The sequence below is a fragment of the Sus scrofa genome, chromosome 6 (assembly GCF_000003025.6).
Source record: "Sus scrofa isolate TJ Tabasco breed Duroc chromosome 6, Sscrofa11.1, whole genome shotgun sequence".
NCBI lineage: Eukaryota > Metazoa > Chordata > Mammalia > Artiodactyla > Suidae > Sus > Sus scrofa.
The window spans coordinates 61,260,958-61,540,400 of record NC_010448.4 but is presented as its reverse complement, the minus strand read 5'-3'; the positions used below and the strand labels follow the sequence as shown (position 1 = coordinate 61,540,400).

Below are 279,443 nucleotides of genomic sequence, written 5' to 3'. Positions count from 1 at the left end.
CTCCTTTTTTTTTTTTTTTAGGGCTGCACGTGCAGCATCTGGAAGTTCCCAGGCTAGGGGTCAAATCGGAGATGCAGCTGCCGGCCTACACCACAGCTCACGGCAACGCCAGATCCCCAACCCACTGAGGGAGGCCAGGGACTGAACCCATATCCCCAGTCAGGTTCATAACCCACTGAGCCACAACAGGAACTCCCTGTTGACCTCTGCTTGTGTGTGTATTTCCTGGCTTCTTTGCTGTTTCTTTCCCTTTGCTCTCTAGGTATACAGGAAGGCACTGCCTAGTGACTGTTTTACTTCTCTGCAGCCAGAACAGGGTGGAGAGAGAGACATTCAGTGTATTTGATGTCCTCAGCCTGGGGACACGCCCTTTTAAACATACCTTTGGGAGTTCCCGTCATGGCGCAGTGGTTAACGAATCCGACTAGGAACCATGAGGTTGCGGGTTCGGTCCCTGCCCTTGCTCAGTGGGTTAAGGATCCGGCGTTGCCGTGAGCTGTGGTGTAGGTTTCAGACTCGGCTCGGATCCCGCGTTGCTGTGGCTCTGGTGTAGGCCGGTGGCCACGGCTCCGATTCGACCCCTAGCCTGGGAACCTCCATATGCCACGGAGTGGCCCAAGAAATAGCTAAAAAGACAAAAAAGAAAAAAGAAAAAAATAAATAAAAAAATAAACATACCTTCAGCTTTGCCAAAAGGACTTCAGGAGGCAGAGACAGATGCAAAGCACTGCTGTACCGCACTACCGACCGACTCCGGATTCACAGTTCCACAGATCCTGGAAGACAATGAAAATAAACTTAGCATTTTTGGGTCATCGGAACATGACTGATGTGAGCAAAAATCCTTGTGTGGGGGAGTTCCCTTCACGGCGCAGTGGTTAACGAATCCGAGACGAGGAACCATGAGGTTGCGGGTTCAGTCCTGCCCTTGCTCAGTGGGTTAAGGATCCGGCGTTGCCGTGAGCTGTGGTGTAGGTTGCAGACACAGCTCAGATGCTGCGTTGCTGTGGCTCTGGCATAGGCCGGCGGCTACAGCTCCGATTGGACCCCTAGCCTGGGAACCTCCATATGCCACGGGAGCGGCCCTAAAAGACAAAAACAAAAAACAAAAAAACAACAAACAAACCAAAAAACAAAAAACAAAACAAGCAAAAAACCCTGTGTGGCGCTACGATTTTTAATAAGAAACAAATAGTCTTCATCCTCGTTTTCTTCTCCTTTTGTCTCACTGCGTCCTTCACTGTGTCCTCATGGATACTCCTCGGATTTGTTACCACTGAGCCATGACGAGAAACACACATCCTCACTTCCAATACAAAGCTTCTAAAGCCCTTGCAATCTCCTGTGAGGAGAGGGACAAAATCAAGTGTCTGGTTTTTGACTTGAACCTCAGGGTGGGAGCTAGTGGCCTGGAGAGCTAACCCCATTTCTGGGCTCCCTCTCTGACCTCCGGGGAGGGGAGAGGGCCTGGAGGCGGAACCCACCACCCGGGGCAGTGGTTTAATCCAAGATGCTTATGTCCTCAAAGCCCCCACCCAACCCCAGAAGTACAGGGGTGCAGAGCCTCTGGGGCCGTGAGCACGTGGTGGAGAGAAGCCCGGTGTCCCCACACCCAGGAAACCAGCCCCAGCCCGTGATGCTTCTACGTGTGGGCCAGCCCGGTTCTACCACCGTCTCCACCATTTACGCTAGGCCGAAATTCCTGTTATTATGCGAAGAAAGAAGTGATACTGTCAAAACAGATCACGGGAGGACGCCTACAGGCTCAACCACCATTTGTTTCTCAAACTGACAAGCGGGGACCCGGTGACCAGAGTCTTGCACCTGGACCAACACCTCCTCCAGCCACAAAATACAAACTACAACCAACTGCTGCAGTCCAGGTGACTATGAACAATAAGATACAAAAAGGCCACAAACTAACAGCCAGTTCGGAAGTGCCCAGAACCAAAGCGGGGATCTGTGCCTGAACTGCGCACACAGCAGCACCAAGGGGGTGAGCCGACTCCCCCCCATCCGCCCCCCACCCTCACACCATTTAAGAAACCAGCTCACCCTCCTCAGAGAGCGGGCAAGGGTCCCTGCTACTTTTTTCTCTGCTCCCTCTGCCCAATAAAGCCTCAACCTGAATTTCTCATCTGGCCTCTTATCTACTTCTGCTACTTCACCCGGGTCTGGTAACAAAAAAACTAACCCTAAGAAACCTTCTCTGCTAACACCAACAGTCAACCCATGTCCTAACAATTTTGAAGGGTGAGAAAGCAGCTTTCTCAGAGAAATTCCTGCTTTTGTATTTGCCCCTCGTAAGGGGAAGAAATGTAAAGAATTCCGATCATCTGCTCGGCCCCACCCCCATCCCAATACAGGCTGACAGGTAGAACTAGGTCCTTTTTTTCCAAGGCTGGGTCCTTGAATCCACTGGGCTGGGCTGGGAATCAAACCCAAGCCTCTGCACCGACCCTGGTGCTTTGATCCGAATTTTTTTTTGTTTGTTTTTTAGGGCTGGACCCATATGGTATATGGAGGTTCCTAGCCCAGGAGTCGAATGGGAGCTACAGCTGCTGGCATACACCACAGCCACAGCAATGCAGGATCCAAGTCCCATCTGTGACCTGTACCACAGCTCATGGCAATGCCAGATCCTTAACCCACTGAGCAAGGCCAGGGATCGAACCCACAACCTCATGGTTTCTACTGCAGTTCCTTAACCACTGAGCCACGATGGGAACTCTAGACTTAAAATTTTAAAGAAAGAAAGCTTTTGGAGTTCCCGTCGGGGCTCAGTGCTTATTAACGAATCCGACTAGGAACCATGAGGTTGCGGGTTCGACCCCTGGCCTTGCTCAGTGGGTTAAGGATCTGGCGTTGCTGTGAGCTGTGGTGGAGGTTGCAGAGGCGGCTCGGATCCCATGTTGCTGTGGCTGTTGTGTAGGCTGGTGGCTACAGCTCTGATTAGACCCCTAGCCCGGGAACCTCCACATGCTGTGGGAGCGGACCTAGAAATGGCAAAAAGACAAATAAAAAAGAAAGAAGGAAAAGCTTTTAGCTTCCTGAGAGGAAGGGGCCGAGCCCCCTGCACCCCCAGCCCCCACACGCGCAGACGTCACGCATCCTCGACGCCCCGCCCGGAGTTGCACCTTTGTTAAAACTGCACTAAAAATCCTCTGCTTTGCCTGGTCATCCCTCCTCTTTCAAGTCAGGTCATTCAAAAACCATCCCTCAGATCAAGCCTCTTGCAGGCTATCCCAGCAAGTCCACAGGAACCTTTCAGAAATCACTTGGAGGCTCGCTTGGGAAAGTAGGTGTAGGCAGGGGTTAGTAAGGAGGATTTAAATTCAAGACCCGGACTAGGGTGGGATCCACCGGGCAGGTCGCCTGGGGCTGTAGGTCTCCTGCCAAAGGCATCAGGGAGGGTCGGTCTCCTTCCAGGGCATCAGGGAGGGTCGGTCTCCTGCAGAGGGCATCAGGACCGCTGAAAAGCCCTTGCTTAGGGAGGGCAGCGCCCCCCCCCCCCCACGTCGGGCAGAGGGCACTTTCTCTGTGAGCCCAATTTCCCACCAGTGTCGTCCGTCCGCTGATTAAAGCAATTCCGGTAAACTGTTTTCAGTCTGCTAGTTGTTTGCGACTGGAAGCAAAGAAAGTTTATGACGACAAAAAGATATTTTTAACTTATTTTTGCATCCAAGCTTCTCAGACTTTAATCCAAAATATTTCTTCCGTTTTCTGACTTTTCTTAAACATTGAAAAACAAAAACAAAACAAAAAACCCCAAAATTAAAACAACAACAAAACAAACAAAAACAAAAGAGAAAATCAATGTCGGGAGTTCCTCCTGTGAATAGAGGATTATGAACCCAATTTAGTATCCATGTGGATGCACGTTTGATCCCTGGCCTGGGAACTCCATATGCTGTGGGGTGGTCAAAAAAGGAAAAAAAAATTAAAGTATCATTGATTTACAATGTTGTGCCGATTTCTGCTGTACAGCAAAGTGACAGAGTCATACCTATATATACATTCCCTTTTTTATATTATCTTCCGTCATGGTCTATCCCACGACAGACAACTTCTTATAAGTAAAAATTTCTTGTTTTATATCATTGGGTTTTCAGGCATTTGGAGAAAGATTGATGTTTTTCATTATTATTTCAATTTAGGATTTTTTTTTTTTTTTTTTTTTTTTTTTTTTTTTTTAGGGTTGCACCCTGCAGCATATGGTGGTCCCCACGCTAGGGGTCTAATCAGAGCTACAGCTGCCAGCCACAGCCACAGCAACGCCAGATCTGAGCCATGTCTGCAACCTACACCACAGCTCACGGCAACGCTGGATCCTTAACCCACTGAGCGAGACAAGGGATCAAACCCGCAACCCCATGGTTCCTAGTCGGATTGGTGTCTGATGCACCCCGATGGGTACTCTGTAGGATGAAATATTTTTACTTGCATAGGATTTTAAAAATTTCCATTGGAAATCAGGTGGTTGGATTAAAAAACAAAATCCAAAGTCACACCTTTTATTGGAGTCCATTAGGTTCTATGCAGTTGTATTGGAGAGATCTGAAAGGATTAGAATAGGTGGGGTCTTCTCCTGATGAGATATGAGCCTGCTGTCTTATCCCCTGATGGGATGACACGTTGGAATGAGGTGGGTAGGGGCTTATCAAACTATTTGACGGTTACATCAGCTTTGCAGTGCACATGTCCTTTCATTTCCAGTCCCACCACGAGAAGAAGCATCACAGGCCTTAGGCATCTACTAGACCATTTATACCAGATCCCACTGCAGGTATGTGGTTCATTTCCTTCAAAGTTAAAGGTTTTACATTTGCACATTGGAATTTTAAATTTCCATGTTAGAAAGTAATGCTTGGAGTTCCCTGGTGGAGCAGTGGGTTAAGGGTCCGGCATTGTCACTGCAGTTTCTTGGGTTCCTACTGTGGTGCGAGTTCGATCCCTGTCAAGGGAGCTTCTGCATGCCATGGGCATGGCCAAATGAAAAGAGAAGAGGGTGGTGCTCCCAGGACACCCCAAGTTCATCCTTCCTTCCTCCCTCCCTCCTTCTTTCGTTTCTTTCTTTCTTTCTGCCACCCCCACGGCATATGTGTCTGAGTCTGAGATGGACCCGTGACCTACACCACCGCTGCGGCAACGCAGGATCCTTAACCCACTTGCCCACTGAGGACTGAACCAGCTTCTCCGCGGAGACGAGGCACATCCTTAACCCGCGGCTGCCACAGCAGGAACTCCCCCAGGTACTTGCGAATCCTTAGCATCACAGGCCCACGGTTTCGCTCTGAGCACATTTTCCGTCCTCATCTTTCTTTTCTGTGCTCGAGCTGAGTCCGTCTTTGCTTCGGGGTCTGGTCACAGGCTCATTTCCAATGAGCAGCTGAACTTCAGTTTCTTTTCTTCTCAGTTTATCTCTACGTTATGTACTAACATCATATCTGTACTCTTGTGATTCATCTCACCCTCTCCCTGCTTCTAGGAGTTTTGTGTGTCTTCCTGGAGGCCTTGGTGCCCCTGTGGACGCCTTGCTGTCCAGCTTGCTCTCAGCCTGGCTCTGGGGCCTCTGCTCCCCTCGTCCCCACTGTGGATCTCGCTTCCTGGAATCCCCTGGCTTGGTTTTACTGCTTCATTGCATGTGATGACTCCTGCTTTACAGTTATTCACCATTCAGGCAGTTGATGCCTTTTGGACTCAAGATCATTTTCCATAATTTTGTCTTGTTTCGTTTTTGCATTTTTAGGCCCACACCTGTGGCACATGGAGGTTCCCAGGTTAGGGGTCAAATTGGAGCTACAGCTGTTGGCCTATGCCACAGCCACACAGGATCCTTAACCCATGGAGCGAGGACAGGGATTGAACCCACATCCTCATGGATTTGCTTCCACTGAGCCACAATGGGAAATCCTTGGATTTTTTTTTTTTTTGTCTTTTTGCCATTTGTTGGGCCACTCCCGCGGCATATGGAGGTTCCCAGGCTAGGGGTCTAATCAGAGCTGTAGCCGCCAGCCTATGCCAGAGCCACAGCAACGTAGGATCCGAGCCATGTCTGCGACCTACACCACAGCTCACGGCAACACCAGGGATCCTTAACCCACTGAGCAAGGGCAGGGATCGAACCCGCAACCTCCTGGTTCCTAGTCGGATTTGTTTAACCACTGAGCCATGACGGGAACTCCGCTTTTTTTTTTTTTTAAAGAGCAGTTCTAGTTTTACAATAAAGTGGAATAAAAAATATACAATAAAATTGAGAGGAAGGTACAGAGATTTCCCATATACTCCCTGCCCCCACCCGTGTATAACCCCTGCTCCCATAATCAACAAACCTTAACCAATCCTTATCAACCAAACTCCGCAGTTTACCTGAGGGTTCACTCTAGGTGCTGTACCTTCTGTGGGTCTGGACCACTGAATAATGGCATATACCCATCCATACAATATCATACAGAGTATTTTCACTGCCCTAAAGATCCTGTGTGCTCTGCCTATTTCTCTCTCCCTCCCTCCTGCCCTCTGGCAGCTAATCTTCTTATAGTCCTAATACTGCTTTTTACAGAATGCCATGTAGTTGGGATCACACAGTATGTAGCCTTTCAGATTGGGTTTTTTCACCAAGTAATATGCGTTTAACTTTCCTCCATGTCTTTCTATGGCTTGATAGTGCATTTGTTTTTAATGCTGAATAATATGCCATTTCCTGGACATGTCACAGTCTATTGATCCACTCACCTCCTGAAGGACATCTTGGATGCTCCCAAGCTTTTTTCTTTTTTGTCTTTGTAGGGCTGCACCCGTGGCATATGGAGGTTCCCAGTCTAGGGGTCAAATCAGAGCTGTAGCTGTCAGCCTACGCCACAGCCACAGCAACATGGGATCGGAGCCTTGTCTGCAACCTACACCACAGCTCAGGGCCACGTGGGATCCTTAACCCACTGAGTGAGGCCATGTGATATACGAACACATATCCTCATGGATACTAGTCAGATTCGTTTCTGCTGCGCCACGACAGGAACTCCCCATTTTTAGTTTTAAAAAGGGGCTATGGGAGTTCCCACCCTGGTGCAGCAGAACCGAATCTGACTAGGAACCATGAAGTTGCGGGTTTGATCCCTGGCCTTGTTCAGTGGGTTAAGGATCCGGTATTGCCATGAGCTGTGGTGTAGGTCGCAGACGTGGCTCAGATCCCACCTTGCTGTGGCTGTGGTGTAGGCCAGCGGCTACAGCTCCGATTAGACCCTAGCCTGGGAACCTCCATATGCCATGGAAACGGCCCTAGAAAAGGCAAAAAGATTAAAAATAAATAAATAAATAAATAAATAAATAAAATAAAAACAGGACTATGTCAATGCTTAATTTTGAAAGTGTAAATTGCAGAGAAATTTCATTTAAAAAGTTGATTTTTGGAGTTCCCATCGTGGTATAGTGGAAACCCGAAACGAAGTGTGGGTTCGATCCCTGGCCTGGCTCCGTGGGTTAGGGATCCCATGTTGCTGTGGCTGTGGTGGAGGCTGGCAGCTGTAGCTCCAATTCGACCCCTAGCCTGGGAACCTCCATATGCCGTGAGTGTGGCCCTAAAAGGACAAAAGACAAAAAAAAAAAAAAAAAAAAAAGTGGCATTTTCATCTTACTTGTTTCTAACCCCTTATAACCGATATGCTATTTCTACCAATTATCCCTCAAAATATCAAAATGCTACCTAAAAGGGGAGCAAAAAGAGCATTAGAAAAACTGAAAAAGAGACCGAAAGGCAGTCATTATCTCTGATAGAAATATCCATTGAGCGGAAGCTGAACGGGTTTCTCCAAAATCTGTGAACCTCGGAGAATGTTTACTGTAGCAACTCAGAAAGATGAGTAAATCATGAGCAAGAAAAGGTGAGGTTACAAAACAAGTCTTTGAGGGAGTTCCTACTGTTGCCCGGCAGAAATGAACCTGACTAGTATCCACAAGGATGCAGGTTTGATCCTCGGCCTCGCTCAGTGGGTGGGGGATCCCACATTGCCATGAGCTGTGATAGGCCGGCTGCTACAGCTCTGATTTGACCCCTAGACTGGGAACTTCCATATGCTGCCCATGTGGCCCTAAAAAGAAACAAAGAAAAAGTCTTTGAACCTTCCTTTGAGAAAAGAATTCTGTGTTGCTGTATTATACAAGGAACATAGTGTTAACTCTTTTTCTTTTTTTTCTTTTTATTCTTTTTTAGGGCCTCACCCTCAGCATATGGAGGGTCCCAGGTTAGGGGTCGAATTGGAGCTACAGCTGCTGGCCTGCACCACAGCCACAGCCATGCCAGATCCGAGCCGCGTCTGCGACCTATACCCCAGTTCACGGCAACAAAAGATTCTTAACCCCCTGAGCCTCGGTGGGAGCTCCTGAGTCAAGGGACCTCGATGTGTGTAGACCACCCAGTGGGTCAGGACGTGGACAGCGACGTCAGCACCTGTTCAGACAGGGACCACCTAGGGACAAGCGAGCGCTTTTCTGACGTGTCCACGTCGGGCTCTCTGCGCTGGGGTGACCAGGCAGCTCCAAAGAAACCCGATTTTTCACGGCTCTTTTCCGTTTTCTCAGAGATCTTCCTTTCCAAGACTGCCTCGGCTTGAAAAGAGCAGAAATGAACAACTTCCAGGTGGGTTTTTTTTTTTTTTCTTTTTTGATGGCCCCACAGCATACGGAGTTCCTGGGCCAGGGATCAGATCTGACTTTCAGTTGAGACCCAAGCCAAACTTTTGACAATGCCAGATCCTTAACCCAATTCACTGGCTGGGGATCGAACCTGCATCCCTGGGTTCCCAAGACACCGACAATCCCGTTGCACAGCTGCGGGAATCCCAGGTGAGTTTTTGCTTTTTTTTTCATTTTAGGGCCGCACCTGCAGCATACGGAAGTTCCCAGGCTAGGAGGCCAATGGGAGCTACAGCTGCCAGCCTACACCACAGTCACAGCAATAACGCCAGGTCTGAACCACATCTGGAAACGACACCACAGCTCATGGCAATGCTGGATCCTTAACCCACTAAGTGAGGCCAGGGATTGAACCTGCATCCTCATGGGTCCTAGTTGCGTTCATTAACCACTGTGCCATGGAGGGAACTCCCCAGGTGAGTTTTTTAAAAAATTCCAAACACATATGTCACCAATATTCTCATTGCTCAGAATTAACCCCTGCTGACATTTTGGCGTATTTTCCTTCCACCTTCCTTCCTTATATATTTTTATTAAAAAGTAGGAGTTCCCACTGTGGCACAACGGGACTGGTAGAGTCTCTGGAGCACTGGGATGAAGGTTTGAACCCTGACACAATGGGTTAAGGATCCAGCATTGCTGCAATTGTGGCTTGGATCTGATCCCTGGCCTGGAAACTGCATATGCCATGGGAGGCCAAAAAAAAAAAAAAAAAAGAGAGAGAGACACAAGTATCATACACTCTGATTTTTCCTTTCCGATGGAATCTGAAACATTTCAAATAAAATGAAAGCATCTCTCTCTCTCTTTTTTTTTTTTTGTCTTTTTGCTATTTCTTTGGGCCGCTCCCTCGGCATATGGAGGTTCCCAGGCTAGGGGTCTAATCGGAGCTGTAGCCACCAGCCTATGCCAGAGCTACAGCAACGCTGGATCCGAGCCGCGTCTGCAACCTACACCACAGCTCACGGCAACGCCGGATCCTTAACCCACTGAGCAAGGGCAGGACCGAACCCGCACTCTCATGGTTCCTAGTCAGATTCGTTAACCACTGCGCCACGACGGGAACTCCTGAAAGCATCTCTTGACCACTGTCCTCACACACCTGACCCAGGGCTAAGCCCTAGATGTGATGATATCATGTACGTATCACCTCAACCTACTTAAAAGAGCTTCACTGGTGTTTTGAAAACGTTTCTCATTGGGTTCTGTGTGCATCTGAAATAGTAGTTTCATGAATCTGTACAATAAGCTGAAGAATCATCAACGGATAATAATCAGAATCAACGTAAACTACAGACACGAGTTATATGCAGGTGACAGTTTCTTCACAGTTTTTAAAGTCAAGCCTGATTGCTGCCAGAACAGCAGCCTGGAACATAGACGCCACTGAACTTTTTTTTTTTTTCTGTCCAAGAGGACATGTGCCAGCGATTAGAGGGAAAATTATTTTCAGTTGCCAGCCGAACAAGCTGGCTTTACGAGTGTGATTTCCAGCCCTTTGGCAGGAATAAAACGATGATGTGAGCACACAGAGCAAAGAGACGGGGGGGCGGGGGGGGGGTGCAGAGCGACTCAGGCATAGAGCGGCATCTGTGGGAGATGCCAGGCGCTGGGATCCATGAAAAGGAAGGATCCGCTCTCTCCCGAGCAAGGAGAGCTACTTGGGGGGACCCGCCACCATCCCGTTTCCATGCCGACTGTGGAAAATAGACAAGAGGGGTCTACTGAGATGCAGCTGGAAGAGTTAGGATGTTATTGCCCTCGTCTGAGTAGAAGACGGTAGCGTGGGCTAATGAACTGTGGGCAGAGAGAAACAACTGGTTAAGTCTGAGAGAGGTTTAGGAGGTAAAGTGGATGGGACTGGATAACGGATGGCAGGATGGTCGAGAAAGGTGGCGGGGTCCTGAGCAACCCTTGGGCTTATGGCTCACTGGCAGATGTTTCAGGTCCAATGGATTTTCTCCCAGACCGCAGCACTGACAGTAACACCTGCAGTTCAAACAGATTCTTCTAACCCAGGACTCGGGGCCGTCTTTCTACTGATGAGGCGCTTGTTGTTACAGGGAAGAGTGACCTTGGAGGATGTCACCATGGCGTTTACCCAGGAGGAGTGGCAGCAGCTGAGCTCCGAACAGAAGAACCTCTACAAGGACGTGACCTTGGAGAACTACAGAAACCTGGTCTCTGTGGGTGAGCAGGGCTTCCCGCAGGGCCACGTGAAACCTGGAGCCTGAGCCACTGCTGCACGTGCCCAGCGTGGCTTCCCAGCTTTGGCGGTTAGGTGCCTTTTGCTTTGGATGGGCTCCTGGCAGAACCAGGACGGGGACCAGAGGCCGGTGAGGTGCACCTCTTCCAAACATCGGGAGCCCTGGGTCTCAGGTTGTGAAAGGACCCTGAGGGTGGGGCCCCTCTCCCTCCACCCTGGTCCCTGATTTTTGGAAACCGCGCCCCCCAAAAAACTTCTAAAAGTGTATTGGTTCACTACCCCTGGGGACACCTGGAAGCTGCACCTTCCCCATCCACCGCTTACCAGAGGTCAACGCACACCAAACACTCACACAAACACACAGAAACACACACATACTCACACTCACCCGCCTCGAGCTCCGTATTTTCCATCAGTAGGAGGGGAGGAAGCTGTGAAGCAGAAGGTGATTCTGAGGCTGGAACTTGGGCAGGAGCCGTGCCTGGTGGAAGCGCTAGTGCCGAGGCGTCGCCGCAGTCCAGGTGCATCCCCTCGAGCGTGAGGGCGAGGCCACGTGGGGGAAGCTAACTCCCATTAAAAAAAAAAAAAAAGACTAAGTTCTTTAGCCTGAGTGGGCCAAAGTCACATGGAAGCTGATTTTGTTTGTTTGTTTGTTTGTTTTGCTTTTTAGGGCTGCACCCATGGCATGTGGAAGTTCGCAGGCTAGGGGTCAAATCGGAGTTATAGCTGCCGACCTGCACCCCAGCCATAGCAAGGCTGGATCCTTTTTTTTTTCTTTTTAAAGAATGTTTAAAGTTTTATTGAAGTAGAGTTACCTTAACGGTTGTGATTGTTGATTGTACAACAACGTGATTCAGGGATCCACGTACACACAGTCATTTCTTTCAGATTCTTTCCCCATATAGAGGATCACAGAATACTGGGTAGAGGTCCCTGTGCTGTGCAGCAGGTCCCCACTGGCCAGGGATTCCATCTACCACAGCAATGAGTGTGTTTTCTTTAAAACAAGGACCTTCTCCTACAGAGAGATGATCGTACAGAGACAAACAGCAGGGATTTAACACTGAAAACAACACTCGTTTACAAGTTTTAAGTTTCATCTATAAACGCCATGAATTGTCCCAATAAGGGGCTTCACAGCAAAAGCCAATGGAAAAGGTCAGATCCAGAATTCTGCTGCTTGAAAGGGCAGCGGGCTGGTTGTGTGTGCGTATGGGCTGAGGGGGCTTGAGGCTTTTAGACTGCTTGTGTGGACATGAAATGGAATGGAGTTTTGGGAACTGCACTGTCTCTTTGTGATACTGGGACCCAACCTGAAGGGAAAGAGTCAATAAGGGATTGCTAAGGATCATCCCACAGATGCAGCCGCATCAACAAATTGGCCCACATGTGCTCGATGGAACCTGCTCTGGTTGGTGAGAGCTTCCCAGGACAGTGCAGGCTGGTTTACCCACCCTGCTTCTCCCATTTGTTTTGTGTGCGTGTTCCTTCTACTCCTTTGTTGTTTATTTTCTTTTTAAAAATTTACTTATTTATTTTGTCTTTTTGCCTTTTCTAGGGCCACACCTGCGGCATATGGAGGTTCCCAGGCTAGGGGTTGAATCGGAGCTGTAGCCACCGGCCTACACCAGAGCTACAGCAACTCGGGATCCGAGCCGCATCTGCAACCTACACCACAGCTCACGGCAACGCTGGATCCTTAACCCACGGAGCAAGGGCAGGGACCGAACCCGCAACCTCATGGTTCCTAGTCGGGTTCGTTAACCACTGAGCCATGACGGGAACTCCGGGAACTCCCTTTTTAAAAATCTATTTATGGACGTTTCCGTGTGGCTCAGTGGAAATGAATCTGACTGGCACCTGTGAGGACGCAGGTTTGATCCTTGGCCTTGTTCAGTGGGTTAAGGATCCGGCATTGCTGTGAGCTGTGGGGTAGGTCACAGATTCTTCTTGGATCTGGCATTGCATGGCTGTGGCGCAGGCCGGCAGCTACAGCTCCAATTCGACCCCTAGCCCTGGAACCTCCACATGCCACGGGTGCGGCCATCAATAGACAAAAGACCAAAAAAAATTTTCTTGCTTGGGAGTTCCCGTCGTGGCGCAGTGGTTAACGAATCCAACTAGGAACCATGAGGTTGCGGGTTTGATCCCTGTCCTTGCTCCGTGGGTTAAGGATCCAGCGTTGCCGTGAGCTGTGGTGTAGGTTGCAGACGCGGCTCGGATCCTGCGTTGCTGTGGCTCTGGTGTAGGCCGGTGGCAACAGCTCGGATTCGACCCCTAGCCTGGGAACCTCCATATGCCGCGGGAGCGGCCCAAAGAAATAGCAAAAAGACAAAAAAAAAAAAATTTCTTGCTCGAAATTTCTTCAGTAATAGTTTTATTCTTTGACCTTGGGATTCCTTTTATATTTGGAGAAGCTGCGAAAAAAGACATTGAGACGCAAAGTAACATGCAAATTCGTAGATATAAGATTATCTAAATGTATTATTATTTAGGGGAAAAAACCAGAATGCACACACTGGCGGGAACCTGCAAATGATAATAACTCTGTAGTGGGAGCATTCTCTTGGGGTTCAGTGGGTTAAGGATCTGATGATGTCACGGCTGTGTCTTGGGTTTGATACCTGGCCCAGGAACTTCCGCACCCCACAGACACACACCCCCCAAAAAGATCCTGTAGTGTATGTTAAGCTCTATTTATCTGAAACTAAAGCTATAGCTGTTATCATAGCATCTTACCTTTAGTAGGCAATCAGCAGTTATTCGTTTGAGTCAGTTGTTATATTAAGGTTGCTTTGATGACTCTACTGATTCTTGATTAGCTACTCCTTCAATGTTCCCAGGTTAGAGTAAGTGCCCTTTTCCCACTGCCTTGAGGCCTAAAACTTCAATAGATTGTTATGAATTCATTTTGATCACTTGAGTGGATAATTCACACAGCGCCTTTCTTTGTATTCTGCTTTAGAAAAAGACTGGGACATTGAAGGGCAGATTTGGACATTGCCAGGCGCAGATCAGAGTCTCAAGACAGAAGTAGGATCAGTCAACAAGGAAACGTTGACTGAGCAAAAAACCTTCAGACATGACAGACTTAAAGAAATATTTCTACCAAACACAGATGGCGTTCCTTTAAGACTCAGACTCCTTGAATGTGACTCATTTGGAAAACATTTGAAACACACTTTAGACATAAAAAGCTGTGTAAAAAGTAATTCTTACAACATATACAGAAGAGGAATTGGTGGTAGTCCATCCAAACTTATAGAAAAACAACTTTTATGTAATTCCCGCCAGAAGTTATTCAGTTCAAAATCATGCCTTCAGATTCCCCTAAGGATAGAACCAGTTGAGAAATCCTTTGGACAGAATAAACTTGGGCAAGCATCCAAGGAGACACACAGGCTCAAGAAACATCAGCAAACTGTTACAGGAGAACAATACTATACATGTGGTGAATGTGGAAAAGTCTACAAGCAAAAGCCGAATCTCATTCAGCATCAGAGGACCCATACTGAAGAGAAACCGTATGAATGTAAAACATGTGGAAAAGCCTTTTCCTGGAAATCATCCTGCAGCAATCATAAGAAAATCCATAATGTAGAGAAAGCTTATGAATGTGAAAAATGTGGAAAGTCATTTAAACAGCATTCAACCCTCATTCAACATAAAAAAATTCACTCTGGACAAAAACCCTATGGCTGTAATGACTGTGCAAAAGCTTTCATTTACAAGTCAGATCTTGTGAAACACCAGAGAACACACACAGGAGAGAAACCTTATAAATGTAGCATATGTGAAAAGGCCTTTGCCCAGAAACCAAATGCCACAGATCATGAGAAAATCCATGCTAGGGAGAGAGCTTTTGTGTGTGACCTATGTGGCAATACCTTTATTCAGAAGAAAAATCTCATTCAACATAAAATAATCCACACTGGAAAAAAATCCTATGAATGTAATAGATGTGGGAAGGCTTTCTTCCAGAAGTCAAACCTTCACAGCCATCAGAAAATTCATAGTGGAGAGAGGGCCTATGAATGTAAGGAATGTGGAAAATTCTTTGGTGGAAAGCTTAGCCTTAGTTTGCATAAGAAAACTCATTCGGGACAAAAACCTTTGAATGTTCTGAGTGTGGGAAAGCCTTCATTGACAAGTCAGACCTTATTAGACACCAGAGAAGAATTCACAACAGAGAGGAAGGCCGTGCACAGGAAAAATATGGGGATGCTTTCCATTAAGGGTTAGCCTAGAATGGTCACCCATAAATTCACACTGAAATGGCCTGTAAGAAAGCAGTATCTGAGGCCAGTGTAAGGGTATGTATGGCATGTCCTCTGAAGAGTGATTTGGCTTATTTGTTCAGCAAGTATTTATTAAATGCCTTTCATTCGCCAGGGACTCTTTTAAACACTGGAGCAGTAGCAATAAACCAAATTGCCAAAGAACATGCCCACGTGTGGAGTTTTGTCTTAGTGAGTATCTTTTTTTCTGTTTTGGGTTTTTTTTGTTTTGTTGTTTTTTTTTTTTTTTGCTTTGCTTTGTAGGGCTGCACCTGTGGCATATGGAGGTTCCCAGGCTAGGGCTCTAATCAGAGCTGCAGCCACTGGCCACAGCCACAGCAACGCCAGATCCGAGCCACGTCAGCGATGTACACTACAGCTCGAGGCAATGCCAGATCCTTAACCCACTGAGCGAGGCCAGGGATCAAACTTACATCCTCATGGATCCTAGTTGGGTTCGTTAACCACTGAGTCATGAAGGGAACTCCAGGTATCCATTTTTAAAAAATGTTAGTACTGGAGTTCCCATTGTGGCTCAGTGGTAATGAAACTGACTAGACTCCATGAAGACGTGAGTGTGGTGGTGTAGCCCTGCAGCTGCAGCTCAGATTGGATCCCTAGCCTGAGAAACCGCATATGCCACAGGTGCAGCCCCCAAAAATAATAATTAAAAAAAGGAAATGGAACAACATGATGTTGCATCCATTGCATCAACAAAATGTGCTGGTTTGGAGTTCCCATCATGTCTCAACAAAAATGAATCTAACTAGTATCCATGAGGATGTGGTTTCGATCCCTTGCCTCAGTGGCCAGGGGGTTGGGGATCTGGCGTTGCTGTGAGCTATGGTATAGTTTGGCAGCTGTAGCTCCGATTTAAACCCTAGCCTGGGGGCTTCCATATGCCAAGGGTGCAGCCCTAAAAAAAAAAAAGTGCTGCTTGGGGTTTCTGCTGTGGCACAGTGGAATCAGTGGTGTCTCTGCAGCACAGGGATGCAGGTTTGATTCCCCGCCTGGCACGGTGGGTTAAGGATCCAGTGTTGCTGTGGTGTAAGTTGTTGTTCCAGCTCAGATTTGATCTGTGGCCAGTGGGATGGCCAAAAAATAAATAAAAAAAAATACATGCTGGTTGATTATACACTTTATTTGTGAACATGTTCTGTCAAGTAAATTTAGCAACCCAGGAGCAATAATAACACCTAAGTCTTCAAAACTGGGAAAGAAAGAGGGATAAATAGACATTTCTCTTTGTAAAATCTCAACCCTGCCTCACCGCTTCACTTGGTTTTCCAATAGAAAGTGCAGATAATTTATCTTACTTGGTGAGTGGGAGAAAAACCCAAAATAGGAGTTTCCTGGTGACCTAGCTGGTTAAGGATTCTTCTGCAGCTCAGGTCGATACTGTGGTGTGGGTTTGATCCCTGGCCTGGGAACTTCTGCATGCCATGGGCATGGCCAAATTAAAAAAGAAGAAGGAAAAAAGAAAAACCCAGGATGGTTGGCTTCAGCCATTCTGAGCATCTTATTTTCGGGGGCCTGTCTATCCATGGAATGCATGCATCCTTGCTGTTCCCTGCCTCGCAGTATCTTACTCCAAGTCTCACATATACTTGCCAAAAGCAAGGCCACATGTGGACTCTAGGACATAAGGTAGCCCGGAAAAATAAAGCTTTTAGCTATCCAGCTGTTGCAGTGCAGGAAGGTAGGCTAGAAGAGGACTGAAATGGGTGTTGGTTAGATCTGACCTCTCCCATGCTCCCTTCAACAGTCTACCCCTGAAGATGGACCTCTTCCAAACCATGAATTCCAAACAACGGCAGAAACAACACCTTCCTGCTGCAGATAACACACCCATCCCTCATCTAAATGGAAACACACTCGCACTCTTCCCAAATAGGGAAGCAAGAGTCTTCTGGGTCACAAATGACACAAATGAACTTATCTACAACATAGGAACAGACTCACAGTCATAGAAAACAGGCTTGTGGTTGCCAAGCGGGAGGGGGAGTTGGGGAGGGAGGGTTGGGAGTGTGGGGTTAGCAGATGCAAACTAGTACATGGAGGATGGGTAAGCAAGGTCCTCCCGTACAGCACAGGGAACTATCTCCCATCTCCCGGGACAGATCATAATGGAAAGGAATGTATGTATATGACTCACTTCGATGTACAGCAGAAAAAGTCAAGATGATTGCTCATCTTTTTTCTTTTCTTTTTTCTCTGTTTCTCTCTTTTTCTTCTTTTTTTTCTTTCTTTCTTTCTTTCTTTCTTTCTTTCTTTCTTTCTTTCTTTCTTTCTTTCTTTCTTTCTTTCCTCCTTCCTTCCTTCCTTCCTCTCTTTCTTTTTCTCTTTCTTTCTCTCTTCCTCTCTTTCTTTCTTGTCTTTTTAGGGCTGCATCCACGGCATATGGAAGTTCCCAGGCTAGGGGTTGAATTGGAGCTACAGCTGCCGGCCTACACCACAGCCACACCAACTCGGGATCCAAACTGCGTCTGCGGCATACACCACAGCTCATGGCAATGCTGGATCCTTCACCCACTGAGCGAGGCCAGGGACTGAACCTGAGTCCTCAAGGATACTAGATGGGTTCCTTACCACTCAGCCACAATGGGAACTCCACTACCTTCTTTTTTGGATACAGAGCTTTCTCTTTATGTTAGACAGTGATGTGGGGAAAAGAAAGGGAATGCACAGAAGGCAAAGGAACAAATAATGTGAATGCAGAGGGAAGATATGGGAAGGAAGCTAGGAGGGGCTGTGCAGCAACGGATAAGGACTTGAGGAGAGGAAAGTAAATTCTGTATAAAAAGGGTTATAATAAAATCTGAGCGTCTAGGGAATCATTGGCTATCACAGATCTGTTGTATCCACAAAGCTCAGTGGTTTCAAGTGGTTTCTTTCTTTTTCTTTTTTTCTTTTTTTCTTTTTTTTGTCTTTTTGCCATTTCTAGGGCCGCTCCCACGGCATATGGAGGTTCCCAGGCTAGGGGTCTAATCGGAGCTGCAGCCACTGGCCTACACCAGAGCCACAGCAACGCTGGATCCGAGCCACGTCTGCAACCTACACCACAGCTCATGGCAACGCCGGATCCTTAACCCACTGAGGGAAGTCAGGGATGGAACCGCAACCTCATGGTTCCTAGTCAGATTCGTTAACCACCGTGCCACGACGGGAACTCCTCAAGTGGTTTCTTTAAACTCACGGCAGTCGAATTAACACCTGTGGACCCACCTTGCCTCACCAGTTCTAGTTGATGTCATCGTAGTGTGAGGGAGACTGGCCTTGGAGATGAGGGCGTTTCCTCTCGCAGCATCTGTAAATGCAAAGAGTTCTAGAATTACTGCTTGTATTACTTTGCCTGCCCTGTGGTAATGACCCTGGAGATCAAGGACACATGGGGGAAAGTAGAGAGAGCAAAGTCGGTAAAACAGCACGCTGACAAGCATATTATTTTGGACAGAAAATTATATATAAACACATTTATATATATAATTATATGTGTGGGGGATTGGAAGAAAATACACCAAAATAGGAATGGAAAATACTAGTGGAATTATAGATATGCTTCTGTTTCTTTTTTTTTTTTTTTTTTTGTCTTTTTGCCTTTTCTAGGGCTGTTTCCATGGCATATGGAAGTTCCCAGGCTAGGGGTCTAATCGGAGTCGTAGCCGCTGGCCTACGCCAGAGCCACAGCAATGCAGGATCCGAGCTGCGCCTGCAACCTACACCACAGCTCACGGCAATGCCAGATCCTTAACCCACTGAGCAAGGCCAGGGATCGAACCCACAAACTCATGGTTCCTAGTCGGATTCGTTAACCACTGAGCCGCGACGGGAACTCCTGCTTCTGTTTCTTTCTTATACTTTTCTTCTTTCCCCCCAAGTGCTAAAAATAATACATACATATTTTTGCTTTTTAGTGCTGTACCCACGGCATACGGAAATTCCCAGGCTAGGGGTCCAATCAGAGCTACAGCTGCCAGCCTACACCACAGCCACAGCAACTCAGGATCCGAGCCTCGCCTGCAACCAACACCACAGCTCATGGCAATGCTAGATCCTTAACTCACTGAGCAAGGCCAGGGATCTAACCTGCAACCTCATGGTTCCTAGTCAGAAATATTTCTGCTGCACCATGACAGGAACTCCTAGTGGGTTAAAAATCCAGCATTGTCACTACAGTGGTGTGGGTTTGATACCTGGGATGAGAACTTCTTTTTTTTGTTTTTTGGCCACACTGGCATGCAGAAGTTCCCTGGGCCAGGGATCAAACCCTCACCACAGCAGTGACAATGCTGAATCCTTAACCACTAGGCCACCAGGGAACACCGGTGGGAACTTCTGGATGCTCCAAGCATGGCCCAAAAAGAAAAAAAGTACACACAGTTCCAATTACTTCTCCTTTTTTTTTTTTCTTTTTAGGGCTGCACCCATGGCATATGGAATTTCCCAGGCTAGGGGTCAAATTGGAGCTGCAGCTTCTCTCTATACCACAGTCAGGATCTGAGCGATATCTGCAACATATGATGCAGCTTGTGGCAGTGCTGGATCCTTAACCCACTGATCGAGGCCAGGGATTGAACCTGCATCCTCACTGACGCTATGTCAATTTCCTTAACATGCTGAGCCACAGTGGGAACTCCAACTTTCCCCTTTTTCCCCTTATCTACTCTGTGGAAGCTGGACCCATATTTTATATATCACCAGGATTTTCTTATCCCTTGGAACCAAAAAATTCCAACTTTCACACACCTCCTCAGGTGGCCCACTGACACTGAGGACTTAGTAGGCCACCAGGCTATGTTTTATATTTATGAGGATGTACAGTCTTATTCATATTAATAACAGAAGCAGCATTTAAAGTGTTCCTGGAACTTTTGGGATCACCCTCACATCATTTTTTAATATACTTTGTTGCCCATCAATTATTTCTCTGCAGTTCCAGGAAGGATGCGAAAGTACAGTTGACTGCTGGACAGCCAATTTGACCAGTAATCAGCCACAAACCCATATAGAGGCCAGTCAGTGGTACATGTATTGGTTGGGTTTTTATTGCAATAAGCTTACAAAAGAAAGGCATGCGTGAATACAAAGAAGAACAAAACATACAATTAAAATCCTTTATATAAAATAAGCAATTCACATATACAATAGCAAAAAATACCAAGATACTCTTTTTTTTTTTTTTTGACCTTTTTGCCATTTCTTGGGCCGCTCCCGCGGCATATGGAAGTTCCCAGGCTAGGGGTCGAATCGGAGCTGTAGCTACCGGCCTACACCAGAGCCACAGCAACGCGGGATCCAAGCCGCATCTTAGACGTACACCACAGCTCACAGCAATGCCGGATCCTTAATCCCCTGAGCAAGGGCAGCGATCAAACCTGCAACCCCATGGTTCCTAGATGGATTCGTTAACCACTGCGCCACAACGGGAACTCCCAGGATACCCTTTACATTAAAGAAGAGGTTCTCAAATTTTCTGGAGCATTAGATCTCCAGCAGTTACTGGGTCATGTCCCCAGAGTTTTTGTTTCTGTTGGTCCAAAACGGGACCCAAGATGTTACATTTCTTTTCTTCTTTCTTTCGTATTTTGTCTGCATGCTGGGCATTCAGAAGTTCCAGGGGCCAGGGAGGGATCCCTCACCACAGTGATCGAACCACAGCAGTGACCATGCGGGATCAGAAGTTCCAGGGGCCAGGGAGGGATCCCTCACCACAGTGATCGAACCACAGCAGTGACCATGCGGGATCCTTAACACATTGAGCCGAACTCCTCTCCTTGTCTTTTCATCTCTGGGTAGAGTTCAGAATTTCCCTTCCATGGAGAAAACAGAACTGGGTCAAATAGTCAAGCAAGAGTCGTCTTTTTCTTATTCTTCCTGAGGAATCTCCCCTTTCCACATTGCGAGTAACTGGGAATTCCTTGTCTTTCCCAAGAGTGCCTGAAAGATATCCCTGTGCATGTAAAAGAAGATACACCCGGTGCGAAGCCTAGCTTCCCGCATCACGGACTCATCAATTTCTGATACTTGCAGATCGTTGAACGTGAACCAGGCCTGCTTCTGAAAGTCGTAAACATCACTGATGTAATGGCCCGAATCTGGGGAGCTCCCCAGGTGGCTGACGACACTGATGGGCTGGTAGGTGTGAAGCGGATCTCCAGCCTCAGCATTACTTTTCAGTGCCTTGGCTTCAGCTTCTGTGTCCTCCGGATCTAAAATTCCAGCGTTCGTATCAGAACCCAATGCACCGAGGGAATGCAGGTCCTGTTGACTCTTGAAGTCCTTTTCTGTGTGTTCCTGGGAATCCAGGATCCTAACAGTCAGAGGTGGTTCCTGCTGATGGAGTTCCAGCTCCACATGGCACTGTTGGAGCTGTTCAGCCACGCCCTGAGATCTTTCTGGAATCCGGTTTTCATTAGCCTTACAAAAATCATCAGCAGACTGAGTGACATTGTCAAAATCTAAATCTACCAATGTATTGATTTCTTCATATTTCTCATGTTCTGGATCTTCAGGGCCTACTTGAGAACAAATCTTTGTAGGACTTGTGTGTGGGCTGCTGGTGGGTTCACGTTCCTCTTCACAGATCATAAGACAAGTGTCTCCTTGATCCATTCCTGAGCCAGCTGTTGGCAGCTCCTTTTCAGGGACTTTCCCATCTCCAGAGTCTGCCCATCCTGACTCTGTTATATCCCGTTTAGAACCGTTTTCCAGAATTGTCTGCTGCTGTTCTTGGCTTGTTATTTGTGGTTGAGCAGTCCTTGCCAAGGAATCACTGGGTTCTGAGATCCACTTCACTGAAGGTGTCAATGTGTTGAACTCAGAAATCACCTCCGGAGGGAGGTTCAGGATTTGGGGGTTCCCAGGGGGCACATCACGGGCAATGGGAAAAGGTGGTTTGGTGCTCTCATTGCAATGAGAAGATAAGCTTAAAAATTTAGGAATATCAACCTGCTGGTTGTCCTTCACTAGCAACCAAACATCATCAAAGCTATAGCGTTTCAGATGAACAATAAGGACTCTGGGAAGTCTACTGAACTTGCGCATCCCAACAGCAGTCTTGTGCTTGCACGCCTTACAGCTATACTCGAGTTCTTCTGCTCTGAAGAAAAGATCAAAAGAATTCTGAATAGAGAAAGAAGGTAGTTTTGTTTCTTGGGGAAGGTTGATGGAGAGATAATTATTTGGTTCTGTCTTGACAACAATCTGTCCACAGGCTTGACAAATAATGGAGTGCTGCAATTCAAACTCAAAGTTAGCAACCACAGGACAAAGGAATGCCTGTTGAGGGGCAGCCTTATTAGCATACGTCTTCAGAGATGAGCTGTCAAGCCAAGTTTCTCTCTCAGTCTCCAAGGCGGTGTTTAATTTTGCCATGTCTTCTTTCAGCTGATCTAAACAGTAACCTAAAAACTCATAAGCATCGTTCTGCATGTTGCCAGAGAATGTCTCTGCAACTGCTGAAATGGTACGTTTAACATTTACAAGCTGCTCTCCCTTGGTCTCCACGTCACAAATATCTTTTAAAGCAAGTAGCTGGCTCACGCACATGATAAGAGCATCGAAGGGGATTTTTTCCCATGGGACACCCTGCATGAGTAAGTCATCCGTAAATGATGGAGTTGCAAAGAGTGACTGTAAAATTGCATTCATGTAGCAGGTGTTTCCCACATTGGGGAAGCCTTGCCATAGCTGTTCTGGGTAAGTGTTAAGGGGCGCCTGGGGTTCATTCCATCTTGAGACATCAGGACTGTGTATTTGTTCTGATGTAAATTCCAAACTTCTTTTGGAAGAGAGAGTCTGGATTGAGAGGACCGGCTCCTCTAGGTTAGGGTTTTCAGTAGAGGTGGCCTTGCCTGAAGGTCCACGTTTTGAGTTTCTCTGCTTCGTTGGATCTTTTAAATGCGATGGTGTCTTCCTGTTGCTGCTTATGTGCTCAGAGGAAGCTGTCTTCGATGTCTTGTTTGGCCCAGGGTTGTTTTCTTCCACGGAGCCCTCATTCATCTCTAGACCAGACAATGGTGTTTTTTTCCTCTTTGTACCTTGATGTTCTAATAGCCCCGTCCTGACGAGGGTTGGTGGTTTTGACATTAACAAAGTCATCTTTGGAGGGAAGGGTATTTCATCTTCTTTTTCTATTAGAGGATCCATAATCTGGCTTGTCACAAACAGTGGAATGGAGTTTTGTCCCTTTCCTTTTGCGTACTCCTTCTGTCCAAAACCGCCCAGTCACTGTTGGGTATCTTGGGTGGTTGGGATTGGAACATCCTCAAGCCTCCAGCATCCCTGTGCGACCATTTGTCAGTCATCGAGGAGCGACTGTTTGGCAAAGTTAAATTCAGACAACTTTCTCTCTGTGGTGTCTAAAGACATTTGTGCTATTATTATTCAGCTGAAAAACCTGTATACATTCTTCAGCTGCAAATGACTGCAGGCTAATTTCCTCCTCTCCTTCCACTGTTTCAACAACTGCTTCTCTCTCTTTAGTTGTCCCAGTCTTCCTGCTGCAAATACAGACAAAAGCATGCATCTTTAGAAAAGGCATCCTTTCTTTACAAATAAAACTCGTGTAACCTAGAGAAAACAAGTGCACATATACACTTTTTTTTTCTTTTTAGGGCAGCACCCACGGCATATGGAAATTCCCAGGCTAGGGGTCGAATTGGAGCTGCAGCTGCCAGCCTACACCCCAGCCACAGCAACTTGGGATCTCAGCTGAGTCTGCAACCTGAACCACAGCTCATGGCAATGCTGAATCCTTAACCTAATAAGCAGGCCGGGGATCAAACCCGCATCCTCATGGATACCAGTCAGATTCGTTTCCACCGAGCCACGATGAGAACTCCCACATATACACTATTTTAATGTAAAATGTACTTTCGGTGGTGGAAAACTCTACGTAGAAATTGTTTAGTGTTGACTTAGTAGGTAAAAGATACTTTTGGGAAACTACTTATTTTCTGAAGCTATGGCGGTTCTTCAGACACACAGACACAGAATAAGAGCTCTTCCAGGGGAGCCGTGAGGAGGGTAGGATGGTTTTAGAAGTGAACAACTAGGAGTTCCCATCATGGCTCAGTGGTTAACGAACCCGACTAGGATCCATGAGGATGCATGTTCAATCCCTGGCCTCGATCAATGGGTTAAGGATCTGGCATTGCTGTGAGCTACGGTGTAGGTCACAGACGTGGCTTGGATCTGGCATTGCTGTGGCCAGCTGCAGCTCCAATTCGCCCCCTAGCCTGGGAACTTCCTTATGCTGCAGGTGCGGTGAGTGCAGTGTGGCCCTAAAAAGCAATGCAAAAAGGAAAAGAAAAAAAAAAAAAAAGGCACAAATGAAATGATCTACCAAACAGAAACAGATCACAGACATGGAGAACAGAGTTGTGCTTGCCAAAGGGTTGGGGGGGAGTGGGATGGAGGGACGGATGGGGAGTTTGGGGTTGGTAGATGCAAATGATGACATTTAGAATAGATAACCAACAATAAGAAACTATATCCAATCTACTGGGCTAGACAATGATGGAGCAGAATATTAGAGTATTATATATGATTCAGTTATAACTGAATCATTTTGCTGTACAGCAGAAATTGGCACAATATTGTAAATCAACCATTCTTTAATAATTTTTTAAAAACTGTCCTTTGTCCATCCACAGTTCATTCCAAAGAAACCCTATCACTTTGGAGAGCTGTCCTTGGTTATGTCTGGGCAAATCTTGCTTACCAGGCTGGCCCGAGAAAAAAAAAAATGACCTGTTTTGGAGTTCTTGTCGTGGCACAGTGGTTAAGGAATCTGACTAGGAACCATGAGGTTGCAGGTTCGATCCCTCGCCTTGCTCAGTGGGTTAAGGATCTGGTGTTGCCGTGAGCTGTGGTGTAGGTCACAGACACAGCTTGGATCCTGTGTTGCTGTGGCTCTGGCCTAGGCTGGTGGCTACAGCTCCGATTGGACCCCTGGCCTGGGAACCTCCATATGCCGTGGGAGCAGCCCTAGAAAGGCAAAAAGACCAAAAAAAAAAAAAAAAAAAAAAAAAAGACCTGTTTTAAACCCATCCCCTCCAAAGTCCTGTAAATGAATCCAATCTCCAAAAGCATTTCTTAGCACTTCCTGCCCCAATCACCCAGATCAGGTTAATGTAATCCACAGCCTAATACTGATTAATTGACTTGGAACTCTGTCACAACTAAACTTTCTAAAAATATTTGTTTGAGAAGCCATACGTTTTTTGGGTCTCTAATTTAAAGACTTGTTCTGACTTTATTTGGCCTAGAACTTAAGAATCTGGGATTTGTCATTTGCTGTATAGACTATACTAAGCCACGAGGATGCCTTATTTAGGGATATTTAGGACTGTGTCACTGGAAGAGAGGAAGTTAACGTAAATTTTATTCAGGTTTATTTATTTAAAATAAATTGTATGAAGTACAATTAACTTACAACATTTTAGTTTCAGGTGTATAGCAAAGTGAATCAGAATGTATATATATTTTATGTATTTATTCTTTAATTTTTTTTTTTTTCTGTTTGTGCCACCCCTGTGGCAGACAGGTGTTCCTGGGCTAGGGGTCAAATTGCAGCTGCAGCTGCAGGCTTACACCACGGCCACAGTAACACCAGATCCCAGCTGCATATGGGATCTTTCTGCAGTCTAGATCTATGTCCCATCTACGCTCCGTGTTGCCTTTGCAGTCTATGTTGCAGCTTTCGGCAATGCTGGATCCTTCACCCACTGAACAAGGCAAGGGATTGAACCCACATCCTCATGGTTACTAGTTGGATTCGTTACCGCTGAGCCACAAGGGGCTCTTTTTTTTGTTTTGTTTTGTTTTGTTTTTTAGAGACACACCTGCAGCATATGGAGGTTCCCAGGCTAGGGGTCCAATCAGAGCTGCAGCTGCTGGCCTACACCACAGCCACAGCAACGCAGGATCTGAGCCGTGTCTGCAACCTGCACCACAGCAATGCCAGATCCTTAACGCACTGAGCGAGGCCAGGGATTGAACCGCAACCCCATGGTAGCTAGTTGCATTCTTTTCTGCTGCGCCACAGTGGGAACTCCGGGGGCTCTCTTAATCTGTGATTCATCCCCACTAAAGTCGGAAGATGAAACTCCCATTACCACAGTATCTGACAAGAGCTTTAGAGCATGAACTATAGCAAAATGCTCCCCCCAAAACACACATGTACAAACACATTCCGATACCCAAACCAGGAAACGTCGATTAGCAATGAAGGAAACTTACAGTTGGAGAGCAGTCCAGGGCAAGGCGGTGGAGGGTTCTGAAGATCAGGTCTAGAGATCAAGCTGGACTTTTATCAGCTCTAGGTGGCTCCACCCACTTAATCCCTTTGAGTGAATTATCTTGTAGAATGAGAGTTTACAATGTTTTTGTCTAGAAAAGGAGGGCTAGTAGACATAGTTTACTTTATTTCAATTTCTAATTTGACTCATTTGTTTTGAAACCGTGGTAAAGGTGCATAAGAATTGCAAGATGAAGTTCCCTAGTGGCTCAGAGGGTTAAAGATTGGCATTGTGACTGCTGTGACTCAGGTCACTACGTGGCAAGGGTTTAATCCCTAGCCTGGGGAAATTTTGCATGTCATGGGTGTAGCAGAAAACGAAAACAAAAACAAAAAAGAGTTCCCTCTTTTCCTCTGACTAGCATCCAAGGGGATGCAGTTTCGATCCCTGGCTTTGCTCTTGCTCAGTGGGTTTGCCTTAAGTTGTGGTGTAGCTCGCAGATGTAGCTCGGACCCCAGGTTGCTGTGACTGGAGTGCAGGCCGGCAGCTACAGCTCCAATTCGACACCCTAGCCTGGGAACCTCCATATGCTGCGTGTGTGGCCCTAAAAAAAAAAAAAAATAATTGCAAGATTAATAAAGAACTCTCACAACCCTTCACCTAAATTCACCAATTGTGTGTATTTTGCCACATCAATTTTCTCATTTGGGGGGGGGTCTTTTTAGGATGGAATTCATGGAGTACAGAAATTTCCAGGCAGGAGTCAAATTGGAGCTGCAGCTGCCAGCCTAAACCACAGCTACTGCAACACAGGATCTGAGCTGCATCTTTGAACTACACCAAAGCTAAAGGCAACACCGGATCTTCAACCCACTGAGCTGGGCCAGGGATGGAACCAATGTCCTCATGGACACTAGTTGTATTCATTATCACTAAGCCACAATGGGAACTCCCTCTAACTCTTTTTTTGTCTTTTTTTTTTTTTTAGGGCCACACCAGGGGCATATACAGGCTAGGGGTTGAATCGGAGCTGTAGCCGCCAGCCTATGCCACAGGCCCAGCAACGCCAGATCCGAGCTGCATCTGGGACCTACGCCACAGCTCATGGCCACACCAGATCCTTAACCCACTGAGCGAGGCCACAGATTGAACCTGTGTCCTCAGGGATGCTACTCAGATTCTTTTCTGCTGAGCCACGATGGGAACTCCTAACTCTTCACATATATCTTGAACCACTTAAGCGCAAATTGCAGACACCATGTTCCTTGATGGTTAATTCTTCAGGGTATATTTTCCTAATTATGTGGACATTCTCTTACATACCACAGCAGTTACCAAATACAAAAAATGTAGCATTCATATGATTTCCACCACTCTCCATATTCCAGTTTTTCTGGCTGTCCCAATATATCCCCCTTTATTATTATTATTTTTTAGGGCTGTACCCTTGTAATGTGGAAGTTCCCAGGCTAGGGACCGAATTGAAGCTACAGCTGCTGGCCCACGCCACAGCCACAGCAAGTTGTGGTGTAGCTCGCAGATGTAGCTCGGACCCCAGGGATCTGAGCCAGGTCTGTGACCTACACCACAGCTCACAGCAATGACGGATCCTTAATCCACTGAGCAAGGCTAGGGATCAAACTCACATTCTCATGGTTCCTAGTCGGGTTCGTTAACCACTGAGCCACAAAGGGAACTCTCCAATAATATCCTTTAGAGTAAGTTTTTCAAGTAGAAGATTCTATTCCTTATTAGTGAGTTTTTCAAATAGAATATTCTATTCCTTATTAGTGACAGAATTCACTTTTTTGTTTTGAGGCAGGACAAGAAAGTAACACACTCTCTAGCTAAACTGGTCCCTCCCTAATGTGTAATGTGCATCTGCCTTGTACATTACCTAGTCTCCCTCAAGACAGGACCATAAAGATCAATGGTACCTTTTTCTGGAGCCAACAATATAACTCCTGTAAGGGGTCGTCGTGACCTGCTGCTTGCTTGGTAGTACTTATCTACACTATGCATCTTTTCTTTTCTTTTTTTTGTGTTTTTTTTCTTTTTTGCCTTTTCTAGGGCTGCTTCCCAAGGCATGTGGAGGTTCCGAGGCTAGAGGTCTCATCAGAGCTGTAGCCGCCGGCCTACACCAGAGCCACAGCAATGCGGGATCTGAGCTGCGTCTGTAACCTACACCACAGCTCACGGCAGCGCCAGATCCTCAACCCACTGAGCAAGGCCAGGGATCGAACCCGCAACCTCATGGTTCCTAGTTGGATTCGTTAACCACTGCGCCACGACGGGAACTCCTACACTATGTATCTTTGATGCACTTCATGTAAAAGATCAGTGCGTCATTTTGCCATGTGAGCCTTTGTCATGGAAATGTATATAATTGTGCTTTTGACCTAAGGAGCAGAATAGTCTGCAGAGTTTTCTGAAAGACTATCCCCTGGGCTAAAATGCTCAGGTTGGTGTGAATAAAATTTTCTATTTCTCCTTTAGATCAACTACTGATTAATTTTTTTTTTGTCTTTTTTGTTGTTGTTGTTATTGTTGCTATTTCTTTGGGCCGCTCCCGCGGCATATGGAGGTTCCCAGGCTAGGGGTTGAATCAGAGCTGTAGCCACCGGCCTACGCCAGAGCCACAGCAACGCAGGATCCGAGCCGCGTCTGCAACCTACACCATAGCTCACGGCAACGCCGGATCCTTAACCCACTGAGCAAGGGCAGGGATCAAACCCGCAACCTCATGGTTCCTAGTTGGATTCGTTAACCACTGCGCCACGACAGGAACTCCTAGATCAACTACTGATTAATTTTTCATTGACATTAGGGAACTTGTGATCACCTAGTTTAAGATATTGTCTGTTAGGGAGTTCCCGCTGGGGCAAAGTGGGTTAAGAATCCAACTGCAAAAAAACCAACGAACCAACCAACCAAACAAAAAGAATCCAACTGCGATGGCTTGGGTTGTTGTGGACGAAGTGTGTTTGATCCCCAGCCCAGCCCCGTGGGTTAAAGGATCTGGCCTGGCAGCAGCTGTGGTGTAGGTCTCAGCTGTGTCTTGGATGCAACCCCGGCCCAAGAACTTTCATATACTGTGGGTGCAGCCTTAAAAAACAAAACAAAAACAAAAATCCCCCCAAGGTAGTGTCTGTTATTTCTATTGTACAGTTATTGTTATTATTGCCTTTTTTTTTTTTTTTTTTTTTTTTTTAGGGCTGCACCTGCAGCGTATGGCAGTTCCCAGCTAGGGGTTAAACAGTGACTGCAGCTGCTAGCCTATGCCACAGCCACAGCGACACAGGATCTGAGCCATGTCTGGACCTACACGACAGCTCATGGCAATGCTGGATACTTAGCCCACTGAGCAAGACCAGGGATTGAACCTATGTCCTCTTGGTTACTAGTCTGGTTCATTACCTTTGAGCCACAATGGGAACTCCCTACAATTATTATTTTTCTTTGGTAATTAATATATAATTTGTGGGGAGATACTTTATGACTATGTAAATATACCAATTGTTCATTAAACCTTCCCCCCAGTAGGATTTTTAATCATTTAACAATACACTCGACTGTATTAGTGTATGTCTTTTCTGTGGCATATACATCCCCATACGGATCTCCTGGGCTATGCGGGTGAACAATTGTGACTCCAATGTGACTGCAAGCTTCAGTGTGGGTTGTAGACAGGGCTCTGATTAGACCCTTGGCCTGGGAACTTCCATGTGCCTCAGATTATAAGAAAGGTACTGATAGAGAAGATATGTGTGTGTGTGTGTGGGGGTGTGTGTGTATATATATTAAAAAATATATATTTTTTCTCCTTAGGGACGCACCTGCGGCATATGGAAGGTTCCCAGCTGGGTGTCAAATTGGAGCTGCACCTGGAGCCTACGAAACAGCCACGGCAACACCACATTCTTGAGCCACATCGGCAACCTACTCTGCAGCAACTCCAGATCCTTAATGCACTGAGCAAGGCCAGGGATGGAACTTGCATCTTCATGGATACTAGTCAGATTCTTAACCTGCTGAGCCTCACTGGGAACTCCAGAAGATATATTTTTGAGTGATAAATCTTATAAAATGTTGTGTAAGAAAATCATTTATTTATATATTTTAGAAAGTAAAATGTAGGAATCTAATGATAATGGCAACAATCACCAAATAGAGTAATGTAGATATTAACATTTTCTTCTGGTTTTAATGTTTTGTCCACTTTCTCTCTAATTAATGTTTACTACCTGTGCATTTTTTTTAATGGAAACTTGTTATTTTATTTTTAGAAACACCCATGGCAAGTGGAAGTTCCTAAGCCAGAGATCAAACCCACACCACATTGACCCACGCCATTGCAGTGACAAGACCCGGTCCTTAACCTGCTGTGCCACAGGAGAACTCCTGTAGAAATCTGCTTTGTAATGATATCTTTCCCTTTCAGATTTTTGTAAGTTTACACTTTTTTTTCTCCTTTTCAGCTGCCCCCACCGCATATGGAAGTTCCCGCACCAGGGATTGAATCTGTTGGAGCTGCGACATATGTCACAGCTGTAGTAATGAACAACGGATCCTTAACCCACTGTGCTGGGCTGGACCAGGGATTGAACCTGCGCCTCCACAGAGACAAGCCAGATCATTAACCCACTGCACCACAGAAGAAACTCCTATGAATTTTTATTTTTAAATAATCATACTTGCTATGCCGGGAAAATTGGATTTGCATTCTTTCATAGTATCTGCCTTTTACGCGCACAGTACACACACATTTTAAAGTTGTTCTGTGTTTATGGTCTGTTTTCTTCTACTGGCGTATGTGCTCCATTTAAGAGCTTGTCTTGTTCACCCGAGTAGACAGTCAATAAAGATTTGGTTGCATCTCAGCAGTAGTGAATCCGACTAGTATCCAAGAGGACATGGGTTTGATTCCTGGCCTTCCTCAGTGGGTTAAGGATCCAGCATTGCCGTGAGCTGTGATGTAGGTCCCAGGTGTGGCTCAGAGCCTGCATTGCTGTGGCTGTGGTGCATGCCAGCAGCTACAGCTCTGATTTGACCCCAGCCTGGGAACTTCCATATGCCACAGGTACGACCCTCAAAAGACCAAAAAAAAAAAAAAAAAAAAAATTTGATGAATGGATGAACATCGTCACGCTTACACACACAAACTCCATGTTCAAATGTGCTGTATATGTCTACATACACACGCATAGAGATACAGGTCCTATTTTCTCAGTATATGTAACGTGTGTAATGAATGTGAATAGGTTCAAAAAGAACATTTTACAGTTCTTGCAATTGCTGTGTTCGACCACGGTACACTACTGCACTCCATTTTTAATTCCAAATCTTTCCAGACGGACCCCTCCTGACAGAGACAACACTCTCTTTTTGCACAGGAAGGAACAAGGACACACCTCAAAGCCCGACCTCCACTTCCTGTGAACCACCGGAAACACAGCCCAAACCCCGCCCCTTCCGGGGCTGCTACCGCAGAGCCTGCCGGGAAAACATTTGTGCGGCGCTCCCCACACTGCGCATGCATGGTACTGCGCCGGGCCTACTTAGCCACCTGGGCTGGAAGCTGTCCCTACAAACTGCTGAGTGATCAGAGTGCCTGCGGGCAGGATTGGCCTTTGGGGATGGCGCAGGAGGACGTTGCTGTCCAAGGGTGGGATGGGGCAGAAATTCATGAGTTTGCTTTTAGATCATTTACTGTTGCCCATCATTTTTTGTAAGACCTGTATGATAAGTGCAAATATTTACAGGCAGCAGTCTGAGGCACAGAGAGGTAAAGGAACTTGCCCAAAGTCATAAAACTAGGAAGAGTCAAAATTCAAACTCATAGTGGTCTAGCCCCAGATTTTCAGCCCTTCATTCTAACTAGGCTCCTTTTCCTTTGAGATACTTTTAATTGGTAGTCGCTGTTTCTGGCCTATTTCACAAGGCTTTTCCTGAAATCTGCACTACTTGTTGGTTTTTCACTTTTTTTTTAAGAGTCGGGGGGAAAAATGCTCAAAGTTGTTCAAGTGGAAGAACTGGGAATCCAATGAACAGCATTTTATTATATTTATATATTTTTTTTCTTTTTTCTTTTTAGGGCTGCACCTGTGGCATATGTAAGTTCCCAGGCTAGGGGTCATACTGGAGCTGCAGATGCTGGCTTATGCCACAGTCCAGCAATGCCAGATCTGAGCCGCATCTGTGACCTATACCACAGCTTTCAGCAATTCTGGATCCTCAATCCACTGAGGGAGGCTGGAGATTGAACTCGAATCCTCACAGAGAATATGTTGGGTCCTTAACCCACCGAGCCACAATAGGAACTCCCTTCTTTTCTCTTCTTGACCATTGACTTCTGTCTCCTATCTCCCTGTATTCACCAAAATGTTCATTTGGAAGTCACCGTTTTAATTAATTTATTATTGTTATTATTATTATTATTATTTTCTTTTTAGGGCCACACCTGTGGCATATGGAGGTTCCCAGGCTAGGGGTCTAATCGGAGCTGTAGATGCTGGCCACAGCCACAGCCACAGCCACGCTGGATCTGAGCCGAGTCTGTGACCTACACCACAGCTCATGGCAATGCTGGATCCTTAACCCACTGTCAGAGGCCAGGGATGGAACCTGCATCCTCATGGATACCAGTTAGATTTGTTTCCACTGAGCCACCTTGGGAACTCCCCTTTATGCCTTTTTGTAGCAGATATTTTATACCTCTGCATGTACCACACTGAGATGAAACTCCTAGTTAATACTGCCTTTCTCAAGGCATAATATTAAAACATCAACATAATGTTCTGACTGTAATATAAGGGAAATATAAAAGCAAAGTCTTTTACAATAAAAAGAACGTGTAATTCACTGTGTAAGGGTTCCGGCATGATTTTGCTTGAAGTTAAACACAAGAAACGCCAGGCCCCAGGGAGACTGCCCTTTGGAGATGGGGCCTTTATGGAGGTAATTAAGGTTAAATGATATTATAAGGGTGAGGTGCTAATCTGATGGGATTTGTGTCCTTAAAAGAGACACCAGAGGCCCTCCCTTTGCCCCTCCCTTTCTCTGTCTCTCTATCTCTGCTCTTAGTTTCTCCCTCTTTTGCTATTGAGAGGGACAGAATAAAGAGACTAAGTGGTTAAATACTTAATCCCACTAGGGGATTTTAAGTAGGAAAAAACTATCAGAGACCCCTGTGCGTTAATGATTAATCAAGAAAATGACTTGGGGAGTTCTTCTGTGGTGTGGTGGGTTGAGGATCCAGTGTTGTCCCTGCAGTGGCTTGGGTCATTGCTATGGCTCAGGTTTGATCCGTGGCCCAGGAAGTTCCACAGGCCAGAGGACAGAGCCAAGAAACAAAGAAAGGAAGAAAGAAGAGTTTCTTGACAACAAAATTTGGCTTGCTTAGCAGCAAAACCATGGAACTGGTGTTCCCATTGTGGCACAGTGGAAATGACTCCGACTAGTATCCATGAGGATGCAGGTTCGATCCCTGGCCTCGCTCAGTGGGTTAAGGACCTGGTGTTGCCGTGAACTATGGTGTAGGTCGCAGGCGTGGCTTGGATTTGGTGTTGCTGTGGCTGTGGTGTAGGCCGGCAGCTACAGCTCTGATTGGACCCCTAGCCTGGGAATTTCCATGTGCCCATATGCCGAGGGTGCGGCTCTAAAAAGCAAGCAAGCCAACAACAACAAAAACCCAACAATAACAAGGGAGTTCCCGTCGTGACGCAGTGGTTAACGAATCCGACTAGGAACCATGAGGTTGCGGGTTCGATCCCTGCCCTTGCTCAGTGGGTTAACAATCCGGCGTTGCCGTGGTAGGTTGCAGACGCGGCTTGGATCCCGCGTTGCTGTGGCTCTGGCGTAGTCCGGTGGCTACAGCTCCGATTCAACCCCTAGCCTGGGAACCTCCATATGCAGCGGAAGCGGCCCAAGAGATAGCAACAACAAAAACAACAAACAACAACGAAAAAAAAAAAAGACAAAAAAAAAAAAAAACCCAACAATAACAAAACATGAAGGAGAAGCATGAGACGTGCCCCCAAACAATACAACGATGGTGGAATGAGGCCCACATCCTGCCCAGTGAGGTTAGTCAGTTCGTGAATCCTAGAACCCGCTTTTCTGTACACACTGAAAACAAAACAATAGGGAAAGGTGCCCTTATACAGAAACCTGAGATGATTCACCATATTTTGGTGTATTTTTCCTCATTTCTGCACCTTTCCGTTGCCCCACGACAGTCCCGGCCTGATGACGTAGAGACGGAAACCTCCCCTGGCCGACGCGGAGGAGGAGCTGATGATGGAGGCGGGATGCCTACTCGAGAAGCAGGATGAAGGCGCTCTTCTTCCCCACCCCATTCTTCCTCGGATGATAAAACCGTAGCCCACTAAGTTCTTGGCGCACAGCACCCCCTTTCCCACTCACTCGTGTTTCTCACAAACATCCTATACCAATAAATTCTTTTCTTTCTTGCTGAATTCTTTCTGCACCAAGACAGAAGAGCCCACACCTTACTAAGTTCTGAGAATGCTTTTCTGCTGGTTTCACTATTAGCTTGTTTTTTTGTCTTTTCGCCTTTTCTAGGGCCACACCCTTGGCATATGGAGGTTCCCAGGCTAGGGGGTCGAATCAGAGCTGTAGCCGCTGGTCTACACCACAGCCACAGCAACTCGGGATCCGAGCCAGATCTGCAACCTGCACCACAGCTCATGGCAACGCCAGATCCTTAACCCACTGAGCGAGGCCAGGGATCGAACCCGCAACCTCATGCTTCCTCGTCAGATTCGTTTCTGCTGCGCCACAATGGGAACTCCCTTAGTTTCCTTTTTTTAAAAAAATATTCTGATGTACTTTTTTTTTCTCTTTTTTTTTTCTGAGTGCATGTATTTAAAAGAAAACTGTTAGGCAGAGTCGTATATTGTGGAAACTGTGATTGTGGTGCTAGAGTGTCTGACTTGTGGGGCTTCTTGGTTTAACCGTGGGCAAAACCCGACTGACATCCATGAGGATGTGGGTTGCATCTGTGGCCTCGCTCAGTGGATTAATGATCAGACGTTGCCCGGAGCTGTGGTGTAGGTCGCAGATCTGGCTCGGATCCCGCGTTGCTGTGGCTGTGGTGTAGCCAGCAGCTGTAGCTCCGATTGGACCCCTAGCCTGGGAACCTCCATCTACCGCGGGTGCGCCCATAAAAAAAAGAAGAAAGGAAGATAAAGGAAAAGAAAGAGAGAAAGGAAGGAAGGAAGAAAGAGAGCAAGAGAGAAAAAGAGAAAGAACGAAGGGCAATCCCAAAGGAGAGGGGAAATTTTCTGCCGGAGACACGGAAAAGATCACTTTATTACTTGCACTCTACCGCCACCTAGTGTTCACAGATAGCAACTGCCACAGAAATTCACGGTCTCAGGTCCTCGGACACAGTCCCCCGTGGCCCCACAGCGTAACCACAGGGCGTTGTCCCTGCAGCCGGGGGCTCCGGCCAAGGAACGTCCACATGCCGCAGGTGCGGCCAGTTCAGAAGAAGTAATCGCAGGTGTTTGCGTGCTCAGAAATTCAGTTATTTTTCTTACACAAACTGCACACACATTAAAGACTTGGCAAAATGCAAACGTCCCACTGGGTTCCTCACCAGCCCCCATACGTTGATGATTTAACGTTGATGATTGCAATGCAATACATCTTTTTTTTTTTTTTTTTGTCTTTTTGACTTTGTGGGGCTGCACCTGCAGCATATGGAGGTTCCCTGGCTAGGGGTCCAATCAGAGCTGTAGCCTCCAGCCTACACCTCAGCCACAGCAACTTGGGATCCGAGCCACGTCTCTGACCTACACCACAGCTCATGGCAACACCAGATCCTTAACGCACCCAGCGAGGCCAGGGATCGAACCTATGTCCTCATGGATGCAAGTCGGGTTTGTTAACCGCTGAGTCACAATGGGAACTCCCAAGAAATATTTATTAAAAAAAACGGAAAAAGAAATCTTGACTGTCTGCAGCAGAGACTTCTCAAGGGAAGATTCCTAGACCTCCTGAACCAGAATCTCTAGCCCCCCGGCTCAGCGTTCTGTTTACAGCGTCCTCACCCCCACCCCCACTCCAAGGAGTCCACAGGTTTAGAGCAGTGGTTTTCAACCCGGGGCGATTCTGCCTCTTCATGGACATTGGGGGATGTCTGGAGACATTCTGGTTGTCACAAGAGGTGTGAGCTGGGGGGGTGGAGGCGGGAACCAGGACATGTTCTTAGCAGAAAGAACCATCCATCCCCGAATGTCAACAGTGCCCGGGTTGAGAAACCCCGTCTACAGTAGACTTTCCTGGACACCCCCCCCACTCTCACCCCCGCCTGCCTTCCTCATCCTTGTGATGTGCATCCTTGGGCCAGATCCTGGTAGGCAAGGAAGATATTCAACATATGTAACCCCCGGTGGGTCATTAACCCCTCCGAATGGGGCCCTGACCATAACAGCTGCCCTGTGCGGCGCAGCGGCTGCTCATCAGCTCTGCCCGTGGGCATTCGCCTTTTTAACCTTTGCTTAATCTCAGATTTATAATGTCTCAGATTTATAATGTCTCAGATTTATAATGTCTCAGATTTATAATTAAAAACAAAATTGGGGGAGTTCCCATTGTGGCTTAGCGATAACGAACCTGCCAAATAACCATGAGGATGCGGGTCTGATCCCTGGCCTCGCTCAGTGGGTTAACGATCTGGCTTTGCTGTGAGCTGTGGTGTAGGTCGCAGATGCGGCTCAGATGCCGCATTGCTGTGGCTGTGACGTAGGCTGGCAGCTACAACTCTGATTCCAGCCCTAGCCTAGGAACCTCCATAGGCCATGGGTGAGGCACTAAAAAGACGAAAAACCAGGGTGCAGCGCAAACACAGTTTCGGGGGACACAGTAAAGGACGGAGAGGAAGCCAGTACCGGGCGGGAGGAGTGTGCGGATACTGAGGTCTGGGGAAGGGCTTCTGGCTCACCCATGATTAACTCAGACCAGCCAGTATCCAAACAAGAACTGCAAGCAGCTGCCAGCTGCAGCCTTATGGTCTCAGAGCTCCCCTTGTAACCATGCAACCCTTTCAGATCCCCCCAGCCAATCCACGCTTCACAAGCAGCGTTCTTCTTGGCAGCTCCAGTTATGATTCTTGACAAACAGCTTAGGGAATGTTGCGGTTTTTGCCTTTATTTCCCATTTCTGCAGTCCGGCACTCCTGGAATCTGTGTCTTTCTGGCCTTTGTCCTCAGTTGGCTCGAATAAGACTCTTAAGACTCTTTTCTCTTCCTGTTATAGACTGTTTTTTTTTAGTTATTCTTTGTGTCATAGACGGCTTATGGATGATTTCCATCGACAGTGATAATATCTCCATCTGTGCACACTCAGCATCGAGCCTTCACGGGACTGGAGAAGATGCTGTTTCCACAGCTGGACACAGGTGATGTGTCTACCACACAAGAAACAAGTGAGCAAGGCTGGAGTTCCTGTCGTGGCTCAGTGGTTAACGAATCTGACTAGGAACCATGAGGTTGCGGGTTCGATCCCTGGCTTTGCTCAGTGGGTTAAGGATCCAGCGTTGCCATGAGCTGAGATGTAGGTTGCAGATGTGGCTTGGATCCCGAGTTGCTGTGGCTGTGGTGTAGGCCAGCGGCTGCAGCTCCGATTCGACCTCTAGCCTGGGAACCTCCATGTGCCGCGGGTGTGGCCCTAAAAATCAATCAATTAAATAAATAAATAAATACATAAGGAAAAGAGGCCCCGGAGAGCTCCCTCCCTCCTGCCTCCTGTGAGGACACTGGGAGAAGACAGCCACTCATGAACCGGGAAGCGGATGCCTCACCAGACGCTGAATCTGCCGGCGCCCTGATCTTGGGCTTCCAGCCTCTGGAACTGTAGGAAATAAACGCCTGTCACTCATCACCCGCCTGATCTGTGGGTATTTCGCTACAACAGCCCAGAGGGCCTCCGACCACCCCTCTACCCTCCACATGGCACTGATACTCCCTCCTACCTGGTGTGGGGTGAGAGGCTGATGCCATGGAAACCAAGGCTGGCCTCCCCGAAGGCGGGGTTGGGGAAGGGCCCCAAGGAGCCCCAGAGATGGACAGTTCCTGAATTTTGCACCCTGCGTGGGATCCAGACCGCAGCCTAACCACACAAGGCTTGCAAACAGATGAACACAGACACGGGCCAGCAGCTTGGCTTCTTCAAGCCCCAGGTTCTTCTTCAAGAAAACAGATTATAAGCAGTGCTTGATCATGAGGTTGGCGTGAGCACAAAGCAAATCATCGTATAAACGGCTCGGCACCAGATCCGACTCCTTTTAGCCTGTGTTTCTCCAAGTGGAGCCCAGAGACCACGTACCTCAGGGCACTTGGCTGGAGGCTGCCGTCGTTCAAAACAGAGACTCCTGGGGCCCTGAAAGCAAAGGGAGAAAAAGCTTTCTCCTCATGTGCACTTTTTTTTTGCTGTTTTAGGGTTGTATCCACGGCATATGGACGTTCCCAGGCTAGGGGTTGAATCCGAGCTGCAAAAAAAAAAAAAAAAAAAAGGGAGTTCCCATCGTGGCGCAGCAGAAACAAATCTGACAAGGAACCATGAGGTTGTGGGTTCGATCCCTGGCCTTGCTCAATGGGTTAAGGATCCGGCGTTGCCGTGAGCTGTGGTGTAGGTTGCAGACGCAGCTTGGATCTGGTGTTGCTGTGGCTGTGGTGTAGGCCAGCAGCAATAGCTCCGATTCGACCCCTAGCCTGGGAACTTCCATATGCTGCCAGTGTGGCCCTAAACCCCCCCCCCCAAAAAAAGCTACAGCTGCCAGCCTACCCACAGCTCACAGCAACACCCAATCCTTAACCCACTGAGTGAGACCAGGGATCAAACCGTGATGGGAACTCTTTCATATTCACTCTTTAAAGTGTCACCCAGCTTCCCTTTCTTCAGAGCACGTGTCCATACCCGAAAGGAGATTTGAAAATTGGTTCACCTGCTAATGACCTGTCTTCCTGCCCTTTGGTGTGAGCTCCCACTGGGCAGCACACAGCCTGTCGTGTCCCCTTCTCCCCTCCCCTGGCTGACCCGCCTCCCCAGAGGTGTGAGAGCTTAGCTAATCTGCAATGTAGTCTTTTATTTTTCCCATGTTCATAAATAAAGTTTTATTGGAACGCAGCCACACCGATTAATGTCTGTGGCTGCTTTCCCGTTACAATAGGAGGCAAATTATGGGCCACAAAGCCTAAAAAATTTACAACCTCCAGGCCCTTTACAGAACATGTGTGTTGATCCTTCAAACAGAGACTAGCAGAGGCAGATGTGCTTCCAGGGGTTAATCTGGGAGGAATTCTCAGTGCAGGTGATGCCGAAGGGGCAGAGTCTGACTATGACTGCACCGGTCAAGCCCGGGCTGAATGTCTTGGGTGTGCATCTGACTACTCGCCAAACCCCATATAAGCGGAAGCATGCAGCATTTGTCCTTTTGTGGCAGGTTTATTCCACTTAGCGAACATGTTGTACATGCCAGAATTTCCTTCCCTTCAAAGATGGGATAGGAGTTCTCTGATGGCTCAGTGGGTTAAGGATCTAGCAGCTGTCCCTGCTGTGGCGCTGCTGGTTCGCTCCCTGGCCCCGAGAACTTCCATGTGCCCTGAGCTCAGCTAACTGCCCACCCCCAAAACAAACAAACAAACAAACGAAAAGAATAAAGACTGAATAATACCCCATTGTGTGGAAATACCACATTTTGTTCACTCATTCCTTAGTCGATGGGCACTTGGGCCACTTCTGTGGTTCGGCTTTGTGAATAAATGGCGACGTGAACACAGGTGTCCAAATCTTCCGCGTATCCTTGGAAGGGATGGAAATGCCAAGAACGTATTTTGAAAGAGGGCAGATGGCTGGGATCCTGAGCCGTCGGGGAGAGCCCCCGCCCAAGGCTGTGAGGAGGGGGCAGAGGGGCTGGCGCACCGCACGGGAGCCAGGCGGTCACGGCCGGGAGGGAGAAAGGGGGCCTCCATCCCACCTTGCACCGGCCCGAAGAACCGGAGGTGGGACGAGGGGCTGGCGGGGGTGCCGCTCCCCTCTGCACTCGGCGCAGAGATTCGCAGCTACTTCGACCCGAGGGACAGGGCGGGGACATATGGGACCGGCCTGGACCCGGCAAAGCAAGAGCAAAACTCCCGCCTCTCCGCCCCTGGGTGCAGTCGCTTCCGGTGAAGGCGATGCCAGTTGGCGCCAAACGTTCTCCAGCGATTGAGGCCAACCGTCAATAGAGGGCGCTGCTGGTACCGTCTGCGCTCCCTCCGCTGGGAAAAGACCTTCGGGGCTGATCTTGCAAACCGAGGAGAGTGTGGCTCCAGATTTATTTCAATTCTCCCTTTTTCTTTCTTTCTTTCTTTTTTTGTGTCTTTTTGCCATTTCTTGGGCAGCTCCCGCAGCATATGGACGTTCCCAGGCTAGGGGTCGAATCGGAGCTGTAGCCACCAGCCTACGCCAGAGCCACAGCAACGCGGGATCCGAGCCACGTCTGCAACCTACACCACAGTTCACGGCAACGCCGGATCCTTAACCCACTGGGCAAGGCCAGGGATCGAACCCACAACCTCCTGGTTCCTCGTCGGATTTGTTAACCACTGAGCCACAACGGGAACTCTTCTCCCTTTCTTTTTCAAAGAGGGAACTCCGTCTCCAGAGGGGGAAGCACAGGGCTTTAGAGAAGGGAGGCAGGGGAGCGAATTCCACCCAGGGGCCGTGGGGCGTGGAACCCACACGGCCCTTCCCAAGGGTGGGTTTATCACCGCACGACACTGCCTCTGACATTCAGTGTCTTCACTGATAACTTTCTTCAAAAAGTTCTCGAGGAGGGAGGGAGGGAGCAGGGCGGGCAAGGAGTTGGGGGTTGGTCGATGCAAACTCTGCCAATTAGGATGGATAAGCAATGAGGTCCTGCTGGCCGCGCAGGGACCTCTATCCAGGCTCTCCCAACAGAACAGGATGGGGGATGACATGAGAAAAAGAGTGGGTGTGTGTGTGTGTAAATATATTCCTGGGTGATGTTGCTCTGCATTGGGGATTGGCACAACGTCGTAAATCAACGATACTTTAATTTTTAAAATTAATTAAAAAATAAAGTTAGGATTGCAAAAAAAAAAAAAAAAAAAAAAAAAAAAGATGTGTGGAGCCCTTACTCCGCCAGTCACTGTCCTCAGGGAGCTTGTGTTCTAATGAGGAGGCGGGCAGTAAACACGGTCAGATGAAGCCTGTGGGCTGTTAGTGCTGAATGTTGACAAAGCTCAATGCCCCAAGCCAAGGCCACCGGGAAGACCCCTAGAGGTGAACACGCCAGTTTATTGATAAAACGAGGGAGAAGACACACTAGGACAGTGTAAGGTGGTGCTAGGAAAAAACCTCTTATAGGACCTGGATGTGAGTTAAGGGATTTTGTTTCTTTTTTCCCTTTTTAGGGCCCCAGTCACGGCATACGGACGTTCCCAGGCTAGGGGCTGAATCTGAGCTGTAGCCACCAGCTTGACACCACAGCCACAGCAAGGCCAGATCTGAACTGTGTCTGTGACCTACACCACAGCTCAGGGCAACACTGGATCCCTGGCCCCCTGAAGGAGGCCAGGGATCGAATCCTCATCTGCATGGATACTAGTCAGGTTCACTTCCTCTGAGCCATGATGGGAACTCTGAGGTAGGGCTACTGAAGAGAGCTCAAGGAAGTTGGGTGTGTTCTGGACTGGATAGTGTCAGGAAGCGAGGGTAACTCCATGGCAGTTTCTCGGTGCTGGAGGGGCGACAGAGCAAGGCTAAAGTTGTAATGGGGTGAGAAGCAGCATCGGCCAGGGCAGAGGATGGTGCGGTTGTTTTTGTGGCTGAGACCATACCCGCCACGTCTTGTCTGTGTTCAGACGTGATTACAGAGTGGCTGCCCCTCCGTCTCGCTCCATCGCAGTGACTGAGTGGCCTTTTCCCAGGGTGATATTCTGGGAGAGTGCTGTCAAGGCTGACGTTGGTTTTTGGTTTTTTGTTTTTTTGGTCTTCTTAGGGCCACACCTGTGGCATATGGAGGTTCCCAGGCTAGGGGTCCAATCGGAGCTGCAGCTGCCGGCCTAGGCCACAGCCACAGCAATGCAGAGTCTGAGCCGCATCTGCGACCTACACCACAGCTCACAGCCACTCCTTAACCCCCTGAGTGAGGCCAGGGATCAAACCCGAATCCTCATGGATACTAGTTGGGTTCTTAACCCGCTGAGCCACGGAGGGAACTCCTGTAACTCTTTTACTTTTTTAGAGCCACCTGGTGATCTCCTTCCAAAGAGTAAAACATGGAAAGGGAGAAAAAAGAATAACTTTATATCATAGAGAAATCTGACAAAGACTGTCTCATCCAGGTGATCAAACAACAGTAAGTACTCCTGGGAGCTCCCTGCTGGTCTGGTGGTCAGGACTTGGCGCGGTCACCACTGTGGCCCCTGGTTCAACCCCTGATCTGGGAACTGAGATTCCACATCAAGCTGCTGACTGCTGTGACCAAAAACGGGGAAGAGGTGGTGTGTATATATACAATGGAATATTACTCAGCCGTAAAAATGAAACCATGCCATTTGCTGCAGCAAGGATGGAACTAGAGACTCTCATACTAAGTGAAGTGAGTCAGAGAGAGAAAGACAAACACCCTATGATATCACTTATGTGTGGAACCTAAAATATGGCACAAACGAACTTATCTACAGAACAGAGACAGCCTCACAGACATGTAGAACAGACTTGTGGTTGCCAAGGGGGAGGGGGAGGCAGTGGATGGACGGGGAGTTTGGGGTTGGGAGATGCAAACTATTGCATTTAGAGTGGATAAGCAATGGGGTCCTGCTGCACAGCACAGGGAACTGTATCCAGTCTCCTGGGATGGAACAGGATGGAAGAGAGTATGAGAAAAGAATGGGTCACTGGGCTGTATAGCAGAAACGGGCACAACAGTGTATGTCGACTGTACTTCAATAAATTACATTGTTAAAAAATTGAAAAAGAAATGTCAGGAGGTGGAGACACAACAAGAGGGGTGTGAGCTGTATGAGCTGAGCGTTTAAGGGTGCTCAGGACTTAGCCTCTCTAGGCCTTGGTTTCCTTATCTGCAAAATGGAATCCATAATCGGGCCTGCCTCGGGGGCTTTTTGGGAGAAGAGAAGAGAAGAGGACCTCGATAGAGCATTTAGCACGCAGAACCCAAGCAGTGCGTTCACGGTAATGTTTTTTTGTTTTTTGTTTTTTTTTTTAAGGGCCATACCAGCCTCATGCGGAGGTTCCCAGGCTAGAGGTCAAATCCAAGCTGCAGCTGCCGGCCTACACCACAGCCCCAGCAACCTGGGATCCAGGCCACGTCTTGGACCTACACCACAGCTCATGGCAACACTGCATCCTTAACCCACAGAGCAAGGCCAGGGATCGAACCCGCATCCTTACAGATCCTAGTCGGATTTGTTAACTGCTGAGCCACGGAGGGAACTCTGAAAGTTAACGTTTACCCAAGTTTATCAACCTTACTTATTTATTGTCTTTTTAGGACCGTGGCCACAGCATGTGGAAGTTCCCAGGCTAGGAATCAGAACTACAGCTGCTGGTCTACACCACAGCCATGGCAACATGGGATCCAAGCCGGGTTTGCAACCTACACCACAGCTCACAGCCACGCTGGCTCCTTAACCCACCGAGTGAAGCCAGGGATCAAACCTGCGTTCTCATGGATCGTAGTCAGATTGTTACTGGTGGGCCACGAAAGGAACTCCTCAGCCCTATTTATTTACGAATATGCCTCTGCCTCTGCACACATAGATGTGTATTTAGGTAAACATGAGATAGGTGTTTATAGTTTCAAAAAGAGAGTACAAATTAGATGATGTGAAATGTTTCATTCCTTTGTCTACACCGGGGAAATTGATTCCAGAAGCATTGTATTGTGCGTGTATTGTGTGCCAGATACCACGATCAACGCTTCCAAATAAATAACGCCTGCCGAGTCTACAGTCCAATGCCGTCAGTTTCCGAAATTTGGAGGAAAACGGGTGGCGGGCTGAATCCAGGGATACTTTGCGAAACAGGTGGGGATTCAAACACGCGTCTGATTTTAAACAGATGTCTCCAAAAGACTGCCCGCATTGTCTCGCGTTTAACGGAAACCTTCCCCGTTCTTAATTACTCGGGGATGTGTATCGTTTTTGGAATCCGGCCTGGCCGTTAGCTCAGTGGAAAATTCCGCTGGTGATTTGCAGGCTGAGGGCTCCTCTGGCCGTTGGCGAGACAGTAAACAGCCCGGCTGCTTTTTCACCCTGAGCTCAGGCTCTCCGAGCTTTTACTCTCTTTTTTTGTCTTTTGTCTTTTTAGGGCTGCATCTGCAGCATGTGGAGGTTCCCAGGCGAGGGGTCCAGTCAGAGCTTCAGCTGCCGCCACAGCCATAGCCACAGCCACCACAGATCCTTAACCTACTGAGCAGGGCCGGGGACCGAACCTGCGTCCTCAGGGATCCTCGTTGGGTTTGTTAACCACTGAGCCATGATGGGGACAGCCACACTTTTACTCTCTTCACGCTGTCTCTCAGCAACATCCCTTCAATTCTTTCCCCATTTCCACGCCCCCGGCTTGGCCTCACCACCTACACATGCTCCTGGGTAACTAGTGAACCACCTCCGCCTCGCCCCCTTGGGTGCCAAGGCGGCCCACACCGGTGCGTCCTGTCTGATCCAGGTTCACTCACGGTGAAAACCCAGAGGTAATTCCTTCTCTCTCCCCTTCCCTGGAACCCCCGCATCCAACCCATCTGCAAGTCCCTCTGAATCGACCTCATCCTCTCCCCGTCCACCGACTTCTCAAAAATATTCTGGACATATTTCTCCCTCTAGACCGTAAACTGAGGCCCGCATATTAGTCTGGATTCTCCAGAGAGACAGAAGCAATAGAAAAGAGAAATGTATATTTTAGTAATGTAAATTTTTACTTATATATATATGTATAATGATGTAAATTTATACTTATATACTTATAAATATAATGTAAATTTGTACTTATATATTTATATGTAATAATGTAAATATATGCTTATATATACTTAATATAACTTACATGCTTATATACAACTGTAATAATGTATACACTTATCAGTGTAATAATTTATGCTATAATAATATAATATAGGAGTTCCCATTGTGGCTCAGTGGGTGGAGAACTCAACATAGTGTCTGTGAGGATGTGGGTTCGATCCCTGGCTTCGCTCGTAGGTTAAGGCTATGGCACTGCCACAAGCCGCAGCACGGGTCACAGATGCAGCTCAGTTCCTGTGTTCTGATTCAACTCTTAGCCTGGGGACTTGCATGTGCCGTGGGTGTGGGTATAAAAAGGAAAAAAAAATATAATAAATATATAGTTCCATGTGATATGTTATAGATAATATATTTCTATATATTGTAAACATATTTTGTATGGTAGATGGGATTAATATTTAAATCAATTGGCTTAAGGTAAAGCCAGTTACCCTCCAGAGTGTGGCTGGACCTCAGCCAATCAGCTGAAGAATTTTTTTTTTAGGGCCACACCTGCAGCACATGGAAGTTCCCGGGCTAGGAGTTGAGTAGGAGCTGCAGCTGCTGGCCTACACCACAGCCACAGTAACTCGGGATCTTTAACCCCCTGAGCGAGGCCAGGGATTGAACCCGCATCCTCATCATTCCTAGTCGGGTTAGTTATCCGCTGAGCCATGAAGGGAACTCCCCGAAGGGCTTTCAAGAGCAAAGCAACACCGTGCTTAGCAATCTGTTCTCCATCCTCAGGGCTGACGTGGCCTTTCTAGAACATAAATCTGACCACATCACCCTCAGGATAAAACCTCCCTTCTGAGACATGAATTATAAGAAGGCAAACCTAACACTCAGATCCTGGCTTCTGAACACCACACTCCACCCAAGGGAGCCAGGGCTCCTTGGAGAAATGACTGATTCCAGAGCCGGAAGAAAAACACACAATGAGCCTGGAATATCTGGTGCCTGAAAGTAAGGGAAAGCTTTAAAAAAATGTCACAACTACACAGATGCCAGCTAGAGAGGATTCTCACTATCAAAACGGGAACAGTTTCAGGGAAAAATAAATTCTGATAGAAACAAATAATAACATATAAAGTTAGAATTAATAAATCAGGAGTCCTGCTATGGAGCAACGAGATCAGTGGCATTTCTGGAGCCCTGAGATGCAGGTTTGATCCCTGGCCCAGCATTGCCACAGCTGCTGGGTAGGTCACAACTGCAGCTCCGATCTGATCCCTGGCCTGGGAACCCCATATGCCGTGGGGTGGCCAAAAAAAAAAAAAAAAAAAAGGAATCCATAAATCAACACTGAATCAAGGGAGTTCCCTGGTGGCCCAGTGGGTTAAGGACTTAGCATTGTCACTGCTGTGGTGCAGGTTCTATTTCTGGCCTGGGAACTTCCACATGCTGCGGGTGGGGCCAAAAACAAAAACCCCCACTGAACTGGTAACTGTGGGCAAAAGGAAAGCTCGGTGTTAGGGTCTGGGGAGGGCCCCTGCCCGGTTCCTTGCTGTCCACCTGCTTGCTACACCCTCGCAGGGCAGAAGCGAGAGAGCTGTGTGGGGCCTTTGTTATAAGCACACAACCTCCTCGCCTCCCAGAGGCCCCGCCTCCTGACAGTATCACACGAGGGTCAGGTCTTAACACAGGAGCTTGGGGGGCCAGTGGGGGGGGACGACGACAAATGCTCAGTGTAGAGCATCAGCCTAAGACATCACCCCTGTCCACCCAGCGCGCCCGTGAATGATAGGGAGAGTCGATGGGGCAGAGACATACCATTTACATATGTTTATATTGCACATATACCTTTCTATTGTATGTATGCGATGTAAAATTTATAAATAATATTTATATTGTATATAACATACAATATAAAGATATAATGTGTTCCCCTTTCTCTTTTTTACACAAGGGTCGCAACCTCTGACACTGTTCGTTTACACACCTTGCTTTCATGCCACTGAGGTTTGTATTTTCAGTTTCTAAAGTATTTCCTCAGAACTGTGCGTGGCGGCATAGAACTCCATCGAAGGCATGCAGCAGGATGAATTTAGCCAGTCCCGTCTTGAAGACTATTGAGTTTTTTGTTGCGGTTGCTATTTGCTTGTTTGCCTGCTTTTTAGGGCCGAACCCACAGTGTATGGAGGTTCCCAGGCTAGGGGCAGATTGAAGCTGTAGCCTCTGGCCTACAGCACAGCCACAGCCACACCAGATACAAGCTGCATCTGCAAACTACACCGCAGCTCATGGCAAGGCCAGATCCTTAACCCACTGAGCGAGGCCAGGGATCAAACCCACATCCTCACAGAGACAAGGTCCTGACCCCGCTGAGCCACAACGGGAACTCTGTGTTTGTTCTGAGAGCTTTGGTACAAGGTACGATAAAACTGGACTTGGTAAAGATGTCAGCTTTTGTCTGACTGAGCAGAGGGACACCAGCAGGCAGAAGTCATGGGGTTCAATGACCCGGGCTCCCTATGACTCGCCCACGCACCGGGTATTTCAAAATATCTACCTGCATGGATGTTTGTCACGATAACTGCATTCTTTACTGGTCGTCCGTTCTGCTTAGGATTGTGAAATAAATTCTGTCGGGGCTGGCAGGTCAAATTGATTCCCCACTGAAGCCTCTACACAAACTGCTCTCTAAATGCCCATCATCTATTTAGGGCCATATTTTGGAGCCAGAATGGCCATGCTTTTTTTTTTTTAATTTATTTTTTATTTTATTTTTTTTGTCTTTTCGCCATTTCTAGGGCTGCTCCTGTGGCATATGGAGGTTCCTAGGCTAGGGGTCCAATCGGAGCTGTAGCCACCGGCCTACGTCACAGCCTCAGCAACGCGGGATCTGAGCCGCGTGTGCAACCTACACCACAGTTCATGACAAAGCCAGATCCCTAACCCACTGAGCAAGGCCAGGGATCAAACCCTCAATCTCATAGTTCCTAGTCAGATTTGTTAACCACTGAGCCACGACAGGAACTCCAGCATGGCCATGCTTTTGAAAAAAAAAAGAAAAAATCTGCAGAAAGGCCCACTGTCATTGGAAGAAAACATGGATGGTTTATACAGTTTCAGGGGGGGAAAAACCCAACCAACAAAACCTTTGCTCAAGCGGATGTTTACCCTCTGTCCCCAGGCCCTCTGCTTCCCCTTCCGAGGCATGACTTCCTGAGACTTTGCCCGGCCATCAAAGGTGCCGCCGGGAGCACCTGTCCTGAGAGTCTGAACTGAGATGCATCAGCGCAGCGTTTCAGAACCAACAGCCGTCCGTTCCGAAGGCACCGCCGGACAAAGACACTTTCCTTTGCGCACCCGCTTCCCCGCCTCCCTCCATCTCCTAAGACCTGCCACTTGGGTCCCGAGGGGCGGCTGATTCTTTCATCTATTGTTAGCTCCGTGGGACAGTTGGGTGATAATGGGAACCAGAGGACAGGTGACCAGTGTCCTTCCAAATGAGGCTGAGTGGACCCTCGCACTCGAGGTTTCGGGGGTGGTGGGGGAGACGCTTGAAGCTTTTGAGGCCTAGCCCTTGTGGGAAGGGGTGCCTCCCAGCTCTATTCAGGCGCCCACCATGTCCCAGGCACCCAGTCCTCTTGTGCCCAAGGAAGAACGGGACGTGGCTGAGTGGGCAGAGGAGAGGATGGGTGTCCTAGCACCTGCAGCAGCTGTCCTTTCTCTCAGTCGGCGGCAGCCTGCAGGGCTCTCTTTATAAACATAAAAGCGCTCCCACTCGAGGAGACCTTCTCATGAGCACTCGAGGCTGGAGGGACCGGTTCTGTGGGGGGGGGCTTGCAGCCCCCGCTCCCGGCCCAGTCACGCCACCCCCGGTCCAGGCTCTTCTGACTGCTGCTCGGTCCCCTCGAGGGTACTCGACTGCCAGTACCGAGACTGTTGCCATGGAAGCCGCAGCTGGAGTGGGAGACAGGCAGGGGCGAGGAGGGTACAGCGGGAGGCTCAGAGGCCGGAATTTTCCAGGCCCGCATGTCCCGCAACGTGCGGATGCAAAACCCTGGTCTGGGCGCAGAGCCATGGGCCAGCACACAGCTGCAAGCGCTCTTTGCATTTGAGTGGAAATACAGGGTCTTTGGTGAGGGGTCTCCTCTCTCTGGAACCTCACTTTGCTTTTCCCGATGAGCATCGTCATCCCCCCCACGGGATGGTGGGGCCGGGCGCGGGGGGGGGCTGACTCTGGGTTCACCCAGCCTGGCTACCCAGGCAGGTGAGCACCTGGGCAGGCGGAGGCTTGCTGAAAGGCAAGCCGCTGGGCTCCTCTCCAGACCTCCTGAAGCGCAGCGTCTCGTCACCTTCTCAGCTGTCAACGTTTCCCTATCATACCCTGATCAGCTTCCTCGCAGAGGGTTTTAGGCCTGTGTTTCCAATATGGTAGCTGCGAGCATTTGTGGCCGAGCGCCCGGAAAGTGGCTACTCCCCACTGAGAAATGCTGTAACTACACAGCAGATTCCAAAACCCTAGAAAGAAAACCATGGAGATGTGTTTCGCTGAATTGTGTTTTTCACGTTGGTGGCATTGGTTCGGATGGGAACAATTTGCATGGGTTGGGTTCAATAAAACCTACTGTTAAGATTAATTCTACCTGTGTCTCTTTATCTTCGTAAATGTGGCTACCGCCAGGACATTTAAAAGGACACATGTGGCCTGCGTTTGTGTCTTGCATTAGATTTCCATTGTAGTTTGAGAGTCTGTAATAACCTCGATCATTTATTTGTTAGTCATTTGCTTTCTGCATCTCTGCATGACAGTGAACCGTCAATGAAAGTAGAGACTTTATCTACCGTGTTTATCCTGGATTAAACGCAAATTTCTGGCCTCTAGTGTGTGTGTGTGTGTGTGTGTGTGTGTGTGTGTGTGTGTGTAATTTAAATATATACATATGTTTTTTTTTAGTGGCTGCTTGAAATAGCAAGTAGATATTTGGGAAGAGGGCAGATCCTGGAAAGTCAAAAAGCCACAGAGGAAATCCTCTCTGCCACGGATCAGCTGAGGGTGTTGTCCTCCAGCACAAGAAGCCTTTCCTTCCATCTTTCATGGGTTCTGTCCTCTTCAGCTAAACCGGAAGCTCATCTGATTTAACTTTAGGTACTGGAGAGACTAGGGATTTTTTTTTTTTTTAATGTCAAGAGGGTTAGAGTCTAAAATTATTATAATAGGAGAATAGTTCAGATTTGGGGTTTGGAGGAAGATGCATGCACAAAATCCACCAATCCACCAATGGAGACATCTGGTCTACCTCTCCTTGTAAATCCCCTGATGCACTGCACCCCCCCCACCCAAAGTAGCCCCTGACCCTTCACTCTCTGGGCCTTATGCCAAGAGTCTATTCTCCAGAGAAGGTAATACTATCTGAGGTTTGTTTTTTGTGGGTTTTTAAATTTTTTTTTTTTTTTTTTTTTTTTTTTTTTTTTTTTTTTTTGCTTTTTAGGGCCTCACCTGCGGCATATGGAAGTTCCCAGGCTAGGGGTCAAACTGGAGGTACAGCTGTCGGTCTACACCACAGCCACAGCAACACCAGATCCAAGCTGTGTCTGTGACCTACACCACAGCTCACGGCAACACCAGATCCCCAACCCACTGAGCAAGGCCAGGCATCGAACCCACATCCTTACGGATACTAGTCAGATTCTTTTCCTCTGTGCCACAACAGGAAGTCCCTATCATAGATTTTAACATATATACACACACGTGTGTGTCATATATATGTACTTCTTTATTATATATTCACATATATTGTTTATTATTTATACATAAATAAATATGTACTTGTATTTAAATATACATTTGCATTTACTATATTTCAAATAGGATGCCAACTCCCATGAGAATTAAGACTACATCTATTTTATGATTTTTTTGGGGGGGCCATGCTGGTGGTACACGGAAGTTCCTAGGTCAGGGATCAAACCTGAGTCACAGCAGTGACCCAGTGCACTGCAGCGACAATGCTGGATACTTAATCCGCTGTGCCACCAGGGAACTCCAAGAGTATAACTGTTTTAGATGCCCACCACCTAAAACAGCGTCTGCCGAACAGTAATCACTCTGTAAAGACATTTTGCTGAATGAACGAGTCAGACAAAAAACAGATTATTGGCTAAAACAAAGGCTGTTTACGTCATCGGTGCTGGCAGCTGCTGAGAAACAGATGTTTGTGATCTCAACTTGTGCCTGCAGCTTCCTCCACCCCTTCGGCAAAGACATCTTTTAAAGTGGGCCCATTTAAACTTGGGGTGTTATCTAAACATACACCCAAATCCCACTCCCGGGTTCAGAAAGCCTGTGCCCTCCCCCAGACCTCACCCTTTTCCAGCTCGACAGTTCTGGGATCCATTACTCTGCCCTGGTACTTAATCTCATTCACCGGGTCTCAGTGATTCAGGCAGGCTCTGTTGCCATGGAAACTGCAGCTGGTGAGGTGATGGGGAGGAGGCTGAGAGACACTCAGAGGATGGAACTTTCCAGACTGTGTGTGGGATACAATCCCAGGCTGCCATACTAATTGGTTCTCAATAGATATTTTTGGGGAGAGATGGGTTGAATAAAAATATAGGATCACGGGAAAGTAATTTCACCTTTCTGAGACATAGTTCTCTTCTAAAAGTGGGGAAACATTCTCTCTGGATCCTTGGAGTGTGATGTGGATTATGATAGATGCTTCTTGTAGATCACCTGGCACTGTGCCTGCCATGGTGTAGCCAGGATTTTTAAAAACCATGTTCCAGAATGTACCTGCATCAGAAAGGGGAAAGGGAGGAGAGAAATCATTAAAAGTGCAGAGTCCTGGACTGCCCTCCAGACCAAGGCAGGCAAAAGAACTTGTCTCTCCTGTTTCCCACCCTCACCTTTCACCCACTATCCTGCTTTCTTTTATGCATGTCGTCCCAGCCCCTGAAATTACCTTCTTTCCCCCAGCTTTACGGAGGTATTATTACATAATGCGATGTTTAGATACGTGTATACTTAGGGCAATGAGTACCAGTCAAATCATTAACACATCCCTTACCTCAGATACCACCGTGTGTGTGAGAACCTTTCAAACCCACTCGCTTAGCAAGTCAAGTGTACAGTTTGTGTATTTACAGAGTAGCACTAACCATGGCTGCCACGCTGCACCGTGGACCTCCAGCACTTGCGCTTCCTGTAAAACAAGCTTCCACCTTTGAACCAATATCCCCCCTTGTCCCACAACCCATTTTTTTCCTTCTGGGCCACGACGTGCAGCAGTTTGATGTAGGAATCTTGGTTCCCAGACCAGGGGTTGAACCTGGGGTGCAGCCGTGAAAGCCCCAAGTCCTAACCACCGCACCACCAGGGAACTCCCTTTTTAAAACTTGTTTATTTTCCGCCAGACCTGTGGTAGGTGGATGTTCCTGGGCCAGGGATGGAACCAGCACCACACCAGCGACCTGAGCCACAGCAGGGCTAACGCCAGCTCTTTCACCCGCTGAGTCACCAGGGAACCCGCTCTTTAAAAACATTTGTTTTCCTTCCTCCTTTGTTAGTATCTTCCCCCTCACGACAGAGTCAGCTCCATCCTGTGAGGAGGGACACAGGCTTTCTTGGGCTCCGGCTGCACCCGAGCCCATCACGGGTGTGCACCTAGCAGGTGCTTCACGGATACCTATTTGTAAACGTATGGAGGCATCCGAGCAGTGTTTGGAGGGAAACGGGAAAGAAGAGGGGTGGTGGGGAGGGTGGCAGAGAGAAGAAAGTGTGTTTTGTTGGCGTGGGCAGCCGCTACCAGACACCACGCAATGGCGTGCACCCATGACTTTTTTTTTTTTTTTTTTTTGGTCTTTTTGCCTTTTCTAGGGCCACTCCCGTGGCATATGGAGATTCCCAGGCTAGGGGTCCAATTGGAGCTGTATCTACCAGCCTACACCACAGCCACAGCAACGTGGGATCCAAGCCACCTCTGCAACCTACACCACAGCTCATGGCAACGCCGGATCCTTAACCCACTGAGCAAGGCCAGGGATCGAACCCGCAACCTCATAGCTCTTAGTCGGATTCGCTAACCAGTGCGCCACGATGGGAACTCCACCCGTGACTTTGAACCCAGCGCTCTCTGGCCTTCTGAACTTTCAAGAGAAATTGGAAACCATATTTTTAGGCCGAATTCTCTCTGGATTACAGCGACGCTTCAGCGCTTGTCCACAGTTGGTGGGCGTGTAAAAAGGCACCATCTTTCCAGGGCAATGTGGCATTATCAATGCCACCTTCGAATGCTTGTGCCCTGCCACCCAGCAGGTCCACCTCGGGAGAATATCGGTCAGGTGGGCTTGTGCGTGGGAGCTCTCTGCAGGACTGGGTGTGCTAAGAGAGGAGTGGGCGGGCCTCCAGCCCCCAGGGTGAGATGTGGTGGGCCAGCCATGTACTGGATGCCCGAATCCGTGTGAAACGAACAAGCGCTGAGGTCCTGGTGGTGAATGAGCTCCAAGACTCATCTATTTCATGTAATGTGTCCAGCGGCTTTCCCTTCAGCCTCACCACCACCCCATGTGAGTGCTGAGAAGGCTGAGGCCCCAAGGGGTCAAGCCCAGACCCCCCCCCCCGGGGGGGGGAGAAACCGGGACTCAGTTGGGTTCCCTCCTTGCTTTTAACCACGCTATGCCGTCTTCACATGAAGTCAGGAAGAGCCAGATGCAGAAAAATGGGTGCAAAAGTCACTATTCTGTTTTTTAAAAGGTGGGGGTTGCTGGCAACGCAACGTCTTTATGATTTCTCCTTAAGGATGATGTCCCACAGCCCAGGAACCGCGCAGGGGGCCTGGGACGGGGAGGAAAGTCCACACGATACTTTCCCTAAGAGGCTCACGTTCAGACTTGGGACGTGACCGCCGTTGAAAATGTACTAGCATTAAAAAAGAAGAAAACTAAATGGAAAAGAATATTGGTGGCTTTGTCTTCCTGGAACGTCTCAGTACCTGCCATCCTAGGATACCTTATTTCCACATGTGCGCCGCCGCCTCTGCATCGAAGCCTCAGTCTTCGACACCTTCGAGGAGGCCCTGCGGCTGTTTCTCCATCCTCCACAGGGTCTCTAGAAAAAACCCTGGCGCCTGAAACAGGTATAGAATTAGCATATCTGTAGAATTATCTACGTTCACCATCTGTTTAATCCAGTCCATATCTGTGGGATAAATAAGTGGTTTAATGAATGAATGAAGAAGTTGGAGAACAGACAAGGCTGACAGCTCTTTCGGCGATTTGGGATTTCTAATAGCGACTGCAGAACCCGCAGAGACCCTCCCCCTTTCCTTCTGCAAAGACCCCTGTCTGAAGACGCATTTTAATTGCGCCAAAGTCGTGAGCGGACCACTAATGCCCCCCCCCCCCGCAAGCTGGTGCCCTGGCCCCATCCTCCCTCCCGCCTCCGCTCTGCAGCAGGCTGCTGGGTCGTTTGTCAGCCTCGAGAGCTGTCGGCTGGCGACATCCGTTGCTATGGAGACCGCAGCCAGCCGCGGAAGAGGAGGGGGCTGCGACGGGAGCAGGAGGGCTGCGGAGTCTGGAATTTTCCAGGCGCCCGAGCGAGACCGGGTGTACGTGAGCCTTCAGACCCTCGCCCGGACTCCAAGGGGGGCTCCCTGGGGGAGGGGATTCCTGAGAAGGAGAGCTCTGGGCAGGTGGCTCCCCTCAAACCCCCGCGTCCCCCGACTCTGAAGCTCTTTCCACAGTGGAGAAAAAGCATCAGCGTTCATGGGGCTCTACCAAAGAGAAACACGTTCTAGAATCTTCCAGAACGTCACCTCTGTCATTTCCCCGTCTCCTTGCCTCCCCACGAGCTGTGTCTGCATCTAATGTTGTGAGTTCTCACTCCGGTTCAGGGCAGAGCTGGGGAGGGGGGGGTCTGGGCCGCCCCAGCTCTCGGAGCCTCTGCCGGGCACTTAGTGGGCCCGCAGCGCCCGTAACCTGACTTGGGAACGAATGCGTGGGCGAATCGTGCCTTCCTGTTACAAGGTCGCCTCGTAGGAGGTGACGGGAGTGGAGCATAGCTTCTGGATTCTTCTGGCCTCCCAGGGAGGTAAAAGTTATCATCCTGCTCCCAGGGCTTTAGACTCCTTCCTGCTGGGCGCGCTCAGAGCCCAGGGCCGACGGGCACACGGTCCACCCCAGGGGGACCCCGGGTTCTTTACCTCTGTGTCAGCTTCATTGGTGTCTAAGTGACACATAAAGGTGGGATACATGTGAGCCATTCAACACGATGATTTCCGTGAGTCTACGCTGTGAAACAACCCTCACAGTCAAGGCCGTCAGCCATCGCCTTCTTTTTCCTCCCCCCCCCGCCCCGAGTGTGTGCGTGTGCGGCTGGGTGCGTGTGTGCTACGAACACTTGCGATTTACCCTCTGAGCAGGGCTCAGGTACCCAGTGCGGTGTGTAACCACGGTCACACTGCTGTGCGCTGCGCGAGGTCCCAGGATCCTCCAGGCCGGCCCGTGGGTGGGGGGCGCTCTTACCGATGAGACGCCGCCTGGGTTTCAGTCCAGGCCAGGTGGCTGCTCAGCCTGGGGCCCTCCCTCACCTGCCTCCTCTGCCAAATGAGGCGAATAATACCATCCATCCCAGAGGGCACCGTGAGGGCCGAGAGGGAAACTCGAGTGAGGCAGTGAACACAGAGCTTGCACGCAGCGGGGTCCTGTGTGGGCCGAGTTCAGGGATGTGGTTCACCACACACACACACACACACACACACACAGACACGCATTTCAACAGTGCAGCAAATAATTCATAGTCAATGCGCAGCTCGCCCTGGAACACCGTGGGGGTGGGGTGCGGACACGCCATGCAGTCCAGTCAGCCCTGCATTTACTCGGTCAGTCTCGCATTGTGTAGTCCTGCAGTATTTACGGCTCAAAAACATCTGAGGGTAAGTGGACCTACTCAGTTCAAACCCATGTTGTTCAAGGGTCAGCTGTATTGTTTATATTGCATGCATATAAAATCAATATATATATATATACAAAATATAGATAGCTTTATATATATTATATAAATCACTGGTTCTCAACCGAGGGGGATTTTGCCCCTTATGGGACAATTTGTCAATGTTTGGAGACTTTTTTCGGTTTGTTTTTCGGTTTCACCCACGGCATGCAGAAGGTCCAAGACCAGGGACTGAACCCAAGCCACAGCAGTGGGCAGAGCCACAGCAGTGACAATGCTAGACCCTTAACATGCTGAGCCACGAGGGAACTCCTTTTTTTTGGGAGGGGGAGACATTTTTGGTTATCCCACTGGGAGGGGGCTGCTACTGGCATCTCTAGATCAGGGATCCTGCTCAATATCCTACAATGCACAGGACTGCCCCCCCCCCCAGCAAAGTGACCTGACGACAAGTGTCCATAGCATGGAGGCTGAAAGATATACATTTATAAGAGTCCAGATCCATGAGAAATAAACAGAACATGAGCCACAGGCATAACTTAACATTCCTAGTGTCCTCATTAAAAAAATAAGAAACAGGTGAAATGAGCTTTAAGCCTTGGTCTTTAACCCAACGGAGGTGACCATGCAGCTTTTCTTCAGTAGTAAAGACTGCAGTATGACCTGATCTGCCTGCCCTTGGCTGCATTCATAGGCGCACAACTGCAGAGATGGAGAAACTGTGGCTCCGGAGGGCTGACTCTAAGTCATGCTCAGATTTTCCACGGCACCGAGGGTCGGCACCCCCACCCCCCGCCTTGTTCCTGGGCCCACCCGTGTTCAGAACGCCATCACGTGTCATCGCACATCATCCGTGTAAAGCATTAACATTCTTCTCCTCAAACAGTGCTTAAGATTCGGTGTGTGTCACACTTTACAGCACAGGCCCCGTCTCACCAGCCACTTCGCACCGGGTCCAGAGCCCCCCCCCAGGCCTCCCTTTGGGAGGGATGACTCAGGAGAAACCACTGCCATGCACTGAAGAGAATGGCCAGCAGAGGGCGTCATGGGCATAGCATGGATTTACCGAAACAAGGCGCGGAAAGACACACACTGTATGGTATCACTCATATGCGGAATCTGAAATGTGGCACGAACGCACGAATGTAACCAAAAAGAAACAGGCTCACAGATATTCAGAACAAACTAGGGGTTGCCAGTGGCAGGGGGTGGGGGGAGATGAGGTAGGGGATTAAGAGGTGCAAAGTGCTGTGTGTTAAATAAATGAAGGATATAAGGTACAGCTCAGGGACTATTTTAGCCGATATTTCATAATAACTAGCAATGGAGTATAACCTTTAAAAATGCGGATCGCTACGTACCCCTGAAATATATATAATATTGTAAATCAACTATATCTGAATTTTTCAAGAGGGGGGTGGTGAAGGAGAAACAAACAAAAACAAACCAAAAAAAAAAAAAAAAAAAATCTGAGCCGCTTCTGCGACCTACACCACAGCTCACGGCAATGCTGGATCCTTAACCCACTGAGCGAGCCAGGGATCAAACCTGCAATCTCGAGGTTCCTAGTCCGATTCGTTTCCGCTGTACCACAATGGGAACTCCAAGTTTTTATTTATCTTTACATGTATTTTTTAAAGTTTCTACAGCAGGAGTTCCCGTCACGGCGCAGTGGTTAACGAATCTGACTAGGAACCATGAGGTGGCAGGTTTGATCCCTGGCCTTGCTCAGTGGGTTAAGGATCCAGCGTCACCATGAGCTGGGGTGTAGGTCGCAGACGCAGCTGGGATCCCGCGTTGCTGTGGCTCTGGCGTAGGCCGGTGGCTACGGCTCTGATTAGACCCCTAGCCTGGGAACCTCTATATGCCATGGGAGTGGCCCTAGAAAAGGCAAAAAGACAAAAAATAAATAAAAATAAAAATGACGTTTCTACAGCAGACTTTTTTTTTTTAAGCTAAAAAAGAGCGAGTGAGAACATCATGGAATTGCTTTAAAACCTGTCCAGCTGTTAAGAAGTGTGCCCAGTGGGCAGAGCCTGAGAAAGCGCAAGGCTGGTGGCCACAGGCGGTCCCCGCTCTGGGGGGCAGAGGGGCAGAGAGGACAGGCAGGGTTTCGGTCTCGTCTCGATGGGAAGGTGGAAGAAGCCAGCAGCCAGTACCTCCAAGCCTGGAGACTTGGAGGCAGACTTCAGTCCTCTTGGCCTGGGCCCGTCCACCCCGCGGACCCCAGCCACGCCCAGCTGCCCTGCCTGGATTTCCCTGGGGCCTCTCGGGCCCCCATCCAGCCCCAGGGCCCCACCCTGCTCGGATGGCTGTCCTGTGCCCACTGTCCTTGGGGGGGGGAGGTCTCCCATACTCAGGGTGCCGGCCGAGACACGGACCGTGGCCTCAAACACGTGGGGCCCTACCAAGCCCTCCGCCTCCTCTCACAGCTCCCTGCCCACCTGGGTGCTGTGCTGTCAAGGCCCAGCTGCATCTCCCCAAAGTCACGTGCTGAAGCCCTAACCCCAGGACCTCAGCACGTGACTGTGTTTGGAGACGTACTGACTGCATTTCCCAACAACCACGAGGGGCGGGTGCTTTGAGGAGACCCAATTTAAAGATGAGGTGACCCTGGCCCAGAGAGGTTGAGGAGCTGGCCTGAGGGCACACAGCTGGGATACATACAGACCGTGGAAGGTATATTCAGACAGTGTAGGTGCACACACACTCACACTCACACACACACAATAGAGGGAAAGAAGGCAGAATCTGGAGCAGCAGAGAATTGTGACAAAGCTGCTCAGAGGCGCTCAGCCTGGCTGCTCTGAGCTGGGTCGTCCTCTGCTATGGGAGCTGCGCTGTGCAGTGCAGGACACGGAGCAGTCTTCCCCCTGCCCCGCCCGGGTCTATACCCGCCAGATGCCAGCAGCGACACCCCCCACCCGGTCGTGACAACCCACAGCGTCTCTAGTGTTTCCTGGCGCGGGGGCGGGGCACAAGCACCCCAGTTGAGACCCAGGGTGGCAATTCAGGGACAACAGCTTCTTCTGAGGGCTGAGCTGACGCCTCAGTTCAAATCTGTACCTTCTTCCGAGATCCGGGCAAGTGACGTGCAAACGGGGTGCTGGCTGGTGAGGAGGCGCCTTCCGCTTGGGCCATGTGGCTGCTGCTCCATGACGGGGTCCGGTGGGGGGCATGCTGTGCAAATGCAGGGCTGGTGTGATGCCCCTCCCAGAAGCCCACGCACACCCGGTACCGACCAAGTCCAGTGGCCCCCCTCCTCAGCATGGCCCATGCCCCTGGCCCCCTCTCCCACCACCTGCTTCACCACCCTGACTCCAGCCGGTGGCCCCTCTTCCCTCCCGGAACCACACCGTTCCTACCTCAGGGCCTTTGCATGGCTGCTCCCTCAACCTGGAGGCTCTCTCACTGTCATTTCCAGGAGTGAACATAAAATTACCTGGATTAAAAAAAATTATTTTATTGACACGTGGTTGATTTCCAAATTCACTTCAAGCATACAGCAAAGTGACCCAGTCATGCGTATACATAGCGACATTCTTTTTCTCATGCTGCCTTCCATCATGATCTAGCCCAGGAGATTGGATGTAATCCTCTGTGCTATACCGTAGGACCTCATTGCTTAGCCAGTCTAGTTTTTAATTTTTTTATTTTTTTTTTAGGGTTGTGCCAGCGGCATATGGAGGTTCCCAGGCTAGGGGTCCAACTGGAGCTGTAGCCACCAGCCTACACCACAGTCACGGCAATGCCAGATCTGAGCTGCCTCTGCTCCTACCCCACAGCTCATGGCAATGCTGGATCCTTAACCCACTGAGTGAAGCCAGGGATCAAACCTGCAACCTCATGGTTCCTAGTTGGATTTGTTTCCATTGCACCGTGACGGGAACTCCTGCTTATCCATTCTAAGTGCAGTAGTTTGCATCTACTAACCCCAAACTCTACGTCCATGCCACTGCCTCCCCCTTGGCAGCCACAAGTCTGTTCTCCACGTCTGCGAGTCTGTTTGTGTTTCATAGATAAATTCATTCGTGTTGTAGTTTGGATTTCACATAAGTGATATCATGTTTGTCTTTCACTGTCTCACTTACTTCACTTGGTATGAGACTCTCCAGGCCCATCCCTGTTGTTGCAAATGACATTTTTTCGTTCTTTTTAATGGCTGGGTAGTAAAACTACCTTAATTTTTTATTACTAGTTAAAATGATTTTTTTCCAATTGTATTGAGAAATAATGGACATGTATTGCTGTATAAAGAAATTACTTTTGGGAGTTCCCATCATGGAGCAGTGGTTAACGAATCCGACTAAGAACCACGAGGTTGTAGGTTCGATCCCTGGCCTTGCTCAGTGGGTTAAGGATCTGGCACTGCTGTGAGCTGTGGTGTAGGTCTCAGATGCAGTTTGGATCCCGCGTTGCTGTGGCTCCGGCATAGGCCGACGTCTGCAGCTCCAATTAGACCTCTAGCCTGGGAATCTCCATATGCCACGGGAGCAGCCCTAGAAAAGGCAAAAAGACCAAAAAAAAAAAAAAAAATTACTTTTGAGAGTTCCCCCTGTGGCACAGTGGGTTAAGAATACAACTGCATCAGTTGGGTTATTGCAGAGGCAAAGGTTCCATTCCCAGCCCAGAGCAGTGGGTTAAAGAATCCGGGGTTGTTATGGTCACAGCATATGCCAGAGCTGTGGCTCAGATTCAGTCCCTGGCCTGGGAATGCAGCCTCATCCATATGCCTCGGATGCAGCCAAAAAAAAAAAAAAAAAAAAAAAAAACTTTTGTAAGGGGAGGGATAAATTAGGAGTATGGGATTAATAGAGACCCACTACCATATATAAAATAAACAACAAGGGCCTGCTGTATAGCACAAGAAACTATATTCAATACTTTGTAATAACCTATAATGAAAAAAAAATTTTTTTTTAGGGCCACACTCGCAGCATATGGAGGTTCCCAGGCTAGGGGTTGAATTGAAGTTACAGCTGCTGGGCTACACCACAGCCACAGCAACGCAGGATCCGAGCCACAGCTGTGACTTACACCACAGCAATGCAGGATCCGAGCCACAGCTGTGACTTACACCACAACGCCAGAACCTTGACCCACTGAGTGAGGCCAGGGATCAAACCTCATCATTTCCAGTCAGATTCATTTCTGCTGCGCCACAACAGGAACATCTGGAAAAAAATTTTAAAAAAGAATATAGATATATACATATTATAGGTATAACCAAATTCCTTTGCTGTGCACCAGAAACTAACACAATATTATGACTCTTTTTTTTGTTTTGTTTTCTGGCCACACCTGCAGCATGCATAAGTTCCCAGGCCAGGGATCTAACCCAAGCCACAGGCGTAACCAGAGCCACAGTAGTGACAACACCAGGTCCTTAGCGCACTGAGTCACCAGGGAACTCCCTAACACAACATTGTAAATCAGCTATGCTTCAATTTTAAAAATAAACTTTGGAGTTCCCATTGTGGCAAAGCAGATTAAGGATCTAGCATTGTCTCTTCAGTGGCTTGGGTCGCTGCTGTGGCACAAGTTCAATCCCTAGCCTGGGAGCTTCCATGTGCGATGAGTGGGGCCAAAAAAAGAGGAAGACGACACAGGGAGTGCATTTATTTTATCTTATTTTTTTGTCTTTTTGCCATTTCTTGGGCCGCTCTCGCGGCATATGGAGGTTCCCAGGCTAGGGGTCTAACTGGAGCTGTAGCCACTGGCCTACGTCAGAGCCACAGCAACGCAGGATCCTTAACCCACTGAGCAAGGCCAGGGATCGAACCTACAACCTCCTGGTTCCTAGTCGGATTCGTTAACCACTGAGCCACAATGGGAACTCCAACAGGAAGTGCATTTAAATAAAAAAAGTCAAGCGGGAACCTCATAGGCTATAAAGTTAATATGAGGCAGAGGTGGCGTTGGAAGGACAGGAATGGAGGGGTCAATGCCTCACTGCATCCACTCTGGCAGCTCAAACAACCTTCATAAAAGGCACATCCAGGAAGAAGCCGCCCTTGTTGAGAATCCCACCCTCCTAGGAGGAAGGATGAATTGTTCAAAATGTAACTATGTATCACAATGCAACTATGCATCACAGAGTGACTATGCATCACAGTGTAACTGCGTATCACAATATAACTATGCATCACAGTATGACTGTGCATCACAGTGTGACTATGCATCACAGTATGACTGTGCATCACAGTGAGACTATGCATCACAGCGTGACTGTGCATCACAGCATGACTATGCATCACGGTGTGACTGCATCACAGCGTGACTGTGCATCACAGCGTGACTGTGCATCACAGTGTGACTGTGCATCACAGTGTGACTGTGCATCACAGTGTAGCGTTGCATCACCATGTAACTTTGTATCGCAATGTAACACACACATCACTGGGACTAGGATGCAGAGTCTGCCTCTGGGTCCCCCTTATCCGCCGTTGTGCCCATCGCCTCCCTCCCTCATTCTGCAAACACATCAGACCCGGATGCTTACCCTTACCCGGATGCTTACCCTTCCTCGGTTCCCATGGTCCTCGTGGCAACCCGTACGGGACATGGGAGGCCCCGGAAGGGATGTACATGCGGGCTGTCTTGCCAGGACCCTGCCCCAGATTCTCTCTGTCCCGGGCTCTTCCCTGAGGCCAATGACACACCTGTGAAGGGGTTAAAAGAACACTTGTTACACACGGGTGGTCCTGCTTCTGCTGGCCGTGTCGGAGTTGGGCTAAAGGGAAAGTCGGAACGTTCCACTGGGCTCCTGCGGTGAACCGTCAGCACAAGGGAGAAGGAGAGGTGCTGGGCCTCCCGTTTTCGCTTCGTCTAGTTGTTACTCATTTTGATTTTAAATCTGATTTCATTCTTTTTTTTGGAATGGGTAATACATTCAAAAGTTCAAAAAGATAGGTAGTGAAAGGACTCTTCCATGGAGGGTGTGGAGAAAAAGGGACCCTCCTACACTGTTGGTGGGAATGTAAATTGGTACAAACACTACGGAAAACAGTATGGAGGCTCCTCAGAAAACTAAACATAGAGCTACCATATGAGCCAACAACCCCACTCCTGGGCATCTATCCAGACAAAACTTTCATTCAAAAAGACACAAGACAAAAAAAACCACACAAACCCCAAAAAACCAAAAATGGAGTTCCCGTTGTGGCTTAGCAGTTAACGAACCCGCCTACTATCCATGAGGACTTGGGTTCAATCCCTGGCCATGCTCAGTGGGTTAAGGATCTGGCGTTGCCGTGAACTGTAGTGTACGTTGCAGACTCAGCTTGGATCTCATGTTGCTGTGGCTGTGGTGTCAGCCGGCAGCTGTGGCTCCAATTGGATCCCTAGCCTGGGAACTTCCATATGCCTCGGGTGTGGCCCTAAAAAGACCAAATATATATATATATATATATATATATATATATGCACCCTCATGTTCATTCATTGCAGCACTCTTCACAAGAGCCAACACATGGAAGCAACCTAAATGTCCATCGGCAGAGGAGGGATAAAGATGTGGTTTATAGACACAGTGGAATACGCCTCAGCCATAAGAAAGAATGAAGTAATGCCATTTGCAGCAGCATGGATGGACCTAGAGAGTCTCATACTAAGCGATGTAAGTCAGACAGAGAAAGACAAACATCATGATCTCACCTGTATGTGGAATCTAAAAACATGATACAAACACACTTATTTATAAAACAGAAATAGATTCACAGACATAGAAGACAAACATGGCTACTAAAGGGGAAAGGGGGGGAGGGTAAATCAGGGGAAGGAACAGAGACACACTAAACATAAAGGAAATACATAAGCAGCAAGGACCTACTGTAGAGCCCAGGGAACTATGCGCAACATCTTGTAATAAAGTATAGGAGGAAAGAATCCGAAAAAGGACACACACACACACACGCACACAGGCACACAGGCACACACACACACGGATAACTGAATCACTGTTCTGTATACCTGAAACAAAAACAACGTTGTAAATCAACTATATTCCAATAAAAAAATAAAATGAAAAGTGAAAAAACCCCTCCTCTGTTCTGTGGTACCTAGTTTTCTTCCCATGAGGCAACCAGCGACAGAGGCAACACTTCGTATTTATTCAAGAATTCGTGGACACACAAGTCGATATGTGTAAAATCTCCTTTTTTTCATACAAAATTTGGCATACTAAACCCCCTGCTTTGTGTCTTTTTTTTTCTCCCTCCAAAATATATTTTGGAGATCATATAGCATTGGAACTGAAAACATTTCTTTCTCTCTTTTCTTTTTTTGTTTTCCAAGGACTGCAACCCCAGCATATGGACGTTCGCAGGCAAGGGGTTGAATTAGAGCTGCAGCTGCTGGCCTACACCATAGCTACAGCAATGCGGGATCCAAGCCACTCTGCAACCTACACCTCAGCTTGCAGCAAGGTGGATCCTTAACCTACTGAGTGAGGCCAGGGATCAAACCTGCATCCTCACGGACACTATGTCAGATTCTTAAACCACTGAGCCACATCAGGAACTCCATATTCTATAGGTCTGATCCACGTAGATAAAGATGCTTTTACACAAGCTATTCTTTCCTTCTGCTCTTTGCAACAGGCAACATCGGCGGGTGACTTCGAGTGACAGGCTCTCCAGGGTGCAAAGGCCAGCTCTACACCAGAGGCTTTCTCCTTGGGAGATGGATCCTGAACTCTCTGTGGACAGCATGCAAACGACGCTGGCGGTGTGATGGAAGCATGGATGTGACGTGCTGGGGGCATGAGCTGGTTGTTGCTGGAACGATGAGTATGAGAGATAAGCGTTGCTGTCTTGTCTGCTTCTATTTCCAGACGTTGCAATGGCACTGCCCCTGACCCGTCACTTCTCATGTTCAAAGCCAAAGTTATCTTCCTGAACTACAAATCTGATCACATCTTCCTATTTTTTGTGTGCTTTTGTTTGTTTGTTTTTTGTTTTTGTTTGTCTTTTTTAGGGCTACAGTGGCGGCATATGGAGGTTCCCAGGCTAGGGGTCTAATCAGAGCTATAGCCACCGGCCTACACCAGAGCCACAGCAACACCAGATCCGAACCATGTCTGCGACCTACACCGCAGCTCACAGCAATGCCGGATCCTCAACCCACTAAGAAAGGCAGGGATCGAACCCGAAACCTCATGGTTCCTAGTCAGATTCGTTAACCACTGCACCACCACAGGAACTCCGCATCTTCCTATTTTAAACCCCACCACCCCTTGGAAAAAAGAAAGAGGTGCTCTTTAATTTTATAGATAATAATCGTTCATCTTGTTTCACTGAGGGGCTGCATCCAGGGCTGCAGACGCCTCAGCTTCACGGGGAGAAAATGAACTATTGGTGGAGCCTGTGGTCATGCTTCCGGCCCGTCGGACTACGGCCTTCCTCCTCAGAGAGCGCAGTTCACAGGCATGTCTCCGCACCCCATCTTCCGCATTCGTTTTCTGCAGAGCACCCCTCCTTGGGCTGCGAGGGAGAAATACGACCTCTCAGAAACCCTGGGCAATGCACTCTGAGCAAACCGCCCAAAGGAATCTGAGCGCCCGGATTCCCCAACCAACCACTCCACATCCTGCAGGCAGCCCACACACTTGCATTTTGCGCTCGCTCCGCTTCTTGGGGTGCACTCCAGGTCCCCGAGGACTCAGAAAGCAAACAAGTTCTCCGCTGTCGCAAGACCACACGTTCTACACTGCAGACCTTCGAGCTCATGCTTCCCAGGGCGGACATACCCGAACCATGTGTCACGGGCTTGGTGTTCCTTACAGCTAATCCCGGGACAGCTGCGGGCCCTGCGGCCTGTCAAGCTGATGCCCACCAGCACCGGGCGCTCAGTGGGAAGAGGCAACACTGCCTTGATCACTGGCAGCTGCCACCAAACTCCCGATAAGGGGGCCGCTGTTTCTGCCCGCAGGCCCCCAGGAGCCCGCGCAGATGGGCCGGCGCCTGGTTCCGCAGGGCCCCCCACGAGCCCCAGGCAAGCGACCCACCCGCCCAAATGGTGTCGCAGGACACTCTCGGTTTTCCTCAAGCCGGAGATTCAGCTGCTTTTTCTCAGTGCAGAAGCCGGGGACGCGGGAGGAAGCCCTCAGGTGGTCCTCGTGGAAGGACCGAGAGGGCAGGGCTCGAGGCCAGGGTGGGTGTCACGCAACGGGCCCCGACGCCCCGACCCCTTTCTGAACCTCCGTCTTCCGCGTGCTCTTGGCGACCCTCCCCGACCCTGGACCGCTGCCCGCTTCCGCTCAGAGCCCCGTCCGTGTCCGTGTTGCCCTCGCTCGCGGCCGGGTCGGAAGCACGCGTGTGAAACGCAGCCTTGGGGCCGGACCAGCGGATGGGACGCGTCTGGTTCTCCGCTCCCAGGTTCAAGGAGGAACAGGGCTCGGGGTGCTCGGCGCGGAGCAGACGGCTGCGGGTCCCCGAGCGTGAGAGCCGGTGCCTGGGTGGGCCTGTGTGCACGCGCGTGCCTGTGGGTGCGTGCGCGTGCACAGCTGCCAGCAGCTGGGGAGGAGGGATGCCCGGTGGAGCAGAGAGGGACTCTGTGCTGGGGGGACGCGGCATCACACATCTGTCCACACCCCCAGGACTCACGGTGACGCAAGGGATGGGGACGCGACTGCTCAGTGCAGCTTCGCCCACTGTAACCAGTGTGCCATCTGGGTGGGGATGCTGGCAGGGGGTGCTATGCCTGTACAGGGCCCGGCGGGGCGGGGGGGGGGGACTCTCGGTACATTTGCTCAATTTTGCTGTGAACCCAAAACTTGCTCTAAAAAATGAAAATCTTTATAAATAAAGGAAATACAGTGAGAACAGCACATCGTGAATAAGGGTGACTTGCGACCCAGAGGCGTCTGGAGGCGTTTTCAGTTCTCACAATCGGAGGGGGCACGCCTCTGGGGCAGCTCCACAACCCACAATGCTGGACGCGACCTTGCCACAGCCACCCAGCCCCCGGCATGCATGATGCAGAGGCTGAGGAACCCAGGCCAAGGATCTGGGCGGAGCTGCCCTGGCTTGAAAAAGCAATTAGCGAGCCCTCTGGAGGCACCTGAGAGAAACTTCCTCTGCGATGGGATGAACGGAAACTGCCGACCAGGGTTTAACTTTTTTTTTTTTTCCTTTTACAGTGGCACCTGCAGCACATGGAGGTTCCCAGGCGAGGGGTCGAGTGGGAGCTGAAGCTGCCCACCTACACCACAGCCACAGGAATGCGGGATCCGAGCCGCATCTGTTATCTAAGTCACAGCTTGTGGCAGTGCCAGGTCCTTAACCTACTGAGCGAGGCCAGGGATTGAACCCGCATCCTCGCAGACACTGTGTCGGGTTCTTAATCCACTGAGCCACCACGGGAACTCCCAAGGGTATAACATTGTATGGTAAAGTTTAATTGTCCTTGGAGCCGGACCATCTGAAATGACATCACACTTGTGTGACCGGTCCCCCACCCTGGGAAATGGCGCAGAGAACTGAAAAGAGGTGAGAAAATAGCAGCATCAGTTGCTATAACCCAAACTGGGCGATGGTGGGGATGGGGGTGGGGGAGGCAGGGGGGAGACATCTAGACGGTGGGAGAGGATGATGGGAGTGGGCTTTGGGGGGAGGGTTTGCGGAGGAAGTCACCCCGAGTTTCAGTGCCAGCAGCTTGGAGGTCGTGTCCAGACCAGGATGCAGCAGGTGGCGGGGAGTTTGCTGTGCCGGCTCCAGCCAGACGCGGTGGTGGAAAGAACGAGGGTATTCACGGTGGGGACAGAGAGAAAGGATCAGAGATGCTGCGGGGGGAGGGGCTGGCGGGCCCCCGAGGTGTTCACCTGGGCGCACCACGTAAGGGAAGCCGAGTCCTCAGGACTCAGGGCAATACTGCGCAGCAGAGGCACGCGAAAGTCCCCGGCCAGGTCGCGCAGCCACACTGCAGCAGCGAAGGGAACTGCTGCAGGGATCATGCCTGATTCTCAGGCTCCTGAGCCACGAGAAGGCCCCGGTGCCAGTGCCGTTTGCTTAAAAAAGAAAGGATAATGCCTCCAGTCCGTGAGGAGCGCAACATCAACATTTCCACCCTGAGCTTTGCAGGACTCGTCGCCTCACCTTGCCCTACTCGCAGCCCTGCGAGAGCCCGTCTTCCGTTAACATGTGGGCATTTCTTCCTCGTTGATTTTTCCCACCATTTTAACTGGGAAATTTTAAGGAAACGCTGCATTAAAATATTATCTCTTGGCGTTCCCATCGTGGTACATTGGAAAAGAATCCATCCAGGAACCATGAGGTTGCGAGTTCCATTCCTGGCCTCGCTCAGTGGGTTAAGGATCCGGTGTTGCTGTGAGCTGTGGTGTAGGTCGCAGACGCAGTTCGGATCTGGCATTGCTGTGGCTCTGGGGTAGGCTGGTGGCTACAGCTCTGATTCCAAGCTGGATTCCCCTAGACTGGGAACCTCCCTATGCTGCAGGTGTGGCCCTAAAAAGACCAAAAAAAAAAAAAATTATCTCTCTTGATCACTGAGATGTCTGCACTCTCCTCACCCCCACACTTAAAATTTGTACCCAAGCCGAGAGCCTCACTCCCTTCAACCCAGGACGGGCCCCAGTGAATATGGACAGATGGCGAGAAGCCGTTAGAATCTTCACAGGAAATGCATAGGCGATGAGGTCCTGCTGTACAGCACGGGGAACCGTGTCCAGTCTCTTGGGAGGGACTGCGATGGAAGACAGTGTGAAAAAATGAGTGTGTGCATGTGTGCAAGTGGGTTACTATGCTGTGCGGCAGAAACCGGCACAAGGCTGTCGAGCAACCATGCTTAGATTCGAACAAAAAGAATTGTCACCCGAGGCCAAGCGGCCAGGACAGACCCTCCGCTCTCCAGAATCCCACGGCCTTTCCACCGAGCTGAAAGCCAGGCTAGATTCCAACCAGGGGATGGGAACGGTGCTCTTGAACGCAGCCTGGCACGCACACAGCGCGCGCGCGCGCGGGCGAGCAAGCTTTCCAGAGCAGGGAGGGACCCGCCGACGCTCCCCATCTGTCTGGCAAATGTACCGCTGCCTTCTGTGTCTAAGCAGTGTTCCCTCTACCGTTTGAGAATCGGTCATTTCGCAGCTGTATTTTGCAAGGATGTAGTTTGCTGCCCTATGCGTCCTGCACAGCGTCTTGAGGCTGCTCAGTGTCAATGACGTGCCTACTGAACAAATGCTGATGATCTGGGCTTTGGAAGGGGGAGGGTGTCTGTTTGGGACTCTGTGTGTGTGTGTATGTGAGAGAGACATTTAACAGCGCCTGCGTGTGCCCTGGCACAGATGTTATACATGTGGGAGGGCAGGTCTGGATGCAGTGACTTCAGGTAACAGGTCGGCGGCGTTTCCAGACCCTGTGCCAAGTGCTTTAGAAACAGATCCAGTTATTCAATTCCACGAGCCCACGGGGAAGGCACTGAACGGGCCCCACTTTATGAAGGAACCGCTTGGGGTCACAGAGCTTCTGACACCAGCCAGAAGGAGCAAAGCCAGGCTGGGGACCAGGTCTGTGACACCCGGCTGGTCCCATAACTCACCGATGGCCCCAAAGCGTTCCCTCTAACTCGAGAACGGAAGCCCCCATCACGAGGGTCTGGGGGTGCGAGGGGGGCCGAGCAGACCTCCTGGACCCCCGCCTCCGCCCTGCGTGGGGGCTTCGGGGGCAGCCGTGAGCAGGTCAGGCAGTGTCCGTGGAATGGCCCGTGGAAGGCGGGCTGGTTTTCTGCTGCTGTGTCACAAGTCACCACCGACTCAGCCGCTTAAGGCGGCACAAAGGGTACCGTATGCCGGCTTCCCGGCTCAGGGTCCCGTGCGTGGGTCGCTGAGTCGGTCACCGTGTTCTCCAGGCCGGGGCCTTACCCGAGGGCACACACGCGCATGTGCGCGCACACGCCCCCGCCTGGCTGCAGGCAGACCTTCCCCTGCGGCTGCTGGGCTCGGGGGCGAGTCGTCTCTCTGCCTGTCCGAGGGGGGCTGCGTCCTCCTCCAGGGATGCACACAACCGCAGCTGCTTCTTCCTCGTCCAGGCCGGCGGGACCCTGTCTCTGTGTTTCTCTGGGAGCAGCTGACCAGTCTGAGCCAAGGCTCAGCTTTGGAAGGTTCACCTGGTGAGGCCAGGCCCACCCAGGTCCCTCCCTCCCGGGAGCCAGTGGTGGATGAAGGATGACCCATCCTGAACAAGCTGCCTGAGCACGTAGAGTTTAAACCCGCCTTGGAAAGAGGGGCGGTCAGCAGCTTAATGAGCCAACCCCAGAGGGTAAGTTTGGACATGGCCCTCGGAGGCTGTGATGTGGGGGCTGAGACTTGACATGAGAAGGGGATGACGGGAAAGAGAAAGTCCTTCCCCTTTCCTGGCTGAGGGCATAGCAGGTGCAAAGGCCCCGAGGTGGGTACCGGCCAGGCCCTGTGGAGATCCTTGAACAATCCGTGTCTGGAGCGTGTCTCAGAACATGGAATGGCCGCATGTTTGTAAAAGTCAGAACTGAGTGCACACACACACACACACACACTCACAAGGAGTAAGGGCCTCTCTCCTCTCTGCTGTTCTTCCCACCAAGGAGGTGGCGTGGATTCCTGTTTTCTGGCTCTGCTGGTTATCAGCTGTGCATATTCAGGCAAGTCACTTAACCTCTCTGTGCTTCCATGTGCTTACTCATAAAATCAGTGAGGGGAGAGGAACAAAGACATCTCTGCATAAAGACAAATGAGCCAGTCAGCAAGCAGGCAAAAGACCCGAACAGCCTACGTGTCCACAGACAGACGAACTGATAAAGAAATGGTGGGGTCCAGGTACGATGGAATATGACGCAGCCTTAAACAGGAAAGGGGTCCTTCCATTTGAAACAAACACAGGTGAGCTTGGAGGACAGCAGGGTACATTACATAAGCCAGGCACAGAAAGAAAAAGAAAAAAAGATTTCACACCCGTGGAAGTTGAAAACGGCAAATGCATAGAAGCCGGGGGTAGAACTGCGGTTGTGGGGGGGAGGATGGCTGAAGGTCTGTGGGGTGCGTGAGTCGAGAGAGCTTGCGTGCAGCCCGGTGACTGCGGTTAATAACAGCGTGGGGAATACTGGACATTTCCTCAGAGGGGAGATTTCAGGGGCTCTCAAGGGCAACTGTGTTTGTGAATTAGTGTGGTAATCATTTCACTATGTGTGTGTATAACAACTCATGCTGTACACCTTACATATGTGCACTTTTTTGTGGTCTTTTTGCCTTTTCTAGGGCCACACCCGCGGCACATGGAGGTTCCAGGCTAGGGGTCTGATCGGAGCTGTAGCTACCGGCCTACACCACAGTCACAGCAACACGGGAACCAAGCCGCGTCTGCGACCTACACCACAGCTCATGCCAACGCCAGATCCTGAACCCACTGAGCAAGGCCAGGGATCGAACTCGAAACCTCATGGTTCCTCGTCAGATTCGTTAACCACTGCGCCACGATGGGAACTCCTTACATATATACACTTTTACTCTAAAAAAAAAGAGACTTGCAGGAGTTCCCTGGTGGCACAGAGGGTTAAGGGTCTGATGTTGTCACAGCAGAGGCTCAGGTCACTGCTGTGATGAGGGTTTGATCCCTGGCCTGGGAATTTTCACATGCCATGGGTGCAGCCTGAAATCAAAATCAGAAAATGAAAAAGGAGACTTGCACAGACGGTTCACCAGGAAGGGTCTGGGGAGGCACTTGAAAAGGTTTGCATCACCAGCCCCGGGAGGACTGAAGCTGGGTGCAGTCAGACATCACATGGCCTCTGGGAGCCTCGGGAGCACCACTGACCCTCCCAAGGGTTGTGGGGCAGCTGCAACTCCCACCGCTGCTGAGGGGTGTGGAATGGCGCATCCACCAGGAAGACAGTCTGTCTCTTTTTAAAATTTTTTATTAAAAAATTTCTTTTGGCCGTGCCTGCAGCATGTGGAGGTTCCAGGGCCAGAGATCGAACCCACTGCAGTGACAACGCTGGATCCTTAACCCGCTGAGCCACCAGGGAACTCTGGTCCCTCTCTTTTATAATTAAACACACTTTTACCGTTTGACCCAAATTTCCCACTCTGAGCTGTTCAATCTACAAAAAAGGACTTACACTGAGAAAAATGTGAATGCAAGGGTATATATACAGCAGCTCCATACGCACAACATCTACAAGCTGACCAGTGCCCTTTATCTGCAACCCCTGGCACATCCCTGCTGTGACCAGACCCATCCCCGCAACAAGACCCATCCCCGACATGAAAAGACCCGTCCCCACTGTGACAGGACCCATGCCCACAACAAGAAGACCCGTCCCCACCATGACAGGACCCATCCCCGCCATGAAAAGACCCGTCCCCACAACAACAAGATCCGTCCCCGCCATGAAAAGACCCATCCCCACTGTGACAAGACCCGTCCCCGCCACAGGACCCACCCCCACCACGACAAGACCTGCCCCTGCCGTGAGATGTAGCTCAGCAACGGACAGGGTGGGATGTTTGCAGTTGATTCCATCTTAACGGCGTAAAATCAATTCGGAAAACAGACTCGACTAGTTATGGGAACATTTCAAGGTGTGTTTGGGACGCTTGGCTGCCGGCAACCTCTCTCGCCACCGTCGATCATAAGAAATCCTGAAATGTGTCAAGGGTATGTGATCAAGGTAACTTTCAGACGGAGAAGCGCTGTCACTGCGAGGCACACCCGAGACCCCCGCACAGCGAGTCGGAGGCTGGAGCGCGGGGCTTGTCCTTGGGATGCCGATGAAACTTCGACGTGGTCACACAAGGGTTCCTTGGGTCAAGTGAACATGGCGGAAGATTTTTAAAAAGGAGAAAGTCGTCCAGGGCTGGTGTGGAGGCAGCGTGGTCAGCCAGGGGTTTTGCTGCTCATCAGCGGGGACAGTGCAGGGAGAGGGCTCGGAGGTGTCCTGGACGCAGGGGATGGAGAGGATGAAGGGAGAGAGACGAACACGGAGGGGTGGGGAGGTCCTTGCACACTCAGGGCTGCTTCTCACCCCCTGGTGGGGGGTGCTGAAGAGATGGAGGGAACTGTGTTTCTCCAGCCCCAACCGGCCATCCGTGTGGAAGGGCTGTGTGTGTGTGTGGTGGGGGGGGAAGCGGGGGGATCACAAGTCCCTCAAGACACCTGAGGATATACGTAGACCTCATCCATCAACAGGAATGGGTTTTAAAATGAGACCCGAGAGAGTTCCCCTTGTGGTAATGAAGCCGACGAGGATCCATGAGGATGCAAGTTTGATCCCTGGCCTCTGGTGGGTGAAGGATCCAGCATTGCTGTGAGCTGTGGTTTAGGTCACAGACAAGGCTCGGATCTGGCGTAGCTGTGAGCTGTGGTGGAGGCCAGCAGCTGTAGCTCTGATTGGACCCCCAGCCTGGGAACCTCTATATACCCCGGGTGTGGCCCTAAAAAGCAAAAGCAAACAAACAAAAATGACAAGTAAATAAATAAAATGAGACCTGAATGTGGCTGCCAACAGGCTGTGCCCTCTGGAGAAGTTTACTTGCCCTCTCTGTGCGTCTCTGTTTCCTCCCGCGTGAAAGAGAGAAGAAACACAGTCCCTCTGAGAAGGTGATGGAACAGCACCCAAACTCTGACCAGCTTCCACTCGTTCTGCTTCCTGAAGACAGGGAGTTTGATGGACCAAACCCAGAGTGGTTTTACAGAGACAGCACCGTGCAGGGGCAAGATGGGAACCCACGTTCTCAGGGGACCCTGGAACCAAGACTCTTCAGTCTGCGACCCAAAGGATGCAAGTGTTACAGGCAGGGCCCTTGAGGAAGGGAGACGTCCTTCAATGAGGAAAGTCTGGCGTCCAGCAGCTTCTACAGACTGAGACGAGCCCATTGGCTTCCACGTCTGAAGTCCCCTGAACCCCTTAAATTTTACCCTGAACCCTGGACGGGAAAGACAGATGGAAGCCCTGCCTCCTGTTTCCTGGCCATGGGCCTGGCAACAAAGCCTCCTCTTTCCTCAAAAGCTGGGCCTGCGGTGCTGGCTGCCGTGCCCCCCAGGCAGCGAGCCCTCGCCCGTAGCCGTGGGGTAGTAACACGTGGCAGTGAGCAGGCTGTGGAGTAACGCGGCGTGGGAGTGCGTTTTGGCTCTTTCACTTCCCAGCTGGGTTCTTGTGCAGTTTTCTTAATAGCGGTTCCAACTCAGTGTGTTGAGGATAAAAACAGTTCCTCTCCCGGAGGCGTTGTTTGTGGATCCCGTGAACTGCACGGAAGGGAAGAGGGGATGGAAAGTTTCTCTTTCCCTCTGGACTCTCGTCCTCCAGGCCAGGGATCAGAAAACCACCTACCTACACTGCTGGTGGGAAGGTCACCTGGTGCTGCCACTGTGGGGAACAGTACGGAGGGGACGCAAAAACTAAAACCAGAACTGCCACCAGCAATCCCACGCCTGGGCCTCTCTCTGGAGGAACCAGTAATTCACAAAGATACGTGCGCCCTAGTATTCACTGCAGCTCTATGCACAACAGCTGAGACATGGAAGCACCCCAAACGTCCATCAACAGAGGACTGGATCAAGAAGACGTAGTCCATATACACGATGGAGTGTTAGCCGTAAAAAGAGTGAAATGATGCCGTTTGCAGCAACAGGGACGGACCTAGAGATGCTCCTGCTAAGTGAGGTCAGTCAGACAGTGGAAGACAAATGTCACATGATATCATTTATACGTGGCGTCTCAAATGTGGCACAAACTGATCTGCAGAACAGAAACAGACAGGCAGACTTCGAAAACAAGCGTACGGTTACCAAAGCGGACAGTTGTGGGGGAGGAGAGATAGCCTGGGGTTTGGGACTGGCATCTGTACGCTGAGTTGTCCTGGCCAGTGGGGACCTGCCGTGCAGCCCAGAGACCTCTACCCGATATTCTGGGATCCTCTGTGTGGGAAGAGAATCTGGGAGAGAAAGGCTGTGGGTACAGGGGTCCCTGAATCACGTTGTTGCAGAGCGGACATGATCACACCCGCGTAAAGCAACTCTAACGAAACTTCACAAACACTCAACACAAACGAACGTGTCTACGAGGCAGAAGCAGACTCTGGGACAGAGGGAACAGACTTGTGGCTGCCGAAGGGGAGGCGGGTGGGGCAGGGAAGGACTGGGAGTGAGCTTGGGTCTCGCAGAGGCAGACGTATGCAGGATGGACAAACAACAGGCTCCTGCCCTACAGCGAACTACATTCAGCATCCTGTGACAAACCACCCTGGAAAGGAGTATGAAAAAGGATGTGTGTGTATATACATACACATCAGATATACGTGTACACACACACACACACACACAAATACACGAGTCACTTTGCTGTACGCCTGAAACTAACACAACATCGTAAATCAACTCTACTTCAGTCAAGTAAATTTTTTTTGTCTTTTTGCCATTTCTTGGGCGGCTCCAGTGTCATATGGAGGTTCCCAGGCCAAGGGTCGAATCGAAGCTGTAGCCACTGGCCTACACCACAGCCACAGCCATGCGGGATCCGAGCCGCGTCTGCAACCTGAACCACAGCTCACGGCAACACCGAATCGTTAACCCACTGAGCAAGGGTAGGGATCGAACCCCAACCTCACGGTTCCTAGTCGGATTCGTTCACTCCCGAGCCATAGCGGGAACTCCAAAGTAAAGGTTTTAAAAAAGGCGAAAAGCACCTACATCTGCTGGCATCTGGCTCCGCCCATGTTTTAAATAAAGTTTTATTGGGACACGGCCATGCCCGCCCCGTACAGCTGACTCTGGCCTTTTCGCCCTGGCGATGGCAGAGGCGAGCAGCCGCCCTTTAGAGAAGGCATTTGCTCCCTGCCCTGGAGACGACCGCACGCGCTGTTCCCGTGTCCCCTGCATAGTGTTCTGGACGAAGATCAGCCCCAGCCTGTGTGGTCACCCCCACGCCCCTCGCTCACCGACACAGCGCCTGGCGGGCACGTCGCTTTTATCCGCACCGCCTCCTGGTGGCGACACCCCGTTACTGCACAAAGATGCTCTACCTGCTAAACAACCACGGGACATGCCACGCGTGGATGCCTCACAATGTCACGGACCGATTTCCTGTTAAATTTCTGTCGTGTGGCTGCTGCAGAACCAGGAACGATAACGCCCCGGTGCAGGGAACAATCTGGCCGCACAGAGGTGGTTTCCCCCGACTCTTGCTCTGATTCCTGGGAGAACTCAGGGAGTCATGGCAGGTTCGAGGCCGTGTGCGTTTGGGCCGGAGATGAAGTACTGGTCCACGGCCTCCAGGCCAGAGGGAAAACGTGTGCGGGGGGCTTGCAGATGTTTGCAAATTCCTTCTCCAGGGTGTCCTCAGGGGGAGGACTCGGGGGGTTGTTGGCCGTCCACTGGCGGCCTCCGGAGGGTCTGGGTGCCAGGGAGGCAGTGTGGGCTGAGTCTGGCTGCTCTGCGGAGCGTGGAAGGAATGCCTGGGGCTGCGGCGGGGAGAGGGGAGCCCCGTGAGGGGGAAAGGATGGTGCCTCGCTTCACCTGCTGGCCCCGAGTGGACACCCCTCCCGAGACCCCGCCCACCCTAACAGGGCAGCTGGATGCAATTTCCACTCAATACCAAAGGGACAGACGCATTAAAAAAAATTTTTTTTTGGCTGTGCCGCGGTATGTAGAATTTCCCAGCCCAGAGAAGGAACCCACACCCCAGCGGTGACCTGAGCTGCTGCAGGTCCTGAATCTGCTGCACCACCAGGGAACTCCAAGAATCACATTTTATAGGTTTACATTTCTGTGGAAATTCACCTGCTAGTCCTCAAAGTTCAGATTTCATTTGAGGTATTTGTTTTTTTTTTTTTTTTTTTTTTTTTTTTTTGTCCTTTTTGTGTTCTTAGGGCCGCACCTGTGGCACATGGAGGGTTCCCAGGCTAGGGGGCCATTTGGAGCTGTAGCCGCTGGCCTACATCACAGCCACAGCAACGCAGGATCCAAGCTGCGTCTGCGACCTACACCACAGCTCACAGCAACGCTGGGTCCTTCACCCACTGAGCAAGGCCAGGGATCAAACCCCCAACCCCATGGATGCTAGTAGAATTCACTTGGTTGGTTTTTTGAAGAGTTTCTGATACGGCACTGTTTTCTAATGTATAGGCAGGATTCCAGACTGTTTCCTGCTTCTTAAACCCAACTTTTTAATGAAATGATTGCCTTAGGTTGCTACGGCTGCCATAACAAAGCACCACAAACTCGGGGTGGGGGGTGCTGAACCCACACAAATTCAGTTCCTCATAATTCTGGAGGCTCAAGGGCCATGTGTTAGCAGCACAGGTCTCTTCTGAAGCCTCTCTTCTCGTATTCGGCCGGGGCTGTCCCTCTGGGTGTCAGTGTCCTGATCTCTTTTCATAAGGACACAGCCAGGCTGGACCAAGACCCTCCTACTGGCGTCATGCAACCTGATCACCGCAGTCTCCGCATATGGTCCCATCCCGAGGCACCACGTTACGGTTTCGAGACTCAAGCCTTAGGGAGGCACCATTCTCTTCAGAACAGTGGTTTTTCTGGATTAAAGGGAGGAAGAAAATGGAAAGATGTCTGCTTTCATGGAACACACTGGAGAGGGTGGAGGATGATACCAAAGAGGAGTATCATAAAAAAAAAAAAAAGATGCAGGAGTTCCCGTCGAGGTGCAGCAGAAACAAATCTGAAGAGGAGCCATGAGGTTGCGGGTTTGATCCCCGGCCTCGCTCAGGGGGTTAAGGATCCGGTGTTGCCGTAAGCTGTGGTGTAGGTCACAGATGCAGCCCCAATTCAAGCCCTAGCCTGGGAACTTCCATATGCCGCAAGTGAGGCTCTAAAAAGCAAAAAAAAAAAAAAAAAAAAAAAAAAAGATAATTCAGCTAGTGATAAACAGTGAAAAAATCATATATTTTCATACAGAGCGACAGAGAGACACTAGCAGAGACTCCTTTAGAGCTAGACGAGGTTCTGTTTTCTAAGCCAGAGAGTTTCCCCTTTGGTCTGAGCTGAGCCTCAGGAACCTGCCCTTTTACCAAAGCCCACCCCTCACCCAGGTGATCCTCTTGCTGTGTCTCTCCTGTCACCATGGAAACCCCAGAAAGGCGCCACATGCTTTATAAACGCCGTCTGATCCTTGCGACAACCCAGGGAGCTAGAAAAGCTGCTGCCGAGGCCGCTGCTGCCCACTGACCCCGTGTTCATTGTCTGCGCCCACCTGGGTGCCAAGTGCAAACCCCCTTCCCCGCCTCGCCGCAGAGCCCAGGGCCTGCTGGCTGCCGGCCTTCTCTCGCCCCCTCCCCAGCCCTCCCTGGCCCTCCCTGCCCTTGCGCTGTGGTTTCCATGGCAACTTCTGAGCCCGCCTGGTCCCCCCCTTAATGAGGCTTTGCTAGAACTGCACATGTTACCTCCTTACTTCAGCAGCGAGTCTCCTGATGATACCGCACATGCTGGGCTGTTACCTACAGGTTTCCTGTTAGTAAATATATACTGATGATATTTAAAACGTTTAAAACTGAATTTAATTATAATGTTCTTGGAGCACAGCTGGCGGACAGCGTTGTGCTCATTTCGGGGGAAAGCAAAGCGAGTCAGTTAAACGCACACACATTCCAATTCTTTTCCACACAGGTTGTTCCACACCATTAACTCGATTTCCCTGTTCCGCACAGTGGGTCCTTGTTAGTTTTCTAAAACTGAGTTTAAAACTGAGTTTAGGAGTTCCCGTCGTGGCGCTGCGGAAATGAATCCGACGAGGAACCACGAGGTTGCGGGTTCAATCCCTGGCCTCACTCAGTGGGTTAAGGATCTGGCATTGCCATGAGACGTGGTGTAGGTCGCAGATGCGGCTTGGATCCCAGGTTGCCGTGGCTGTGGTGTAGGCCAGCAGCTGTAGCTCCTATTCAACCCCTAGCCTGGGAATCTCCATATGCCATGGATATGGCCCTAAGAAGACATAAGATGAGAAAAAACAAACAAACAAACAAACAAAAACCTGTATTTATTTATTTTATTTTATTTTATTTTTTTTCGTCTTTTTGCCTTTTCGAGGGCTGCTTCCCACGGCATATGGAGGTTCCCAAGCTAGGGGTCAAATCGGAGCTGTAGTCACTGGCCTACGCCAGAGCCATAGCAACGTGGGATCCAAACCACGTCTGCAACCTACACCACAGCTCACGGCAAGGCTGGATCCTTAACCCACTAAGCAAGGGCAGGGACCGAACCCGCAACCTCCTGGTTCCTAGTCGGATTCGTTAACCACTGCGCCACGACGGGAACTCCAAAACCTGTATTTAAAAAGCATCACCATCTTTCCTATTGAACCTGACCTCCTCATGGGTATTTCAGGTTGTATGAGTGTCATTTGGCTGCTGTAACAAATCTCCTCAAACTCAGAGGGTTTAAAAAACACAAATTTGCCGAGTTCTCATCGTGGCACAGTGGAAACGAATCTGACTGGGAACCACGAGGTTGCAGGTTCAATCCCTGGCCTTGCTCAGTGGGTTGAGGATCTGGTGTTGCTGTGAGCTGTGGTGTATGTAGGTCACAGATGAGGCTCAGATCCCGTGTTGCTGTGGCTACAGCTCCAATTAGACCCCTAGCTTGGGAACCTCCATTTTAGCTTGCAGCCCTAAAAAGACCAAAAAAAAAAAAAAAACCCAAAACCCCAAAAAACAAAAAACAAAACACAAATTTGCTGTCCTACGAGCTGAGACGTCAGAAGCCCATCGTGGGTCTCACTAGCCTGAAATCGAGGTGACGGTCGGGCTAATCTCTTCCTGGGGGATCTAGGGAAGAAATCGTTCCCTGGTCTTTTCCAACTTCTAGAGACGCCTGCCCCCCTTGGCTGCAGCCTCTTCACCTGAGGACCCTAGCGAGCACTCTGGGCTGCACCCGGTGACCCCGACAGCCTTCCACAACTCCAAACACGACGTCCTCACACTGCACCGTCCCCTTACCTCACGCGGCGCCGTGTTCACACGCCTTGGGCGTTAGGTTGTGGGCGTTATTCTGCCGACCACAGAGCTCCTCCTGACCTCCTTTCGTTTCATTTTATTATTATTATTTTGGCAGTGCCTGAGGCAGGCAGAGGTTTCCGGGCATGCAAAGGTCGAACCCGCACCACAGCAGTGACAACGCCAGGTCCCTGAGCGGCTGGGCCCCCAGGGAACTCCCTCTCCCCATCTTTGTTGTGACACACGAACATCTCTGCAACCCCGTCCACCTGCCCTGGTTATCCCTGAGGCCGGGTGCAACTACTTCCTCGCCGGGTGGGGCTGGTCTCCACTACGAAAGCGCCACTCGCGGTTGTCTCAGGGGACCCGCCTGGAAAGGTGTGATCCCGTCATGGGCGGGGGCCCAGCCGCAGGACCTCATCTAAACCCAATGCCTCCCAAAGGCCCACCTCCTGAAACCATCCCCTCGGGCCTCAAACCCCAACAGATCTGCCTGGTATGAGGCGGAAACATTCAGTCCACGGTGCGTGATACCCCCCCCCTTTATTTGTCTTTTTACTCTTTCTTGGGCCGCTCCCACGGCATATGGAGGTTCCTAGGCTTGGGGTCGAATCGGAGCTGTAGCTGCCAGCCTACGCCAGAGCCACAGCAACGCAGTATCCAAGCCATGTCTGTGACCTACACCACAGCTCATGGCAACGCCGGATCGTCAACCCACTGAGCAAAGCCAGGGATCGAACCCGAAACCTCATGGTTCCTAGTCGGATTCGCTAACCACTGCGCCACGACAGGAACTGCACGGTGTGTGGTCTTGTCCCTCCTGTTTCTGCTTTTCTCTTGAGATCGATCCCCTCAGGCACCGTCCCAGTTTCTTCTTCTCTTGAGATGTTTATCTTCTTTACTGATTTGTCACTCTGTCGTGTAGGCAGGCAATTCATCATTTGTTTCCTAGGACTGATAGCGGGTATGTCAATTAGGTCCATTACTTTGCGTCACTCCGTGGTTTATTCTCCCCCTAGAAGTAGCCCTTCCTTGTCTGTGTGTGTCTGAGTAATCGCAGCAGCTGCCTTTGGCTCAAGGAACTTGAGTGTCCGCTGAAGGCCTGGCTCTTAACTGAGCTTTGTGTCAGTGGCTAGGATCTGCCGGAGGCTGTCACTGGGGTCATTTTTCGCTTCGGGAAAGGTGACCACACGCATGCGACGAGGAGAGAAAGGTTACAGCAGAAACCATCATCCTCCCACAAGGGCTCTGGCCCCTTCCTCCCTCTCCCCCACCCGTTAACACTTTTCCTCCGCGCTCTCCCAGAGCCATTCTTTGAGAGAGAGTGTGTGTGTGTGTGTTTATTTCCAGCGAAAATACTTTTCTCTTGTCACAACAAAAACAGCGTGTGTGGGACAGTGTTTCAGACCTGGCTCTTACACTTAATTGGGGACATCACTCATCAGCGCCCGGGCGAGGGCGCTGGTTTCCGTGGCAACAGCACTAGCCTGCCTCCCTCACCCACAGCGGAGGGCGCCCTGTGAGGGGCTGTGGGCACCGGAGCAAGGGACCCCAGAACCGGCCTGACGAGGGGTCCAGAGGGGGGACGGGACCGGAGACTTCAAGCGGTGGCTCGGGACGGCGGGCCGTGCACGCTAAACCGTGTTTTTGTCGAAGGGCCTTTACAGAGTTAGATAAGACCTGTAGGCTCAGAAAGTGGTGTTCAGGGTTCCCTGGGGGCCTAGCAGTTTAGGATCTGGCACTGCCACTGCTGTGGCACAGGTTCTATCCCTTGCCCGGGAACCTCTGCATGCCGCGGGAGCAGCCAAAATACAAAATTAAGAAAAGGCCCGAGTTCTCTAGCAGCCGTTCGAGAGCCTGGGGCGCAGCGAGTGACTCTGATTCCCCCTTCCTGCTCTCACTCATTCTATGGTTGCTGAGCAGGATCGGCACACGGGCTCGCCGCTCTCACACGTCCCATGAACAAGACGTGAGGGAGCCCTTGGCCTCCGGAGCCGACGGGTGCATGGAACCCGGAGTCCACGCGGGTCGTGTGTGCACAACGGCGGACAAACGCGGCCCCGACGAGGAAGGCAAGCCTGACACTGGCCACGGCGTGGATGAACCTCAAGGACACTGTGCTCGGTGATGAGAGCCACCACAAAGGACACACTCGGCTCGTGTCTCCTGTGAGCAGGTCCCCAGATGAGCCAAATTCACAGACACTGGAAACAGGATGAAAGGAGGGCCTGAGGGGGCTCAGCGGTAACGAACCCAATGAGGATCCATGAGGTTGCGGGTTCGATCCCTGGCCTCGCTCAGTGGGTTAAGGGTCCCGCGTGGCTGTGGCTCTGGTGTAGGCGGCAGCTGCAGCTCGGATTGGACCCCTAGCCTGGCAACTTCATATGCCACGGGTGCAGCCCTGAAAAGCCAAAAAGAAAAGCAAAAGAAAAAGCAAAAGAAAAAAAGGATGATGATTGCCAGGGGCTGGCCGAGGGGGACAGGGAGCTGGTTTCATGGGGACAGCTTCAGTCTGAGGGGGATAAAAAGAGCTCTGGGAGCCGCCGGCATGGACGCAAGGCCGCTGAACGGCACCTGTAAACTCTCACCCGAGCAGTGCTTCACCCCAAAGGAGTCTTTTAGAAAGAGAGAGGCAGAGTAAGAAACTTGAACCCCTACAGCCATGCCTGAAAAAAATAACCATTTCCTTCACCACAAACAAGAAGGAGGAGGGAGGTGCCGAGGAGTGGGGGGCGGATGGAAAGAAAGAAACAAAACAGGGATTACCAACATTTTAACAAATAAAGAGACGGCGGTTTTACAAACAAAAGTCAACGGTGGTGGCTGATCCAGGGGCGAAAGTACAAAGAACAACAAAGAAATGCAGACTGTCAAAGGGTGGTGGTTATTCTGGAGGCGGTGTGGGGTCCTTGGGGTCCTGGGGGCGCGGGCCCAGCCTCCTTTATTACCTGGGAAATAGTTCCCATCCTGTGTTAACCTGTACAAAGGAGCCGTGGGCACCCTTCCCCCTGTATTTTATATCTTGCAGTGAAACATTATGGAAACTTTTAAAAACGTGTGAGCAATCGCTTGCTGTAAAAAAGATAATCCCATGACAGCCGAAAGAGGGGAAAAAAAAAAAAAAAGGTGACTATTTGTCTTGTTTAAAAGACGGAGCGAGCTGCTTCGTGGCCCCTTTGGAGACCGTGCCCTGCAGAGAATCACGATGCGGGAAGGATGAGTCATTTTCCAAATTATATGAATAATGCAAACACGCGGAGATGGGCTCAGGTTGGAAATTTGCAAGCGAAAAGAGCTCTTAGCGGTTCTGTAGAAATGTCTTTTTGTGCTGGGTTTTGAGACATGACATTTATCTTTTAAATGTCAAGCTCTGAGCCCGGAACGGCGCCGTTAAAGCAGCCATTACTGAGATGGAAAATTCGTGCCACCTCCGCGACCCGGGAGGGAGGCTGATGGGGGCAGCGCACGAGGTTTTCAACGTCTGCTTCACCCAGTATTATATTTTCTCCATGGACTGAATAAGCACTCATTTTTTTTTTTTCTAAAAAAACAGTTCAGAATCATGGTGATCATAGGCCATATTATTATGACTAATGGTTTGGAGATGGGCGGTGAGCAGGAAGCACTGATCCGCACCAGGAATTCCTGCGCCGACCCCAGCAGATGTTTTCAAGGGCACAGAGCCGGGGTGGGGGGATCTGCACTGTCCAGCGGCACTGACCTGGGTGCCTCAGGCCAGCATCTCTCTGCACAGCGACCCCGGCCTCCGAGGGACCTCGACAAGGGTCTTGGCACCAGCAGGATTGAGAACAAGAGAGTGGACACACCCTAAGTATCCACCCACGTGGGAACACACGGTGCATCAGGCCTCGGAATGGTATACAGCCACCAAAAAGAGGGAGGCCCCCTCTCCGTATGCCGCCATAGACCCGTCCCTAAGACACATCATTGTGTGAAAAAATAAAAAATGAAACACAAAACGTGACAGAACCTCATGTTTGGTGTTAATATGGGAAAAAAAGAAAACACACTTTTTCTGTATACGTGGAATCCCTGTGAGGTTAGGGAAAATCTGGTAACCTCGGGTGCCGCAGAGTTGGGGGGGTGGAGGATGGCAGGGGACTGTGGGACGCGCATCCTCTTAGGTCATTTGAGTCTCTTGTTTTGTGACCGTATTAACTACATCTTGAAATCAGACAGTTTAAATCCCCCAGCTTTGCTCTTTTTTGTTTCCTTAAGGACTTTTTTTGTTTTTTAACCAGTTCTAGATCCTTTGTAATTCTATGTGAACTTTATTTATGTATTTGTATTTTTTTTTTTTTTTTGCTATTTCTTGGGCCGCTCCCGAGGCATATGGAGGTTCCCAGGCTAGGGGTCGAATCGGAGCGGTAGCCACAGGCCTACGCCAGAGCCACAGCAACGTGGGATCCGAGCCGCGTCTGCAACCTACACCACAGCTCACGGCAACGCCGGATCCTTTACTCACTGAGCGAGGCCAGGGATCGAACCCACAACCTCATGGTTCCTAGTCGGATTTGTTAACCACTGCGCCATGACGGGAACTCCATATTTGTATTTTTTAAAATGATTATTCTTTTCCTTGGAGGGCCACATGTGCAGCATATTGAAGTTCCTGGCGTGGGGTCAAATCAGAGCTGCAGCCTCCACCACAGCTCACAGCAACACTGGATCCTTAACCCACTGAGCAAGGCCAGGGATGGAACCCGTGTCCTCGTGAATTCTAGCTGGGTTCATAGCCTGCTGAGCCACGATGGCTATTTATGTATTTTTAAGCTGAAGTACAGTTGATTTACAATGTTGTGTTAGTGTCAGGGGTTCCACAAAGTGATTCACATATATATGAAATAGATATGTATATACATATTTCCCTGTGCCATACAGTAGGTCCTTGTTGTTTATCTATTTTCTGTAGAGTAGTGTGTATCTCCTTTTTTTGGCCACACCTTCAGCACACGGAAGCTCCCAAGCCAGGGATCGAACCCGAGCCACAGCTGCAACCCGAGCAGCTGCAGTGACAATGTCAGATCCTTAACTGCACACGCACATCCTATAAATACTAAGCTCCAGTCTGCCCGAGACAACAGACCTCTTAGCTAATGTCATGCAAATTGCTGTCTCTCCTTAGGCCTGCTCCTCCACCGACTCATCCCGAAGACGCACACAAGGAGCTCCATAGCAATGTGTGTATCTATTAATCCCAAACTTCCAGTTTATCCCTCTTGCCCTGTAAGTCCATATAAACTTTATTTTATGTGTTTGTTAAAAAATTCACACGACTTGCTTTATTTTGATGTTCGCTTCATCTGTTACAACTGATGAACCAATATATTATTATTAACTAAAGCCCACAGCTTTCATTAGGGTTTTTTGTGTTGTATAGTTCCATGGGTTTGACAAATGTATGCCATATATTCACCGCTGCAGAACCATACAGAATGGCTTCTTTTTAAAAAAATTTTCTCAAACCCATAGAAGTTCCCGGGCCAGGGATCGAACCCAAGCCACAGCAGTGACAATGCCTTAACTGCTAGGTCACCATGGAATTCCCTGTGGAAACTTTTCAATCACTGTGTCGGTTCTTACAAGAAATGGCATTGGGGGAGTTCCTGCTGTGGCTCATTGCGTTAAGAACCCGACATAGTGTCCATGAGGATGTGGGTTCAATCCCTGGCCTTGCCCAGGGGGCTATGGATCCCGTGATGCTGCAAGCTGCAGCGCAGGTCAAGGATTCAGCTGGGATCTGGCATTGCTGTGACTGTGGCTGTGGCGAGCAGCTTCAGCTCCAACTTGACTCCTGGCCTGGGAATATGCTGCAGGTGCGGCTGTAAAAAAGAAAAGAAAAAGAAAAAAAAGAAGAGAAATGGCACTGGGGTTGTTAGCCCAGCTTTGGGGAAACAGCCATCCTGACATCACCAAGCAGTCTAATCTCTGAGCGTCCTGTCTGTCTTCCTTTAGTTGGGTCTTATTCAGTCTCTCTTAACAATGCTTTGTGATCCTCTAGGGTAAAGTTCTCTTGTACCCTCCGATAGACTTACACTAGGTATTGCCTATGTTTGGATCTTCATGTAATGGTTATTTTAAAGTTTCCATTTTCCGATTGTTTCTTTGTTCGCTTTCTAAATTCTGTATACGTTTTTTTTTTTTTTTTTCCATGACAGAAACCTTTCCTTTGTATTCGATCTGTTCATCTCTCATTTCCTTTCGTTCCCGACTCTGTTACAAGCGTTTGGAAAGCCTTCATGCACACGCACATCCTATAAATACTAAGCTCCAGTCTGCCCGAGACAACAGACCTCTTAGCTAATGTCATGCAAATTGCTGTCTCTCCTTAGGCCTGCTCCTCCACCGACTCATCCCGAAGACGCACAAAGGCACGCAGGCGACAGAACAGAGAGAAACCGCGTCTGCCCTCGCGGTCTGTGCCTTCACCCCTCTCTCCTCTGGTGGCAATTTCCATAACGCCAACCTCTCCTGTTTCACCTCGTGCTCCGTTTTCCATACATATTTATGCAAAACTCCCAGGTAAGTGTTCCTGGGCGTAACCCCTTTCTCGAAGGTGGCCAGGCACACCTGCGCCTGCATGGCCGCAGAGGGATCGCGTTGACCCTGTGGCACGTGGTCCCCCTCGTGGGACGAGACGTCTCGGACCCTGCCTCCTGTCAGTTTGCCAAGAGCTTCTTCACTGTCTTTGGAGTGCAGGGGGATCTTTCACAGCGTGAACACACCCAGAGTGATGCACGCCGCTCTCCTCCCACGGAGGATGAGCTGTTTCTGAAAAGCGCCAGGAGAGAAACTTGTCTGTGTTGTATTTGGCCCATGGGCTCAGGTGTGCCTGCGGGATACCGTCCAGAAATACCACTGTGGGGCCAGAGGACACGTGCATGTTTGAGATAACCTTTGATCCATCCACTGTTCACTCAAAGCACGTTCAGACCAGCATTGGCCACGGCCTGGCGTCGTTTGGGTCTGGGGAATACGGAGGTGAACCAGACAGGGGAGCCTCTGGGGCTCAGGGGCTGAGGCTGCCGCCCAGATGCCGCCAGTAAACCAGTGAGCGGACAAATGAGTCAGAAGGTTCCGTCTCTGATGACCATGACCAAAGGACAAAAGGCAGGGCGGGGAAAGCGAGGCACAGCGAGTAGAGACCTTCCGTTCCCTGGGTCTCCTGCAGGCTCGTGGGGCTGGGCTCCAAGAAAACTCCTGAAAATCGTCCTTATTTATTTTATTTTATTTGTCTTTTTGCCTTTTCTAGGGCCGCACTTACGGCACATGTAGGTTCCCAGTCTAGGGTTGAATTGGAGCTGAAGCCGCCGGCCTCCGCCAGAGCCACAGCAACACGGGATCCGAGCCGCGTCTGCAACCTACACCACAGCTCACGGCAATGCCAGATCCTTAACCCACTGGGCAAGGCCAGGGATCGAACCGGCAACCTCCTGGTTCCTAGTCGGATTTGTTAACCACTGCGCCACGACGAGAACTCCCCTGAAAATCGTCTTTAAAATGTCTGTTGCATCCCCTCCATGGCAGATCCCCCCTTCCCTGTTGACTTCACCCACACACAGATCAATGCTATTTAATTAAAAAAAAAAAGAACAATGTATGTGAGTTCGTTTTGCAGTAAAAATTAACGGGAAAAATGCAAAAGTTGGCTATCTTCCTGCCTGTAGTGTTACGGTGAAGCGGGAAGGAAAGCCCCAATTTCAGGATACGGGACACGCGCGAGAGCACAAGCAAGAAGTGAGGTCCGCTCTGCAAACGTAGAGGCAAACCAGGAGCTTCTGGGTCCGACAGCCCCAGAGGCTGGGAGGTAGGTGGTCCACGAAATGATCAGAGCCCAGTCTCACGCCGCCGCTTGGAGAGCTGAGGGCGGTGGGTCAGAGCAGGGGGGTCATTTTTGACAGCAGAGCCCCGTGCGCAGGGCTTTCACCGGGGAGTGGGCGGGACTCTCTAGAGACACCCTGCGAAGGTGATGCTCTCCTGAGGAGAGGGTCCCTCCCAGGGAAATGGCTGCGTCGAGAAGACGGTCCATTTCCGTGCAATCTAGTGACACCAGTGATGCCAGCAGAACGTGCTGGCTGGAGGTGCTGTTCTTAGGAGGGAGACGGAGCGGGACCTGCGTGGAGAGGGTGGGACGTGTCTGGACTCCGGGCAGGGAGAGGCTCCGGGGACGGGGACCTGGAGGGGAGAGGGTGCCCCTGAGAAGGCAGGGGGTTGCTGTGGAGACAGAGAGCCCCCCGGACAGATTTCAGTGAGATACAGATGACCTGGGATGGCATGCGTTCCAGATGAGGCCCGGCTTTGGGGGCTGAAATGCCTTCCTTCAGTAGAAGCCACACTTCTGCTGTACACAGGGACCTTGGCCAAGCTGTGACATAGAACCCCCCAAATTCACGATGCAGGCCCACAGGGGATCCACTCTGCACATGTGTATAACCTGCCATGTAATGAACGAGAGGAGGTGGGTTGCTCAGAAACCTCACAATACGCTCAGCCTTCAAGAGATGCCCTTTTGCAAACGGTTTAAAAAAAAAAAAAAAAGGTGTTCAAGTCCATTAAGATTGTTTGGCTGATTGTTTCCATGGGTACGGCTGGCTGTAATTATTCCCGGATTTTTCAAAGGCTGAAAATCTGTCCTTTCACTTTCTAATATAATGGCTTTGAATCCCTATGTCGACGACAATGCCTGGCCCATAATTAGTCATCCGCAAATGCCCTTCGCTCTAATTTCCTGAAAAATATACCCTGCTTAAATGAAGAGTCTAAAACAGTGGGGGGGGGGTTCCATTTTACTTACTTTGCAGCTTCATGTACCCTCCCCCCCACACACACACCATAATAATACTGTCTGCTTTCTTTTTCTGCAACAGTGAATAGCATGAGCGTCAGAAAGCAAAGCCCGTGGGGCTTCAAGGTAGCTTCCTAACCACCTATTTTTATTTTAAAATTTTCATGGTCGTACCCATGGCATATGGAAATTCCTGGGCCAGGGACTGAATCTGAGCCACTGAAACTGACAACAGAGCTGTGGCAGTGTCAGATTCTTAATCCACGGCACCATGGCAGGAACGCCCCGACCTACGTTTTTGCAAAATGTTGTCCCCATCAAGTTCCCCGAAAGAGAAAACTCCGTGGCCCTCCCTGCCCATCGGACATCATTTTCTCCTTTGTTCTACCAACTTTGGGACCCACGGGGGCTGTGGGCTGGATCCTGTCATGATCTGATGGTCCTTGATGAAGCCTATCGCCAGCCGTGTGTATGTGGGTCCCTTCCTGCCTTCCCCAGCCTGGTATTTGCACTTTCAAATTGTTTGTGGCATATTCATTCATCTGCGTCTTTAAATGGCTGCGCCCACAGCATATGGTCGTTCCCGGGCTGGGGATCAGATCCGAGCCCCAGCTGTGACCTACGCTGTAGCTGCAGCAATGCCGGATCCTTAACTCACTGTGCCGGGCTGTGGACTGAACCCTCAGTGCTGCAGAGACAACACTGGATCTTAACCCACTGTGCCGTAGAGGGAACTCCGTCATTAAGGTATTTTTCAGGCTGATGGTTTGGGGTCATGTTTAACGAGGCCCCTTGGGCCCTTTGATTATAAAGACGCTCATGTTTTCCTGGGGGGAGTGTGCTGGTTTGCACTGGCCAGGTCACAAACCACAAACTCAGTGGCTGAAAACAACCATTTCTGTGTGTCAGGGATGTGGGCAGGGCTGAAGGAGTCTTCGGTTCAGAATCTCGACAGGCTACGAGCAAGACAGCAGCTGGGCTGTGTTCTCAACTGGAGGCTCCAATGGGGAAGGATTCGATTCCAAACTGTTGGCAGAATCTGTTTCCTCGTTACAGATAGAGGACTGAGGGCCCAGCTTCCTGCTGGCTGTCACTTGGGGGCCACCTAGGGTTCCTTTGTCACTGGGGGGCTCCCAACAGGGCCTGTTTACGAGCAGCAAAGAGGGTCTGGAACCAGTCTGCTGGCAAGAGAGAGTCTTAGATAATGTAACATAATCTCGGGAGTGACAGCTGTCATCTTGGCCGTACTCGACTGGTTAGAAGCAAGTTGCAAGTCCTGTCTTTGCTCAGTGAGAAGGGATGTGACTCCCCAGGGGCGACGGTTGTGGGAGGGTGGACTGGGGTCTGGGATGGCAAGTGCACACTCCTGTCCGTGGCATGGAGGGTCAACAGGGACCTGCTGTGCAGCATAGGGAGCCCTACTCAGTGTCCTGTGATACCCGCTATAGAAAAGAGTCTGAAGAAGAAGGATGTGTGGGTAGGTAAAACTGATTCATTTGTTGTGGGGCCGAGATCATCACAACCTTGTGAAACAACTATGCTCCTTGTAAAGCGACTACCTGCCAATAAAACTTCGAGTTAAAAAAAAGAAAGCAAAGCTAAAAAAACAACTGAATAAGAATGTGAAAAAGAATGTGTGTGTGTTCTTATGTGTATGTGGATATGTGTATTCTCATGTGTATATATGTGTATGTATAATAGATGTATATATACACACACACTCTTTTTTTTTTTTTTTGTCTTTTTGCCTTTTCTAGGGCTGCTCCTGCAGCATGTGGAGGTTCCCAGGCTAGGGGTCGAATTGGAGCTGTAGCCACCAGCCTACACCAGAGCCACAGCAACGTGGGATCCGAGCCGCGTCTGCAACCTACACCACAGCTCACGGCAACGCCGGATCCTCAACTCACTGAGCGAGGCCAGGGATCGAACCCGCAACCTCATGGTTCCTAGTCGGATTCGTTAACCACTGAGCCACGACGAGAACGCCTACACATATTCTTATATATACACATATGATATGTCTTATATGTGTATATATAAAAATGTGTATATACATATATATTTTTTGAATCACTTTGCTGTACACCTGAAACTAACATAACACTGTAAACCAACAACGCTTCAATTTTTAGAAAAGAGTGTTCTATCATCAGACAAAATCTGGGCTGAAGGCCCACCGTGGAATTCTCCAGATCGAGGAGCAGAGCCCCAGGAAGAGTGGCTTCCGGGGAACAGCTCAGCATGACCAGTAACGCAGGGCTGTCCACTCCCAGACCATCCAAACCCCTGGACTGCAGCTGTCCGCTCTGCAGACTCTGTCCCTCGAGGCCGCTGACAGCCAGAGTTCCCTCCTTCCCCGGGCTGGCCTGGCCCGCCGCTCCTCCTCAGGGTCCCTCACAACAGAGGCCATCCGGCGAGCCTCCCGGGGCCGGCACGCAGCTGGCTCTTGAGTGAGCACACGTCCCGCTGCAGGGCCGTGATGCAAACCTGAGTCCACACAAGCTTGCAGAGGCAGCTTCTGCGCTAGGACATCCGATGCCATTCGGGCTGTCCCAGGGCTGCAGGATGTTCATGGCACCCCGGCCTCTGTCCGCGGTTGTGGCAAATGAAAATATCTCCAGACATCCCCAAGGGTCCCCTGGGGGAGAAACCGACCCAGGCTGGGAACTACGATCGTTAAATTTCACTTTTATTATTTTCTAATCTCACCCTCTAACAGAGAAGGGACCCCAAGCCCTGGAGAGAGGCCCAGGCAGCTGAGCTCTGCAGGAGCAGAGGGGCAGTCAGCAGAGACCAGGGCGAGGCTGTTCTGGGCACAGGGAACAGCCAGTGCAAAGAGGAGCCAGATGCGGGGAGGCAGAGGCCCTCCTTAGGGGCCGCTGAGCTGGGGGCGATGCTCTCAGGTCTCCGCCAGGACATTCTTGCTTTATCTTGGAAGTCTGGTTGTGGAAGTGAGTCCTGCAGGACGGGAGGGGGGCTGCGTCCCAGCCTGAGGGCCCCCCGCCACCTAGTCCTGTCTTCCCGAGGCAGCTTCTGAGCAGCTCACAGCCCTCCCCCCGCAGGAACCCTGGCTGCCCTCTGCCCCGGCAGGGGGGGTCTGGGCATGGGCCTGGGGAGGGCTAGGTCTGCACTCGCCCGCCAGGAGCCCCGGGTGCCCGAGGGAGCGTGGCGTCCAGGGGCAAACAGACAACTCCACGAACGGGCCGAGGGTGAGACGGCGGAAGAAAGCAGGGCTCCTTTAGCTCCTTTGGACCAGAGGCCTGCCTTCTCCTCCTGCACTGGACCCCGTGACTCATGCAGCTGGTCCTGGTGGGGGGTCAGGCCAGGCCTCATGGCTGAGACTCCCCCGGCGGGGGGAGAATTTTTCTGGGGGGAGTTGTCAGTGAAGCAGGGAAGGAAGCTGCTGAGAACATTGCATTTGCTCTCCAGGGAGAGGAGGACTGGGCGGAAGGGAGGCCCAGACCCTCAGGGGGAGGTGGAGGCTGGGGCGGGGCGGGGCGGGGGGGCAGGGACGAGGCTGGCTGTGGCCTCCGGGTTCGGGAGTTAGCCGTGGAAATGGTCAGGAAGGGACAGACGTCAGGGGACTCCCGGCTGTGTTCCTGCTGCCTGAGGAGAAGCTCTTGTGGCCTCTGACCTTGGCCCCATGACCTCCCACCCCCCCACCCAGGCAGCAGCTCGCCTCGGGGAGTCCCAGTCCTGTGGTCACCGGCCAGTGGGGGCTCCCAGAGACCCAGGGGGAAGGGTGCTTCTCTGCAGCCAGGAGCCTCGCTCTCAGGTCCACAGGGGCCCACCTCCAACCTCGTGGTGTTGGCGAGGGGTTGAATCAGAGCTGCATTTGCCGGCCTACACCACAGCTATAGCAATGCTGGATCGGAGCTGCATCTGTGACCTACACTGCAGCTTGCAGCAACGCCGGAAACTTAGCGAAGCCAGGGATCAGACCCACATCCTCACAGAGACAACATCGGGTCCTCAACCTGCTAAGCCACAATGGGAACTCCATCATGTTGGTGTTTCAAGCATCAGGGTTCTGTGCGGCTGCGTGTACCCTCTGGGTTTCGTCCTTCGCAGGGTCCCTGTGGCTGGGCGCTTCTGAGAGGCTGGCCGAGAGGGCAGATACTGAGTGAGGAGCTGACCGTCTCTCAGATGCCCTGGGCATGGACACTGAGTGCCTGGTGGACCCACAGGGAGAGCCCGCTGTACTTGGCACTTCTGCTCTGCATGCACACGAATGCACCCTCCTGACACAAGGGTGCCAGCCGGATGCCCGAGGGCCCACACGTGGGTGGCTCTGACTTGGAGGGTCCAGCAGAGGCTACTCCAGTGCCCAGAGAGCGGCCACCACGTTCCTCAGGCTCACCTTGGAGAAAACATCCTGGAACCGGCCCCTTTTGGAATCTGGGCCGTGGAGGACCTGCTTGCTGTCCCCTGCACCCGTGTTCAGGGTGTCACTCCCCGCCCCCCGGGGGGTGATCTGCATGGAAGACAGCTGTGAGCAGAGGTAAGGGCGAGCACACACACCCAAGGCGGGGTCAGGACCAAAGGGGTGGGGTCAGAGGGAGGGCCTGGACTGGCTGTGCGGCCAGAGGGCCCGAGGCCCGGAGGCCATGGGGGAACTGCGGCACGCCGAGAGCAGGAGGGAACTCCTGGGTCTCAGGGGAGCTTCTGATTTTGTTTCTGGCCGGTGTCCAGAGCGAGGGCAGCAGACCGTGAGTCTGCACCAACTCTGGGCAGCAAGCCCCAGACGTGCTGTGCAGGCCCCCAGCCTCAGCCGCCAGCTCCGAGGCCCTCGGGGCCTTGATTTCACATTAACACGCAGCAGCATGGCCCTTCCGTGGGAATCGGAACTGGTGCCGCCACTACGGGGACTAGGATGGAGGGTCCTCAGAAAACTGCATGGAGATCGACCATAGCATCCAGCAGTCCCACTCCTGGGCATCTATGCAGACCAAGCCTCAGCTCAAAGAGACACACGCACCCCTAGGTTCACTGCAGCGCCACTCACAACAGCCAAGACACGGAAGCAGCTCAGTGTCCATCGGCAGAGGAGCGGAGAGATGCGGTCCATAGACACGCTGCTCCTCGGCCTGCACAGAGCGCCAGCGGACGCCACCCGCAGAGCTTGACGGGCCTGGAGATGCCCATGCTGCAGGGAGTCAGCCAGCCAGAGAGGAGCAAACGTCAGAGGACACCACTTCCAACTGGGACCTAATAAAAACGGTACGAAAGGAGGTCCCATCGCGGCGCAGCAGAAGCGAATCCGACCGGGAACCATGAGGGTGCGGGTTTGATCCCTGGCCTCGCTCAGTGGGTTAAGGATCTGGCGTTGCCGTGAGCTGTGGTGTAGGTTGCAGACGCAGCTCAGATCTGGTGTTGCTGTGGCTGTGGTGTAGGCCGGTGGCTACAGCTCCGATTCGACCCCTAGCCTGGGAACCTCCATATGCCGTGGGTGCGGCCGTAAAAAGACAAAATAAAATAAAATGTGGTACAAATGAACCTATCTGTACAACAGCAACTCATGGACTTGGGGAACAGACTTGTGGTTGCCGAGGGGGAGGAGGAGGGAAGGACTGGGATTAGCAGGTGCAAACTATCGCACACAGAGTAGATCCGCGTGCTGCTGTACAGGAGTTCTCTATGGTGACGCGGGTTAAGGACCTGGCACTGTCACTGCCAAGGCTCGGGTCTCTGCTGTGGTGTGGGTTTGATCCCTGGCCCAGGAACTTCCACACGCCACAAGCACGGCCAAAAAAAAAAGGTTCTACTCTGCAGCACAGGAAACGATATTCACTATCCTGTAATAAACCATATGGAAAGGGATATAAAAAAGACAAGACAGATTGATAACTGAGTCACTTTGCTGTACCGCAGAAATGAACACGATTTTGTTTTTAGAAACTAACACATTTTAAATCCACTGCACTCCAATAAAATAAAGAAAATGGCACCACTCTCTAACACAGGTCCCCAGGAGTTCCCACTGCGGCACAAAGGGATCGGCGGTGTCTTGGGGGCCCTGGGGCTCAGGTTCGATCCCCAGCCTGGGTGAAGAAGCTGGTGTGGCCGCAGCTGTGGCTTAGGTGGCAACTGTGATCCCTGGCCCAGAAACTCCACATGCTGTGGGCTGCCACAAAAGAAGAAACAAGGTCCCCAGACATCCCACCTCTGTCTGTCTCTCTGTCCACCCTCAGCTGGTGCTCGCAGGCTCTCCGCTGTGTCTACACCACTTTGGTAACCGCTGCCCCCGGTGCGCGGGCGCAGGAGGCAGAGACCGGAGTAACCTCAGCGCCCAGAATGAGCCTGGCACCCAGCAGGGGTCCCAAGAGGCCTGTTAGTGGGGAGAGGACACCCCACCCCCGCGATGGCACTTTAGCGCACTAACACCACAGCTCACGGCAACACCGGATCCTTAACCCACGGAGCAAGGCCAGGGATCGAAACCACAACCTCATGGTTCCTAGTTGGATTCGTTTCCACTGCGCCACGACAGGAACTCCAACACCAGTAATTTATTAAGACGCAGTAACAAAACTAGTTCTTAGACTGTTCCCTCCACCCCAGCCCCAGGTCCAGCCTCTCCTCTTTGCTGTCCCCCCACCCCCACTCCCACCCCCGGGGTTAAATGCTCCCGGCCCCCTTATTCCTTCATTCACTCACGCCCTTGTTCACCGGCCCCCACCTCCAGCCCCACTCCTGGTCCGGACGTGGTTCTTTTCTCTTTTATTTCCTTTCTTCCCTCCCTCTCTTTTCACTTTCCTTCTTTCTTTCTTTGCTTTCTTTCCTTCCTTCCACAGAGGTTCCCCGGGCAGGGATCGAACACTCACCCCAGCAGTGGCCCGTGCCGACATGGGATCCTTAACCCACTGAGCCACCAGGGAGCTCCCTGACCTACCCTTTTGATGGTCTACAGCCCTCAGCATCCTCTAAAGACAGGAGTGCACCTCATTCCATAGGGTCCAAAAAGATGGGCCGTAAAAGAAAAACATCTTTGTGCCACTTAACATGCAGCCACGCAGGCTTCGTTCGGGACCACGGAGGCAGCTGGAGGGACGATGAGGGCGAGACGGCTCAACTCCCAGTACAGGGAAGAGTAGGGTTTGTAGCCAAGCGGCAGCGGTGGGGTGGGGGTGGGGGGGCGGTGGACGGACAGTTACTGAACTTCACGGGTGAGGGGAGCTTCCCGCTAAACCAACCTTACAGGGGTCTCCCCCTCGGCATTACTGAGATATAATTAACATATAACAATGTCTACATTTAAAATGTACAAGTGTTTTTTTCTTCAGTTTTAAACGTTTTATTGACGTGTAGTTGAGGGTCAATGCTGGGATCATGTCTGCGGTACAACGAGGTGGATCAGGGATCCATGAACACACATCCGTTCTCTTTCAATTCTTTGCCCACATGGGTCATCACCGAACCGAGGCTGCAGGTCCCTGGGCTGTGCGGCAGGTCCCCGAGGCCTGGCCGCCGCGCACACCACAGTGTGCAGATGCCCATCCTGACCCCGGCCCCGCCCAGCCTGTACCAGCGACGAGTCAACGCATTTACACGCGGCACGATTACCCCCCCCCCCGCCCCCGGGGGCTGTCGGTTAATCCGTCCCTCGCAGGGCAGCCCCGCTCTTCTCTCTGGGGTGAGAACATTCCAGACGGAGGCCCTGGCACGTGCACGAGACAGCGGAGGTACCTCCCGCGCGCGCACGAGACTCTGGAACTTCATTCTATTCCCACCGAAGTCTGCGCCCTTTGACCGGACTGCTCCCCATCTCTTGCTGGAGCCCGGTGGGGCGACCAGGCACGACGTGGGCAACCGTGGGGCTGGCGGAGCCTCGGCAGACGCCGAGGGTGACTGGACTGCCGGGTGAGAGACTCTGGCGACACCAACCGAAGCAGGATGCTTGCTAACACCGGGCAACATGGACGTCCGGCGGTGGAGACCGGTTGAAAGGTCAGAGGATCTGACGAGCCCAGCCCTCCGTCGGGGCCCTGCCGGCTGCTCCCTCCTCTACGTCCCGCCGTGCTCGGCACATCACAGCCACTTGGGGGAACTTACGGAGAGGACGCCAGAGGGACCAGAGCCCTGAAGAATGAATGCTGCTTCCGTCATGCCCTGTCTGCAGACGCACACCCACCGCAGCAGGGCTGGGGCTGTGTGCTGCTGTTTTCCCCGCCCGGCACTGGCCCGGGCCGGCCACACAGCGGGGGTCCGAGCAACGTTTGCTAAATTAATGAGTAAACGCACGAATGAATTCCCGCCAGGAAGAGACCTGCTTGTGTTACTGCTCCTTGCAGGAGATGTGTGATTTCTTTTTTTTAGAAAAGCCAATTAATTAATTTTTGGCCACACCCTTGGCAAGCAGAAGTTCCTAGGCCGGGGATCGAACCTGAGCCACATCAATGACAGTGCCTGATCCTTAACCGCTGGGCCACTGGGGAACTCCAGGAGACGTGTGATTTTTAGCAGCATTGCGGAACCACCTTTCTGCTCCTCTGCAAAGACGTCATCTAAAAATGCATTTTACTGTGCACAGAAATCACCTTGGGGGTAGTAGGGAATGCCAGCTGAGCCCCCTACTCCCTGGCCTTGGCATCTGCAGCCAGGCTGTTCTGACGTCCACCCCTCTGCCTTGTCCCCTCACTCTGGGACTCCCTCTGCGGGTGGCACTGCTGTGGGCTCAGGCTGTGGCCACAGAAACCACTGCTGGAGGGAGCTGCTGAGCGTCCAGACCACGGCAGCTGTGCAGCTGGCACGGACCGAGTCCCATCTACTGGACGGAGGACGATTCCTGGGGCCACTCCTGCGCCCTCCAGCCTGTTTTCCACCAGCTGCCAAAGAGGTGTTTCAGGCTGTACCTCATTGGACGTCGGCCCCTGGATGAGCAGTAGCTCCTAGACCGAGAGCCAGTGTGTAACCTCCTCCGGCCCTGCTGCCCCCTCCCCGCCCCTTCCTGAGCCCCAAACGCAGCCCCGTCCCTTCCTGCTGAGCCTCATGGTGCCCCGGAGAGAGCGGGTTCCCCGGCCCAGGGCCTTGGCACTCCCTGCCCTGCCTACTGGGATGGTCTTCCCCGAACGTCTGCCCCCCTGCTGGCTCTGCCCAGTCCCGGGTGCCTCCTGCACTCCCTGGGCCACAGTGTGCTCGGCAAATGAGAGTCCTGCCATCGCGGGGAAGCTTGCTCGGGGGATTCCTACGGACCCGCCTGGAAAGCCGACGCCGCTGCCGACAAACAAGCACCGCTTCCACGTGCAACTTCTGGTCCACAGGCGTGAGGAGGCCTCTGGGATGGGGATGTAACACCCGACCAATCACTGTCCCCAGACCGAGGCAGATTCCCCCCCTCCGAGACTCTGTGCTCAGGGTCAGTTACGGAGGCGCAGTTGTGAGGTCTACGAAGGGCCTACTGTGTGCGGGGCTCTAACGGTGCGCCCCGCCCCCCAGCCTTCCCCTCCCCCGCTCCAGCCACAGTTCTCCCGGCGACACCGCAGCCCCTGCCCTGGGAGGATGGGGCCAAGGGCGAGACGCTGCGGCAGCCGGACGGGAGCGCGAGGCCCCTGCGCGCCACGCAGCCCCGCGGCGGCGGCTCATCCGGGATTTTGCGCACGTTGCCTTGCGGCGCAGGCCGCGTCTCTCTGCGGCGGGGGGCAGAATCTCTGAGAGGCGGACGTGCACAGAATCTCTGAGCAGCACAGGATCTCTGCGACACTGACGGAGCCCCTCCCGTGTGCCGGGGGAAAAGGGGTGCAGGAAGGACCCCGTCTGTGCCCCTCCTGGAGCCCAGGGACGGCCAGGAAGGAAGGACACCTCCATCCCCGAATCCGTTCACATCCAGACTATGCAATACTATTTAGCACACACACACAAAAAGAGCGATCAAACTCTGAAAAGACAGAGAAACTTAAATATACATACTCAGTCATAGAGGCCCATCTAAAAAGGCTGCATGCTGTGCGATTCCAACTACATGACATTCTGGAAAAGGCACAGTGTGGAGATCAGTGGTTGCCGGGGTCAGGAGGAGGGGGAGTGGACGGGTGGGGAGACAGAGAAGGTCGAGGCTGTGAACATACTCTGCGCGGCGCCACGTGATGCCTGCAGGTCATTACCCATTTGTCCAAACCCACAGAGTGGACAACGCTGAGGGAACCCATCGCCCCACAGAGCGGTGGTGCTTAAACCACCACTGTGGACCTGAGAGCGAGGCTCCTGGCTGCAGAGAAGCACCCTTCCCCCTGGGTCTCTGGGAGCCCCCACTGGCCGGTGACCACAGGACTGGGACTCCCCGAGGCGAGCTGCTGCCTGGGTGGGGGGTGGGAGGTCATGGGGCCAAGGTCAGAGGCCACAAGAGCTTCTCCTCAGGCAGCAGGAACACAGCCGGGAGTCCCCTGACGTCTGTCCCTTCCTGACCATTTCCACGGCTAACTCCCGAACCCGGAGGCCACAGCCAGCCTCGTCCCTGCCCTCCGCCCCGCCCTGCCCCAGCCTCCACCTCCCCCTGAGGGTCTGGGCCTCCCTTCCGCCCAGTCCTCCTCTCCCTGGAGAGCAAATGCAATGTTCTCAGCAGCTTCCTTCCCTGCTTCACTGACAACTCCCCCCAGAAAAATTCTCCCCCCGCCGGGGGAGTCTCAGCCATGAGGCCTGGCCTGACCCCCCACCAGGACCAGCTGCATGAGTCACGGGGTCCAGTGCAGGAGGAGAAGGCAGGCCTCTGGTCCAAAGGAGCTAAAGGAGCCCTGCTTTCTTCCGCCGTCTCACCCTCGGCCCGTTCGTGGAGTTGTCTGTTTGCCCCTGGACGCCACGCTCCCTCGGGCACCCGGGGCTCCTGGCGGGCGAGTGCAGACCTAGCCCTCCCCAGGCCCATGCCCAGACCCCCCCTGCCGGGGCAGAGGGCAGCCAGGGTTCCTGCGGGGGGAGGGCTGTGAGCTGCTCAGAAGCTGCCTCGGGAAGACAGGACTAGGTGGCGGGGGGCCCTCAGGCTGGGACGCAGCCCCCCTCCCGTCCTGCAGGACTCACTTCCACAACCAGACTTCCAAGATAAAGCAAGAATGTCCTGGCGGAGACCTGAGAGCATTGCCCCCAGCTCAGCGGCCCCTAAGGAGGGCCTCTGCCTCCCCGCATCTGGCTCCTCTTTGCACTGGCTGTTCCCTGTGCCCAGAACAGCCTCGCCCTGGTCTCTGCTGACTGCCCCTCTGCTCCTGCAGAGCTCAGCTGCCTGGGCCTCTCTCCAGGGCCTGGGGGGTCCCCCCTCAGCCACCCAGGTGGCCAAAGCCTTTCATCACTGACTCTCTGTGGTGGGGTCACAGGGAGGTGACGCCCTCCCCAGGGCTAGTGTGAGTCCCTGTTTTAGTTCCTGGTACAGGAGTCCCAAGACCCAAAGACTTGGGATATAAATGCTGCAAACGGAGCCGGAAAAGAATAGCTTCAATGACGTTGTGGGGAATCCCGGGATCTCTGGGGGCACAGACTGAAGGCCTACTGTGTGCCAGGCTGGGCTGTGGATGCCAGGCGCACACACTCCCTGCAGCAGCCAAGACATCTGGGTCCCTTCTCCAGGCTCTCCCCCCGCTCCTCTGCGGCTGTGGTTTCCGTGGCAACAGCCTGAGCCCACCTGCGTCACTGCAGACGTGGGGGCTCCCGCGCGGGGACTGGTGAGGAGGGGTGCGCGTCAGACTCGCACCACCCGGGAGGACCAGGCACCGTCTCCACGTCAGCTGCGCGTATGCACATCTTGCGCAGGTCGAAATGCGTCAGTGGCACCATCTTTGCAGAAAGAGGGGGGAAAAAAAAAAGAAAAGAAAAGAAAAAAAAAAAAAAGCGGCTGCCGGAGCTTCCACCGACTCCAAGGGAAAACTGCACATCCATTCTGAGCAGCAGTGACACAGCAGTTTAGGTTTCCCCCTTTCATTTAGTCAGTACGTAGGTATGTTGCACGGGACGGCGAGAAGGAGCTGTATACACCTGTGCGCAATCACGGGAGCTCCTTCTCACCCGACCTGAAACGTCGAGAAAGAAGGCCCGGGTTCCGAACCCTGGGAGCGCCTTCACTCCGCCCTCCGCACCCCCGAATGATGCGTTTACTCTATGGACACGCGTTGATGTCTCACTCTGGGTCAGCAATGAGTTAATTGAGATAAAGCATAAACCAGCACAAAATCCTCCCTTAGAATCGTTCACCCACGTGAGAGTATCAGTCAATAAATGTACCTTAAAGAGCAGACGGCCATGTGTTCTATAAAGTGTGAGTGCAGGGAGGAGGTGGAGGGGAAGGAGGGAGCTCTCCCTGGAGGTGGTGACAGGGAGCAGCCCTGAATGAAGGGAGGGCACAGACCTTCGGATTACCAGGAAAATAACCCTTCTGGGCAGAGAGAACAGCACTGGAAGCATCTGAAGATGGGGCCCGTTTGTCATGCTTGAGGGACAGCGAGGAGGCCAGGGTGTGCGAGGGCCTGTGAGTAAGAAGAGGGAGGATGGGGGTGGGTTCACATGGGGAGCCGGGGAGAGTCACACGGTGCCTCCGAGGCCACATGTGGAGAATCAACACATAACTACATTCATCATTAAGGTGTTCACATTTTCGCTTCTGTTTTTCTTTTTGTCTTTTTTTTAGGGCTGCACCCGCAGCATATGGAGATTCCCAGGCTAAGGGATGAATCGGAGCTACAGCTGCCGGCCTACACCAGAGCCACAGCAACACGGGATCAGAGCTGTGTCTGCTCAAGGCAACGCCGGATCCTTAACCCACTGAGTGAAGCCAGGGATTGAACGTGCAGCCTCATGGTTACCAGTCTGGTTCATTAACTACTGAGTCACGATGGGAACTCCCGCATTTTCATTTCTTTGAGATGTATCTCCTTTCTTTGTTGGATGGATGGATGGATGAGTGGGTGATGGATGGATGTATAGGGATGGAGGGAGGGAGGGAGTTGGATGGATGAGGGTTAGATGGAAGGATGGATATTTAAAGAGATGAATGGCTGGAGAGATCAAGCAGATTAATGGTTGGATGGATGGATGATGGCTAGAATAATGCACAGGTGAATGGCTAGAGAAATGGCTAGGTGGACTAATGGGTGGGTGAATGTAAGGACTGATGAGTGGATGGATGGATGGATGGATGGGTAGATAGATGGACAGATATTTAGATGAATGAATGGTTGGTTGGCCGGATGCTACAAGTAAAACAGACACTTTTTTCTTCTCCAGAGTCAATTCTGAATTCTAGGAAGTCTCTCTTGTTCTCTGTCTACACCACTCATCTGCGAAGACCACGATTTGGGGGGTACATATGCATAAATATAAGTATTTGGTGAATGAAGAAGGATGCTTGAAATATGGCCTCTCCTTTGTGAACAAACGCCGTGGGAGCAGGTGGGTACTATTTTCATCACCAATTCCTGTGTTTTTGATCCGTTAGTAGGGGGCCTGAATGCTCCTCTCTCACCCTGCTCTCCCTGGGCGATGCCACTCATAGTGTTACCTACATGGATAGCGCCCCCTGGAGCTGTGCAGTGTTCAGCCCTGCTATCTCCACGGACTCCGCGTTGGCAGGACCTTCAACCTCCACCCCCAGCTCAGACCTCTCTCGGAGCTCCAGAAACACAAGTCCATCCGCCAAGAGGATGCCCCCCTGAGCGGACGCTCAGGAGGAACGTGCCCTTCAGGACTGGTCTAAGTATCCTCGCATCCAGCCCACCAGTAACAGGCCAAGAACCCCCGAGACACAGCTCACCCCAGGCCACAGGGCCCCTGCATATGTTTCAATCCCCAGATTTCCTGTCCTCACAGCCACCACCCTGTTCTGAGCAACCTCCCTCTCTTGCCTGGACCGCGTGTCCACAATGAGGCACCGTGAGAAAAGGCTTAGGATGTTTTATATCCATTTTTTGGGGGAAAAGATCTATTTCTTGTGAATGCTTTATAACCTATAGGCTGCATTGCTGCTGTGGTATATAGCTTGTCGATAACCAGCTAAGACTTCCTGGTGGCTCTGTGTTGAAAATCCTGCCCCCGAGTGTGGAGGAAAATGGAGGCAGAGAGTGGGCCGCTCTTGTCAGAGATCCCGTGCTGGGGCCTCAGTTGCCCCCATCTCTAAAATGGGCACCCCCCCCCAACAGTTTCACCTATGGTAACCTTAAGATCGGTTTTGTTTCTGTTTTCTAAGTTCCACATGTAAGTGATAGCCTAAGTATTCGTCTTCCTCGGACTTAGTTCACCCAGTAGGGTCATCTCTGTGGCCACATAAATGGCATTATCTTGTACTTCTTTGGCTAACATTCCATGGTGCATACGTGCCACCTATTCATCCACTCTTCTGTCAAAGGACATGTGGGTTGCTTCTGTGTCTCGGCTACTGTACATAGTGCTGCAGTGAACACAGAGGTGCATGTACCTTTTTGAATTACGGTTTTTTCTGGATAGATGCCCAGGAGTGGGACTGCTGGATGCTGTGGTAGTTCCGTATCTATCTCCTCGTGTGTAAATTAGGGTCGTATTAGGACGTATCTTGAATGAGCCTTACTGAAGTCAGAATTTGGAGGACTAAGTGGCATAGCATAAGTGCTATCGTATTGTTTATGTTTAATGCTTTTGGCCACGCCCAAGGCATGCAGAAGTTCCCGGGCCAGGGATTGAACTGGCATCACAGCGGTGGCCAATGTGGGATCCTTATCTGCTAGGCCACTAGGGAACTTGCATATTGCTTATTTAACCAAACAGAACACACAGTTTTTTGGATTACTGAGTGATTTCAACATTGGGAACTGTGAGAACAGTAACAGGTCACAACAAAGGTTCCCTAAAAAGTTACCGCCAGTACTCTTGGGATAAACGGCAGAGCTGGAAACCCAGCCCTGTCAGGTCGGTTATTGCGGCTAAAACTGGGGGCCTTGGCAGGACAGCCCCTGGGGAAAACAGTGTGGTCCTTCTTCAGAAAATTAAAACTAGAGTTACCATTTGACTCGGCAAGTCCACGGTGGGTACACACCCAAAGGAATGACAAGGAGGGTCCTGAAACGAAATCTGCACACCGCGTTCACATCGAGCCAAACGCCTACTGACGCGTGAACAGATGAGCCATGTGCAGCTGGGACACCCGATGGAGCGCTAGTCAGCCCTAAGAGGGAAGGACGCTCTGACCCAGGCCATGCCAGGGGTGCATCTCAAGGACACGGTGCTCAGTGAGATAAGCTTGTTGCAAAAGGCGAATGTCTACTGCAGGGTTCCACTTACACGACGTCCTTAAGATAGCAGGTTCACAGAGACAGAAGGCAGGATGGTGGAAGGGATCGGGGGTGGGGGGGTGGGTTGGGGAGACGCCGCTTAATGGGGACAGCGTTTTGGTTTTGCAACTTGAGGGCACCCCACACATCTGGGACTCTTCAAAATGTGCCCTTGAAAATGTCCTTGGGGGTGACATTGATTGACTGATTGATTGACTTTCAGGGCTGCGCCCACCGCATATGGAGGTTCCCAGGCTAGGAGGTGAATCAGAGCTGCAGCTGCCGGCCTACACCACAGTCACAGCAATGCAGGATCTGAGCCACGTTTGCGACCTACACCCCAGCTCACGCAACACCAGATCCATGACCTGGGAGCGAGGCCAGGGATCAAACCTGCGTCCTCATGGATGCCAGTTGGATTTTTAACCTGCTGAGTCACAATGGGAACTCCAAAGTTTATGTTGTGTGTATTCTACACCTTGGGGGGAAAGTGAGGGGGCGGGTGGATAGCAGTTGGGGTCGTCCAGGACTGGCATTCTGCCTGCGGAGGGGAAGGGAGTGGGGAGGCGATTTCGGAGAGGGAGAGAAGGGAGCTCAGACTGCCGAGGAAGAGAAAAGGGCTGAGGCACCGTCGCGGAGCTGGAGGTCAGGTCGGAGGACTGCAGCCACAGTGCTACTGCAGAGCCTGGAAAATTCCACTCTCTGCAGAGGCTCTCCTCACCTTCCCCAGCCCCTTGCCTCCCCGACTCTAGCTGGGGTTTCCATGGCAACAGCCTGAGCTCCCTCATCCTTGAGGGAGAGGTCGCGCCCCTGTGAGGGGCGAGGAGTAAGGAGGGGGAGGGATGTTGAGGAGCTGGGCCAGCGGGGAGAGTCCTGCCCCTCTGATGGGGCCTTTGCATCAGGGGTGCTCGCCGCCGCTGCCCCCGCCGTCTGCAGCCTCTGCAGAGGGACGGTGGAGTCAGGGGCCTCTGTGGACGTGCCTGGAAACCCCGAGCATCTTCTCTGCAGTGCAGAGCATTCCATGTTTATAGACGATTGATCCCTCAGAAATAGCGACGGAGCCCCCCACCCCACTGGGTAGGGGGAATAACATGGTGAACGAAGAGACTCGTCTCTGCCCTCCAGGTGCCCAGAGACCCCTAGGAGAGACGGCTTTCCCCTCCCGCATGCCCTGACACCATCCTTGCCCTCAGAGGTATTTACTGAGAGCCTACTTTGCACAGTACATGCACTAAGCCTGGAAAAGACAGCGAAGAATCTCGACGGCTCTGCTCTCGGGATCTCGCAAGAGCAAGCCGCTGCCAGGCCGCAGGACACCGCTCCGCGCCCCGTCGAAGTTCTGCGGCTGAGCCGCTATGGGAAGGCCTTGGAGGCGGAGAGCTTTCCACGCACACAGAATCTCGGGTCTTAGAGAAAGCGACTCCATCCAAAGAACCTCAGTCGCACGGAGCAGATTTCACAGCCCCACCTTGAGTCTGGGCCCGGGGGCCGCCGCTGGGAGGACCGTCCTGGGAGGAAAAGGGTCTCTGTTTTGGGCTGTCTGCCCTAAACCCCTCGCTGCAGAAGGGCCGGCAGTCGGGGGAAGGGTCCGGGTGGGATGGAGGGGAAGGGCCGGGGGCCGGGGAGGGATGGGGGTTGGAAGGGCCAGGGGGCCAGGGAGGGATGGGGGTTGGAAGGGCAGTGGCCAGGTCCGGGCAGCTCTTCTGAAAGCTCGAGGGAGTGTTTGCGTAGAAACGGTTTGTGCTACGAGCTTTGTGACCCCGCGCAATAGTAAGTATTTGTCGCCACCCTGCTCGGCATTTTCATGCACGTCGATTCTGGGCTCGTTTGTCCGCATCCGCGGTGGGAAAAGGCCCGCGAGGTGACGCCCGCAGCTGCTGCCACCGGCCTTCATTCTTCTTTCGTTTGACGTGTGAAGAGCCCTCCGCACTGAATGCACGCAACTCAGTGCGTCTGGGCAGACGTACACGGCCACAAAGCCAGCGCCACCGGCAAGGGCACAGACACGCCAGGCACCCCCCCCCCCCCCGTTTTCCTCACACTCGTGTTCTCGGTGCACGCGCGCGTGCGCGTGCTAGGAGCGCCCCCAGAGAGCTGCCCCCCGCGGCAGGATGCTGGACGCAGTGCTGGTTCTCAGCCCGGTCGCAGCTCCCTGCTCAGAGTTTCCAGAAGTGTCCCCTCCCGCTGCCAGGACACACCCGTGGCTGTTGTGAGAACGAACGGCGCACATGCGCGTGTCTTCGGCAGCTGCCTGGCCCCTCGTCCAGGCTGCAACTGCTTCGCTCTGAGATTTTCGAGCCCCGGTTTCGCCCACAGATTCCCAAGGGAGGGAGAGGACGTGCGCCCCCCCCCCCCCCGCCCCCCGTCCCCAGCCCCAAGCATTCGCCGCAACCGAGCCGGGGCCTCGGTCCCGCTGCCAAGGTCCAGCCCGCCCTGCGCTGGGATGTGCCTGGAGAGACTCACGGTTCTTCCTTCAACAAGCGCTTTTCAAGTGCCTCCGCTGTGTGGGCAGCCTGACGGTTGCAACCCTATATTCTAGAACATTCCATGCTTGGCCTACCTCAGTTCCCTCCTCGTCCAGCTTCCTGCTGCGGTTTCCGTGGGGACAACTTGAGCGGCCTCCGGGGGCCTCGCGAGGTGGGGGGTGGGGGAGATGGAAGGGGAGGACCTGGAGCCCCGACTCCAGCCCTGAGGGCCTCCACCTGGGAACACTCGCCCCTCGGGGCTCCCTGAAACATATCCTTGAACCCTGACCTGCAGAAGGGTGTCCCTGAGCCTGGGCAGGTGCCTGCAAATGGTCAGAAATTACACTTCCACTGCACAGCAAAGCGACCCAGTCACCACTGTAAACCAACTATAATGGAAAAAATAAAAATCATTAAAAAAAATATAAAGCATCACTTACACTGAAAACAAAATAAAACAATTAAAAAAAAGAAATGACACCTCCAGCCAGTGCCCAGTGATACCGCCTCACCCACTTGCTCTTCCCCGGTCAGAAGTCCCACGGTGGTTCCCCAAGGTGAGTCAGCTCTGCCCTTGGGACCTCCGAACTGTGTCCCCCCCCAGAGAGCATCACCCCCCCCCCTCAGAATGGGACAGTGTCAGGAGACAGGCTTTTAAAGAGGTGGCTGACTCAATGCAGGTCCTGTGTGTGGGCCTGAAACCAATGGATGTGTGTGCTTGAGGGCTGCGATCAGCACATGGAGGCGGAGGGATGACTGGAGGAGCAGGCCAGGCAGAGAGGCCTTAGGAGGAACCAGCCCTGCAGACACCCTGCCTGTGGATTCCAGCCTCCAGAGCGGAGAGAGAAAGATTTCTGCCGTTTAAGCCGCCCCACCTGCGGCAACTTGTTACAAAAGCCCTGGAAAATTAGTAGAGCCTTTGCATCTGTCTTTTGGGAGAGGTCTTCATTTATTTATTTTCTAGCCGCCCCTGTGGTATGCAGAAGTTCTGGGGGCGGGATGGTACATACCCACACCACGGTGGTGACATCACCAGACCCTTAGCCCGCCTCTCCACGAGGGAACTCTGTTATGGGAGAGTTGTATTAAAAACAATTATTATTATTTTTTTTACTAGTGGATCCAGTACATATGCAGAGTGCTCCATCCCATCTCCCACCCCACCCTGTGAAACGCCCCAGTTACCCCTGGCTCTCCATACAGCAGCCTTCCCACCGACCTTTCACTCACAAAACCCCTTCCTGCCCCCGAGCCTTGGCACTTTCTGCTCCCCTGTCACTGGAGTCCCCTGCGGATGGACTCTTCCCCATGTTGGGGTCCCCTCAATATCCCATCAACTTGCTTCGTGTTTTCCGTATTTATGTATTTGCTCCTCTGCCGATGGACTTGTCGTCTTCTGGAATGCAGACTCCATGAGAGCGGGGATTTTCCTGTCTCGATCACTGCTGTGCTCCCTGACTCCATCAGCAGCGGCCGCGTGAATGAACGAATGAACCAGTGGATGGATGAATGCAGGGGGCTGTCCCAGAGCACTGCCCGAGTCCTTGGCTGTCACAGGCAGGGTCTCTCTGAATTCCTCCTGGCTCGCTCTAGAGGGGATTTGGGGTATCTCTGAATTGGGGAAGACTCAGACCAGCCCCCAGCCCTGACTCCCTCCAGGGCTCGCTCACCTGGAAAGGACAGATGTGGGCCCAAGGCCGCTCCCTGCGGTTTAGTTCCAAAGAGGCTGTCACTGGGGAGGGGCAAAGGGGCTTGTGCCCCTTGTTCCAAGTTTCAGTGCCGGGTGATGGGCCCGCCTAGCCTGAAATGTGCCCCCTCCCTGCAGCCTGAGGTCAGCAGCAAAGGAACTTTCCAGGGGGTGGGTGAGTAGAGTCTTCTAGCCTAGTTGAGAAGCATACGCCAAAATTTATAAATTGAGGGTAAAGCAGTTTTAGTGCAAAAAGAAAACAATGGACTTTGTTTTTTAAAAGAAAAAAATTCTTTTGGAGTCTTGAAGAATCGCCTAGAAAGACACATGTTGGGGGCACAGTGGCCCGGACTGGTTGCACGTAGCCACTCCTGTTGTCTTTACCCCTTTTAACTGAAAACAAGCAGACACGATTTTCCCTAAGTGGTTCCAGCTGTGAGAGGTCAATTTCTACACTTTCGTTTCCAGATGTGCTATTATAGCTAATAAACCTTAAAGGTGACAGTGTAAACCTTGAAACACTGCATCGAATTTATGAAAAACAAAAAACAAAAACCAAAACACCCCAAAAACCCAACCCTAAGATCGTCTTTGCTATTTTCTGAAATGGACACACATCTTTCATCATTCTGAGGCCAGAAGCTCTTGTTCAGATTGCCTGGGGTCTGAAAAAGAGCTATGCTGGCCTGGCTCAGGATATTTCCTCTTTGGGGTGACATATAACATTAGCCTCCTTGCTCTGGAAGTGCTGGGATTTGTATTTTGCATTTCTCCAAATGCAAAGATAGTTTCTTGAGTGCAAGTGTACAATAAACTGCTGACAGCATGCAGTAAGGTTTTCACTATCATTTAAAACTATGAAAGTAGGAGTTCCCGTCGTGGCGCAGTGGTTAACAAATCCGACTAGGAACCATGAGGTTGTGGGTTCGGTTCCTGCCCTTGCTCAGTGGGTTAACGATCCGGCGTTGCCGTGAGCTGTGGTGTAGGTTGCAGACGCGGCTCGGATCCCGCGTTGCTGTGGCTCTGGCATAGGCCGGTGGCTACAGCTCCGATTCGACCCCTAGCCTGGGAACCTCCATATGCCGCGGGAGCGGCCCAAGAAATAGCAACAACAACAACAACAAAAGACAAAAAAAGCAAAAAACAAAAAAAAAACTATGAAAGTAAAAATATAGGTTTTCAGATTTTTTTCCCCCTAATTACTCAGATTTGATTCATAGCTTATATTCTTAGGGGGTTTTTTAATCTGTTTTAAAGTGTATTAATTGTCATTGGTGGGGAAATGTAAAGAAATTTCTTTATACTTAAAAGCCCTCTGTTTTCAGAAAGTATCCATACCCTGCTGTATAGTAGAGGGAACTATATCTCGTCACTTGTGAGAGAACATGATGGAGGATAATGTGAGAAAAAGAATGTATGCGTGTGTGTGTGTGTGTGTGTGTGTGTGTGTGTATATATATATATATATATATATATATATGAATGACTGGGTCACTTTGCTGTGCAGCAGGAATTGACAGAACAGTGTAAATCAACCATAATAAAAAACTGTAAAAAAGAAAATATTTATAAATGGATTGCAGAATTACCTCATTATCATAATTGGATGACCAGTTAGGGGCAGTCTTTTAAAAAATGATATACATTTTTACCGTTATTACTCCATAAAGGAAAATTGCCTGATATATTTACATCTCTTGCAATAAAGCTTTCACCCTTACATTGTCATATTTCTATACCCTGAAGACATTTAAAATGTGTTTTGGTGCCTGCAGCAGAGACTGCAGAAGCGAATTCACTTGTTTTTGTTTGTTTTCAGGCCATGGTTTTTAAGATATAAATCGTTTTAGGCACCATTATAAAAGAAAACGACCGTCTTCGAGGCTGCGGCAAGGATGTTAACATCTGAAAGAGAGTATGTTTTAGAACGGAGGAAGGACTCACTGTGGTTCTTGGTGATTTTTTTTTTTTGGTAGCGCCTTTGGCATGCAGAAGTTCCCAGGCCAGGGAGTGAACCCATGCCACAGTCGAGACCAGAGCCACTGCAGTGACAACGCCGGATCTTTAACCCCTGTGTCATAGGGGGACACTGGCACCCTGTATTTTTATTTGCTAAACCTGACAACCTTAAATGTTGGTAACAGCAACAATACTGATACCACTGCCACGAGTATTTGTTCAACGCCAAGTGCTAGGCCGCCAATGCTCTGGGAAACGTTTACGTTATGATTTAAGTTTTTTTTAACCGAGAGAGAGCTGCACATTGTAAATCAACTATACTTCAGAAGAAAAGTCAGAGACAAAAGAGAGAGAGACAGGAAGCCTCATGATGTAACCACATCATGACCTCCGCTTTTCAGAGGCAGAATCTGTTCCTTCATTTGTTCACTCATTCAACAACTGTCTGTTGACTTTCTAGCAGGCATCAGGCGTTGCAGTGAGCGAGCTCCGACCGCACAACACCCCAAATCACACAGCAGCATTCTAGACAAGGAGCGAAAAACTGGGCGAGAAAGAAAAGAGGCAGAAGACGGTCTCTTTTGTCCTAGGCTATCTTTTTTGGGTTTTAACATTTTTGTTGCGACTGAGAGACGACATTTTACTTCTACAGCAGCGCCTGCAAAACTTTTCACCTTAAAATCCACAGCTTCAAAAAAAAAATGAAAATAAAAGCAACAAATGAGATCTTTAAATGGAAACATTCGGTCAATTCAAATAGATACTCCTACTGTTAGGAGGAGAAAAGCCAGGGTGTTTCAGATTGGATTTTTCCCCCCTTGGAAAAAGGCGGCAAAACTAAAGACCACACAAAAGACCTGCTTTGTACAGGGCGACCAGAGGGAGGCCTCTCTGAAGAAATAATGGCAGGGGAAGAAAGCGAGAGAAACACTGGAGAAAAACGGTGTCCCGAGAAACAATTGACAAAATAGATGGCTAGCGCTTAAACAGCCCACGGTTTGCAAACGGATGGGTGTCCAGGACACGGCCCCCTCCTGCTGCGTCCATGGCAACCATTCTCTTCCCCGGTTACAAGGTGCCACACATGGAATTCGGCTTGGCTTGGGGGGCCGGGGGCGGGGCAGGGATCACAAGAAAGAGCCGGGGGCCGACCACAGACCACGGTCTGCACGGCCCAGCTCCCCAAATGCCGTGGGCCGGCTGTCCTCAGTGATGGACACGGGGCGCTCACGGTTCCAGACCTGCGAAGACCCAGGCCAGGTACCAGCATGGCCGGGTTCTGGGAAAACGGGATGTTCCTGTCCTCTTCCCGCGTGGTGGAGGGAGAGAGCAGCTCTGCAGGTCCCTCCTTGGAATGGCTCGAATCCCATCGTGAGGGCTGCACCCCCATGACCTCCTTGCCTCCAAGTACCATCCCCCTGGGAATTAGGGCTTCAACCGGGGATCTGAGGGGACCATGTTCACATGTGACTGTTGAATTTCACCAAGAGGGAACCTGACCCAAGAAGGCTCAATAAGCGCACATCTCCCTGATTCCAGCTTTCGGTCTACTGCCCAGGGGCCTATGTTGTCATCAGAGACAAAGACGGGCAGGGGCTCTGCGGGGGTGGGGGGAGCTTCCCACCGTATGACTTGGGGCTGTCACTCATTATTCCGATAAATGTTTCAGGAAGGCACACGGTGTGCCAGGTCGGAAGAGACTCCAAAGACTGGAAAATTCCGGTTTGCTGGGCTCCCCGGGCCCCTTCCTCAGCCCCTCCCCTCTCCACCGGCTGCAGTTTCCATGGCGATGGTCCGAGCCTCCGCTGTCGCTAAGGGCAGACCAGCAACCTGGGAGGGGGCTGGCCACGCGGGCTGACTAATCTCAGGGAGAGAGGGTGGTGGGCGTCGCGGGAGAGGGGTGGGGGGTTCCGCAGAGGCTCAAGGCCGCAATCACTCCGCCAGGGGTGCAGGCACACCTTTGGGGTGGGGGGTTGCGGAGGAACAAAAACTGGCAGGTGGAGTCTCCGCGGCGGCTTGGTCAGCAGAGCTGTGTCTCCCGCCGCCTCCAGTGATCGCGGCATCATCCGCCCTCGGAATTCATCAGGTGTTTCGATAAATATTGATCGCACTCTGCTGCGTGCCGAGCCCTTGTCTCCGGGCAGAGAATAAATGTCAGATGGACCGGCGCGGCCTCGGCTACCCTGTGCTTGGTCCCAGCGGGGAGAAATGTTTATTCATCCCCGAACTTGGTCCTTTATTGACCAGGGAGATTGAGCGCCTTCCAGGAGGCAGGTCGGGTGCTAGACCTTGTGAAAAGGGCAGGGAGGAAGCCGGGCCAAGCCTCTGCGTCTGTGGGCGCTGCCTTGGTGCGGAGGCGATGGATGGCGACCAGAAGTATTAATACAACACCAGAGGTGGACAAGATTTATGAAGGGAAGTGCGTTTTAGTGTTGAGGCTCAGAAGGGCCACTGAGAGGTGAGCGAGCGGCAAAGTAAAGCGGGATATGTCCGCACAGGGAACAGTAAATGCAGGGGTCCGGAGGCAGGAAGGCGCCGCATAGGTGCCAGGGACCCCGCGGCACCCCGTGAGGCAGGGACCCGCGTGAGGAGGCGAGGCCAGCTCCAAAGCCTCATGCCACACGGAGCCTTATCAACAGTCATTAATATTTATCCTAACAGGACCAACGAAGTTCCCATCAGCAGTCAGGCCCTGCGCATCAGGGGCCCGCGAAACAGACCGGCTCCCTGCCTTCGCCCTGCTCACTGTTGTTAGGATATGAATCAGGCCATCCAAAGATGAACGCCTTTCCAGAACACCCAACATGCATCCTCTCTGCTTGCGTGTCGGGGCTGGGCACCCGTGGATAAATAGGTGGTGGGGATGGAGCAGCAGAATGGGCATAGTCTCTGGCGCTGAAGGCGGCTCCACGGCCAGAAATGGGCAGTTATGATATCTAAAGCGAGCGGGCCCCTGTGATGTACCAGGTGCTGCTGTAAATTCTCCGCAAGAAATTCAACAGCCCTGCAGAGAGGGTAACTTTGGGGGACGCAGAGGCACAGAGAGGTGGAGCTGCCCGTCCAACATTATGCCACTAGAAGGGGAAACGCAGAGCAGAAGATGCCTGGCTTCTGGGGCCCCACACTCTCATCCTTGGAAGGAAGCTCCTTGTGACCATGGTACAGTCCAGAGCTAGAAACTCACGTGTGCAGGGTCTGCACACCACAGGTGTGTGCAGACGCCAGTGTCAGAAGACTCTGTCCTAAGACAATGGGGAGTGTCTGCTCCGAAGAAAGCGACTGTGTGTGTGTGTGGGGGGGGGGGAGATGTGATACGTGGAAACTTGGGGTCTCGGGAGAGTTCTCCAAAGGAAGCCCACAACCACCTTGGGCCAAATTCCAGTTTGTCAGCTGTTGGACCGCGTGTTTGGCCTGGTGTTTTCATTATCCTACAAAGGAGGACCGATTCACATTCTGATTTTACAAGTCAGAAAAGTCGAGTACGGAAGGCTCCGAGAGGTGGAAACACCTGCCCAGAACTCACATTTTTTTTTTTTTTTTTTGTCTTTTTGCTATTTCTTTGGGCCGCTCCCGCGGCATATGGAGGTTCCCAGGCTAGGGGTCGAATCGGAGCTGTAGCCACTGGCCTACGCCAGAGCCACAGCAACGCAGTATCTGAGCCGCGTCTGCAACCTACACCACAGCTCACGGCAACGCCGGATCGTTAACCCACTGAGCAAGGGCAGGGACCGAACCCGCAACCTCATGGTTCCTAGTCGGATTCGTTAACCACTGCGCCACGACGGGAACTCCAGAACTCACATTTTTATATTCGTTTTCTTAAGTTATGGCAAATGCACATAGCATGGTGGTAAGCATTTTAAGCGTGCAGTTCGGTGGCAGCAAGTCTGTTCACGCTGTTGTGCAGCCGTCACCAGCCTCCAGCCACAGAGCTCTTCCACCGGCCCCAACAGAAACCGCGGCCCCTGAGACAATAGCGGCCCAGCCCCCGGCCCCCACCGTTCGACCTCCCGTCTGTGAATCCGAGGACCGCAGCCTCCTCATGGAAGTGGAATCGGGCAGTATCTGTCCTTTGGGGGCCGGGGCTGGCTCATTTCACGCGCGCGATGCCCTCAAGGCGCATCTCGGTGGCCGTGTGTGTCTCCCTCCTTCTTGAGCCGAATGCTATTCCACTGTGTGTATGGACCACCGTTTGTGTGTCCACCCAGCCACTGATGGACACTTGGGTTCCGACACGTTTGGCTACTGTGGTCCGTGCTGCTGTGAACGTGCTGCATAACCGACTCCTTGCACCCCGGCTTTCACTTCTTGGGGGTCCTTCTACCCAGAGGTGGACCTGCTGGGTCACATGGTCATTCCACCTTTAATTTTTTGAGGCACCTGCAGCCTGTTTCCCATAGCAGCTGCACCACCTCATGTACCCATCAGTGGTGCTCAAGAGAAGGATGCGTCTTTATTTTTTCACGAGTAAGGAATGTGAGGCCAGAGGATTCCGGGCTGGGATTCTAAACGTACCCTGGATCTGACCCAGGATTCCAGAATGTTCTGTTCTCTGAGAGTCTCTCTGCTGATTTTCAGCTCCCTCCACTTCCTCCGCTCAGCAGCAGTTTCCATGGCAATAGATGGAGTTTGCCTGGGTTGCTAAGGCAGCAAAGAGCCCGGGAGGAAGCGGGGCTGCTGTGACTCTTGTGCAGCTGGCCTGGGTGAGGGATGGGGGGGGCTTGGGGGGCTCGCAGCCTGCAGTGCACCCACCCAGTCACCGGTGCCCCTCATCTTGCTGCTTGTCCTTTGCCCCTCTGTGCAGGAAGGTGGCTCTGAGCCGCACAAGGTCTGGAAAGCCCCATGTTTTGACCTCAGCTGTGACCAGCGACGTAAACATTTAGGCTTCTCGCCGCCATGTTTCCAGCCACAGAGACTGGGCGTCTGCTCCGGGAAGTCGACGCACCAGGCCCCAGAATGCCAAGCGTGAGAAGGAAGCCTGACGTGATGCTGGGGGACAGGGTAGGCCACCCCAAAACATGGCCATGGGATTCAGATGGGCCACACCCAAGGACGTGACTCTGGTGTCCTGGTCACCTAGCGGCAGGCCCTTGACAGCCTCTCTCTGGACTCTGGTGTCCCCCTGCACACAGACCCTGCAAAGGGGAGCCAGCGTCACTAGTCCTCCCCTGGGAGTTTCATCAAGGGGAAAGGCCATTGCAAAGATGGGCCTCGAAGGAGACATCAGGCCAACTTCCTTGAAACCTGTCTGGTCTTCCAAGGGCCCATCCATCTTCCCTGAAAATCACTCATTTCCTCCAGCCCCACAACCCGTGCAAAGATGCTTTTTTCTTTTGGCCGCACGTGTGGCATGTGAAAGTTCCTGGGCCAGGGACTGAATCTGAGCGGCAGCTTCAACCCACACCACAGCTGTACAACACCACTGCTGCAGCAACCCACACCACAGCTGCAGCTTCACCCACTGTACCCGGCCGAGGACCAAACCAGTAGAGGCCAGCTGGACATGAACCCACTGCGCCACAGCAGGAACACCCCGAGATGGTTTTTAAGCCCCCGATTCTTGGCCACCTCAGGGGGGGTGCTCGTTTCCCCGGGGTGTCTCCCTTGTACACGTGAGGTATTCGTGTTAATAACTTGTTTTTCCCGTGTTGGTCTGTCTTTTAACACAGGGGGGTCTCAGCCAAGAACTCAGAGTGAAGAGGCAAGATTCTTCTCCCTCCCCTGTCATGTTCGTTCTCATGGAGGTTAGGGTCTGCTCCTGCCACGGCAGGTTTTTTTAATCATGTCTTTCCCCGAAAGAAGGGGATAGCCGTGCGGGGCCACCAGGGAGGCGCCAGGTGTCTGGAGCCGGAGGCAGGAGGGAGGGGGACATGCAGCCAGACCCTTCAGTGGACTCTCCACGGAGAAAGGCAAGTTCAGGGTTGGCGGGTTTGAATGACCCCTCAGGCTCTGGGCTACAGAGGGGGGTCCCCAGTGCCTGGTGCCCGGCCCTGGGGCGGCTTAGGCATGGGAATCAGGGCTTGGTGTGAGGGTCAGGCCAGAAGGTGGCTGGGGCTGTACACAGAAGGCGTCGGAAAGGTGCCTATAGGTGAGGCGTTATTATTTTAGGACTTCGACAGCCCATGGAGGGCAGTCTCCCCCCAACCCCCGAGGTCCGTGAGCACCCCGGTCCCCCAGCCCCGCCCTGCGATGTGAAGGCACCGTAAGATACAGAAAAAGAAGAACAGAATCGATGCAGGTGCAGGTGGGTGAGGGATGGCGGGGTCGGCGGGCGAACGGATGAATTCAAAAGCCTACCGGGTAGCTTGCCACCCCCACAGTAAGAAGGTTTTCCACGTACAAGTGGAAACGAGGGAGGTGACACCCCCCACCCATAGGTGATCCCCAAGACACGGTTACTCCTTCACTTACACACATGGAGTCCTACTGTGTGCCAGACTCTACTGAGTCACACAGAGCCTTTACCCACATCATGGAAAATTCCAGTTTCCGGGCCTCTCAGGACATCGCCTCAGCCCCCCTCCCCCAGGTCCAGCTGCAGTTTCCACGGCAACAGGCTCAGCCAATCATGTTCCAGGAGCGTAGGCTCGCTGCTCGGACTCCCAGCCAGGGTCCCCCGAGGACGGGAGAATTATCATAAACTCTCCAGGCTGCTGGCTGGACAGCAGTGGTTCAATTAAGTCTTTTATGCGCATTAAAATGGAAAAGAGTGCGGCAGGACTTGGGGCGGGGAGGTGGTGTGGCACAGCCACGCGGGCTCTGCGGACCTTTTTAAAGAACCGCTTACCTACGGCAAGCCCTGTCCTCATCACTCACTCATTGAGTCAATCAACAAACGCCACCTGAGTCCCCTTGTGTGCCAGGCACTGTCCTAGGCAAAGGGACTACAAAGGGAAGTAAAAATGGGTGCCAGATAGCATGGGGAGTCTACTCAATGTTCTGTAATAACCTGTATGGGAAAAAAGAATGGATATGTGTGTATGTAAAACGATTCACTTTGCTGCACACCTGAAACTCACACAACACTGTAAATCAACTACACGCCAATAAGATTAAAAAAAAAAAAAAAAAAAAAAAAGATACCCAGCGGACTCCTCTGGGCCTTAGGCAATCAGAAGATTCTTTCACTCCATTACTCCCCCAAATTCACCTGCTCCTTCAGCAAGTATTGAGAGTATCCCTAGGGGCACAAACAGTGGAGAGAACAGGGCAAAGGCCATGCTCTCCTGTCGGGCGGGGGGCGGGCAGGGGAGAAGTCGGGTGGGAGATGGGGGCGGGAAGAGTGTGGTGGTGGGGTGGGGGCTGCCTCCAGTTGGGGGTGAGGGAGGGTCCCTCTGAGGTCAGGTCTGAGCAGGGCACCTCCAGGGGGTCTGGTGCTGTTTGTCCCAGGAGATGCAGGAGGGATTTTCTGAAGGTGGTCACAGCCCAGAATGCATTTGCCAAAACTCTAGAAATCTATACCAGGAGGAGCAAATTTCACTGTCCATTGTGTTATGTGAACACAGCTTAAAAAACATCTCTGAAGATGAAGGCTCTTTGGCTGGAAGGAGGTCGTTATTAGCTGCTTGAGTCTCTGCAGGTGGTGCTGGAAACCATACGGAAGCGCCAGTGCTGGTCACCTGTCCCCACCGTCCACTCACCCAGCACATGCAGGAGGAGCCCTACTGGGCACCAGTTCCCACAGCAGCAGTTCCCACAGGAGCAGGACGCGGTGGGCAAGGGCCACAGATTTTGCCCAAGAGGCACCTGGAGGCCATCCGAGTCCTGCGTCTTCATTCAAACACTGAGAAGGCGCTTCACAAGGCCTGGGCACGGTGTGGGCGTGAGTGACAGAGCAGGGGGTGCGAAAGACAGCCTCCCGCTCCAGGGGCTTCCCGACCCCCGAACCAAACGAGGGGCTGGTTGTGACGCCAGCTGCGAGGACAGCTCAGGGGACGCCTCTCAACAGGGAGGGAGCGGCTTCATTCTTCATTTCACTTTTCAAAATTGAGGTGGCGTTTGCTTAGAACATATACATTCATGTCTACCACATTCTCTTTCTAGTTTTTGCCTTTTTTGGGCTGCGGCCATGGCATATGGAGGTTCCCAGGCTACGGGTCCAATCGGAGCTACAGCCGTTGGCCGACACCAGAGCCACAGCCATGCAGGATCCAAGCCGCGTCTGCGACCCACCCCACAGCTCACGGCAACACCGGATCCTTAACCTACTGAGCGAGGCCAGGGATCCAACCCTCGTCCTCATGGATACTGGCTGGGTTTTTAACCCGCTGAGGCAAGACGGGACCTCCCCACTCCATTTCCGTATACCCTGCACCAGGCTCGCTGTCAAAAATTTAGCGTCTGTCCCTTGCCAGGTGGTGGGTGGGTCCCCGTCACCCATTTGACCTCCCCCTTCCCCTCAGGTAACCACCACTCTGGTCTCTGTATCTATGGGTTTTTGTTTTGTTTGTTTGTTCATTTTTTTAGATTCTGCACAGGACGGAAATCGCATGGTGTTGGTCCTTTTCTGGGGAGTGGGCTATCAAGTTGCTCCTGGGGTGGTGATGTTGGAACAGGAAGGAGGGAAAGGATGGAAGAAGGGGAGGAAGGGAGGGAGGAAGGAAGGAGAAAAGGAGGGAAAAAGGAACATGAGAGCGGAAGAGCATTCCAGGCAAGAGAACGGCTCCCACGAAGGCTCCGAGGCATGCGCGTGAGCTGGAGCTTGGCACCTGCCCCCGCCTCTCCTCGGACTGAATCCTGAGCCACTGCCGCTGCCGGCCCTTAGTGCCCCTGAACGGAGCTCGGCGGAGACCAGGAGCGAGGCTGTTGGAGCTGTGGGAGACTGGCAGAGGAGGTCTTCGGAGGGGAGAAGGTTTCGGGAGGTTTTATGGGCCCAATTCTCGCACCTCCTCGCATCTCCAAAAGCACTGAAATCCTTCCTGGCGCTTCTGCCTCTTGTGACCGGCAGTAAACTTCACGGGAGGAGCGGCACCTTCAGCAGAACGTGTGCCCGGATGCGCGACCCTCCCGTTTCAGTAAAATCACACGTATGCCCCCCCGACCCCGACTTCTTCCGAGTGTTTCCAGAGCTCTCTGCAGGGCTGCCTTCAGGGCCGTAGTCCTCATTTTCCCCCAAATAAAACTTAAAACTCTCACGTTGTGCATTTTTGTTACGTCGACAGAAGCTCGTGTGCGCAGCTTGGGAACTGCGAAGTGGCCGGGTAGAAACGGGTAGAAAATGGCAGGAAAGGGGTCCCGGTGACCAGGAGGCCACCCAGCCGTGGTCACAGGAGCTGATGTTTAACTGACCTGGGGTCTTGCTCCCTCGGGGTGAGAAGAAGTGGGGCTTGCACATTTCCCGAGGTTTCCGAGGGCTCCCCTTCGGGGTGGGCGCCAGGCAACCGGCTCCGCGAGCAGCCCAGCCGTGCTCCCTGGCCTGCCCTCCTCACCTCTGTGCCCTACTCCCCGCCCGGCACCGCCGCCTAAATAAACCACCTGCACCACGACGGCGTTGCCAGCTCTGCTTTGAGGAGACCCAAGCTGAGACAGGCGTCTCCAGTTACTTCGACCCACGGGACCTCCCAGCAGAAGGTGCCCGCTTTCATCCAGCCCCGCAGGCATGAAACCTGGGGCGGGGCACGCTGCCGCCTCCTCCCCCCACACCCTCCAAACACAGCCGCCAAGTCCTAAAGCTTCTTCCATCTTTCCCCCTTCTCTTCTGCCTTCCCGGTGGCCTCCCTCCCTCCCACCTCCAGGCTCTCAGAGGAAAACTGGGCCACTGAGCTCTTGGAAAAACAACCCGTCATGGCCTAGGGCCACAGGGTAAGGGACTCTGCCCTGTACCCCACGGGCAACGGTGGCCACCAAATCTCAGGGACACCGGCGGCTGGCGTGTGGACCACCCCCCTCCGAGCCGACAGCAAGGCTTCCTTTGCGATGGCACCGTCCCACCTGGAACAGAAGGCGGGCGATGCCTCCGGGCACAGGACTACGTGCAGGCACACGTGGCTGCAGTGTGACCCGGTGAAATTCTTCTTGCTGCTTCAGAGCTACATGTGGGATGCAGATCAGGTAGTTCGGTTCAACCGACATTAACTGAGCACTTACTGTGTGCCAGGCTCCATGACGGGTATCCACCACCACGGCCGCTGCCTTAAACAGTCGGAGGAACAGGAGTGGGAGCCCTGAAATTAGAGGAAGACTAGCTTAGGTGGGCTCTGGAGGTGCACCTGCCCAGGAGACTGTTACCATCAGGCGCCTTTAACATACTGGAAATGGGTGCTTCAAAGGCATTAGCTGTGTGAGTTGCTTTCAAGAAAACCAGTACATCCTGCTGGCTGATGGCAAAGCGTGTCGGGCTCCGGCTCCACTGGGCATTCAGCTCAAGAATGTGGACCGCAGCTGGGGGTGGAGGTTGGCTAGCGGTCCCTTTGATGAAGCCTGTGAGTGATTATCGGTGCAGTTGCAATGCTCTGTCAGTGACCCATTTGTTATGCAGCCAAAGATAACTGATACATCAGTTGACTGAATGGATGAACAATGCCTCTACGAGGAGGCATTCTGGGGTCCCCGTTAGGATCGCAGGGGTTAGATAAGCTAATCGAAACAATGCGCCCCAAACTGCAGGTGCCTTGAATTTCAGCGGCACAGAAACCTGATTTTCAGAAGCCCAGGTGCTAAGGAGGAGGGTGGCCGTGATGGCATGCCTTTTCCAAAGACTGTGACTCAGGCAAAATGAACCCCAGAGGCTCTGTCTTCTAGAAGAATCTCTTTCACAAGCAGTGGCATATGAGGAGAGGCAGGGGAGCCTCCCACAGGGTCCAGACCTGGGCTGAGTGCCATGCATGCGTGTAACCTCTGAGCAAGTCCTGCCCTCTGGGGAAGGAAGGGCAATGACTTCACTGGGGACAAAGACCCCTATTTTAATGCATTCCTTTACTGCAAAGCCAACACCCAGTGCCAGTTCCGAGGCTGGAAAATCCCAGCCTCCATGGCTCTCTCTGCTCCTTCACCTCGTGGCCCCCTCCCCTTCTCCAAGCGAGCTGCGGTTTCCATGGCAACAGCCCAAGCCCCGCTTCTGATGCAAAGAGAAAAAAAAAAAAAAAAAAAAGCCACCACCACCACCAACGCATAAAGGCTCTGGAGGGAACTACAGCCGCTGACGTCAAACAGATCCGGGTGGGGCGAGAAGATTCTTAACGTTGCAGACGTCTCGCCAGCAGTCCACGCACATTTCAAAGAAAAACATCTTATTGTGGCAAACACACTCAAGACTTACCGTTTTAAGCACTGGTTTTATTTTGATTAGAGTTGATTTACAACGTTCTGTCAATTTCTGCTGTACAGCAAAGTGCCCCAGTCACACACACACACACACACACACACACACACACACACCCCTTTCTTCTATCATCCTCCATCACAGTCCAGCCCCAGGGACTGGATATGGTCCCGCGAGGTCCGGCAGCACCTCACCATCTTCAAGGACACAGTTTTGTCCAACTGCGCGCCTTCACTCTGTGGTGTAACCGTCACCCCCATCCATCTTCAGGATTTTCTAGCTTCCCCAGGAGAAATTCTGTGCCATTCACGAGCCCCCTTCTGCCCTCCCCTCGGCCCCACAACCACCCTCCTGCGCGTGAATCGGATGGATCCAGGGGCGTCGTGTGCACGGAGCTGTGTGACATCTGCCCTCCCGTGGCTGGCAGGCTGCCCTCGGCCTAAGTCCTTAGTGTTTGCAGCCTCCGTCAGGACCCTCCCTTCGCGAGGCTCAAACACATTCCCCGCATTTTGCTTTTCCACTCCCCTGTGAGCAGCCACATGCTCACGCGTCCAGGCGGTGGCGAAAACCCAACACAGACACGAGGGCACACGTGTCCCTTGGAGACGCTGCTTTCCATTCTCGGGGCGTTTACCCGCGAGGCGCTCCTGCCCGGTCACACGGGAACTGTACTTCGCCTTTTGGAGGAATCTCCATGCCGTTTCCTACAGCAGCAGCGGCACCCTCTTTCCTTCCCGCCGGTAATCGGGCAACTTTCATGCCCTTCCCGCTGCTTCCTGAGTCTCGGCAGATGGGCAAAGGGCCGGCTCTGGAGCGTCTGCAGACGCCAGGTCATCACAAGCTTTTGGTGGAGAGGAGCTCCAGGTGCCAGCGTGTGAATACCACCTACCGCCAATACCTGGTCCTTCTCCACCCGCTCAAGCCTCGGTTTATACACGCGCCCCCCCCCACCACAGTGTTCGAGTCTCTACAACCTGCTGGGCGCTGGAAGCAAAAGGATGAGGAAACCAAAGACCCATTTCCACTTGAAAGGGCTCTAAACCCATCAGTTCCCTCGTTCCCCGAGGGGCCCCTCTGCACCTGGAACCAGGCCCAGGGCCCAAGGACGCGGCGGTGGGCAAACCACACCCTCTCGAGGGGTCGACAGCGGGTTGTGGACGGGACTTTGGGAACCCAGACGGCGACCCGAGGACAGCAGAGGCGGCACCTCCATAGTGATTCCAGACCCTTGGGGCTGGTGCCAAAAAGCAAGCTCCCTTCCCGGCCGCAGGGAGCTCCCCTTCACGACGGGGCGGGGTGGGCTACTTAGAGAAGCACTTCTGTCAGGATGCGGCTGCTTCCAAGAGATGAGAGAGACCACCCCATCTGGCTTAAACAGTGAAAGAAATGGCTCGGAAATACAGGCCGAAAACGGCAGCAGAAGAGCCGCAGGCTTCATGCAGTTCTGCGTTAATGGCCGTTACTTATTAGGGTTTGGAATATTGGTGTTCTCTAATTTTTATTTCATTTCATGGCCATACCTGCGGCATATGGAGGTTTCCAGGCTAGGGGTTGAATTGGAGTTGCAGCCGCCGGCCTATACCACAGCCACAGCAACGCCAGATCCTTAACCCACTGAGGGAGGCCAGGGATCAAACCCACATCCTCATAGACACTAAGTCGGGTTCGTAACTCACTAAACCACAACGGGAACTCCATGTTAATAAAAAAGTTTTTTTAAAAAGAAGTGGAACAAAAATCCGGTCTAAATAAATGTCTCGTTTTAAAAATAGGGTCATGCTTTAAAATCAGGTGTTCTAGGAGCTCCCAGGTGGCTCAGTGGGTTAAGCACCAGCATTGTCACTGCAGCAGCATGGGTTGCTGCTGTGGCGTGGGTTCAACCCCTGGCTCTGGAATTTCCATAGGATGTGGACAAGGCCAAAAAAATATGTGCTCTCAAAACACCAGCCACTGTGTGTTAGCTTCCCGGGCTGCGGTACAAATGACTGCAAACCCAGCGGTTTCCAACAGCAGACGTGTGCTCTTCCTTGGTCCCGCCCCAAGGGGCCGGCAGAGAAACCCTTCCTTCCTCCTTCCGCTTCTGCCGGTGGCCGGGGACCCTGGCCTTCCTTGGCTGTGGCAAACTCCGTCCCTGTCCTGGTCCCCACCTGCCGTCTTCCCTCTGTGGGTCAGCACCCACATCCCTCTCTTCGTCTTTTGGCTGCGTGTATAAGTTTGGGGCCAGGGATCGAACTGGCACCACAGCAGTGACAATGCTGGATCCTTAACCCACTGAGCCACACGGGAAACTCCTTGGACCTGTATTCGAATCACCTCAACTCTTAGGCAATGCTGCCTATTGTACGTAAGAATTGTAGTTCTTATTGCTGTGTCTGTGTACAACTTGGTACTTTGTAATGTGATGCTGTGTGTATGTGAGTGTGGATTCACTCATCTAGCCTTTCACAATCTAAAACTGCTGCACTGACAGACTTGGTGTCCAGAACATCTACTGAGGAGGAAAGCAACCCTTCGTTAGCAACGAAACCACCTCAGGTCCCACAACAAGGACCACGGACGGCACAGGGACCTACATTCAGTATCTGGTAATGACCTATCACGAAAAAAATCTGAGAAGGAACACACACACACACACACACACACACACACACACAGATGGATAGCTGAATCACTTTGCTGCACACCTGAAATCAACACAAAATTGTCAAGCAACTATACTTCAATTACAAAAAAGAGAGAGAGGAGTTCCCGTCATGGCACAGCGGAAAGGAATCCGACTAGGAACCTTGAGGTTGCAGGTTCGATCCCTGGCTTCACTCAGTGGGTTATGGATCCGGCATGCCGTGAGCTGTGGTGTAGGCTGGTGGCTACAGCTCCGATTAGACCTCTAGCCTGGGAACCTCCATATGCTGCAAGTGTGGCCCTAAAAAGACAAAAAAAAAAAAAAAAAAAAGAGAGAGAGAGAGAGACAGAGGGACAGAGAGAGGAAAATAAAACTGGAAAACCGTTCAGGTCCCACATTTGAAAAAACAATCGCTGGAGTTCCCGTCATGGCGCAGTGGTTAACGAATCTGACTAGGAACCATGAGGTTGTGGGTTTGGTCCCTGCCCTTGCTCAGTGGGTTAAGGATCTGGCGTTGCTGTGGCTGTGGCTGGTGTAGGTTGCAGACGCGGCTCGGATCCCGCGTTGCTGTGGCTCTGGCGTAGGCTGGCAGCTACAGCTCCGATTGGACCCCTAGCCTGGGGACCTCCATATGCTGCAGGAGCGGCCATAGAAAAGGCAAAAAGACAAAAACAAAAAACAAAAACAAAAACAAAAAAAATGCAGGAGTTTCCTGGTGGCTTAGCAGTTAAGGATCCAGTGTTGTCACTGCTGCGGCCTGGGTTTGAGCCCTGGCCTGGGAACTTCCACATTCCATGGGGTACGGCCAAAAAAAAAGAAAATTGAAAATTTAAAAATGCATAAAAGCATGGATGGAGCAGTGCACATTTCCTTCTGCCTCAGACTCTAATGGGGCATGGCGCAAAATACTGTCAGGTTTTATCTGTATTTAAAATTTTATTATTTTGTTCATCATAGTTTGTGTTTTATTGCATTAAGGTTGCTTTTTTCCCCAACGCTTCAAATATGTTTTTTTAAGTTTTCAAAATTTTCGCAACGATGTCAAATATGAACGTGCTATTCATCTGGAGGACTGTGTGGTTTGCCCAGGAGGTTCCGTGGCTGCTGTTTGCTCATCTCCTCTCTGTTCACCCAGTCCTCACATCAGCCTCGAGAGCCGTGGCGGGATGGACCCCATGGGGGGGGGGCTCTGCCATCAGAGCCCGCCAGGTGCCCGTGCCTCCTCCTCCGAGCCCCGGGGGGCCTCCTCCACCCTTACGGTGGGAAGGCGAGGTCCCCCACCTTTTAGATTCGTGATGGGAATTCAACAGCACTCAAACGACTCCATTTATAATGAAGAAACAACGCGGTACAGCACAGGGAACTCGATCCAGTCTCCTGGGATAGACGGCGATGGAAGAGAGGTCACCACGCTCTACAGCAGCAATTGGCGCAACACTGCAAACAACAGTGCTTCAGTTTTAAGGAAGAAAGAAGGCACTTGCAGTGCCTGGTGCATAATAACTGCAATAAGCACTGGTTACTGGCGAGGCGGGCGACTGTCCGGTGGGGTGATGGGTGCGGCAGTCACGGCCCCACCCACACTTGGGACTCCCGCCTCCAAGAGCACAAGGGTTCTTCACCTGCGGGGATGTGTTCCAAACACACCCACGTCCATCACCCTCCTCGGCTGCCTTGCAGATTGAGCCCCCTGTCCTGCCCACGGCCCTGGGCCCGGCCCGCGAGGGCACCGAGGAAAGGCGTGTCCTCCTTGTGTGGGGCTGTTTGATCTCTGTCTCCCTCTCCCAGGGGCCCCTGAGCTGCAAAAGGCAGTGGTCATATCGCCCATGCCCTGGAGAAGGCCTGGCTTACAGTCAGTGTTCACGATGCACAGCACAGCGGCACTGGTGGCACAGCGGTGGGCACAGCGGCTGGCTAACACCCGCGATGCCAGCAGGGTGGCTCATTTTAGCAGCGGAACTATAAATCCCAACGTTCTTTCTTTTTCTTTTCTTTGTTCTTAATTGTCTTTTTAGGGTCGCACCTGCGGCATATGGAGGTTCCCAGGCTAGGTGTTGAGTCGGAGCTGCAGCTGCCACAGCAACGCGGGATCCGAGCCATGTGTGCGACCTGCACCACAGCGCATGGCAATGACCCACTGAGTGAGGCCAGGGATGGAACCTGTGTCCTCATGGATACTAGTCGGGTTCGTTACCGCTGAACCATGACCGGAACTCCTAAATCCCAAAGTTCTTGCCATCGACAGGTCCTTCTCCAGCCAACCCCCAGCCCCCGCCCCTTTCTCTTCCTCAACACCTCATACTTTCAGCCTTGCCCTGCTTGAATGCAGCAACGTGCCTCGGTCCCAGGGCCTTTGCACATGCTGTGCACGCCCCCTGGAATGGTCTCTTCCTGTGACAGTTCGCTACCCTTGGTCACCTCTGTCCTCAGTCATCCCCACCCATCCGCAGAGTCTTTGGCATACAGCACGCAGTGACAGGTTGGTGGCGGGTCTGTGTCCTCTCTTAGATGGGAAGTCCCGGGAGGATGGGGGGGCAGGTTCATACACATCATTGCTTCCCAGGGCTTCTCAACGTCCCTGCTGCCGACATCAAGGGCCAGGTAATTCTTTGTTGTATGTGAGTGTACACAGGTGTGTGACTGTGTGCCAGTGTGAGAACGTGAGTGTGCAAGTGCATGTTTTGAATGTGAGAGTATGGCTGTGAGCAAGTGAGTGTGAATGTGAGTGTGTACATGGGTGAATGTGTGGGTGTGTGCATGGAAGCGTGCATGAGTGTGAGAGCGTATGAGGGGGTGTGAGGGCATGTGCGTGACAGTGAGTGTGAGTGACAGTGTCTCTCCTGGGCACAGTGAGTGTGAATGTGTGTGACAGTCTCTCCTGGGCACCAGAGCAGTGTGAGTGTGTGACAGTAACTGTGAGTGTGACAGTGGTTCTTCTGTGTACCACTGGAGTGTGAGTGTGTGTGACAGTGACTGTGAGTATGTGTGACGGTGTGTGAGTGTGACAGTGAGTGTGTGTGTGACAGTGGTTCTGGGCACTGAGGAGTGTGTGTGTGTGAGTGACTGTGAGTGTGTGTGTCTCTCCTGTGTACCATAGGAGTGTGAGTGTGTGTGACAGTGATTGTGTGTGAATGTGACTGTGTGTGTGTGTGACTGTGGCTCTCCTGGGCACCGTAGGAGGTGTATTTGGCAGCATCACGCGGCTCCATGCACGAGATGCTGAAAGCCCCTACCCTCCATAGTCAAAATATTTCCAACCGCCCCCATCTGAAAACCCCCACTCCGTCCCCAAATCCTGAAGTCCTGGAAGAGGGTCTGCCATGACCGTCGGGGTGAAATGAATAATTTGTGGACGGACGCACGGACGCACGGTGGATGATTAAAGGAAAGAACACGCTGCGGGAGACTTGCCCCGTCTTATTGCCCAAGCGTCCGAGGGGGCGCTTCGGTGGCGTAAGGAGCACGTCCGCCTCTGGGGGGAGGTCCTGGCGCCCGCGCCGCCCGCCTGCCAGAGACCTCGCACCTGGTGTGGAGGACAAGGGCCAGCTGGTCCGCTGCCGTGGGAACTGTCCCCGCCGGGGGGCGGGACCCCGAGGAGGGAGGGAGGGGGGCAGCCCGGGGTGGGGGGCCCTGCGGGCGAGCGTGGGGGTTCAGGAACGTTGGAGTTTGCCGCCCCCACCCGCGCCCACGCCCTGTGTGCCCTGTGTGCCTGGGAGCGGTTTGTGCCTTACAAGGCAATCTTTCTTCGACTCCGGGAGAGCCGCCCTGCCCAGGACTCCGTGCTAAGAGGGTTCCGGGGGGTGTTATTCACAACGTGAATGTCCAACGGAGACATTGATGTCAGGTGCTGCTATGACGATGACAAGAGGATGGGCACCCTGACAGTTAAGGGCCCACACGGGAGCACGACTCCGTGCTGAGGCCTCCCAGTGAATCCCGGCACGGGAGAGGGGGGGTGGCCTTGGGGACCCCACCCGGGACACCGAGCCTTCTTCCAGCGTGCAAGCCGCTGGAGCCCCGACTGCAGCGGACTTAGACTGAGAGCTGGAACACGTGCAGTCAGGTTTGGTGACAAGGTCATGGTACGGTTGCGATCACGTGTTTTAACGAAGCCCCTCACACAGTCCCTGCAATGACCGCAGGGGAGGCGTGAGTGCGCATGTGGATTCCAGAGGTGGAATCGCAGGGTCAGACGGCAAATCCGTTTTGGACTTTGTGGAAAACGCTAGCCAGAGCCATCTGTCCTCCACCTCAGGTAGCAAGGAGCCTGCTTCCCCAGCTCGTGTCAACCCCACTCCCCGCCTCTTTTTTTTTGCCCTGCAAACACCCTTTCAGACCCCCTGCCCTGTCTCTACAATCGCCAGAAGCACAGTGTATATGTGTGTGACATAGATCCCTTGACTATCACGACTGCAATAATGAATTTAGGTTTTTTCTCCCAATTTTTTTTTGGGCTGCACCTGTGGAATGCAGAAATCCCCGGCGATGGATTGAACTCAAGCCATGGCAATGACCCGAGCTGCAGCAGTGACAACGCCAGATCCTTAACCTACTGAGCCACATGGGAACTCTCCCAGCCTTTGCTAACTGTGGCTCTCCCCTGTACACACACACACACACACACACACTACTACTTTTTTAAAAATTGTGGGAATATACACAACATAAAATTGGCCACCTTAACGAATTCTAAGCACACAGTTGAGTAGTGTGAGGTCCGTTTGCACAGCGGTGCCATCATCACCGCCCTCCACCTCCAGGACACTCTTCCTCTTGCAAAACTGAAACTCTGTCCCCATCAACTGCTGACTCTTCATCCCCCCTCCCGCAAAGCCCCCACGATCAGCACTCTATTTTCTGTCTCCGAGAATCTGGTTAGTGGACTCTAACCTCGTATGTGTAGAATCATACAGGATGTGTCTTTTTTCAACGGGCTTATCTCACTGAGCACGGTGTCGTCAAGGATCCTCCGGGTTGGAGCCTGTGTCAGGAGCTCCTTCCCTTTTAAGCTGCGCAACGTGCCCATGTGTGGACTGCATTTTGTGCGTTGCTTCATCCATGATGGACGCTTGGGTGGCTTCTCCCTTTGGGCTTCTGCGAATAATGCCGCTACGAACACGGATGCACAACATCCTTGTGCACTTAGGACCTTTCTCTCAATTTCTCTGGGTCTGTGGGCAGAGGTGGAATTCTGGGATCGTGTGGTAATTCCACCTATACCTTTTTGGGGAACCCCTGGACTGTTCTCTGCAGCAGCGGCACATCTCACATTTCCACCGAGAGTGTCCCGTGTCCCGTATTCTCTCTGGTACCTGCCATGATTCTCCCTTGGTATCCTGGGGAGTGGGTTCCAGGACCTGCATAGATACCAAACCCCCAGGATGCTCAAGCCCCTCACACGGTACCCGCGGAGTCGACCAAGCGGGGACGGAATCCACCTGCGGTCGGCTGACTCCGCAGCTGCTGAACCTGCGGATGTGGAGGGTCAGCTGTGTGTTCTGTGCTTTGAAAGAAGCACTTAACCATCCTGGGGGTGCGAGGTGGCACCTCATTGTTTTTAGGTGGTCAGACGCATGTGTCTCTTCTTTCATGCGTGTGTGCTTTTGTGACCTGTTAACAAGCCCTTCCCTGTCCGTGGTGATCAGAACAAGTGCGGAGGCTCCTCGGGAGCTGAAAAGCGGAGGTCCCTCCCTGGGGTCCGCTGCGCCCACACAGAGAAAGCTCTGTTCTCCGACACGGCCCTGGCTGCGCTGCTCCTGGAGGGATGGGAGCCAGAATTGAACTGAAAAGACGCTTCGAGCGGGAGAGGCCTTTCTCCCGGAACCCGGGCCCGAGGACGGAGCTCTAAGAAGGTCGACGTCCAGCCCGAGAGCCAGGTACATTGGCCCCGCTTGGAATTTCCCCGAGGAAGGAGCCACATGCTGGACCGAGTCCAAAGTCTGCACACGGTCTCCACAACCCGCTTTCTCGGAAACCGTCAAGTGTTGCCAGGATGCTGGAACCGTTCACTCCCAAATCGTAAACGTAGTCAAGACCAGTACGTTCTGGAGATCACGTCCCTAGAACCAGACGCGAGGGGGTTTCTCTCTACTGTTCAGGGCTAATGGGTTTCTGTGCCTCTGCCGAGCGATGTCACTGGGGCCTTGCAGGCCCCAGGCATCTATAGCTCACGTCCCAAATTCTGAATTATGCCAAAGTGAAGTATAAGATCAATGTGGGTAATTACAATGACTGAGATAGAGATGCACACTACTTGATTACGAGAAATGAGGAAAATCTAGGATTTTGTAATCTTTCTTTTTTTGGTCTTTTTGCCATTTCCTGGGCCGCTCCCAGGCTAGGGGTCCAATCGGAGCTGTAGCTGCTGTCCCCCACCACAGCCACAGCAATGCCGGATCTGAGCCACCTCAGCGAGCTACACCACAGCTCGTGCCAATGCCAGATCCCTGACCCACTGAGGGGGGCCAGGGATTGAACCTGTGTCCTCATGGATACTAGTTGGGTTTGTTAGTACTGAGCCATGATGGGATCTTCCTCCTTCTTTCCCCCGTTCCTTTTCTTTCTCTTTCCTTCTCTCTCTTTGTTTCCTTCCTTCCTTCCTTTCCTCTCTCTCTCCCGCCCTCTCTCCCTCTCTCCTCTCCTGCGTCTCTTGCAGCAGGTGAGGGGCCTCCTTTTTTCCCAGGGCACAAGCCCCCGGGTGGGACAGCAGAGCATGCCTTCTGGACGCTGGAAACTCATCCCCGAGGCAGCTAAGGGGCCGTGAATTCCTGAGTCGGGAGCAGTGGCGTCGGGGCCTCCCCAGGCCCATCCCGGCCAGTCTCCGACCGGGAGTCTGGCTCCAGGACCTCGAGTCGGAATGTAAAGCCTCCCTGGCTTCTCCGAGATCTACCCGCCACGCCCTCGACACCTCTCCACACAGCTGGAGTCTGCCAAGTGCCTTCTGCTGCTTGCTGCCAAGAATGCTGGCTCTGACAGGGCACCTCCCTGATCTGGTGTCCCAAACCCTGGTGCTGGGAGGTGACGGTCCCCAGGACCAGGCCTTCGCCTCCGCAGGAAGGAGTAAAAGCTGCCCCTTCTCTGGGAGGGGCCGCCCGCACGGGGCGCTGGGCGAGGAGCGTGGTTTGCGTTCCAAACTGCTCACTCGCCCCCCTGCGCAGTGAACAGCCCGCCCCACCTACACCGAAGCCCCACAGCCTCCGGACATGGACTGCAGTCTAACAAGGCGAGGCTCGCTTCTGCCTCCTCCTGCTGCAAACACCTAGCTGGCGTGTATTGAGCGCTTCCTGTATGCTCGTCAGAAACTCGCACGTGAAATGTAGCCCCAAAGCCATCTGCCAGCCAGAGGCTCCTCAGCCTCCTCCACCCTCATCGCCCTGCTAACAAGGATAAAAGGCATCATCTGGGTCAGTGCTCACGGCGGCTAATCGATACATCCAGAGGGCTGGCTGGCTTTTCCTTTCTTTCGTGTTGTGGCTGCACCTGTGGCACACAGACGCGCTGGGCCAGGGGCTGAATCAGAGCTGCACCTGCGCTCCGCACCACAGCAACAGCAGCACTGGATCCTTAATTTATCGAGCGAGGCCAGGGATCAAACCTGCATCCCCGAGGAGACCAAGTCGGGTCCTTAACCTGTGGAGCCACAACAGGAGCTCCCCAGAGGGTTTCCGTGACCTCAAGGGCGCTTTTGACCTGCTGGGGAAGCTGAGGCTCAGGGCAGTTACAGAGGGAGGGCAGGATGGATTTGCACTCAGCAAATCTGAGTCCACTGTTACCAGATGACCCCCGTCTTCCTGTCCGAGTCTCAGGGGCCTCACCTGCAAACCGGGGTGGGCACACCACCCACCTGTCAGAGTTGTTACGAGGGGTGAGTGGAAGGTGTACAGAGGGGCCCAGAGCAGCCCAGCCAGCCAGCTGGGCCAAGGACCTCGCCCCACTAATATCACCGCTATCTCCATCAGCACCCCGATCCCCCCTCACCGTGGTACTGACAGCCCCGCGTGGTGTGGCCGCCCCGTCCCGCATCCGTCCCCGACACCTCTCTCTGCATCCATCTCCACGCCACCACCTCGCTCTCCTCCTGTTCACTTTCGGGGGTCTGGCGGCCAGCGCAGAGGCCACGCAGCCCACGGCTGTCACCCATCCTTCCGAGGCGACCCTGTGTGCTTCTTCCTGTGATCCCTCCCTCCTTGTGGACCCCAGGCCTTGTGGATGCTTCCATCCTCGTGTCACTGATAAATGCACAGAGGCAGGTAACTTCACCTACATCCAAGCATACAGAGAGGTTAACCCCTGGCATCTATCTGGACAAAACTTTCATTCAAAAAGATACACGCACCCCAATGTCCACTGCAGCACTATTCACAATAGCCAAGCCATGGAAACAACCTAAAGGTCCATCAAGAGATCAATGGATTAAGATGAAGTGGTGCATATATACAATGGACTATGACTCAGCCATAAAAAAGAAAAAAAATAATGCCATTTGCAGCAACGTGGATGGAACTAGAGATTCTCACTAAGTCAGTCTGACAAAGACAAATACCACGTGATATCACTCATATGTGGAATCTCAACTATGGCACAAATGAACCCATCTACAGACCAGAAACAGACTCACAGACATGGAACAGACTTGTGGTTGCCAAGGAGGAGGGGGAGGGAGTGGGCTGGGCTGGGAGTTTGGGGTTCGTAGATGCCAACTATGGCATTTAGAATGGCTCAGCAATGAGGTCCTGCTGTACAGCACAGGGAACTCTATCCGGTCTCCTGGGACGGAACATGAGGGAAGAGAAGATAAGAAAAGGAAGTCATATATATATATATATGACTGGCTCACTCTGCTGTTCAGCAGAAATTAACACAATGCTATAAATCAACTATATTTTTAAAATGTATAAAAAATTTAAAAAATGAATTTTCAACTGCTTTGTACTTCATTAAAAAATGGACCTGAAAACCAACTTGGAAAGTCATTTTTCCAGGTGTCAAGTGAACAATGATGAAAATACAGGCGAGCAGATTTGGCGACTGTGTGGAAAACGGCTGCCTTCCCAGGCTAGTGGGGAGAATGTGATTTATTATAACCGCCCTGGCACGTTCTTTTGGCCAAAGGCATTCCCGTCTAATATGCGCGTGCCCTCCGACCCCCCCGCCCCAGCCTGGGAAGATCCCCGGCAGATACTCCCAGGGGGACAGCCCCCCATGCGGCGGTCCGGGCAGCCCTGCTGGGGGAGTGACCAGCGGGAAAGTTGCGGGATGTGTGTGCTGGGATGTGAACGGTGCCACAGCAGCAGGACCTTGCAGCCCAGGACCTCAGTTCTCCGCGTGGTGGAGAAACGACGTCCTGAAGCCTCTTTGGTGTCAGGTTCCGCACTAAGTGAACGAGAGCTGCATTAAACAGGTGCAGGCAACACTTCCCAAATTTGAGCCCACAGAGCCCACTTACTCGTCCACTGATTGACCATTTAAAAAATGTTTCAGGAGTTCCCATTTTGGCACAGTGGAAACAAATCCGACGAGGAACCATGAGGTTTCGTGTTCCATCCCTGGCCTCGCTCCGTGGGGTAAGGATCCTGTGTGGTGGTGCGCTGTGGTGTAGGTTGCAGACCTGGCTCAGATCCTGCGTTGCTGTGGCTCTGGTGGAGGCCGGCGGCTGTAGCCTGGACTCGACCTCTAGGCTGGGGACCTCCCTATGCCAGGAGTGTGGCCCTAAAAAGCACACGTGCACATGCACACACACAGACCATGTTTTGGCCTCGAGATGCAAACTCTTGCCTTTGGAATGGATAAGCAATGAGCTCCTGCTCTGGAGCCTGGAAACTACGTCTAGTTACTTAGGATGGAGCACGATAATGTGAGAAAAAAGAATGTGTTCATGTGTGTGTAACCAGGTCACCTTGCCAGACAGTAGAAAACTGGCAGAACCCTGCAAACCAGTTATAATGGAAAAAATAAAAATCATTATTAAAAAATCCCCAAATGTTTTGGCCTCAAGTAGGCAGGGGATCAAACCCGTGCCCCGCAGTGACGGCACGGAGCCCTTAACTGCCAGGCCGCCAGGGAACGCCAACTTATTTACCTTCTAGAAACGTCTCCCCAATACCTGCTGTGTGCCAGACCGTCCGTCCGAGAATGATGGGAAGTGGAGAATGTCTGGGGTCAGAAAGTGTCTATTTCTGACAGAATGTCCGTCCAAGGCCACCTTGGAGAGCAGTTTGACAGTGTCTAGAACAGCCGGTGAAGTGCCCCCCGCCCACTATGCCCCCTTGGGGATCTGTGCCCCGGGGCATACTCTTACACACGCGGGAGTCCAGCTCCTCGCGGTGCTGGTTGACCTGATGGACGGTGACCGAGCAGAAGCCATGGACTGGGTGATGCTTTGGGCACTGGTGGCGTCCAGGTTCCCCGCCCAGCGGCAGGAGGATGGGTAAGCTAAGCAGGTGTGTCCACCCCATGGAATGGGGTGGCAGTTTGAGAGCAAGGAGGAGAAAACGGGGCAACGGACAGAATGATTCGTGGACCTCAGCCCCCCACTCCGTCCTCACTCCGTGGCTCACGTTCTTTTTTTTTCCTTTGGCTGCCCCACGGCTCGCAGAGGTTCCCGGGCCAGGGATAGAACCCATGCCACAGCAGTGACACCACCAGATCCTTAACCCCCAGGGAGCTCCCATTTCATGTCTGTGTTGCCCTCACCTTCTCCCAAATGCTTCCTCTCCCCTCTCTCTGCTCATGGCTTGTCGCCGGCATTCTTTTGGACCCGGGAAGGTGGGCCTCATGTGGGATTGTCATCAGAACATGGGGGCAGATCCGCCGGGTTCCAGCAGACCTGGGGCCAGGGGGCGTGTAGAACCCATCACCTCCACAAGGAGCTTTGCAGAAGCCCCTGCTTCTGGGGAGCCAGGGTATTCCATCCCCACCCTCCAACTTCAGAACTGGAAATTTCTAGCCTTCCCCCCCGCCCTCCAGGCTGGGCTCTGTCCCTGCAGCCCCCACCTCTCTTCTGCCACGGTCTGATCGGGCTGCAGTTTCTGTGGCAACGGCCCTCCTTGGCACATCAGGTGACAGCTCTTGAGGGAAAACAGATGACAAAGACCCAGCCTGGGCCTGGGGAGGGGGAGGGAACGGCTGGGGGAGGGCTCCCACCTGCAGCCCCTCCGCCCCCACCTAGGGTCAGGCCTGTCTTTTGTGCACATTCCCGCTCATCTCAGACGGGGTCACTGCAGAAGAAAAAGAACTGGCTCTTTGGGTCTCCGCGGGCCCCCCAGGCCTCCCCAGCCTCCTGCAAGAGCCAGGGACGTTGTTCTTAGCTTTTCTGCCTGTGCTGATTCGATCCCTCCAACTGATACACCGAGCCCGATGGGGGGGGACGCCTCCTCTGCAGCCAGGGCTGCAGTGGGGGTGGGGGATCCGTGCCTGCCCGAGACCCTCATGTCTGGGGTGTCCATTCGCCTGGCGTGCTTTTGACCACTGGACAGTAGGGACGGAGGGCTGGCCCTGCACTGGGTGACAGGCCAGCAGTGTGGATGCAGCAGAACCATCAAGAAGCCCCTTCTCCTCGGGAACTTTTATTCTAGTCAGGTTACAGACCATGGACTTAGTCACTACTCCCTGGTTTGCTTTTTTTTTACATTTTAAAAATTATAGTTGACTTCTGGTTTTGTTTTTTTTTTTTTACTGTTTCACTTTTCTCCTTTAAAGCCCTTCTGGCCATCTATATATTCTGAAGTTCACTTTTCCCAGATGTTTTGTTCACCTCTTACAAACAAAGGTGTCGCCTAAAAGACTGCATTTCTTTGACTCCCACTGGTTTGTACGTAGCTCTGCCCATTTGCTCGCTTTGCTCTGGCTGATGTTATTTTCTATTTCTTCTGTACCTGTATTTTTGGCTCTTGTGGAGTCAGGTGAAATTTACCTTTTTCCTTCCATGGCTGTGAGCTTTAGAGGTGTGTTTCCTGAGCCCTTCTCCATGCAAGGTATAAACACATTCACTCGAGCTTTCTGGCGGCGAGTAGAAAAGCCCCAAGGCTGTCCTCCTCCTCCCCTTCCAATTGGCTCTCGGGTATTCAGTGTCCAAAGAGTGTTCCAGAAAGGACACTGGTGGCCATCATGGCATATCCATGAAGGTTCCACAACCCTAGTTTTGAGAACAGGATGCACTCATTGGTACCCATATTCACATCCTCAAAATGTGTGACGATCCTATTATGTGCCAGGCATTCTGGGCAGGGATCTTTGTGGTAATCAATGTCTTTAAGGGACTGACTTTTTTTCCCCTTCTTTCTCTTGGATGTTCTCGGGGCCTGCGGAAGTCCCCAGGCCAGGGATCGAACAAGCCCCACGGCAGTGACCCAAGCCAGTGCAGTGACAACGCCAGATTCTGGACCTCTGGCGAGCAGGGGTGCTGACATTCCTTTTTTATGATGTATTCCCCATGCCTCGAATGACCCCTGGTGCAAAGTCATCCTCCCACAAACCTTTGCTAAATGAATCCTTAAAAAAAAAAAAAAAAAAAGTCTTGTTTGAAGGAGCGAATGTCACCGGAGCTCAGCTCTCGGACCAAAGAGCATGACTTTTCCCGTGTTTGCTTTTTTTCCGTCCCACTGGCTCCCAGACCTGTGGGCCCATTTTTGTTGAATAAATGAATAAATAAAAGAGCAAGGAGAAGAAACACTAACGCTGCGTTCCTGGTCCTTAAAAGACGCAGGTGATTTTCTCACAGGGTCCGGGGAGGCCCTTGCGGGCGAATTCATGATCGTTTGCAAAACTTCCATCTCAGGGTGTGTGTGAAGGGGCACGGGGTCCCGCACAGGCCACCGAAGGAGGGCTGTGGGCTGGGTCCTCCCCGCCCCCAAGCTGCCCCTTCCCATCAGAGCACCGGCCTGGTCCCGCAGGAGGCGGCAGGCTGGCTGTTGCCATGGAAACGGCAGCTGGAGGGGGAAGGAGGGGGCTGCGGACTGCAGCACCGACCCTGGAATTTTCCAGGCGAGCACGCGGCAGGTGCCTGATAAACGTTTGTGGAAAGAATGAATGAGTGTGCCTCTCCTGCCCTCAGCCCAGCCCCCAGACGTCCCAGGAAGGCTTCCTCCCTTCTGCAGGGTAAGACCTGGGTGTCGAGGTGTGGGTGCAGCCACGACTGCGCTCACCCTGGGGCCCTGGTTCACTGGATTGTTAGGGGAGCTCGAGCTGCTCCCATGAAGTTGTGCAGCGCCTGGGAAAGAAGGCGGCCGGGAGCTGTGGCTGCAGAGGCTCTGCCGTTCTCTCAGAGCGAGGGCTTCCAGTCCCTGGGCCCTCTCTCCGTGGACGCACTGTCTCCTCTAACCTGCCGCACCGCAGTCCTCCGTAGGAATAATCCAGTTGTCCCTTCTCCTCTCCATGGACATTTAATTTTCATGGCAGAGAAGCCCCATCCGTGGCACAGTGCGTGGTACATGGATGGCACTGAACGAATACTCAATGGGCCCTCTTGAGCTCGAGTCCTTGTGGGGACAGGGGCAGTTCCCCGCTCCGCAGGTATTTATCCAGAAGCGGAGTGGCTGGGCTGGAGAGTGACCTCCTCGACCTCGGCATGGCTGACATTTGGGGACAGTTGCTCTTGTTGGGGGTGGGGTGTCCTGCGTGTTGCAGGATGTTTGGCGCATTCCTGACCTCTGTTCACTTGATGCCACAGCACCCCTCCTCCCACGTGTGACCACCAACCGTCCCCAAGGCTTGCAAACACCCCTCCGGTGGAAGAGGCCAAAGTCACCCCCCCAGAACCAGTGGCTACAGAGAAGGCACACTGCCAGCCTTTCCAGACACTGGCGACTCAGCATTCTTCCTCCTCTGTACTTTCTTTCTATCTGTTCTCCCACGTTCCTGACCATCTTTGTGGGACGGGACCTCACCTGGGTTCGTTTGGCCGAATGAATGGCCTCCAGATGCTGTGTTCTCTGGCCGTTTGGGCCCATGGAAGGGCGTTCAAACCGACCGCTAAAGGGCGGATCGGAAATGTGCCAACACCCCCCCCCTTTCACACCAGCCTGCGAGGGGACAGCCTCTCCATGTTCACACCCTTACCCACGCCACCAATTTATGTTTTCACATCTTTTTCCGTCTAGATGGGAGAGGGTACAGAGTTTGACTTTACACCATTCGTCCGGCTCTAAGGGGAGTATCTTTCCAGGGGTCTTTATCACTGGGACTTGCTCGTGCAGCAGCAGCTACCTCTCAACCTCTCCTGGTCGTTGCTTTTGTCTCTGGGACCTGTTTGCAGCCTTGGTCGATTCAGCGCCTCATTTTGGACAGCGGTGCAGCTGTTGGGGGCAGCGGGCGTGTTCAGTGTTTTCTCATGGGTGTGTTTGGCCCGGGCCCCTCTGTGTTCAGCATGCACAGCGTCCTGTTTGCCAGCTCATCCTTCGTGTGGGCTGCGTGTCGCCGTGCCCCTTGGGGAGCTGTTCACACCCCACGATCATTAGAGCACGTCTCTCATGCCTTGCGGTGGGGGTGGGCTGGCGGTGGGGGTGGGCCGGTGGTGCGGGGCCGGCCTGAAAAGAGGGCCGGTGAGGCGGGGAACCAGCCATGTGTCTGACGGGCAGGAACTGCCCAGCAGCCTGAACCCCAGGGCAGCCCACGCTCCAGAAGGGGAGGCAACGGCCCCCGGGAAGAAGGCTCAGCCCAGGCTGAGAAGCCCAGTGGGCCTCCCCGGCCTCCCCTCCGAGGAGTCATCTCGGGAATCCGCCAGGACCTTCTCCCCACGCAAGGGCCCCGGGACCCTGGCATGGCTGGTGAGGTGGCCAACCATCCCGGTTTTCAGGGCCCAGCAGGATCCCGGGGCCCTGCGAGGACTGAGAGCCCTGGCCGGCCTGCCGGGTGGAGTCCTCAGCACCAGGGACGCAGCACTAGCCACGCAGAGCCACAGTCAGCTCCCCAGGGGACCTGGCGAAGCTCTGCCCTGGGAGGCAGGGCTGAGAAGAGACAAGACTGGTGGGACCAAGCCTCGCCTGGCAGCATCCTGCCCACCTTCGGCTCGGCCCACCCCGGGGCCCCACTTCCATCCCCACCCCACCCGGTCAGAGGACGCAGGGAGCTGGGATGCCTGGCCTCTCTCCTGGGAGTGCTAACAGCACCTCTTTTTTCTATTCTGGTGCTCGGACACCTTGGGGTCCTTCTGACCCGGCAGAGACCACCTCTGCCAGGGTTAGCCCCCTCCTAGAGGGTACCATCAACTGCCATGGGAGCTGCCTTTTATTTGCAAACCAGCCCACGCAGAGCCCACCCTGCCTCCGTCAGGATGATGCTCCACCTGCCCCATCACCCCCTGGAGGCATCGGTCACAGGGCGGCCCCTGCGCCCCTGTGCCCGCAGAAGCGATGCAGACCGGCCCCTGTGCACGCTCCCCGCTGGCCCCACTCCCCCACAGCAGCCACACCCAGGGCTTCACCGGTGCCCAGGCTCCCTCTGCCTCCTGACCAAGCCTGGCGCTTCCCTGTGGGCCCCCTGCCGTGTGGGGGCCTGTCCCCTCGGCTCGGGGCCTGAAAGGAACCAACCACCTTTCCAGGGACGCGTCTCCACATTGCTGACTCGGCCACACCTGCACACTCTTAAGTCTGTATTTTAAGACGCAGGGTTACCACGGGGCTGGGCTGGCTCAGCGACACCCAGAAAGCACTTGGTCAGGTCTGCACTTTATTTTCTTCATGTCTGTTTTTTAGTTTTTTCAGGCCCACAGTGCGGCATATGGAAGCTCCTGGGCTAGGGGGTGAATTAGAGCTGCAGCTACCAGCTTCCGCCACAGCCACGGCAACTCAGGATCCTTAACCCACTGAGCAAGGCCAGAATCAAACCGACATCCTCACAGCGACTGCATTGGGTTCTTAACCCTCTGAGCTGCAATGGGAGCGCCTTTTTCCTCATTTTTATGTACGTATGTATGTATGTATTTTATTTTTAGGACCACACCCTGGGCATACGGACGTTCCCAGGCCAGGGGTCTAATCGGAGCTGCAGCCACCCGCCTACACCAGAGCCACAGCAATGCCAGATCCAAGCTGCACTTGCAACCTGCACCACAGCTCACAGATCCTTAACCCACTGAGTGAGGCCAGGGATTGAACCTGCATCCTCATGGATCCTAGTTGGGTTTGTTAACCATGGAGCCACGAAGGGAACTCCCCTTTTTCTTCAGTTTTAAACGTTTTATTGACGTGTAGTTGAGGGTCAATGCTAGGATCATGTCTGCGGTACAACGAGGTGGATCAGGGATCCATGAACACACATCCATTCTCTTTCAATTCTTTGCCCACATGGGTCATCACCGAACCGAGGCTGCAGGTCCCTGGGCTGTGCAGCAGGTCCCTGAGGCCTGGCCGCTGCACACACCACAGTGTGCGTGGAGTCTGCACTTTGCAAAGACCAGCCCAAGCACGGGCGGGGATGACAAGGGAGGGGACTGGGGGGGACAGTGAGGACGTGGGGCTTGTTCACCTGAGAGGTGAAGGGGTGCTGATGAGGGTGGCAAGGCCGCCTGGTGGGACTGCAGGAGGGAGGTGCTCGGGCCGCCTGTGTCTCTGTCTCCCTCCAACAGGTCTGCCTGTGGTTTACCTGTGCCCTGACTGCTCGTCTCACAGGTGGGAGCCCCTGGCCACGAACACAGCCTCTTGTCCGCCCTCATTCTGAGCAGGAGGCCTGGGGTGCTCTCCCCAGACACGGAGACCCCCCCTCCCAGCCCGCGTCTCGCCGGGGCTGCTCCGAGCTGCTCCCAGCTCCTCGCCGACCTTCTCTTCCTCGTCTCCCGCAGGGACCTCCGTGGTCCTGCTTCCCTCCAGGGTTAAAACAGCCCTGTCCCCACTGGTCACACTCCCTCTCCTTCCAGGATGGACGCTCACCACAGCCCGGGCCGACGGCAAGGAAGCCTCAGCGTTTTCCAAGGAGGGCCCAGCAGGCGAGGGCTTCCTGGAGACGGCAGGCAGGGGTCTTTCTGGGGGGTTCATTCTAAAGGCTCCACCTTCAGGCGCTGCCGTGCCCACGGATGTGTGTGAGCATGGGCACGTGTGCACTAACGTGTCGGGGCACAGATTCTTAAACGGGCCTGCCTGGGTGTGCTTGAGCTGCGTCTCAGAGTCCGGGGGGCCTGCATGTATGGAGCATGGGCTGTGTACTGGACTTGTGACAGCCCTTCAGGATAAAACACCGCGTCAGCAGAAGGGTGCTTGTAGGGTTACCAGCCCTTCCTACAAAGAGAGGAAAAACTTGGTCACAGCAGGATTTGACATGCATTCCCAGAGAGCTGAGCGATGGGTGGCCGGTGTTTGTGGAGAAGGTGCTGCCAAGTTTGCTTAGAGGCCCTGCCAGCATCGTACTTGGGCAAGAGATGGTTCCTATACTGAGAGGCCCTGGACGTCTGAGATGTACTGGGGAAGGGGTTCCTGCCCCCAAACGAGGCATAAACACACAGAGAGACGAACGTGACAAGTGACGCGATCTCCGACGCGTGGGGACATCCTGGTCTTCGCCGACGCGCTTCCCTTTTCTCTACAGGGAGAACTTCGGAACCGTGACAGGGAACCGATTACGAGAGAAGCAGGATGTCTGCTTTAGCAACGGGCATCTGCAGAGCGGCGTCTGCAGTGGGCTTCTTTCGGAAAGAAACTCTCCCCTCACGCAGACGAGGAGAAAAAAACATTCACATATATAGGGTTTATATAGATATATGTACATATGTTTATACAGAAATATAGACGTTTATAGAGAAATAGATGTTCTATATATGTTTATAGAGAGATATGTATGTTTATAGAGATATATGTTTATGTGGAAATATATGATTATATAGAAATACACATGTGTAGAGAGAAATATGTTTATAGAGAGATATCTGTTTATAGAGATGTGTTTATAGATGTATATGTTTATACAGAAAAATATGATTATATAGAAATACACATGTTTATGGAGAAATGTGTTTACAGAGAGATATATGTTTATGGAGAAATATGTTTATACAGAAATACATGTTTATAGAAAAATACAGAGAGACATATGTTTACAGAGAAATCTCTCTCGGATCAGGGGCCATTCCAAGGCTGCCCTGTGGGCTTCTCCGGTCCGGGAACATCGGCGAAGCTCCGCCCCAAGAGGACCGATCTCGGGTCCCCCCACGGTCCCCATTTTCTACCCCGCGGAGGCCCCTCTCCAGTCTCCTGGCCACGCTGCGGCCCGCCCTTGCCCCCCTGCAGGCCGAGCTCCCACGGCGGGTTCCCATGTGGCCTTGGCCTGCTCGCGACCGGGTAAGTCCGGGTGAGTCCCGCGGCCCCGCTGGCCGGAGTGACCTTTGCGCTAGACGGCCCGTCAAGAGCGGCCGCCTCGAGGGGCTGCGTCTGCTCTGGTCGCTCCCTAATCCAATTGGTCGGATTGATTCTTCATTAGCGTAGCCCAGGCACCCGGAGAGCAGGCAGGAGGGGACCGGCCCGGCGCGCTGGGCCGCTGGGCTAATTGGGAACCAGACAATGAGCCGCAAGCATGGTGAACCCCAGGAGCACCTGGCGCGCTCCGGCTCCGAGGAAGCACCGAGTTCCCTTCCTTGCGAAAACCCAACGTTCTGAAGACACACGTCACATCGCGGGGACGCCCTCGTCGGTGAGAAAAGCGGGATGATAAACTGCACAACTATAGACGGCCTGGATTTCAAGGAAAAATGTACAGGCCTGTCCCTGCGGTGGACGCGACCGACCAGAGACCTGAAGCCACAGAGCAGAAGGGATGTGGCTCAGCCGCCGGCAGGGGGTGAAATTCAGGAGTCGGGCAGATCTTGAGGCCCTTCCAACCCCTTTGGCCCAGGACCTGGACCTCCTGGAGGCTTTCGGGCCTCCGTGTGTGTGTGTGTGTGTGTGCCTTCGTGTGTGTGTGTGTGTGTGTTTTCCGGAAGAGTGAAATGTTAGAAAAACACCTTCCCTTCAGAGGCACACGGAGCTCTCTCCTCTCCCCAGGAGCTCTCCACGCACCTATGTGGAAGACTCTCATGTATTTTATTTTTTTGCCGTGCCCATAGCCCTCGGAAGTTCTGAGGCCAGGGACAGAACCCGAGCCACAGCAGCTACCGTAGCCGCTGCAGTGACAGCGCTGGGTCCTTAACCTGCTGCACCGCCAGGGAACTCCCGGGTAGAACCCTTTATATGTTCAAACCTTCCCTTTCTCAGGAAGGGCGGCTGCCAGCCCGCTTCCCTGAGGGGAAGCGATGTATGTCCCAGTATCGGTCAGAGCCCTGCCAGAGAAACAGACCAGTGGTGTCCTGGGCTGAGGTGTGCTCCCCTGTTCATACGTACTCATCCGAATGCCCAGGACTCAGGACGTGGCTGTGTCTGGAGGAGGGACCTCATGAGAGACGATGAAAAGTGAAATGAAGCCCTGTGCTTGGGCCTGACCCAATCCGACTGGTGTCCTTCCAAGAGCAGATGAGGACACGAACACACAGACGGACGGCCGCATGAGGATACAGTGGCAAGGTCCCCTGTCACCTGCAGGCCGGGGAGAGGGACCTCAGGAGGGACCAGCCCTGCCCTCCCCTGATCTCTACAGCCGTGGGAGAATCAGCGCCTGGGGTACCTTATTATGGCAGCTCTGGTGAACTCCTATCATATGTATATTATACATGATGTGTGTGCAGACCACATACACTGTATATGAGGTGTGTCCATACATGATATATATCATACATGTGCCCATATATCCCATATGCTATATGGGATTGGGGGGTATAGCATATATTATACATGATGTACAGATACCATACATACATTATATGTGATGTGTGTATCTGTATTATACGTGATGCGTGTAAATCATATATATTACACATGATGCGCACATATGCATTATATATATTATACGCGTGTATATACATCCCATACACTACATATGATGTGTGTCTATCATATACATTCCATATGGTGTAAACACATGGCATATATGTGTGTATATCACATATATGTGGTGTGTATATATGTCATACATTATATATGATGTGTACATATATGTGATGTGCATATATCATATAACACAGTGCACATATACATTATATATTATATATAACATAAAATCATATACGATGTGTGTATATACCCTACACACTACAAATGATGCATGTCTATCCTATAGATTATATATGAAGCATGTGTATGTACCATACTATGGAAGATGTGTGTATATATCATGTATGTCACATATGATGTGTATACCTGCATTATATGTGATCTGTGCACGTATCGTACATCTCATACAGGGTGTATATATCATATATATGTTATACGATGAGTCTATACCATATATCCATTACACACGATGTGTACCTGTCATATACATCATATATGATGTGTACAGGTTCTATGACTTTATGTAACATGTATACATCATACATGACGTGAATATACCTTATATATTATACATGATGTGAGGAGATATCATATATATTATATATGGTGTCTAGATAGCTATAGATTTACAGCCCTATTTATATCAATTATATCAATAATATAGATTATATTGATATATATAGAGAGAGGTTGGTATGTCGGTGTTCTGCAGGTGTTAAGGGACTCCTTTTAAGGCACTGGCTCCCAGGACTGTGGTCGGGCAGGCCTGGGGTTGGCAGGGCTGGCCAGCAGGCTGGAGACCCGGGCAGCAGTTGATGCTGCAGGCGGACCCAGAACTCCTCTTGCTCAAGGAAGCCTCAGTGTTGGCCCTTTAGGCCTCTCAACTGGGCAGAGGGCCCACCCGCATTCTGGAGGAAAGTCTCCCTATTCAAAGCCAACCGACTGTAGACGCCACCCACGTCTAGGAAACACCTTCACAGCTACGCCGGGGTTGGGGTGCGACAGCACACCTCGGGGATGGAGCCCGGCCAAGCCGACACACCAAACAAAGCGGCACCGCTCCGCAGGCCTGGCTCCCCTCCCGACATCCCATCAGTCGGCTGGGCTGTCAAATCCACCCCCACCCCCCTGTCCCCCAACTCAGACCCGTCCCCATAGCCAGGGCTCCCTCCTGAGACGGGTGATCCGTCTTCTCCTCACGGTCTCAGAAAGACACCCGCCTCCATTTCCCGGGGAAGACACGTCCTGCGTTCACGTGGCTCTTTAGGCAGAGATCCGACCCCATAGCCCAATCTGCAGGCAATCTAAGGTCTGGAGTTCCCACGTGGGAGGGGGCCAGGGCCCTGGGATCGGGGAAGTGTATTAACTTGCAGGGACCAACAAACAGGGCAGCTCCAACCACCGGACGTGCTGTCTCCATGTTCCGGAGGGTGGACAAGAGGAATCTAGGCGGCGGCAGGGTTGGTCTCCCGGGGATGGGGAGGGAAGCCGCCCCCAGCCTCTCCTTGTTTGCAAGCCGCCAAGATGTCTTGTCACTATGTCTTGCCGTGTCTGTGCCCTATTTCCTCTTCTCATAAGGACAGGGGTCCTGCTGGACTCGGACCCACCCCAACACTCTTGTTTTAACTCGATTTCCCTGTAAAGACCCGTCTCCAAGTCAGGTTACACACTGGGGGGGCGACGGGTTAGGAGTTCAGCATGTGAATTTGGGGGGGGGTGCAGTTCCACCCCTAAGAGGAAGCAGAGTCATTTGCCCTCAGGCTGTGTTTCCACCAAGTTATGAACTATTATGCAAAACAGGCACAGTGGTAACGGCCAAGTGAAAGGCACACCGACCCCGGCGGAGCAGGACGTGTGTGTGAATTTAATTAGATGCCGCCGGAGGCGAAGTGGCAACCGCCAGCGCTGCTCACAGATTTGGCTGTGGATTGAGCTGATTCCAGAAACTGAGTTCCGCGGGTGAATTCAGGATGAGGCTAGAGCCATAGCTGATTCCCAGAAACCAGAAAATCATCAAAAGGGGAAGGGTTTCCGTTCCCTGTTCCCCCCAAAAAGAGAAAAAACAAGACCCCACCCCCAAAGGATGACTGACAAGACCAGAGAAACGACGACAACCAGAGCAGAGCCTCCGTGGTTTGGGAACAGCCGTCTGCACACGGGCCAGGTCTGTGCTGTTTCTAAGAAAACTGTTCCATTCCCGCGCTGGACGGAGACCTCGCCATCGCTGGGCGTCCGGCCGGGAGTTCAGCTTGTGAACCACAGAGGAAGCTCCACGTGGGTCGTTGAACTGACGTTTCTTCTGGCAGCTGGCCTTCCCGCTGCTCCTTCCAGGGGCCCTGGGCATCGAGTCAGAAATGTCACTCTCTCCTGAATCCCTTTCCTCCTCCGGTTTGGCCCCCGGTCCTCCTGGAGGACTGGAGTCTGGGGCGTCCCTGAGTTGGGGGGGGCAGGGCCAGGGGACGCCGTCCTCACTCGTCCCAAGACCACATGGGGGAACATTCTATCATCTGGGGCGGGGGGCGCGGGGGCACACACCATGATGCTAAAATCAAAACACAGAAACAAAAATGTCAACAAGTGTGACTCCCAAATCGATGCAAATCTCCTCACGGAGAGGAGGAGAAAGCTGAAAACCAGTCAGAAGGAAACGGGGGCAACCGTTGCAAAATCCAAGACCCTCGAAGGCCGTAAATGCTGACGGACAATTTTTAGGGACAAGTCCGTAAGGAAAAGCTGAACGTCAGCATCGCAAAAAGGCGGGCAAGGATCTGAACGCAAGATCAAAGAGTGATGAAAGCTGGTCCCTCTCACTGGTCACCCCAGAGCTGGACGGAACATCAACAGCAGAGACCACCTCTCTCTACCCAACCGGCAGGAACGGGAAAGCACAGGGCTTTAGACTCGCAACACCAGGGAGATGGCGGATAGAAAGGTGGGTGCTGGCAGCAGCACTCCTCCCCAGAGCCCCCAGCGGGGGCAGCCTGTGGGTAAGAGGAAGGTAGATAAATGGACTGTGCTCTGTCTATGTCATGACTACCACCAGGTGCTAAGAAGCAGCAAAACGTTAGGTCATTTTTTGCTTTTTAGGGCTACGCCTTTGGTGTACGGAAGTTCCCCAGCTAGAGGCTGAATTGGAGCTGCACCTGCTGGCCGACAGCACAGCCACAGCCACGCAGGATCAGAGCCAGGTCTTCAACCTACACCACGGGTTGTGTCAACGTCGGATCCTTAACCCACAGAGCGAGGCCAGGGATCGAACCCAGGTCCTTGGGAACACTGCTGGGTTCCCAACGGGAAGTCCAAAATGTTAGTTATTTAATAATTAATATAACTAAACAAAATGTTAATACATATACAGGCATGGATGCGTCTCAAAAGCATCATGCTGGGAGAAGAAAGTCAAATGCACCAGACTGCAGGATTCCACTTGCACCAAAGCCTAGAAAGGTGAAAGCGCAGTGGCTGAGAACAGAGCAAAGGCTTTGGTGCGGGGCTGGGGAGAGGGGCTCTCGGGCAGTCGGGCACAGGGGACTATGGGCGGAACTTAACACTCTATGGTTTTTTGTTCTTGCTTTTGCTTTTGTTTTTTTGTTTGTTTGTTTTTTTGCTTTTTAAGGGCCGCACCCGAGGCATATGGAGGTTCCCAGACTAGGGGTCTAATTGAAGCTAAAGCTGCCGGCCTTCACCAGAGCCACAGCAACACTGGATCCGAGCCAAGTCTGCGACCTACACCATAGCTCACGGCAGCGCTGGATCTTCACCCACTGAGCGAGGCCAGGGATGCAACCACAACCTCATGGCTCCTAGTCGGATTCGTTTCCGCTGCATGGTGACGGGAGCTCCCGGTGTCTTGACTTATGTCTTGACTGTGATGGCGGTTCCGTGACTGAACACAGTACTGCGTGTCTCAAATTGTGCACTGAAAGTGGGTCAATCAGAGTATACGTACATCACATCTCCACAAAGCTGAAGGATTTAAAAAACCCTCCAACTTCAACTTCGCGAATACGTGTTCCATGATGAGAAGATCATTCTTAGGGCACATGGTGCTGGCAGGGTCGGGGTGGGGAGACAGGGCTTCGGCCCCTCTGCAAATTCTGCAAATGCCGATTAACCGCCTGCTGTGTGCTCGGCGGGGATCCTGAGCCCACCCACAGCTGACTCCGGAGCCTAGAGAATCCCCGCTTGGTGGCCTTGGTTTCCATGGCAACGGCTGGAGCTTGCATCTGCTGGTCACAGATGCGGGGGGATGGGGTGGGTGGGGGGAGGGGCAGGGCGCGCCCTCAGGGCTCACACCGTGGTGTGGGTACACCTTAAAAACGGTTTTTTTTTTTTTTAATTAAGAAGAATTTTACTCAAGCATAGTTGGCTTGCAGTGTTGTGTGGATTTCTGCTGTGGGGCACAGTGACCCAGCTACACACACACACATACGTCCTTCGTCTCGCGTTATCCCCACCAGGTTCTGGCCCTGGAGACGGGATGCAGCTCCCAGGGCCGTGCAGCAGGGCCTTGCCGCTCGCCCGTCTAAATGTCACAGCTGGCAGCGGGCAAAGTTCTGCAGGAAGGAGGACGTGGGAAGCACGGATGTGTGCTGGAGCAAGAAGTCTTGCCTCCATGGGAACTAACTGGGGGTCGCTTCCTCGGGAGAGGGAGCTACAGAGAGGATCCTGGGCGGACCCCAGGCCCTCAGAGAAGGCCGCCGGCACCTGAGAGGCTCTTCATCCAGACCCATGCTTGCAGGTTGCGTCTCCAGGACTCGTGTCGGCTCTTGGGTTGGTTCTTTCTCCTCCTGTCCCCTGATTATGCTCAGTGATTTGTTTCTGCACAATCCCAGCCTCCTGACCCACAGCCCAGCCCTCCCTCTGGAGCGCAGGCAGACTCCACATCCCAGGAGGCTGGATCGTTCAAGCGCAGCAGCAGCGCATTCTCAAGGGATCCCGAGAACCGAGAAACCAAGTCCAGCGCCGGCGGCGGGGGCAGATCAAATCGCCCCGGAAGATATCTTCAGCCGTTCCACTCCGTCCTGAGTAACTCCCAGCTCCTCTCCACTCTCCCCTAAAAGTCTGCCCTGACCCTGGCCTCGCTCCACAGGGGCTCAGAGCAGTGGGCTCCAATGCAGTCCTATGCAGACATAAATTGTTGGAACTTCCATTTGTATCTTGATTTATACCCTGGACACGTTCTAAGTTTTATTTTGAACATAGCATTTTTCTGTGTATTTACCATTGATAAATAAATTGATACAAGTACATGAGAAGAATGAACCAAATCTTTTATTTCCAGACGTGCAAATGGCCCCAGCCAGCTCCCCTGGCATCACCCTTCCTCTCTCACTGCCCTTCTCCCACCTCTTCCCTGGGGCCAGAGTGATTCTCCAACACAGTATCTTTGACGGGGAGCCTCTCCGAGCTGGGCCGGTTTGGGCACCTGAGCCCTTAGCAGAGTTCAAAGCTGACCCCATCTTGTACAATGAAACTCCTCCATCGACAGGACAGGCCAGGCTGTCCACACAGTTCCTCTGGCTACTGCCTGTGCCAGTCCTGCGCCCTGCCTGTTTTCTCAGATTGCACTTCCCCCACAGAAAGGCACATCTTAACCGGGTGTGGGTAGACCAGTTGTTCCAAAACCCCAGGGTGACCTGTGAGCAGAGGTTCCCCACGGGCACTTCTCCAGAGGAGAGACGTGAGCGGCCCACAGGCCCAGGAAGAGATGCTCCGTGTCTTGAGCCGTCCAGGAAATTCCCATCCCAACCACAGGAGGTACCACTTCACACCTACGCTAATCCCGTGGCTGTCATCAAAGAGACAGATTTGAACGCGTGCTGGCAAGGAGGCCGAGAATCGGGGGCTCTCGGACACGCCGGCGGGGGTGTGCAATGGTGCAGCTGCTTTGCTGGACAACAGGGGCGGCTCCTTGAAGCGTGAGGGTAGAATGACCGCACACCCCAAGTAGCCACGTCTTCATGTACACACTCGAGAGAAATGAACACACGACTCCTTACAAAGGCTTGTCCACGGCTGTTCCCAGCAGCACGGCCCCCAAGGGCCGAAAAGTGAAAGCACGGGAAATCGCCATCAGCTTAGGAGCAGACAAATAAAGCGGGGTCTGTCCACACGGTGGACTCGATGTCGCTGCGAGGAGGAGGTGAGTGCTGCCACGTGCGGCAACACCAACTCAGGAGCATTCCAGCACGGGAAAGAAGCCATCCACAGAAAGCCGTGCATTGCCCGAGTCAGAACAGGACGTCTCGAGAGACAGAAAGTAGATTGTGTGTTACTCGGGGCTGGGGGGCGTTGGGAGGGAATGAGCCGAGGATGTCTTCTTGGAGTGGACGTGCTAGCAGGGGTGGGGGTGGTGGTGGCTGCACTGCTCTGCAAATAGTCTAGAAACCATTTGAATTATCCTCTTTTTTCGTTTTGTTTTGTTTTTGTTCTTTCTCTTTTTGTCTTTTCTAGAGCCGCTTCCTGCAGCATATGGAGGTTCCCAGGCTAGGGGTCGAATTGGAGCTGTAGCCACCAGCCTACGCCAGAGCCACAGCAACGCGGGATCCGAGCTGCGTCTGCAACCTACACCACAGCTCATGGCAACGCCGGATCGTTAACCCACTGAGCAAGGCAAGGGATGGAACCTGCAACCTCATGGTTCCTAGTCGGATTCGCTAACCACCGACCACGACGGGAACTCCTGAATTGTCCTCTGTGAATGGGTGTGTTATAGAGCACGCAGACGACAGCGCGATAAGGCTGTTACTGAAAAAGAAAAAAGTGAATGCGTGTTTGTTTTTGCTCTGACTGCACTACAGAGTCTTAGGCCTTTGGGGGTCGGCAGGCATCACGCGCCACAAGGCGAAGTATCCACACACAATCGCTTTCTGCACAGCGGGACCTGGACAGACCCTGGGATCGGGAACCCAGAAAGTGAGGGGGCAGGATATTCACCCGAGAAAGTGGGGGGGGGGAGCCAACGAAGGATGGACATTAGGGGCGTGGGCTGCGAAACAGACGGCTCGTGTTTTGTGTTTTTATGGTTGGAGGTCGAGGTCTTCGGAACACTGGCCGGGCTGTGCTCTTTTCGAGAAAGCCAGGCCCTTCCTGAGTTGGACGGCGACGGATATGCTGCTTGGATTCCCGTCCAGCCTTTAGCTCATTCACCAGGGAACATTCCCAGGGTGGGCTGCTGCACGGAAGTTTTGCCTGGCAACGGGGCCAGATGTTGACACTCAAACTACTTCTCGAGAATGCAGAGCCTCCCGTCTCTCCCGTCGGAAAGGCTCCTGCCATCTCAACCTCTTTTCTGTTTATGCAGGTTGGACCCCGATCCTTCTGTGGCAACACAGGCTGTCCTGAAGGACCCTAGAGCCATGTGCAGGACTGCTGTTCACGCCAGCCTGGAGCTTTCAGTTTTCCATCCGCCGCTGCTAGTCGCCACTTTAGTTCCTATTTTGGAGGAGGTGGGATGATTCCGACAAGACATGGCATGGAGCCCCGAGTATCAGAAAGTTCTCAGTGCAGCACGCCACTGGCATAAGACCTGCTAAGGAGCTACGTCACCTCCTGTTTTTCTTACCCAGGCCTCGAAACCCTTTGCGTGGCAGATCTCAAGTCAGTCCTGCCACGTTTAAAATACTTAGCAGCCCCAAGTGACCGACACACCCCGACAGGGCAGCAGCCCTGGCGTTTGGTCTGAACGGGGAAAGCAGAGGTGGGGGCACAAGAGGGAACGCGAGGCCTCTGCTTCCCATCTCGGCAAGAAACCCCAAGAGAAGTATTTCTGAAGCTACGGGATGAAGGGGGGTTTGCGAAACGTGACAGAACGTCAACAAGCATCAAATAACAGCAAGCCCATAAATCTGACGCCCCAAGAGCTGAACATACAAGGGGAGCTTCCAGCGTCACCAAGGCTGAAATGGCCCCTCCAGGTGGACCATGTAGAAACGGAGAGGAAGAGGCAAGGGCTTAATTTCACTAAACCATGAAGAGCCAGGTTGGAGGGGAAGCTGCATACCAAAGCGGAGAAGGGGCCAAGAGCGAGACTCGACTATTTCCGGAGAGAATCTGCGCCTGTGCAGTAAACACAGACGAGGCGGGCGTCCCATCGCACGGGTGGCATCGAAACAGACACCTCAGCCCAAAGGCTTTGGGGATTCTCCCGGGGCTCGGCAGCGGAAGGCCTGGGTATCGTCCCTGCAGTGGCTCGAGTCACTACTGTGGTGTGGGCGTGATCCCCGGCCTAGAAACTTCCCCCTGCCTCGCGTGCAGCCAGAAAATAAAAAATACACCACGCCACTAAAAAAAATAAACGGGCCTGGGGAAGGTGATATTTTGAAGAGACAAAGTTGAAAGAAGAGAATAGAGTCAGGAAGCCTGGGGAGTAATGGGCTGTCTTAAATGCGGGTGTGAGTGTGGCTTTGCTGACGGGCACCGGCGTGGGAAAGGACGTGTGCTTTGACCCAGCAAGTCTACACCTGGGATTCTAATGTCCACGAACACACACAAGTGTTCAGAAACCTACAGAGCGGATATCCCCCTTTGGGACAGCAAGAAGCTGGCAACAGGTGTGTGCAACGCCTGCTCAGAGGCAGCAACAGCAGTCACGATGGGACACTGGTGACAGAGCAACATCAGCTCCTTCCTCCTGAGAGATCTTGTTTCTCGGGGAACATTTACCGTCATGGCAACACATTCATTGCAAAAGCAACCTCCATGCCAACTTTAAAAAAAACACTCCATCTATTCACTCACCCACATTTGCACCCCACAAACAGGATCTGCTGTGCACCAGACTCCGTGCTGGGTGAGGCGCTGCGAGACTTCCAAGAACAAAAAACAAGCTGCCAAGAGAAAACAAAGAAAATGCCTCTTAAGAGCAGTTTGTGTTTTCCCTGTGGCTTCACCTTTACCCTCTGACCTGGAGAAATTCCCCGGGACGTGGGCGAGGCAACAACACAGTAAGACTCCTCCCAGCCTTCCCTCGTTCACAAGTATTGTTCAAGTGAAAAGCTGTGTCGGGCACTGTGTGAGGTGCTCAGAGAGACCGTGATGCCGAAAAGAAAAAACTACGTGGGGGGGGGGGCAGCCCAAACACCCATCAGGAGGACGCAGTCACGGTGACTGCCTCACCATGGCAAATGTCACCCGAATCAGCACGGAGAAACCGCAAGAGGATCCTGATCCCCGGCACCAAACTGCACGATGCTGTCACCAACCCCACGTCCATGACACCGCTGGGGCGACCCCCACCATGGTCAGGACTCCGCCCCTGACCTTGCACCTGTCCCCCCACAGCCGTGGCACTCCGCAGGCAGCCACTGGCACGTGATGGCTTGGTTTAACTTTCCTCATTGCTCTCCCACCATCCGAAAGTACACCTTTCTTTTCTCCACGTTTCTTCATCATCTCCTGACTGAACGGACGTGAGAACGAAATGAGCGGGTTCTTAGAATCCGACGTTTCACTCATGTCTGTCCTGGGATGGACTGGAAACGTCCTTTCTTTTGGGGCTGTGCCGGCAGCGCGTGGAAGTTCCTGGGCCAGGGATCAGACCTGCGCCACAGCAGCCACCCGAGCCGCTGCAGTGACAAGGCTGGATCCTTCATCCGCTGGGCCCCAGGGGAACTCTGGAAACTGCTATTACATAGAGATAGACTTATGGTGGGGGGCGGGGTGGGATATACTCGTCCACGCTTCTAAAAGGCACGGGTGGCGCCTCGACATGGTGCCAAGATGTTTTTTGAACCAGCAGGTATTTGTTTTTGCAGGGCTTGGAAAATTCCAGTCTCCGAAGCTCTGTCCTTGGTCCCCCCACCCCCACCCCGGTTTCCGTGACAACGGCCTGAGCTGCTGGTTGGAGGGGGGCAGAGCAGAGCTCCCGAGCACCAAACGGGCCAGTGCGGGGGAGCCGAGGCCTCCAGGGTGGGCTGGAAGCCCCCGTAGCCCTTGCAGGGGTGCGTGCCAGAACCCCGTGCTCGGAATCCACCTCATGTGAAACCAGGTCTCTGCCACCTCGTTTTCAGCCTCTGGTGGGTGGAAAACGCCACCCACCAGGGGAAAATCATGACTCGGGGAACGTGTGTCCCTGAGGCTGAGGGGTGAGCGGTACACGGCTTAAGCGCTTCAGAATTGCCTTGAGTTTCCGATGCAGTGAAACCCGGGTGGGGTGCGGGAACGTGCATGTCTGACAGGTGCCCGGGGCGGGCTTCAGACGGTCCGGGTCTAGCATTTGGGGGCCGATGGGTCTTCACCCTGACCTGCCGACCTTGTGCCCCTCCCTGCTCAGCTGCGCACCACAGACCAGCAGCGGGGGGACCCCTGGGGGCTTTGCGGAAAGGCAGGATCTCGGGCCCCCGCCCCACATCTTCTGTTTTGGACGGAGTCATGTCCTCCAAAATTCCCGTGTTCAAGCCCTGCCCCCGCCCGGCAATGACTGCATTAGATGGTGGGACGCGTAGGAGGTCATTCCGTTCAAAGAAGGTCGGGGGCAGGGGCGACCCAGAAGGGACAGAGGCCTTCCTTAGAAGAAGGGAGCAGACCCCTCCCTCCCACTCTCTCTCTCTCTCTCCCTTTCTCGCTGTCTCCCCCGAGCCCCGCCAGGCACACACTCAGCAAAGGCCATGAGGGACACATCGAGGGGACACCATCTGCAAGCCGGGGAGAGGCCTCGCCAGAAACCCAGCCTAAGGACACCTCGGTCCTGGACCTCCGGCCTCCAGAGCCACGGGGAGAGGTCTGCTGTGTCGGCGGCCTGCCTGTGTTCTGCTGGGGCAGCCCAAGCTGCCGCGGAACCCGAATTCTCTAACCTGGCTGGTGGGCACCCCACAGTTGGAGAAGCTTGGAGGGCCCCACGGGCGAGGGCCCTGGGTTACTGTCCTCCCCCCACCGTTTCACACCTTCCCGTTGGGGAGGAAACCCTCACCTTGAGCGGCTCCCACCTCCGACCGTAACCCTTGTCCCCCACCCCCGCTTCCTCCCACGGACCATCCCCGCCCTCCCAGGCTCGGCTCAGCCCCAAAGACCCCACGCCTCGATCCCCGGAGCATCCCCACCCTCCCTCAGGCTCCGCTCAGCCTCACGCCTCGATCCCTGACCCAGACCCCTCTCTTGACTCCCATCCACGTTGCCCGCTGGGTGTGCGTTTGGACTCCCGACGCCACAGATTTCAAAGTCCGTCTCCTGGCGGACAACGCAATGAATCTTCTCTCTAGACCCGTCTCTGCTCCTCTGTGATGACTCGCCCCTCGTTCTCTCTGATTTTGTTTCCTCCAGTTTTACTGGGATATACGCGACCCAGGGCTGCGTGTAGGTTGAGGGGAGCGCATCATGGTGAGACTCACCTACGTCCCGCCGGGATCATCGCAGGAAGTTCGGGGAACACCCTCCGTTTCACCGAGATACAAAATAAAAGAAAAAGAAGGATTTTGCCCTGCCCGCAACCTGCAGAAGTTCCAAGGGTGGGGATCGAATATGCACCCCAGCAGTGACACCACCAAATCCTTAGCTGCTAGGGCACCAGGGAACGCCAAGAAAAAAAGACATTTTCCTTGCGATGAGAACGCAGGATTTACTCTCAACTCTCACATCCACAACGCACGGCAGTGATAATTCTACTCACCGTGTTACATGTGACAGCCCTAGTACTTACTTATCTTATAATTGGAAGTTGGTTTCTCTTTCTTTTTTTTTTTTTTTGCTATTTTAGGGCTGCACCTGCAGCACATGGAGGTTCCCAGGCTAGTGGTTTAATCGAACCTACAGCTGCCAGCCTGCGCCACAGCCACAGCAACGCAGGAGCCGAGCTGTATTTGCAACCTACACCACAGCTCACGGCCACGCTGGACCCTTCACCCACTGAGCAAGGCCAGGGATCGAACTCGCATCCTCGTGGATCCTAGCTGGGTTCGTTCACCGCTGAGCCACGGAGGGAACGTCCGAGAAGTTGGTATCTTCTGACCACCTCCAGCCAACTCCCTCCCCGCTCTCCACCTCCGGGACCACAAGCCGCATCTCCGTTTCTATGAGCAACCCTCCCCTCTCCTCTCCTCTCCTCCCTGGTGTTCCAGCCTTTGGAGACAGTCAGTGGGTGTTTCTTCTCTGCACCTAGAATGGTCTTAGGCAAGTGGGTGAACTGAGAGCAGAGACAGAGACGTGGTTTTCAGAACTCTGGGCTCATGCGAGAGAAAGCCCGTCATCTAGACCAGTGGTTCTCAAACCTGAGGCGCACGAGAAGCCCCAGAGGGGCCTGTCAGGAGGTCGGGGCAGGGGGCGTGAGAACTTGCTTTTCCTTCCTTCCTTCCTTCCTTCCTTCCTTCCTTCCTTCCCTTTCCTTTCTTTCTTTCTTATTTGTCCTTTTCTTGGCCATGCCTGTGGCATGTGGATGCTCCCAGGCCAGGGATGGAACCCGTGCCACAGCCGTGACCCGAGCCATGGCTGTGACCACACCAGATCCTTACTGTGGTGCCACAAAGGAACTTCAGAACTTGCATTTCAGACAAGTGCCCGGGTGCCGTGGATGTGGCCGGCCTGATGAACACACTTGGAGAAGCACACCTTCGGCGCGACAGACTGTAGAAAGAACTTAAAAGAACGCAGGTCACAGAGTAGTGACTGTGAGTCACACCTGCCACGACACTCAGGAAACACTTAGAAGGGGAAAACTGGATTGAAAGACCATCCCCCACACAACCGTGTCCGCCTGATGTTTCATAGAGCATCTCGTACAGCCGTTCTGGCTGCACAGAAAACCTGCAGGAAGGTACAGACGGTTCCCGCCCCCACCCCCTCACACAAGGGCCTCCTCCGCCACGGACTCTGCCTCCAGAGGGTTCTGTGTTGCAGTCGAGGACCCTGTGGTGACAAGCTCTTCTCACCTCAAGGCCGGGGGTCACGTCGTGGTTCACTGCTGATGTGCGCGCTGTGGGTCTGGACAGATACCTAAGAACCCGCATCCACACTGGCTTCACTGCCCTAAAATCCCTCTCTTGCTCCACCTGTGCATCCCCCTTACCCCCACCCCTGGCAAAGGCCCCTCTGCTCGCTGCCCCCACAGCTGTGCAGAAGACCCTGTTTTGCAGAAGAGTTTTCCAGAATATCAGGTAGTGAGAATCCTGCAGTATGCAACCTTTGAAGACTGGCGTCTTTCTCACTTGGTCACATGCACATCTTTTTTTTCTTTTTAGGGCCACACCTGTGGTGTATGGACGTTCCCAGGCCGGGGTGAATGGGAGCTAGAGCTGCCAGCCTACACCACAGCCACAGCAACGCTGGATCCAAGCGACATCGGCAGCCTACACTGTAGCTGGTGGCAACACCAGATCCTGAGCCCACGGAGAGGGGCCAGGGATGGAACCTGCCCCTCATATGGATACTATATGGAGTTTGTTAGTGCTGAGCCACCACGGGAACTCCCTCCGTGTATGTTTATGGTTCGATAGCTCATTTCTTTTCAGTGCTGAATTATATTCCACTGTATGGATCCCAAGTGATTTTTGACAAAGGTGCAAGAGTGACCCAGTGGAGGGAAAGTAGCTTTTCCAACAAACTGCTGAAGCAACTGGACATCCACAGGCCGAAAAATTAACTTTGACCCAAATCTCACATGTGGAGGCAGATATCGGAGTCCAGGTGTGTGATAAAACACACACCCACATGCACAAGAACATACGAAAGTGGGGAAGAGGAACTGGATGCGCGGACTGTGTGTGTGTGTGTAGCCTGGGTGTCACCCTTGAGAGGATCTGGGTAAAGTGCACACGGGCTCTGAAAGCCGCCTGTGAGTCCAGAGTCAGCTCAAAATAAACACAAGTAAAAACACAGACATGTCCTCTCCAAAGCGACGGAGCAGAACAGGGAATGTGTTCCCTTCTTTGCATCACATAGTATTTCTTTTCTTCTTCTTCTTCTTTTTTTTTTTTTTTTTTTTTTTTTTTTTGTCTTTTTGCCTTTTCTTGGGCTGCTCCAGAGGCATATGGAGGTTCCCAGGCTAGGGGTCGAATTGGAGCTGTAGCCGCCGGCCTACACCAGAGCCACAGCAACGCAGGATCCGAGCCGCGTCTGCGACCTACACCACAGCTCACGGCAACGCCAGATCCTTAACCCACTGAGCAAGGCCAGGGATCGAACCCGCAACCTCATGGTTCCTAGTCGGATTCGTTAACCATTGTGCCACACCTGTGGAGGTTCTCAGTTTAAGGGTCAAATAGGAGCTGTAGGTGCCGGCCTACACCACAGCCACAGCGACATCAGATCCGAGCCGAGTCTGTGACCTACACCACAGCCCACGGCAATGCTGGATTCTTAACCCATTGAGCGAGGCCAGGGATGGAACCCCAAATCTCATGGTTCCTGGTCAGATTCGTTTCTGCTGCACCACAACGGGAACTCCCACATAGTATTTCTTAGGTGGGAGATGGTATTGGGGGTTATACGGGAGGCAGCTCTTATTCGTTGGAGATGCAGCTAATGTACTCAGGAGACAGAGTATGCCATGTTTATTTCACTTTTTTTAAAGAAATTTTTTGGCCACACCTGCGGCATGTGGAAGTGCCCAGGCCAAGGGCTGAACCTGCACCGCAGCAGCAACCTGAGCTGCTGCAGTGACAATGCAGGATCCTTATCCCACTGAGGCACCAGGGAAGTCTCATGATGCAATGTTTGGGCTAAAAATGATGAACTTGTTTTTTTTTTTTTTTTCTTTTTTTTTATGACCGCACCCATGGCACATGGAAGTTCCCAGGCTAAGGACTGAACCTACACCTCTGGAGTGACCCGAGCCACTGCAGTCAGATTCTTAACCCAGTGCATGACAACAGGAGCCCCCAAATGATGAACTTTGAAAAAGATACGTCTATACGGCTAAGACACCTATGGCTACAGGCTCACAGGTGCTCAAGCAAAGTGCTGAGCAGGTAAGTAGGTGTTCAGTGCACTCTCTTTGCTCATGAATGATTCAAAAATGTTTTTATGACAAAATTTTTAAATAAGATATGTTTATGGCTTAGAAAAGGCACCTCCAGAACAGAGGTGAGGTGCTGATTCGAGGTCAGCGGTCCTCTTCCCTAATTATTTAAGTGGATGTGGCTGGATGCTGACCAGCCTCATGCATTAGGGGCCATCCTGGGGTGAGCTGCTGGCCTGCGGTCTCTCCGCTTAACTCCGAGGCATTCGGGGAGCTGAGCTCTCCCAACCGTCCCTGGGCTCACCCCGTGCAAAGCTCGGAGCTCGCCTGCTGGTCACTTCTCAGCCTGTCACCGCCCAGCCCTCAGCCATTCCTGACCTGGTTTCCATGCTTCCACTCTGAGCCTCAGGCCCCTTCCCAAGCAGCCCTGGTCCTCCTTGAAAAACATCAGCCAAACAAAAAGTAAAGTAAAAACCAAAAACACAGCAGTTCCCGTCGTGGTTCAGTGGTCCGACTAGAAACCACGAGGTTGTGGGTTCAATCCCTGGCCTCGCTCAGTGGGTTGAGGATCCTGTGTTGCTGTGGCTGTGGCGTAGGCCGGCAGGTGCAGATCTGATTTGACCCCTGGCCTGGGAACCTCCACATGCCGTGGATGCGGCCCTAAAAAGACAAAAGACAAAAAACAGTAAAAAGTAAACCACACCCAGACTTGGGCCCTCCCTGTCCAGAGATGGTGTGCAACCTGCCGGTTTGTCTGAAATGTCCTTTCTTGGAGCCACTCTTCCATTGCACGTCTAGGAGTTTATCCTCCATGGGGACCCGCCCAAACGTCCCAGGAACACCCATCGTAAGGGAGACTGGGGCAGCCTTGCTTTCCAAAGACACGAGGTGCCGCTGGGTCTGTAAAACATTCCCACCAGGACGGTAAATCCAGTGGCCAGACAGCATTTTTCCAGCCCGACGCTGTCGATCTGAGGCAAGCATGATGCAGACTCTAGGCGCGTCCTGGAACAGCGCCCGCGGTCAGCCACGCGGTGTCGTGCACTTAAAATGCATTCCGAGGCTGGCCTCCTGTTTTGCGTCCTCACCACAACAAAGGGATCCAATTTAAAAGTGATGGGGGAAGAAACAAGAGTCAAGCTCTTTTTCTCTCTCAGACCAAAGCCATATGTTAAAGGAGGTTGTGTGACCGGAGAAAACGCCTCATGCGGTAAATGAAACAGACGGCAGGTGCAAACAGAGAACCATGCCCATGTCGGGCAGCTGCAGCTCTGAGTTGACCCCCAGCCTGGGAACTTCCATCTGCCGAGGGAGCGGTTCCAAATTAAAAAAAAAGATGCATGCACCCCAATATTCATAGCAGCTCTATCCACAATAGCCAAGACATGGAAACAACCTAAATGTCTATCGACAGATGAATGGATTAGGAAGATGTGGTATATATACACAATGGAATACTACTCAGCCATAAAAAGCAGGAAATAATGCCATTTGAAGCAACGTAGACGCAACTAGAGATTCTCATCCTAAGTGAAGTCAGAAAGAGAAAGACAAACACCATATGATATCGCTTCTATGTGGAATCTAAAATACGGCACAGACGAACCTATCTACAGAACAGAAACAGACTCACAGACATAGAGACCAGACTTGTGGTTGCCGAGGGGGACGGAGGGGGAGTTTGGGGGTGATAGGCGTAAACTGTAACTTTTCGAATGCACAAGCAGTGAGGTCCTACTGTACAGCACAGGGAGCTCTCTTCAGTTGCTTGCGATGAAAGAGGACGGAGGGGAATGTGAGAAAAAGAGTCTCTGTGTATCTGTCTGACTGGGTCCCTATGCTGTACAGCAGAAACTGACTCCATACTATAGTCACTGTAAATCTTTGTGAAAAGAAAACATAAAAGAATAGAAACCACTAGAGGTGTGTGAACATGGGACCTACCAACACTGGGAAAAAAAAGAAAATACCGAAGTCCAGAGTCCTAAGTACATTCACTGTCTTTGCCTGACTACTGGAGACGTGCGTGTGCCCGCACATGTGGAAAGAGACAGAAGCATCTCCTGCCCCCAACACCACAGGTCCCCGAGGTCAGCATGACTACTCCTCCCGCGCCTAGGCTGTTTCGGTGGAGTTCACCGGCCCTGAAAGCAAAGACTCGGCTGCCGGGAGAGGCGGGCAGTTGGCACTGCAGAAATTCTACGAAGGCAGAGCTGGAGGGGGGGGACGCGCTCCTGGTGGGGGCGGGTCCCCCTGCTGCTCGGATTCATGTGCGTGATGTTCTGAGGCTCGCGGGCTGCCTTTAGGAAGACGCGCGGTTCCCTTGAAGACACGCGCGCGCGCATGTCTGTCTGTGTGGACATGAGGGAAGAGCAGCGACACTCTTCCCACCGACCCAGCCGTGATTCCCAAGCTTTGAATAATCTGGTTTAACCGAGCAGATCCGGAACCAGATGGCTCGTGTGTATATAATAGTCTGCAGTGTGTGCACACAAGAACCAGCTGTCCCGGGGCCAGGACCAGACACCCCGTCCGTCAGCAAAAAGGAGGTGGGGGCTTCGCCCCCAGGAAACTAAGAGAAGAGCTACCAAAGACGAACATGGCAGCAGAGGGCTGGGGTTCAAGTGCTTCATGATTTGGAAACGTATGTCCCCAGAACAGAAGTCAGTGCAGAGTTGTTTCCGAGAAGTTCCAGCGCGTCCTGCTGGGAGGCAGCGTGTGCGTTGTTTGGTTTCCAGCCGAGGGCTGAGCTGATGAACCACGGTGCGTCTTTGCACGAAAACATAGTGATGACTGGGCCAGGAAGCAACGTCCAAATGCCTTTTCCAGGACCACAAGTTACCCACTGGACACGTCTCCCAACGGACTCCGATCTGGCCCCAGGCCCTCCTGGAACACTGAGATGGGAGCTAGACTTTCTTTCTGGGTGGGAGGTTTGCTGTTTTCTGAGCCTGACAGCATACACAGGAGGACACTTCTGCAGTTGTTGGGTGGGAGATGGCCTTACTCAAGACAATCCAAACATCCACGACAGAAAGAAAGAGGATTTAACCTGATTCCGTGAGCCCTCCCAATGCAAGAACATGAAAACCTCTATCATGACTAAGGTTTAATGACTGATGACATTTAAAAAAAGGAGTTCCCGTCGTGGCGCAGTGGTTAACGAATCCGACTAGGAACCATGAGGTTGCGGGTTTGATCCCTGGCCTCGCTCAGTGGGTTAAGGATCCGTCGTGGCTGTGAGCTGTGGTGTAGGTTGCAGACGCAGTTCGGATCCCGCGTTGCTGTGGCTGTGGTGTAGGCGGGCGGCTACAGCTCCGATTCGACCCGAGCCTGGGAACCTCCACATGCTGAGGGAGCGGCCCAAGAAATGGTAAAAAGACAAAAAATAAAAAAATAAAATAAATTAAAAAAAAAATCACATCTTGGAGTTCCCTGGAGATGCAGTGGGTTCAAGATCTGGCACTGTCACTGCAGCTGTTGGGTCATACTGTGGGCATGGCCAAAAAATTGTTTTAAGGTGAGACAAGAAAAATGTAAACGTAAACGGAAAACTTTTTCTCTGCCCCTTGGCCTGCTTGCTGACGTGCCCTGCACACCTGCATCATGCATTCAACAATTGTGCTGGCGTATGGGTGACTTCACAGTGTCGCGAGTTTCCGTGACCCACATGTGTGCGTGGATCCACTCTTTCTCCCAGAATGTTGAGTAGAGCCCCCTGTGCTCCGCAGCAGGTTCCTGTTAATCATCTACTTTGTGTTCAGCCGTGTGTGTGTGTTATTTCTGCCCCCCTAACTTACCCCCCCCAGGTCACCATAACGCGATGTGCAGTAACGAGACCGCCTCCAGGACGGAAATACCTGCTCTTCCACAAACCCCCTTTCCTCCCGACGCCAGCCACACTGCCCCTCGGAGGACGGCATCCTTTCTCGGTCCTGCAAGGGGTCACCTGACCCACCCCTTGCCTGCCTGTACCTGCAGGGGTCTTTGGTGAACGTTGCCTATGATGCCAACACATCGTTTCCGTAGAGATCACAGCTGGTGCACAGCAGACTGGGGGCGGGGGGCGGATCCCGGGCCGCGCCTCGGTCCTTGCGCCTCGTGGACATGCTTGGCCTCGGTGCGTGTTTACGACCATGTGAGTGTCACTAGCTCGTGTGCTGCCTGTTGCCCAGGATTCTTGGGTGCCTGAGCTTCCGATAAATGCACGAGGATCGGGAGACTTCCAGGGAGGGACCCCAGACGGATCTGTAAGATCCGAGACGGCAGGCGCCTCACACTCAACGTGAGAAGAAGCAACGAGAGGGAAGGGTGGCAGATGAGGCCTGATGAGGCAGACGGGTGGCCCGGGCCTCAGGTTCCTGTGAACGAGGCCCGGTTCAGTCCTAGCACAAGCGGTGGCCTGTTCACGAGACCCTCCCCGACCCAGGAAGGAGCATGCTGAGCACCGGGGACAAACTGGGTGTGAACTGCCCCCTAAAGCTTGGGTGAAATTAAGGCTGAAAAGGAAGGGGTTTGAAGACAAAAAATGTTGGCCACCGCCCAGTTCTGTAGGAACCGAGCGAGTCACCGGTCCCGGGCCCGGCCCGACGGCTAAGACCGCCTGAGAGGAATCCAGGGCCCGGGTCAGGAGGGAGGACCTCTGTGCTTGGGGGAACTGGCAGAAGAGTCCCTCAGAGAGTCAGGTATCCTCAGGAGGAGATCTCGAGGAACCAACTTCTTGCCTCTGCCCACATACGGAAGAGCACTGAGAGGCCTGCTCCCCACGACCCGCAGCGATCTTTCCACCGAGAGGGCGCTGGGCCGCCCGTACCACCTCCAGGACCCCATCTCCCCGGCTCCCCCTCTTTGGAACCCCTCTCAGAACCTCCCCGAGAGGCTGTCTCCTGCGCTATAATTGCCAGGTTGGCCCGAAGAAAAGGATTCCTTTCTTTCTCGGATGGACTGACTCATTCTGACACCAACACAGCCACCTGGGTGTGACCAACGCAGCCCATAAAACCAAAGGAGCCCCGTCGCCAACCCCCAAGAGCACCAAGGGGACGGGCCATCAGACCTCAAAGTAAGAAAGCAAGAGAGGTGAGAACAGGCAGCGCTTGAAAGAGAACCGCGAAAAGGTGCCCCAGGGCGCGGAAAACGGGGAGTGGATGTTCACAGCCCGGTGTCCCTCCGCGCACGAGCAGATAAACAAACTGTAGCGCACACATGCAACGAGGTATTCAGGAGTTCCTGCGTGGCTCGGCTGGTTAAGAACCCGACAGGCATCCATGAGGATGTGGGTTCAACTCCGGCCTCGCCCAGGGGGTTAGGCTGCAGCGCAGGTCGCTGGTGCTGCGCAGATCCAGTGTGGCTGTGGCTGTCGCACCGGCCGGGGCTGCAGCTCCCATTCGACCCCTAGCCTGGGAGCGTCCATTCGCCCCGGGTGTGACACACAAAAAAAAGCAAAAGAAAAAGAAAATAAGAAGGAAATTCCGACATATGCCACAGCATGAAGGAACCTTGGAGACACTGTGCTTAGTGAGACGAGCCAGAGCAGCCGTGGCGCTCGCGCGGCGCAGAACTGAGATGGACGGGGGCAGCGGCTGTGGGAGGGGAGCCGGGCAGCGAGCGTTTAGCAGGTACAGAGGTTCAGTTTTGCGAGATGGAAACCAAGCGCTCTGGAGGCGGGAGGCGTGGATGGCCCCGCGGCCCTGCGATGTGCCTCACGCCGCCGTCGGCCTGCTCACCTAAACAGGGTGAGGGGGGTACATTTTTTTTCCTTCTTTGTAGGGCCACCCCTGCAGGCCTGCACCACAGCCACAGCAAGGCCAGATCAGCCTCGCATCTGAGAGCCACGCCGCCGCCAGCAGCCACGCGGGATCCTCAACCCACTGATCGCGGCCAGGGGTGGAGCCTGCATCCTCTTGGATACTAGCTGGGTTCTTAACCCACTGAGCCCCAACGGGAATGCCTACGAGGGCACATTTTATGTTTTGGGTATTCTACCACAATTTTAAAAAAGAAACCTCGCAGTCAAAACCAAAGCGAACTGGGTCATTGGTCTGACAACAATGAACAAGGCAATGACACCCTGAGCCGGCAAGAGTTGGGGGTGAGTGGACCCCTTTACATCAGGCTGGTGGGTACCAGTAGGCACAGCCTTTGCGGCAGCACCGGAGGCAGATGCCCTCTGACCCAGCCACCTGGGAATCCGGGCAGTGTGAAAATGGGCAAGGCTGGCTTGCCTGCCTGCGTGGGGGCCACCAGGACTCTGTAACGAGCAAAGAGTAGAGGCTGGGGCGTAGTGAGGACCCATGGGGTGTCACCTGCAGTGACAACAGAGCATTTCACAGTCAGGAGAAGGTGGCTCCTTTCTAGAAATATAAATGGCATTTTAATGCCAGGGTGGAAAAATTGTAATTAACTCCCACTTTAATTCATTGCTGAAAATGGTATCTATAAACTCTTCAACTAAGATATTTAATTACCTATTTAAGAAATAACTTGTTTGAGAAAGAAAGGATAGAAAACAGTACGTGATTAATGGTTCCAGTTTTGACCAAAGATCATTCATTCACTAAGACAGACTCTAGAAAATCTCACAAACATCAAAGCTACAAATTCAAGCCATATATGTAACGACATGGTCTAGTGACGGCTTTCACGAGAAATCAAAAATAATACAACAGGTGAAATTAATCAATATAAAATACTGAATAAGTCATTAAAAACTTTTTTGCACTAACTTCTTGAAATCTGTGGAGTGTTTTGCAATGACAGTATATCTCAGTTTTTTTTTTCTTTTCTTTTTTAGGGCCGTATCCGAGGCATGTGGAGATTCCTAGGCTAGGGGTCAAATTGGAGCTACAGCTGCTGGCCTACAGCCACAGCAACGCCAGATCTGAGCCGCATCTGCAACCCACACCACAGCTCCTGGCAATGCTGGATCCTTAACCCATGGAGCGAGGTCAGGGATCGAACCCCCACCCTCATGGTTCCTAGTTGGGTTCGTTTCCGCTGCACCACAACAGGAACTCCAATTTTTTTTTTTTTTTTTTTTTTTTTTTTTTAAGGCTGCACCTGTGGCATATGGAGGTTCCCTGGCCAGAGGTTGAATTGGCGTTGCAGCTGCCGGCCTACACCACAGTCACAGCAACACTGGATTTAAGCTACATCTGTGACCTACACCACAGCTTGAGGCAATGCCAGATCCTTAACCCACTGAGCAAGGCCAGGGACTGAACCTGCATCTTCACAGAGACAAGGTTATGTCCTTAACTGATAAACCACAGCGGGAACTCTGGTATATCTCAGTTTGGACCAGACACATTTTAAGAGCTCAGGAGCCACGTGACGGCCCGTGGCTACCACGTTGGACGCCCCAGGTCTAGAGTGTAGTTGACATGTTTTTGAAGCCACATGTGTTCACCTTCAGAGGCTGGAAAATTCCAGACCCTGCAGCTCTTTCTCCATTGCTACAGCCCTCCTCCTCTGCCCACGCGCTACAGTTGCCATGGCAACAGCTGGAGCCAACCCTGCAGCAACAGCAAGGAAGCTCTTGAGGGAGGAACAGAGCAAAGCAACTCAAAGAAAACAGCCTGGCTGGGGAACGGGGCGGGCTGGGGGAAGGGTACTGCAGACAGCCCCTTGCCCATGTCTCACGAACAGCATTTGTGCACAGAAAAACTGCATCATCAGACAGGGTCTTGGCAAAAGAAAACACAATTGGCTTCTCAGGGGGGGCAGGGGGGGTCCCGGCACCCCCTGTTAGCGATCACAAATCTCCCGCCAGCTCCAGTGATAACCAGCACCAGCTATTCCACCAGCCGCACGTCCGCGCACTTATGCATGTGGCAAAAATGGGTCCGACCCCTCTTAATTGCCACTCTTCAAAAAGGGCCAGAAGACAGGCAGAGCCTCTGCTGGGGAGAGACACTGTTTCATTCAAAAAGTTTCACTTCATTCATTATTTGTTACACAAGTTTTCACAGAGTCTCTCACTTGCTGGAGGTTGTGGATTCCCTGGAATCAGGGCGTCCTCCTTCTAGTGGAAGAGGTGGGCTGGGAGCAAACAGGGGAAAGGACAGCGCGGTGGGGGGTCCTCGGACAAGGCTAGCTCGGGCTTGGGCTTGAGGCACAGAGAGCGAAACAAGGGTGATGCTTCAGACAAGGCGATGGGGGGCTCCCTCCAGGGGGACGGAGCTGAGGAGAGATGCGAGGGAGTCCGCTGGTGCGAAGCGAGAGGAAGAGCCTGGAGCCGAGAGCAGAGGCTGGAAAGGAGGTGAGGCCGGGGGCTGCAGGGCCTTGCAGGTCACCACGCCCACTCTGGGGTCTGTTAAGTAAATGGTAAATGATCAATGGTGTCCACCTGATGGGTATGAATTGCGCACCTACCATGCGCCAGCTCTGGCGGTGGGGCTGACTCTTGAGTGACCCTTTCCTTCTAGAGCTCCTCACTCTTTGGGGGTGACTTTGAGGCTTAAATGAAGTCATCCGGGCATGCAAGATGAAGGGCACACAGTAGGCGCTCCATAAAAGCCACTCTCTCTTGTGCGCCTTCTGGAGAAGACAGGAAGAGTTTACCTGCTTTCCCACACATGAAGGATGGTAAAAGCTACATTTTAGGATGCGGCAGCAAGGAGGTTCTGCAGCCGGATCAAACCCACAAGCAGCCATCAAGTTACTCTGGTGACGGTGCGGCCTTAACCACCCCGACCATGCCTCCGACAGCCCCTGGCTTCCCAGGAATTAAGCCACCCCGCCTGGCCCTGTGCCGGAGGGACCCACCGTCTCCCACCAACAGACCCTACTTTAGGAAAACAGCCAAGGCCCTGCCCGGCCAAGGGCAAAGCCCAGAGGAATCTGAATGTGTGTGTCTGAACATGAATGCATTACAAAGCGTAACAAGAACTCACTCGCTGAGCGTTTCTTTCAAAGTATTACTGGGTTCGGTCAAACACACACATCGCCGAATAGCTGGGAATGAACAGTGCATCACCCCGTAGAAGGCACACACGTGAGTAACTGTGACACGCCAGGTACACTCTGGGGCCCCGCAGACAGCCGGGACGTAGATTTCCAAGGCAGGCGAAGCTTCAAGCTTCCTCTCTGGCCTCTTCCGAGAGTCTAGAAAGGTGTTTCTAGAACACTGGCGGAAGTGAGCTATTTTAACTGCCCTTGGTTGAAACTACCACTTGTTTCCCCTTGGACGCCTCCTCCCTTAAAGAAACCCTCATGTTGGATGGCCCTCAGATGGTCCCGAGCAGTTTGGAGACTAAGGGCAGGCTGAGTGGAGGAAGATTTAGCGGAGTACATGTCTCTGTGGGGTTGCAAGATTTGGCCTATAAAAAGGCAGGATGTCCAGTTAAATTTAGGTTTCGGATCAACAATGAATAACTTTCAGTACAACTATTTGTTTTGTTAGTTATAAGTTACTAGTTATACATACACACACACACACACACACACACACACACAGGTAAGACTGCAGATAAGGTTATACCCGTATAACTGCATATGGTTATATATATACACCACATATAATCACATGCTGTTCTATATAAGTAACTCTAAGGTTACCCGTTACCATTCTGGCGAAAGAATCGCTCCGGAAACGCCACGCCACGCCAAGCCTACGGCAGAGACCAGGCTACGGACACATCTTTCAGTGCAAGGCCCCAGAAACACAACCACTGGGGGGAAGGCATCAGGCTTGACAGTACAAACAGGAGAAATGTGGAAACATGAGAAACGTAAGATTTGTAAGTGGAGGATTCACTTATCGCTCATGCCTGGTCCCGACACACGTCACTGCCCGTGGGCAACTGACTCCGTGGGGCAGTGTTTCCGATGATACCATTTTGGGAACGTGCGATACAGATTCTAGCAGAATCCCTGTTTCCCTTGGGTTGGGCCCAATGGACACGCCCGAGGAAGACTGCGTGTGGAGAGGGACGGATGCATGTCTGCTGCCTCTGCTCCTGAGGGGGTCTGGTGCTTCCAGCCGGAATGTCACCTAAAATTCCCTCCAATGCTGAGGAGTGAACTGAAGGAGATGCTTCCGTGAAGTCTTCCTCTGGTAACACGGTCATCAGTCAGACAAGGCATCAGTTATGCCACGGAAACAGTAATCAGATGGCACAATTTTCTGGCACCAGCTGATACAACAGAAGGGGCATTTAAAAAAAGCCCATGCGGAGCTCTCGCCGTGGTGCAGCGGAAACGAATCCGACTAGGAACCATGAGGTTGCGGGTTTGATCCCTGGATTTGCTCAGCGGGTTAAGGATCCGGTGCTGCTGCGAGCTGTGGTGTAGGTCACAGACGCGGCTCGGATCTGGTCTCAGGTGTAGGCCTGAGGCTACAGCTGATTCGAGCCCTAGCCTGGAAACCTCCACATGCCGCGGGAGCGGCCCTAGAAAAGGCAAAAAGACCAAAAAAAAAAAAAAAAAAAAAAAAGCATTTGCACTGCTCTTGGGTATGATTTAATTTCAGATCCAATTTGTCTATATATATACATTTTCAGAAATATCAACCACATCGGCATCCAAATAGGCCAGAAAATGACGTATGCTAGTGAAGGCCAAGTTTCAGTCTGAAAGAAAGAAGTCTGGCAGGGGCTTCAAAAGAGGAAGATTACTAAAAACCCTGTTAGGCAAAAACCATCACGATACGAGAGTTATGACAGCCAAAAAGATAGAGGTAATGAAAACAACTGCAGAAGACATTTTTTCTCATTACAAGAACCCAGGACTCTTCCAAACAGGAAATTAAAAGCAGAAGGAAAATGGAAATAACATCGAATAAAAACCACAATTTGCAGGCCACCAAAAAAATTAAAAAAATTTTTTAAAAAGCAAGGATTTCGGCACTAGCTCCATCTCAATAAAAGCTGTTGATTTTAAGAAGGACCACGAGCTGTTTTAATGAGCAATATTCCATTCAACGCTGTTGAAAAACTGGTTTGGGGCGTTCTTCTCCCCCAAAGTGCGATCTCGGCAATATTTACAAAGGATCCACTGCATATGCAGTAACAACACGTAGTCTATTATGAGACCCAGGCTAGGCTTTCTGAACACTCTGGTCTGCTCTCATTGTTTTATTTGTGGACGGCTCTCAACCAGAACAGTATTACTTGTATCAAATGGGTTTTCCAACGAGGTAAATACATCTTGATCCCTCCAACTTGACAAAGACTGTACCTGGACTTCCTCTGTGTTGACTCAGAGGATACATTATTCAAATACAAATGCACTAGACCAGACAAGAAGGAATATTTACTCTTCAAATAACTCTTGAAATAAATTTCATGGGAGTTATTATTACACTCATCTTGTTCACTTAGGGGAAAAAAAATCAAAGTGAGAAAACAAATGTGCCTTATTTAAACAGAACGGTACATAAAGAATTAATTTAAATAATGGAGGAAATGTTTACAAAAAGAAGCCGCAAATCAAATGCTCTGTGCCAGATGCCAAACACAACCAGAGTTTTATGACTGTGCACTGGCGCTGACGGGGACAGGTCAGACGGTGACTGACGAGGGTCTGTTATAATGGGGAAACCCATGAGACGTGTTCAGGGGAGCTCTGCTGTCTGCTGAAAACTGTCTCTTTGAGACGTTACCCAACAAAGTAAAACAAACTCTGAGCGGCTCTAATCCACCACGGACAACATCCTTGGTGAGTATATGACAGTTGCAGCTGTTCGGAAATTTGAAAGCAAAAGACAGCAAATCTCTTTACAAACACTGATAAAGCTGCAGGAATGCATCCTGGGCCACTCATTTCCTTAATCCTGGAGGGAAAGAGCTGACGACCCTTTGCAACAGTTAGGCTTTTTTTGCATGTTGCCACAAGTTATATATTTTCTTTTCTTTCTTTCTTTTGTAATGGCCACGCTCCCAGGATATGGAAGTTCCCAGGCTAGCGATGAAATTTGAGCCTCGGCTGCGACCTATGCTGCAGGTGTGGCCGGAAACGCCAGGTCCTTTAAATTTAACCCACTGTGACCGGCCTGGGCGCGCGCCCACGCCTCTGCGGTGCCCAGAGCCGCTCCAGTTGGATTCTTCACCCACCCCGCCAGTCATGGCAGGAACTCCAAGTCATGGATTTTCTTTTGGGGTTCATTTGCACATGTTGCAACAGTTACATATTTTCTTTTGGGAGCTCACCTCATAAACATTTTAAAATTGGGGTAAAATGCACATCACCTCAACTTTACCATTTTAGCCATTTTCAGGGTACAATTTTACAGCATGAAGTACATTCGCATGGCTGTGCAACCAACCTCCAGAACCTTCGGGTCTAGCGCAACAGAAACCCTGCAGCCCCGACACACGCCGCTTCCCTCCCCGATGCCGGTAGCTGCCCTTTCCGCTGCCGTCTTAGGGACGCCGCAGAAACGCGGTCCTTCAGCTCTTTTTGTTTAATACTAAGGAAAAGTACTTGCATTACTTTCATCAGAAGACAAGAATGAACGGCCACAAGGAACAAGCAAACAGAACTCACGGGAGAAGAGCATTTGGAGGTGTGTCGGGCAAATTAATTAGACATTTAGTGTCATTTTTGGACTTCATGATACTTTATGGTATTTTGAGTGATTTCCTGCGATCGCCACACTCATTCTGAGTGAAATGGCCCTTGGGTGTCAAGGTTTGGCATTTGTCACTCTGTGTTCTCCTCCTCACAGAGCCACCCCCACCCCCGACTGTCCAGGGTCAGGCCCCCAGAGCATCGGCCGGTCCGATGCTCAGGAACACGGCTCCTGGGTCCCAGGCTTGAAACCAAAGCCACGTTCCTCCTTGTCAGGCAGATAAAGATGAAAGGGTTGCCATGGCCCAAGGCTGACGACAGGAAGAAGGGGCAGACACCTTCACAGGCTGGCCGTGGGCAGTCCTTGCCAGCAAAGACTTTGGCAAAGATGATCAAAGTTTAAAATGCACATGTCCTTTGATCCTATGATTCCACCTCTGGGAATCTGTCACTGCCCCTCGGAACCCCACAAACAGGCACCCGCGTGGGGCAGTGGCAGTGAACGCGAGAAACGAAAACCAAGTGCCTGTAACAGATCCCGAAGGGTGTCCGGAGAAAGCACTTGGAAAACAACGTTTAAAATAATTATTTAATAACATGAGAGCACGTGACGTGGAAAAAAATTAAAACTCACGTAGGGGCCACTATCCCGGTTTGGGACAAAAGCAATCCCCTTGTTCATTATTTATGTCGCCTCTCTTTGTCTAGGAACTGTAGGAGGTGTCTGCTGTGGACCTGGTGTTCCTTAAGGTCCTGAGGACATGATGGAGATCAAATAATAACAATTATTATTATTTTTTTGTGATGCCCGCAGCATGTGGGAGTCCCTGAGCCAGGGATCAAATCCCAGCCCCAGCGACAATGCCAAGTCTTTAACCACTAGGCCAACTGGGAACTCACTTGGGCTTCCTTTTAATGGGAGAAATGGGAACAAACTACCCAGTGGGAGAGTGATTTGGTAATGCATTGAAACAATGAATTAATTCCCCCTCAGCCACGAATTCCCTTCCTGGACAAACACCCTGGAGAAATTCTGTCCATGTGAGCAAGGAGAAAAATGCAGAATGAACACTGCAACAGTTATCAGGAGTTCCCGTTGTGGAGCAGCAGAAACGAATCTGACTAGGAACCACAAGGTTGCGGCTTCGATCCCTGGCCTCGCTTAGTGGGTTGAGGATCCAGCGTTGCCATGAGCTGTGCTGGAGGTCGCAGATGCAGCTTGGATCTGGCATTGCTGTGGCTGTGGCCTAGGCCGGTGGCTACAGCTCTGATGCGACCCCAGCCTGGGAACCTCCATATGTCGTGGGTGCGGCCCTAAAAAGACAAAAAGACACACACACACACACCCAAAGACACCGCAACAGTTACTTATCTGACAAAGACTCCTGTGCCAACCTCGCCAGTATGTGTACAAGAAAAACCCGGAGGAAGCAGATGCAACCTGTCACACGTAACATGGATAAACACAAGTCCTACTGCAGAGCACGAGGAACCGTATTCAACATCGGGCGATAAATTCTAAGGGAAAAGAAAAAAAGAAGCACGGAGACAAAAGGAGAAAAACCCAGAGGGGTGTGGCACCTACACGTTCACCAAGGAAAGGACGGGCCCAGGCACAGTGTGTTCACACACCTGCACCCCACGCAGCCGTCTGGGGGACGAGCCCGAGCTCCAAGTTTCCAGGTGACGACATCCCGGGAAGAGGACTCCTGCACGAGGAAGGAAGCCCCAGGCTGCCAGGGATGGAGGCTGTCAATCACCACCCCAGAGGCCCTTGCCCCTTGTCCTCGCTTGAAACCACCTTCCTTCTTTTTTTTTTTTTTTAATCTGTTTTTTGAAATTGAAATATAGTTGATTTGCGATGTTGTGTTAGGTTCGGGTGTACAACTGATTCAGTTACACATGCATATTCTTTTTCAGATTCTTTTCCCACAGAGGTTATCACCAGAGTATTGGGTAGCGTCGCCTGTGCTGGACGGCAGGTCCTTGTTGATGATCTATTTTATATACAGTCTGTGTGTCTGTGAATCCCAGTCTCCTAATTTATCCCCCCACCCCCTCCCCTTTATAATCATGAGTCTGTTTTCCATGTTGGTGATGTCTGTTTCTGCTTCGTCAGTAAGTTCATCTGTGCCGTCGTTTAAGATTCTACCTATTAAGTGACGTCAGGTTCGTCTTTCCGTGTCTGGCTAACTTCTCTCAGCTTGAGAATCCTTAGGTCCATCCACCCATCCTCTTTCTTTGCTTGTTCACAGCTCTGGGTTCCTGTTTTGAGCTCTACCCGCCGTAATTCAATCAACCAGGGCAGCGCAATGTGCGAATACCCTCTGGAATCAGATGCCCGCACCCGGGATTTCTGAGCTTCCAGTGAAGCGCTTGTTCTCCAGTAATTAGATTTATTGTTCCCTCTCTCAAGAAGCATAGAGAGGTGACAACGACACGCCAGGATCTTCCTTAAACCCATGCGTGTTTACCACCAGAGCCTGGAAAATTCCAGTCTCGGAAGCTCTCTGCCTGTTCCGCCGCTCGCTCCCTCCCACGCCAGCCGGCCGTTTCCACGGCAACGGATGCGGGCTGCGCGGTAACCGCAGGTGATAAAACTGCCTGGTGGGGGATGGGGAGGCGTTCGGAGGCCCCCCCCCCCCCCCCCCCGCCGAGGTTCCTCTCCCACTCCAACCGCAGGGCCCGTTCTGAAGGCCACAGCCACTTCCTGAATGGAAATCCCAGCCGCATGAGGAGAGCGGGACTGGGAGAATGCAGCTCTCCTGGGGTCAAGCTCATTGGGGAGGGGGATAAATGGGGGAGGATGAGTGAAATATGGACCACCTGTCATTCGGCGGCAGGATGGAGGTGCCTCTGACGCTGGCTCAGGCCTGAGAACCAGCGTCTGCACTCCTGATTAACACCTACTGGGGAAGCGTTGCTCTGGTGCTGGGGACCGGCCTCAGAGTGTGCTCTGGAATTCTCTCTGCATCCTCGTCACACTCACATCTGCCTACAGGTGCCTCCCGTTTCTCTCCCATCCCAAACCTCCTTCTAAGCCCCTTGCACACTCAGATGCCAGAGGCCGGGGGCAGGGGTGGCGGGGGATGGCCCTGGGCCCAGGGTTTCCCTTGGGGGTAAATACTTTGGTTCCAGTTGGAGGTGGTGGTTGTACCACATTGCGAATGCACCAGATGCCCCTGAATTACTCCCTTTAAATAGTTCATTTTATGGTACGTGAATTCCTCCTCCACAAAATTATCAAACACCACAAGACGACGTCGAACTCTGAGCATTTCAAGCCGGGCACAGAGTTTACAAGAAACCCAGTGGACGGAGTTCCCGTTGTGGCTCAGTGGTAATGAATCCGACCAGGATCCATGAGGACTCGGGTTCGATCCCTGGCCTCGCTCAGTGGTTGGGGGATCCGGTGGTCCCCTGAGCTGTGTTGTAGGTGGCAGACACGGCTCAGATCCTGCGTTGCTGTGGCTGTGGCGCAGCCTGGCAGCTACAGCTCCAATTCCATCCCTGGCCTGGGAACTTCCATGTGCTGTGGGTGTGGCCAAAAAAAGTGCCACCTAGTAAATATTTTAGGCTTTGGGGCCGTGTGGTCTCTGACTCGGGGACTGTTCAACGCTGCCGCTGCAGCATGACAGCAGCCACAGGCAGCAGCGACAGGTGAGCGTGGCCGTGTTCAGAGAGCCTCACTTAAGGTGTGTCTCCCCGTCTCCGGGCCGTCCCTGCTCCCCGGGTCGCTGCCTTCTCCCTCCTGCGTCTGGCGTCCATCTCCTTGTTGGTCTCCGCCGCCCGGCCCGCCGCGTCTTCGGCGAGTTTTCCTCACCAGCATCGGAGGAGGTTTGTCCAAGGAAAAGGCGGTTACGTCCCCCCCCAGGACACCTCAGCCGATGGCCCTGCTTTTGGATACACACCCCGCTCTTTAGCGGGAGCTATAAGCAGAGGGAGCTCTGGAATTTCCACACAGAAGGGGCTGGAGAGGGACAAGGCTGGTGGCCGGAGGGCTTAGAGGCCTGCCTGGCAGGGTGTCTGTACAGAGAGGTTTGCTGTCACACGAGATCGCGACTGCGCAGCAAGCACACAGCCCCTCTGAACGCACACGTTTGGGGGTTTCTCCCGTCAGGGTCAGAGGAGCGAGGGTGAGGATGTGCTCAGTGTCGTCGGGTCACCCTCATCCCCATGTTTACGCAGCGACGCTCAAACATGCCTGGAGGGAGGTCACCCTCACGGGCCCGCGCTGCAAACCTTCCGACAGAAGGAAATTGGGGGCCGTCCCGGGGGCTGGGGACAGACCCTCAGCACACTTCAAAACAAGGACACAAGCTTTTCCCCCCAGCAGAGCAGAGAAAACCCCCTTACAAACACGATCCAGGGACATAAGCTATCAACAGGTGGCTCGTGAACTGTTTTTAAGGTTGAGAAACGAATGCCTCCAGAAATACTGGGCATTTGCGACGTTTCTGGCAAAACGGCTCCCTTCCTGAGTTGGATGTCGACGTATATGGACCTGGGACTGGAGCCAGGCACCTGTCGGTCAGGAATCAGGGAAATTCCATGCGGGTGGCAGCCCTGGCCTTTTATTTGGCAACTGGGACCAAGCGGACGCCCGAACGGCTAGTGTTCAGAGACGGCTTGCTCTTCCCGAGGAAGAGTCACTTCGAGCGGAGCCCTCTTCTGTGTTGTTTTTGGTCCGGCTCCTGCTTTCAGCAACGGGCTGCTGAGGGACACTGTGTCTGCGTCTGAGATGAGGAGGGAAGGGGGTGTCTGGAGCAGGGAGAGGGCTCCTGGCTCACCTCCCTGCGAGACGACAGGGTGAAAGGGCCTTTGTACGCCCGAGGGATGGGGAAGGTCCTGTTCAGCTTAACGAGCAAGCCGGTGAATGTACAGGAGAACGTGAACAAGGCTGCCTTCACCAACAGAAACATCAGGAGCAGTCTCGAGGGGAAACCCTGTCACGAATAAGACAACGTGCCCTATCACAGCAGCGACTGGGCGAAAATGCCGCAGAATAGACATTCAGGGCATATCTACGTAGGCGGGAGGTGCGCCGAGCGTGAGCGGTCAAAAGAAGGTACAAGGACCTCAAAACAGACGTGTAGGGAGTTCCCCTGTGGCTCAGTGGGTTAAGGATCTGGCTCGGTCACTGCAGGGGCTAGGTCGCTGTTGCAGGGTGGCTTTGATCCCTGGGCCAAGAACTCCCACATGCTAGGGGTGTGGCCAAAGAATAAAAGAAAAGAGAAAAAAAAAGCAATGTAGGCCAAGGGTATGGAGAGAGAGGGGGAGGGAGGGAGGAGGAGGAGGAAGGGGGGAGGGAATGGGAAGAGAAGTCACATGTTGAAAACCATGAAAAAAATGCACCGCCGTCACTTGGGATCCCACAGCAAGACATCAAAACCCAAATGAGACGTGCTGTGCTCCCAGCAGGCTGAGCAAGATGAGAAAAGCGACACGGGGGGCTGCTGCAGGTGCAGAGGGACAGGCCGAGCCCGAGGCTATTGGTGGACACGCATGTGGGGCCCAGCCTTTTGGAGACATGGAACCACGGGTATCAGGGTCGAGGACAGACGGAACCAAACACAAGCCCACTTCCGGACCGCAGGCACGTCTGTGCGAGGTCCGGAAAATCGGGGAGGGAGGACGCCCAGTCCGTGGGCGGGAAGGTCAGGTGTGAAGAGGAGGTGGCGTTTTATTGTCAGAGAAAGTCAGTGCCTTCCTTCGGAAATAGAATTTGTTTTTTGTTTTTGTTTTTGTCTTTTTGCCATTTCTAGGGCCACACCTGTGGCATATGGAGGTTCCCAGGCTAGGGGTCTAATCAGAGCTGTAGCCGCCGGCCTATGCCAGAGCCACAGCAACGTGGGGTCCAAGACACGTCTGCGACCCACACCACAGCTCATGGCAACGCCGGATCCTTAACCCACTGAGCAAGGGCAGGCATCGAACCTGCAAACCTCATGATTCCTAGTCGGATTCGTTAACCACTGCGCCACAATGGGAACTCCCTAGAATTTGTTTTTGAAGAACATTTAGGATCTTGATACATTTAATGGGAGAAGAATCAGAACAGAAGCCTTTATATAGACCAGAGTCTGTCAGCCTCCATGCTGTGGACACTGCCGGCCGGATGGTTCTGTCAGGTTGGAGGGGAGCTGTCCTGTGTATTACAGGATGTTCAGCAGCATCGCTGGCTTCCACTTTAGAGGCTCATGGCGCCCTCCTCCCCCAGGGTGACAATAAACTATCTCCAGACCTTGCCAAGGGTCCTGTAGAACCTGCTTGAACACCCTGCTGGAGAACCACGAATACAGACCCTCATCCCAGTTCTGAGGCAAAATACAACATCTATTGTCCTGTCTTGCGTTCATCCACTCACGGAGACGCACTCCAGAGCTGCCCCACAGAAACACAGTGCACGCACACAATTAAAGTTTTCTAGTCGTCCCACTGGAAACTGTAAAAAGTGGGAGTTCCCTGGTGGCTCAGTGGGTTAAGGATACAGGTGTGCCCCGCCCCACCCCAAAGTAAAAAGAAACGGGTAAAAAGAATCTTACTGGTTTCCTTCCATTAAGCTGGTCTACACAAGGTATTACCACTGCCGCACGGGGCACTGGCCCCATTTCCAGGGCTCACAGGCCCCAGGGGGCTGGTGGCCGCCACACTAGACAGCACGGGATTAGAAGGTTTACTGACCAGCTCTGTGCACTGGAGGAATACAGTGGGGGGCATGGGGGGGAGGCTGCCTGTGTTCCAGAAACTTTCCTTTCAGTGGGAGAAGCAGACACAAAGACACGGCCACTTGAGCACGCGCCGGGACAACATCTAGAAAGGCTAGAGCATGCGTTCCCAGCCCCACCACCCATTCCAACTGGTGGTGAGGTTGGGAATTGAGCTGAGAACCTCCCCTCAAGACACATGGCTCCCTGGGCTCGCGACCTGGAGCAGGAGGTGCACTGGGACGTGCACGCAGTTAATAAACCTTATTTGAGCAGCAAATGCGAGACAGGGGCTGCCCCCCATGTGAAGTGATCCCCCCACCCCCGCCGTGGGTTCCTTCCTCTCCCAGCGTCTAACGCCACGTGCCTCACTGCGTGCTTATCCCTGGCCTGCATCTCCATGGAAAGCTCTCTCGTGGGCTGGGCCTTCTCTGTCTGGTTCGAGGGCGCACCCCAGCTCGGTCCAAAGAGAGATGCTCCGTCAGCAGACGAATGGTGCACGCACGGGCCCCCTCAGAACCCAGTCCGCTCAGGGTGCAGGCCCCACGGCTCACAGGCAAGGGGGCTATGTGTGCCTCGTTTCTTTCTCTCATTAAAAGGTGGAACACCCCAAATAATTGACAACAGGTGTTCAGACAAACTTTTGCCTGTGCACGCTCCACAATAACCCCAATAACCACGAGGTGGAAACAACCCCAACGTCCATCAGCAGGTGAATATGCCTGAACAAGGTGTGGTCCAGCCACACAACGGGATGCGAGTCAGGCAGCGAGGTTCTGACGTGCGCTGCAAGGTGGACGGACCTCCAACGCCCCACGCCAGGTCCACCAGAGAGCCAGTCCAGAAGGGCCCTGCGTTATGAGAATCCGCTTGGAGGAAGGGACCAGAACTGGCCAACCTGCAGAGACAGGCCGTAGGTCAGCGGCTGCCCAGGGTCTGAGGGCCGAGGGTCAGATGTGGACGTCGATGAGCGGTGGTAACTAAGGAGAAGACGGTTCCCTCTGGGGGAGGAAAACGTTCTAAGATTGGTTCTGGTGGTGGCTGCACAGCTCCGTGAACCTACTGAAAACCCACTGGATTGTTCTGCTGTGAAGGCCAACTCCCCCCCCCCCCCCCACCGGGAAATGGTACGTATGCGCGAAGGCCGTGATCCCGAGTTCTCAGGCACTGGGCTGCGGGCCCCACACTGGCAGACTTTCCTAAGCAGCCAGGGTGGCCATGCACCCCAATTCCACAGCGCTACCCCCCACGGCAACCCCCCAAGGAGGAAGGTGTAACACAAGTCAGGAGCCAGGGCAGTGCTGTCCAGAGGAAATAGAGCGCCAACCCCACATCTAAGCTTTACTTGTTCTAGTAGCTACAGTTTTTAAAAGCAAAAAGCAAAAAAAAAAAAAAAAAAGAACCCGAAAAACAAAAAAACCCAAACCCAAGTCTGATTAATTATTTCTTCTTTGGTCAGCCCCGCAGCACAGGGAAGTCCTCCTGCCAGGGATCCAATCCAGGCCAGAGCCGTGACCCACACTGCAGCTGCAGCAACAGCAGATCCTTCACCCGCTGCGCTGGGTGGGCAGCAAACCAGCGCCTCCCCAGAGACGAGCTGGGCCATTAACCCGCTGCGCCAGAGCAGGAGTCGATCTTGAGAGAGGCTTTACTGACTCCAGTGTCTCCAAAGGCGTTTCATTTCAGTATGTCCCCACTACGCAAGACGTCACTGAATGCACTGGATGGGGAGTCTGGGGTTCGTGGACACAAACCAATCTGAGTAGGTGCAGAAGCAATGAGGTCCTCTGAGCAGCACAGGGAGCTACATCTGGTTTCTCGGGGGCAGACCGCGAAGGCAGCTGCCATGAGGAAAAGAATGTTTATACACACATGTGACTGGGTCGCTCTGCTGTGCAGAAGAAATTGCCACAACACTAAAAATCAACTATACTTGAATTGAAAAAAACAAAAAAAAAATAATAAAAAAAATGATGTTGCCGATGTATCTTATGTGGTTTTTTTTGCCGTGGAGCACCTTTGAGCCCCGTGTGTGCTTTGGACTTAGGTAGAGTCCATGTCAGGTCGGAGGAGCCACACGCCAACGCCCAGCACCCCGGGGCCCCTCGGCGGTGTGTGGAGGGCACCCTGACACCTCATTTCCCCAACACGTGCGCTGAGGACACTCAAGTCTATGTTCTACCGGCAACCCAGGGCTTGAATCCCACCTCGGCCGCACCTCAGTCACTTCAGGCCTCTGAACCTCAGCTTCCTTGTCTATGGACCGAGAGGAAGTCTACCTCCAGCCTTTTCTTCTTTGGGAGAATAAATAAAAGAATGCCTGCTGGTGCTTTGCACGGTGCCTGGTTCATGATAATCACTCGGCAAATATCAGTGGTTGCTGCAACTGTGTGAAAACACAAATTAAACCCTGGCAGGAAACACTTAGAATGGAAAACTTTTATGCTGGGCTCAGAGTGATTATTTACACCCCCTAAAAAAAATGTCATTCGTTTTGATCAACATAAAATGAGGTGTCAGTGAGGAAAGCAAAGACTTAGAATAAAACTGATGATAAACCGAGGCTGGTGCCCAGGGAGCGGGAGGGAACGCAAAACAGCGTTCGTATCGTCAGCCTGGAGGGTGGCCGTGCAGGAGGCAGGGTTCCTTACAGCACGGCTTTTAGAAATCTCTGTTGGGTGGTTCTGTCACAACAAGCTCGTGTTTACTCCAGATTAAAAGCAAATTCCCTCAAGCTTTGGAATAAATATACTTACACATAGTACCAACTGCCTTTGAATAAGAAAGACGGAGTGACTTCTTCCTGGTGTTTTTTCCATAACTTCATCTGGAATTTGCTAGTACAATTCACAGGGGGCCCCATGGCATAAACATGGACAGCCTTGAAAGTTCTTCCTGTTTCCAGGTACAAAAAATAGGTGCCCCCAAATCTGAGTGGTTATGCAAGCCAAAGACCCAAGGGAATATAAAGTATTAGAAGGCCCAGGAGTTCCCGCTGTGGCGCAGTGGGCTAAGAATCCAACTGCAGCAGCTGGGGGGTCACTGCCAAGGTGCAGGTTTGATCCCTGGCCCGGTGCAGTGGGTTAAAGGATCCAGCGTTGCCATACCTATTGCTCGGATTCAGTCCCTGGCCAGGGAACTTCAGATGCCTCGGGAGCGGCCTTAAAAACAAAAAAGTCCTAAACAGAGGAACACAGCTGGAGTCGTCAGATAGTTTTCCACTTTTCAGATTTTAAGAATGAATAATCAAATGTTACCGCCTCTTATTATTAGCTGTCTTTTGTCAGGGGTCCATCCTGCGAGACAAAACACCTTCCCATTAAAGAGTGAAATGAAATTCTGTTTAGAAAGTTCTTAGCCTGTCTGACCGAGGCCAGGAGGAATGGAATGGGATGCTTTTCCTTCTATGGGACACAGGAGGGTCGACAAACTAATTTGAGAATCACTGAAGGCAGCCCGTGAGAAAATGAAGACAAACACGGGTTTCTGTTTTTAAAACAAGAAAGAACAGAAAAGAGGGGTTTTTTGGCTCCACCCGAGGCATACAGAAGTCCCGGGCCAAGGGTCAAACCGGAGCCACGGCAGTGACCCAAGCCACTGCAGGGACAAGGCTGGCTCCTTAACCCACTGAGACACCAGAAGGTTTTCTGAACATGAAAATCACAAATGAAAGAAATGGAAAGAAAAAAAAAAAAAGTGTTGCATGGTGGGTGTGGATAAAAGGCTGAGGTGTGTCTGCTGCAGGGCAGGGGCTGTGTGGTCAGGAAGGTCCTTCCTCCCCGACTCGGTGGCACTGTGTGTGCTGCCCGCGGGTAGCCTGGGGCAGGGTCCCACGGCGGACACGGCCTCCGGAAACAGGACTTCTTCCAAGTTCCCTGTCTCCATGCCCATCGGCTTCTTCCCAAACAACCTGAACGGTAATCCCGTCTTCCGTTCCTTTCCCAGCCATGGGAATTTCTCTCCTTAGCCTGCGGAGACGCGCCACGTCACCCCAGAGGAGAATGTATGAGAAGGTGCGTCTGGACCTTTTACAGACAACTGCAAAGCCAGAGCCCAGCTAGGGGACATGCGATGTTTAGACACGACCAGACTGCAGTGTGCAGGTTCACTGAAAACCAGGTCTCCAAAGAACTGCTCTTGCTGCAGGTTTAGTTCCCGAAGGTAGCCAATGCTGCCAGCTTAATGACAACAACAACAAGTGTGTTTCTTTCAAAGCTTTCTGCGGGTTCCGGCAATCCTATTCAGAAGAAAGCTTCTGGGGGCATCTGCGATTTGAGGTTTTAGTTTCGTTTTAGGGCAGCTGAGTTTGCGTTGTATTTACACGGGCTGCAGCGTTTCCCGTGGCCAGACTGAAGTTTAGGGGGCTCCGAGGACTTCCATGTCTTGAAACGGGCACCTCCGGGTGCCAGCCGAGGCTGTTCCATGGGTCCGGACCGCCCAGGCTGTTAGAGACCACAGGACAGGTTTCGACCCTCCAGCCTGTTTTCGCGACGGTCTTTGCCGCTGGCGATCTCTCACCACCAGACAGCTTAGCAGCACCGCCACGTACCTCTTACCGACACGTTTTAAACATGTGAGCTGTGTCCCGAGCCTAAAGCGAGACTCACACTCGTGTGTGACGGCTGACTGGGCTGGGCTGGCAAACTAGCCTGCGGGGCTGGGGTAAACCTGCCCATGTGAAACAAACTGGAGCAACACGGAAATGAGTTTCAACGGAAGTGAAACCGAACCATCGCAGGGGGAGAAGAAAGCTGCTGCCCTTGGAGCCCCGGCGGCCGGATGCCCTAAGGCACGACTGGGTGACATGTTCATAAATATTTAACAGAGATGACGAGACCCTGAATGCATAGAACAGTGCGGGTCTGTCCCTCCAGCCCCTCCCGAACGCTCCAGCCGTCTCTCATCCGCTGCTGGGGGGGGGGCCGGGCCGCTGCTTCGGCAGCTGCTCTGTCCTGGGGCAGGTGTGCCCTTGCCTCCTGCGCCGTCCCTCCCGCCAGCACTCAGACTTGCTGCCAGAGCACAGACGGGGCTCCCTGGACCCCACAGCCCCTGCGCCCAGAGCATTGTTCCGCGCCAGCCCCCACTTCCTTCTGAACCCACAGCCACGGGGCTCCCCCCACCCCCCAACAGCGCGCAGGACGCACTCTCGCGGAATTGGCCAGAAGGGAGTGGGTTCTGGGTCTCTAGCGCATCCACCCTCCTGCGCACGTGTGGCAACGCGGCCCGTCCCCTGCCCCTCCAGCTTCCGCGCGCGTCGGGGGCAGCTGTAGGGGTGCGTGGGGCTCATCCTCGACGCTTCCGTGCCCGGCCTGGGCCCGCGCTCACTGTCCTGGGGTGAGCAGGGTCCCTAGACGCAGGTCCGCCTTGAGCCTCAGAGCCTGGCCCCCTTTGGAGACAGGGTCTCCGCAGACGTAACTGGCTCCGCCGAGGAGGCCGCACTGGAGTGGGCTGGGCGCCAGCTCCAATCGCATCCTGGTAGGAAAGAAACAGGCAGAGACTCAAGCCTCGCGGTGACGGGGTCAGGGGTCAGAGGTCAGAGCTACAAGCCAAAGGGCGCCAGCTGCGGTGATGGGAGAGCTGGGAGAGAGCTTGCGGTAGAGCCCCAGGAGCGAGCGAGCGAGCAACCGCGACAGCCTGGCAGGGGGCTTCTGGCCTCAGACGTGGGAGGGCGTCGACTGCGTTTGTTTCAAGCCGTGAGGTTTGTGTGACTTGGTACAGCAGCCCTGGGAAACTGATGGGCACAAAGTTGCCTCTCTACCCAGCTCTCTCCAGGGCTCCAGATGGCACAGCCCACCCGGAATCTCGCGCACACCCGGCCCTGGTATAACCAAAACGGACTGGAGACTCCCTCCCAGCCTGTGCTGTGGGCTCCGCCCGTGTCCCCTGCCCCAGGGGCACGCCTTAAGCCCCAACTGTGCGCTGGTGTTGGGGAGGGGAGCTTTGGAAGTCGTCAAGTTGAGCTGAGTTCATGCGGGTGGGGCTCCGTGATAGGATTCAAGTCCTCTGAGCCGGGACTTGCCCCCGAGAGGACACAGCGGGAAGGCAGCTGTCTGCAGGCCAGGAGAGGGTTCTCACAGGAGCTCAATCTGCTGGCGCCTGACCTTGGACTCCCAGCCTCCACAGCTGGGAGAGTGAAGCCCCCGCACCCCCCCACCCCCTGCCGCTCAAGGGCCTTTTGTCACAGCAGCCGAGTTGACAAATCCACCTGCTCATCCTCCAGTCCCCACCCCCCACCCCAGTAAAGGGCAACTCCATTCATCCAGCTCCCGGGCCTCGGCCCAGACATCTCACCAATGTCTCTTCTTTCCTCCATGCCTCCCAGGGCCACGGACAGCCTGTCTCGTTGGCTTTTCCTTCCAAGATACCCAGGTTGCAAGCGGCATGCACCTCCTCCAAGGAGGAGCTGGATCAGGACCTGAACTCTTCCTGCTGGGGACAGAGACTAGACCCCTCCCCCAGCCCCTCCGGCCCCAGGTGGTCTGTGGCTGCCCTCCGATCTGCCCTGACCCCCCAGTGTCCACCTGGCTCGCTCCACTCCCCCACACCAGGCTCCCTCCCATCGCGACCTCTGCACCTGTTGTTCCCTCTGCTCTTCCCCCAGACGTTCCTGCCACTGAATCGCACCCCAAAGGTCTCAGCTCCGGCGTCACTGGGCCACGCCCCTGAAAAGGTCTGCCCCTCCTCGCTCTCTGCCCCTCAGCCTGCTTTACTGCCCCACTGTCAGCCGACTCCCTGCATCGCACTGTTACATTCTTAGGGGCTCTGCTACTACTCGGCGTTGGATCGTCCGTTATTCCATCACACATATCCTATCGCCTTATATTCCACTCATCATCTCGTGCATTATCACAGATCCACTACCAGATCACACACATCGTATTACCGGACATTCACTGTGCATTGTCTTATTCTATACGACATACCCCGATACCTTTGCACAGTGTTGTTACATACTGTTACACGGTACACATCCTACGCCACATCACGCCCCGAGTGTGGAGTTGTATCGCACCTGCGGGCTGCCTCCCCACACCACCTCACACACCACCTCACACAGCACTAGCACCTCGCCACCTGCTGATGTGTGCCCGTCTCCTCCGCCTTCCCCGGGGGGTGCAGTGAGGATGGGAAGGTGTGTTCTCTGACTCCCCGTTTTGACCTCAACACCTAGAATGGCACCTGGTGGACAGTAAATGCCCATAAATATTTGTCAGACAAGTGACAAGATGATTCCAATACGTGGCATGCTTCAGTTTGATGTGCTACGAGCCACCCTGGGATAAGACAGCAGATGAGCATGCTTTAAGCCGCATTCACTCCGAGAACTGACTTTCAGGAACTGGCGTCCTGGCAGCTAATTGTGGGAGGCGTCGCTTTCCCCCAGAGAAGCATTGGGTGGAAAGCTCTGGGTGGGGCCCTGGGTTACACCGGCTGTCACATGCCCGTGCGGGCTGTGACCCAGGCTCCCTGTGGGAGTCCGCAGTGGGTGAGTGGGGACGGTGTTGACTCAGCAGGTCAGGACCGACCCTCGCAGAGGAATCGTCGGGAGTTTAGGCAGCACTGGCCAGGACGTCGCGGGCACGGAGTAAGAACTGTCTGGAGGTTGGCGGGAACCGGCTCCTGGTTCCCTATGAAATGACACAGGCTCATAAAACCATGTGCGGCCCTGCAAGGGGTATGCAAAGCTGGAGAGAGAGGCTGCGTAGAGAGGACAAGGACAGACTGAAGTAAATAATTAGGAAAACTGCACCAGGCTGGCAGACAGCTGGAGGAGCACAGAGAAAGACGGAGAAAACACACTGACTTGGAATGTTAGCAGGGGATTCATTTTCTTTGTACAAAAGACACCAAGTACTTTTACAATTAAAGACATAAACTGTAAAAGAGAAAGTTTTTTTTTTTAACTGTTTTTTTAGGGCCCCACCCATGGCACATGGAGGTTCCTAGACTAGGGGTCCAATGTAGTTACAGCCACCGGCCTCCACCTCAGCTCTTGGCAACACCGGATCCTTAACCTACTGAGCCAGACCAGGGATCAGACCCGCGTCCTCATGGATACCAGTCGGGTTCTTAACTCCAACTCCATGACTTCTGTCAGAGCAGGGGGAACGGTGGTCCCAAGCCTGACCTACCCTAGCGCATCCTCACGGGCACGTGCCAGCACACCCGAGAGTTCACAGTAAGAACAAGAGGAGGTTCCCAACACCTCGATAGTTTCTGCCCCAAAGGGTCAGCTCATGGGCATCAGCTACAAACTCGGGCAACAGATACCATCACACATGCCTCCTGTAAGAGTCTGCCCGAGGGGACGCCCTGAGGTCCTAGGAAGAGAGAAATGCACGGGATCCGCCAAGGCGAACAGTTTTATGGCCACGTTACCGCATTTTACACACCTCCTGAATATCAGATTTATTTTCCATGTCTAGCTATCTGGGGGGAAAAAAGGGACCCTCTCCCAGGTAAAGGACAAAACCAAATACTAATTTCCTAAGTTCTTTTTCGTTGTGAACGATGACAAAAAAAATAGCCAGAAAGAAGGCTTGCCTTTCACTTTTACGGAACAACTGAAGGTGTACAGATGAACTGCAAAGAACCAGACCTGGCACATGAAAGGAATAAGAGCGAATGCTGGCGTATAGCATTTAAAAAAAAAAAAAAGAAAGAAAAAAGAGGAAAGAAAAAGAAAACAAGGTTGTCAGAACCTGAAAATGAGAGAAACTGACTGAAAACAGATCCGGGCAAATAACTGCAAAACAGATGGTGTCTTTAAATCTGTTTACCATCAGGAAGTGAAAGTCTTCCAAACACTGACCGCACAGCACGGAGGCCCCAGGAACATCGCTCCCTCGCCTAATTACATGGCAATGTATATATTTCTTGGACTCAAACCTGGCTTTGCAGCTCGCGGGAGGATCCCAGAGTAGGTGGACGCGCTGACTTGGCCTCTGGAACTGGGGCCACGTGTTAAACATCAAACTGCGCTGTCTGGGTTTGCACCCGCTTTCGAACCCGCCGTCCTCCGCTCAAGCCCACTTTGGGGGTTGGACTCCCCCTGGTCTCCTCTGAGCCTGGTCTGGTCTGGGGGAGATGGGGAGCCGGCCCTGCAAAGGCAGGGAGCGTTGAACACCACGCAGGACCCACGCCTGGCTGTGTGTGCACGACACCAAAGCTGCCCCCTGGCGCCGAGCAAACGGGGTTCTGGCCCCAGCACGGTGATGTACCAGCTGTAGGGTTTGCCCGTGCGATCCCCAGCTCGGTGCTGGATGCCAGGAGCCGCGGTGAGTCCCACGAGGCCTGGTCGCTGGCCCCCCAGGGCCTAAATCCAAAGGCGGGATGGTCACAAACCGCCAATTCTGAAGCCCGATTCAAAGCAAACTTCGAGCAAATCTCAAGGCCAACTGGCCGCGGAAAAGAAACATGAATGGTGTGCGTGTGTGTGTGTGTGCGTGTGTGTGTGTGTGTGTAAAGACAGCGGTTGGCCTCAGCTGTGGCAGGGGAGCTGCGGCATCGACCCTCTGTGGACCCTCTCCCCACGCATTGCTGGGCTGAGAGAGGCGGCCCCACACTGCTGGCGAGGGCGCGCACAGGCGGTTGGGGGGCCTGAACTTGGCACTGGCTGGACAGGTTCCTGAAGACCTAGTGAGCGCTGACCCGGGGTTAGGGGACAAGTCAGGGAGTGGTGAGCGCGCGAACATGGGGCGGCGGCGGTCACTGCAAACAGTGACTGTCTCTGCGAGAGACCGAGGGAGGTGACACCCGGGGGGTGGGGGTGGGGTCAAGGAAAATGCACTGCTTTCTGAGCAGCCTCTTCTGCTGTTTGGATCCTTGTATAAAGTGCACTGACTATGTTTCCAAATAAATACCTGAGAGAGTTCAGGAAGTTGCAACACCGAGGAGACCTGGGTAGGGCGGCTGTGCGGCCACCCTCAGCCCCACCGACACCGGGGATGAGAACACCAACGCGGGTGGAGGGCAGTCAGGGTTTAAGAAGACCCCTTAGGAGGAGGCCTGGGCACTGTGTCCGGCCCATAACAGGCATGTGATAAAGAAAAGAGGTACTGGAGTTCCCGTTGTGGCGCAGGGGTTAACAAATCCGACTGGGAACCATGAGGTTGCGGGTTCGGTCCCTGGCCTTGCTCAGTGGGTTAAGGGTCCATTGTTGCTGTGAGCTGTGGTGTGGGTCGCAGATGCGGCTCAGATCCTGCCTTGCTGAGGCTGTGGTGTAGGCCGGCAGCTGCAGCTCCGATTCGACTCCTAGCCTGGGAACTTCCATATGCCTCGGGTGCGGCCCTAAAAGGACAAAAGACAAAAAAAAGAAAAGAAAAGAGGTATTTTATGTACTTATTTATTTTGGCCATGCTCATGGCATGTGGAAGTCTCCAGGCCTGGGATGGAACCAGTGCCATAGCAGCGACCCAAGCTGTTGCAGTGACAATGCTGAGTCCTTAACCTCTGAGCCACCAAGGAACTCTCCAAAAGAGGTATTTTCACTCAGATATTCAGAAAGAACACAATTATTCCATTTGCAGCCACATGAAGGGACCTAGAGATTATCATACTAAGTCAGTCAAACAAAGAAAGACATATATCATACGAGCTCTCTAATAGGTGGAGTCTAATAAAAAATGATACAAAAGAACTTATAAAACAGAAAACAGACGCAAAGATTTCAAAACCAAACTTAACGGTTACCAGAGGGGAGATGTGGGGTAGGGGGAGAAGCCGAGAGGCTGGGATGGACATATGTACTCTGCTGTACATAGAACAGATAGTAACAAGGACCCACTGTGCGGCACAGGGAACTCAACCCTGGGTAGTAAGCTCTACAGGAAAAGAAGCTGAAAACAACTGGGTATGTCTGTGCACACCTGAAACGAACACAGCTTTCTAAGTGAATTATACTCCAAATACACTTTTTTAAGAAGAGGCATTTTAATTCCCTTCTCCACTCTCCTCCAGACCATGACCTCCAGGGGGAGAAGGTCTTCAGCCCTCGTTCTAGAGACTCTTCTGGCTTCTGTGATCCCCACGCTTTTCCAGTCTTTGCCCCGCTCTGTCGCTGACGTCACCAGGCACTCTGGGTGACCACTCCATTTCACTGTGCTCTTTAAAAACAAACCCAATCTCTGATTTTGTTCAGCACGGCACCGTGTTCAGCTACAAATACCCACCTTCCCCCAAAATGCCTTGTGGCTACAGGAACAGAGCAGGTGGCCCAGTTTTGGCCAATGAGACGTGGGCAAAAGTCGTTTTGGCATTTATTTTTCCTCGAATAAAAAGCAGAGTTTCACCAGGGGGAGGCGTTTGGCCTCCCCACCTACTTTCTGTCTGGGATGTGGGTGTGATGCCTGGAAGTGCAGTAGCTGCCTTGTAACCATGAGGAGGACAACCTTCCATTATGAAATGTGAGGAAGAGAGAGAAAAGGAACCTGGGTCTTTGGTGTCATTACTGAGCTGTAATCGTGCATCCTGAGTGAGGGGGAAAACGAAAGCCCTTCCTCACTGACGGCACCAGGGAGGGTTTTTCTCATGTGTGCAGTTGAAACAGGGATGAACTGACACTGCCTCCTGAAGAACTCACGCACAGAGGGAGTGCAGGGTGTTCGTGCACCTTCCTCAGTAACCTTTCTTCCCAGGTGACTCGGCTCAGGCCACAGTCCAGCCACCAGCAATGTGTCCCACCGTTAGCCCGATTTCCCTCCTCAAATCCGGCTCCCAAATGCCACTGCCTGAGGCCCCAGACCTCCTCCACTCAGGCCACCTCCTCCCTCCATCCACCCGCAGACAGACCTCTCCGTTTGATCCCTACTTGGGGTCCCGGGTGCCATCTGCTCCATAGAACATGGCCAGACTCACAGCCAGCTTTGATCTGCCCTGAACAGCTCTGAGCTTCAAATCCTGCATCTCTAAGCTGGAACGATTACAGGACTAGTTTCACACGGGGTGTGGTGAGGACTGCATAGCACCACCCGGCTTCGAGCCACTTTCCCGGGAAGAGAATGTGCTGACCGAGGAGATGCTCAGTTGCAGGAGGCTTAGCAGTTAATCGTGTCCTTGGATGCAGCTGCCTGGTTACATGTGTGCACATGCGATCTTGGCACCTTGCTGTTGTTTCTAGTTGAAAACTACGGCTGGTGGGTTCTGTGGGCTTTGGGGGCAGCGAGAGGAGGCTGGGCTGGGATGCATCCAACACGGTACTTGGATGGGGACCATGTGTCGGATGCTGTCCCCAGTCCTGGGGATTGAAGAGGGAACGAGCAGCCAAAACCCTGGCCGGATGCTGCCCCAGTCCTGGGGATCGAAGAGGGAACGAGCAGCCAAAACCCCTGACCAGATGCTGCCCCCAGTCCTGGGGATCGAAGAGGGAACGAGCAGCCAAAACCCCTGACCTGGTGCTGCTGATGCTGTCGCTGGGGAGACGGAAAACAACACGCCGATGGATGCACAGGGCCAGGTTGTGAGGGGGATGAAGCGGGTGGATTGGGATTAGGTGCGAGGGAAGGCCAGGGAGGCCGGGGGAGGAGGCCAGGGTTCGGGCAGAGCCCTTGGGGACGTGAGCAGGGAACAGATTTTGCCAGATTGAGAATAGAGAAACAGAGGACGCCAGTTCAAGTTTCAGATACACGGCGAATGCCTGTGTTATTTGGGGCGTACTCTACACCGGCCATCCCCAGAACATGGGGAAGTTCTCGGGCCACACATCAAACCCACACCACAGCACCGACAACACCATGTCCTTAACTGCTAGGCCACCAGGGAACTCTGGGACATACCCAGACTGAAAATCATACAGTCTGTTGCTCCCCAAGCTGAGTCAGGGTCCTATGCACCCTAAAAAGGATGGAAACACGCCACAGGAGCCAGCCGTTTCACTCCCAGATGCTCACTTGGGAAAAAAGGAAACCCACAAAAACTTGTGCGCAAATGTTCACAGCAGCTCCATCTGTGACCGCCCAACACCGGCAGCAGCGGACGTGCAGGGCAGCTGCAGAAGGCTGCATGCGTCCGTGCGGGGGGCTGTGTGGAAATGAGAAGACAGGAACCATCCTTGGAGGGGGCGGGGAGGGAGTGCGTGGTGCAGGCTGTTAGGTGTGAAAGAAGCCTCTGCATGTACTGCGGGATACAGGGAAGCGGGTCAGTATTTTATCACAAATATAAATGGGCAGGAGAAACTTTAAAAACTGTGAGTCAGGAGTTCCGTTTCGTGGCTCGGTGGTTAACAAACCCAACTAATATCCATGAGCATAGGGGTTCGATGCCTGGCCTTGCGCAGTGGGTTAAGGATCCAGTGTTATCATGCTCTGTGGTGTAGGTCGCAGATGCAGCTCGGATCCCGCGTTGCTGTGGCTGTGGTGTAGGCCGGCAGCTACAGCTCTGATTCGACCTCTAACCTGGGAACCTCTATATGCCATGGGTGCAGCCCTAAAAAGACAAAAGACAAAAAAAAATTGTGACTCACTCCATTGTAACCTGTCACTTATATAATACTGAACATCAACTGGCCTTCATAAAAACATTTTAAAAAGATTACTAAAAAAGAAATGACTTACGGACGCTACAGCAATGTACAGTGATCTCGAAGCAATCACACTGGGTCAGAAAGGCCAGACAAGAAAAGCACATCCCATGCAAGGTGACGTGTGCAAAGCTCTGAAAACGCACACCACACAGAGGGGCACCACGTGGAGGCCGGTGGTTTCTTAGGTAGGAGGGTGGGGATACTCCGAGGGGCACAAAGAAGACCTGAGGGTGATGCGTGTGCTCACAGTTCGGCTTCTGTGGGGGTTTCACATGCACAGAGAGAGACACACATATGTCAGATGCGCGGAGGGAGTTGCACTCCTTGGCGTGCACAGGCCACTGCCCCTCCGTGTCACCACGCAGACCTGTCTTCACAGCGCGGCGGGCCCGGCGCCCACCCTGGCGCCGTCTTGGGGTGGAAGTCCGCAGCTGGGGGCCGGGGGTCCTCTCAGAGACAGCTGCTGGCGTTGCGTGCCCTGCAATTATGACTTCAGTGGCGTATTTCCAACGTGCTTCTCTTTATGAGCTACCGTTCTGCCTCACAGGAGACAATCAAATAACCCCCAACATCCTTCCTCTTTTTTTTAGGGCTGCTGCTACAGCATAAGGAGGTTCCCAGGCTCGGGGTCAAATCGGAGCTGCAGCCGCCAGCCTACACCACAGCCACAGTGATGCAGGATCCGAGCCGCGTCTGCGACCTACACCACAGGCCACGGCAAGCCGGATCCTTAACCCACTGAGCAAGGCCAGGGACTGAACCCACGTCCTCATGGATCCTAGCCAGATTTGTTAATGGCTGAGCCCCAAAGGGAACTCCCATCCTTCCTCTTCTTAACAAAATTTTTAACTGTGGTATGATACACATAATGCAAAACCGACGATCTTCAAAAAATAAAACAAGTTTACCATCCGGACCAGTTTCAAGTTTATGGTTCTGTGGCACTCAGAACAGCCCACAGCGCTCTGCAGCCGCCACCCCCCACACCTAGAACTCCTTTCCTCTTGCCAAACTCCAAATGTGCAGAACATAACTCCTCTCCTCTCCATGTTTATCAAGCATACACATGCGTATGTACATCTGACACACATATATGACATGATCTGGGTATATACACATATAATGAAGAAATGTTAGTATATAATAATTGATGAATTATAAATTTATGGTATATTTATAACATATAAATTCTTATATATATCATACAGGTGTGTGTATATGGAGAGAGAGAGATTCATATAGAAAATTGCTAAAAATACTTAGGGTGGTATGATTATGATAGTTTCTTAAAGGTATTATTAAAGATTTTTTTTTTTTCCCTTTTCTTGGGCCGCACCCCTGGCATATGGAGGTTCCCAGGCTAGGGGTCGAATCAGAGCTATAGCCACTGGCCTACGCCAGAGCCACAACCACGCGGGATCTGAGCCACATCTGCGACCTACACCACAACTCACGGCAACACCAGATCCTTAATCCACTGAGCAAGGCCAGGGACCGAACCCGCAACCTCATGGTTCCTAGTCGGATTCGTTAACCACTGCGCCACGACGGGAATTCCAATTTTTAAAGATTTTCTTAAAAATTAAAAATATATGCAATATTGGAAAAAATCTCAAACTATATCAGAAATGTAGAAAGAAAAATTGTGAAAAATCCTTCCCAGTTCTGTAGGTCAATCACTACTGATATTTTCCTTCTTGAAATTTTTTGTACAAGACCTAAATAGACATTGCTCCACAGAAGACATACAGATGGCCTGTAGGCACATGAAAAAATGCTCAACATCAGTAATTATTAGAGAAATGCAAATCAAAACTACTATGAGGTACAACCTCACACTGGTCAGAATGGCCATCATCAAAAAGGCTACAAATAACAAGTGCTGGAGAGGGTGTGGAGAAAAGGGAACCCCCCCTACACTGTTGGTAGGAATGTAAATTGCTACAACCATTGTGGAGAGCAGTATGGATGTTCCTTTAAAAGCTAAAAATAGAACTACTTTATGACCCAGCAGTCCCACTTTTGGGCACATATCCAACAAAATTTTCATCCAAAGACACATGCACCCTATGCTCACTGCAGCACTATTCACAACAGCCAAGATATGGAAACAACCTAAATGTCCATCGACAGATGAATGGATTGAGATGTGGTACATACACACAATGGAATACTACTCGGCCATAAAAAAGAACAAAATAATGCCATGTGCAGCAATATGGATGGAACTAGAGATTATCACACTAAGTGAGGTAAGTCAGACAGAAAAAGACAAAAACCACAAGATATCAGTTACACGTGGAATCTAAAATATGGCACAAATGACCTTATCTATAGGAAACAGACGCACAGACATAAAGAGTCATAGAGAAACTTGTGGTTGCCAAGGGGGAGGGGAGAGGGAGTGGGATGGACGGGGAGTTTGGGGTTGGTAGATGCAAACTATGACATATAGAAAGGATAAGCAATGAGGTCCAGCACAGGGAACTCTATCCAATCACTGGGGATAGAACATGATGGAAGACAGTATGAGAAAAAGAGTGTAGGAGTTCCCGTCGTGGCACAGTGGTTAACGAATCCGACTAGGAACCATGAGGTTGCGGGTTCGGTCCCTGGCCTTGCTCCATGGGTTAATGATCCGTCGTTGCCGTGAGCTGTGGTGTAGGTCGCAGACGCAGCTCGGATCCCGAGTTGCTGTGGCTCTGGCGTAGGCCAGTGGTTACAGCTCCGATTGGACCCCTAGCCTGGGAACCTCCATATGCTGCAGGAGCGGCCCAAGAAATCGCAAAAAAAAAAAAAAAAAAGACCAAAAAAAAAAAAAAAAAGAAAAGAAAAAGAGTGTAAGTATATACATAGTCACATGTATATACAACTGGGTCACTTGGCTGTACAGCAGAAATTGCACGACATTGTAAATCAACTATAATAATGAAAAAAGCTCAGTATCATCTAATGCTAAAACGTTATGCTCTCAAAAAAGGGGCAACTGTCTGTAGAAAAAAAGCCTATGTGTGCACACATGTACCTACTTTTATGGGAATGAAATCAAATTCTACACACTTCATGGCAACTTTCCCTGTTTGGTTTTTTGAACCAACATTTTTTCTGGGCAACACTTCACCCTGTGGCGCTAACCACTATTAATGTTTCATTTTTCCTTCTCGAGTCTGTGTGTGTACAAAGATACAAGCTGCTATAGATAAATATATACATACAGACATTTTTCAATAGGATCATTCAGACTATACATCGTTACCAAAGGGGGAATGTTCGTTCCCCCCTTTGTTCTTTCTTCAGCCGCACCTGTGGCACATGGAGGTTCCCAGGCTGGGGGATGAATCAGAGGGGCAGCCACCGGCCTATGCTGCAGCCACAGCCAAGTGGGATCGGAGCCGCGTCTTTGACCTACACCACAGCTCATGGCAACGCGGGATCCTTAACCCACTGAGTGAGGCCCGGAATCAAACTCGCCTCCTCATGGATACAACATGGGGTCCTTAAGTTGCTGAGCCACAGTGAAGCTCTTCCTTTCTCTTTCTGAGCCAAGGGCACACCTCAGGCAACTTCTTACACCCAGACACACTCTCTGCATCACCCTCTGGACAGCCATTTATGATTACCGCTGTGGCGCAGGTCGCAGCTGCAGCTCAGATTCAATCCCTGGCCCAGGAACTTCCACATGCTGTGGGTGCTGCCATAAAATTAAAATAAAATAAAATAAAATAAAATAAAATAAAATAAAATAAAATAAAATAAAATAAAATAAAAAACCATTCAGAGGTCGTGCCTTTTGAAACCCTCGCCCGCTGAGTGTCAGAACACAAAGGGTCTTGCCCTGAGACCGGCTGTGGCCCTGCTGGTCTAGAGTGGCCACAGGTGCCAGCTGAAAGCCCTGACTGTGCGGGGAGGTTAAGGGGAACGAAGGGGGACGGCTTTCCCCTGCAACCAGGAGAGCCCTGCAGGAGCCTGCAGGACCCCGTAGGTGGGGTGGGGGGGCTCAGAGCCATGCGCCGTCCCACGTACTTAACTGATCCTGTTTACACACCCGCGTTCCCACCCGATACTACTCTTCACGGTTTTACTGAAGTTCAGCTGACATGCAGTGTTATATTAGTTTCGGGTACACAGCACCGTATTCAAAGTTTTACAGGTTAGACTCCATTTGAAGTTACCACAAGATAAGGGCTCTCTTCCCATTGGGGTCCACAACACATCCCTGTGGCTCCCCTCTTTCAGACCCAGCAGTTCCTGGCGCCTCCCCCATCTTGCTCCTCCCCTCCCCCTCCCGTCCCCAGAGGCAACGTTCTCTGCATCTGTCTGTCTTGTCATATATTTATTTCATTTTTAAAATATTCCATATATAAGTGATATATAGAGTATTTGTCTTTGTGACTTCACTCAGTGTCTCATTCTGCAGTCCATCCACATCGTTGTGAATTTCATTTCTTTTTTGTGGCTGAGTAATATTCCAACACCCCCCCCCCCAACATCTTCCTTATCCACGTGTCTGCTGATGGACACTTGGGTTGAACAAACTGACCTCAATGTATGATGATCTGTTTTTGAGGCAACTGCCCCTACAGGGACATTTCTGCCTTGTGACACCACGCGGGATGAGAATCCCGGTCAAAATGAACTGGATTCCAGAGACACAGCTAACACACGGGATTAAAGAATGGGTCTGAAGTCACCGCCTCGACTCCAATTCCAGTTCCATGAATTACTCGCCATACACCCGTCAACAAGTCACTTAACGTCTCTATACCTCAATTTCTTCATGAGGCCAACCCAGTGCTGCCCCTTGGGGCTGATAACTGTCACGTGCTTCTGAGACTCGGCGACAATGGGGTTTGTCACCGTGGGGTTAGAGGCGGCCTTAGGAGGATGGCGGAGATGAAGGCTTCGCTGGGGGGTAGGAGAGGGTGGTGTGGATGCGGAGGGAGGGGCCGCAGAGCCAGCGCTAAGGGCAGGAAGAGCCGGCCGCAGTGACGGGGGCGCGGGGGCGACTCTGTGGGACCGGACGGTGCGGGGGGCCGGGGGGTGGGGAGCGGACCCCGGGGGACGGAGCAGCGCAGTGTTGGGGGGCGGGGGCGACTCTGTGGGACCAGCCGACCCCAGCACATCCGCGGACTGGCAGGAAGGTCCCAGGACAGGAGGGTGCGGCTGGTGCAGGAGAGGAGGGGACGCTGGGAGGATAAGGGTCCCAGCAGAGGGGGGGCCTGGGAGAGAAGCACAGCAGCGCGGCCGGGCACGCAGCCGGGATACATCTCCAGGCCCAGCACCTGTAAGGGTTGTGGTGGGACAGCCTGCAGCTCCCTGTGGTCTCCAGCAGACTGTGAGTGGCAGATTCTGGCACCAGGTGGAGCCCCAAATTGCTGCACCATGAATGCCTGGCTTCAAGGCTACGCCTCTCCAGGAACAGGGCAGCTCTGGGTAGTGGCCAGGAGCCCAGGTTCTCCTGCCTGGGGCACCTGGCCCCGCCCTGCTCCAGCTCTGGACCAACTACCTCTCCCCGTCACAATCCAGTTTCCAAACATGGATTTAAAAAAAAATATATATATATATAAAACAATGCCTTTTAAAATTACACCCCCCCAAAAAATTAAATAACTAGGAATAAACCTGACCAAGGAGGTGAAAGATGTATATGCTAAGAACTATAAAATATTAATCATGGAAATTAAAGAGGATTCAGAGAAATGGAAGGATATCCCATGCTCCTGGACTGGAAGAACTAGTATCGTAAAAATGGCCATACTACCAAAGCAATCTACACATTCAATGCAATCCCTATCAAATTACCCATGACATTTTTCACAGAATTGGAACAATTTATATGGAGACATAAAAGACCTGAAATTGCCAAAGCAATGCTGAGGAACAAAACCAAGTGGGAGGCATAACTCTCCCAGACCTCAGGCAATATTACAAAGCCACAGTCATCAAGACAGTGTGGTACTGGTACCAAAACAGACAGACCAACCAAGGGAACAGAAGAGAGAGCCCAGAAATAAACCCTGATACCTACGGTCAATTAATCTTCCACAAAGGAGAAAAGAATGTAAAATGGGAAAAAGACAGTCTCCTCAGCAAGTGGTGCTGGGAAACCTGGACAGCTGCATGCAAATCAAAGAAACTGGAACAAATCCTCACACCATGCATGAAAGTAAACTCAAAATGGCTCACAGACTTAAACAGAAGATAAGACACCATCAAACTCCCAGAAGAGAACACAGGCAAAACATTCTCTGACCTCAACCGTACAAATGTTTTCTTAGGTCAGTCTCCCAAAGCAATAGAAATAAAAACGAAAGTAAACCAATGGGACCTAATCAAACTCATAAGCTTTTGCACACCTAAGGAAACCATAAAAAAACCAAAAAGACAACCTAAGGAATGGGAGAAAATAGTTTCAAAGGATGCAAATGACAAGGGCTTAGTCTCTAAAACATACCACTTATACAAATCAACAGCAAAAAACCCCAACAATGCAATTGAAAAATGGACAGAAGACCTGAATAGACATTTCTCCAAAGAAGACATACAGATGGCCAACAGGCACATGAAAAAACACTCAACATCACTAATTATTAGAGAAATGCAAATCAAAACTACCATGAGATACCATCTCCCACCTGTCAGAATGGCTTTCATTAACAAGTCCACAAAGAACAAGTAAGTGCTGGAGGGGGTGTGGAGAAAAGGGACCCCTCCTGCACTGCTGGTGGGAATGTAAAATGGTACAACCACTGTGGAGAACAGTATGGAAGTACTTCAGAAAACTAAATATAGAACTATCATATGATCCAGCAATCCCACTCTTGGGCATATATCCAGACAAAACTTTCCTTGAAAAAGACACATGCACCCCTAAGTTCATTGCAGCACTGTTCACGATAGCCAAGACATGGAAACAACCTAAATGTCCATCAAATGAACAGATTAAGAAGATGTGGTATATATACACAATGGAGTGCTACTCAGCCATAAAAAAGAACCAAATAATGCCATTTGCAGCAACATGAGTGGAACTAGAGACTCTCATACTAAGTGAAGTAAGTCAGAAAGAGAAAGACCAGTACCATAGGATATCACATACATCTGGAATCTAATATATGGCACAAATGAACCTTTCCACAGAAAAGAAACAAATTCATGGACTTGCAGTTGCCAAGGGGGAGGGAGAGGGAGTGGGAGGAACTGGGAGTTTGGGGTTAGTAGATACAAACTACTGCATTTGGAGTGGATAAGCAATGGACCCTGCTGTACAGCACAGGGAACTATATCTAGTCACCTTTAATGGAACATGCAGAGGATAATGTGAGAAAAAGAATATATATATATATATGTGTGCATATATATATATATATATTACTGGGTCACTTTGCTATACAGCAGAAATTGACAGAATACTGTAAATCAACTATAACAGAATAAATAAAAATCTTACAAAATTTTTTTAAAAAAAGGATCACTGAAGGTATCCATCCCCAGGGCTGCTGTGACAATACATGACTGATCTTTGGTGAATGTTAATTACTGCTGGAATGAAACAGTAGTCAACTTCCTTACTGCTGGAATGAGACAGTAGTCAACTTCCTTACTGCTGGAATGAAACAGTATTCCATGAACTTCAAGAGGAGAGGTAAAAGGAAAGGGCAGGACTTATGAAAGATGTACGCCACTCGCTTGTCATACTTTTTTCTTTTTCTTTTTTTTGGTCTTTTGTCTTTTTTAGGGCTGCACCCGTGGCATATGGAACTTTCCAGTTGAGGGGTCCAATTGGAGCTACAGCTGCCAGCTTACGCCACAGCCACAGCACCGCAAGGTCTGAGCTGCGTCTGCAACCGACACCCCAGCTCATGGCAACGCCGGATCTTTAACCCACTGAGCAAGCCCAGGGATTGAACCTGCCACCTCATGGTTCCTAGTCGGATTCGTTAACCACTGCGCCACGACGGGACCTCCTTACCACACATTTTTATTATTAGATTATAACAATCGTATATATAACATATAACAAGGCATGTGATACCGCATGCCTGCGATATTTAATAACGCAGACATAATTATACATGAACATAATACTCTCAACATGCAACTGCACGATAAGAACGCTCACACTATATAATAATCTGGAGTTCCCGCAGTGGTGCAGCGTTGCTGTAGAGCTGTGGTGTAGGTCACAGACGCGGCTCGGATCCCCAGTTGCTGTGGCTGTGGTGTAGGCCAGAAGCTGTAGCTCCGATTAGACCCCTAGCCTGGGAACTTCCATATGCCACTGGTGTGGCCCTAAAAAAGCCAAAATATATATATATATATATATATATATATATATATATATATATATATATATAAAATAATCTTACGGTGGACTGCTCGTCACTTATTGCAGAACCCACAACACGTGCCCACTTGGGCTGACCCTGTGAATAACCCGGGGCAGGAAGAAACCAGCAGGGAAGTGACCAACAGTGAACTGAAGAGCTGGTTTGCTGGAAGAGAGAACTACGACACGCACTCGTCGTTCAGCAGAAGCTCTTGAAGGCCCTGCTCCTACACATCCGGATCCACGGCCAGGAAGAGGGAAGATGCCGCACCACTGCCAACACATCCCTCTCGCTTCACGCATCGACATCAACCTGTCAGAAGCAGATTCTGGCTTGTGGGCTCCCTCCTGTCTTGAGCTGCATTTCCAATGGTCTCTCGGTCTGGGATCCCGAGGGCTTCCCAGGCCCCAGGACAAGAGGCCCAAGAGGCCCGGTGATGCTGGGGTGGGGAGGGGAGAGGCCGCGGGGTGGTGTGGGGGGTCGGGGGCTCGCTGGGAAACAAAGGGCTTCGCTCAGCACTTCTTCCCCCTGGGCTGGGCGCCCTCCCCTCCTGGGCTGAGGTAACCTTGTTTGAGGGTCACGGCTCCAGTGACCTTCAGGTCCCCGACCCCTTGGGGAGCCTCCAGCCCTCTGCCCTCCTCTCCCGCCCCCGTCTCTCCCGGGACACTCCCAGGCAGCGGCCCAGACTGAGGGACGCCAGGGGGGCCTCTCTTTAATCCCTCCAGCTGGGGCTGGAGGCCCTTCTGGGGTGGGAGGAAGGCTTGTTCCCTTTCACCTCCCGTCTTCCACCCTGCAGAGACCCCTGGCCATCCCAGGAACAGAGTTACTCTTTCCACAGCCAGGAACGGGGGAGGCCTTGACCCTGTTCATTTCAACTCAGGAAGGGGGTAAGCACAGACCTGTAAAATGTTTGCACTTCCATGAAAGGTAAACAGAGCCCCTGCCTCCGCTTCCACCCCCTTCTGGGGCAGGTGACCCAGTAAAGCTTGCCGCCAAAGCAGGTAGAAAGACTGGGGCAAGGCCGGAACTCCCGCCATCCTCCCTGCCCCCACGAGGCGAGGCCTCGGGTTCCTGCAGAGCAGAGGAGGGAGGTGGGGGCCAGAAGGCGCTGGCCCCATTCACCCTGCAAATCAAGAGCCGGAAGGCGCCAGCTTCCAGCCCCCGTGCAGGGCCTCCTGGGGCCCCTGGAGCTGCAGTCTGTCTGTCTGTCCCTTAGATGCCAGATCACAGGACAGTGATGGGTAGGTCCCCTCTGGGAGCCCCCATGCTCCCCCAGTGGTACCATGCCAGGCAGAGGGGTTTGGCGACCCTGCCTGCAACAGTCAGGAGTAAACCTAAACAAAGCTCCATCAGATACCAACGATGGAGCACCCACCCACCCACCCAGCAGCCATCTCGGGCGCCGTGCTCACCCACCCACCCGCGCTCCATCCTGCTAAGTCAAAGGAGCACAGGAAGAGGTGCTCCTTCGCTCCTGGAGCGGGCAGAGCAGGTGTGGGGGCTCCCCCACACAAAGCCAAGTTCGTTGTTTCCATCGATGGAGACAGGCAGTGCTTTCTTGGACGTGACCCCCAAACAGGCAACTAGGGCGAAAGCAGACACGCAGGGCTGAAGCTAACTTAGACACCTGTGTGCGTCACAGGACACAATCCACCACCTGAAAGGGAACGCGTGGAATGGGAGAGAACAGCTGCAAAAGACGAGGATCAGCTGAGAAGGGCCAATATTCAGAAGGAATCAAAAACTCCTAAACTCAACAACAAAGACCCCATAAGCCCAACTAAAACATGGGCAAAGGACTTCAACAGACATTTCTCCAAGGATGATAAACAAATGACCAACAAGTACATGAGAAGATGCTCAACCTCACTGACCATCTGACAGATGCCAAGCAAACCCGAGACACCACCTCACACCCAGATCCCACCTCGCACCCATTAGGGTGGCTGCTGGCAAAAAAGAAAGAAGGAAAGAGAGAAGTGGGGGAGGAAGGAAGGGAGGGAGGGAGGAGGAGGAAAGAAGAAAAGAAAGGAAGAGAAAGAAAATGAGTGTCGCTAAATATGTGAGAAACCGCAGCCCTCGGATGCCACCGGCGGGATCATACAGTGGGGCCACTGCTGTGGAAAACAGTACAGAGACTCCTCAAAAGTAAAAAGAGAACTACCCTATGACTCAGCAATCCCACTCTGGTTTCTCTAAAAGAACTGAAAGCTGGGTTGCACAGACATGTGCACACTCATGTCCACAGCAGCACTGTTCACAGTGGCCAAGAGGGAGAAGCAACCCCAGGGTCCTCAGTGTTGAGAGGATGAAGGAGATGCGGCTTGTCCATACAATGGGACATACTCGCCTTTCCAGCCCTTCAACGCTGTTCTCTCTGGGGTCTGCACACGTGCTCTTCCTTGTCTTGGTAGGTGCTTCCAACAGATTTTCATCCGATTTCTCATTTAGGCTGTAGCTGAAACAGCACCTCGTTGGGGGACCTCTTCTGAGAATTCTGGCTACCCTCCAACAATGTCTGTTACCCACCCCCAGAATTAACACCTACTCTTTCTTTCTCCTTTCCTTCCTTCCTTCCTTCCTTTTTCCTGACCGCCCTGGGACATTTGGAAGTTCCCCGGGCCAGGGATCAGATCTGAGCTGCAGTTTCAACCTACACCACAGCTGTGGCAACTCTGGATCCTTCAACCCACTGTGCCAGGCTGGGAGTGGAACCTTCATCCTGGAGCTGCAGAGACACTGCTGATCCTGTTGCACCCTGGCAGGAGCTCCCATAATTAACAACCACCCTTTGATGGGATAACTGATACCTTCTCCTGGTTATTTATGAAAATACACACAAGGAGTTCCCTGGTGGCTCAGTGGGTTAAGGATCTAGAGTTGCCACTGCTATGTCATGGGTTTGCTCCCTGGACCCAGCCAAAAAAAAAAAAAGGTATATAAACCAGCTTCAGCATCTCTCCTCCCCACCCATCAGAAGCCTCTCCTGAGCAGAAATTCCCCAGGAATCAGCCAGTTACCCTGTTCTGTTATCTCCATTCATTTTGTGTTATTGCGGTAAAAAAAAAATGACACACATAACATAAAATTTACCATCTTAACCATTTTTAAGTGTATAATTCAATACTGTTAAGTATATTCACACAAAACTCCGGAAACTTTTCATCTTGCGAAGCTGAAATTGTACCCACCAACTAAACATGGAGGCAACGAGAGATTCTCATCCTAAGTGAAGTCAGTCGGGGAAAAACAAATACCATAGGATATCACTTATCTGTGGAATCTCAAATATGACACAAATTAACTTATCTACAAAAACAGGAACAGACGCACAGACATGGAGAAAAGACTTGCTGCCAAAGAGGAAGGGGGGGGACACGCTGGGAAGTGGGGGTTAGCGGTGAGGAACCGTCCTGGAAAAGAACATGAAAGAGGGTGTGTATACACACACGCCCCACTGAGTCGCCTTGTGTACAGCAGAAGTTATCCCAACACTGTAAATCAACCATACTTCCATTAAAAAAAAGCGGACACTGCAGCTCTGCCTGGTTCTCCTGAGGATCAGACCCCGGAGGAAGCCGGCTGCCACGCTGTAAGGACCCTCCCTCCGTTGGTGCCATGGACAGATGCCCGCACCCGCTGGCCAGGCGCTTTCACAAGCCTCCCAGCGGACCGTCCTACGAATCAAGGCTTCGGATGATCAAAGCCTTGTGTGACATCTTTTTCCTTTTTTAAAAAAAGTGGTAAAATACACATAAAATTAACCGTCTTAACCATATTTACGAGAGCAGTTCAGGAGTGTTAGGGCTCACACGGTGTGCCCAGTCGCCAGAACTCTTCTCGTCTTGTGAAACTAAACTCTGTCCCCCTTGGCCTCGAATTCCTCAGGTCCCCCCTGTTCTACTTTCTGTCCTTGAGAAATGGACGACTCGAGGCACCTCATCAAGAGGGATCACACAATATTTGCCTTGAGGCTGGTGGTACACGGGTTCCAGTTTCCACATCTTTGTCAAGGCTTGTTAGTGCCTTTTTCTGCTTTTTGCTTTTTAGGGACATATCTGTGGCCTCTGGAAGTGCCCGGGCTAGACGGTGAAGTAGAGCTACCACAGCCACAGCCACGCGGGATCGGAGAAGTGTCTGCGACCTACACCATGGCTCACAGCAACGCTGGATCCGTCACCCGCTGACTGAGGCCAGAGATGGAACGCATATCCTCATGGGTACTAGTCAGGTTCGAAACCCACTGAACCACAATGGACATGCCCTTGTTAGAGCCTTTTAAAAAACAGGATGGTGTGAGGTGCGTGGGGCGGCAGGTAGCCCTGGGAAGGTTTTAGGCTGGGAGAGATGCGCTCTGTTTTCACATTTGGGGAATGGTTGTGAGGCGTGAGAGCAGGTGCTGTGGCAGACCGTGCTGTGGCCGCCACGGAGAGACGCAACTGCGCTCGAGGAGGACGCGGGGATGGAGAGAGGAAGGGAGATTTGAAGGTGTCTTGGATGGCAGGGTTGAAAAAAGACAGCAGTTAGGAGGGAAATTCACATCTGCAAACCTCGCTGGAATGTGAACACAAGGCCCAGTGCCCAGAGGAAGGTTGCAGGCCTACAGCTCTCGTGGAATTTCGCCCAGATCGTGATGGGAAAGCCTGGCTGGAGTCCCGGGGACCTACACATCAACGTCTCACGATGCGTGAAGGGACCTGTTTTCTCGGAAGGACGCAGTGTGCTCAGTTTTCTGGAGAAGTCCCACCACCTCCAATGGGTAAAGAGGTGTAAAGGCCAGCCCTGCAGATATACCCCTGGTTCCCAGTCTTCATAAGCTATCCCCCAACACTATTCCACACCAGAACTTTCCAACGAGCCCAGAGATATTTCATTACCACTGAGCACAGAGTAGGTCTATGAAGCATGCTTCTCAAGCTGAATAAAAAAAGCAAAATTTACAGGTAAAAATTGTGAAGGTGTAACGGGAAAGCCAAAAGTTGATGGCACAGAACTTTGAAGGTGAAAGTATACACAAAATAGAACTGGGAAGGAGTTCCCGTCGTGGCTCAGTGGTTGATGAATCCGACTAGGAACCATGAGCTTGCTCAGTGGGTTAAGGATCCGGCGTTGCCGTGAGGCTGCGGTGTAGGTCGCAGATGCAGCTCGGATCCCGCGTTGCTGTGGCTCTGGCGTAGGCTGGAAGCTCTAGCTAGACCCTAGCCTGGGAACCTCCATTACCGAGGGTACAGCCATAGAAAAGGCAAAAAGACACACACACACACACAAACAGAACTGGGAAATAAAGGATCCGGTGCACGGAGTGATCACCTTTAGCCCCCTCTTCCACACTTGGTTATAACGCACTTCACTTCAGAAAATATTTTTTAGTAAGTAGTCGCCCTTGGCAATGTGAAACCTCAGAATTATACACTTCCAGTAATATTCCAGTAAAGTGAGTTCAGTGTTTAAGAATAAGATGTGAGATAAATAAAAAGATTTTTTACTATGCCCATGGCATCCAGAAGTTCCAGGGACAGGGATCCAACCCAAGTTACAGCAGCAACTCGAGCCACAGCAGAGACGATGCTGGATCCTTAACCCGATGTATCACAAGGGAACTCCCAAAATAGACTTATTTTTTAAATATTCTGGAGTTCCTGTCGTGACTCAATGGTTAACGAATTCAACTGGGAACCATGAGGTTGCGGGTTCGATCCCTGGCCTTGCTCAGTGGGTTAAGGATCCGGAGTTGCCGTGAAGCTGTGGTGTAGGTTGCAGACTCGGCTCGGATCCCATGTTGCTATGGCTCTGGCGTAGGCTGGTGGCTGCAGCTCCGATTAGACCCCTAGCCTGGGAACCTCCATACGCCGTGGGAGTGGCCCTAGAAAAGGCAAAACAAATAAACAAACAAACAAACAAAAAATATATATATCTTTTTTTTTTTTTTTTTGGTCTTTTTAGGGCCACACCCATGGCATATGGAGGTTCCCAGGCTAGGGACTGAATAGGAGCTACAGCTGCTGGCCTACACCACAGTCACAGCAATGCCAGATCTGAGCCATATCTGTGACCTATACCACAACTCACGGCAATGCTGGATCCTTAACCCACTGAGTGAGGCCAGAGATCAAACCTGAGTCTTCATGGATACTAGTCGGGTTCGTTAACTGCTGAGCCATGACAGGAACTGCTATAATAGTCTTTATAAGCATTTTCTGTAAGAAAATCATATTTAAACTACAGGATAATAAATCAACCAATCCATTAAAAAACCCATTTTTTTTGGCCACCCAAATATAGAAGATATACATTTTTTAGGCAGGTTATTTTAATTTTTAAAACTTTACTGGAGTATAGTTGACTTACAATGTTGTATTAGTTTCAGGTGTTCAGCAAAGTGGATCAGTTATACATACAAACCCATCCATTCTTTTTTCCCCATATAGATTTTTATAAATCATTGAGTAGATTTTCCTGTGATGCACAGTAGGTCCTTGTTAACATATATGTTACTGTACAAAACAGACGACAAACAAACACAATGCTGCATAAAGCAGACCATTAACAAACACAAAAACAAATTCAATGACAAGGCAACGAGAATTTTACTTTCATTACTTTATAGCTCACGCCACGGCAGTGGCTCTCGACAGGGGTGTGTGTGTACAACATGGGGCCCCTGCAACGTTCGGCAACGTCTGGAGACAATTTTAGTGGCACAGTGGGGTGGGTAGTGCCACTGGCATCAACACCCTAAAACCATAGGACAGCCCCCCCACGGCAAAGAATGATCTAGCCTCAACGTCAGTAGTGCTGAGGTTAAGAAGCCCAGCTCCATGGACACCTAAACACACACACACACACACACACACCCAGTGATAATCATGGCCCCAATCTGTTCTGCAGTGACTTGTATCGTCTTGTGGTTAGAACACCCGTACAAAGGCAGCTTCGAGGAAATGGGCAATTGAGTTGCCTCTTCTCACCCCACGCCTTGTAACTCATCTGCCCGCTCAGCCCTCCGTGGCGACCCTCTGGGGCTCCCAGGGCTTGTCAGCTCAAGCGCATTTCATAAAGGAGCCTGGGTCTCTTCCTCGCAGCCCCGGGGCGGTACAGGTGGGCTTGAAGAAAGGGAGCAGTAGCATCTTACGGGTGGGGATGCGGTGACCCGCCAGGCTCTGCTCCCGGAGACAGACTCCTCCAGGGATGGAGGCAGCTCAGCCGGGACCAGTCTGGGAGCAGGACGCGGACATTTCTGCCATAAGCTCCCCTCCTGAGAAGAGACGGGGGCCCCGGGGAAGTGGGTGTGGGCAGAATACTGGAAATGGCAAGAGCAAATCTCTCCTCTGAGCGTGGGCCCGGGCCGCCTCGCCCTTCCCCGGGTCATGGAGGGAAAGACCCGGACTGCACGCGACTGCTTCAGCGCAGACTGGTTTGCATTCGTGACTTTTTTGGGCACCAGGAGATTCCCCACTGGATAAGTGACTTGAATTATCTGGCATTTGATTCTAATAAAATTTTTATTCGAGTATAGTTGACTTATCACGTGTTCGTTTCAGATGTACAGGGAATTTATGGGAAATGCATCTGCTCCGAAGGTGCATTCACAGCACGTGTCCAAACCCAGGGATAATAAGGCCCCGTGTCTCCCAGTGGAGGAGAGGACCACAACCCCGAGAGAGTGCCTGGGGCACAGACACAGCTGTGCATTTGCTGGGTCGGAACCAAGGCGCCTCCTGCTCTGTTATGGGCTGCATTCTAGTCCCCCAACTCACACACTCCAGTCCTAACCGCCAGCACCCCAGAATGTGACTGCATTTGGATGTGGGGCCTTTCAAGCGACAGCTAAGGTAAAATGCCGTGGCCAGGGTGGGCCCTGAGCCAGCGATGGGTGTCCTTAGCAGAAGGGGGTTTGGGCACACATGGAGGCGGTGTGAGGACACAGGGAGAAGGCGGCCATCTGCAAGCCCAGGAGAGAGGCCTCAGGAGGAACCAACACTGCTGACGCCTTAATCTCTGACTTGTTCCAGAACTGAGGTCGCACTGTCCTGCCGCGGAAGCCCTGGAGTCCGTGGCATTTCATTACGGCAGCCCCAGCGGACACACAAGGCTTACTATCTGAGATGAGAGGGCCCTGCTGAATTTAGTCTTTACCACGATAAGGGAGCGTTCTGCTAGACGGGCCGCCTGTCTGTGCAGAACGGCCTGCTTTTACACAGGCCTTGGTGACGGGAGGCTGGTGGGCCTTGTCTGCCGAGCTGGGCTCTCTCGAGGGAGACCCTTGCCGAATGGCTGGCACGCAGAGGCGTGTGTACCCGAGCGAGGCCATCCTTGACGGGCTCTTTGGTGGGCTGCCTTTCCAAAGCCAAGCGCTGACACTGATTGCTTGGCTTGCGGAAGCGCAATCGCTGGGGCGAGCGGCCCTGGATCCCGCTGGCTTGTCTGCCTGGCTGCGGGGCAACGTCTTCACCTAGGCTCGTGGCAACCTTCCCGTACAGCCGTTTTCAGGGCCTTCAGCGCGAGAAAATGGGTGTGGTCTGAGCGGCTCATCCACGCACAGCCTGGTGCCTGGAACACCACAGGCAAAGAGGAGACCTGAGGAAACGCCAGAAACTCCTCTTTCCTGCTCCGTGGGCACTCCTGCGGGCGCCCCAGGCTCCCAGAGCAAGGGCGCATGGCCCGTTTCTCTATCCAAACAGAGGAGGGCAGGAGCTTGGATGAGAAGGTGGAGCCAGGAGACCAGAGGGTCAAAGAAGACACTAGAGGAGTTCCCGTTGTGGTGCAGTGGTTAACGAATCCAACTAGGAACCATGAGGTTGCGGGTTCGGTCCCTGCCCTTGCTCAATGGGTTAGCGATCCGGCGTTGCCGTGAGCTGTGGTGTAGGTTGCAGACGCGGCTCGGATCCCACGTTGCTGTGGCTCTGGCGTAGGCCAGTGGCTGCAGCTCCGATTCGACCCCTAGCCTGGGAACCCCCATATGCCGCAGGAGCGGCCCAAGAAATAGCAACAACAACAACAACAACAAAAAAGAAGACACTAGAAAAAAGTGTTTTGAAGGAGGAGGAAGAGGTCAACGGAGCTGATGGCCATGGGGAAGCCACATAACCAAGGACAGAGAGGGGACCACTGGCTCTGACAACATGGTGGATCTGGAGCAGGATGTGGATGGAAGCCTGTTTCAAGAGAGTGTGTCCTAAAATCCAGCGTAATTACAGCAAGTGTGAGGTGTGGCCAGGGTGATGGATCAGATGATTGTCACGATCAAAAAGACAGTTTGTCAGAAGCTGACTCCCAGACGTGGAAAACAAAACTAGGGTCACCGAAGCGGACGGCGGGGCGGATTAGGAGTGTGGGATTAACAGATACGTGCTGCTGTGAAAGAGACAACCAACAAGGACCCACAAGCAACTGAAACAGATAACCAACAAGGACCTACTATATGGCACATGGAACCATAATCAATATTTTGTAATAAACTAATAGTGGAAAACAAGCTGAAAAAGGATAGAGATACGTGTCACTGAATCACTTTGCTGTACACCAGAGACTAACACAACACTGTAAACCAACTCTACGTCAACTGTTTTAAAAAGGGTGTTTGTGCCTCACAGACTCCGGGGTGGGGGATGCCCACACAGGGAGGCCCCAGGGTGGGCCGGGAGGAGCAGGGAGCAAGGGGAAACGGCAAGAGGATGCCGACTGCGGACGGGCCAGTCTGGGTCATTTCAGCAGGTTCTGAGGCCCAGGAGACGTGCCTGGTCCCCAGGTACCTGGCTCTGGGTGAAGAGAGCAGAGGACTGCGGGCAGAGGGTGCAAGAGGAGGAAAAAGGAGTGTTAGGAGTGGGTGGGCCCTGGGTTGATGGGTTTGTACTTGAAAAACATGCCCCGGGGGAGAGGACTACTTCTAAGGAGGGCAGGGGTGTGGCGAGGGTGGCAGGTGCCTGCCTGCAAGGTGACCAGGAGGTGCAGGCACATCACTGGGCCCGTACCCAGAGCAGGTGCGCCACACTGGTTATCCCTGGATCCTGGTTTTCACTGGTTATACTCCTATTTTCAGGGGCTGATAATGTTCTCTTTATGTTCTTTTTTTTTTTTCCCCCTTTTCTTTTCTTTTTATGGCCACATCTGTGGCATATGGGAGTTCTCAGGCTGGGGGTCAAATCTGAGTGGCATCTGTGACCCACACTGCAACTCAGGGCAATGCCAGATCCTTAACACACTGAGCAAGGCCAGGGATTGAACCTGCAACCTCGCAGACACAATGTCATATCCTTATCCTGCTGAGCCACAACAGGAATTCCTCCCCTCATGTTCCAATAAAACAATTCAGGGAGTTTCCTGGTGGCCTAGTGGTTAAGGATCCAGCATTGTCACTGTTGTGGTGAGGGTTCACTCTCTGGCCCAGGAACTGCCATGTGCCATGGGTGCAGCCAACCCCCCGCCCCCACCCAAAATAAGCCAGTTCAGTGTCCTGGCGCCCTTGCACAGTGATCAGCACAGAGCAAGGGTCCACTTATCGCCTGTGGGAACGCAAACATGCACAGACCTAGAGATTATCACGCTAAGTGAAGGAAGTCAGACAGACAAAGAAAAATATCATGTGATACCTCATGTCAAATCTAAAAAATAATATAAATGAATTTATTTACAAAACAGAAATAGTGTCACAGACACAGAAAACAAACTTACAGTTTCCAAAGGGGAAAGAGGGGTGACAAATAAATTAGGAGCTTGAGATTAACAGATATATACACTTCTTCACATAAAATAGATAAACAATAAGGACCTGCTCTATAGCACAAGGAACTATATTCAATATTTTGTAATAACCTATAATGGAAAATAATCTGAAAAGAATACATATCTCTATCCATATACATACCTGAATCATTTTGCTGTACACATGAAACCAACACAATATTGTAAACCAGCTATACTTCAATTGGGGAAAGAAAAAAAAAAAAAAAAAGCATGGAGAATGGATTCAAGGGAGTAAAATGCCAGGGAGACAGGACGTGACCACAGGGACCCACACTGAGGCAGCGGTGGCCTTCACTGTATTGGAAACAATGAGATCAGGTCTGAGGAAAGAGCTATTTCAGGAGGCAGAACCGGCGGGGCTGGCAGGTGACAGGATGTGCCAGGTGTGGAGAGGAGAATGGCAAAGACAACACCCAGGTTCCTGCCTTGGCCCCTGCAGGTCAGTGTATGCGGATGACGAGTCCCCTGTAAGACCAAGACCATGTTTACATGTGCATTTCTGGGCAAAGGTGTTGTAGAAGGAGGTAGAGCCCATCGTGCCCACCCTCTGGGAGGAAAGAGGCTAACTCCTTAAAAGCAGGGCTGGCCACACAGACTGTGGGACCCAGTGCAAAAAGGAAAAGGATCCAAAAGCATGGAAAAATCTGCACCGAGGGCATTAAAACAGAATGCTTTTTCTTTCCCTCCTTTCATGGGCTTGCTCATGACCTGTCCTGGATAACTGGCCTTTGTCCCTTTGGTAACTGGTGCCACGCCCCCTTGGGGACTGGGACAGTTTCAGGGTGTATGTGGGGCAGTCGGGAGCCCTCTCCATGATTCAGATATGTGTGCAGCTTCCACCAGCCGCAGGTCCCCCGTCCTACCTGAGCCAGTGTGAAGTCTCACACCCTGGTCAGGGCTCGGAGGCCAACCAGGCAGTCAACCTCCCATTCCATCACAATGGTTGGTGAGCCTTTCCCAAAGGGCTCAGGCAGGGGAGATCAGAGTCCTGCCTCCATCCAACTGCCCACTGAACGCACTCCGCCTCCGCCTCCACCTCTTCTTCTACCTAATCTGGCTCTGCCTCACTCCTAGAAGGACACCTGCCATGGCGTTCAGGGTCCACTCAGGTAATCCAGGATGCCCTCAGGTCAACATCAGCAATGACCCTTTTTCCAAATAAGGTTAATATTCACAAGTTCCAGAGATTTGGACAAGGATGTGTCTTTTGGGGACAACCACTGAACCCTCTACCCTGGCCCTGCCTGGGGGAGGAAAAGGCCAACCCAGTCAGACTGCGGGGGCCACATCCTCCCTCTCCTCTTGTCCCTCTTTTAAAGAAGAATTGGGGCCTTGAGAAGGAAGCGTGAGGGGAGGAGACACACAAGAATAAGCACTGGCTGCAGCACCCTGGCTCACCCACCCAGCTCCATCCTTCTCAAGGCCTCCATCTTCAGTCTTCACCGCCCACAAGGAAGGCAGAGCTCTGCCCTTTTCCTGGAATGCAGAATACAAGAAGCCCACATGAGCCCCCAGACTCCAGCAGGCTCCTGGTCGTGCCTGCATTTTAGAAAGTCCATCCTTGCCTGTGTTGCAGAGTAAGTGTAAGGAAGGAAAAGTACGTACAGGAAGACCAGCGCTTCCCACCCCCAGCCCCACCGCCAATTCCTAGGTTGAAGCCCTAACCCCCAAGCACCTCAGAATGAGACTTGATGTGCAGATGTAACCAGTGAAGATGAGTCACCCTGGGGGAGGGTCCACCTGGAGTCATGTGCTCATTCCTGAGCTCATCACTGCCAGCATGGCAGGAGAACAGAGACTAACCAGGCCTGGCTCAAACACTAACCAGTTCTCCACTGAGAAAGAGTGCTTCCACGGCCAGAAGCAGGGAAAAGGAGTATTGGGCAGAAAAACCACAGAATTCCACAATAACATAAATTATGTATTAATTGATAAGACCAACTGGCATTTTCAATTACCTAAGCCAATAAACTCTCCTTTTTACTTAAGCCAATTTGAATTGAATATCGTGTTTGTTGTAAATGAAAGAACACTAACTGGTTTGTTTACATATATTTCCCCTTTTTCCACCACAATGTAAACTCCATGAAAACAGACACTAAGTCGATTTTGTTCCTTCCTATAGTCCCTTTGCCTAAAACAGTGCCTGGCGCCATAGTAGGTACTCAGTTAATATTTGCTGTGCTGGTGATTATCTGTTTAATACCTGACCTCAGTCCTACTGGGGTCATTTCCATGTAGCACAGTTATTTCATTTTGCTCTTCAAACTTATCCTGTATCCTCCAGACTCCATTTTATGTCTCACAAATAATAAACTCTCAATATAGTGATGAATGAATAACAAAATAAATAAATAAATAATAACAAAAGAGTACAAATAACACATGCTGGTGAGGACGTGGAGGAAAGGAAACCCTGGTACAATACTGGTGGGAATGTAAATTGGTACTGCTACTGCGGAAAACAGTACAGAGGTTTCTCAAAAAACTAAAAATAGAACTACCATTTGACCCAGCAATTCCACTCAAGGATATATATCTGAAAAAAATGAAAACACTCATTCAAAAAGATACATGTACCTCAATATTTATGGCAGCACTATTTACAGTGGCCAAGATATGGAAACAGCCTAAGTGTCCATCAACAGATGAATGGATAAAGAGGATATGGTGTATATATATCTATGTCTACGTATATGTACATATATACACACAATGGAACGCTATGCAGCCATAAAAGAGAGAAATTATGCCATTTGCAACAACATGGATGGACCTGGAGAGTCTAACGCTAAGTGAAATAAATCAGACAGAGACAAATACTATATGAAATCACTTATATGTGGAATCCAAAACAAAACAAAACAAAACTAGTGAATATAACAGATAAGAAGCCAACTCATAGATACAGAGAACAAGCTAGTGGTTACCAGAGTGGAGAGGGAAGAGGGGAGGGGCAATGTAGGGTAGGGGATTAAGAGGTATAAACTATTAGGTGTAAAACAAGCTACAAGGATATATTGTACAACACAGAGAATATAACCAATATTTTATAATAACTATAAATGGAATATAACCTTTAACATTATGAATAATTACAGGGTACACTTGTAACATATAATACTGTACATCAACTGTACTTTGATTTTTTAAAAAATCATAAAAAACAAAGGCATAAATAAAAGTCTCTCCTGCTGAACTCTAAGGAATAGGAAGGAAGAGACCACGTGTTTTGAGAGCAACTGTATCTTCAGGACCTAGCTCTGTCTGACAGATAGAAAGCCAGCTCCCCTCTGGTCATTACTGGCTGAATGACAGACTAAATGAATTAAATAACTGTTAAGCACGCAAAATGTTGATGTCACTGGTGCTTGCGGCAGCTTCTGTTCTGACAACATATGACTCCCTGGAGTCTGCAAAGGCTCACGTAGCCAACTTTTTGTTCTTCTGCAGAGACCCTATCCAAGGGCAGATTTTATAACACATACAAACATCTTGCACAAACCACTGAAAGAGGTGGCTTTAGGGTTTCAGGAAGTCCTCCCCCATCCCCCAGCCAGGTTAGGCTGACGTCAATGGTTCTGGCTTGTTCCCCTTCAAGAGCTCTTAGCTCTAGTACGCTATAGAGGCAGATTCAGTCTGTTACTATGGAAACTGCAGCTGGAGTGGGGAAGGGGAGGGAGCATAAAGAATGAGCAGAGACTGAAATTTTCACGCTCAGAAAGCAGACCATATGTGGAATCAAAATACAAGGCCAGCACACAAAAAATATTCTCAATAACCATTTTGGGGGTGATTGAATGAAAATGTGGCAACTCGGACACGCAACCTCCGATCTCTGAGCCTTTCTTCATTGCAAAGTAAAAAGAATAATCACCCTACTGCATAGGACGTTTCAATTAAGACAGTGTAAACATAATTCTTAACACAGGGCTAGGCACTTTACACATCAAATTTTCTCAAGCAAGGTCTTCAGTCCTGCTTTTGAATTGTTTGGAGGCACTTATTTATAAATCCCAGCTACCTTTGTCCCCCCTTCTGCAGTTCACCAAGAGGAATGAAGTCATCTTCCTTCCCCGCCTTAACTCGTTGCCTTCTCACTGGGGTGTCAGTACTGTCACAGGAAACAGTACCGGACACGCTAAAAAATTATTTGTTGTTTATCTGAAATTCAAATTTAAATGGACCACCCTGTACCTTTATTTGCCAAATCAGGCAACCCCACTTCTCACACTAGGCTATTTCGCGACAAATGAAAAGGTGGTTGTGTCAGCCCACTTTTGGTCAGCGGTTGGTTCACTTACCAGGAGCTCTTTGCTCGCGGCACAGCGGGCCCTTCGCAAGACTTTGGTCGGTCATTTTCGAGCTCGTCCCTGGGCACCCACCCTGGGCCTTCGGGGCCGTCCGGGCCCCGGGCGCACTTGGACTGGCAAGGGCCCGCCCTCCCAGGGGTTTCCTTCTAGTCAGGGAATCTTTTATCTTTTCCTCATATGCAATGGAATTCATCCACACGACGGCCTAACAGAATTCCAACTCTGACATTTATTTTGAAACGATTAACTCCTTGCCTAGATCATGGTACGAAAGTTCTGGGTCTGGAAACACCTCTCACCGCTCGGTAATAGACGGTGGGGCGAGGCCCGCAGACGCGCGGCCCGCGCCGCGGCCGGTTCCGGCTTCCGGTTGCTGGGTGAGCTCCCTGAGGGCAGGCTCGGCTCCTCTCCCCGACGGCTTCCCAGGAGCCCTTGCGCAGGGGCCCGCACGCGCGCCTGCGCACTAAGTACGTCCTCATTGCTCAAAAGTGCCTGTCCCAGGACCCCACCCAGGGAGCAGAGCTCGACCCTAAAACTCTAGTAAAGTAAGGTCATGGTGCTACTAACTACTCTCTATCGCGGGGCCAGGCGACCAGTCCACAGCTGTGGGAGAATAGCGGCCGCGCCGATGCTCCGGCCTGGGCACAGCCGGGCAGGCGCCTGCGCAGACGGCCTCGAGGCCCGCCGTCGTGGGCCGTGGCGGAAGGTGGGCCCTGGCGTTCGGGCCTGCGAGGTCGGCGGGCTAGGGGCCTGGGTTCTCTTGGGACGTGGACTTCCCTTCCCTTGCGGCGACTTTGCCGCGTTCCGCTCAGGCCTCGCGCTGGACTCCCACCGTCGGGACTCCGGCGTGCCCCGGTGACCGCACAGCGTCGGTTCTCTGCCCCTCTGCGCTGCGGGGCTGCCGCTCGGCTGGCCCAGCAAAGCTCTCCAGCCTCGCCGCCGGGTCTCTTAAAAAGCGAGACACCGTCCAGGAACAGCCGCCGAAGTCCCGGAGGCCTCCCTGCGCCTGCTCCACTCCAGGATTTTCTCTCACTTCGGCATTTCCAGTGATTCCAGTTGACTTGAGTAAGAAAAGCTCGGGAGACATTTGCTTGCACCAAGTCTAGGAACCGGTTGCCGGAATATCTAGCCTCTTGTCTTTTAAAGAGCTTTCTTGAAATGTAAATTACGTACACTAACGCTTACCCGTTGTAAGTGTACAACTCATTTTTTTAAGCACAGCTATGGGGTTGGGCAGCCCTCACCACAGTGCCTTTTTTATAACGTTTCCGTCACCCTTCCTTAATGCCCTCAAGCCCATTTGTAGTTGGTGGTGGCTACCTGCACCAAGCAAACACAAAGCTATTCTTTTTTTTTGGGGGGGGGGTTGTGCCCCATGGCATGTGGAAGTTCCTAGGCCAGGGATCAAACCTGTGCCAACAGTGACAAAACAGTGACAACGCTGGATCCTTAACTGCTAGGGCACCTGGGAACTCCTACTTTGTCTCTTCGGATTTCCTTTTTTGGGTGTTTCATGAAAACGGAATTGTAGAATATGTTGATATCTTGCAGCTGGCTGCATATATTTAGCATAATGCTTTTGAGGTTCATCCATGTTGTAGCATTTATCAGGAGTTACATGTCTTTTTTTTTTTTCTTCCATATTGCCTCTTTTGAGGAAAAAGAGTTGTGGTTCAGAACTCCTCTGCTGGGAGTTGAGATTAATTGTGAAGACTGCTGACAGTGACCCAGTCACTGTAGGAATGTCGCTGCTCCCATAACCCCCATGATAAGTTTGGCTTATTTTTGCCAATTTCTGTTTTCCCTGGTCAAGCATGTTTAATTAGTGTTTTCAGACTTACTACCATAGAATTGCAAGGAGTCTGTTAAAGATGTTGCCTTTACTTCCTGGCTTGGCTTTGGAACTAGGTCTTTTAACTTGTTAGTTGTGAATCTTTGAACAATTGTTTAACCTCTCTATGTCCCAGTGCAGGGAATAGTCGTTCCTATGTTAGCGGAATTACTGCACCAGGTCTTAGAATAGTGCTCTGGTACATAGTCCAGCTGAAAATGTTTGCTATCCTTATCTTGCAGGGATTCTTTTTGGTGAGAGAGAATGGTGCATCAAGATATGGATGTTATTGCAAGCTAGTGGGCTAGAGTATAAAATCTGTTCAGAAGCCTGTTTTTTGACTCAGATCAATTTGTGGCACATAATTTGCTCCCTGGGAGTTGACAGGAAGTTTATACCCTCCCACCAAGATTGTTTTAATTGTTTTGGTACTTAATTTTTTTTTTTTCAGAAAATTGTGCACTTCTTCAGTTTTTGCAGATTTAATGCTTTAAAATTAAATGGTGTGTGTTAAGAGTATAGTCTGGGATGGGAGAAGCAAGGGTTAGGGGCCTGAGTTCTTACTGATTTTGGCGCCTTGGGCAATGTGCTTAATTTCCTGAGGCCTCGATTTTATCCCCAGAATTGGCTAAGAGTGGCATCCTACCTGGTTGCCAACCTTCCCTGGTTGCTGGGAGGATTAAAGGAAATCTTTTATTTAGCACAGCACCTGGAAAGAGAAAGTTCTGTAACCGTCAGCTGTTGTTATTTTCATTGTGCAGTGTTCTTTCCAAATTAAAAGAGCATAAGGATTGTAAACCTCTGAACCAGTTAATTAAAAGGAACTGGGAAGCTCTCCACTGTTTTCTAGGCCTTGGAACACATTATGGAACAGAGAAATTTGTTCCTTGAAAGTTGGAAGTTTCCATTCCTATTCGAGTCATCAGTTAAAGCCATGCTTTTTCCTTCTTTCTTGGGGAGTGCTTTTTATAAACCCCCATTTCACTAAGAGCTTTAAATTTAATACTAAAGAATGGGGGGGCAGGATTTCCTGTTGTGGCTCAGTGGGTTAAGAACCCAGCATAGTGTCCATGAGGATGCAAATTTGATCTCTGGCCTCCCTCAGTGAGTTAAGTAAGAATCTGGCGTTGCCACAAGCTGAGGCTTAGGTCGCAGATGTGGCTCGGATCTGGCATTGCTGTGGCGTATGCCAGCAGCTGCAGCTCCAATCTGACCTTCAGCCCAGGAAGTTCCATATGCTGCAGGTGTGGTCATAAAAAGAAAAAAGAGTCCCTTTTTCCGGCTCCACCTATGGCATATGGAAGTTCCTGGCAGGGACTGAATCCTAACCACATCTGATCTGCATTCGACTTACAACACAGCTGTGGCAACTCCAGGTCCTTAACCCACTGTACCACAGTGGGAGCTCCCCACTTAACTACTTTTAAGTCAACTATTTTGTATGTGGACTGTGCAGAAATAGGAGGCCAGAGTGGGCCTGAAGGTTGTGGTCTGCTGACTCCCATGACAGAATATCATGACATAATGACTAGTGGTGTGATATGGAGTCAGAAAGACTTGGTTCTGATATACCTTAATTGGATGTATTTGGGCAAGTTACCCAGCACTCTGAGCCTCATGTTCTTCATTTTGCACATGGGTATTCTACTAACATACCCACCCACCCACCCACACACACACACACACATACACCCGCATATGAAAGGTCTTGTGCAATGTTGAGAGTCTAGAGAATCACATATCAGGTATCTCACATTCTTTTCTGACAATCAGTCTAATAGAATAAATGCTAGAGGTTGGAGCTAGATAACCTGGGTTTGAATCCTGGCTGGTTATTAGCCATGTGACTTTAGGCTGGTCACCCAGCCTCTCTATGCTTCCCTTTCCTCATCCCTAAAATAGGGATTATAATAGACTTCAAACAGTTGTCTTGAAGATTAAGTAAAGTAACACTTTATAAAGTGCTTAGAAAAACTTCTGGCACATATACATTCTCAATAATAGCTGTTATTTCACAAAACATATATTTGGGGTTAAAAACTCCTGTACTGCTGTTAAAATGAAAGACATATCTCTTTTCCCTGAAGTGGTACAATTGATAAAGCATAGGATTTGTTCCTTGGAAGTAAGAAGAAAGTTGCTGGTAAATGACAAGGGCTTAGAGCACTTTTGGAAGGAAGCACTCCTTTGACATTTGCCAAGTTTTTACTATCTGCCTTCCTTTCAAGAATGATCCATTTCATTATGGCTGTCAAATTTAACAGCCTAGAAATGTACCCAGTGGTGCTTGAGAGCTCAGGTGTCTGGCAGACTTGGGTTTGATTCTGGATTCTACTATCTACTAGCGTGTAACCTGGAACAAGACAGTAACCTCCTACAGCTTGCTTCTGATCTGTGAAACTTGGATAATAATAGTATCTACCTCATAAGAGTTGTTACAAAGGTTAAACACACTAATGCATGTAAAGTGCTTGGTGCCAGGCCTTGCCCATTATAAAAGTTGGATAAGTGACAGCTCTGACTTTTATTGTCCTCCAGGCACTCTTAAAGACCCATTTGAAATGGAAAACCATGTGCTAGATTTTTAAGTGGGCAGCCTTCTCTCTTACTTACTCTAGCTTTGTAATGCTTAATAATATTATAGGATTTTTTTGTTGTTGTTCTTAGGATACTGCTCTTGTGAACTTATTACCCATCAGTTTATGTTTTCTCAAAAAAAGGGGGGTATTTCTCAAAGATTTTCACTGTATTTGCATATGAATTTATTGGGAAGTAGGAAGCACTGTAGACAGAAAGACCTAGGTTTGAATCTTGGTTTCCTCAACCAATTAGATCATGACCTTGAATAAATGACATCTTTTTTAAGCTTTTCTGATTTTTCACTTATCCAACAAGTATATTAGTTCCAGTTTCAATAAGATTATTGGGAGAATTCACCTAGATACATATTTTTTTTGTCTTTTTGCTATTTATTGGGCCGCTCCCGTGGCATATGGAGGTTCCCAGGCTAGGGGTCAAATCGGAGCTGTAGCCACCGGCCTACGCCAGAACCACAGCAATGCAGGATCCGAGCTGTGTCTGCAACCTACACCACAGCTCACGGCAATGCCGGATCGTTAACCCACTGAGCAAGGGCAGGGACCGAACCCGCAACCTCATGGTTCCTAGTTGGATTCGTTAACCACTGCGCCACGACGGGAACTCCCTAGATACATATTTTTTAATAACAGCTTTATCTAGATGTAATTCACATCCCATACAGTCCACCCGCTTGAAGTGTACAGTTCAGTGGTGTATAATATATTCACAGATTTGTGCAGTCATCAACACAATCAACTTTAGAACTTTTCATTACCCTAAGAAGAAATCCTCACTCTCCATTCTCCTCTCTCCCAGCCCTAAGCAGCTGTTAATCTGCCTAGTCTGGACATTTTGTACAAATGAAATCATACAGTATGTGGGTTTTAATGATTTGTTCCTTTCACTTAGCCTAACGTTTTCAAGGTTCATCCATGCTGTAGCCTGTATCGTTACTTCATTCTTTTTTATTGCCAAATATTCTGTTGTACAGATATACCACATTTTATTCACCCATTCATCAAACAATGGGTCCATCAGATGATGGGCATTTGGGTTTCCACTTTTTGGCTATTATGTAATGCTGCTGTGAACATTCATGAACAAGTTTTTATGTGGACATATGTTTTCATTTCACCCAGCTATGGAATTTCTGGGTCTTGTGTTAGCTGTTTATTTATTTATTTATTTTTGTCTTTTTGGCATTTCTTGGGCCGCTCTCGCGGCATATGGAGGTTCCCAGGCTAGGGGTCTAATCGGAGCTGTAGCCACCAGCCTATGCCAAAGGCACAGCAACTCGGGATCCGAGCCACGTCTGCAACCTGCACCACAGCTCACGGCAACGCCGGATCCCCAACCCACTGAGCAAGGCCAGGGATTGAACCTGCAACCTCATGGTTCCTCGTCGGTTTCATTAACCACTGCGCCACGACGGGAACTCCTGTGTTAGCTGTTTAACCTTTCAAGGAACTGCCAGGCTATTTTCTAAACAGCACTCAGATCATTTTTTAAAGGACTTAACCCAATGCCTGACATAGAGCAAACACCTCATACAAGATAGCTATATCATTCTAAGAAATATGTTCTTGAAGGCCACTCTTCTAATTTAGTTGAATGTACTGGCAAGGCTTCTGTCTTTTTTAATGCTCTGAACAATCTGTGCAGACTAAGAATAATTTGTTCCTTGGGCATGTGAAGGACACTTCCAGTCACACTGAGATTTCAAGTAATTTTTGTTTCCCTAGAAAGTGATGCATTTCTTTAAGGTTTGCTCATTTGTTAGCATAAAATTTTATAGCATAGTGGCTGAAGAGTGTGACTCTGGAGTTTTTTGCTAGGTATGCAAGTTTGAGTGAGATTCCATGACCTTCAGTTAGAGGTCACCTATCTCAGAAGTATTTTCTAAGGAGGAGCTATGAATGCATAGAATGATTGATGCTGTGTCTCACACACACAGGAAGTGCTCAATAAATATTAGTTTTTAATCTCATGGAGCTTGTGGGGTCAAGAATCCCTGTACTAGGCAATTAAAATGTACTAGAGAGTCTTAACTCATAGGAATTCTTTGTAAGAAGATTTTTCTTAAATTTTTCCCCCTATTCCTTTGGTAGTCAGTTTTGGTAATTTTTATTTTCCTTGACAGTGTTCCTTTTCATTAAAATCTTCATATGCACTAGTCTAAAACCTTAGTTACTATTAGCATGTTTGCTTTAACTTTTAATAGGTAATTTATGTGGCTCAAAATTAAAAAAAAAAAAAAGATAGTGAACTTTTTTTTCCCACATTGCTTCTCCCAGCCACCAGTTTCCCTCCCTATAGATAACCAATGTCACTAGTTTTGTGAATAATCTTCCCAAAGGTATTTCATGCATATTGAAGCAAATATGTAACTATGTGTATGTCTGCCTTTTTCTTTAACAAATGAAGCCTGCCGTGTTCAGGGTTAAACCCTGGCTTTCATTTAACAATGTGTCTTGAGATCATCCCATAAGATATTTCTCATTCTTTTTTATGGCTATGGAATTTTTTATTATATGTAATATGTAGAATTTGTAAAATCTGTATCTCTTTAGCTGTTTTTCTGCCTCCTGATTCATGTTTTACTTTTATCTCAAAGATTGTCTTTTTCCCCTTCTCTTTAGATTTATCTTTGGTGGGCCTCTGGCAAAACCAACTTGATAAGAATGCATGCTCTCTCCTGGCCTGATGGTCTGCATCATGGAAGCCAGATCACCTCTCCATAGCATTCTCGTCACGTGCTGAGGTGTTGACACGTGAGTATGTGTGGAAATCACGCCATTGTTCGGAAGACTTGAGTGAAATGTGGATGCTGGCTCATCACTCCTGGTGGATTTCCTATTGCAAGCTAGAGGTTGTGCCGTCAGGGATCGTCAGTCCTTACACGGCCTACAGGGCCTTGGAAGGTCTGATTGCTCTCCCTCTCCTTTGTCTTAATGCCAGTCTGTATTCTAGCTGCATGTTCTCCGTACTCCTCTCTGCCCCCTTTGGTGTGTACTGTTAATTAGGCACGGAGTGTCCTTCCTTCCTTGGCACCTGGTCTAAGACTCTCATTATGTGTGTTTACACACAGTGTATCTTCATCACGTGAGTGCTTGGCTCTCACTCATACTATTTGTGTGGCTATTGGGAATTGTTTGGTGTCACCCATGGACCATATACTCCATGAAGGCAGAGACTGCCCCTCCTTTATCACTGGATCCCTAGTGTCTGGATGTATCTGAAAATGCCTGTTTATTGGATGGTTGAATAAACGAGTGTCTACCAGGTTGCCAGTTCAGGATTAGAGCTTTCTTTTTTTTTTTTTTTTTTTGTCTTTTTGCTATTTCTTGGGCTGCTCCCGCAGCATATGGAGGTTCCCAGGCTAGGGGTCGAATCGGAGCTGTAGCCACCGGCCTACGCCAGAGCCACAGTAACTCGGGATCCGAGCCGCGTCTGCAACCTACACCACAGCTCACAGCAACGCCAGATCGTTAACCCACTGAGCAAGGGCAGGGACCGAACCCGCAACCTCATGGTTCCTAGTCGGATTCGTTAACCACTGCGCCACGACAGGAACTCCAGGATTAGAGCTTTCTGACTGGTAAACCAATTTGATAAAAAAGTATGTGAATAACCCCGTGTTTTTAAAATACGTATTTTGATTAGCACATGTAATTTGGCTTCTGAGTGCTTTTGCTTCCTATGAGAGAAGGTGCCCGGTGCCCTCTTGGACAGGGGTTTCTGGGCAGAACATTGGGTAGGTGGTATATGGGAACCTGGTGGTTCCGAACCTTAACACCATCTACCAGACTTGACATAGTATATATATTTTTTTAATTTTATGTATAATTAGCTGTTTTTTAAATCTTTGAATTTAGAAACATTTTTTGTGAAAGATCTAGTTGCCTTTAATATGAAGGTTTGGTTTTCTGTTGTGAAATTCTTTGAGAAAGTTAAAAAGTAATTTTCTTTAAGTTTACCCTTAAAGAAAATTACCTAGATTTGCATTACTGAGCAACTGTATACAAATGTGCATACTAAAATAATTACCTATCCAGCAATGGATATATATGCAAGAGTGCTAAATACTGAGTAACTGATTTATTTATTTTGTAAAGTAATATTTAACTTGACTATTCATGCAACAAATGAGCTCTGCGTGGAAAACTTCCAGCATCAGACTAGCAGAACTCTCCAGAATACCTACTCAACAGCTCTCCTTGCTTGAGTATAAGAAGCATTTCAAATGTAACACATCCAAAAGAGAGCTCTTGATGTTCTGCTTTTCTCCTGCCCAAACCGGTGACTCAAAGACTCACTAAATAACACTTCCATCTACTGCTCAAACCAGAAATGTAGGAATCATTTGTGATGCTTTCTTCCTTTGCCATACACAAATTATCAGCCAGGTGTTGCTGTTTTGTGTCCAAAATACCTCTTGTATTTGTTCATTTCCCCCTACCCCACTGCCACCATGCTAGTTCAGAGCACTGTCATCCTGTCTTAGATGGCTGCCTCCTAGCTGGTCTTCCTTCTTCCTCTCTTAGCTTTCTCTAGTCCCCCAGTTCTGGACACAGCAGCAATGAGCCACCTGTCAGTGGATTATGTCAGACCTTATTTAAAAGTCTTTAATGGATCTTTATCACATTTAGGAGCAAATTCAAGATCTTTATACTGGCCTATAGCGGGCCTAGAGAACTGGGTCTGCATACCTATAAAACCTCATTTTATGCCCCTCTACCCCAGTTCTTGCCATCCTCCAGCACTTCTGGCGTCTCATGTACTTTTTTCCTTTATTGTCTTGTATCTTGCTATTTTGTCTGTCTAGAATGTTCTTCCCCTTTGCCCAGGGCTGGCCTTTTCTCACAATTTAGTTTTAGCTTGTCTTCCTCAGAGAAGCTTTTCTTGACTGCTCTCTTTAACCACACACAAAAAAACACCAGCACCCTCCCCCCAGCCCCTCCATTTCAGCATCCTGGTTTTTCCTTCAAAGCCCTCACGGCAGCTTTTAATGGTTTACTTTGTCTACTTAATATATGTACCTTCTCAGCTAGACTGAAGCTCTCAAAGACGTATTTATCAAATAAGTTAATTAGGCCAGGGGCCATTTCAGTTTTATTTGTAATGAATCATGAACCTGGCCTAGCAGTGGGCCTTATATATTTTCAAATATTTGTTGAAAGAATGGATGAATAAACATTTATTGAGGGACTTAAATGTATTATTCTCTGTGCTACTGCATGGGATCGTAACACTCAGCTAGACCAGTCTATTACAGGCTTATCGTAGCCCAGAGCTTTTTAAACTTTTTGGTCTTGACCCTCACTTACCCTCTTGAAAATGACTGAGGATGCCAAAGAACTTTTGTTTATGGGGATTATACCTATCAACATATATAGTTTTAGAAATTATGAAAAAAAATTTAAATGTATAGTAATTAATTTAAAAATAGGTTATAAGTCGATTACATTGTTAATATAAGCAATGTTGTTTTAATTAAAGAATAACTTAATTCTCCAAAACAAAAGAATACTGAGAAGAGTGGCATTGTTTTACATCTTTGCAAATCTCTCTAACATCTGGCTTAAATGAAAATAGCTAGATTCTCAACTGCTTCAGCATTCAACCTGTCGTGACACCACATGTCACAGAGCCTCAGGAAAACTCCACTGTACACAAGGAAAGAAGTGAGAACCACTGCTATAGATAATTTAGAAGATAATATTTTGTATTGAGATGAGGCTGTGCGTTTTTGCATTTACACTTCAAACAAACCTCTTTTTAGTATAAACTCGCAGTGCTCTAGATCTGTATGACATCTGTATGGATCATAAACTGAGCAGAAAAACAAGGATTTGTGGGGTCGAAGACATAAACTTGCTGGATTTGTGATCATTAAATATGCAGAGGTAGTTAACAGCTTGACTGCTGTGGAGTAAAGAGGTCCAGAAGCAGCCCACGTGTATTGTGGTCCCAGGCTCATGATGTCAAACAGGGGCCAAGGTGGGATCCTCCTGACATGAGACAAGACTGAAAAAACCGGTAATGCTTACTCAGGGCTCCAGCTTATATTGTGAGCAATGGCATGTGGTAAAATCATGACCATGGAGAGTGAACCCACCCAAGCTTAACTTTTGCTCAGCGACTAATGTACCCCTTTATCACTAGGCACAGACCCCCAGTTAATGATATAAGACTGGTCTTGGACTAAGTTTCTTAGGAGCAAGGTAGAGACAACCAAAAATAAATGAATAAATAAAAAAGCTAGATATCAAGGGAAGAAACAGTTGGGGCAGAGTGGAAGAGGTATCCCGCAGGAGAAATGCTTAGAAACTACAATTGCAAAGCACTGAGTTAAACATAGGAAAACTTACAATAAGCAAGACAACAAAATCAACAATCAGGATATACATTCATTCCAGACAAAATGCAACTCTTTCAGTTTTAGCGTGATTTTAAGATTCTTGAGAGATCAAGGCTAGTATTCATAAGATGTTCTCCATTTGAGAAAGGTGGATATTAAAAAGTACCAATTAAAAATCTTAGACATGAACAAAAAATTAGCCATTGTAAAACACATCAAGGGAAACACTATTGGATGCAGTTAAAAAGATGAATTACTCAGAAAGCAACCCAAAAAAGGATATGAAAAATAAGAAAAATGGAGGATAGATTTAGAAGGGTCAACATACTGTAACAGGTTGAGAAGAGGAGAGCAGAGTTGGAATGATAAAAAAGCTATATTGGCCAAGATGCACTGGCCAGACATTCCCCAGAATCGAAGAAAGCCCTTCATCAGTCACACAGTCCTGAGCAGAATAAACAAAAAATAGATCCATTCATAACACCTACTGAAAAGATAGAAGGGGAAAAAACCAAAGTTATTAGGAACACTTAGATGATATATGACTTTCTCATTAGCAATGTTAGATATTGAAGACAATGGAATAATATCTCCAAAATAAGGAGAGAAGTATCACCTTAGAATTCCATACCTAGGTAAGCTGTCATTCAAAAATATCCTCTAAAGCCATTTTTAGAAAAACACATAGATAGACTACCGTATGCACTACAAGGCTTATTTAAGTATTTATTACAATGAGAGGGGAAAAAAAGGAACCTAGAGGAAAGGAGTAAAATTCAAGAAATGAGAATGAGTGAATAAATTCTCAAAATGTCAGTAAATATAATTAATCACTCACTGTAAAAAATAGTTTTTGGTTTGTTTAAAAAAGGTATAGCTAAAATTCTAGACAATAACCAGGAAAGTGGGAATAGGAAATTCAGCGAATTGCTAAGGTGTGCCAGGATTTTATTATTTTATACTCTGTTAAAAAAAGTATGTATTTGTATATAAATTAGGAATTTAAAGATAGACAATAAAGTAACAAATATAACTGAAAGCTCTCAAATCAGCAAAGGGAGAAAAAAAAGAGAAGTAAAGAAAACTCGATCAGTTCAGAAGGCAAGCAACGAAAAAATAAGCAAAGGAAAAGGTACCTTTGACAAGCAAATATATCAGAACTTTAAAATGTGAACAGATTAACTCCCCTATTCAAACAGACTACTAGATTAATTTCTTTAATATCTGATGAGGAAATCATGAACTCGGTACCCAAAAACATGGCCTTGAAATACATAAACCAAAAGCTAAAAGAATTACTAGGAGCAATGGGTAAAACCATAGGCATAATGGGAGATTTTATTATAATCATTTAGAACTGATATATCAAGCAGACCAAATTAGTAAGAATATTGAAAATGTAAACACAAAATACGTTTGATCCTATGAACATAAACAGAAATTCATACCTGATAGAGAATGCTCATTCTTTTCCCAACGTTGAATAATTAAACATTGATTGCATCCTAAGATCACAAAGGAAGTTGAATATTAAATATTAACATATAGGCCATATCATTTGGCTGTAATGCAGTTAAATTAGAAATCTGTAATCAAAAGGTTTTTAAAGAACTTAGAAACCTACACACATTCCTTAATGCAACTAAGAGGAAATCTAATTGAAACAATGGACTATAGTACTGAGCAGCAATGAAATAAATATATGTCATGTAGTTCAAGAGGTACTTGAGGGGAATGTTATAGCTTAAATGCACCTGTTAAAAATTAAGAAAGATTAAAAGAAATGAGTTATATACGCAACTCAAGATGCTGGGGAAAGAAATCCAAATAAGTGCAAGGAAGGAAATATTAAATAAAGAACAGAAATTAAATAGAAAAGAATGAATATGGACAAAAGACAAAAAGCACTTTAAAAAGACAAAATTGTCAAATCTTTAGTAGTAAACTGATGATGAAAACAATTGATTAAATGATATTAGTAATAGAAAAGAGGATGTAATTACCAATGAAGACAAGATTAAAAATCAGAAGAATACTGTGAATAATTAATTATATGCTAATAAATTTAAGTGAAGAGGACAGTTTTCTTGGAAAATAGGACCAAAATTGACTCAAGACAAAGCAGAAGTAAGTACAAAACTAAGGAAACTAAGTCCAAAATATTCCATGCAAAAAGACTTCAGATTTAAACAATTTCATAGTGAGTTATATTAAACTTTCAAAAATCAGAGAATCTCTTGTTTTTTATGAACCATTGTAGAGAAAATGAGCAGCAAGATAACAATCCAAATCATTTTATAAGGCTAGTATAACCTTGATACTGAAATGAAACATGTATAATAAGGCAAGAACTCAGAAGCAAAAAACAAAACATAGCCCAGTAGGTATCCTGCCACACATGTAAATTAAACCCTCATAATCATGACCAAGCAGGGATTAGGAATGCAGCATGTTTCAACATCAGAAAATTTGCTTTAGTTCTCCACATTAACAGCTTAGATAAAGTATAATCTATCTAATAGATACAGAAAAGTCATTATATAAAGAACTTTTTCATGATAAAATTTTTAGAAAACTAGAACCTGAGAGAATTTCCTTAACCACAATAAAGGGGCGCTACAAAAAAGCCTGTTGTGAACATTTTTAGTTGACGGTGAAAGATCAGTATCGCCTTTCAAGTCTAGAACAAGACTTATTTCATATCATCCCAGAGGTCCCAGAGAATGCATTATGATAATGAAATGAGATGTAATTGTTAATCAAAATAATTATTAAAAAAGAACTGTCATTAATAAAGATGTTAACATTAAAAAATATGCAGGAAAATCTATAGGGAAACTATTAGAACTAACAAGGAGAGGTCAGCAGATTTCACCGGATAAACATATAAAAAGCAATAGCCCATTATTCTCAAAAACTCATAACTCAAGACAAATCTCGATCAAATATTAGAAAATCAAATTGAGAGACCTTCTACAAAATAACTAACTAGTACTCTTCAAAACTTCTAAAGTCATAAAAAGCAAGAAAATACTGAGAATTAGTCACAGCCTGGAACTGTTTAAGGAGACATAACATCTAAATGTAATGTGATGTTCTGGATGGGATCCTGGGACAGATGGAAGACGTTTATGGAAAGTGTGCAGATTAATTAGTAATTTTGTACAATGTAATTTTTTTGTTTTGACAGTGTACCAAAGTTAGGTAAGATGTTTAAGATGTTAATACCAGGGGAAACTGGGTAAGGAATGTTTACACTAAATGTGTAACTTTTCTATAAATATGAAGTTTTTCTTTAAAAGCTCTGCCACTCTTATAACCCCCCAAATAACTAATTAGATAAGTTATAGGAAAAAAGACCTCCTAAAGTCAAATAGGACCTTTATGGTAGAAAAATTACAGTATTACTATTGATGGCCAAGGAAGACATGAATACATGGGTAGCACCGACTGTAGGCAGAGATAGGTGTTTTCAGTTTTCTTTAAATTTCTCTATGGATTTAGTAAAATGCCAGTCGAGGGCCAAGAATAGCCAAAAACACCTTTGGAAAACAAGATAGGGCAATTGTCCTTCAACTATCAAGATTGTAAAGCCGTAGTAATTAATATGATGTGTTAATGCATACAGCTAAAACAAATGGGCCAGTAGGACTGACTAGAGAGTTTAGGAACAGGTCCACTTCTATTCGGAAACATGATATATATCAGGAGAAAAGTTAGATCCCTACCACAGAACATATATAAAAGTAAACAAAAACACTCAAACTTGAGGCTATTATAATATCTTTATGACTTTAGCGTGGGGAGGGATTTCTTAAGATAAAAATGCAGAAATCTGAAGGAAAAGGTTATTAAATTTTACAGCACAAATATTTAATATTCTTCCATGACAAAAGATATTGATGCCTTTTCTTTTAACCTTGTTCAGGATAGGGATTTTAGACTTATATTAAAGCGTAATTGGGACAAGGAATAGGAGGTAATTCAAGCCGAAACATGATGTCTTATTTGCAGTTAAAGAGGATCACCCTGGATGCTGTCTAGAGAATATTTTGAAGGAAGGGTTTGGAGTAAAAGCAGGTAGTAGTGAATAGGCTAATATCTAGGGGAAATGACAGTAATTTGGATTATAATGCAGAGGAAAAATATTGGGACAGATTTGGGATGTGTCTTTGACGTAGAATCAGCAGGTCTTGCTGACAAATTGGATGTTGCTGGTAAGGGAAAAGGGAATTAAGAACAGTTGTGAGATTTCTGGCCACCACAACTAGTGCCATTTATAAAAATGGGTGAAAGGGAAATTACTATTTGCCTTAAGTGTTTTGAGTTGCCTATTAGACATCCTGGTAGAGCAGTCGGCTGTTAAGCAGACAGTTGGATATAGGAGATTGGGCTTCTGTGGAGAGCTCTGTGGCAGAGGATTTAAATTTGGGAGCTGTTGGCATGCAGGTGGTATTTAAACCATGCGATTAGGTGAGAATGTTGGGAGTGAATGTTGATGGCGTCTAGTGACGGGGGTCTGAGCATTGAGAAGTTAAGCAGAGCAGAAACCAGCTAAGGGGACCGAGAAGATACCACTGACATGAGGAGAAAACCAGGGCAGTGTAGTGTCACTGAAAATTAGACAGCATGGGCTTTTGTTATCATTGTTTTAACGAGGATGTTGAATATTACAGAAAGATCAAGTGAGACCAAGAGCGAGTTTTCTAGCCACATAGGGCACTGCTGAAATTGCCAATTTCAGGGCTGCGGAAAAGACAGAAGCCATGTGGCATGGCAGCAGGAAAGAGTGTGCAGCAAGTCTGAGTCAGTGACAGAGACCATTCAATCAAGAAGGGTTTCCTGGGTGCAGGAAGGAAGTGCAGAGCAAAGGGGTAGCAGCTGGAGGAGCTCGAAGAGCATGTGCTGTCTGATGGGAATGAATGACCCTGGGATCCAGGGAAAAATTCGTATGGCAGGTAGAGGCTTTTGAAAAGGAGAGGGAGGATGAGGTCCATAGAATGTGTTAAAATCACCTCCTAAACCGTAACTGGACTTTAGGATCACCTGGGGAGCTCCAAAACCAACACATCTGTGGGATGCTGGGCACCTACATTGTTTAACAGCTCCCCAGGTGATCCGATCGATTGTGTGGCCAGATTTGAAAACTTGCCACCTAAGGGTAGGACCACATTTGCTTTCAGTGGGGTCTCTAGAATTCCTATAGATGCTGCTGGGGAATGTGTTTCAAAGATGCACAGCAAACAATGTTTTCTTTCAGATTTTATGTTTACGTTGCACTGTTGGGTGAGAAGAGACTGCTGTAGACTTGGGGAGTTTAAAACATCCCCCACCCCAAGCCGGTAGCTTATAAATGTAGTAAGCAACCACTGATTTATAAATATTTATACTTGCTAAGTATAAATAAAGAACTTAATTTGGGGTATAATATTCTTTGTGCTCCTAGGTAAGCTGCTTTCTGTAATTCACTCTATCTTATGAATCTTTTCCTTTAAAATTAAGATCTTACATTTTTATTGGCCACATAAAATTGCAGTGTATGGCTTTACCAGAATACAATTTAATTCTTCAGCTGAGTACATTTTTCTAGTAAAAAAGGATGCTCCATGATGATGCCCGCATATAATCTTTTGTACGTCTCTGCTTATTTCCTTTGCTTCCATTCCTTGAGAGCGGAATGGTTGGATCAAAGCACTCCTCAGTGAGATTTCTGTAATTTATTGATTTTTCTACTGGGAAATAAATACATATTTCTAGCAAGGAGAGTCAGACAGTATGGACTGGAGAAGGGAAAACCTCTTCCTTCCTGCATCCCTTTTCCCTAAAGGTGACCGCTTCACAATTTCTTGTGTGTCTTCCCAGAGGTTTTACCTGCATACGTGTTCATCTTAAACAAACAAACGAAGACACTTACCGGTCATCTCCACAACTTCGCCTACTCTGTCGCGCCTTTGGTCCGTCGTTCCCGCGGCTCCCGGGTCTCCTCCCGCGCCGCAGCCCCGCTCTCCGCAGCGCGGCCGAGGTCGAGGTCCGTGCGGACCGCGGTGGGAGCCGGCGCGGCCCTGCCTGAGCAGAGAGCCCCTGAACCGCGCGCGTCCGGACTCTCGGTTTTCCGTGGGTTTCTTTGCGAGTCGGGTCGCAATTTTTGCCCCGTAGGTCTGTCAGCCATTTGTATTTCCCGTGAATTGCGCGTTTGGGGGCTTGGTTTGGTCTTTACCTCGTCGCTTTTCGAGGGCTCTCCGTTTACTAGGAGGCTAGTCTCGGGTCTTTCGTGTGTCTCAGGAAAGTCTGGTCTCCCACTTTCTCGTTTGTCTACAGACTTCAACATACATGTTTGTGCCCGCTGATTTTCGGTTTTTTACACAAATTGTATGGGTGTTTTTTTCTTTTTCTTCAGAGATTTTGCACTTGGGAGTCGTTACAGGGCCTTTCTCCACATCACCCCCTTCTTTGTTTGGGGGTCGCACACCGCCCCCCCCCCTTTTCCAGACCCTTCCTCAGGGCCCCTCGCGTTGGCTCAGTTGACGTCAACCTCCTGCCTTCGCGCCAAGCTGTCGCCACGGCAACCACATTGTGATTGGCAGGGCTTGGGGGTGTGGCGAGGGGGGCCCCCGGGCTCACAGCACGGCTACTGATTGGCCCACGCCGTGGCCCCGCCTCTGCAGAGAGGCTGACAAGGAGTCGCGGGCCCTGGCTCGGTGCAGACGCTGGGAACCGCGGGAGGACGAGGTCGGAGCAGAGAAGTGGACATGTGCACTGTGGGCTGGCGGCGCCGCCGGGCGCCCGGGGCCGTGTGGGTGCACTAGACAGTGTGCGGGCTGCGCCGTGGCTGAGCCGTCTGCTGGGGCGGTGTGGTGAGGTGCGGTGAGGTGAGTCCGGCTGCCTGACCCGCACCTCCGCCTCTGGACGGTGTGCCGGACGGGACGCTGCAGGTCTGGGACCCCGGTCAGTGGGCTGGGGCTGCCGCGCTTGCCGCGGCGGCGCCATCTTGCGCGACCGTCCGGGGTCTGGGGTGGGGTCTCCTATGCCACTTTTCCTGAGCGTAGCGGGGAACAGGGATGGCTGGCTGCGGCCGCGGGCTCCTGTCACCTCAGTCTGCTGGGGTGGGTGGCTGCTGGAGAAGCGGTGGACCGTCCCTAAGAACCGTGGGCGGTCTCGGGGCGCCCCGGCTTTCCTTGGCTTGGGCCGAGGGCTGCAGAGGACTCCTATGCCACAGGGTCCCAAACTGGCCAGGTCTCCTCTGGCTGCCTGGACATCCATGCTGGTCTTTAGGGGCGGGGTTTGTTTGCCGCAGTGGCGGTGGGAGGGGCCAAGGGCCTTAAGGGGCAGGGCCAAGGGCTATTTTCTGTGGGCGGTGACAGGCTTAGGGCCCCACCCATCCTGGCGCCATCTTTGATGTGGGCGGCCAAGATTGGCTGTGCAGACGTTATCCTGATTGGTTGGTGGGGATTGGGGCTTTGCCAAGAGCTGTCGAGACTGCCAGTCTCTGGGCTGTGACCATTTGGAGGAGGTGGCCCCCCCACCTTGGCGCCATCCTTGATAAGGGCAGCTGGGGCTTGTGCGCAGGCGTGGTCTTGGCTGGCTAGCCGAAAGGGTGGGTCTTAGGGCAGTGGTGCGCGTGTTCTTGGTGGCGATTGAAGGCTGCGAGGTCCTGCTTCCTCACACTTTCTTTGCTGGTCACGGGTCTGGCCGCAGATGCTTGCCGCAGACGCTTGCCGCAGCGTGTCACCCTGACTGGCGTGGGGTCTGAACTCTTACGTGTGAGACTGGGTAACGGCAGGTGACTGGGGGTCTGTTTTATTGGCTGGGTCCACGTGGCCTAGAGTTTGCTGACCCTCTTGTTGCTCTGGGGCTGTTCGTCCTGAAGGCTACGGGCAGTCTTGGGCCCGCTGTTTCTCCTTGGTTAGGTTTGGGGAGCCACAGAGGTTCACCCCTTCCCCTATAGTTGTCTTCCTGGACTGCTTTCATCCTGCGATGTGTCTGCCTTCATCTTTGGGTTGCGGGGCTGCTGGTGCTGGGGGGTGCCCCCAAACTGCTGCGCAGGTACCCTGTCTGTGGGCTGCGGGGCGGGGCCGTGGGCGGTCTTGGGGACGGACAGCGCTGCAGAGCCCTGCCTACTCTGCGCGGCGTGTGTTGACTGACACGAATCGCGGCGGAGCTGCAGGGGGTGGGCCGAGGGAGGGGCTGCGGAACGTTGTCCGCTCCGGCCTGATGTTGATTGACAGGCGGCGGCTGAGGCTTACTGTGCAGGCGCCATCTTGAATGCTAGTGGGTTGGATGCAGGGGGCGGGCCGAGGGAGGGGCTGTGGAGCTTGGCCCGCCCTAGGGCTCTGTTGATTGACATGTGGAGGCTGAGGCTTACTGTGCTGGCACCACCTTGAACGATAGTGGGTTGGATGCAGGGGATGGGCTGAGGGAGGGGCTGCAGAGCTTTGCCCACTCTGGTGCTCTGCTGACTGACAGGTGGAGATGGAGCCTTACCACGGAGACACCACTTTGAATGACAGTGGGTTGGCTGCAGGCGGCGGGTCTGAGGGTGGGGCTTTGTGCTTTAAATGACCTTACACCGGACTGTAGACCATTTTCCCTCCAGCGCTGTATACTTTGGCCTAGGCGTGACAGCCGAGGCTTACTGCGGAAGGCCCATCTGGAGTGGCAGTGGTACTGCTTGGGCAGTTCAAGGGGGGGGACTGCAGAGCCATACCCACCTAGTGCTCTGGGGGCCGACAGGTGGCGGCTGAGGCTAGCTGCGCAGGTGCCATCTTGAAAGCCTGGTGCCGGCTGCCGGGGAGGGCCCGAGGGAGGGGTGGCGGGGCCCTGCCCACTCCAGCGCGAAGTTGGTGGGCGGACTAGCGGCCGAGGCTTACTGCGCAGGCGCCATCTTGAATGACAGCAGGGCTGGCTGCAGGGGGCGGGCTCCAGGGTAGGACTTTCGTGTCCTGAGTGACTGATCGCAGCGCAGAGGCCTGCCCACTCTAGCACTACGTTGGTTGGCCGATAGATGGCAGCCGAGGTGTACTGCGCAGGTGCCATCGTCAATGGGAGCCGCAAGGGGCAGGTTGGAGGTGTGGCTGCAGAGCCTCGCCACCCTTATTGCGCATGCGCCACTTAGAGCGCCGGTGGGGGTCTGGCTGAGAGCCTGAGACGTTCGGAGAGGTGGTGCGGTCTCCGCTGGGCGGTGCCCTTGCGCCGTCAAGGTGAACCGCTGCTTGCCGCCGCGGCACGCTCCTGCGGCCGCACGTCGGCGCAGTGGTTCTGTGCAGTGGCCTGTGGGGTGGGTCACAGAGGCGGAAACTGGGAATTTTAATGCATTTGGAGATGGGCGGGATCCTTAGTGAGAGAACGGAGGAGGCTGTGCCTACGAGCTGCGAGGGTGGGCGGTTCTGAGCGAGGTAGGAGGAGAAGGCCTCCAGCCCGTAGATGGCCCGGAGAGTGCCGAGCCGCGGAAGGTCCTGAGGGGGACGTGGCAGCGGAAAGGGGGTGGGGCGGGGCGGGGCGTGGCGCCCCGTCTGGGGAGGGGCGAGGCCAGGGCGGGACGCTGTGGGTTCCTACTTTTCCAGTTTGTGGTGGGAGAAACTGCTCTTACATCCTGCAGAGAGTGGTGTTAATAACATACACCAGAGCCGTAGTCATGAAGGTACTTCCCCTAGGAGCCTCCGCTTGAACGCGTGCTCTGAGGCACAGTGGGACTTGAAACATGTGTAACCCACAGGGAGCAAATCGATGACCCCAAATGTGGGGTTAATGTAATGTTCAGGTAATGATGTCATTTCCTAACGGTAATCAGGATAATAGCACTCAGGTCCTAAAATAAGCCGTCCCACATGTTACTTATGTTTACAGCACAATTAAGTTTTTGGCCCTGCATCACTGGCTATCAAATGATAGAATTTGAGTTTCAACTCACCTTTCTAAGAAGTCATTACTCCACGTAGTTTCCTTGAAAAATGTCTTAGATGTACTTTTTTCTAAAATGACAATAGTTTGTCTATAATAGTTTGCCATGGGCTCTGAGGTTGAGTTCTCTGAGCCTCTGCTTATTTTCTGTGAAATGAAAACTAGAAAATTAATAGTGTTATGGTGAAAATTACCAGAGACGATAAAATAAGATGCTAAGTGCTGTGTGAGGCACGTAATTAACAGTAAATAATACTGCCTCTTTTAGTCACGTTTTACTCTAATATTTATCTGCAATATATGTCCCTTGCCTTTAGAGAGATGGCCAGTGCAATATAGGTAATAAGTGGAACATTGGGTTCTTGAATTGGTGTCTTAATCCCAAGCTCCTTTGTTGTTTTGCTCTGCTTCTTAGACAAGGCTCTGCGACACTGAGGGATTGATTTGCACACCCATTGGCATAGCCTCATTGGGAAAAGGCTGAGATTACAGCCCAGGGTACAACATATACCTCAGGGAGCAGTGTTGATGGCTCTTCCATTCTGAGAGGGAAAGCTGTTCTTCCAGGTCTGATTACATTTCTGTCACTGTAGGAGGTAAAGTTGCAGCTACTGTGGGGTCATTTCCAGCCTGGGAAATCCAGTAATTGAAAAGTAAATTTGGTGTCTCACGTTTCCTTTTTTTTCCCCAGCTCTACCCGACTGGCAAGAGGAGGAGGGCCTAGGTCCACACGCTAGGTGGCTGCTGTCCAGGTGAGCTGACTCCCCTTCTCACAGTGCCACCCATCCGTGGAGTGAGCATGTCCTTCCTCCCCAACACTGTCCTACTGCACACGTGTTCTGTTCGTGCTCTTCCAGTGGACTGTGTACTCACCAGCAATTTTTCTTGGCCTCATGCCATCCTCTTCCCAACCCTCAGCTGCTCCTTCAGACCTGCTCCTTCTCTCTTAGTGGGTACGAGTCATCAATTCATCTATCCAACATGGCCTCGTGGGAAAGGAAATTTTTCCTGGAGCTTATAGCTTATTGGATAGTGAGACACGTCGAAAAAAATAATTGTGTGATTCATGCCTTTGAAAGAACGTTCACTACAGACACTCACCTTCATCTGGGAGAGGCCACATTAGGGTCTCCCTGGGAAAGGGAGGGACATTAGGCTGAACCCCGACACGGTGGACGGTATTGTGTCATGAGAACAGTATTCTTAAGGGAGCTGAAAGTCCAGGATCTAGTTTAGACTGGAAGCCTAGAATAAAGGGAAGAAATGCATGGTGTTTGACGTGGGAAAAAGAAAAGTGGGGCTGCCTTGTGAAAGGCTTTGCAGTCACTGGTAAGTACTTGGGCTTAATCTGAAGCACCGCAGGAAGCCATCGAGGTACTTAACCATGGAACCCATGTGATAATCAGATCTGTGATTTAAAAGTATCGTTTGGTTGCAGGGTCAGAAGGGGAGGGTAGAAACAGTGGGTACAGGACCACCTCGGGTCTGGGCGAGAGCCTGGGCGAGCAGAGGGGCCCAGCCCGGGAGGTGAGGCTTGGATGAAGGTCATAGAAGGGGGGATAAGTGAAATTGGATGGGTTTGAACAGATGACTGAAGAGAGGGACTCAGTAGGGCTTGTACGCCTTGTTCGTGGTTTTGACTCATTCAGACCAGTCTCAGTGGGTCATCTTATGTGGGCAGGTGAGCAGAATAGCAGCCGCTGATAGCACGCCTGATCCAGGACAGGGTCATGCTAGACTTTGGTCTCCAGAAGGGAGCGACATAGTCCTTGGCCTCAGTGGCTATTAAATGAGCACTCCAGTTAAACGGGGAACAAGAGGACATGCTTACCAGGAGAGTGGCCATGCTGATGGTGTATTACCACCCAGGGAAAGTGGGCCTCTGGGGGTGGATTGGCTTGTTCCTGGCCTCAGCGAATGCTCCAGGTACCCAGCATCTGGCGCCCAGGCCTGTGGAGACTCAGAAACCCTTCTTCGCCTAAGGACGTGTGTTGGTAGATCCACTTAATGAAGTTAAGCCATAATGACTTACTGGCTTGCTTCAGAAGACGGTGTGACTGAAACTTGATGTGCCCACTGTGTCCGTCCGGGTGTATTCATTCCCGGGGGGCTCACACCACAGGGGCCCGGCTCCTCAGAAGAGCGTGTGATGAGCGTGTTTTCTCCCTGTAGGCAGACCTACATGGGAGGCGAAACCATAATGAGAAGGTTGTGTGGTGAGTATGGAATCAGAATGAGAGCTTGTGGCCCCACTTTGATAGCCCTGGCCTGTAAGGTGGCCTGATGATAACCAGCTGGCTGCAGCGACGCTCTTGCTAGAGCATCACCAGGATACCAGGAGCCCCCGTCTGCAGCCCCTGCCCTCCCCCGTCGCCAACCAGATCAGATCTGACCCGAGGGCGCAGGGTGGGCTCCCCTGTAGATGGTGGATGAGCCATGCTTTGCGGCCTGCCTTTTCATGCCCTCTCCCCATAAAAATCCTATCAGTCAATTATTGGTATAAAAATATGGTCCAATGTGTCATATTGGCACAGAAGACGTTTTTGTCCCTTTAAAGCAGCTCTTTGTGTTGAATCGTTTCGGGGCTGACCCGAAAACTCAACTCTTAGATGCTATTTCTTGCCTTTTAAAATTGGGGTTGGGGGCAGTTCCTCGAGAGCGGACAACGGCCAGGAGATGTTGCTGCAGAGTGGTAAGTGCCAAGCTTCCGTGGTGAAGGCAGGCCCAGGGCCATGTGGTGATGCTCTGAGAGGGGCCATCCAGCAGAACAGAGGGGGAGTTGTGGCTGGCGTGGTTGGGGTAGTGGTCATTTACTCCACGCCCACACGCCTCTGTAAAATTGTTACCCGAACAGCCCCTCTTGTCCACATGCACGCAGTCACAGTTGATTGGACCAGACTGGACCCTTGAGCCTAGAGCACTGGTTCACCAAGCCTGGCTCCTGGAGTGCTTGCTGGGGAATCACAGACCTTCTAAACCATCGCCCTGGAGAGACAGGCGCATGTCTCACAGGCACCCCAGGTGTGAGCACCACGCCCTGGATGGCCTCGAGCCTGGCGTGCACACGTCTCGGAGAGCCTGGGCGAGCAGAGGGCCCCAGCCCGGGAGGTGAGGCCTGGCCTGGGGCAGCACTGTGCTCCGTGGGCCTGCTGAAGCAGAGATGTCAGCCTGCAGAAAGAGGCGGGAGGATGGAGCCAACGAGAGGAGAGAAGAGGCCGGACGCCCCGCGGTCCCTGAGAAACGGAGAGAGTAACCTCCTCGGTTCCTGACCTAAAGTTCTCAATTCCAGCCCCTTTCATGAGGTAGGTAGCACGAGCAAGGGCCTGAAGCGAGGTGCACCATGATGAGGGACCCCAGGACGTAAGTAGAACGGGGCTTGAAGAAGATACCACGGAGCTCCTCGCACTCTTGGGGGGACGTGGGAGCCCGAGGTCGCGGGGGCCACGGCATTTCCTTACCTCTCCTCCCACGTCCTGCCACGTGTGCATTGAGACGCTGCTTTAGCTGAGCTCCTCCCAGGTCACTTGGACCCTTGACCCTCTGATCCCGATGGAGGCCAGAGACCCCCTGCTTGTGGCAAGAATTCCATCTGTTTCAAATAAATTCGTTGTGAGACCGTGCTCTTGTTTTCTGTGCCTTTTTATGAAGCAGAAGTAAAATGCTGTGACCTATTGAGGGGGTGGCCTCAGGGTCTCCACACGGACCACAGGGGCAGGCAGCACCACTGTGGTCGCAGACGGTCCTGCTCACACATGGAACTCGCTCTGCGGGCCGTGCTTACAGCACGTGGGCTTCCTGCCTAGGCATGATGGGCGGTGGGTTAAGGACAGGTCGCGGAGGTAGAAGAAGAGCGGGAGCCCTGGGGTCCCCTCTGCCCACGTGGAGAGGGACTTTGTACCACTGGTGCCCACGGCTTGTCACCTCTCCTCCCCTCCTGCCCTCCTGGAGTCGGGCTGGGTCCCTGGGTGTCCTCCGAGTGGGGTCAGACCTTCTCAGGTCCCGCCCCTGGCTGCTCCGTGACTCTCGCTGGGACCCCCGCTCCAGAGGGAGACGTGGAGGCTCCTCTCCAAGCCAGGAGATGGAGCTGACGGGTGTGAACCCGAGACAGCCCGGCTGGCAGTGAGGTCAGGCTCTGGGTGCGGAGCCCCCGCAGGGCCGCCCTGGCCCCAGGGCGTGCGGAGAGTGCAGGCCTCCATGGGTACTGCCAGTGGCCGGAGAGCAAGGGGGGCCTGCGGAGGGGAGGGGTGCTGACGAGCCGTCACAGCAGAAGGGAGAGGAGGCACAGACGGGGGGCGGGGGGGGGGGCTTGCTTCCAAACCGAGTGTCCTGAACGTAAAAGAACATTCTAAGTTGACGTGTGAAAGGAAGTTAGCCTTTATTAGTAATTTTTTTCTGACATCCTTCACTCTGAGTAGTCTTAACACAAGCATGTGTGGCAGTTTTCTTCTGATTTGGTTTGTATGCACGTCCATATGTTTAAGGACCTACGTAGCATTTTTTTAAAAATAAATCGTCACGCCCACCTCATGGGTGCTTTAGCCAAGAGCGAAGTGTGTCGGGAGTCAGGCAGTATTTGGTTGTGAGGGGGCATGATGTGCCATTGGTGGAGCCTGTAGCCCGGGTGCATCGCACTGGCCGTCTCTGGCCGTCTGTGTGTGCGCGTGTGTGCGCCTGCACGCACGTGTACCTAACATGGTGCAGCTACTTAACGACATCTGCAAGAACTGCCGTACGAGTACATCTCCGTCTGTAGCTTTGCTTTCTGAAAACTGCCTTTTATTCCATTGTGTGCACATCCTCTTTGTTTTCTCTGCACATAAAAAATGAGCACGTTTGCAGTCAGGGTGCCACGTACGTTGCACAATATTACCCCTTGGTATTTTCACTGACGACTTTAAACATTTTTTACATTGGTCATTGCCATCAGGTTCAAGTGAGCCGATGTATCTGTACAGTGGACTCCTGTGGAGTGTAATCTCATTTTGGTAAAAACTAGATGTCACTGTATACGTAGATTTTAGAACGTTTAATATAGGAACACATTTGATCAGTGGGTGTGGCTTGCAGTTTCTATGTTAGAGGTTCCATGATACTTGATTTTTTTTTTTTCTGTCTTTGTCTTTTTAGGGCTACACTCACAGCATATGGAGGTTCCCACACTAGGGGTCTCATCGGAGCTGTTGCCGCCAGCCTGTGCCAGAACCACAGCAACACCAGATCCTAGGCACGTCTGCGACCTACACCACAGCTCACAGCAACGCTGGATCCCAGACTCACTGAGCGAGGCCAGGGATCGAACCCGCGTCCTCATGGTTACTGGTCGGATTCGTTTCTGCTGCGCCACAACGGGAACTCCTCCATAACATTTGAATGCTGTACTGTTTTTTATGTTTGTAACCAGAAAATAAAGCTACAACATTTCTTAGAAACATAACGTTATATAACATTTTGCTAGAGATTTTATCTGTTTTCCCTCCTTATGGAGTGAAATTTTTGGAGGAATGCTGGTTTTTGAGTGTAGTGATTCATTTTCCTCAGAATGAAGTATGTTTGGCCTTGGCCTTCTAGGGATGAAATTCAGAATTTTGGGGAGAGAGGCCAGATGCCAGCACTGGCTTTATTGATCTTTCCTGATGTCAGAGGCCTGTTTCAGCCTTCTCAGAAATCCATCCCTGAACAGCTCGTCAGAAATGGAGGTGTTGGCTGTCCCCTCTTGTCGTCTTCAGTGAGATGATCTTTCATTCTTTAGTCCTCAGAAACGTGCCAGTTTGTATTTAAACAGTTACTGCTTTTCTTGACTTAAAAATCTCCCTTTACTGTAAACGAAGTCCCCATGTGTGATGTACGTTTACCCAGGCCCGCTTTTGGACCATGTTGTGTTCCTTCAGGGTGTTGGCCCAGCCCCTGCTCCCTGCTGTTGTGTTAGAAGTATGTTTCCACATGTTGGGTCCCTTTACAGACAGCCCCTCACCCATGCCACACACAGACTTTCTTGTTCGGAATTGCCTTGATGTTTCTGCGCTTTTATTTTTCGGGAGGAACTGGATTCCTGGTTTGTCAAAGTTCCTGCCTTTTTGTGTTCAAGGGAGGACCGCCAACAGGTTTTGTATTCCTGTGCGAAGACGGAGGCCTCCTTCATTGAGGACTTGCTCTCTGTCCTTCTATACATTTAAAAATTTTTGTTTGGAGTTACAAATACTTTGTTGAATTTATTAACAGGAATTTGTTTATTTTGCTATTCCTGGAATTTTTGTTCTTGCCATATTAACTGACGAGCTTTTTCAGTTCAAAAGAATGCTTGCTCCATGTCTGTATCTTGCACTTTGCTTTCCTCGGTGGTGGCAGCGAGGGCTTCCAAGGTCGTGTTGGAGCGTGCTGTGGAGGGCCTGGCTCGCTCCTGAGCGGCGTCTTCGTGGTGTCCGGATGGCCTTTGAGTCTCACTTCGTGCTGGGCGTGAATCTGGAAAGGTCGAGGCTCGCAGAGGCCTCTTAACACCAGTCAGTGCTCCCGGAGTCCCTTCCGCTCTGCTCCGTCCTGTACCACCATCTCCCCGTGTTCCTGCAGTGGCACTTCACGGTCAGGGGCTACGAGTTTGACGCTCCTAGATTGGACGTAGAAGTTTTTGTTTAAAAAAGAGAGAGAGAGAAAGAAAGGAGGTTATGGAACACCTGCTGTGTGCCAGGGCTGCGAGGATGGGACTACAGCGCTGAGAGGGCAGCCCTTGGAGGTCAGCGTGGGCGCAGGTGCCCTCACTCTCTGCTGGGCTCCTCATTCTCCGGCTCGCCTCGGGCTTGGAGGGACTCTAGACAGGCTTCCTGTGGTGGCCTTGGGCAGGCCCATTGACGACTCCTTTCTGCTGCTCTGCTCCTCGCTGCCGCTTCCAAACGCCTGGCTTCTCTTTTCTTCCCTGGTGGGCTGGGCTGTTGCCACGGAGGCAGAAGCTGGACTGGGGCAGGGGGGGCCATGTGGGTAAAGCAGCTGTGCTTTTGATTGGCCAGTGGTGCTGTCACAAGAGGTGTTCCCTTGGGAGCTGGGGCTTCCCGGGGGCCAGGTGAGTTGGAGGTGAGGGCTGGGGTCACTTGACTCCCTCATGGGTCCGCCTGGTGTCAGGTGACCCTGGCAGAGAAGGCTGCCAGAGTTTCCCTTCCCTGAGTTTGCCTGGTGGTTGCGACGGCATCTGCGCCCTGTGTTGGCACCGCCCTTGCACGGCAGCACGTTCACGGGCCATGTGCTCCTCGGGTGAAGTGATCTCCCATGTGGGCATTTACTGCAGCAGCTTTGGGATCAGATGTACCCACAGGACTTGATTGCAATGGGCAGCTACCTTTTTTAGCTCCTTGTTCCTTATACTTTATCTACCTGACTATCTTTGTCCTTAAATGGAGACTCACCAGTTCAAAAGGAATGGGCGTTTTTAACTTTTTAAAATATATGCTGAAGTGACATCCAGAGACAGGATTCTCATTCGTACCAGCAGCCTCTTGCCAGCTGGATTTTTATCTTTGGAATAGTTGCCCATTTGGTGGCCCAGAGAGTCTTCACTGTAGTATTTTACATGTTCTTGATTTCCGATGTACGTACTAGCTCTTAATACTAATTTTATGAACTCTTTATTAATGCTCTTTATTTCCATATTGAGCCACTTACTTTTTCCTTACTGCTTTCTATAAGCTTTATACGTTTCAAATATTAACTGTCATCTGTGTTGCAAAATATTTCCCCCCTCCTTTTTTCTGGCTTGCTTTTATTTCGGTTGGTTTGCATAGGGCAGAAAATTCGTACCCATTTTGATTTTCACGTCTGCCGCATGGTGGTCAGTAGGTCTCTGCCACTGGACTCTGCTCGAGCATTCTCCTACCTGCCTCTGCTCTTTGTGGTTGTAAGCGGTGCTTCCGTGAGCTGTGGGGAACCGTGTCTTTGTGCTCACCGGCGGAGCGGCCTCTTGGAGTTCAGAAGTCGAATCTCTTGAGTGGGGAATGGCACTGCATTTATGTACTGAGAGTGGCTAGAGGTCTGATGGGTATCCTACCCTGCAGCTGTCTTGGGTCTGAGACATTTCAAAGTTGATTGTTTGGGGTTTTCTAAATTGCCTGTCGTATCAGTGTGCAAACAGCCAGTTGAGGGTGTAACCTGGGAGTCAAATGGGAGGACGGGTTGGCCAGGGGAGGGGAGGAGACCCCTGAGTGTTCAGGGGTTAGTGCTTCTGCACCCACGCTGGGCAGCAGCAGTCTCCAAACGCCGCCCCTACTGGTGCTTTTGTTTATTGTTTTATTTTGAACTTCAAAGGTATTTTTTTGACTAGGTCATTCACCCTCATGGTAAAAAAATAAAAATAAAAATAAAACCGAAACCCAAAAGGAGAAAGTACAGTGAAAAAGTGAGTTGCCCTTCTTGCCCTGGCTCCTGGCTCCCTTCGGCAGAGGCAGTCACCATCAGGCCTGTCCGTCGTCTGCGCAAACGCCTCTCTGTGTGTGGTTTCTCAGCGTGCGCTACACACCGTCGGGTCCCGTTTGGCTCTTCACTGTCTCAGAGGGCGTCTCATGTCCGTTTATTTACAGTTGCCTTGTTATTGTAAAAAGACTCACAGTCATCCTGGGAACGGAACCGTGTTTTGTCCGTGCTCAGAGCCGCACTTGGGCGAGTACACCCTGGCCTGTGTGTTGTTCCGTACCTCTGGGGTCGATCCATAGCGTTAGAATTAGTAGGACTGGACATGGACATTTTTATTTGGTAAGAGGCCCAGTTGCCTTTATAAAATTTTCCTTGCCGCAAGCAGCATGGAGCCTGCTGGTTTTCTCTCCACACAGACCCACGCGTTACCGTGATTACCCGGTTCCCAAGGCCCTCTCTGACTCTCAGACGCTGTGCTGCCATCGTGAGAAGGAGCAGATTAAGTCCCGACTTCTTTTTTTAAAGGTTTTTCTGTTAAAAATCTCTCCTTTTTCAACACGCTTGCTGCCCGAGGGCCATTTGTTGGCCTGGTCGGAAAATCTTGAGCACATTTAATGAAGATCATATTTGTTGACTCTGGTCCTGAATTTCTTGGGAGAAGGAATTAGTGAATTTTCAGCAGTGGAGTCGGCATCTGTCTTGTGACAGGATCCTCTGGGTGCTCCGTGAGCAGGAAGTCCTCCATCATCTCTGCTCTCAAAAGCTTTTGTACCATGGTAAATACTTGGCTCCTGGGAATTTCACGAAGTTACTCTCTTGTTCGTTTTGTCTTTTTACATTTCCTCCCTAGATTTTCCTGTGTTTCCTGAGTCAAATATGCCAAGTACTTATATTTTCTTTGAAAAATTGTTGCTTCCCCATCAAACTTTTTTTTTGGCCACACCCGCTGCATGTGGAAGTCCCTGGGCCGGGAATTGAATCCATGCCACAGCTGCGATGATGCTGGATCCTTAACCCCACTGTGCCACGGTGGCAACTCCCTGCTGTTTTTAAATCCACTTTCAGAGAGTACTCAGTGCTCAATTAGGTGCATATGGTGAGGTCACATTACAATTTTGGAACAAATCAGTCTTTTTGTCAAAAGGTGCAAGTGTGTTTTGGTGGTTTTATTACTTCGGCTTTGATGGTTTAGGTAAGAAGCTCATTTGTTATTTTTATGTTGTTTTCCTGCCCTCAGGCCTCATACTAGGAATTCTTAATCCTGAGATTATATTAAAATGGTTCTTTTTTTTTTTTTTTTTTTTTTGCTTTTTAGGGCTGCACTTACACGATGTGGAAGTTCCCAGGCTAGGGGTCCAATTAGAGCTACAGCTGCCAACCTACCTCACACCTCGTGCATTTGTGCATGGCAGCATGGGCTCCTTAGCCCACTGAGCGAGGCCAGGGCTTGAACCCTCGTCCTCATGGATCCTCATCTGGTTCATTTCCTCTGAGCCACCCCGGGAACTCCTGGTTTGTTGGCCTTTGGATGTGTGCACTTTGAAAATGTTGATCCAGGTCCCCTTGAGATGCATTGTCAAGTTCCCCGGCGTCAGTGTCCTTGACCCCACCCACTGCGCGGGATGGGTGGACTTGACCCCCCGACCGTGTGGGGTCTAACAATGCCAAGTCCAAGGTTCTCCACAGTGACACTCGCTCTCCCGTCACTGCCTTTTTACGCTACAGCAACAGCAACGTGATGGATCCTTTTACGCCTGTGGATTCGATTTTCTTTCTTTAAGTCTTTTCTATTTTTATAATGGACTTACTTTTTTTTTTTTTCCACAAATTTGTTATGGTCAGTACATGTTTAGGGAGTGTATTATAAGTGGGTTTCTTACTAAATTATCACGATAAGCTGTTTCCATTGATTTGCAATATGTGGGTGGACAGTCTTACATAAGAGAGTGATAGGTGGCTTTTTTTGTTGTTGTTTTTTTGGCCGCACCTGCAACATGCAGAAGTTCCCAGGCCAGGGATTGAAGCTGCACCCCAGCAGTGACAGTGCCAGATACTTAACCCGCTAGGCCACTGGAACACTCCAAGGCAGTGATAGTTTCTCTCTCTCTTTCTTCATACCTCAGATTTGTTTTTCTTCTCTTGCTGTAATTGGCTGGAACGCCATAGAATAACATTCACTACTAATGGTGTTAAGACTTGTATCTGCTTTCATAAGTGAGTTTGGTCCACAGTTTGTTCATGCTGTCTTTGTCTTGGGTTTTTTAAATTATTCTGGTCTCATAAATGAAAATTTGAAAGCTTTCTGTTTATCTCGGTTGGTTTGTACTCCATGGGGATGGGATTTTTCTTGATTCTTTGTCAGGCCTCACCGCCAATGCTCTCTCAGTCCACAGCGATTTGGAGAATGACTTCCCTGACACTCTTTACATTTCTTCCATGTTTATCTGTCCGTGTATTTCTCTCTTTAAAATGTCTGCAGGCGCCTGGCGTTTTGACTCTGTTCCTGTGGATTGCTGCTTGTCCTGACGTTCCAGAGAGGCTCCTGTTCCTGAAACAGGTGATTTGCACCCCCACGGGGTCCCGCGGGCTCTGAGGGGAGGGGGTGGCTGTGGTCATCTGGGGGCCGGAGCCTTGCCCCGGATCTGTATGAGCTAGACGGGGACGTGTCTCGGGAGCCAGATGCCATCGTAGGAGACAGTGCCACTGACTCTGAATTCTTTCATCAGCGGTTTTGGAACTTCCTCTACGTGGAATTTGTGGGGCCTTGGAAGACCCCGCTCACACCCGAAACCTCTGCCTGGATTGGTTGCAGCCCGGGCCGCGCGCCGAGGAGGAGATCATTGCGCTCTCGGTCCTCGAGCAGAACTGACGGTCCTCCCAGAGCCGGTCGAGCCCCGGGCGCCGGCGAGGAGGCCGGGGGACTGCGAGGCGCTCGTCAGCCTGCGGGAGTGGCACGCAGAGATGTACGAGCCCGAAGGTGAGCCCCGCCGAGAGGCTGGCCCTCTTGCTGATCCCTCCCCGGGGGGTGGGGCCATCCTGTCATGGGAGGTAAGTGGTGCCCTGGGCTCTGCCCGCAAGATGCCAGGTGCATGCCCCTCCCCAGCTGGGACAGCGTCCCCGCCGCCGAATCCCCTGCCCCGGTTAGGGGTGCGAGAGGGAAGGGAGACCCTTGGTGGAAGAGCCTTAGGAGGAGGGGCTGGGGTGGGCGCAGCCGCCTTCCTGCCCGGCAGTGGGGAGGGGGGCACCTGAGGGTCCTCCTGTGGCGCGGGGAGTGGAGGTGGCAGGATGGGGTATGGGGCAGTGGGCTGCTGAGAGAACCCAGGCGAGAGCTCCCAGGACCTCACGGCCACGTCTGCGTCCCCTAGACGATAGCAGCAGTGACAGCCACAGTGAGAGCAGCATGAGCCGCAGGGCCGCAGAGTCGCCGCCGCGCTCCGCCCACTCCTTCTCCAGTGAGTAGCAGTGTCAGGTCGTGCCACCTGCAGTGCCGGCCCAGTGGTGCCCGCTGGCCCTGAAAGTCTGCCGAGTGGCCCTATGTAGAAGCCACAATGGCGCCAAGCCCTCGGTGAAAACAGCTCCACCTCCCCAGGGGTACGTTAGGCGAGGGTGTGGGAGAGGCAAGCGGAGTGAGGTACAGCTTTTTTTTTTAATGATGCGAAAAAATACGTCAAGCTATTTGAAATTCAGGCTGTGCCCACAAGCCTCCCAGGAGGCCCACGTTCCTCACCCCTTTGCCTCTAAAGCTGTTTTGTTTGTGAAAGGTCTTCCAGTGAGCTCTTTAAAGGGGCACTGCTTTGGGCCGGGATGTGTTTCCTTTCTCTGGACTCAAGCGACGTGCGTGTCCAGGTCGGCCGGGTGGGCCAGGCGGTGGAGGGTCGGAAGTCCTGTGGACGTGGACTTGACCACGTAGGGGCTGGGAAGCCGGGTGTGTCTGGGCCGCGAGCCTGTGCCTCAGCCCAGCTTGGAAGCGCCCTCTAGGCTAGGCCCAGGAGGCCAGGCCCCAGAACCGTTGCAGGGGCTGGCTGTTGGCTGGCACGTCCTCCAGGGAAGAGCAGGATGGTCCCCTCAAGGGCGTGTGCACGGGAGGGGGCTGTGTGCCAGCCCACGCCCGGCTCCTCCAACTCTGCTTTCTCAGGGGACCGGGACCGGGACTGGGACCAGGACTGGGACCGGGACCGAGACCGGGACTGGGACCGAGACTGGGAGCGAGACGGAGAGCGGAACCAGGACCACCGGAGGGGCAGGAGCCGGGACCTGGAGGCCCGTGACCGCTGGCCGTACGCCAGGACCCCCAGAAGCAGTACGTGTACCCCCCGCCCCGACCCTGCCAGGTCCCCCAGCCTTGCTCCTTCCTGACGCCCTTTCTCTCTCCAGGATTTCCTCAGCGGGACCTTTCCCTTCCCCTGATGGAGAGAAAGGCGTTTGCGAAGGGAAGGGAGCACAAACACAGAGACTCCGCGGTGGGCTACGAGGCGAGGTCCCAGGTAGGCCTGGGTTCCTCCTGTGCGGGGAAGGCCCTGGAGTCCCACCGGAGCTGGGGAGGGGCCCCGGCTGGCCGCGCCCGCTGTGCCCTGCTGAGCCAGGGAGGCACAGGGGTCCTGTAGCGGCTTCTGCCCTCAGCACAAGCCAGGGGAGTTGTGCGTCCACAGAGCAGACCAGTGAGACAGAGCAAAGGCTCTGGGGCCCAGAAGAGCGGGCCCTGCCCCCTGCTAGCTGTGTGGCCTTGGACGGTTAACTAGGCGGAATCGTAGTCTCCTCATGTATGAGACAGGCGTGCTGGCCGTGTTGCCAGGCCTGCCGTGAGGCCTGGCTGCAGGTCACAGGTGGTTGGCAGTGCCTTGTAAGAAGCCTGGGCCATGGCAGGTGCATATCAGGGCCGGCAGCTCTGGCTGTTGTCTTCAGAGGCAGTGGGCCAGGGGAGAAGGACCTCCAGAAAGGGTCCCCGGGGCGTGGCAGGGTGAAGGGTGGTGGCACGGACCAGCGGTGACCAGGATGGGGCCCGCCCTGGGAGCTCCAGGTCTTGTAGCAGAGAAGGTGCTCAGCAGCACAGGTTATCCCCGGGGAGGTGCCCTGGGTGGTGCTGGGGGCTGAGCACATGCTCTTGAGGAGCTGCGGAGCAGCTGGTTGGAGGGGCCTGTGGCCAGGTGAGGCCTGGGGGGCAAAAGCCAGAGGCTGGAGTACCGTGGTGGCTCCTGTGGTGGCTTTGGCGGCTGCGGTCAGGTGATGGAGGCCTCGGTCATTGGGGCTGCGGCCTGGAGGCAGCAAGGACCACGGGGGTGTGTGAGAGGGAGGGACGGGTGGTGCCTGGGTTTCGGACACAGAGCTTGGGCGGCAGCGATAACCGACGGGAGGGGAAGGGGCGGGGTGCGGGGTCAGAGGGGACCCCTGTGCTCCAGGAGGCAGAGCCCCTCCGTGCGAGACACACTCAGTCTGTCACTAACTCTGGCTTCTTCTTTGGAGAAAGCAACTAGACACAGTTTTAGGCGTCGAGGGTGGTAGTGGTGCCTGGCGACGGCTGCTTGTGTCCAGGGTAGACCCTTGTCCTACCTCCTCACAGCTGGCAGTTTTGAAGATTTGCTTAGTTTGGTGGTGGTGGTTGCTGTTTAATCCTGGACGTTGGCCGCTGTGTAAACATGGCTGCTCCGGGCTGCACACACGGCGTGTGGCCTCGCGGTACAGTCCTTACCATGGGGACGGGGAGGCGGCGGGCCCCGGGGTCGGCATCGCCCCAGCCCAGGCCTCCCGTCGCCCCACCCCACCCCACCCCCCTTGCTTCTCCCCGAGGGCAGGGTAGGTGTGTGTGACTTCCTCGGGGTGCGGCGCCCCCATTGCCACGAAGTAGGTTGAGAGGAAGACCTGCCTGGCATCACTCGGTCCCCAAACGTCGTGGGCACTTCTGCGCCTGTGGTTGTGGCTGCCAGGCCGCCAGGCCACAGACCATGTTGAGAGGTCGGCCTCTGTCGTTGTAGGACACAGTGTCGTACCAGGACATGGGGGACCTCGCCGAGGACCGGAAGCTGCAGAACCCGATTCAGGACAACATGGAGAACTACCGGAAGCTGCTCTCGCTGGGTGAGCACTAAGAGCCGGTCCCTGCCGCCGGGGACGCCCAGCAGAGGCAGGCATGGCGAGGCCGTGCTTCCATGAAGCCACGACGCTGGCTTTGGGTGAAGAGTGTGCTGTGTGGGGTTGGGGAGCGCAGGGGCGGCTCTTGCCCCCATTGACCTTTCTTCCAGAGTGGTGGCCCTGCAGACTCCAAGCGCACGTGTAGGAGGAACCCTGGGTTCTGGCCCCGAGGCCCTGGGGGACACCTTGCGTGGGGCCTGCATGGAGTGCCCTGGGAGGCAGCGGGGCCCTGAGGGCCGAGTGTGGACAGCGGGTGTGGAAACCGTCGGAGGAGGCCCATGAGGGCCAGTGCGAGGGGTGTCCTGGGTTCAGAGGGGCCACGAACAGGGGTGGGCCGCGTTCAGGGGCTTCCAGGTGGAGTCGGGAGGATTAACTGAAGTTCCGGTTGGAAGAGGTTAGGGTATCCGCGGCGCGTCTAGTGGCTGAGAGCAGACCTTTACGGCCATGCGTCTCGGTCCTCAACTCGAGGGTGAGGTGTTGCATTCTTCCTGGCACAGGGGTTCAGCTTGCTGAAGACGATGGCCACTCGCACATGACCCAGGGCCACTCGTCGAGGTCAAGGAGAAGCGCCTACCCGAGCACCAGCCGAGGTGAGTGCGAGGCCGCGAGGAGTGGCAGCCTTCCCCGGGGCGCCGGGGGCACACGCCCAAACGCAGAGGGGCGCCCAGGGCACTGCGCACTCCCACGCTGGCGCGGAAGGCCCGGGTCGCCTTGCCCAGGGCAGGACGCAGGGGCCCTGATACCCGGGCTCTCCTCGCAGGTCTGAAGACGCTGCCCGAAACCAAAAAGCCGGCGCATCGGCGCGGGATCTGTGAGGACGAGTCCTCGCACGGGGTGATCATGGAGAAGTTCATCAAAGACGTGGCGCGCAGCTCCAGGTCGGGAAGGGCCAGGGAGCCCAGCGATCGGCCGCAGAGGCTCCCCCGCAGGCCGGACGGTGGCTGGAAGGAGGTGTCGGTTAGCAAGAGGGAGGCGGTGATCCAGGAGCGGGCTTGCGAGGGCGGGGCCCTGGGGGGAGGGGGCTTTCCGTGTAACGCAAGCCTGGTTTCCAAGAAGAGAGTTCTCGAAAGAAAGCGGCGCTATCCCTTTGACGAGGACGGGAAGGGCTCCGTGCACGATCAGAGGGGCTGTGCGAGGAAGCGGCGCTTCTAGTGCGGTGAGGTGAGAAAGGCCGCGAGCGTGAGCAGCCTCAGCGCGCCGCCCCTGCCGGGCTCGCCGCCGCTGGTCCTCGGGGCGATGCCCTACGTGTGTGACGAGTGCGGGCGGTCCTTCGGCGTGATTTCCGAGTTTGTCGAGCATCAGATCATGCACACCAGGGAGAGCCTGTACGAGTACGGCGAGTCCTTCATCCACAGCGTGGCCATCAGCGAGGTGCAGAGAAGCCAGGCGGGCGGGAAGCGCTTCGAGTGCAAGGAGTGCGGTGAAACCTTCAACCGGAGCGCTGCTCTGGCCGAGCACCGCAAGACCCACGCTCGGGAGAATCTGGCTGAGGGTCAGGCCGAGGTGTGCGAGGAGCCCTTCCTGCCCAGCCCGACCTTCAGCGAGCTCCAGAAGATCTACGGGAAGGAGAAGTTCTACGAGTGCAAGGTGTGCAAGGAAACCTTCCTCCACAGCTCGGCGCTGGTGGACCACCAGAAGACCCACGGCCGGGAGGCCCGAGCCGGCGAGCGGGCGGATGCCTTTCAGCCCAGCCCGGCGCCCAAAGAGCTGCCCCGGCTGTACGGCCGAGAGAAGCTGTACGAGTGCAGGGTGTGTGGCGAGACCTTCCACCACAGCGCCGCCCTGAGGGAGCACCAGCAGGTCCACGCCCGGGGCCACCCGCCGGAAAGCCGGGGCAGAGCCTGCGAGGAGACCTTCGTGCCCGGCCAGTCCCTGAGGAGACGCCAGAAGACGTACCCGAAAGAGAAGCTCTACGACTTTGCAGCCGCCGGGGAGGCCTTCAGGCAGGGCTCCCACCTCCTCGAGCCGCAGAAGATCCGCTCTCGGAGGGAGCTCTTCGAAGGCCGGGGGTACGACAAGTCTGCCGTGCACGGCGTGTCCTTCCCCGAGTCGCAGAAGAGTCACACCATAGCCAGACCCCCCGAGAACGAGGAGGACGAGAGGGCCTTCACCGTCAGCTGCAGCCCCGCCAGCAGCCGGGAGGCCGCGGCCGGCGAGAGGTCTGTTCTTCGCAGCTCGGCCTTTGCCGCGGCTCAGAGAAGCCACAGCGCCGCGGGGCCCAGCAGGCCGCGGGGCTTCGCGGAGTCGACTGTCCACAGCTCAGGGGTCATCTCGCGGCGGCAGGTGCCGGCTGGAGAGAGCAGCTTGGAGAGGAGGAGGCTCGAGAGCTCCGTCATCCACAGCCTGGCTGCGCTCAAGCCTCCCAGAGGTCGCGGGGGCAGGGAGCTGCTCGGAGGCGGCGAGAAGGGGGCGCCCTCCACCTACCTCGCGGGCCTGCGTGAGCAGCAGAGAGCTCCCGCCAGGGAGGGCCCTCACGAGGGCGGCGCGGAGGACATCTCCCAGGGCTCCGGTGCCCGCAGCGCGTCCCAGGCCGAAGCACAGCCTTCCGGAGAGGGTCCCAGCGGTGTCAAGACGGCCGGCGAGGCCTCTGTTCCCGGCTCCGGCGTGCGCGAGCACCAGAAGGCTCGCGCCAAGAAGAAGAACATTGAGCACAGGAACTACGACGCCTCCGTGACCCACTCCCTGCGCTTTGGTCAGCCTCTCACGTTTCGCCCTAGAGAGAAATTTTATGAATGTCCAGAGTGTGGCGAGTCCTTTGCGCGTAGCTCCGACCTCACGGAGCATCAGAAGATTCACGACAGAAAGAAGCCCTCTGGAGGGAAAAACTACATTCGGTCTGTCATCCGCAGCTTAGCTTCTGCTGACCCTCAGACCAGTTACGCAGGCTGGGCAGCTCAGGCCAGTTTCGCTGAGCCGCAGCCTCAGACCAGTTACGCCGAGCCTCAGCCTCAGACCAGTTACGCCGAAGCCCCAGCTCAGACCAGGTTCGCTGAGCCGCCCGTGCGCAGCGAGTGTAAGGAGTGTGGGGAGTACTTCGCCACCCTTGAGGACCTGGGTGCCCATCAGAAAATCTATGCCCGAGAGAAGCTCCACGTGGGGAAGCTGTTCGGCGGCTCCGTTGTGCAGAGCGCAGGCGGCGCGGGGCCGCAGCAGGACGAGCTGGACGAGCTGGACGAGGCCGAAGACTCCATCTACGGCTGCAAGGACTGCGGGCTGGGCTTCGCGGACCGCGCAGACCTGAGGGACCACCAGAAGGTGCACGGCCGCGAGTACCTCATCGACAGCCGCGAGTACACGCACTCGGTGGTGCACACGCACTCGGTGAGCGAGTACCAAAAGGACTACACGGGCGAGCAGCTCTACGAGTGCCCCGCCTGCGGCGAGTCGTTCGTGCACAGCTCCTTCCTCTTCGAGCATCAGAAAGTCCACGAGCAAGACCAGTTTTACGGCCAGCGAAGGTACGAGGAGCCCTTCCTGCAGCCCCTGGTCATCAGCCCGCGGGGGCCGCGGGCCCCGCAGAAGAGCCCTGCGGGTACGTCCCTGCTGTGCCAGGTGTGCGGGCGGGACTTCATCCACGGCTCCGTGCTCAGCGAGCACATGCGCGTCCACGCCGGCGAGGACCTGCCGGAGCAGGGCGGGAGGGCCGAGGCCGCGGGCGGCCCCAGCGCGGCCCCCGCGGCGCCGCCCAGGGATGAGGCCGAGGAGAAGCGCTACGCGTGTGAGACGTGCGGCGAGTCCTTCCGCAGCCAGGCCGATCTCCGCGAGCACATGCGCACCCACGAGAAGGAGGAGCCCTACGACTACGGGGCCACCTTCGTGCACACGTCCTTCCTCACGGAGCCCCCCAAGAGGGACTCGCCCTTCTACGAGTGCAAGGACTGTGGCAAGTCGTTCATCCACAACACGGTCCTCACCAAGCACCAGAAGCTCCACCTTGAGGAGGAGGAGGCGGCCGCCGCCGCGGCCCAGGAAGTGGAAGCCAACGTCCTGGTCCCGCGGGAGGTTTTGCGCATCCAGGGCTCCAACGTGGAGGCCGCGGAGCCCGAGGTAGAGGCCGCCGAGCCGGAGGTGGAGGCCGCCGAGCCGAACGTGGAGGCCGCCGAGCCCAACGGGGAGGCCGAGGGGCCTGAGGGCGAGGCCGCGGAGCCCAACGGCGAGGCCGAGCAGCCCAACGCGGAGGCGGAGCAGCCCAACGGCGACGCCGACGAGCCGGATGGTGCGGGCATCGAAGACCCGGAGGAGAGGGCGGAAGAGCCCGAGGCAGACGCGGACGAGCCAGACGGCCTCGGGGTGGAGGACCCGGAGGAGGAGGGCGAGGACCAGGAGATCCAGGTGGAGGCACCCTACTACGGCTGCGGGGAGTGTGCGGAGACCTTCACCTCCAGCTCGGCCAACGGCGAGCACCTGAAGAGCCACGCCAGGGTGATGACCTTCGAGCCCGGCAGCGTCTGCGGGGAGAACTCCCATCCCACCGAGCACGCCAGCACCAGCGGCAGCGGCAGGGCCGACGACAAGTACTTCAAGTGCGACGTCTGCGGCCAGGTCTTCAGCGACCGCCTGTCCCTGGCCAGGCACCAGAACACCCACACGGGTTGAGGGCGCAGGGGTCGAGGTTGGAGGCCCTTCATTCAGGACCGGACCCTTCCTAGACCGCAGAGAACTGGAACCCACCCCCCGTGATGGCAGAAGGAAACCCCTAGGCCTGTACACATCTGACTTTGTGAATCCGACGGCTTGGCCTGGCCGGGAGCGGGAGGTACAGGCCCCTTCGGTCCCAGCGCTTCCCCGTCCAATGGCGCCTGCGCGCGGGGGAGCCCAGCGCACACCTCCCTTCCCCTGTCCTCCCACGATGGAAAGCACCAGGGGGTTCCGAGGCTACAGGAACTGCCCCATCACCTGTAAATGACCCTCTCGTCACCTAGAGGTCGTAATTCCTGAGGTGTATGTAAAATAGCACATCATAGCCGACAGGATCGCATGTATTTGGATTCACTGTGGTACCGGTAATGGCTCACATGCAGAGGTACCTTGCCCGGTACTCTTGGAATTGTTGTTTTTTTTTTTTCTGGAGGAGGAAGAGAGCAACAAATTAGAATATATTTGTACGCATCTTAGATCCTTAGAAAGATTTATCGTGCGTTTATGACCCTCCCCCGCCCCCGTCAGTATCGTTTTGAGTGATTGTGTTGTGCCTCACTGCTAACTATTCCTCTGAAGGTGTAGCCATGAAAGATAAGCCATCTTTCGTGCTTTGCTGTCTGAAAAGGAAGTGCTTGAAGCTTCCTTTCCAGCCGTTCCGTCTACACCGACGCCTTGGAACCTAACCCTGTGTATACGCCTTTGCAGTGTGTGGATTGGCCTTTTGTGACCCCAGATTTAGTGGTTGCCACACCTTGTCGCCTGCAGTGGTTCTCGTGCAAAAATATTACAAGTTTTTTTTTTTTTTTTGAAACCAGCTTGGTGTGTGTTTGAGAGTGAATTCACAAAAGCCGAAGCTTTTCCCTGTAAATCTTACGTCTTTGCCTTTAAAGAGTGGGTTGCAACCATCACTAGATCACGAGTGTGCCTGATGAAGGTTGAGAACCACAGGGGAGGCTCCCACCTTGTAAATAAGGACGCAGGCGCCGATTCCGTCACTTCCTTTGTGCGCTTCCTGCCTTAAGTGACAAGTAGCAACGTGGCTCCGTCCGTCCGTCTGTGTTGCCACAAGTCTGTTTGCACCCTGGGCGCCCAGGAGCTAGTATCCTTAGAGCTTTGTACCGTGAAACTCCATTCTCGTCTTCACCTCAACCCTGACCCTCGACCCTGTGTCTAACTTATATTTAAAAAAAAAAAAAGAAGAAGAAGTTCTTGACAGCCAACTCGAGCTTCACATGGACTCAGGTTCCCCAGCAGCCTTAATTTGTTCTGTTGCCGCCGGGCCCTTCCTCCCAGCTGTCCTCTTGTCTGTCTGGTGGCCTCAGTTTCCCCTGTGATCACAAGCTGACCTCGTGGCTCGCGGTTTCCTGGGTCGTGCTCTGTGGGCCTCCCCTGCTCCTTTTGCTTCCCCGTCCCTCACATAATGACTATTTAAGAAGTTTTTTGGCTTTGAGTTGGCTGGAAAAAAAATTTAAAAACTAAAAAAAATTAAAAAAAAAACTTAAAAAAAAAGAGGATCTTGGAGATTAAGAGAGCGAAAGGTAAGAACAGGTAATTTGGGCAATCAAAATTAAAACCCTGCTGGGGAAATGTGTCTGAATCTCACTCTCCTGGACCCTCCCAGCAAGGGATCGGGAGGGCGTGTGGGAGCTGGAGGGGGTGCCAGAGTCACGGAGGCTGTGGACCGGGAGCGGGAAGCAGGAGGGAGGAAGCCGAAGCCGGCCGTCCTGCTAGGCCGCCAGACCCAGGAGGGTGAGGAAGCAGACAGGAGAGACAGCAGAAGCAGGGACCAGAAGGCCAAGGGGTGGGAACCACCGGGCAAGAGCTCGGGCAGGTTGGAAGAAGGGGCCTTGTTGGTGGCACAGCGTGACTGAGGGCCAGCGGCATAAAAAGACCTGCGGTTGGAACCCACACCCAGGGGACGCAGGGACCGGGAAACGGAGCCCGCGCTGGCGTTGGCCGGGTGAGCCCGGGTGCATCGCCCTTGGAAGCACGAAGTAGCAGACCCTTTTCAGAAAGCAGCTTGCCAAACATCAGGGTGTCTGTTCCAACCTTAGGTTAGTGAAAATTAGGAACAACGTCTAAATGCCAAAAATAGGAAAACAGTTAAGAGAACATGTCTGTGGAATCGTACGCAGCTGCTTAAAAATGATAATCATGAAGAGTTATGTAGCAACGTGGAAATATATTTACGGAATACTGAGTGGAAGAAACAGGACGCAGAATTATATTTATACTACAGCTATACCTGTTTAAAAATGTATGCTTATAGTCAAAAGCCGTTGTGGTGGTGTTGTTGTAGTTGCTTATAGCTGAGCATTATTTTCTTAAATTCCTTGAACGTTCCATATGGTAGCGTTACTAAAAAGTCTGTCATCACTTTTCCATTGTGAACATAATTTGGAAAATACAGAACAGTGGAGGGAAAAAAAAATCCATCTACTCACCATCCAAAGACAGGTATACTCCTCAGCATATGGTTTATTCTCGTTTCTGTGCACAGGTTTATGATCCTAACTGTGTCAGCTGTGTATTCAAATAGCTGTTACTTTCGTGGAATTACAATTAAACACGCTCATCCTCACCGTTTCAGATGTTCCTTATAACGGTGTCCTGATGACAAGGTTGATTATGTGTGTTTCCATTACAAACATAACACACACCCAGAGGAAAAATTGGAAAATTCAAAATAAATGAGAGAAGGAAAAAAAGGTCACCCATATTCCCAGCACCTAACAACTGCCGCAAACACCTTGCTGTGTTTCCTCCATCTCGTTTCAGTGCACAAGCTTGTGATTATGACAGTGTGAAGTATGTGTGCATACAGTCTCAAATGAAAAACATGCGGAAAATAATTAAAACAGTGTTGTCGTTGTGGGAGTATGGTTAACTATTTTGTCTCAAATTCCTTGAATGATCCTAGGTGTTTGGTATTCAATCTTAGCATATGTATTTTTCCATTCCAAGTACAATACATACTCATGGCAAACTTTGGGGAGATTTCAGGAAAGTGGAAGAAAAGAAATGCACCCAGGCTCCTGGCACCTGTCGCCATTGCTGTTTACACCTCGAACCTGTGCACGGTCTGGCTGTTGGGCTGTTTAGGACGAGTACGTGGTGTGTCAAAGACGGGAAGAAACACGGAAAACAGCTGAGAAATGGTTGTGTGGTCGTTGTGGGTTTATGGTCAAGTATTTTGTCCTGGCTTTCTGGAACGGTCTTCATCCGAGTGTTTTGGTGACCTACCTTTATTCCATGTATTTCCATTATAACCCCAGTATGTGTTCATCATAGAAACTTGGAAGTTACAGAAATGTAGAAGAGAGACTCACCCATATTGTCATCCAAAGGCTGTGGTTAACATGCTGATACAATTTTTTCATCTTGTTTCTGTGCACAGGTTTTTGGTTTGTTAATATGGTTGTGGTCGTTCTATCTATCTGTAATAGTGTCACCAGTAAAAATAAAGTTAAAAATAAGATATTTCTCTGCCTCTTTTGTCCATTTAGTGTTTGGGGTTGTTAAAAAATTTCAGAAACTTAGTGTCTGTTTAGTTCAGAAACTTTGGGTTTGGCTTACAGATCTTACTCCATTTTTAATTATCACATTTTTTTAAAAAACCTTTTCAGAGCCCTCCTGTCGGCATATGGAAGTTCCCAGCCCAGGGGTTGAATCAGAGCTGCAGCTGCCGGCCTACACCACAGCCGCAGCCACAGCAACACTGGATTCGAGCTACATCTGTGACCTACACCTGCAGCTCACGCCAACACTGGATCATTGAGCCACCGTGCAAGGTCAGGGATCGAGCCTGCATCCGCATGATACCAGTCAGGTTCCTGAACTGCTGAGCCACAGTGGGAACTGCAGTTATCGCCTATTTCAATAGTTAACTCTGAAGGGAGCTTTTGCTATGACACGGTTCCACATTTTTAACTGCGCTCTTAAAATTAAAACGTATATTCCAACAGTGTTTTTAAACTCGAGTAGTAACCCCAGGTATGTTTCCGTTCCTTGAGCCTGCACTTAAAATGAGGTTATCAAGCAGACAAGAATGGTCCCTTAACATAAAGAATGTTAGCGTTACGGTTTGGAAGTTGAGGCTGAGAGGGACAGCTCTCTTTTAAGACGGATTTCCTGCAGAGTCTTATCAAAGGGAGGCGTGGAAGGGAACCCACTGCAGGTCCCTGTGGGTCGCTGACCAGCCCCTCCACGCTGCAGGAGTTCACCCGCCCGCGCACCCACTGCACTTGCGGGGATAGCCATGCTTCTGCCAGCGCGTTTATTCTGAGGTCTGGTGCCTCCCTGGACTCAGGGAGATTGGTGCTCAGCAGTCCCCAGTGACCAGTCAGATTCAGACTGAGGCCTACCTGGTGGTCGCATAGGTTGGAGCTCATGAACCAGTTGAGGTGCCAGAGGGAGGGCTTGGTTCCAGATGCTTCCACCCCAGCGCCTTATGGATTCTGGCCAAACTGCCTCCCGTTGGTTCCCTAAGAACTCCCACATCCTTAACGAAACCCTCCCTTCTGCCTTTGCTGCTGGTACAGCTTTTGCTGTTTCCACCAGCCCAGAACCCTTTCCGCTTCCTGGGAACCCCTGAATCGTGAGAAGGCGACCTGTCCAAAGGCTGGGCCTGGTGCCGGGCAGGCTGCTGAGCAGGAGGGCATGGACACGGCATCGCAGGGGCAGCACCTGACAGCTGTGTCAGTTCCTGCTCCAGAGAGAACCCGAGCCGCAGTCATAACCGTCCTTCCTGAGGCCTGAGTGTTTAGTCCTCGCCTGGGATCTCTGCATGCTCAGTACCTCTCCAGGCTATTCCTTACTCGCTCTCCTCGGCCAAGACGTAGTTACAACCCGGAAGAACCCTAACTGATGCAGAAACGGAGTCAGAGAATGGGTTGGAGACCACAGACCCCCAGGGGAATTGAGATGTTTGGAATCCTGTATTGGGCCTTGGGGCAGGAAATACCCCCACCCCCCAACTTGCCCATGGTCCAGCATCCGGGGTCAACTACTTCCTGGGAAAGAGGGCTTGAGCGGCCATCGCAGACAAATCCAAAGACTATGAAGAATGCCAAGATTCAAGGTGCAGAGGGCTTCCACAAACACCTGCAGATCCCCGGCTTTGGTCAGCTGACTCCATAGCCTTGCCTCAGTCCCAAGAGGAAAAGCTTGGGCGGCCCTAATGATCCCACCATTCCAAGGATCTTGGGCCTTGGAATGGTGGGAGCCGGGAGGCTTGGGCACACTGAGACCACACTCGAGCTCCGAACCCTTTAAAACCCTCACTTGGCCACCCCGCTCCAGCACAAGAGGCAGTTGAGGGGGCTGCCTGTGGAAGGGGCAGCCATGGAAATGCTCTCTGGTGTCCATGGTGATGGGCAGAACCCCAGTGTTGAAATGGGGGCCCCCTCTCATAGGAAGCCTGGCTGGTGTAATCAGATCCTGGGGTTGCAGGAAAAGGGGGGTCTGACAGATTCATGGGTGTGATGCTCCCCGCGCCCCCCCCCCATGATTTGTATAACAAGCCAAAGTCTAGGTCTGAGAGACAGAGTCTAGGGCACAATGCCGAAGTTACAACCTCCTTGAGTCCCGGTTACAGACAGAGAATGTCACTGGAGTCCAGGGGCCCTTGAGGAAGGGCTCTGTTAGACATGACGCTTCCACCTTACACTTAAACCATTGCTGATAAAGAAACCTTCCAAGGACCTGTGGATGGTGCAGCTAAACAATCACTAATTCTTGGGGATGGGAACCTTGCAAGTTGAAGCACTAGGAACATGCTGTCTGCAGGCAAGCCAGCTCCTGAGAACTGGACTCCACATCACCTAGTTACACCTTCCAAATTCTTCACTTGGCTTAAGCCACGCCTCCCCTGGGGAGGCATGTGTGACAATGAAGCCAGGACTTGTGCTCTATCCACCCTCCCACAGCCAGACATGTGGGGCCACGGTTGATCACGCCAAGCCCCTCTCATCCTAAAGGGGGCAGTATTTTATGGAACAGTGATGTGCTCTGGATTTCCCTCCCCACAGGCCTCTTCTCAACATCTGTGGGCTGACTGTGGGCTTCACACATGACTTGGGGACCACACGTAGCAGCCATGCAACACAGTGATGCTGCGGCACCAGCAACCACAAAACCTTGATGACACACCGTATGTGTTTGCTTCTCACATGTCTGGGATCCGCTCAGGACTGTCAAGGTGGCTCTGCTTGCTTTGGCTGGGCTTGTTCCTATGCCTGGGCGGCGGGGGTGGGGTGGGGTGGGGTGGGGGTGACTATCAGCTAGTTATAGTGGGGGGGGGCAGGGGAGGTCCTATCTTCGCATCTCCCATCCTTCTGAGACCAGTGGACCACCTCCTTCTGGTGGTGGCAGAGTGCAAGAGAACAAGTGAAAACACCAAGACATATAGGAGCCTAGACTCAGAGCTTGTATACACAGTCAGTGCTGCCAACGCAAGGCGTGTCGGGTGGGGAATGCTCTCCGTCTTTAGGAGAGGAATTCTAAAGCCACAGGACGGAAGGTGTAGATGCAGGGAGCAGTGAAGATTGGGGGTGTTCCTGAATCACCGGACTGCACCGCAATACATTGCTGGTAACCAAGGACTTCTCTTCTCACTGATGTATACCCCCACGTACCTGTATGATTCCTAAAAAACAGTGGCATATCCTAAGGAAAACTAAGCCATGATCTCCAATGAGAAATACCACCATCTGACACTAAGCTGTTTGTCAAATGTGACTCATGCCCCAAACCTACCTAGCTGGAACACTGAAGTCCAGGAACAAAGACTTGAAACAGCTGTACTTCTTGCCATTAAATCTAAGTAACCCATTCTGAAAATTCTTCTTTTCTGTTCCTGCCACCAGGGAGTCTATTAATTTAGGAGTTTTACCACCCAAGGGAAAATTTGCAGCAGGAGATAGACTAGTTCCATACAACTAGAGGCTGAGACTGTGCTGCAGCCTCCTGGGGCTCTTCCCACCACTAGATAAAGAGGCAAAAAGAAGATTATGGTGATAACTGAGGTTGGCCCCTGCTTAGTTTGTCGTCGCTTCTTGTCGTGTCGCAATTCCGAAACTTGGCAGCATGAAAGCATATGAATTTAAAACTCACTGGTAAAGGTATGTGCATAGTTAAATACAGAATACTCGAATGCTCTCAGGGCGTGAAAATCACTTTCAATTCTTATATAAAAGTTTAAAGACAAAAACATTAAAAATAACTATAAGTACCTAAGAGTGTATGCACAATATAAAAATACGTGAATTGTGATATCAACAACAAAGTGTGTGGGGTAGTAGAGGAAGTACAAATGCCATTGACATTAGTTTAAAAGCTGTAAGATGTTTTAGGTAAGCCTTCTAGTGAACACAAATTTAAAAACTTGTAGCAGATAGGAAGATATAAAGAAAACGGAAATCAAAGTTGATCACTCCATAATATCATTAGATCACAAAAGAAGACAGCAAGAGGCCAGGAAAGGAACAAAAGGACTACTGAAAAAGTCAAAAAATTTAGCAGAATGGCAACACTGTGTCTTAATACAACAGTAATTACTTCATGTTCAAAAAACATAATAGAATGGCAATGCTATGTCTTAATATATCAATAATTACTTTAAATGTAAATGGCTTAAATTCCTCACTCAAAAGCCATGGAGTGGCTGAATGGTAGAAACAGCAAAACAAAACATGATCCAAATACATGGTGGGCAGAGTCCTCTTGGGTGAGAGGCATGGACCTCTCCAAGCAGCAATGCAGTCCTGGACTCGGAAGGGATGCCCCCTTCCATCAAGCCCCCCTAGATCTGGGGAAGGGGTGGAGAAGTCCTCCCAGACTGAAACTCCAAAGGTTTTCTCAGGTCATCTGTTTTCTGCCCTGGGTTCCAGCCACCATCCTTGCTATTCTTCAAACACATCACAGTGGTTGAGAGCGCCCACCCTTGAGCCAACCTGGGTTCAAATCTCAGCTTCCTGTTTTCTAGCTTCTCCTTTCCAGCTCTGTGCTTTCCTTTCCTTCCAAACAGGGAGAAAATCCTACCTATTCAGGACTAACTGCCTAATTTGGGGGAGTTCACTACAAAATTAAAACATGGAATCCTGTGTTCAGAAGTATTAAGAATTGGAGTTCCCATCCTTGTGCAGGGGAAACAAATCTGACTAGGAACCATGAGGTTGCAGGTTTGATCCCTGGCCTCGCTCAGTGGGTTAAGGATGCAGCGTTGCTGTGAGCTGTAGTGTAGGTCTCAGACAAGGCTCAGATCTGGTGTGGCTGTGGCTGTGGTGTAGGCCAGCAGCTATAGCTCTGCTTAGACCCCTAGCCTGGGAACCTCCATCTGCCACGGGTGTGGCTCTAAAAGGCAAAAAAAAAAAAAAAAAAAAAAAAAAAAAAAAAATTCATTGCCCCGGCTACTCTTCCATAAACAGCAGTTATTTTTGCTATTATTACCACAGCTACCCTCCCAAGCACCTAATGTGTTAGTTTCTTTTTGTTTGTCGTCTTTCCACCTTAATAAATAATTGACAAATAAAAGTTGTGTATGTTTAAGGTGTAACGTGATATTTTTATATCCATAAACATTTCAAAATTGATTATCACAATCAAGATAAATTTCATATTCATCACCTCACATGGTTACATTCTTTTCTGTAAGACATCTACTCTCTTAGCACATTTAAAGTCTATAATACAGTATTATTAACTTAAAGTTACCAAGCTGTACACTAGAACTTATTCATCCTGCATAACTGAAACTTTGTATCCTTTGGACACCATCCCTTCATTTTCCGCACCTCACAGACACTGGCCACCACCATTCTACACTCTGTTTCTAAGAGTTTGACATTCTTGGATTCTGCATATAATTGAGATCATGCAGTATTTATCCTTATATTGCTTTCTTTAGTAGCTGTATCAGGTTACATTCCCACCAAGAGTATGAGTTCCCTTTTCTCCACATCCTCACTGACACTAGTTAGCTTTTGTCTTTTTATTTATTTATTTTATTTATTTACTTTTTTGTCTTTTTGCCATTTCTTGGGCTGCTCCCGCAGCATATGGAGGTTCCCAGGCTAGGGATCGAATCAGAGCTGTAGCCAACGGCCTACGCCAGAGCCACAGCAACAGATCCAAGCCGAGTCTGCGACCTACACCACAGCTCACAGCAACGCCAGATCCTTAACCCACTGAACAAGGCCAGGGATCAAACCCACAACCTCATGGTTCCTAGTCGGATTCGTTAACCACTGAGCCACGATGGGAACTCCTCTTTTGTCTTTTTAAATAGCAACCATCCTAGCAGGCATGAAGTGCTATCTCATTGTTTTGATTTGCCTTTCCCTGATGTTTAATGAGTTGAGTATTATTTTATATACCTATTGGCTCTTTGTATGTCTTCTTTGGGGAATGTGCATTCAGATCCTCTGCTCATTTTAGAACTGGATTTTTTTTTTTTTTTTTTGACTACGAAGTTGTATGAGTTCCTTATATATTTTGGCTATTAACCCCTTATTAGGTGATAATGCAAATATGCAAATATTTTCTCCCATTTCACAGGTTCTTTTACGTTTCCTCATTGTTTCCTTTGCTGTTTTCTTTTAGTTGGATACAGTCCCACTTGTCTATTTTTGTTTCTGTTGCCTATGCTTTTGGTGTCATATCCAATAAAACCACTGACAAAACTAATGTCAAGCAGCTTTCTTGATGTGTTTTATTCAAGTAATTTTATGGTTTCGGGTCTTACCTCTAAGTGTTTAATCCATTTTTAATTTTTTTTAATATGGTATGAGATAAAGATCCAATTTCAGTCTTTTGTATTTGGATATTCAGTTATATCCAAAACTGTATATTCCAGCTCCATTTATTGAAGAGTATATCTATGCCCCATTGTGTGTCCTTGGCACCTTAGTTGAAGATCACTTGACCAAGGTTGTATGCATTTATTTCTGGCTCTCTATCCTGTTCTGTTGCTCTATGTCTGTTTTTATGCCTGTACTCTACTGGTTTTATTGCTGTAGATTTGTAATGTATTTTTTAAATCAGGAAATGTGATGCTTTCAGCATTGCTTCTCTTGCTCAAGATTGTATGTGCTAGTAAAATCTTTTGCAGTTCCAGCTGAATTTTAGGATTGTTTTTCTGTTTATGTTAAAATGTCATAGAATTTTCATAGGTATTGCATTGAATCTGAAGATCGCTTTGTGTAGAATAGACATTTAAACAATATTAATTTTTCCAATCCATGAACATGGTATATCTTCTCATTTATTTGTGCCTTTGATTCCTTTCATCGATGTTTTATATTTTTCAGTATACAGTTTTTTCACCCCTTTGGTTAAATTTACTGCTAAGAATTTTATTATTTTTGATGGTATTATACAAAGATTTTTTTTTTAGTTTCTTTTCCAGATAGTTTGTTTTCAGTATATGGAAATGCTATGCTTTTTGAGTGTTGACTTTGCATCCTGAAACTTTATTGAACTTGTGTATTAGTTTCAACAAGGTTTTTTTTTGTGTGTGTGTGTGTGTAGTCTTTAGGATTTTTGTTTGAATATCATCAGAGACAATTTTACTTCTTCCTTTCTGATTTGAATGCCTTTTATTTCTTTTTCTTGCCTAATTGCTCTTGCTAGGGCTTTTAGTACTATGTAGGATAGAACTGGCGAGAGTGAGCGTCCACATCTTGTTCCTGATCTTAGAAGAAAAGCTTTCAAACTTTCAACATTGATATAGTATTAGCTGTGGGCTTGTCATGTATGGTCTTTATTAAGTTGAGGTACATTTCTCTTATAGCCAATTCATTGAGAGTTTTTTAATCAATGATGTTGAAATTTGTCCAATGTTTTTTATGCATCTTTTGAGAGGAAAGTGTGATTTTTATCTTTCAGTTTGTTAATGTGGTGTATCACATTTATTGATTTGTATATGTTAAACCATCCTTGAATCCCAGTATATATCTGCCAAAGATAACGACTCTTAAAAATAAACTCTTCCTAATGCCAGTATTATGCTTAAAATAATTTCTTAATATCACCAAACAGCCAACGTTCAGAAATGATGATTTTTTAAAAGTACTGTTTTAAATGTATTTGAAAATTACTCTCATCTATAAGCAGCATGAATTTGCGATCATGTCGAATGCAGTTTTTTTTTTTTTTTTGCTTTTTTGCTTCTCATTTGTGGTACCTTTCTGTTGGCTGCAAAAGCTGCCGAGGGGTGCTGGAATTTTGGGGGCGGGGTCCCTGGGGACCTATGCTGCTTTGCTCCCTTGTAAGGGGCTGAGATGCGGAGCGTGAAGTCTGCCCCTTGCCAGTCTGCAGGAACCCAATGCTGGGGTGAAAGGAGTGGGGCATGCCACCTGGTCCACCCATCTCCACCGCTCTAGGGTCCCTGGAACCGCCCCCTTCGGTCTCGAGACTACATTTCCCAGCGGTCCTCGCGCTCCACCCGGGCTCCGGCTCCTTAGCAGACACCCAGAGGCTGGCACGGCGAGGCGCGGTGCCTTCTGGGAGTGGTAGTTCGGTGGGCGGCGCTCGGCACACTTTGGTCCAGGTTTGAATTCCGCCCACCCTCATTCGGCTCCGAGAGGAGGCAGGCGGCGAGCTGAGCGGTGAGTTTGCTGCCAGGGAGGATGGGCGGTGGGTAGGGGGCACGCAGGGGAGGGGGAGTGTGTGTGTGTTGGGCGAGGGGAGCTCTGGGTTTGCCAGTGGGGTGTGGGGCAGAGGGTCGGCGGAGGCAAGGCGGCTGGGCTGCGCGCTAATGAGGGTGACAGAGGCAGGGTCCTCGGCCACCCTTGCCTGTCTTGCTGTGTCTCCGAGGGTGAAGTGTGAGGGAGGGGGTGGGCGTGAGTGACTAGCCAGCAGGTGAATGTGCTAGGGAAGGTGGGGGGCTCTGGGGGTGTCGGGGTGCGTGGGACTGACTCGGAGTGTGTGGCCTTGTCTGTCCCAGGGAGGGAGCGTCTGTGGGATTCCAGCACACCAAGAATTCTGACTTTGTGAGGCTGCTGTGGGAGTCTGGTCTCTCTGACTCTGCGTGGTTGTGGCCAAGGGTGTGCGTTTTTGTCAGACGGCCTAAGCGTGGCTGGGTCTGACAGGTGGAGTTTGTGGGTACTTAGGTGTGTGTCTGTGTGGGTGTGTGATTGCAGCAGAGTCTGATCATGGGTCTAAAATTGGGCAGCTCACGTCTTAACTATGTGAGGGGCATGCTGATTTGATGGAGGCTGCAGGCAGTATTGGGGGGCCTCGGGGCACTGAGGTCAGTTGGGAGTAAGGGGGACAAGTTATGAACTTGGCCTGCTGGGGCATGGACGAGGCAGTTTGGGGCACATTGTCTGCGGAGAGCCTCTCAGGAGGCGTTTGAGGGTTGGCAGAGGAGGCACATGAAGTTTCGTGAGTGAGAAGGGCTCTTGGAGAATGGCTCAGGGATTCTGCTGGCAGGTGCCCCGCTGTGGGTGGGGGCTGGGAACAGAACAAGGCTTACATGTGAGAGCGGGAGGGGTGCCTCTGGGTGGTGGGTCCTGGCTGAGACTCTGGGGTGGGCCCAGGGGGGTCAGCCAGAGGGCTTCCTGTGTCCTGAGGGTGATTTTGAGTTTTGAGATGTGGCTGAAGACATATTTGTGTGTTTATACCCTGGTGACCAATGCGTTTATCTGAAAATATGCATTTTTCCACAAGTTTGTGTGTGTGTCTGTGTGGTTTACCTGCTGTTTGAAGTGTGAATCTGTTTTTTTGTGGAGGAGCAAGTGGTTTTTTTTGTTTTTAAAAGGCCCTCAAGCTGAGGGGGGTGTCTCTGATTTTCCAGGAGTGTCTGTGACTGCAGTGTGTGTGTGTGCATGTGTGTGTGTGCGTGTGCGTGTGCGTGTGTGTGTGCATGCCTGGGTGTTGCCGAGCTTGTAGGTGAATTTCTGCATGTCTGTCTGTCTGTCTGATCTGATAGTAGGTGTCAGGCTTTTCAAGCAGACCTACAAGGCTGAGGGAGTGAGTCTGAGATTTAAAGTAAGCCCTTGGGAGTAGGAGTCAGGGGAGACCAAGAGGGGAGCCCCAGTGGGCATCTGAGAGGGGGAACCTCTGGGGGGGTGGCCCCGGGTGAGGCTGGGGGTGGACCCTGGGGTGTCAGGCCGAGGTGGCCTGGGGGTCTGGGAGGGGGCCCTTTGAGATTTAAGCCTGCAGATGTGTGTGTGCTGAGTGGGTGTGGGTCTGGGCGTGCCTAGTATTTGAAGCTGTGTGTCTGCACATTTGTGTGCGTGTGTGAGTGTGTGTGTTCGTGCGTGCGTGTGTGTGAACATGCCCGAGTGTTGCTGAACATGTGGGTGTGTTGCTGCCCATTTGTGTGTGTGTGTGTGAGGATCTACAAGTGGGTCTTAATTTGAACAAGTGGGACTCTGAAGCCAGAGGGGTGTCTCTGAGTGTTGGAAGGGGTCCCCCTGCGTGGAGGGGTGTGCTTGTGAGTCCTGGGCAGGAGGTCAGTGGCGGGAGGGGGCGTCATTGTGTGTGTGACGATTGTGTAGGACCCACCTGTCCCCCACCCGCCCCTGAGGGGTCCCCAGGCTCCTGTGTCTCTGCAGCATGATCTCCGGTGCCTTTCCCTGGGAGGCCCAGCCTGGACAGTGGGGGAGGGCTGCTGGGAGAGGGGACGGATTCTGAGCCCCGCAGGAACCCCTGAGTGATGGGGGCCAGTGGTGAGGGGAGGCTGGGGGCCTTCCTGGAGGAAGAGGCCCCCTTCCCTCCCCCATCATAAGATGGCAGCCAACACGCTGATGCCTGAGCTGGTATCAGAGGTTGTTTTAACACCTGATTTGTGTTGAGAGTGGGGAGGGTGGGATTGTGCGTGTTGCTGGGGGATGCAGTGCCGTTCATTCCTGAGTTTGTCCACAGCGGCCCGGGGCAGCGCCAAGGACAGGGCCCTGAGGAAGTCCGGCCGCTCCTGTGCTCCCAGACGGAACCCAGGTTGGGAGGTCAATCCTGCAGCCCCAGCTCTGAAGGGTGGGGGTCAGTTTGGGGCCAGTCAACCGGCTGGGGCTGCAGGCTCAGGGCCGGGAGGGCAATGGGGCACAAGAGCTGCTGCCTGGGAGCCCCTGAGGCCGATGGTGCGCCTGCGCACGCCGGAACCCCAAGGGTCCCTCGTCTCCTCTGAGGGCGAAGAGAATCCTCAGACCCTCCTGAGCCACAGGGCAGCTCTGGGTCCCAGGATTTTCTGGCCACTGTGAGGAGAGTTGAGGGGACAGAGGAGGCAGAGGAGTTCGGAGTTCGGGATGGTTGGGACTCCGTCCAGAGGGCGGAGGAGAAGGCGGGGTTTTAGGGCGCAGGAGGGACAGTCCTGGGGACGTCCTAGTTTGATGGAGGAGGCAGGAGTTGAGGAGGGCACGGAGGACACTGGAGAGGTCGTTTGGGTGTCAGGGGGCCCAGTACAGAATTGGCCAAAATGAACATAGGAAATGATTTTGGTTAGGGTCCAGAGGGACACTAGGGAGGGGGGTGGGGAGCCCTCCCAGAGACTTTGGGGGGCCCCAGAAGACACTTATGATCAGCATAGAGAAGGATGCTTGGGCAAGTGAATTGAGCCTGCAGTGATTCTGCACACTGGCATGGCTGCCCAGAGAGGCTGGGGGCTGTGCTGGGAGAGCAAATTCCAGTTTGTTGTGTATTTGTTAAAATGTTGATGTTCAGGAGTTCCCGTCATGGCGCAGTGGTTAACGAATCCGACTAGGAACCATGAGGTTGCGGGTTCGGTCCCTGCCTTTGCTCAGTGGGTTAACGATCCGGCGTTGCCGTGAGCTGTGATGTAGGTTGCAGACGCGGCTCAGATCCTGCGTTGCTGTGGCTCTGGCGTAGGCTGGCAGCTACAGCTCCGATTCAACCCCTAGCCCGGGAACCTCCATATGCTTCGGGAGCAGCCCAAGAAATAGCAAAAAGACAAAAAAAAAAAAAAAAAAAAAAAAAGTTGATGTTCAGTCTGGCAAACTTGACCCCTGAGACCTCTCAGCCACTGACTGTCAGGCAGGAATCCCTCCAATCCCCCCCTCCCCACACATACACTGGCCAAGTCCTGCCCGGGGTGAACCTGGGGAGGAGGCAGGGTCCCAGGACCCCACAGCTGAGCCTGCTGCCAAGCACCTCCTGCAGGGCCCGCCCCTCCCCAGGGGCTGTGGGGAGGGGTCCACCGAGCAGCCCCCTCCCCTTCCCAGCAGCCCTGAGAGGCAGTCACTGAGCCTCCTGGACCAGAAGGGGGCCCAGGCCAGGCAGGGGAGGTGCTGGTCTGAACCATGTGGCCAAGCTGCCCCGGAGCCTTAGGACAGGGCTGGCATGCGGCCCTGGCAGTGCCGGCCAGGAGGGCACTTACTGAGTGCCTGCTGTATGCCAGACACCAGAGGCCCTCTGATACCCGGTCCGCTGAGCTGCCCCTTCAGGGACCCGACGCTTGCCCTTGGATGGGGGGACCGGAGGACTTGGGGGCCATAGCTGCCCGTGTCCACCCCCATGTGAGGGCAGGGCTGGGTCACCCCCGGCCATCTGGCTGCTCAGCCCAGGCACTCCCTGCCCTGGTCTCCTGCCCACAGGGAAGGCCTGTCGTGTCATGATGCTGCCTCTCAGCACCATCGAGGGCAAGGACATCCCCACCGAGGAGGTGAAGACCAAGCCGCCTGAGAAAGGAGGTGAGAGACCCCTGGGTGGAAAGCTGTGGGCGGGGGGAGTGGGGAGGGTCTCCAGGGCTGGGCTGGGGGGAAGGGGTGGCCCTGCAGATTGGCCCCGGCTTCTCCCCTGGCTCTTCCTCATCTTACAATGCAGTGATGCCCGCTGGCATCTCAGAGAGTCGCCATCAACAGCCACATACGCTCCTTCCATTTAAAATCTGGAAAGCACGCCTGGCACATAGCAAGTCCTCCCCATGCTAGGTCTTGTCAGTGGTTTCATGATGAGGATTGTGTTATTTTTGAGTTTCTCAAGCCTCCGAGGGTCTCATGCTTCTTTTGTCTTCCCTCAGCCCTGCCTTCTGAGAAGCCGGATGAGCCGCCGAACAACTCCTCCAAAAAGGAGGGAAGGATGTCAGTCAAACTCCTGCCGATCTGCCCTGTGGTGAGCCTGCCTGTTTCCTCCCTTGGCCAGAAGCCCTGGGTTCTGAGAGGTCAGGCACATCCACCACCCCCTCTGCCCCGAGAGACCCTTGGGTGGCTGGGTCCCCCTTGTTCCCCAGGATGTGGCTCCATCTCTTGGGGGATGTTTTTCTTAGAGACATTTCCTGCTTTCCTGCCCCCCTCTCTTTCCTCATTCCTGCCTCTGCTTCCGTGTCACCTCCTCCAGGAAGCCTTCCCTGGACCCTTCTTCCCCATCCCTCACTAACCCCTTTCCTTGCTGAGGTTTCTTCAGCGTAATGATTGCTACCTGAGAGCATGTCTGGTATTTGTTTATCATCTGTCTCCCCCACTAGAGTAGTTCTGTGGAGGCAGGAACCGTCTCTATTGTTCAGTGACACATCCCTCAGCAGGTGACAGATGACAGGAAGGGCAGGCGCTGTATGCACGTGGGCTGAATAAACGAAGGAATGAATTAGGGAGTGGTCCCTGCGGAGGCAGGCAGCTGTGGCCTTGCTCACCTGGATCCGTTCTTCCTTTTTCTGCTAACACCTCTGATTTTTCTTGGGGGACACCTGTCTGCGTGTGCTTAGGGTGGATCTGACCCCGTCCTCAAACCAGCTCCAGCTGTGCCCCTGACCACAGAGCAGGCGAGGCCTGGATTCACCGTGATTGGTTCAGGGCTGGGCATGTGACACAGCCTTGGCCAGTGAGGCGACGTCTCTATCTCGGGGGTGTCGGGGCAGGCACAGGGTTGGGATGCCGGCCAGAACATCTTTCCTATGTCCACAGCAGTGCCAGGGAGGACTCTAAAAAAAATTCTTCTTATTAGAGAAGAAGGTAAGAGTTACAGATTTTACAAAACTCTGCAGTTGTTAACATGTTTGCTGTTCGCTTTATCTCCTTAATGTGTATGTGCAGATGGATAGACATATATATTCCTCAGTTTTTAGCACCTAAGATAGTGAATATTCTCCTGCATAACTCTGAGACTCCTGTAACCTATGAGCTTTTATCCCTGATACACACTTTGATCTAATCTTTATCTAAATTCCTACTTTGCGAATTGGCTACATACTCTCTTCTTTTCATTCTTTTCCCCATTCTGGGCTATTGTTCTTAGTAATGTGTCTTTAGTTCTCCTTAATCTGGAAAAATTTCTCCAACGTTTCTTTGCCTCTTACTGCTCTCACAGTTTTAAAGATCAGAGTCATCCCTCCCTTTACTAGCGTATTGTTTTTCGTTCTTTGTTTGTTTGTTTTACCATCTCCCTGTGGAGTGAGACTCAGGGTAGCTGTGATGTCTGGAGTACCACCTAAGTGATCCCACAACTTCTCAGGACGTCCCGTCTAGAGGCACATGAGGTCTGTCTGCCATCGTTGGTGACGGGAGTTTTGATCCACATGGCCAAGATGCTTGTCCCATTCCTCCACTGCATAATCTCTCTCATTTTTGTTTTATTGATGCAATTGACTCATAAGAAATCCCTGGGGAGACACTCGCAGATGGACCAAGGAACCCAGAAGCAGAGAGCACTCTGATTGGTCCATTTCAGGCCCTGTGCCCACAACTGACCCCATCATCAGCTGCGGGCATGGAGAATCCTAAACGCTCAGCCTGGGTCCCACAGCCATGGAGTGTGGGGGGTAGAAGGTCCCTAACTTTCCCCACTCAGGAGAACAGGAGCATGGGGTCAGGCAGTGATTCTCAGCCAGAGGCAGTTTATCCTCCAGGGGACACCCTCAATGTCTGGCAACATTTTGGGGTGTTACACCGGAAGGGCTGAAGCTGCAGGTACCTTGTGGGCAGAGGCCAGGGACAGTGCTCAACATCCTGAAATGCACAGGATGCCTGTCCCTTCAGGGAAGGATCTGGACCCCAACTGTCCGTGACGAAGAACCCTGGGAATAGGGGAAGGATGGTTTTGTGAAGGCACCGAGGGGAAGCCAAACCCTCTCACTAAGCAGCCAACATTGTTTAAGCTCCATTTCTTGGGTCCCCTGTCCAGTCCTCATGCTCCCCTCTGTGGGAGCAGTTCTTGATATTCCATGATACAGGAGTGTACACTGAGGCAGAAGGCCAGGTCTCCTGCCCCAGGACCCCCAGCTGTACATGGCCCCTTCGGAAGGAACTCAGCCCCAGGTAGATTCGCTCTGAGTCCAGCCGCTCCCACCCTGTGGAGAGTGGGCTCCACCCTCAGCAGTAACGTGCTCCCCTTTCTTCTCTCTTCTCTTTGCTTTAAGCCAACTGTTTGCTTCGCCTATTACTTGGAAACGGATGACTCTGACTCTGATCCGCAGTCTCCTCCTGAAACTTGGAAACCTGGTTCAGATGGCGCCTCCCCTTCGAAGCCTGGTGAGGAGTATCAGGAAGTCCAGACGTGGGAATGTCCCCTGTGCTGCCTCAGCATCCTCTGCCTTTCCTAATACCTGACATCCCTCTGCTTCCTGCTCTACACCACGCTCTCCTGAAACGTGCATGCTGGGCCACTGTGGTGTAAAATCCCAAAATACAGACACTTAAATTGGCTGAAATTGATGTCTCTCTCGTGGTGGTGGTCTGTGTGTAAAATCCCCAGGGCCCGGGGGTTGCCATCCTGTGGAGCTGGGCAGCCTGGATCCTTGGGTCCTGATGCTCTGTGCCATGTGTCTGGGGAGGGCTCACCCCCACATCCAGTCCACTTCCTGGGTCATGGGCAGGAGGGGAGGAGGGAAGGGGAAGACACACTTGAGTCCTTCAAAGGGCAACTCCTGCAAGATGCCCACATCACTTTTCCTCTACCCTCATTGGCTAGAACACAGTCACATGACCACATCTAGCTGCAAGAGATGCTGGGAAGTGTAGTCCTTAGCTGGGCAATCATGTGCTCACCTAACAGCTTCTGTTGTTACAGCAAAGGAGACTGGATATTGTGTCCACCATCGACCTGGTCTGTTATGTTAACTCACCCCAAGCACCAGGCTGTGATGACTACATGCGAGAATAAGTTGACTCTTCAGTTTGGTATCTGTCTCCCATTGAGTAGGATTCCCTCCATATTTACACGATTAATTAGAATAACGAACATTTCTTTAGCAGGGACCACGTGGTAGGCACTGAACTAATTTCTTTACCCCTTTTGAGCCACTTCATCCTCACAACCATGGGATGGGTTCTTATTATATTTTTCTGAGCTGAGAGAACAGAGGCACAGAGAGCTCATGTCACTTACTTCAGGTCACACAGATCCTAAGTAGCCAAGCCAAGGTCCAAACCCAGGCAGGCCGGCTCCAGAGTCTGTGCCCTGAACCATCCTGGTCTCTCCCTCACAGATGGGGACCTGGGAGGTTCCCAGATGGCCTTACACCTGTGTGAGCCTCTTCCAGCCCTCAGAGCATCCACTCACCTGTTCAGGTAATGCATATGTACTTTGCATGTGCACGTATAGCCACAGTAATGCCACTTACAGCAACAGCAGCAGAATCCACAGCACTTGTGGAGATAAATAACAACACACAGCATGAGAGCTATGAGTTTCCGTTTTAGAGGGGGACTCACTGAGGAACACAGCCCAGGAGCCAGGCTTTCTGACAGCACCGAGCAACGGCTCGGAGGAGATGGGTAGGTGGTGGGCTTCCATGTGGTGGTGGAGAAGGTGTCCATGCAGAGAAGCACACACCGTGGTAAAAGCTTCAGTGCTTTTCTCAGTAGGAGGAGATACAAGAATATTGGTTCTTAAAATTTTCTCGTGAAAACGCCTGTCCTGCCTGTCTTCCCAGACCCTGGGTCGCCTCCTCCTGATCGTCCCCTCAGTTCCTTTTGGGGGGGGGGTGTAGATCAGCCACCACTGTGAAGTCTGCAGAATTGGATGGGGCAGCTACCTTCTTTTGCTGGCAGTGCCTTCTTCTTGGCAATAGATGCAACCAAGGTTTGGGAGGCATTTCTTACCCAGTTTCTACTGTGGTGCTCATAAGGTTTGTTCCTAGGTCAGCTGCGGATTTAATTCATAAGCCATTCAAAGTGCTGTTTGTGGACGAGGCTCTGTTAACAGTCGCCTTAAACATCTCTGCCCCTCCCACCTTACTCGACTGTTGAGGTCCGGGAAGTGATTTCCTCCTGTTGCTTCTTCCCAGACCTGCAGTCACTCTGTTGCCATCCTTGATTTCCCACAGAACTAGGAATTTGCTCTAGTCATCATGATATTTATTGGAGGCTCAGTCACACAATTCTTAATGCAAGAAACGACAGTCTTGTGAGGAGGCAGAATGCAAGTAACCTGCCTAGCAGTCTTAGTAGGGACATAAGTGCATCTTTACGGCAAGCACTTCCATTAGCTGCAGCACAGTATATACCAGGTCCCTCGTCCCTGTGCAATGCTTATCAATCATTAAGAGAAATTATGTATTGGCATTGCACTAACCTGAAAATGAACACCGCGCAGCCATAAAAAGAATGAAATCCCGCTGTTTGCAACAATCTGGGTGGACCTGGAAGGTCTTAAGCTTAGAGAAATAAATGAGGCAGAAAAAGACAAATACTCTATACTATTATAGGTGGACCCTAAGCAATAAAACAAACAAATGAATGTAACAAAATAGCAACAGACTCGCAGATGTAGAGAATAAGCTAGGGTTGCCCCTGGGGGAGGAGGGGCAAGGTAGGAGTAGGGATGAGGAGACATAAGTAAAAACAAGTGTATGAAATAAGTAAACAACAAGAATGTACTGTACAGCACAGAGAAACACAGCCGTTACTTTTTAATAACTGCAAATGGAGGAGAATCTATAAAACTATTGAATCACTCTGTTGTTCACCCAAAACTAATATAATATTATAAAGCAACTGCATTTCAATTAAAAAAATAACGGCTCCAGCAGAAGTATAGCTCTTTTCTTCTAGAATAAATTTCTCATAGGCCATCCAATTAGAGCCTGGGAGAGGAGAAATCCACCAAAGTAAACTAGTGGTGCTGGGTGTCCATAATGGATCATAAAGCCAACCACCGGGGTAATTTTTAAACTCTGCCTCGGATTGTGCTCATGATAGAAACACATTTCATTCACATGCAAACATCCCCACAATCAAAAAACAGGAGAAATAATCATACAGGGTCAAGTCTCGCACCTCGGAATAGCTGATTACGTGGATGCCACCTGCTTTTCGCCCGAGTTTAATTTCTCCTGTGTTTGAGCATTGTTTTAAGGTGAGTTGGAGATCAACAGTCTTTTCCCAAGATCCGTCAGCTGCAGGGCTCTTTCTAAGGGGTAAATCGGATCCAATAGTCAATGCTCTTTAGTTTCACTGGGTATGAGGTGGTATAAGCGTTCTTCCGTCTGGGGTAGAGAGAGTGCTTTAAATGATGCCTTTTCCAGTAAGGATAACCCCCTGGTCACAGGTCATGGGGCATCCATTCTTCATACGAAGATAAGTTATTGGGATAAGCTTCAGAAACAAACTTAGGCAGTCCCTTTAATGGTTCCACTAAACTTTAACGTGCCATAGCAACAAGGAACCATTCAAGAAGTGAGTCTTAGGCAGTAAACATAAAACTTCAAATACCATTAAAAACACTAGAACTTAATATGCACCGAAACATAATTTTTTCTCTAAAATTACCCTCCTTCCTGACCAGTGTAGCCCAGTCAAGACTAATTGTTTGAGAAATAAGTCTGCTTTCAGTAAGTATGGCCTGATTTTTTTATTTAAGTGTAATTGACCACATTTGATTTTTATAATTGGCTCTGCTGGAACTTATGTATAAAGACTCTCCAATTGAAATGTTCCTGTTGCAGCTCAGTGGGTTAAGAACCTGACATAGTGTCCACGAGGATGTGGGTTCAATTCTTGGCCTCACGCAGTGGGTCCAGGATCCAGCGGTTGCTGCAAGCTGCGGTGTAGATCACAGATGCGACATGCATGTGGTGTTGCCATGGCGGCAGCTCCACTTAGACCCCTAGCCCGGGAACATCCATATGCCACAGGTGTGGCTGTAAAAAGAGAAAGGAAAAGGAAAAAAAGAATCTCAGATTGAATCGATGAGAGGCCTCTTAGTCCAGGAAAGCCACGCAGAGGACTTGGGTGGTTTCGTCTTGTCTCAGGGTCTCCAACATAGCTTGAGATTCTGTGCCTGTCAGGAGGTGCCCTTCCTAATTTACCTGCTCATGTCACCGGGAACTCTGGAGCAAGGTTCCAGGTTATTTTTCCAGGGAGCTGCTGGCTCCATAAAATCCACCTTGGATCTTTAAACTTGTCTGGTCATATCCAATTCTTTGCATGTTCTTAAGTATGACATGCCAGCCAAAGCCATGGTAACAGAGCAAATGTTTCCAATTATGTCCTGTTATGAGGAGACTAGATCCTTGTAGAACGTATGCAAGTGACTCTATTGCCATAAAAATAAGAATAGTAAGAGTTTCCAAATTCTGGAAGCATCAGGGAGAGAGAAAAGATAAATGTTTTGATTCTGCTTACAGAGGTATAACTTACTAAATTGCCACTATAATTAGCTGAAAGGGAAATGTTCCCTCATACCTGGAAAACAAAGATTAAAAACCATATTTCAGACAAAAAGCCTTAAAAAATTAACACCGCATTCATCCACTCACTGAGTCCTATGTAACTAATCCCTTTTGATTTTGATCTTCTGTTAACACAGTGTATGAAGCCTCAGTTTTCCATTAGAATGCTTTCCTCTCTAGAGTTCCTATTGTGGCTCAGCAGGTTAAGGACCTAATGTCTCCATGAGGATGCAGGTTCGATCCCTGGCCTTGCTCAGTGGGTTAAGGATCTGGCGTTGGTGCAAGCTGTGGTGTCAGTTGCAGATGGGGCTCAGATCTAGCGTTGCCATGGCTGTGGCATTGAGGAACTTCCATGTGCTGTGGGTGTGGCCATAAAAAAAAAAAGAAAGAAAGAAAGAAAAAAGAAAAAAAAAGAAATTCTTTCCTTTTTGACTCAGTTCAGTGATATGATTTGAAGTTTATTAGAAAGTTTTTGTCAAAAAGACCTTTCAATGTAAACCAATTAAACATAAAATTCCAAACAGTTTCTCAGCTGCTCCAGCCACACTTCAGTGGCCAGATGTGGGCAGTGGGCACCATACTGGATGGGGCAGATAGAGAGCATGTCCGTGGCCACAGAAGGTTCTGTCTCAGGACTGATTGGGTGTCTTGGGGTATCAGGTTGTCCCACAGTGAAGCCCCCAGGAAGTGAGGGTGTGGGCTCGGTGCTGAGAGGGACGGAATGAGCACAGCCAAAGGGAGCCTCTCACAAGAGAGCCTTGCAGACCCTCTGGGCTCCTCGGGAGGTTCCCTGGGCCTTTGGAGACTCAGGGGTGGCCAGTACCCTGCCCAGGACACCGCCTCTGCCTGGGGCAGATTAACCAATTGGATACTGGTACAGTCAGGTGAATGCGACCCTCTCTGGGCACATTCCACCTGTCAGGTATGTGCTGAGCACTCTGCATGGATGGCCTCACTTACCATCCCCAGAGTCCTGTGAGGCAGGAACTAATACGATCCCAGTTTATAGGTGAGAAGACCGAGGCTCGGGAGGGTTTTACTTTGGTTAAGTTGGATTAAAATCAAGGAAGTGTCGGCCAGTGCAGGGAGTGTGCATTAAATCTACAAATATTGACCTTACTGTCTGTCTGTTTTTTAAAAAATCGCCTTAATATTCGCCCCTTCCCTCAGGTCCAGGAGTCTAGCACTGCTCAGTGAGTTCTGATCTGCAGGTCATATTTGGAATGTGATGGTCCATTAAGTGACTCTTTCATTTATTCCAACACCTTTTACTGGCAGCATAAACAAGGTCAGAATTAGAAGAGCAAACTGACCCAAAGTATTTTCAGTACACATGACAGAGAAAAGGTCGGTATCCTTAACATGTAAAGAAATCTTACAAAGAGATGAGAAAAGACTGATGACCCAATCAAAAATTGGCAAGATAGATGAAAAGATAATTCACCGTAAAGAAATGAACCTGCTTGTGACCCTGTTCTCACCAGAAGTTGGTAAAGATTAAAAAACATGTTCACATGCTGACTCGGCCTCTCCAGATGCATTTAGTTGGAGTTTCACCTGGTACTTTTTGTGGAGGTCAGTTTGGCAATAGCTGCTCATAATTTGAAATGCACATATACTAATTATTTATTTTTATTTTTATTTTTATTTATTTTGGCCCACAGCAGTAACAATGACAGATTGTGGACTCTGACCCACAGCAGTAACAATGCCAGGTCCTTAATCTACTGAGCGACCAGGGAACCCAAAGCAGGCATATACTCTGATGCAACCCTTTCTGTTCTTAAACGTGTGCTGATAAACTTCCAGTTGTGTATAGTGACATATTTGCCAGAAAAGGCATTCCAGTAGTGTCTGTAGAAGCCACCCAAGTGTCCATCCTTAGGAGACTG

At 51.5% G+C, this 279,443-nt stretch overlaps 4 protein-coding genes across 10 annotated transcripts; 3 read left to right on the top strand and 1 right to left on the bottom strand.

Annotated features, from left to right (window-relative positions):
• LOC110261380 (zinc finger imprinted 3-like) lies at nt 8,621-15,132 on the top strand. Its single transcript, XM_021097580.1, is given in 4 exon segments — nt 8,621-8,635; nt 10,755-10,881; nt 14,085-15,011; nt 15,014-15,132. Coding segments are annotated over 4 exon segments (1,188 nt in total).
• LOC110261077 lies at nt 51,184-232,517 on the bottom strand. 5 transcript variants are annotated; one of them, XR_002344836.1, is made up of 8 exons: nt 231,850-232,493; nt 152,894-152,982; nt 120,511-120,587; nt 62,893-63,034; nt 59,738-59,814; nt 59,439-59,552; nt 54,432-54,549; nt 51,184-52,217 (listed from the first exon to the last, which is right to left on the bottom strand). XR_002344836.1 is itself a non-coding variant. In XM_021095136.1 (8 exons), exons 1-7 carry the CDS (start codon nt 155,499-155,501, stop codon nt 54,472-54,474), a joined length of 597 nt encoding a protein of 198 aa, XP_020950795.1. In that variant the 5' UTR covers nt 155,502-155,840; the 3' UTR covers nt 51,184-52,217; nt 54,432-54,471. The 5 variants fall into 5 exon arrangements, 3 of the variants coding, with proteins under 3 accessions (XP_020950795.1, XP_020950796.1, XP_020950794.1); XM_021095136.1 differs by lacking the exon at nt 231,850-232,493 and adding an exon at nt 155,482-155,840; XM_021095135.1 differs by lacking the exons at nt 51,184-52,217; nt 231,850-232,493 and adding an exon at nt 155,482-155,840 and having other exon boundaries at nt 53,463-54,549.
• On the top strand, nt 232,613-258,470 carry PEG3 (paternally expressed 3). Its single transcript, XM_021095134.1, is given in 11 exon segments — nt 232,613-232,804; nt 236,524-236,584; nt 238,005-239,134; nt 246,703-246,780; nt 246,950-247,200; nt 247,589-247,675; nt 248,359-248,523; nt 248,598-248,707; nt 250,193-250,295; nt 250,847-250,939; nt 251,110-258,470. Coding segments are annotated over 7 exon segments (4,410 nt in total). The 5' UTR covers nt 232,613-232,804; nt 236,524-236,584; nt 238,005-239,134; nt 246,703-246,780; nt 246,950-247,184; the 3' UTR covers nt 254,946-258,470.
• Nucleotides 266,473-273,592, top strand: LOC100522375. Of its 3 annotated transcripts, XM_021095133.1 has the most exons (5): nt 266,897-268,931; nt 270,542-270,637; nt 270,967-271,058; nt 271,847-271,894; nt 273,298-273,592. In XM_021095133.1, the coding sequence occupies exons 1-4, from the start codon at nt 268,826-268,828 to the stop codon at nt 271,865-271,867; spliced, it is 315 nt and encodes a 104-aa protein (XP_020950792.1). In that variant the 5' UTR covers nt 266,897-268,825; the 3' UTR covers nt 271,868-271,894; nt 273,298-273,592. The 3 variants fall into 3 exon arrangements, with proteins under 3 accessions (XP_020950791.1, XP_020950792.1, XP_020950790.1); XM_021095132.1 differs by lacking the exons at nt 266,897-268,931; nt 271,847-271,894 and adding an exon at nt 266,473-266,596 and having other exon boundaries at nt 273,298-273,591; XM_021095131.1 differs by lacking the exon at nt 271,847-271,894 and having other exon boundaries at nt 268,811-268,931.

Excerpts from the sequence above, each read along its gene's own strand:
- LOC110261077 (XM_021095136.1), bottom strand. The coding sequence starts at position 155,501 with ATGATCCCGGCGGGACGTAG. Across the intron at positions 152,983-155,481 it reads ATGATCCCGGCGGGACGTAG|CTTGTTTTTTGTTCTTGGAA; the intron begins GTGAGTCTCACC and ends TTCTCTTGGCAG. Across the intron at positions 63,035-120,510 it reads GTCATGGAGCCTGGCACACA|GTGTGTCATTGGCCTCAGGG; the intron begins GTAAGTGCTCAG and ends ACCCCTTCACAG.
- LOC100522375 (XM_021095131.1), top strand. The coding sequence starts at position 268,826 with ATGCAGTGCCGTTCATTCCTGAGTTTGTCCACAGCGGCCCGGGGCAGC. Across the intron at positions 268,932-270,541 it reads TGCTCCCAGACGGAACCCAG|GGAAGGCCTGTCGTGTCATG; the intron begins GTTGGGAGGTCA and ends TCCTGCCCACAG. Across the intron at positions 270,638-270,966 it reads CAAGCCGCCTGAGAAAGGAG|CCCTGCCTTCTGAGAAGCCG; the intron begins GTGAGAGACCCC and ends GTCTTCCCTCAG.